The sequence below is a fragment of the Heloderma suspectum genome, chromosome 9 (genome assembly GCF_057233095.1).
Source record: "Heloderma suspectum isolate Gila_16-S chromosome 9, 16-S_ref, whole genome shotgun sequence".
In the NCBI taxonomy this organism is placed as follows: Eukaryota; Metazoa; Chordata; class Lepidosauria; order Squamata; family Helodermatidae; genus Heloderma; species Heloderma suspectum.
This window is the reverse complement of record NC_139466.1, coordinates 2,086,926-2,364,933: the sequence shown is the minus strand read 5'-3', so window position 1 is coordinate 2,364,933 and position 278,008 is coordinate 2,086,926. Positions and strand designations below refer to the sequence as shown.

Sequence of the window (278,008 nt, the reverse complement as noted above, 5' to 3'; positions counted from 1 at the left end):
CTGAGTCAGACCGTGGGTCCCTCTAGGCCAGTGTTGTCGACACTGACTGGCAGCAGCTGCTCTCCAGGGTTTCAGGCAGGGGTTTTCCCAGCCCTACCTGGAGCTGCTGAAGATTTAACTTGGGACCTGCATGTAAAGCAGGAGCTGCTGAACCTCAGCAGCCAGACTGGTCCACCAACAGGAGACCACCTTTAACACAGGCCTCTAATGTCTAACCTGCAAATTGCACACTACCATCCCGATCCAGTGCTAGCTTTGGGTGAACTGAGTCACACGTGCCATTCTTGTCAGTCAGGGGCTGTAACATCAAGTGGCGGTTGCATCTGTGTAATACATCAAAGATAAAACACACCTGGCAGAAGCTCCACAATCCACCCCAACACAGGATGTTTCCAGGAAGGCTACGAGACCTGGAGCAATATCATGCAAAGAGCTCACCTACATGTGTGAAAGAGAAGAATGCCACACCTGAGGATTGGCCACCAAGCATGTCCCTCAGCAGGCCCTTCCTAATCAACCTTGCTGCATGAGGGACTTCACCAATGGGTGGTTGCTCTTGCCCTGATGAGGGAGATGGGCCCTGGATTTGGAGAAGTGAGGGTGAAGGTTGACCTAATGTTTGTAGAGCGGGGTGGGAGGTGGAAACCACAGCCAGTCCACGCATGTCCTTTTCTCTTCCAGAGAATGCTCTGAACTAAACTCCTGTAGTTTTTATTATTTATTTACAGTATTTATATGCAGTCAGGGCCAGAAATATTGGAACAAGGATAACTGTTTTGGCAGTTGGCTTCTGTACATCACCACATTGAAGGAAACACACCCAGATGGGAGTGAAGTCAGGACTTTCAGCTGTAATTCAAGGGGTTTGACAAAAGTGGGGCACTAACCATTCAGGAAGGACAGCCAGTGGCATACACACACACCCATCGTTGGTGGCTCATAAGTAATGGAACAAACCAACATAATTTCAAACTTAAGGATCGCCTTTAATACCTGGATGAAAATCCTTTGCAGGCAATGACTGCCTGAAGTCTGGAACCCGTGGATATGACCAAATGCTGAGTTTGCTCCCTCGAGATGCTTTGCCAGGCCTTTACTGCAGCTGCCTTCAGCTGCTGCTTGTTTGTGGGTCTTTCTGCCTTCAGTCTTGTCTTCAGTAAGTGAAAAGCATGCTCTGTTGGGTTGAGATCAGGTGACAGACTTGGCCATTGAAGGACATCCCACTTCTTTGCCTTGAGAAATTCTTGGGTAGCTTTTGCTGTATGTTTTGGGTCATTATCGATCTGCAGTATGAAGCGGCGTCCTATCAGTTTGGCAGCATTCAGCTGAATGTGAGCAGAAAGTATAGCCCTATACACTTCAGAATTCATCCTGCTGCTTTTATCAGCAGTCATGTCATCAATAAACACCAGTGACCCGGCTCCATTGGCAGCCATACATGCCCATGCCATAACACTGCCTCCACCATGTTTGACAGATGATGTGGTATGCTTTGGATCATGAGCTGTCCCTTTCCTTCTCCATACTTTTCTTTTCCCATCATTCTGGTTAATCTTGGTTTCATCAGTCCAAAGAATCTTATTCCAGAACTGGGCAGGCTTTTTTAGGTGTTTGCTGGCAAAGGCTAATCTGGCCTTTTGGTTCTTGAGCATTACCAGTGGTTTGCACCTTGTTGTGAAGCCCCTGTATTTACATTCATACAGCCGTCTCTTGACTGTATGTTGACAATGACATGCCTACCTCCTCAAGAGCATTCTTGACCTGGCTAGATGTTGTGAAAGGGTTCCTTTTCACCATGAGCAGAATTCTGCAGTCATCCACTTTAGTTGTCTTCCGTGGTCTGCCAGGCCTTTTGCTGTTGCTGAACTTGCCAGTTAATTCCTTCTTTTTCAGGATGTTCCAAACTGTTGTGTTGGCCACTCCCACTGTTTTTGCTCTCTCTCTGATGGGTTTATTTTGTTTCCTCAGCCTAATGATGGCCTCCTTCACTCGCATGGACACCTCTTTGGACCTCATGTTGGGGGTTCCAGTGAACAGCTACCAAATGCAAATGTAACACTCAGAACCACCTCCAGGCCTTTTATCTGCTTGATTTGTCATGGGGCACCCAGGAAACAGGCCACACCTGGCCATGCAGCTGTTTGCCAGCCATTTGTTCCATTACTTATGAGCCACCAACGATGGGTGTGTGTGTATGCCACTGGCTGTCCTTCCTGAATGGTTTGTTGTTGTTGTTGTTCAGTCGTTCAGTCGTGTCCGACTCTTCGTGACCCCATCCTGAATGGTTAGTGCCCCACTTTTGTCAAACCCCTTGAATTACAGCTGAAAGTCCTGGCTTTGCTCCCATCTGGGTGTGTTTCCTTTCAACTTCAATGTGGTGGTGTACAGAGACCAACTGCCAAAACAGTTATCCTTGTTCCAATATTTCTGGCCCTGACTGTACCACTCCACATCTACACAGATTCCAAGTGGTGAACAATAAAAGATAAAATGATCAAAATATAAATAAAACTCCATATTAAAAATTATTATTTTAAAATACAGAGTGACTAATAAAAAAGTCAAGGAAGCCTTCCTGGAATAAAGAGGTTTTCAGGAGGTGCCGGAAACAGCCCAGTGTTGGTGCCTGCCTGATCTCCAAAGGCAGGGAGCTCCAAAGAAAGGGGCCATCACACTGAAGGCTCTTCTCCAAGTAGATGCCAATGGGGCCATGCGGAACCACCAGAAGCATGCCCTCTGATGACCTCAGTGACCGAGCAGGTTGACAGGGAAGAAGGCGCTCTCTCGGGTACCCTGCTCCCAAGTTGTTTAGGGCTTTGTACACGAGTACCAAAACTGCAAAACTGGCCCAGGAGTATATAGGCAGCCGGTGCAGTTCCCTCAGCAAAGGAGTTGCATGATGAAAAGGGGCAGCTCCTGACAGCAGCTTTTCAGAGTGCTTTAAGTCTGAATGGGGAAAAGCCGATAGTGCTGCTTGGCTAGCGCCTGTGTTATTGCCAACACCTCTCCCTGCCCCCCCACCCCATCTCAGTTTTGCTGCTGGTTTTGAAATGGTCACATTTTTAATGAGGTAAAATGTGTTTTATAAACACATATGCTTAGGGTGCAATCCTATGCCTGTTTAGACAGATAAAAGTCCTACCACCCCCAGCATTGTAGCTGCGCTGTGCTGGCTGGGGAATGCTGGGAGTTGTAGGATTTGCTGCTGTCTGAACAGGCACAGGATCGCACCCGCGCCTTCTTTCAAGGGAGGGGGCGGCCTACCTGCAGCTGGCGGTGGGAACTGACAGCTGCACCCCGCCCCGTCCGCACACTGGCGAGGGGTGGGCTAGGCCAGTGGCTGAGCCGGGTTCTCGTCCCACCGAACTTCAAGCGCTCGCTGACGTACGCGGAGCTCAGGGCGTTTGCGCCGCGCAGGAAACGGACGCCGGGAGAGGCGCGGGAGCAGGGCCCCGCTTCCTCTCCCCTCCGCTTGCCCCAGCTGCTCGCTCCTTCAGCCCCCCGGGGGCCGCAGGACTCGCGCCGCCCGGGGCCGGGGGCGCGGAGGTCAGCGAGCAGGGGTCGCGCTGGGCTCCGCGGAGAGATGGTTCGGGGGCGCTCCGGGGATAGCGCGCTCCCCCCATGTCGCATTGCCGCAAGGCGGAGGGCGGGCCCAGGAGCGACGGGTCCAGGAGGAGCCTGGGCGGAAGCGGCCGGCCAGGGGAACGAGATGCTCTCGCCAGAGCGCGGGGCCCCCGAGGCAGGTCACGTCAAGGCCCGCTCGCTGGAGGGCGCCTGCCGGGCATCGCCCCCAGCCTGCGGGCGGGCTGCCGCGAGCCACGCGCGCAGCCCCGAAACAAGGGCCGGAGACGCCGCCCGCCCGCGCCCACCGGCGGACGCCGCAGGGCTCCGCCTCGGAGGGAGCCGACGAGCGGCGGAGCCCCAGCCTTGGGCGACAGGGCCGAGCGGTCGCTGCCTCCTTCGTGGCACCGGCCGGACGGGCAGCTGGTCAGGCTCGCTCCAGGCGCCCCCAGGGGGGCCGCCCCGCCCGCCCGCCCAGGAGCAGGGAGGCTAGTGCGGAGTTGCGCTGCTGGGCGCCTCTGACCTTGGGAGGGGCGAGTCTTGCTGCAGCCGGGTGGAGTGCGGCTTTCATGGGGCTTGCCTCGCCCCCGCCCCCCAATAGCGGCCTCCCTGGCCCCAGCAGTCTAGGGAGGGGCCATAGCTCTGCTGGCACGCGGGAGGCCCCGGTTCAGTCCCCGGCGTCTCCAGGGAGGGCTGGAAAAACTCCTGCCTGAAACCCCGGAAAGCTGCTGCTGCTGCCAATCCGTGTCCGCAAAACTGGGCCAGCCGGACCAAGGGCCTGACCGGGGATGAGGCAGCGTCCCATGTTCCTGTGTTCACGTGCCAGCTTGGTCTCAGCCTTGGCCATGTGCTGCAGGAACCGCAGCCCTCCCTTCACTCATTTAGCACAGCGCTGGTGCCACGGGAGGAAGGAGGAGCGGGGCGGGGCGGGGGAGCTCTGCCAACTCCCACTCTGCCGGATCAAGGGGCAGGACGGTGCTTTGGAGGCAGGTGCAAATGCAGGACGGGCCGGAACATCCGCCCCTGCGCTAGAATGGGTTTGGAGGGCCCTGTGCCGCCTCTTGCACTCTCGGTCAGGTCAAGCCTTTCGCTTGCGGAGACAATGGGCCCCACCCGAGAACAAAGCAGAAGGGGCAGGGCACCGTGCATCAAAGGGCGCCCGGCTTGGCACAGGTAGTTCCAGCCCCTCCTCCTGCCCTCGTGTGCTGCCTCTTGGCGGACAGGCGCCTGCGGCAGTGCCAATGCTAGCAGCCCCCCCCCCCCCCGAGCTTCTGCTCCTCCCGTTCTTGCAGCGCAAGCCCGCCTTGCACCCATGGGAGACTGGCACCTGCTGGGGAGCGCGCCCAGGAGCTCCCCGCGGTGGTGAGCAAAGTCTGGCTCGTGGCGCTCTTTGCCTTCCGCATCCTGATCCTGGGGGCAGCAGCAGCGGAGGTCTGGGGGGGCGGGCAGTGCAACTTCTGCGACACGAAGCGGCCCGGCTGCCGGAGCGTCTGCCACGACTCGACTTTCCCCATCTCCCGCATCGGCTTCTGGGCGCTGCAGATCCTCTTCGTCTCCACCCCCAGCCTCATCCACCTAGGCCACATCCTGCGCCTGGAGCGCCGGGAGAAGGAGCCGGGGCCCGCAGGGGAGGCCAGTGGCGGCCCTGCTGCCATGTGTGCGCAGGATGCCTGCGGCCGGATCCGCCTGCGAGGGGCCACCCTGCGGACGTGCACGTGCAATGCTGTTGCCAGGGCCCTCTTCGAGGCGGGCGCCATCCTGGGTCAGTACGTCCTGTACAGTTCAAGCTGAAGCCTCACCGCGCCTGCAGCCGCTGGGCCGGGCCAAACACCACCAGCTCCGACATCTCCCGGCCCCCCACAAGACCGTCTTCATCCTCGTCCTGCTGGCTGCAGCCCGCCTCTCCCTGCTGCTCGGTGCGTGGAGATGTACCACGCGGTCACCACCAAGCGCGGGCAGGGGCAGGGGCAGGGGCAGGGGCCCGGGCTCCCGGCCACCCCTTGCCCCGCTGCTCCAGCATCACGCCCCCCAACAGCCTGTCTCCGCAGGAGGGCGAGAAAGTCAGTCCTGGCACAGGGGTGGCAAACCAAAGCCCCACTTGGGCTGGAAGCCAGAAGCGAGGCAGCAAGTCCAGCAAGCCACGGAGAGCCAGCGATCTGGTTGTGGAGTCAAGGGGGCGCTCGCCCGTCTCACGCACGTCCTCCCGTTTCTACGGGCAGCTTGCGGCATCCTTGCCACTAGCGGCCCAAAGCCCGAACCCCACATCCCCGGCTTGACCAGGGGAAGGTTGAGAAGCCAAGCCCGCTGCCAGAGCAGATGGGCTGGCGCGGGGAAGGGGCCCCTTCTGGCAGAAGGCTGCTCCTCCACCCACTGCCGCTCCTGCCCTTTCGGCACGGAGGGCTGTGCCCACACCCCCTTCCTCCACAACCCGCAGCGGTCGAGTGGAAGCAGCGGAGGGTTCAGCTCCCTTGGCAACGAAAGCGGACCATTCTGGGAGTGCTCCAGGCTGGTCCACGGGCATGCCGAGCAGCCCAAGAGGCGTGCTTCCCCGGAGTCCGATGCCAGAGGCGGACACGCTCGCCACCCCCCTCCAGAGGCAGCGGTGGCGAAGTCCCAGCACAGGGCAGCGACAGCTGCGGCATGTCCCGCAGGGCCTACTGCCCCCTGGCGGCCAGAAAGCGAGCGGCCCGCCGGCGGGAGGACGCTGGCCCGCAGGCCGCGCCCCGCCAGGTGGGGAAGGGCGCCGCTCCGTCCGGCAGAGGACGCCTAGAGCCAGCCTGGGGCGCTGACTGGTACGCACACGCCGCGGCATGAAGAGGGGGCTTTGCCTGCTGGGATATGGGCGGGCAGGAGGGCAGAGAAGGGCAGCTGCAGTGATCACGGGCCTGGCACAAGTCCCCCATGAGGGAAGGCTACAGCATCTGGGACTGCTCAAGCTTAGCGAAGAGGCGACTGAGAGACGCGACAGAGGCGTGCAAAATTGCCCACAGCAGAGGAGTGGGTAGGGAGACATTTTTCTCCCTCCCTCAAAATACGAGAACCCAACGGGGTCCTCCCATGAAGTTAAATGGCCGGAGATTCAGGACAGGTATAAAAGGAAGGCCTCCTGCACACAGCGCAGAGTCAAACTATGGAAATCGCTACCACAGGATGTAGTGACGGCCACCAATGTGGATGGCTTTAAAGGGGGTTCTCCCTCCAGTACCAGAGGCAGCACGCCTCTGTGCACCAGTGGCTGGGGAACGTGGGCGGGAGGGTGCTGCTGCGCTCATGCCCTGCTTGTGGGTTCCCGGTCGACAGCTGGCTGGCCCCTGTGAACAGAATGCCGCACTAGACGGACCCTGGGTCTGATCCAGCACAGCTCGTCTTATGTCCCCCTGACACGCCAACGTCTGGGGTGCGGACAGGTGCAAAGCGCCCCCCTGCTGGAATGAGAGGCGAAGACGACAGGGCAGATTTTGTGCCTTTATTTGAAATGAATGGTTTCCAGAGAGACGCAGGAGGGGGTGGGCGGGTCCTAGTGCCCGGGTATCACGACGACGAGACCCGCGACTGGCTCGCTGGCGACAAGGACACAGACGGGCTGGGCCAGAACAATATATACAGGCTCAACAGACGGCACCACCACCAGCCATAGCTCAGAGTTCAACGCGACACACACAGACGGGGGGAGTGGTGGGTATGCCAGGCAGTTGCTGCCCCGAGGGGTGGCAGGTGTGTGTGGGGGGGTGGCCAGGCCAGGCTTTGAGGAAGCAGGGGAGGAGGCAGGCCACGCGTCACGTTCGGGCCTGCTCCCAACATCCATGAGAGAGAGGAAGGTATCCAACCGTTGGGGGCGGGGGGCGGCAAAGAGAAGACTGCCATCTACAGGGGGGAGGGCTGCAGGAGCCCGCGCAAGGGGCCAGCCCCCTCCCCTCCCATCACCACAACCGAGAAGGAGGTTGTGCCCATAAAGCTGGGCTCCCCCAAAGCCCAGCACCACCTAGGGTGCTCTCCGCATCCTCTCCTCCCCAAACAAAGAGCGGCCCATGACAGTGCCCACCCCCAACAGTCAGCCGGGCACCACCTGGGCTGGGAGAGGGGCGGGCGGGCAAGCAGGCACTCCTAGGCAGCACACGGAGAGGGAGACGGGGCAGTGCGGCTCCTCCCAGGGGGCCGTTCACTAGCATGGTGGGGGAGTGGCAAGAATCCTACGTGCCTGTCAACCCAGACGGGGGGGGCAGCAAGCCACACCCAACAGTCCCCCAACTGCTGGCGGGCGCAGCAGGGCCCCACTGTCTCCCTCTGGCAAGCAGAGGGCCCGCTCAGTCCATGTCGTCATCCAGGCCGCCACCGCCACCGCCTCGGCTGTGCTCCTCGTAAATCTCGCGCACGGCCAGGATGCGGTTCAGCATGCTCTCGAGCATGCTCTTGTCCATGGGGATGACCGAGTACCACAGCGGCGATTCGGCGATGCACGACCGCTCGGGCTGCAAGTAGAAGACGTCGTTGCGGTTCCGAAGGCTCTCGGGGCTGCAGCCGGGCAGGAGAGACAGGCAGTGAGTGGGGAGCGGAGTGGAACCCCTCGCCCCAGGCAGGAACTCCGCCTGCAGCCCAGCCCCTCCCTCTGACCCCTTCCCCCGCTCGGACGAAGCACAGACGCCCGGGCCAAGAGGCTGAACAGAGGCGCTGAGGACCAAGGAGTGCGGTAGCTCCTTCCCGGTCTGGACAAACCCCTTTGCGCCACCCAGCCCGTCGTCCAGAGGGCCGCCCCAGGTCCTGACTGGTGTCCCGCCTCCTACAGCCCTGATGCCATTCCAGCCTTTTGAAAAAGGAGACCCATTTCTACCAGTCCTGCTGGCACCAGCAATGCTGATCCCAGCCTGCCACGCCATTCCCACACTGCCCTTGCAAGACTCAGGCATCGCCTGCTCCTGCCAACAAGGGAGAGGAGGAGAGCAGGGCGCGTTCCACCAACCCTGCAGAAGACCACCGCCATGGGGGCTTCTCTTCCCTCCACTCTCCCCACCAGCAGCCACTCCAGCAGGCTGCACTGAGGGAGAGGGTGAAGCAGGGCCATACCACAGCCCTGCTGAAAGAATTTACTACCCCCCTTCCCTTTTCCTTGTGTGCTGGTCTTTTCTGATTATAAGCCTGCAGGCAGGGACAGTCTCGTTTTACTGAGTATATGTAAGCTGCTCTGGGAGACTTTGGGGCTGATGAGTGGGATAAAAACGTATCAGACCAACTCTGGCCCGCTTGCAATGGCTGCCTATATGCTTCTGAGCCCAATGCAAAGTGCTGGTTTTGACCTATAAAGCCTTACACAGCTCAGGACCACAGTACTTGACGGAACGTCTCCCCCAGCATGAACCGACCCGTACACTACATTCTTCATCTAAGGCCCTCCTCCAAGAGCCTCCTCCCAGGGGGTCTTGGAGGGCAGCAACAAGGGAGAGGGCCTTCTCAGTGGTGGCCCCCCTTTTATGGAATAATCTCCAACGAGGCCCACCTGGTGCCAACATTGTCATCTTTTCAGTGCCATGTTGAAACTGCTCTCTTCTCTCAGGCATTTGGCAGCATTTAAGGAGTCTCTTTGATTGTATTTGGTTGATTAACTTGTTTTACATATATGTTGGTGCGGTCTGCTCTATTTGTTCTATGTCATTTCGTGAATGGTTTTATACTTTATATAATGCATTTTAATGGTTTTTAAATTGTTGTGAACTATCCAGAGATCTTTAGCTATGGGGCAGTATAGAAATATAATAAATGAATTGAAAATGAAAAATACTTCAAATAAATACATAAGTACTGGCGCTCACCATTTGGAGAGATAAAACTCGTAGAACTTTACAGGGCAGCGCAGCGGATTCATGCGGTTCTCCCGCTGCTCCAGGACTGCTGCTTCCTCCTCCCGCTTCCGCTTCCCAAGGCTGCCGCCACCGCTGCCATCTGCAGGGGGAGAGGCGGTCAGGTCAGGGTCAGCCTGCCGCTAGACGGGCAGGAGAAGCAGGCGTGCGCAAAGCGTTCCCTACCTCGCCCCTTCCGATGCCGCACGGGAGCGTAGTAGCGGATGCTCACCACCTTGGCGGTGCCCCGGGGCGTGCTGCACTTGCGCGACTGCCGGACGACGTTGGTGAAGGAGAGCTGCATGTGCTCCTCAGCTGTCTGCAGCCCAAAGAACTTGGTGTTGAAAAACATGAGCGTGTTGAGCAGCACGAACGGGGAGTAGACGCCCAGCTGCTTGCACTCCCAGAGGTGCTCCTCTTCGACGCGGGAGAAGACGGCGTCTGAAAGACCACGCAACAGTCCAAGCCACCTCCGTCAGAGCACATCAGCCCACACGGCTACGGAGCACCACACCGGGGGCCTGCAAAGCTGACAACTGCAGGACCGCTTTCGTGGCCTGGGGCCTTCCAGTGCCAGGGAACAGGATAGGGGCTTCGAGCCGGGCCCTGCTGCGATGCCAGGGGACCAAGGGGCTGCTGCCACAGCGCCCTCTCCCTCTCTCCGGTCTAACACACTAAACCAGCCCCTACTAGAATGGTTCTTAATGTTGTACTATGTCTTTATTTCTTTGTGATTTTTGTTTTCTGAATTTTGTTGTAAACCGCCTTGACTGGTTTTTCCAGAAAGGTGGTACAGAAATGTTTTAAACAATAAATAAGCAACGTAGCAGCTAATCACTGGCTCAGTGTGCACGCATGATATGTCTGACCCAGGCATATCATGACACAGGTATGGGGAAACCCATTAATCATTTTGCGGGGGGGGGGACGACGACACACCAATAGAACTATTATTTTATCTCAGTATTATTTTCTAAATCTTGAGAAATGTTACTTTGTACATGAATCCCAGCTCAGCTCTAACTTTCCTTGGCACCCTATGTCCTAATAATGATGATGCAAATTACAGTGACCTGGGGTGGTTGTGAGAACAGCTTGATAGCTAATGCATGAAAAAGACAAAGAACAGTAAACATACTATATGCACATACGATTCCTATGAAAATATATCTGCAATTCGTGACACTTGGGGAAAAACTCCAGGAAATAAATACAAAAAGGCTGCCAGAGAAGCTGCCAGACCAGCCCTCTCCTTGTCAGTGGCTCCAAGCCTCAGAGGTCCAGATCTAGTCCAGTTCCTATTCCTGCCTCCCTGAGTAGCCAGCTGGCCAGGTGCTTCCAGGGCCACCCCCAGCAGAGCTTGGAGGCCCAAGCCGCCTCCCACTGGTCACTGCACCTTGCTTCTGAACATGGGGGCTCCAGGTAGCCCTAACTGATGGGTTCACGAGTGGGGGCATCCCAGGCCAACACCATTCCCGACGGCCACCCGAGGACTCCGGAGATATCAGGAGAGGGGGGAGTGCTTTTCCCTTCTCCCTCCCGCCCCTCCAGGCACGTACTGTTGGGCAGGATTGTGGGCTGCCAGCCGCTCAGCGTCTTGTTGAGCTCCTGCACAAAGGTCAGGTAGTAGAGGTCCGTGAAGATGTTCACCATGCGGTTATTCTCCAGCAAGTACTGAGGGGGGATCACAGGGCCAAATAGGAAATGCAAAACCTAGGCGTGCGCGGACTTGTGCCCACAGGCCCCACCCACTCCGGGCTCAAGCCACAGCTACTTTCCCTGGAGGGAGTGCAGCCCTTCATGGAGACAGGGGCCGCGTTCCCCCAGAAAGCTTCCAGGAGCACTGGGTGGGCTGGCAAGGGGACTGCCTGTGCCCCGCAGGAAGCTGCCTTGCCAGCCACCATGCGAAGCCCTGAGCAAGGACTCCAGTCCTCCACCTGCCGAATGAATGCTGGTCCAAAAGCCACAGGCTGCGGGGAGGAGGAAGAGGGGGTTGCTGCTCACCTGCTGAATGCCAAGGCAGAGGTAATAGATGCTGTCGGGCTCGTAGCGCTCGCCGTTGGGCCGGGTGATTTCCTTGACAAACTGGGCCAGGCCGTAGTTCAGCTCGGCCGCCGTGCAGGCCAGGATGTCCTCCTTGATCCGCATGGGCTTGGCTGTGGGGCAGCAACGGGGTAGCCTTAGGCCTGGGGACAGGACCAGGGTTTCCAGCAGGGGAGGGGGTGCCTGCCTCCATACTCCAGCATGCCCATCTCCGGCCCCCGAGCCCAGACTCACGGCCAAAGCGCAGCTCGTCTCCCTTGCTGGTTTCCCCCCCGGCGTACTTGGCCTGCACCCAGCTCTTCCAGGCATTCACACCGTAGGAATAGTTGAGGGCAGAGATGCTGGGCTGGCTGCTCATGGAGTCCCGGGAACAGCTCTCCGAAAGCACCAGGCGCTTCTGGCCCTGTGCGGGGAGGAGAGAAAGGGGCTGCTGACTTGGCGGGCAAGCTTCACCCAGGTCACAGCCACACTGGGAGAGGAGGAGGAGAAAGTCGGCTCCGCTGCCGTCATTTGCATGAGAAGGGGGAGCAGCCCGCACAGCGGCCGGAGATCCATCATGGCGCTCGCTGCTGGTTTGCACACTCCTTGTGCTTTCAAGTGGGACACTTTTTTGTGCAGTTGGCGCGCATCAGCACAGGCAACTGGCGGCCCTCCGGACATGCTGGCCTACCACTTCCATCAGCCCTGGCAAGCAAGCCAGTGCTGAGGGATTGTTGCAGGCTGACTTATTGGGAGGCCACAAGCTGCCCACCCGTGGTCTGGATGGAAGTCTCACCCAGTCCTTTCTCTGGCCATCATCCCATTGCTCTTCCGTTAGGAAAGCATTTCTAAGCGACATTTTTAAAAAATTGCTTAATGATGCCCTTTCACCTGTCCATCCCAGGGACCGAGGGATTCCGCACTGCTCTCTTGGGTTCCCCAGCACACTGTTTCAAGCACACATGAGCAAAGCCATTTCTGCACCACCAGGCCCAATCCAGTGGGTGGGGCAGAGCGGAGCTCACCTTGCGGATGGCCCGAGGCAGGTCTTGGTCCGCAGAGACGTCGTCTGGCCCCACCAGGCCACAGTCAAAGAGGAAGTCCACACTGGGGTTAATGTCCAAGGGGTCTGGAGAACAAAGAGAGCAGCAGTGGTGGGGCAGGCCCTCAGAGGCAGGCAGACCTCCGGAGCTTACAGAGCACAAACCCCCTCACCCCGCCTTGCACCAGGAGAGGGAGCAGAGGGGGGGTCAGCAGAGACTTGTTCTCTGCTGCTCCACAGGGCAGGACTAGAACTGATGTGGGGGGGAAGCAGGGAAGCACATTCCAGCTTAACATTAGGAGATACTTCCTAACCATGGGAGCTGCTCAGCAGCGGAACAGACTCTGCCTTAGGGGGTCTCCTTTGCTGGAGGTATTTATGCAGAGGCTGCATGGCTCTTGGTCAGGGGTGCTGTAGCTGCTCCCTGCATTGCAGAGCTTGCACTGAGCAGGGGAGTGGACTAGATGACCTCTAGGGTCACTTCCAACTCCATGATTCTATCATCACCATTAAGAGCCACTGCTCTTGATACGAGAGACCTGCCAGCACTTCCTTTCATGCAAGTATCACCCCAAACCTCAGGCCCAAGGGAGAGTGTAGTTTAGCCAGCCTCTCTCTGTCCAGTGGGCTCTACAGACCAGGGTAACACTCTCGCCCGTGTACAAGGCCCCGGGGCTTCCAGGAAGGGCACATGACAAGGGCAACGGACACTAAGTGATCCTTCTTGCTGAGGCAGGCCACCAACTCCCTCCCTGCACCCCTTCCCCCTCCCTGCACCAGAGAGACTGGGGTTACACACCCACACACAGCCTGCGGCTGCCTTTGCCCTTACTTTTGGGGAAGTCAGCCTCCAAGTCCTGACCCGGCTCATCCAGGACGTTTGCCATCTTGACAGCCATGGCCAGCACATCGTCTCTGGCTGGCCCAAAGAGGTCACAATCCTCCAGGAGGCCTTCCGCACTCTGGTTACTCACTAGGTCTGTGAACACAGAAGCGGGTCAGGTGTCAGCCCCACCACACCGGCGCCACGGCAAGTTCGAGATGGGGCGAGTGGGCTGTTCTTTGCCCACCAGACCACAGACTGGAGACTGAAAGGTCGGCCCAAAGGCCAGTGATGGAGAAACTCTGGCCTGCAAGGTCCACCCCGTCTGGCCTGCAGCCTCCCCTCCTCACAATGAGGCTTGTTTTTTAAAAATCCTTTAAAAGCCTAAAGTGTGTGTGTGTGTGTGTGTGTGTGTGTGTGTCTGTGTGTGTCTGTGTGGGCATGTGGAGGGCCCCAACTGAGAGAGGATACATGAAGCCTTCCCGTATGCTGTGACATACACCCCCCGGCTAAAATTCCCCACTACACAGCAATTAGGCTTGTAAAAAAGCCACCCAAATGCTCTTTCTGCGTGTGCATATGCGTGAGAGTGAAAGAGGGGCCCCGCCCACTTTTGCTCTGGCTCCACCCACCTCCAGCATGAGGCCCCTAGAAGGTCAGCCACAAGGGAAGGTTGCTCTTGGGCTCAGGCCGCTTGCATTGCATTATAGCTTAATGCACTGTTTTATCATTATGTTAATCAAGTTTTATTTATTATTATGTTAATCAAGCTTTATTTATGATTGTAAGCCACCTTGAGTGCCTTGGCAGAATCAAATCAGTATCAAATCAGTAAGGTCCCCGCTCCCCTCCTGCAGGCCTCCAAGAAACCATGCTTTATCATTAAACAAAAAACCTATGGTTCACAAAACCACGTTAAGGCACCCCGAAGCAAGGACACTGTGAGCGGAGGCTCACGGCCTTAACACCACATCCTCCCTAAGGGGGCAGGAAGGGAAAGGGAAATTCTCACGCTCCCGAAGCAGCTAAGCCATGCGGACAGGATGGAGACCGATATGCAGAGCTGACCGTGGGGCTGGGGAAAACTGATGGCAAACAACTTGGGGCAACGATGCACTTGCTGTACAGCCTTAATGGGGCTTTGTAAAACGCAGGTTTTTATTTAATGAATCTCATGGCTTTGTGTAATGGAGGACTGGATATTATACGGTTGACAGCCGAGACATCGTCAGCCAGGATGTTACACCATGTCAACATCTAATATAAAATCACAGCCACTGTTACAAGTTGAACTCCATTTTCAAATTCATACATGAACCCCAGAAGTTATACTCTCGTTCTCTGACTTGCAACCTGATACTCATTTGAACTTTTCAGTAGACAGTGTCAGGAGATAAAAGCTTTGAATGACTGCCTCGTGAAAATAAATTATTTCACCTTTTGTGCCTCTGTCTGGAGACAGCTTGAAAGATGGTTGTACTGGAATTAACAGTCTCTGATTTATTCTAAGAGTACTGGAAGCACACAAGGTGATACGGAGAAATGTTCTGTATTAGAATTAAGTTACAGTTTACTGTGTTATTATAGCGGTAATAGTTGTTATTTGGTTTTGTTATGTTTTTTGTTTTGTTGAAATTCAAAGAAAAGAAAATTTAAAAAATGTATAGCTCATTTTACACTACATAGTTTCTCTTCCCCTTTGGATCTTAAAGTAGCATATTGTGGTCAAGTTTCAAGCCTGCAGAGGTTGCATTTCCATCCATGGATATTTACTCATAAATAAGATCCACTCAACTCAGTGAACTCTATCCAATGCAGAGTTAGCTGTGACCAAACAGATGTGGGGAAAAATCCTATACATGTTTAGACGTATTTTTTTAGACAGCATGGCTGGCTGGGGAATGCTGGGAGTTGTAAAACTTATTTCTGTCTAAACGTGCCTAGGACTGCATACTTAATTTTTTCCTCATCCCTCCCTATTCCTTTTTCCTTGTGTGTTGTGTCTTTTTAGATTGTAAGCCCGCAAGAAAGAATTATCTTCTTTTACTGATTTGTGAGCTGCTCCAGGAGCCCTTTTGGCTGAGGAGTAGGATAAAAACACTCTAAACAAAGTAAATAAATCAACAAATAATTCATTTAAAATACTTAAAAATAAAAGATGGGTGTCCATTGCCATGGACATGTCCAGGCATGTGTTCCCAGACTCTCTCTCAGTGACCAGAACTGTGCACAGTATTCCAAGTGTAGTCACACCATAGATTTGTATAAGGGCAGTACGATACAGGCAGTTTTATTCTCAATTCCTTTCCTAATTATCCCCAAAAGGAAAAGGAATTTTCCTTTTTTTTTACAGCAGCCGCACACTGGGTTGACGTTTTCATTGAGCTGTCCACCACAACCCCAAGATCTCTTTCTTGGCAGTCAGCGCTAGCTCAGATCCCATCAATGTATATGTGAAGCGGAGTTTTTTTGCCCCAGCGGGCATCACTTTACACTTGCGTACATTGAACCGCATTTGCCATTTGGATGCCCATTCTCCCAGTTTGGAGAGATCCTTTTGGAGCTCTTCACAATTCCACCCTAAGCAATTTGATGTCAGCAGCAAACTTGGCCACCTCGCTGCTCAGTCCTAGTTCCAGATCATCTATCAGTATTACTGTTATTGCTATTATTATGATTACATTTGTTATTATTACATTTATATCCTGCCTTTTTTCCTCTTGCAAGGAACCCAAGGCAGCTTCCATGGACATCCTCCTCGGTTTTATCCTCACAACAGCCACAAGTTCAGCTGAGAGTCAGTGACTGGCCCAAAGTCCCCCAGGGAGCTTCATGGCCGAGTGGGGATTAAAACCTGGATCTCCTTAGTCCCACTCCAACACTCTAACCACTACACCACACTGGCTCTATGAACAACTTGAAAAGCATCGGTCTCAATACAGATCCCTGTGGGAACTCACTGTATCCATATTTAAGGACACACGGCTCACTGGATGACTTTGGCCAGCCACAGACTCTTGGCCTAACCTACCTGACAGGGTTGTTGTGAAGATAAAGGTGGCATGTACACAAATACTCACAAGAAAGCTTTACCACTATAATCCTATGCAGATTTACTTGGGAGTAAATCTCACTGAACACAATGGGAGTTACTCCTGAATAAGGATCCATAGGATTGCAGTGTAAATACAGGAACCAGCAATTACTAATTAAATAAAAACACCTAGTCTGGGATAAACAGAAGCTGGGAATAATATTTATAGTGCAATCCTATGCATGTGTATACTCATGTGTAAATCCCATTGATCTGTACCAGAATGGACATTTCAGTAAGCATGGTTAGGTTTGTAGCCCAAAACATTTTTGGGAAAGTTGGGGAGGGGGCAAAAAGTCAAATTAAGGCTGAGATCTGAAGCACACTTCCTAGGAGTGAGGCCTGGGAAGGGGTGGCTGGTGCAGAAGACGACGAGCACAGATGGGGGAAGGTATGGGGTGGAGAAGAACAAAGGGAAGGGGTGTATGGGCATAGGGGAGAAGGGGAAAGAGTAGGGGTGCATGGGCTTAGATGGGGAAGGGGTGGGGGGCACAAACAATTAAGGGGAAGGGGTGCAGAGGAAGAAGGGGAAGCAGTGGGGGTGCAGATGAGCAAATCGAAGGGGTGCGGAGGTGCTGATATGGAAAGGGGTGGGGGCACAAATGATTAAGGGCAAAGTGGGGAGCAGTAAACAGAAGTGGTGGGGGGCACAGAGAGGTGAAGGTGGGGTCCAGTCACCCTGAAGGGACTGCTTGTCTGTGCACACACATGCACAGAGGCCCCAGAAACGTAGTTGCTGCTGCTCCTTTTCCTCCCCGTGGCAGCTATTTCCCCCACCCTCAGCATTCCAAGGCTCTGCCTTATGAGACTCTCATAGACTCTCATTATATGAGTAAAAATTAGTTTTTAAAAAAGTTAATTGAATTTAAAAAAATTCCCATTCCACCAACTACAATAACAAAGGAATAGGAAACCATCAATCTTTAAAGTAAGTTGCCTATGGTTTGTTCACAAATCATGAGAACAAACAGTTGCCAAAATGCTTTTCAAAAACAGTGCAGGAGGTTTCCCCCGCTTTTTTCTGTTAACTGCCCTTTCTTCCTCAATCTTTAACCAATCTTTATTTATTTATTTATTTATTTATTTATTTCTATACCGCCCAATAGCTGAAGCTCTCTGGGCGGTTCACAATCTTGCTGAAATTTTCAGGTTATGTATTCTGATTTTATGAACGTTAGAACAACCATCCCCCCAATGACCCTTTTATAATGACAGAATCTGTTTTTTACTCACAGGTCTTAACTAAGGAGGCACTGCTGTGTGTTCTTAAATTCTCCCCACTCCCCGCCTGCTCCGGCCACTTCACCCTCAGCCCCAGCATTCCACTGCCAAAGCATTCCAAGAGGTTTGAACATGCGAATGTTAGAAGCAGAGTTCTGAAGTGTAGATGCAAAAGAGTTTTATGCACGCGTACTTTGAATTTGTCTGGGGCATGGAGGGTGGGCTTCCTCGGCCCTGGGAATTTGGACTTTGCTGGGAGAGCACATGCTACTCTGCCAAGGACCACAACGCGGCTTCTGCCTCCCACTCAGGGCTCATGGCCACAGTTCAGGCAGCCCTGAGTGTGAGCTGCCCCCCAGCAGAACTTCCCCGGAACCTACCACAGAGGTCCGAAGAGGCTTTGTCCAGCTCCTCGGCCTCGGCGATCATCTCGGCCATGGCCAGGATGTCGGCTTCCAGGGGGTTGGATGGGATTTTCACCTTCAGTTCCTCTATGGTCTCCACAATCTTCTCTGTGCTCTCCAGTGTGGTGGGCAGGAACATTGGCACAGGCACCTACGAGCAGCAGAGAAGACAGCTCAGGGCAGGGCAAGGCAGGGAGGAGAGCTCGTAGGCCATGGGAGCGGGGCCAGGAATCCTACTTACCGGGACAGGCATGGAGAAAGGCACGGGTACTTTCTGGCAGTACATGTTCATAGGTACAGGCACAAAGATCGGCACAGGGATGGGCAGCACAATCACCTGCGGTTTCCAGTCATCCTCTGTCAGGAAAGATGGAAGAGCACCCATCAGGAGGCACTCCGCATGCACGCCCCTTCAGGACTGAACCGAACCTTGCTCTCCACTCTGTAACAGCGAGTGTGTGGCTGAGCAGATGCAAGGCCTGGCTATGGCCCCAGCCCCGCCCCCCGACTCTTCTTCACTGGCCCATCACCTTGGAGTGCCTCTCAAGCAAAGAGCAGAAGCAGGCAGAGAGAGCCGCCATGGGGCAGGGCGAGGGAGAAGCCAGCCCCCACCGGGACTCCCCTCGGGCGTAGCTGGTGCCCTACAGAGCGGAGACCAAAGCCCACTGGAGCTCCCACAGGGCGGCCTGGAACCCGGGCCTCTCTGACAGTGCCTCACCTGTCTGACACCCCTTGGACTTCATCTCTATTTTGCACGATACTCCCCGGTTCTGCATAAGAGGCTTGCACATGGCTGCCTTGTTCTTCCGTGGGGTGACCGGCTGAGATGGCGGGGGCGGCGGGGGCGGCGGGGGAGCAGCAGGGGCCACGGAGGCCGAGCTGTTCTTCGCAGGCACCTGGACAGGTCCAGAGGGGGCACGTGTCAGCAGCTGGTGCAGAGTGCTCTGGGCCCCTGCTCCCACACGCCTTGTGTTTTGGCCGAGCCAACAACACACCCAGCTTCGCTAGCAACGCAGGGCATGGGGATGCAGCCGCCCTGCCCCAGGCCGAATGAGGCCCCTCCCTTCCTAGGCTCCAAGCCAGGCCCAAGCCCCCAAGTTGACAGCCACTTGCTATACAGACATGGGCCGCTGGACACATCCTCCCGGCCAAACAGCAAGGCAGCAACCAGGCAGCCACACCCCCAGCCCAGCCCACTCACCGCATTGGTCTCTGCTTTCTGTGGGGCGGAGGAGGGCTGCTTTGGCTCTGGGGTCTGACCTGGAAAAAAAAGCGTTTTGGGGGTGAGTGGCTGCTGGTGCTGCTCTCACCATGACCTGCCCATGTCTGGAAGGCCTTGCAGAAGAGGGCCGCCACACAGCAGAGGGCCGCAGCCCGTTCTCCGTCATCCAAGTCTGCAGGACACAAAATAACGGGCTTCAGCGACACGAGGGCAGCTTTCGGTTGAGTGCCAGGGAGAACTTCCCAACAGTCAGAGCAGCTGGGCCATGGAAGCTGCTACCTGGGGAGGTGGCAGGCCCCCCGTTGCCGGAGGTCTTCCAGCAGAGACTGGGCAGCCATCTGCCAGGGGTGCCCTAAACTGGACTCCTGCGCTGAGCAGGGGGTTGGACTTGATGGCCTAAGTAGCTCCTTCCCATTCTAGGAGCTTTGGCTTGGCTCCAACACGACGGGGGGGGGCTTGCCTGAGCCCCCCACTTCTCAGGCCAGGCCTGGGTATGTCAGCCCTTCTTCACCACAGAGTTAAATGCCTGGCCTGCGGGTAGAGAAACCACAGAATTACCTCATCAAGGAGTTTAACAGGGCTCAGGAGTAGATCTGTGATACACATCTAGGTCTTAGCTAGGGAGTCAGTGTGGGCTAGCAGTTAGAGTGTTGGACTGGGACTCAGAAGATCCGGGTTCAAGTCCCTGCTCAGCCATGAAGCTCACTGGGTGACTTTGGGCCAGTCGTTGACTCTCAGCCTAACCTACCTCACAGGGTTGGTGTGAGGATAAAACGAAGAGGATCATGAAAGCCACCTTGGGTTCCTTGCAAGAGGAAAAAAGGCGGGATATAAATTGAATAATAAAAAATGAAATCAGCTGATGTATGAAATCATAAAGGTATTTGGGGAGGATAGGGAGAACTAGAGGCCCCCCTCAAAAAACAAACAGAAAAATAGTTCCCCAATGAAGTTCAGGTCCATCCATCCAGCAACAATTCAAGCAGGGAATCACATGGCTTATACTGGTGAAATTGGAAGCCAGAAATAAACCGAGAGGGGGGGAGAGGAGGGGCAAATAAAGACATAAATACAACGGCTGGGAGGAAATGGGTGGTGGCATCTGTGCCTCAGCCCACCGTGGCCTTGGACTTCCTTGGATGGTGGACTCTCCATTAGCCAGCACTGCGTGTGATCTGCTATTCTGTGTCAGAAGAAAAGCCCCCCTCAGAAGTGGGTCTTCACCCTGAATACAGCAACCTACAAGCCCCACCTTTTGTTTAAAAAAACAAGTGTCTAGTCCTTATGGCCAACAAAGATATTTATGCCAACTTATGGTTCTGTCCAGAACATATACAACTATCACCGTATTCAGCTCTCTCAGCTGCAAAACATTTGGTTTAAAGCAGGCTACACACCATCCCAGCTCCCTCAGGAGGATCAAGGATTGCTGGCTATGGCAGAGATATTTGACAGAGGGCATATGGGGTGGAACAGTGGGGTGGTGGTGGTGGACGAGAGAGCAGTCTCAGGCACAGCAAACAGAGCAAGTTCTGAGAATGTGAAACGGGAAAAAGCGGGAGGGCCCCCCCGTGCTTCCTTGCCCATTCCAGGCAGCAGACGGGGGTCCCTACCACACCTTCTGGCAGCATCTGGGTCTTCACAGCACCTGCCTTGGAAAATAGGACCAGCATGACAGCTTAGAGGAAGGCCACTCCGACCACAGGAGGGTCTCCTCGTACAATTTGCCTCTATCTCTCCCATCCCAGGACTGCTTAGCTTTTGATTCTGGAGAGAGGCACGGGTGGGTCAGCCAGCCGGCCAGCCAGCCATGGTGTCCCCGGCCAGGCCAGGCCAGGCCCGGCCCGGCCCTACCCACACAACTCTCCGCTGGAGGAAGGAGCCACTCACGGCAGCCGTCCCGGAGCCTCCCTGCTAAGTGTGGGAGCTACAGGCAGCCCTGGCCACGGCTTCTCCTGGCTGGTCCTGTGTGTCATAGAACCAGAGAGGTTAGCGACGGAACGAAGGTCCCATGAAGCCCACCCACAGGGGCCAGTGCAGTCCCGTGCCCTAAGCGCCCTTGCCGCCACGCTCCCTGCAGCTCTCGGCTCGCTAAAGCGCCAGCAGCTACTCACTGTTCAGCAGACTCTCGGGCCCTTTCTGGGTGTCCAGGTTGGGCTGATTCTGTTGGTTATAAAACCGCAGCAGACACTGCTGGTTGCAGAAGTGTTTGATTTGCCCTCGCCAGTGGATGGTTTCCAAGAGCTTCCCCTGGCGCTTACAGGCATGGCATCGAGCTGCCTAAAGTCCACAACATGAGGAGAGGGAGGGTTAGACACATCCACCAAAGCACTGCCACCGTGCGTGGGCTCTGGCTTCCGGTGAGGTATCCTGGGCACCCATCCGAGCCCAGCTTTCTCTTTACGTGCAGAAGGCCTCCCTCATGAAGGCTCCTCCTCCCTCGGCTGTCACTGCCAGCAGCCAGCCCAGCAGGCAGCCCGGAGGGAGACAAGAGGGACGGCAGGGCTACTCCCCCAGCCCGGAAGAGTTAGTGCTGCCTTGCGGCTCTTGTGTTTCAGACTGTAAGCCTGCGGGCGGGGTCTCCCTTGCCCAGGAGCCTTTGGCTGAGTGTTGTTTTTTTTTGGCTTCAGACTTCAGAATAACTAACTGAACACGTAAGTTACAGGAAGGCAAACTGTGGCTGAATAGCAGGAGAAACGTCCTCACAGTCAGAACAGGCAGACAAGGGAGCCAGCTGCCTGGGGAGGTGGTGGGTGCTCTGTCGGGCAACCACCTGTCCAGGATGCTTTAAGCTGGATTCTTGCACTGAGCAGGGCCCCGTGGCCTAAATGGCCCGGTCCGACCCCAGGATTCTGCATTAGCCTTAGTGCTGGCCAAAAAACCCAGTGCCGCACGCTGCAAAATACACACACGCAGCAGAAGCTTCGATCACCAGGGTCAGCTACGCCGTCAGGTAAACCAAGGCAGAAGCTGGCTGTTAACTAGCGTGACAACCAAGCTTGGCTGCCAGTACTGTTGAGGGCCCTTGGGCAAGACACCCTCCACGGCCCCCTCCCTCAGTGAGCCCACCTGCTTGCCACCATGGCCACGAGCTGCTCTGCCTCTCTCATTGCCGCTCCCATGTGCTCGCTCGACAGGCAGGGAGCGCATGGCAGCAGTGGCATCTCCAGCTCTGCCTCACCACCATCGTTGGCTGGGCCAGAGCGAGAGGCGGGGGAACAAGCAGCTTGCAGCGGGGAAGAGGAGGAGCCACTCCAGGGGGCTCTGGTCAGTGGGCCCCCGCTGAGGGAGGGACCCTCGGCAGGGGCCCAACCAGGCCTACCCTCGACGCTGGCCGTGCCTGATGCTTCAACGCGGGCAGAACTGGGACTGGGGGAGGCTCCTCCAATCTGAAGGAGACCACGCACAAAGCCATTTGCACAGCCTTGCCTCCAAAGCCGGAGGGAAGAGGAGCTGCTCCTGGAGAGCCTCCACCACTGAAGGCAAGCCAGACCTTCCCTCATGGGGAATTCCAATGAAGTGTTGGTTTTTGGGAGCCCTACCGAAAAGGACATGCTCACACACAGGCACCCGGGCAGCAAGGCCCCTGTTACTCCTGGTGCAGGCCACAGGCTGCACTGACCTTGTAGTACCAGAGCAGGTATTTGCCTTTGCACTCTTCACTGCAGAAGTCCCAGGTGCTGCCCTCCAGCTGCTCGGTGACGGCCCGCTGGCACGTCTGGGAGCAGTAGGTGCAGGTGATGCAGCAAAGGCCCAGGTTCTTGGTGAAATCCTGTTTGTAAAGAAGCACACAACCTGCGGAGAAACAACAGGGGTGAAACCTTCCCAGGGGAGCGCTGCGGGCACCTGGCGGCAACAGGGAGCCCTAGGCAAGGCCTTCGAGGCACAGCAAAGCACAGCAACGCAGAAGCGCCCGGCAGCAAAACTACCCTGCACTGGCCCCAGTGGGCGGGGGGCTCGCCGCTGCTCGCCTCTCTGGTTCTCCACGCTTACTCCACGGGACTGGCCACCTCCAGCCGGCCTACCCACCACATGCAAGGGCTCAGGAAGCCCGGGAGGGCTGGCCACGAATAGCACAGGCCAGCCTCCTCCAGCGCCAGCCAGGGGCCCAGCGGAGAGCCTGCCGCCTGCCCCAGGCATCTCTCCGCCCCGCCTCCTCTCCGCCACAGGGCTCTGCTCATGCTCCCCGGCCCGGGTACCTTCGCTGCAAAAGTTCTTCTCCACCCCCGAGAAGCGGATCTTCTCGTGCAGCAGCTTCTCCTGCTTGCAGTGCTCGCACTGGGACACCACCCCACGCAGCCGCTTAAAGTCCTCGCAGCAATCTCGGCAGCAGAACTGGTAGACCTTGTCCTGGCAAAGAGAGCGGGGGGGAGCGGGGGTCAGCCCTGGCCCTCAGGCAGGGGCAGCACCGGCTGCGGGAGACCGAGCCCAGCTGAGCTGGCTGGATCCGCTGCAGACCACTCCACATCCCCTTTGCCAGCACAACCTCTGCACGCGTGCGTGCGCGCACAGCTCCACACAAAGAACACAGGAGCAGCCAGCAGACCCCCTCCCGCTGCCAGACTGCCCTTGTAGAAACTGCCAGCCAGCTCAGGCCTTGCCACCTGCTCCCTCCCCGCTCCCTCTGGGGCAAACGCCACCTCGCCATGCAGCCCCCTCACCTGCCAGTCCAGGATCTCAGGCTTCCCAGCGAAGAGGTTGTGGCAGGAGTGGCAGGTCAAGTGGATCCCACCTTCCGGGCTGGTGCGCTGCATTTTGAGGGAAGGGGAAAGATTCAGAAGGGGAAAGATTCAGAAGGGGAGACAGGACCACCTCTGCCCATGGTGTCCGGCCTGCAGCTCCTGTTCCGCCTCGGGACCGTTCCCCAGAAGGCCACTCCCCACCTTGTAGCTGTTGTCTCAGGCTCACCACCCCCACCACTGCGCTCCTGCCCACCCACACCGCAAACACTGCTCTCTGGGGACTCCCTGCACTGTCCCCCAGCCAGCTGGGCCCATATCCACCCCGACACAGCCTCTGCCCCCACACCCACAGCACCTCCCTCCCTGCCTCCCGCCCATGCCCCCAACCCACAAGCTGTGGACACAAGCCCGCATTCGCCTTCCCCCACCACTGAGGGTTGGCCGAGTCCCGCTGTATAAGGAGAGGGGGACAGCGATCAGCAGGCACCCCATACAGGCTCTTCCCAGGGGACGTCCAGCTGCTGCTCCTGGGAGGGAACAGGGTTTGGCCATGGACAATGGCAGTACAAGACCAACACTCTGCGAGTAGAATAAATTATGCAAATCACACAAATGTTAATTTGACTGATTTATTGGATAGCAGACACAAACTCTCTTCGGCATCAGCAGAAGGAGAAACAGTTTTATTTGAGACAATGACCCCCACGATAGATTCAACATCATATATAGATATACCAGTAAGCTAAAAATGAGATGCATTAGCCTCATCCACCCCCAACAACCCGCCTCGCCCCATCTCAGGCCACTGGCGAGGCTGCTGCGACGTCAGAGGCTCATGAACATTCTATTTTTTTAATTTTTCTTTAGGGAGAACGTTCACTCATACAGTGCTGAAATACAGAGCAGCGGCGGGTGGGGCTGCGGGGTGGGAAGGCTGGTTTGGCAGGGCGTGGGTAGTTGGGAACCTCACACAGGGCCCAAGGGCAGGAGGCGGTGTGTGCGGATCAGGTGGCTGGGGCGATGTGGAGCTTGGAAGGCAAGGCAGCGGAGGGCTGAAGGTCTGCGAAGCGAAATGGCAAAACCTCACACACAAGACCCAGGGAGAGGGGGAGGGATGGGCTCTTCTCACTAAGCGGCACCAAAAGATGAGAAGGCGAACGCACGACTCGTAGAGGACTTTGCTCTTGCAATTAAGGATAGACGGGGCTCGTGTGGTGCTGGCAGGGAACGGGCAACTGTGAAGAGCAACATGAGCCCTCCCCTTGGCCAGGAAAAGCCCCCTTCTACACCATCTTTAGCCCTAGAGCCTGCAGCAGACACGGCCTTCACCACTCAAAGCTTTTCTCAGCAAACAACAAGAGCAGACGCTTTCTTTTTTTGTTTTTTTAAATATGAAAGCAGAGACTTTTCAGGAGTCTGATGGATGCACCAGATCACAGCCATGCAGAAAACCCACGCTCCTGGGCTTGGTCCCATCACTGTGACGGCGGCAGAGCCTCCGTATGTACCTGGAATTTGGTCCAGCAGCTGGGGCTGCAGAACTGGTACACCACCTGCTCGTTCTTGTTGTAGTAGCAGGGCTCAGGCAGGGTCTTCCGGCAGAAGCTGCAAGGCCGAGCGGGTCCTGGGGAGAGAGGGAAGGCAGAGGGAAGGGCCAGGCTGGTGAAGGGCCTTTGCCTTGTGCCCCACACTGGGATCTCAAGAAGCCAGGACCCAACTGGCAGAGGCCTGACCCATACTGGCCCACACACAGGGCAAGCTGCCCTGGGGGAGGCAGAGGCCCCAGCCTAGCCCAGGAACCATGTGGCAGTTGGGCAAGCAGTCCACACCTCCTCAGCACAGGCCCATCTGGCTCCCCTTCCCCAAGGACAGGGGCCTCCCTGCTGCCCTGCAGCCCCCCTAGCCTGCTTCCGCTGCAATGGGCCTAGCAACAGCCAAGCCTTCTGCGGCCCTCAAAGCACTGGCAGAGGCCAGCAAGCTCTTTACCTGTCAGGCCCGCCTGCTTGACCTTGTAGGAGGTGGTGCAGCAGAGGGAGCAGAAGAGGCCCATCTTGCCATTCCGGTCTTTGTGGGACAGCATGTCAAAGTTCTTGCAGAGCGTTTTGCACCACATGCATGGATAGACCCGGGTGTTCTTCTGCAGAGACCCAGGGCAAGGCGGCCGTCAGGCTCAGCCCCTGCTGGGACCCTCCGCCCCGCCCCCTGCAAGGCTCACTCACACGCCCAGACCAAACAGTCAACCCAGCCCAGCCCTCCCCTGCCACGCCTCCTCTGCAACCTTCCCCACAAGGACACTCACACACCCTCAGGCCAGGGAGAGGGAAGCCGGGGTAGAAAAGCCCCTGCACGATCTTGCAGGCTTCCGAGCCCCAGCGGAAGGCCTCAAGGTCCATCACACAGACCTGGCCTAACAGGAGCGTTGCTCTTGGGCTCAGACCCGGGGGCCAGAGCTGCGTGCAACTGTTCCCTCCCGCCCCCGCTCCCAGCAGTGCTCGTCCTCCACCCAGCCTCACCTTCTTGTAGCTGTTGAGGCAAGCGGTGTTGCAGAAGCGCTTCTGCTGCCCCTCGTGGAAGAGATACTCCAGCGGCAGCCCCTTGTTGTACAGGTAGAGGCCACAGTTGTCACAGCAGTTGGTTTTCAGCCCCTTGGTTGCACGGAACTTGGTGAAGCAGGCGTCGCTGCAGATGCGGTGCACCACATTCCCGTTGCTGACCTCGTGCTGGATCTGCAGGTGAAGCAGAGCCATCACTCACCCAGGCCGGCACCAGCCGCCCCCTCCAGGGACAACAGAGGTGGGAGGAATGGAGCAGTGGTGCCCTACACCCCTAGGACGATGGCTGGGCCAGGAGAAGGGAGGCCGCTTCAGCCCAAGGAAATGTCACCTGTCAGTCTCCTGCACCACATTCCGTGTTCTGCACCTAGGAATTAACACTGTCTGGGACAAGGTGCGTGCTGGGTTTTAGCTGTTCTCAGTAAGCGAGTCAATCAGGCCCAAGCATCACATAGGTCTGTTTTGCTACTTGACAATCCAGCGTTTAGCAGAGCTTCCTTCCTTCCCAGTACTGCTTCTCTGGTACATAAAATCCTGTTATTGTTATCATTGCTTCATCCTATACTGCTCTTTTTCTTGAAGCTGTGCTTCAAGGGCTGAACCAGGCAGGCTGCTGCCTACCAATGGTCAGGCAATACATCAGCCGATCGATCTGCTCATCTCAGCAGGGGGTTGGACTCGATGGCCTTGTAGGCCCCTTCCAACCCTACTATTCTATGATTCTGTGATTCTATGATCTCCAAGGAGCTCTTTGCCCCATGGCTTCCTTTCTGCAATCTGCCAAATACAGCTCCCTTTTTCTGCCCAATTTTTCCACCTTGGTACAAAAACAGTGGATACAAGCCCCTGAGGCTACCCTCACACCATCTAGGCCAGCACCACCTCTTCTGCCTGGGGGCAGCTCGCTAGAGGTCCAGCCCCGCTCCCTCACACCCTCACCTCTGGAGTTGCCCATGAAAGGGCCTGACCCTGGGACAAACTTCTGCAAGCAAAGCCGGAGCTCCACTCCTGAGCTAGCCCCACCCCCTCCAATATGCACTCTTCGGCACACCTCACTCCAGCATGGTGGCCTTCATGCTGACTCTCTTCCCACCTCAGCCCTGAATCCTGCCTCGGAGAGCAACTGCACGCACCTCTCCTGGTTTGTAGCACACACTGCAACGGACCGTGTCCGAGGCTTCTGGTGTCGGGGGTGCCGGTCTCTGCTGTTGGGCTTCGTATAGCGAGAGGCACACATTAGTGCAGAACTCATGGAAAGAGCTGCCCGAGCCAATCTGGGCCACCACAGAGTCCTTGGTGTTCCAAATCTCCCTGCAAACAGGAAGGCATCGGTCAGACTGGGGGCTGATGGGCCACTCCTGGGCCTGTCCCCGCAAACAACGGCAAGCAGCGACGGGGAGGCCAAAGGCAACGAGGAGCAAGCCGCGGGGATGGGTGCTTGCACAGGCGGGGCCTGCCAAGGCGGGACGAGCAGGCTCGTCAAGGGCACCCGGGCATAGCAAGCCGTGGGAAGGACGCCTAGCCCCAGCACCCACTTCTTGCAGAAGGTGCAGTTCCGCTTGCTGAGCGGCCGCTTGGAGAAGGTGGTGAGGCAGGAGCTGGAGCAGAAGAGCTGCGGGAGGCCCTTGCGCTGATAGGCCGTCTGCCCCTTCTGCAGCGGCGTCCGGCAGTTGGCGCACGTCATCTTGGTGACGGTGGAGCGGGCCGCCCGCTGGTTGCGCAGAGACATGCGGGTGGTGCGGCGGGTGCGGGAGGGGACAAAGTCCTCGTCATTGGGGTCGTCCACCATGGCGTCTGAATCCTCATCCGAGACAGGGACTGTGAGGCGCGAGAAAGTTCGTGCTGAGCACCGCTGCCTGTGGCCAGACCACCTCTCTCCGCTTTATTTCTTTCTTTCTATACCGCCCAATAGCCGAAGCTCACATTAAACCAAAACACTGGAAAGTCACCCAAGAGAAGGCCCTGTCGGGCCTATGCAGAGTCCAGCGCAGACAGGGGGGGCTTGTAGCTGGAAAAAGACTTTGGCTCCCAGGGCAGGGCAGGATCCACTTTACCTATCTAAGTTGATCCATCCTCAAGCCTCTCTCCAAAATGCTCCAGAGGGGAGATTCCACCCTTTCCTTATAGATCTATTTTAAAACCATTTTTCTATCCCACTCTTCCTTCAAGGTCTGAGAGTGGGGAGGGGCCAGTTCGGCCACTGAGTCCAACCCCCCGCTCAGTTTCAAGCATTCCTGGCAGATGGCTGCCCAGTCTCTGCTGGAAGACCTCCAGCAATGGGGCCCCGCCACCTCCCCAGGCAGCCACTTCCATGGCCTGGCTACTCTGACTGTTGGGAAGTTTTCCCTGGTGCTCAACCGAAAGCTGCCCTCCTGTCACTGAAGCCCGTTATTTTGTGTCCTGCAGTCTTGGATTACGGAGAACAGGCTGCAGCCCTCACCAAGCATCTAGGTACTCGGAAAGTACTGTCGTATCCCCCCTTGGTCTTCTCTTCTCAAGCCTAAACATACCCAGTTCCTTCAATTTTTTCCTCATAGGACTTCGTTTCTAGTCTCCTGATCATCTCTGTGCCCTTCTCTGAACCCGTCCCAATTTATCTTCTCCTTAATTCTCTCCCATCCACTGACTTACTTTTACTCTGTGAGGCGGGGGGGGGGGGGGAATGCCAAGACATCGTCACTGGCCCAAGAACACTTGATGAGCTTCAAGACTAGGCAGGGATTTGAACCTGAGTCTCGCCAGTCCAAGCCTGACTCCCTGTCCAGTACACCACAGTACCTGTAAACAGCCTACTCTTCCAGAGAAGGTCTGCAGCTCAGTAGCAGAGTGCTTGCTTTGCATGCAGCACCTCCAGTTAAAAAGGATCCCAGACAGCTGGGGACGGGGAAGGTCCTTCTCTCTGGCCAAGGGCCCTAGAGAGCCACTAACCGCTCAGAGGCAAGACTGGGCAAGATGGACCAATGCGCTGACCCGGCACCAGGCAGCTTCCCAAGTTGCTCTGATGTTCCTGGCTGATGTTCCATCCTGATGTTCCATCTTACTGTTTGGGAGCCGTTCTCTGCACTGAACTTCAACAGGGCCGGCTAAAGCAACTTACTGCTCTCAGAGGAGTTGACCGTTTCAGGCCGAGACACCTCTGCCCTCCTGGCTCGCTCACTCCTCTTCTGCTCCTGAAAGACACCGAGGAATCGTCGCTACAGACAGAGGCAGGCAGCCCAGGGAAGCCCCCACTCTGCAGCTGTCTACTGAGCGCCCAAGAATGCTAGGCACAGTTCAAGTCATGCAGCTCAAGGTAAGCCCTGCCCAAGGCTAAACCAGCCTTCCCCAAGTTGGTGCCCTTCAGATGTGTTGTACTACAACTCCCAGCAACCTCAGCTAGCATGACTAATAGCCATGCTGGTTGGAGAGGACAGGAGTTGTGGTCCAACACGTTTGGAGGACACCAGGCTGGTCTACATTGGTGCACACACAATCATGAGGCGGAGAAAAAAAAGGAGGGGGCACAAGTAGTGCACATAGCTTTAAGCCTGGGACACCTAAGGAAGGGCAACGGAAGCAGGATTAGGATCTTTTGCTCCTAAAAGAGCAACATGCGGCCAAGGCACTGAGGATCTTCGTGGAAAGGCTAATGCTCGGGTGGGCTGCCACCCCCCCCCCCACCTTACCTTTTCAACCGGCTGCTCGCTCGCCTTTGCGCCAGGGCCTTCCCCTGCAAGAGAAGCACAAGAGAGACCCAAAAGCTGGCAAGAGGGCCAGGGATGGGGCAAGTTGCAGTCTTGCCATAAATGCAGAGCCAGGGACTGGAAGGAGCTGCTGCTTCAAAGCTACCACCACATGCCTATCTATACACACACACACACGACTGTGTTGGCTGGGTGTGTGTGTTGTGGGGAGAGAAGCAGAAACATTTTGACAATCGGCACAGCAATCAGAAAGCCAACCGGGCCCTCTAGCTCTGCCCGGGGAAGAAGCGGAGGTAGAAAGCATCTTGCAAGGGAGGGGAGAGCAGCTGGATCCCCAATGTGCTGCTTGCTGAGCACAGACAGGGCATGGCTGTGCACAAGGAGCCCTGGAAGGAAGCTGCAACAGCCTTTTCCCAAGAGAAGGGCAACAGGAGTGGCCACTGGCGTGCCTCTCCCACTTGGCACCAGAGCAGAAGCAAAGAGGAGAGGGCTGTGCCCCAGGAATAGCCCCCTCTGCTTACCCACCTGGCAGTGGGGCCGACTGTTCAGTCTCTTGTGCTTTGGGCTTGGCAGGGTCCTTCTGGCTGGAGCTGCTCTCTTTCTCAGCCTCAGCCAGGCTCCCTTTCACCTGCTCAGGAGGAGGATCAGAAGCGCTGTTGGGGACGGACTCCTTCCCCTCCTCTGCGGATGCCGCCACGTCCTCCTTCCGCACTGGCGAGCTTTTCCTTGGGGATTTCAACCGGGCTTTCTTTGCCAGCCGCGGACTTGTTGGTGAGCTGCCAGGCGAGGCGGCTGGCTCTTGCAAGGGTGGTGTGCTGCTCGCCTCCACCATGTCAGGCGACTCCACCACGTGACTGCCCAGGAGGGAGGCTGCGCTCTCCGCCCTGCCGTCTTTTGCGCCTCCGGAGTCTGCTTTCGAGGCAACTTCTTCTTTCCAAGCTTCTGGCACAAGAGCTTCGGTTCCTGGCACAGAAGGGTCCCTGGGCCCATCCTCAGGATCCTCAGATGCACGTGCTTTGTACAAGCTGTCCAGGTCCTCGGGCTTATCCAGAGCCCCCAGATCATCCTCTTTGCTCAAGCTTTCCAGGAGGCCAGGCTTCTCCAAGATATCCAAAGTACCAGATTTGTCGAGGGCTAGACTGTTACTGTTGGGCTTGCTTAGATCCGGCAAGTCGTCTGCTTTCACTAAGCCCAGGTCTAAGTTGCCATCCGAAGCAGTTTGCTTGGGCGCTTCCCACTCCATCTCTTGGGACTGAAGAGCTGAGGCTTGTGGGATGGAGGCCGTCTGGGAGGCCAGCAAATCCTCTCCAAACTCCATGTCTGCAGGGAGGTCACCAATCAGTGGCTTGTCAGGCAGAGACAGTGGCCCTAGAGAGCCAGGAAATTCACTGGAATCCATTCAGGAACAGCTAAGAACTGGGGACCAGAAAGGGAAAGGAAAGCACATCAGAACATTTTCAATAACTTGAATAGTTGCTCCTCTGAGCAGCCAACTCAACCACACCCTGGAGGAGATGATTCTATGAGTCTATGAGCCGCCACCACCAAGGGGCCAGACTGAAAACAGAACCCCCCAAATGGGCCCAATAAGCCAGAATTGAAACTGAACCAAAAATCTCTGACTCGCTTTGACCCTAAACCAGAATCAATTCCCTAATCACAAATACTGGAAACCAGTTCAAAAGAACTGGTTCAGAAAACAGAAGTTCAAGAAGTTATTTGAAAGGGGGGAGTTGTGAGAATTGTCACATCATCCCTGCCCCCCCCCCATACCAACTGAGGTTTCTCACACTTTGGGGACCAATTTTGGGAGAAACAAGGTTGGCAAACACATACAAGTTACTAGCTGGAGGATTACTTTAAACAACTCAGGTGCTGAGACCAAAGAGTTTGAAGGTGCCTTTCTACTCCTGAGAGCCCGTGGCATTTTTCCATCCACATGCTGTCATGGGCCCTGCTCATTCAAATGATAAACAGATTGTGCCCATCCCATGCACACAGGGCCCTCCCAAGATGCCCACTGAATCCCACCACAGTCCACAGGGCAGCTCAGAAGGGCCCCTTTGCAACACCATCAGCCAGGCCCCACAGAGGAGCACAGCTGCTCCTCAACGCTGGAATTCCTCACAAGGTCCCCAGCAGCCCAAGTCTGAGTACGCCTCTCCCCGTCCTTCATTTTAAATTTGGACAAGCTTCTTGGCAGCCAGGAATGGTGGTCTTTTTAACAGTTGGATTTTTGAAAAAGAACCATTTTAATTAAGCATGTTGAGAGCTTGTTTCTAAATGCTGTTGCTAGCTCTGAGCCACCGGGAGAGAGCAGGCTGAAAATCCAAATATGTAAATCTGAAGTACACAAGGTAGCTGCAGCTTGGAGGCATATTTCGGAGCTGGCCCTCAGTGCTGAATCTGCATTAGCAGAACCCAGAAAAAGAGCAAATGCTACTTTGGAGAATAGCGGAGGCTGTTTGGCAAGCAATGTCTGTATGAAATCAGAAGGTGTTGCCTCTCTTGTTTCCTCTCAGTTAACCCCTAGTCTCCTCTGAACAATGCTGGGGGTAAAGCAGCTATGGGTGAGGTAAAAGGTGTACAGTCCTGTCCTGGGCACTGACTACCACTGACAGGTAGTAGAGACTAGACTGAAGATCCACCGCCAGTGGACTAAATGTCTAGGCAGAGTTCCTTTATCTGCAAAATGGGATATATGGGGAGGGAAGTTTTCCCTCTAAGCCTTCACACCTCAATATGGCATCAACCCTAAATCTTTAGCAGACCTTTATGAGTTTCCTCCAAATGAGGAGCCCTGCTTTTAGTCTCCATCAGGTGCAACTACAGAGCCACCGCTTCTTAGGCCTGGGGGCAGGTGAGTGACCTGGGCCTGGGGAGGATTCCAGAGTCCAAAGGAGACCAACCACTAGCAGCTTGCCTGCCTACTGCTCCATGAGCAGCACTCTTAGCACCTGTCCGTGCCTCCCCTGGCTGTCCGCCATGGAAACTAGGGTGAGGCCAGAGCACCCACACTTCGGAGGCAATTGTGTGCCGGTGTAACAGGTGGAGCTGAGGACGGACAAGTTTGCATGACATCTCTTGTCAGGAATAGTCTGTGGAACAGAGCTGTGCCCCCGACCTGTTTATCTGGGAGGGAGGGAGGGAGGAGCAAATGGCCCCTTTAGAAGGCGAACAAAGGTGCTCCAAGGGAATCTCTCAACCTGGGCCGCTCATGCAGTTCAAGAAAGACAGAAGCACTGAAAGGAACCCCAAAGTCATGTAGTCAGATTTTCTTAAAATACATATCTAGGGTTCTCAGTCTTCCCTTGAACCTCTTCAGAACAAGATTCCACAAATTTGACAGCCTTTGGTGTCCAATAGTTTTTCTCTTAACTGCACCACTCCACAGAGGTACACAAGACATTGTTTGCACATGCACAAACACACCCTTCACTATTTCCTCTATCCCTCTCAAGGATCCACCACAGATCCTCCTCAGCTTCTTCCAGCTCTCTCTGTGGGCTTATGCTGCAGGAGACCACCCCACCCTGGTGCCCTCCAGACATTTTCAACTACAGCTCCCAATCTTCCTGACTACTGGTCATGTGGGCTGGTGGGATTTCAAGCATAGAACAGTTGGCGGGCACCAGGTTGGTGAAGGCTGGATTGCTCTTTCTCTTCAGGGGCATATGCAACAGGCTACCCACACCTTATCTGTGCATGCATCATGGGCATAACTGCCTCCTGCCAACTGTTATCACTTATAGGAATAACTCAATGACCACTTTCCCCACTCCAGTGTAATTCTCAACCCCCAAATCAAGTAGAGTCACTAAGGGTGCAATCCTACACATGGTTAGAGAGAGAGAAAGTCCTACAACTGCAGACCCCTCTCTGGGGGAAGGCTGTGTCAGACAAAGCAAGGCCTGGCCTAGCTCAAACCATTTGCTCCTTCCTCCCTAATGCCCTTCAAACCCAAATCTGCCTCACTGGCAACCAACATCCCACCCTCCAAGGGTGCAAGGTATGACTTAGGCTGGCCTGTGCCCAGCCCTTTGATCCAGGATAGCAGGATCCAAGCCCCCCTCCTCCCAGCGGAGCCCAGATCCAAATCTGCCTTGTTGCAAACTCTCTCTCCCCCTGAGACTTGAACTGGCCCAATTCAAACAATTTGCGCCTCCGCTTTGAGCCTGTCCTTGCAGGGTCTGCTTCATTGATTGCAGGCTTCCCCCCAGGCGAGACTTGGCTCGGCTCAACCAGCTACTATAACTGGAGCTTGTCCCAGCTCAAGTCATTGGCTCCTCTCTCTGCATGTTCCCTGGCTGATGTCCTCCAGAGTGAAACCTGCTTCACTCTGCAAACCACTACCACTCCCTCCCTCCAAGGCAACAGGCTGAGACTGGCCTGGATGGTCACAACTTGAGCGGGGGGTTGGCCTAGATGGCCTACAAGACCCCTTCCATCTCCTTAATTCGCTGAGCTCAACCGCTAGACTCGTCCTCCTTGAGTAAGTACCCACAGGATCCCTCCCCCTGGGGCAAGCCAGCCCCGCCTCAGTGCAGATCACTGTCTTTCCCGCTCCACCTGCCAAGAGCGTCAAGTGAATCTTTCCTGCTGCTGTAACAGGGCTGTGTCTCAATTCAACGCTGTGGTTTCTCCCCCACCCTCCCCGACCAAGTACTTGCAGGACCCCCTCCCCCTGGTGCTGCTTAGCCCTACCTGACTGCAGATCCGTACCCCTCTCCTGGCGTAGCCCAATCCCAGATCGACTAGCCCCACCTGCTCCTAGACCTGGATTTGGTCCTGTGAGCTCCTCCCCGCGCCAGCAAGTGCCTGCAGGATCCCTCCCGCTCCCGTGCAGGCCCGGCCTCGCTGCGGAGCCCCCCCCCCACCTGCCGGCCAAGGGCTCCAGGTGAGATTTGGCCTGGCTCCTCCCCCTGCCCAATAAGTACCTGCAGGATCCCTCCCCTTGGCGCGCGGCAATCCCCACAGCCCCCTCCCCCGGCAGCAACATTGGCCCCGCCCCCGCTCGAGCCCCCTCCCCGCCGCCAGGCCCCTCCCCCCTCACGAGGTCTCGCCCCGCGCCGCGCCCCTCCCCCGCGGCCACGATGGCCGCCCTCTTCGCCCCCGCCGCCCCCCTCACCTGCGGCCGCCGCCGCCTTTCCCCGCTCAAGCGGCGACGGCGACACCGACGCAGGTCCCCGCCTCCTCCCACCGCCCGCGCTGCCCGGAGCCCACCCAAGGTTCGGGTCGCGGCTGCGGCCCCTTTAAATGGAGGCGCCGCTCGGAGCCCTCAGCGCGCCGCAGCCCGAGCGAGGGGGGAGGTCGGGGAGGACGCTGATTGGCCGCGGCCGGGCCAGGGCGGCGTCGCTATTGGCTGCCGGCTCTTGGGCCCCGCGCCCCGATTGGCTGTGGCGGGACCTGGGCTCGCGAGACTGGCCGCGGCGGCCCGGCTGCGCGCAAAACCCGGCGCGGAGCGCCCCGGCTATCTGGATCGGGAGGGGGGCAGAAAACCCGGCGCGGCGAGATTCGGAGCGGCGCAGCGTGGGGGAAGGGCGGGTGGGGGGTGGGAAACGGGCGCCTCCCCCCCTCCTCTTCGTCCCCCTCCGCACTAAACAACAGTTACTTCCTAAATACGGGGAGGGGTCGCGGGGAAAGAATGCGCCCCCTCCTCAAGCGCCCCCCTATGGAAGTGGGGCTCCCCCTGTTGAATCTCTTCCCCCCACCCACCCACCCCCACGGTGCCCCCTCACCTCTTCTCCCCCCTCGGGCTGTGGGGTGCGCAGAATGGCTCCCCCCAGCAGCAGCCGCTGCAGCCGGAGCGCCTCCCCGGGGCGGCGAGTGACGGCGAGACCGAGCGAGCGAGCGCGCGGCCAGGGTGGGGCGGACACGGGGCAGCAGCACGGGCACCGCCCCCGGGACGGACGGACGAGGGGGGGCAGCACGGGAGACCCCCTTCCTCTTCCCCCACCCGCCCGCCTCGGGAGGGACCCGCCTCCTTGCAACGCCCCCCCCAAACATGAATGTGATTGCAGCCCACCCACCCCCTTGCAGCGCCTCTTTCCCCTCCTCGGGGTGGGGGTCTCTGCCCCATCGTGGAACGTTTCCAAGTCCGCCCCCAAGATACACGCTGCAGGAACCCAAGTTCCCCAAATCATCTCCGCATAAATGCCCCATGGAACAGCCCCAAATACCCCCCTGCACACACCAAACGCCTTACTACAAATCCAGGAGCCCCAGCTTCACCCCCCCAACACCCTAACATGCGTTCACTGCACCCCCCGCCCCAACGTAGACATTCCATCATGCCCACTTGGAACATGCGTGGCCTGGCACATATTTAACCCCCTCCCCCAATCAAGCAAGGTCTGACCCACTTCATAGAGGCTGGACTGCCATGCAGAAGCCACCCCCCCTCCCCCAGCTGCACTCTTCCTGATCTGGGCCAAACCACCCCCCTCCCCATACACACATCCCTCCCCCCTGCAGTCTTTCCTCCCTCAAAAGCATTATCTGGAATTTAGCCCTTTGAAACAGCCTCTTTTCCCACAGATTCCCCCCCCCCCCGCAACTGCACCATGCCCTGGGAATTTGCCTCTATGCTACTGCCCTGTCACCCACCCCCGGTTCCAGGAATTGTACCAAGGGCTGGTTTTGCCACACACACCTTGTGCACTCTGGCCTCTGCTGCTCAGAAATGTTGGGATCAATTGTGCCTATCCAGCCAAAACCAAACGCAGGTGGTGCATTTGAATTTTGGATGCCGACAGTGCAAGAGAGAAAGCAAACCAAGGAGGGGAAAGAAAAAAGCTTGGTGTTGCTTGTGAAAGTGCCCCTAAGGCAGCACTCTTGTTTCAGACAAACTCCTGTTGAGCACCCCCGTGTTCAGAAGTCTACCAAAGCCACAAAGCTCAAAAGTGGCGCCGTTCCCCAGGAGCCCAGCACAGGCCATCAGACACTCACTCAGGCTCTCCCCACATCAGTAATTAGCTCCTCTACCTGCCTCTTCCTACATGTAGGTCTCCCGGGGGGGCGGGGGTCCTTGTCACCTTGAGAACTTCACATGGTCAGACCAGCCTCATACCCCAATACTACTGCGATATTAGTTGCTTCAGAGCAATAGTGTGCAAGAAGAGGACAGACAACCGCTGGCAATTGCTAAGAGAGATGCGGGCCCCTCCCTCCCCTCAGTTCAGGGGGAAGAGGATCGAGGAGAGCAATGAGGAAGTCAGCTATGGAAGGCACTCTGGCACAACCTATCCGTGCACACCTGTGTGGAAGGGAAGCCACATAGCCCACCTGTTGGTCTTAGTTACACACTGCAAAGTTCAAAGGGGTTTCTTTCTCTCTTGAGGAGACTCCAATGGCAAAGTCGGAGGAGCTGTTCCCTGGAGCACAGACATGATGGATTCTCATCCCTTGACATCCCCCCCAACCTCACCTCCCCAGTTTCTGTTAGCCTGTGGTCACGTAAAGAAGCAAGCTACCATTTAACACTTGCATAATACTTTCAGCGGAGTTCCAGTGAGTTTATGCCTTTGGAATGGTGGGTTTCCACCCTCTCACTGGGTTTGCAACCTGCAGTGTATCTACCACCTATAAATATGTTCACGTAAGAACAATTTGTATACGTCTTTGCGGTTTTGTTCTGTTTTGCTTTCTTTTTTATTTAAGAAACGGCATCCATTCTAGCTGAATGATTCTACAATTTCAGAATCCAGCTATGCTTTGGAACTTGACAATGTCCCAAACCACATGTTTGGTTGGTCTTCATTGTATGCTACTCATTCTTACATTTTAGATTAGAGGGTTTTTTTCCCCAGTTGGCTTTCTTCATACTGTTCCTGTTAGATGCTTCACTGTTGTCCTACCTTTCCAGGAAAAAATGACCTGAAGTCTCTTCTAACTTCAACTATCTGTTCTTTTTTTTAGCCCAGCTAAACTTTCTGCCACCTTCCTTTTACCAAAGAGCAACTGGTTTAAAAGACTTGGCAAGTATGGATGCCATCCATGCCTCTAATCACTTCTGGAGTGTCTGCAGCAGGGCTGGCCCAAGACATGTTGCTGCCCTAACCCTCTGCTCCCCCCCCCCTGCCACAAAGACACATTCCATGTGTAGAAGTTGACCAGACTGGCAGATGAACCTTAATTCAACACTGGTGGGGGGGCAGTGTCCTCCACTGCACCTGTGAGCAGCAGACTAGGTTGCAGGGGGGCAGAGGGGCCAGCCCCGGAGGGAAGGGCTGTAGGTCAGTGGTAGGGCCCTTGCTTTGGATGCAGAAGGTCCCAGGTTCAATCGCTGATGGCATCTCCAGGTAGGGCTTGGAAAGACCCCTGCTTGAAACCCTGGAGAACGGCTGCTGCCAGTCAGTGTTGGCAATACTGGGCTAGATGGACTAAGAGTCTGACTCGGTATATGGCAGCTTCTGAGGCTCTGTGTGGCACACACAGCTCTGTCCTCCAACATCTCAGTAACTCTCCCTGTCCTCCAGTACCTGCAGCTTGAGGCAATTGCCTCACCTGTCTAATGCAGGGATGGAAAACATGTGGCCCTCCAGATCTCATTGGACTGCATCTCCCCTCACCACTGGCTACGCTGGTTGGGGCTGATGGGAGTTGCAGTCCAGCAACATCTGTAGGGCTTCACATTCCCCACCTATGGCCTCATGGCACAGCTGGTCCTGCTGCACTGCTTTCTACCTTCTTTGGGGAGGAAATGATTGAGCAGAGCTGGGCTAGTGGCCAATCCTGGGCCCTTAGACTGACCAAGTGTGCAATCCTATATAGGTTTAGGCAGAAGAAAGCCCTACATCTCCCAGCATTCCCCAGCCAGCCATGCTGGCTGGGGGATGCTGGGAGTTGTAGGGCTTTGTTCTGTCTAAACATGCATAGGATTGTGTCCTAAGCCATTATATTTGCATTGACATCAGCTAGATGAGATCGACTGTCGAACAGCATAGTCAAAGGCTGTAATTCCCTGCGCACCTGGAGGAAGCCCCACTGAACTTGCTTCCAGATGAGCATGCAGGATCAGTCTGTAAGATTGTGACCTGTGAGGCACCATTCTCACCACCCCATATATAACAGAGTAAACCCTGACTGCTCATTGGAAGGACAGATACTGAAGCTGAAGCTCAAATATTTTGGCCACCTAATGCAAAGAGAAAACTCATTGGAAAAGATCCTGATGCTGGGAAAGATTGAAGGCAAAAGGAGAAGGGGACGGCAGAGGATGAGATGGCGGGATAGCATCACCGATGCAATGAATATGGACTTGAGCACACGCTGGGAGAGAGCCGAGGACAGGAAGGCCTGGCGTGCCATGGTCCATGGGGTCACGAAGAGTCGGACACGACTTAGCGACTGAACAACAACAACAACAAAACATACTGTCCTCCCTTGTAGGATTGTTTGTAAGGATTACTGAATTAAGTTGTGCAAACATTTTAAATGGTGCCCACCTTAGCTGGACCATAGGTCTGGTCTGGTTTGGAGTTTCAGCTGAGCTTGTTACGGATTTGTTTAAATCACTCTTCTCTTAGGCTGCAGCCGTGGCTTTCAAATGGTGTTCCTCCATTAGAGGATCAGATATAGCGAATAAGCTTCCCTCCACAACAGCTTGCCCAACTGACAATCTTCTCCCACAATGCACAGTTGCAAAGCAGGGCTGGCTGGTTGCCTTGTTGTCTCACATGGGGCAACGTGAGGAGGTCCAACAGGCCTGGCCAGGGCCCTGCGTGAACTAGGTTGCGCCTAGAAGATGCTTCAGAATCATCTGCTATGTTCAGGGAATATACCTGCATGGTCTCAGCGGATATGGCTGTGGAGAGGGTGCCTTGAAGATACAGAGTTCCTTCCCCACGATCTACCCCATTCCGACTGCACTTGGCGGGTAACGGTTGCCTGCTCTCCCTTAAGTGAACGCGCTGCAGTCCTCAGAGTCCCTCGGGCACCCAGGGAAAAGGCGCCTGTGCTAGTGAGGACTGGGTGCTCTAAAGAGAGCTTACTGCAGGGGCTTTATGGCAGCTCCCCCCTAGTTGTGTGGGAAGAGGGCACTGGGGAGGCCAACTGGCACCCGCGCATCCCTTCACAGGCCCAGCCTGTGGAACTGGGGGGGGGGGTCCTGCTCTCCACATCGCCGGTGCCTCCGCTTCCAAGTGAACTCGCTATGCGAGCAAGATGGGACTCGCTCTGCTGCTGAAGGGGCTTGGCAGCCGCTCCAGAGGAAGTTACGACACTGAGGAGGGCAGCATGGATTTGAATGAGGCGCACTGGGGAGGGGTCGAGGTGCCTGCGCGGAGCTGGGAGAACTCATTTTCCCAGTGCGTGAAAGCTTTGGAGGGCCAAGGGCCAGCTCAGGCTTGCCGCAGAAGTTTGCCTCTGTTCAAAGACGGCAGCAGCAGCCAGACAAGGAATGCACAAGCCAGAATCTCCCTCCCTCCCTCGCACACACGCACACACTTTTCATTGATGGGGCTCTACCCCTAGTCCAAAAGCATGCCTCCCCGGCCCCCGCTTGCTGCCGCTGCCATCACCAGTCTGGACGCAGAGCGCACAAGCTACAGCTGCTACCCCCAGGGACGCAGTGCGAGGGGGGGATGGAGACCGGCTGGCCACAAGCCAAGCGCAAGGCACAAGTGCTCCGCGTGCGGGGAGCAGGGGTGGGGTGTGCGCGCACACTCGCCGGCTCCCCCCGCGGATGCCTTCCCCCGCACCCCCTCCCCTCAGCTTCCAGGTTTTCTCCTTGCCGAGGCCTCTCCCGCCTCCTGTTGCGACGGCCTCCCGGCGGGCATTTCCTGCTGCTCTCTCCGGAGAGGTTTGCTTTCAAGCGCCAGCCTCCGCACTCTGGAAAAGGAACAGAGCCTGGGTTGCTGCATGCGCAGATGGAGTAGATGCTGCACCCAGGCCTGGCAGCCGCGCAAGGAAAATGGCACTGGGAATATTTGGCAACGTGAGACCTGTGCAAGTGCCGAAGCTGTAATGCCAGTGCTGGAGCGCTGGCAAGCCCACGACTCTGCGAAAAGGGTTGTTGTCCAGGGGTTTTCATGAGCACCTGTCCCTGGCCAGGGCACAACATAAATGCGTGAAACAGAAGGTCTTGGCGTTGGAGACCCTGGGAGGGCCTCTACCTACATGCAGCCTTTAACAGCCAGTGCCCTTTCCTCGTGGGTGTACCTGCAAGCCACAATATCTCCCTGGATGGGGGTTCCCAGATGGACAGCTGGCTCTTCATGGGACACATACAGGGTGGGTGAATGAGTGGGGACAAGTTAGGGGAAATCAGAGCACAAGAAACGTGGATGGCATGAATTAGAGGGGACAACACAGAATTGTGAAATGAGGGATTGACTTGAGTAAGGCCTGGCTGGGTGAAGACAGGACAACAGAAGCCAGAGAGCTGCATCCCCTTTGGGAAATAAGTTGGAAACTTTTTGGAACATGGCTCAACTTGAGACATCTTTTGTGGCTTAGAAAAAAACAAACCCAAGTCAAAATGATACATCCCAGACGTACATCCCCAAATGATACATTCCTGGCTAGGGGGCCAGGAAAATGACACCCCCTCTTTGCGGCTCAGAGCAACTGGGGTTGCTGGACCAGATTTTGGGTCTGGAGCCCTGGACAGCTCATGAAAAGTGGATGACAATCCGTCTTACAGTTCTATTCGGAGCCGAGAAGTGGTTGTTTTGATGCTAAAAAAAGTCTCCGTGTATTGCTGTTGCTGTTCTGCAACCATCTTCCATTGGCCTTCTCACCATAAATGATGGGCCTATATTTAGTAAACTAGATGAAGTGGAGGGAGATAGAAGCTACCTCTCCCAGGGGCAAGTATCTTATAAAGTCTGCAGAAATCAGATGTTAGCCAAAGATTATACCCACAGGATGTCCAACATTGCTGGGTTGGTCTAGAATAAGAAATCAGATGTATTTAACATACCCCATCTTATCATACACAATTTAAAAATAAAGCAGTATCTTTTATTGAAATGACCCTCTAAAAGTTGAGAAGTTTTTGTGTTAGGCTGAGTTGACCTCAGGTCCTTGTATAAATGACAACCTCAGGTCCTTGTATAAATGTTGGCTGCATATGGGAATGTGTTGTCCTCATTTTAAGCCAGTAAGATAGTTCATGTAGTTTGTAGTGGAACAATAACAGGTCTGTGAACAGTTAGCCTTCTGAAACGACTGAAATATTGGCATCTGTAATCAGTTGCACAGCTTGACCCTATGCACATATATTTGGAAGTTAGTCAAACCAACTGTAATGGACTAAATTCCAAGTAAATGTGCATAAGATTGCAAGCCATATTTTCTGTGTACTTGAAATTTAGCTATTTTCCTATTTGGGCTGGTGAAGAGTTCAGCATAACCCACAAGTTTGCATAGTCCCAACACGAACAACAGAAGGTGACCCCCCCAATGCTCCTTAATATATAGGTTTTTTCAACACTGCACATCCACAATCTAGAATCCGTTGTCTTCTTCTACCTGAACACCTATCATAGACACGTGCAGATAGATTTACTGTAACCCTCTGCATGGTTATTCGGAAAATGAACATAGGATTTCCCTATGGGATCCTGACAGTGTTCAGCTATTTGAGAAAGAGGCACAGTGAACTAAGCTGGGCTCCCTTTCTAGTAAACATGCATAGGATTTCGCTGCATCTTATGCATATTTACTAGGAAATGTGCCCCTGTGAGGGGGGGGATGCATAGGATCGGGCTGCGGGACTCCGGTCTTTTCTCCTATTGCCAGCAGTTTTGCGCCTGATTTGGGTATCACCAATTTGAGCAGTACTCTAGCCATCCGTGATCTGCATTTATTTGAATATGCACGACCAGGGCTACCTACCGCCACCCCCCCTTCCTGCTCTAAGCCAGAAAAGAGGCCCGGCCCTGGCGCCCCCTGCCGGTGGGCCTATTGCGCCAGGACGGCCCAATTCGCGACGCTGTCCCTTTAAGTAGCAGCGCCCCGCCGTAATGCGCCTGCGCGGATCTCGCGGTGCCATCGCGTCGCTCAGTCCTCGTTTTTTCTTCCCTTCTCCCTCTGCTGCCCCTTTGTCCCTTTCTCGCCTCTCAACCACACATGACTGGAAAGCGCCTCGAGTGGTGATTGGCAGCGGTTTACGCGGGCTGGGGGGGCCAGAGCGCCCGGCCAATCACTCGGCGACGCCTTTTGAGCGGCACCCCGCGCGACCAGCGGACGCGAGCCCGGGGCAGGCCGCTCAGCCAATCGAGGCCGCGAGAAAGGGAGCGCGGGCGGGCCGCGCGCAGCAAGGGCGTGCGAACGGTTTCCGGCCCCGCGCGCCCCCCTTTTTTCCTGCCCCCCCTCCTCTCCGTCGGCTTGTCTGAGGTGAGAAGGCCGCGGCCGGCGGGCCGGCGTGTGAGGCGCGGGAGAGCCGGCACCGGGTCGCTCGGGGCTGGGCCAGGGGCCTCGTCCTCGCCGCGGGCCCCTCTGCGCCAGGGCCTGGGAGGAAGGAGCCGCGGGCCGCGCGGGAGCGAGCGTGAGTGAACCCCCCCTCGCGGCCGCCCTGCCCCCTCCTCTTGGCTCGGGAAGCCCCCGGCGCCCCCCCCGGCGACGGAGCCTCCTCCGCGCGTCACGGGCAGAAGCCGGGAGCGGCCGGCCGCGGTGCTGCCGCCTCGTCCTCCTCCGGCCTCGGGTCCCCCTGACATTTCAATGTAATTTCATTTAAAATTATTTCTAGGCCGCCTTCAGGCGTGGGGGGGGGGGGCTCTCCTGCGCTAGCGGCGGCTCTTAGCCGGGGGCGGCGGTTCTGGCTCCCGCTCTCTGACCGGAGGCGCCATTGAGGCCTCGTGCGCGGCCCCTGCGGCCTAGGCTATCCCGTGTCCTGTCCACTGCTCATCAGCCTTGGCGGCCGCGGCGGCTCTCCAGGGCCCTTCCCGCAATCCTGCGATTCGTCTTCCTTTTCCAGCTGGCAAGGCCGAAGCCGGGAGCGGCCCCTCACAACCGTTAACCCCCCCCCCCGGACGTAGGGAGCTGCTGAATCGCCGGTCCGTTGTCCGACAGGCAGCGAGTGGCTCTCCATGGTCTCGGGCTGGAGGCTGCCCCCGGCCCTGCTGCGCAGAATCCTCTTTAACTGGAGATGCCAGGCAGCAGCTTCTGAAGATATTGCGCGTGCGAAAACGTGCTCCGCCACTGAGGCATATGGGCACTCGTATTGAATTGAGGTGCCATCATGCTTGTTCTCTCTTTTCCTCCCCGCCCCCCCCCCCCAGATTTAAAGATGCAGGGCAACAAGGGCTTCGCTATGGAGAAGCAAAACCATACTCCGAGGAAGCAGCAGCAGCACCAGCATCATCAGCAGCAGCAGCAACACCAGCAGCAGTCTGCCCCAGCTAATGGGCAGCAGGCCAACAACCAAAGTGAGTATCTGCTTTCCTAGATAGGACAAGGCCCCAGAAGCACAGCTGGGGTGTGTGTGTGTGTGTGTAAAAGGATCATTATACGTCAAGGTTCTTCTCCTTGTTGTATTTTGTTTGGTGCCCAATTTGGGGGGGGGGTAGTTCCATTTCTCTCACTGGAGAGGCTCACTTTGCACTTTATAAGCATTTCTAAAAGTGTAAATGTGCATCTCGAGTATTACATGAAGCTCTTACAAATGGGAAGGTTTTTGGCTGCACATACTGGAAAGTTGTTGTTGGTTGTGCCTTTCTAATGTGTATACGCAGCAGAAAACACAGATGTGCGGTTGTCATGTGCCTGTATGCACATGCAGGTTGCATGCCAATTTGGAACGCTGTAATGTGTGAAGTGGCCCTCTGGCCCCTGGGATTGTTGTGCAAATTAGTTGTGAGTGCCCAGTGGAGCAAAATCCACATGAGCCTTTTCTAAACCTTTGGGGGCTGCTAGAGGTAGGTAGCATTTTTATGGTCTGCTCCCCTATTGTGAGCTCCAGAATATGTTTTGCACAGTATCAGCTTGTAGGAAAATTTCTGAAGTTGCTGTATGTGGTTGAATCATGTTAAGCCACAGTGAGGATTGAGGGTCTTCGGTTGGTGAGAACTAGGTCAGTGCTCCAGAAAGAATATACTAGAGAAATGCAGAATAGCTATTTCACTCAGTGTTGGGGTGAACATTTTTCAGCCAGCTGTATTGTGGAGCAGGTTTGGTGTGACTTCCTGAGGTCCCAAATAAATACTTTCAGTGTCTCGCTCAGGGATTACTGCTTTCCTCCTTGGTTCTTAAATACAGGGGATGTCCCCCCATCCCCCCAACTTCAAAAATAGAAATGTTGTGTTAATAGCAGATTTCTGCAAGATATGGTTGCTAATACTTTTAGATCTGTAATATGTCCCTGAAGAGCTAAAGTGGCATAACTTTAGTTTTAGATTTTAGTGTTAAACAGTATAGAAGCATTATAAATAAATAACTGATTTGGTTGTTAGTGGTTTAAGAATATGTGGTTTTTAATTACAAGGAATTCAACAATGCATATACTAGAACCATAATTAAATGGTAGGATGGATATGGGGTATACAGCTTGGCTTACTGATGCTTCTGTGGCTGATATTGCAGGCTTGTAGGTTGCTTTCGTTAGCTTCTCTCTGAGCATCATGAATGTTCTGGCTTTCTCTCTCCATCTGGGCTTGGATGCTCTTTTCTTCATGTATTGCACTACTTCACTTTGAGCACTTTCTCACCTCATAATGCTTGAATCTTTTCCCATCACAGCAATACGTAGTCTTCTTCAAGTATTCAATGAGACTGATGTTGAGCTTGGGCCTGGCTTTGCTTCTGATCAGGTTAAGACACTGGGTGGTGTGTTCTCTTACATGGCATTGCTCTTTGGTCCTGTCTTGAGTTGCTCCTCAGAGCTGTAAACTTTCAGGCTGTCAGTCTTGGAGCCATGCACCCCACCTGTTGCTGTGTGCTGAAATGCTTCCCCCGCCCCCGGCACTCTCATATACTGCTGTAAAATCTTTGCTGCCTTGGATCTGTCCTTCCAGTTGCAATGCTTTGGCTGTCCTGTAGGTGGCTTTGCACTGTTAATCTTTGGGTGATATCCCTTGTCTGTGCAGGGCAAAGGCTGCAGTAGGGATCTTCTACCTGGCTAGGCGGCTGCCATATTGACACATGGTGACAGCTCTTGGCAGCTGTTTTCTCTCAGAGCCGCTGGTTTGTGTTGACCTGCTGTTGCTGTTAAGATAGTGGAGAGTGAATGTTTTGGGAGACTTGATTAATGTTCTGACCTTTGTGCTCTTGAATATGTTAACACTTGACATTTGTTCCCCCAATTTTGTAGAGCGATTCTGTACCTTATTCCCCTCAGATGAAGGCCTGACAATTGACCTGAAGAATTTCCGAAAACCTGGTGAAAAGACCTTCACCCAGAGGAGTCGGCTGTTCGTGGGGAACCTGCCCCCTGATATCACAGAGGAGGAGATGAGGAAGCTGTTTGAAAAATATGGGAAGGCTGGTGAAGTGTTCATTCATAAGGATAAAGGCTTTGGCTTTATCAGGCTGGTGAGTGGCTATAGTAGTGTTTTGGAAGAAGTTGTGCTGGTTGTAGTACTAATTCCCATGGGATTGAACAGCCAAGGCAATTTTGCACGGCATGACATGTTCTGAGCACTGTGAATGCTCCATGTGGCTTTCTCTTCTGTGAAAACCACATTCCACCAGATGTTTCTGAAATAGAGACCCTACAAAGTGTACCAATTGCCTCTGTTACTGGAATGTTGTGATTGTATAAAGGGAGAGGAAATCAGCTGTTAACAGGGGTCTCTGTGGCAGAACATCTTCCCCAACAAAATGTGGTTATTATGGCCTGAAGGCTTAAGAGATTGTCAGCTGGTTCCTTAGTGCTAATGGCCACAATCTGCTGATTCTGGCTCAGCCTGTTTCACACCAGGGGTTTTCAGCTCCTTATGATGAATGACTAGAAAGATGGTGAAGGTCCTAAAGGCTGAATAAATTGTCAGCTGCTATAGGCCTCTGGACTTTGAGGTTGGCAGCAGTTAACTGTTAATTGTCTTGATCTGTGCTCCCAGACTGGTATTTTCAGAGCTGAGGAGCAGGTCTTAGGACATGGTACAAGAAGATGGTCAGGTTCTACATCTTCAACCATATGTATGTCTTTTGAGTCAAAGGGGCACATCAAAGGACAGGGCAAAAATATCAGCTGCAAAGCTGTTTTTTTTTTTTTTTAAAGACAATACCAAAAGTGAAAAAGTAACATCACAAATTCAGTAGAGGAAAAAACACCTTGACTAAGCACTACTTACACTTTATTCAAGAAAGATAACTTGAATGAATTGTAACAATTCATTCAGAATTAAATATAAGATTGTAAGTTAGCACAAGTCTATACATACCTACTTAGAATTAAGGCCCATTGAGTTCAGTGGAACTTACTCCCAGGGAGTATGGGATTGCAGCATAAAGCAAAAAAGTTATAAAGTTATGAGTCTATCACTTAAAAATCTGCTTAACAACCCTGAATGATAAATCAGCTTGGTAAATAAGCAACTGGCCCAGCTTGAACATACCATTAAGCTGGGTTTCTAGGGAACTCTGGCTTACTGGGATTGAGCATGGAGCCCAGTCACTTCCACTGCCTGCTCTTGCGAGCAGCAGCGGCTAAACAAACTACAGACTGTTTGTCTGTGGTTTGATGCGGTATCTGCAGTGCTTTCTGAGCTGCCTGTAGTACTTCCAGAAGCTTTGGCTTCATTCTCCCTGAACAAGCCAGTGTCATAAGCCATGGTTTGTTTTTGGAGGGCCCATGGTTTAGCCGCTCCTGTTTGCAGGAGTAGTTAAGTGGGAGTGATCATGTAGTGTGCACCAGCAGGCTACTCCTAAACAATACACCATGATTCCCTAGAACCCCTGGCCTATCATTGCATCCAAATGCGGTTGTCATCTTAACTTTCTTACAATACTTGTATTTCATTTAATACCTTCTCCTTAACATTTTTTCATAATTAGTAATCTATAAAGCTATGCCAACATTCCAAAACATCTTTTTTGTTATTCGATCCCTCCCAAAGTCTTTTGTATTAAGGTGTTTATCTAGTTCCTATACCTTCATGTATTTCTTTTCCACTCCATGGTTGGAAATTACTGGAAGCAACACCACTGAGCCAGTAGAGATGGTAAATTTTTCTGTATAGCTTCCAAGTCTATGATGCTTTGGCTAAAACATAGTTTTTAGCTAAATGCTTCCGAAGCTAAATTTCTCACATGAAAACTTCCAGCTGGAAAATCTAGGGATCAAGAATGCTTGTGTCTGTTCTCCTGTGAAGATTTGGGACCCTGTTTTTCTTCTTTTAGTCCTGGCAGCTTCTAGTGCTTCCTGAGCTGCCTGTACCTATTTGTTATATGTTTTATTTGTTTCTTACGTTTTAAAACTGCCCAACAACTGCAGGTCTCAGGCTGGTATACAAGTAGATTATGATAATAAAATAGAAGATAAATCTAAGCCAACAAAGACAAAGTATGAGCCTTTCCACACATTAAGATCAGCAGGAGAGGCTGTTCTTACTTGCCCACCTGTGGGTGACTTCAGGAGAGAAGGCCTTTTCCGCAGTGGTCCGACACCTCTGGAATAAATTGCCAGCGGGGGTCTGCCGGGCCCCATCATTGTAGGCTTTTAAGAAGGCCTTGGAAACGTAGTACTTTACTCTGGCCTTCCTCTGATTATGTTTTATTTAACTGGCTTGTGGCTGCGGTTGTCCGTAGTAAGTTTTATTTTATGCTGGTGTTTTCTGTTTTTTCAGAAGTTTTGTTGCTGTTTTTTATTGTGTTTTTACTGTTTTTAATACCGCATTGATTTTTGTGTTTCAGTGTTGTATGCTACCTTGGGAGGGCTCCTGCTCTGAAAGGCAGCCAAGAAGTATTTTCTTTTTAATGAATGAATGAATGAATGAATAATGAATAAATGAATAACAGTACAGGATAAGACCAAAGTGAAACTACTCCCTTGGGGATGAAATTATTCTTCCTCAAATATAACTGCTGTTGTGTGGGGGGGGGGTTTGTGTCTAGGAAACTCGTACTCTGGCTGAAATTGCAAAGGTAGAGCTGGACAACATGCCCCTGCGTGGGAAGCAGCTGCGAGTGCGCTTTGCGTGCCACAGTGCCTCACTGACTGTCAGGAACCTGCCACAGTTCGTGTCAAATGAGCTCCTGGAGGAGGCCTTTTCGATGTTTGGCCAAGTGGAGAGGGCTGTGGTTATTGTCGATGACCGAGGCAGGCCTTCTGGGAAGGGCATCGTGGAATTTTCAGGAAAACCCGCTGCTAGGAAAGCCCTGGACAGATGTAGTGAGGGCTCCTTCTTGCTAACTACGTAAGTTTGGTGGCTGAGGAATCTTTGACTTGGGAGCAGGGGATTGTAGCCAGAGGGCAATGAAGAATGCTTTTATTCAGTGGTGGTGTCTCTTAAGTGATTTTCTCTGCCTGCGTCCACAGAGCTAAATAGAGGAGCATTGCCGTCTTGCTTGTCACCAGTGGTGAGTAGTCATTGCTTGTGGTGAGCTGGATGCTGGCAAAGCAAGAAATGCACATAGCACCCTGTGGCCTGTGCGTTCGGTGCTCTGCTTTTATAGGGCTACTGGCTCTTGAAGACCACCACAGTTCACATGATGCCTTTGCTTATACATCTGGGTCAACTGCTCAAGGAGCTGATCACTGCCACCATTTGCCTGGACCTGGAAGCTGTTGGTTCTGAGGCAGTCAGTGCTGATTGAGATAGGTAGCCATGCTCTGAAGCATTATTTGGAAGACTAGGTTAAAGACAGTACAAATTGGTGGCCACAGCAGGACCTCAGCGTCTGCCCTATGCTGCTTAATTTTCATGACCTTTAATCATTGTGTTACCCCTGGAGCCCTCATTGGCCCCAAGGAGCAGCATTGTCCACTTTCAAGGAAAGAGCTTTGGTAACTTGTGCTCGATTTTTCTCTGCCAGGTTCCCTCGGCCTGTGACTGTGGAGCCCATGGATCAGTACGATGATGAAGAGGGGCTGCCAGAAAAACTGGTCATCAAAAACCAGCAATATCACAAGTAAGTGCTGAGTGGGAAGAAGAAGAGGTGGTGCCCCCCTGGTGGAAACAAAGGTTCTTGGAAAGCACCTGTGTCTGTGCAGACAATCACATACTTACACGTCTATTGTTCTAGGGGGGTTATTAAGCAAAGTGGGTGTGTAAAATGAACTGAGTACAGAAAAGTTGGAGCACCACTCTCTTTAGCTTTTCCTTCTCAAAAGATGTGCATGGGGCAAGCTGCTTTCCTCCAAACATGATGCTTTCTGCCTTTACCCCTATCCGGTGGCTCTTACCAACTGGCTGCCATCCTCTTGAGTGACTGGGTTTTTTCACCTTGCCCCTACAGGGAGCGTGAGCAGCCTCCCCGTTTTGCACAGCCTGGTTCCTTTGAGTATGAGTACGCAATGCGCTGGAAGGCCCTGATTGAGATGGAGAAACAACAGCAAGAGCAGGTGGACCGCAACATCAAAGAAGCACGGGAGAAGCTGGAGATGGAGATGGAGGCAGCTCGTCACGAGCATCAAGTCATGCTCATGAGGCAAGGTGAGAACTGCAATCACACCAACATGCCACACGCAGCTGCTTGCTGTTGGTGATGGTCTCTTGCTGCTTGTACAGAGCAGGTAGGGCAGGGACACTAACCCATCGACCTACTCATGTTTCTTCCAGACTTAATGAGGCGCCAGGAGGAACTGAGGAGAATGGAAGAACTGCACAACCAGGAGGTGCAGAAGCGTAAGCAGCTGGAACTCAGGTGAGCAAGGAATGAGCGAAGCTGCGCTTGCTCCTGGTGTGGATACAGGCATCCTGTGCTAGTTTTCAGCGGGATCCCTGTAGAGCAGGAGTGCAGAACCTCCAGTCTGTGGTCCTGGTATGGTCTGTGGAGGCTCTCTGTCTGGCCTGTGGAGGCTTGTCCTTCCTTCGTGGGCTCTGTCCCTGGAGGCTACAGGGGGCTTGGGGACAAAGTGAGGAGAGGAATCCCTGCTGTTACCGCTAATCTGTAACATGGACAGAGTGGTGTCAGGGTATTCCCAGCCAAGGCACTAGTGGAGGAGCCATCCTCCGCGGAGACCTAGGCCGGGAAGGCTTTGCTTCACCCGGGCTTTCCCTAACCAGGGCAGAGTAAAGTCAAGCTGGCCAGCTCACTTTGCTCCACCCCAGTGGGGGAAGGCGCAGGGCTGGTGAAGGGGCCAGGTGATCACCCACCTGGTGCCTCAGCTACTGCCGTTTCAGTTTGTGTGGGCTTTCCTTGACTGAGAGAGCCTGCATGCAGCGTAACACAGGTGTAATGAAGCCAAGCTGGCTCGGTGTGAAGGAGACTGGGCTGGCTTGGCTCCACCTGCCCATGTCCTACCCAGTGGGGAAGGCGCAGGGTTAAGCAGAGGCACTGGGTGTGTTGCCCACTTGATGCCTTGGCAGCTTAGCTGCATGTAGGGCTTCTCTGATCAGGAAAACCCATGTGCAGCGAAGTGTGGTCTCTAGCTGAAGCATCAGGTGGAGGATCCACCCAGCACATTGGCCGGGGAACAAATTAAAGTCATAGCCCTGTAGAGGGCTTGGGGAGTCATACACTACCCCACCAATAAATGGTTCTTGCAATTCTATTAGATCCAAAGTGGATCATGATATAAATCTGAGAGCAACTGTAGCTTGGAATGAATTCACTGCAGAGCTGGATGTGATGTAACTGCTTTATATAGAAGCTCTTGGAGTTTGCCATTGGCTAATGTACGGAGCACAGTCTCTTGGACAAGTGGCCTTCCCTGATCATTACCTGTATTGTCCTGTTTTTTGAATATAGGTGGTTAGCAGTGGCTTGACACTGTGCTACTACCTGTAGTGCGCTCTGTCTCTGACTTTATGTAGATTATAAAGATGACCTTGGCTCTAAAGCAGGATGCTGTCTCTACTGGAGTATTGGAGCTCTGTGTCAGGATAGCTGCCTTGTGTATCTTGGTGTTGAGCCTGTTGATCACTGGCTAGGTTGTCCTCCAAAGAGAACAGATGCTAAAAGAGCTGGTGTTGGGCATAAGCAAGGCTGCACCTTTGGATGTAGTGATACTATTTGAGGGCTTCCCTTGTAGACAAGAAGAGGAACGCCGGCGCCGTGAAGAAGAGATGAGGAGGCAGCAGGAGGAGATGATGAGGCGACAACAAGAAGGATTTAAGGGGGCCTACCCTGATGCGGTAGGGGACCTTTTGCTTGGAGGGTGGGCTGCTAGCAGAACTGGCATGCTTGTCTATAAATGGGAGTGGGGAGCTTCTTTCAGACACCCTCAGAGAAGGAGTGGAAGGTGTAAGTGATGTCAATTGAGGCAGCTTTGTTCATCTGTTTCAGAGAGAGCCTCCAGACATGCGAATGGGACAAATGGGCATGGGAGGTAAGCGGCAATTATTTTATGAAAGTGTTTTGATCTGTGGTGTGTCTTTTTCATATGCTTCCCTGTGTGGTGGCTGCAAGTGATTGATTCACATGTAGCTCAGCTCTGGGTGGACCAGGAATTGAAGTGCTCCTGACTGGCAGGAATACCTGCAAGGCAGGAACTCAAGTGGGATTCCAAGGGAGCTGGGGCTACAGCACCCACATGCTTCAAAAGAGAGAAGAGGCTGTCCAAAGGCTTAGTAAACAGTAAGCCCTGTTGTAGTGAGCTTGCTGTTGAAGTGCCAGGCCGGTGACTGGCCGGCCTAAGCAGGGTTGTCGCTGGTGCATCTGGCTCTCCAATTGTTGGTTTGTAGTCTTTGCTTGCTGAGCTTCAGGTTCCCCCCTTGCATTGAGCCTCACATCAGGGGCGCTTCTTTTCCTTTCAGGTGCGATAGGCATGAACAACAGAGGGACAATGGGAGGCACCAGCGTTCCAGCAGGACCCCCGCCAGCAACCGGTCCTGGGCCAATGATTCCTGATGGAGCTATGGGAATGGTAAGCTGAATAAAAGCACTAGACCTCATAAGAATTGGGCGGGATTTGACTTGGAATGATTGCAGGCCCCTCTGCTGAGGAAGGATCAGTGCACGCGTGCACGTTCGTTCCTCTTTACAAAGTAGATTCTCATCAGCCAGCCAGAGGTAGCGGCACAATTCAAGAAATGGCACAAAAATGCATTGTAAGTAGCTCGACCAAGGAAATCAAGCTACATGATGCAGGGGATTTGCAGCCTGGCTCCACTTGGCAACTGCTCATCTGTTGTGTGGGCAAACTTTGCTTGTGTGAATTCCTAGCATTTGTTTCCTTGAGCCACAAGAGACTGCATACTAGGGTGGCTCCCCTATATGTCAGAGGCTTCTAGTGAGTAGAATCCTGCCTGCGGGAGCTGTTCACTCTCACAGCTGTAGTAGGTCTTGAGATGCTAATGGGCTTTCCATGTTTCAAGCACATTGCAAATACAGCATGAGGCAGCCTTGCATAGTAATGAGGCATCCTACTGGGCATGCTTGTTTAAGAATAAGACACAGAACCAGGCTTGTGTGGACTCAAGTATAGGGATGGCCAATGATTTGGATGGCGTTAAAAGGGGATTAAACACATTAATGAAGAATAAGGCTAACAATGGCTACTAATCTCCAGTATCAGAGGCAGTATGCCTATGTACACCAGTTGCTGGGGAACATGAGTCACGTGGCAGGGTGTGTGTGTGCGTGCGCGCGCTATAGTTGCACTTGTGTCCTACTTGTGGGTTTTCCACAGGTAGTTGGTTGGCTGCACTGTGAATGCTGGACTAGATAGACCTTGATCTGATCCAGCAGGGCTCTTACCTTGTTACGTTGTTCTAGCACAGTAGTTTCCACCAGCTGCTGTGGGTGGGTAGAAGGGTGGGACGCTGTCAGATGCTGTGGAGGTTGAAGCACAAGGCAGGTGTTTGCCCTTTTCTCATCTTGTCTGGAATGCCAGTGCCTTCAGGGGACACTCCTTCACATGGGTCATGGCATATTGGTGCCACTGGTACGTACCCCTCCTGCCTCGAGTTATGTCCACATTTCCTGTCTCCTTGGGCTATTTGCTTATCAGGTATTATTTTGGAGAGTGAGGGCAGAGAGTTGCTCCTGGTCTATAGAAGTAGTTGTGTGAGCCACATTGGAGCTCTTACATCCATGGGAAGTTCAAGCGTCACTTCTGTGGCACCCTGTCCCTGAAGCAGCCTTTCAGCTTAAGCTGGCCTTCCCCAACCAGGGGCCCGACAGATCTCTTGGACTACAACTCCAGGACTCCTAACCACTGGCTCTGCTGGCTGGGGCAGATGGGAGTTGAAGTCCAAAACATCTGGTGGGCACCAGGTTAGGGAAGGCTGTTCTAAGCCCTCTCCTAATCCGAGGTTTTGTGGGGTCTGTAGGGTTGCAGTTGGTCTTGAGGGATGTTCCTAACCCAAGCTTTCCCCCCCTCTTGCTCTACACAAGACTCCGCCGCCACCCACCGATCGCTTCGGCCAGGGCACTGCAATGGAAGGACTTGGAACTATGGGAGGAAGCACACCAGGATTCAACAGAGGAGCTCCTGGGGGGGATTTTGGCCCAAACAAGCGTCGCCGATACTAAAGGGGGAGGTCAGTGCCCTGGCCATTCCCTCAAGAGAGACCCTCAAAGGCTTTCCTTGGGCCCCAGGGGACCGGCCATGGCAAAAGGGTACCCAGCCAGATTTGTAAAGGGTTTAGTTGGCGCCACAAGGTGCATTCCTGCAAAACACAATGTGAAAACAGATCCCGGGAGGCTTCAGTAGCTGTGTAGTGTGTGAGGCCAGGCTAGGACCCTGATGTCTCTCCCATCCCCAAGCACCTCAGCACAGGTTCAGCCCCCAGCTGACCTGGCTGCAATTGGAGGCTGACTCTGCCCTCACCCACCCTCCAAGGCATTTCTCCAGAGCATTGGGGCAGGGCCAGTGGGTCTGTACATGTCTGTCGCTTCAAATGGCTTATCATGTAGGGGGGAGGGAAAGGGGGTTAGTTTTTTTAAAACTTGTAGCTTTTTACTTTTTTCCTCTGGACCATTTTTTCTTTACTGTAGCTCGCTGGTGCAGCCAAGAGGGCCAGGTAGTGGTGGTGGTGATTTGGGGATGAATTATTCAATGTGTTGTACCATTCTTTATTTTTTACTGGTAGAAAAGTACAATCTGTTGGACAAAACAAAACAGTTTCCTGTTGAAGACTCAATTGAAGCAATTGTTTGTATAACCCTAACTTTGCCTGTCTTGTGTAGAAGTATGAGACTTTATGTGTGAACCTGAGCTGTAATTGTCCACTAACAGGTTGAGTTTGTCTGAGATTGTTACAGGAATGCATTATTAAAAGGGATTTTAAGCCTTTTTCATCTGGTGTGCAGTCTCCTCTGTTTCTTGGGCTGGTGCATTTCTGGATTTTGGTCACTAGAGGGAGAATCTGCTGCTGCCGTTCTACGTCTCTTGGAAATGGCGGCCAGATCTTCACTCTGGCTGAGAAGGCCCGAGGCTCTGCTTCAAAATGTCCCCGCTCCCCCCTCGGCCCTCTTCCTGCTCCTGTGAAGCTGATAAGCCTTCTTCGTGTAGGTTACCAGATGTCTCTGTTCTGAACTATGAGTTAGGAACAAATCTTGACCAGCTGGTATCAGTGAAATTGTATATAGGTCCTATCCTTGGGGCAAAGATGGGATGGAGGAATGAGACCTGACCCCACCTGAGATTTGTTTGAGGGTCGGGAGGAGTGGTTTCCCTGTGGGCATTTGCCCCTTGGTTCTTTCCTGGGTCTGTTCATGCATGCGTTGCTGCAGGGAGGGAGAATGTGAGCGCCCGTTAGTGAGCAAAGCAATCTCAATGTGCATCCCTTCCGAGCTGTTCCTTCCAGAGCCAGATAAATTGATTTTGGAAGGAAGGCGAGAGTGCGAAAGCTTGCTCCTTCACTTGGATTGATTTGGAAGGTGGGAGGGGAGTGGGTTGATGGGTCAGAGGCAGACACAAAAGTGCAGCTGCTTGCTCTGAAATCTAAACTTGGAATAAATCAAGCAAACTGACACACTTATTTGCATGGTCCTTCTGGCAGGGAACAGGCAAAGAATTGTGCAGCATACTGGAAAATCCTACTCCACAATGCAGCTCCTCTCTTCTCCCCCTGCTTCCACTTTCTAGGGCTGTACTAAGCATTGCTCACAGAGTTGCTGGTGATACTTTTGTCTCCAGTCCTAGGATAATTGTCAGAGAGTTGTCCTATCTTTGTGCAGACTGGGGGGACTACTGGCAATGCGGGCTTGCTGGTGCTGTAACGTTTGGTTAAGCAAATCGGCTGTTGGGAGTAAGTTTTAGGTAAAGCCAGTTCTCACAGTGACTTGATCAGAGACTTCAGCAGCTGCCTAGAGATGTGCTAGGAAAGCACAACTGGCTGTGCAGCAACTGTTGTCTGAACCAGTGTAGCGATTCAAGATAAGAGCCAGACGGGATAACCTTTCACCGTGACAACCTGGGCCCTGTATATAAACAGCATGCTGGAGGGGAAGGGGGCACTGGGGCTGCTCAAAGTTCACCCAGCGTGCCTGCCTGGCCACTGGGACTCTGCGAGATTCTCGCACAGCAGAGCTGCCAGCAGCTGAAAGCACCGTTTGTGGTATGTGGGATTCTCGGCTAGCATCACTGGCCACAAACTAGAGGTGGGGCAGCAGGGCGTGGAGGAAGCTATGCCTCTCTCATGGGTGGCGGAAGGGAAACTGTTTCCTATGTATGTTGTGTGCATGTTATGTGTGGGGGAGCTGCTGGAAGGTGGAGTCTGTGCACTGCAAGTGTTAACGGGCAAGGGGGTGTGTGCAGCTCAGTGGCAGAGCCCGTGCCTGCCATGCAGAAGGTCCCAGGTGTCTCCAGCTAAAGGGGCCTGAGGCAGGAGGACTGGGCCAGATATCTGCTCTACCTCCCTGGAGACCTGCTGCCAGTTGGAATAGAGATCACTAGGCTAGAAGGACCCATAAATGGTCTCTCTGTATAGAAGGCATATTCATTTAAGCATTGCAGGAATTTATTTTCTACGGACAATGCCCACATTATCTATACAAATAGCTGCATGGCAGCAGTAGCAACAGCTTCAAATTGTAGCAAATTTCTAAGCAGGATCTCAGATTAACATCCGTGGTTTCTGCCAAGGGTCATGTGGCAAAAGATGTGAAACATGGCCACACCTTTCAGGCTCAAGCTGGCCTTGGTGAGAAGGGGTGGGGTGATGGCAGGGGCGAAGAAGAACAGGCATGTGCAGTAGCATACATGCTGGTTGGGCAGAGGCTTCACCACAGTTGCTGCCAACCCTCTTCTGGCACAATATGCAACAGGGTCGCCTTCCTCAGGCAGTAGCAAACAGTTCAAGGGCATGAAATGTAGGGCTTTGCCTGTAACCATTCAGGCCCTGATCTTTGGGGTACTGGAAAACTAAACCCAAAGTCTTTCTCAGGGAAATTCTACCACAGTGTACTGAGGTTGATTGATATCAGCTGCAGCTGTCATGCTTCGTGCTCTCTGTGATCGGACATAACAGATAAAAGTGGGATGCCAAGGCAAAGGGTAGCTCAGGTAACTTGGCACTCAGCCCCTGGGAGTTACAATCAGCACCTGGAATTTCACCCAAGAAGCATTTGTCTGGCAAGTTGTAGAGTTCAGCTGAGTGGCGATCGCTCTTACCCCTTTTTGTATGTGAGCTGAATCTTACAATGGCTTCAACCAGGTCACAACTTGTGCAAGTTTTTTTGAGGGAAAGGACTGGTGTCCCACTGAGCCAGTTCACCTGCAGGACAAGCTGCTCTATCAGTTGCAGTGTTCTGCAACAGGTCTGCAGATTCCTACAGGCCTGCAATGATTCAAGATCTCCATCAAGCCTCCAGGCTTTTGCTTTTCTAAATTTGGGCACCTCTTTTAAAGACCTGACTGCAGCAATCATGGGCTTTCCTCTTGGTGAGGCTTTGCAGTTGTGCCCTCACCCTGCCTTCCCCCCGCAATATGGCATTTCCAACGCAAGGCATGACGCTGAGAGAGTCTGTGGTTTCTCAGGGGCACTGTCAGCCAGTACACTCACAGCCTTTCCTATGCTTCACCAGTTCTCTGATCCGACAAGGTTTTTCCAGTTGCTGCATGATGATTTTCTTTTAAGTCTTTTATGATAGGCCTGTTATCAGCCCACTGTGAGGCCAGCTAAGGTGATGGCCCTATGTTACTGAGACCTGCTGATAATGAGTTATTTGGTCAGTCCAAGGCATATCTCTATTGGGTTATTCATTCTAGGTTCTGCCCAACTACCAGCTCTTAGCAAGTTGAAAAGAGATCCTTTAGCAAAATCACTAAAAGCCATAGACTGTTTCTGGCTAAAGATTAAGAATACTACATCCTTTTGCATTACTACTACTTGACAGCCAGTTCTGCTGTATCTTTGGCTGGAGATTTCAGTCCTTGACTTTGAAATACAAAAAGCAAGCTGCCTTAAGCCGAGGCAAACTATCGATTCATCTATCAGTCTATCTCAGCAGCAGTCCAGGGCTTCTACAAGAGGACTTCCACAATCCTTAGTTGGAGATTCTGAGGACTGACGCTGGGACCTTTCAATTCCGAAAGGACCAAAGGGAATGACCCTTGCTATAAGCTGGGGATGGGGCAGTTTCCCCCCATTGTAAAGACTGAAATGCCTCTCCTAAGACTTAATTACAGGCAGTAAGAGCTTTAAGCTAAAATATGCTGGGGTGGTTGTTTTGTGGCCCAACCACCACTGGAATGTGGCTTAGAGCTTCTCCAAAATTTCATGTGGCCTTCAGGCTGAAATACGTTCCCTATCTCTGCCATTAAGTCCTTTCCTATTGTGTTGGGGTTCTGCCATGGGTACAACATAACTGCACACACAGTGGAGGGGAAATTCAGCATGTAAAGCAGCCTGCATCTTGTACATGGAACAGGGGCTGCTTCCTGACTCTACCCTCACCCCAAAAATACTAGTGGGCAAGGATGCAGCCCTGGCTAGAGAGAAAATTCAAAGTGGACTCTTGCCCCAAAGGACAAAGGTAATCCCTGTGTGCAATTATTCCCTTTGGGGTCCTCTTTTACTTGCCTGTGCACACAAGGGTTTGCTTTGTATTCTTCAGAGGCCGGGAGCCTGATAAAGGACTCCATGGCATAAAGGACTCCATGGGATAAAGGACTCAGGAGCACCTGAGGGCATCTCACAGGCCAAGTTGACACTTGCCCTAAATTAAACAAAACGGACTGGGGTGCTAGATATGTGTGCCAAGGGTCTGGATTGCTTTGCTTCAAAAAGAAACGTGTGTTTGACAATGTTGACAGATATTAGAAGGTGTGTGTATATCTGTAGAAGAAGAAAAATACCCACAGCAAGTGTTCTCTCTTTATTGTCGGCAGCCAGTTACAAAGTGCAAAACCTAGGCAGGCCTATGCTTCTCCCTGCAGGCTGGTCTGCCCAGCTGAGCAATGGGACCAACTGTGGAGAGCCCCAAAGCACTTCCTGGAAAAGTCTCATGGCTCCTGTGCCTTGCATGTCTATGAAACAGGTAGACCAGGGGTCCCCAACCTTTTTGGACCCATGAGCACATCTGGAAATTTAAAAACTGTTGTGGGCACCACCACAAAATACCTCATCAGTGGATCACTGCTTTGGCATCTACCTTTCGTGTCTATGGATCTTGAGCTGCTCCTTATTCAGCAAAAACTTTTGCTTCGTGTCTATTGGACACGGCAACATCTCTTTAGTAAGGGTTTGTATAATTCAGCAAATTGCTGGCAGTGCAATACAGCTAATGCTTCTTTTAAGCATACATTTTGGCAGTGTCCAATAGCTGCTTCTTCTGTGGGGGAGGTTATTACACAGATAAATTTTGTACTGGAACAGTCTTTTAATAGTCATTGATGTACATGCTCTTTTAAATTATTTACCTGCTTCATGGAAATTAACAAAAGGCCAGCATAAATGGACTCTCTGTGCCTTTTGACAGCTAAGACTACTATTACAACATTGGAAGGATAAAACACTCACCTCCTATAAAGCAACGGATTGAGGACCTTACAACTTTTTCAGTATTTCAACAGGTAGCAAATAGACGCCACCTTCAAATGGATACTTATTTGGATATTTGGTCCACTTTTGTTGAAGCCTATGTATAATTGCTAGGAAGTTGTATGCATTTCAGACAAATCCATGTATGTATATTAAAAAACAACAAAATTAAGGTGCCTCTGGGCACCACGTTGGAGACGCTTTTGTGGGTGCCATTGGAGGGGCCACCGGACACCACGCTGAGGACCCTTGAGGTAGACGTTCAATAGAGAGAGCTTCCTTTCCAGCATGCCGATGGGAAAAGAGGCACCTGCTGAATTTCTGCCTTTCACAGAACTGTTAAAACAGGGTTGGAGAACCTTAGGCTTTGCATCCCCAGATGGTCACACCCTGTTTTCTCCAAACAACAATTGTTTGGTGGCTTTCTGGCTTTGGTGCAGGTTTTCCCCCATTCGAAAAGATTGAAATATGTCTCCTAAGGCTTCGTTCCTGTCAGCAATTAAGATGAAATATGCTGCTGTGTTTTTTGTAATTTTGCCCTCGCCCCCTTTGCCTTTCACTCCACCCACCACTGGAATGCAGCCTCCCCCCCCCACCCCCGACCCCAGCTTCTCTGAAACTGAATTCAGCCCTTGGGCTGAAAGAGGTTCTCCGCTCCTGCGTTGAAAAAGCAGCAGCATCCCTCCTCCTTTCTGAGACGTGCTTGTCCGTCTTTCTGCCTGTCTGAGTCTGGCCTGGTAAGAAGGTTGCAGGACAGGACAGAATGAGAAGGACACCCCGCGCCGCCTTTGCTTCTCCTCCCACAAGTTTGCTTCATTGTCTACCCCCTGAATGCACACCCACCCTCTTTCCCAGGTTCCCAGACTCATCCTGGGCAGAGGGAGCTTTTTGGGAGAAGATGGCAGGGGGAGCTTGTGGAGTCTGCTGTTCCCTACCTGCACTAAGCTTAGACCATGCTTTCCCCCCCAGTCTGGCAACCTCCCCCCCACTTCAGTCTCTTCTCTGAGATGCCTGCTGAACAGGCCCAAGTCCACCCCCTGGTGCAAGCGCTTGTTGACCTCACTGCAGGCGCAGCAGGTGAGCTGGGGGCAGGGTGGTGGTGGTGCTGTTGGGTTGGGGGTAAGGGGGCCTATTCTTCGATGGAGACCAAGGATGACGGAAGATGAGCCTGTCTGTGCATTATACAGGGGTGGTTTGGGGTGGGTAGAGGTCTGTCTGTGCTCTTATCCAGCTTGGGTAACATTTTTATCACTCTTCTCAAACAGACAAACAGGTGTTGCTGCACTAAACATGCCACACAACAGGTGACAGTCCTGGGGCCCAATCTGGCCTCCAGTTGCAGGCCACTTTGGGGCATTGTTCTGCAGTTGCCTACTGCTTCCTTACAATGGCTTGCTGGAAAACCTGGATGCTGACGAAGGATGTATAAATAGATCTTGTCCCTGTTGCCCCAGTTTTATTTATTTATTACTCCTGCTTTTCTATACAAAGTAATCAAAATACTTTCACTAAAACAACACCAAATGTATCCAATAAAATAACATAGTAAAGCAAGCAGAAGAATAGAAACATCAAATGGATCATGTTCCAAGTCAGCAGCAAAAATGCCTGTTGAAATAAATGGGTCTTAACTGCCCTGTAAAAAGGTATGCAGTGACGTATAGAGGCGCATCTGCCTTGGGAGGGGCATTGCACTGTCTGGCTGCCACTACAGAAAAAGTCCCGTCTCTTGTGCCCTCCCACCAAACATCTGATGGCGATGGGATGCTGAGCCCCAGGGGGTTGGGAGGTCAGATGTGATGATGCCATCTCTACATTGTATTTTACAAAGAATGCAATGACAGGTCCCTGCCTGAAGGAGGTAACAATTGCAAACAGAGACAAAGCTGAGAGCAGAGGAAGGAGAGGTAATGAAGGCAGAGGCAAACAGGAGAAGAATATGCCCTGATTTCAACACTTTTAAGTTGCCCACTCAACATGGTCATATGGGAGGTGTACGCAATTTAAAATAAAAATACTAAAAACTAAATATCAGATATATTAAAAACCCCACCACAGTACAAACTAAACAGAAAAATACCCACAGAGGGAGCTTAAACACTAGTGACCTGAAAAGGTCTTAAAACAATCTTAAAATGACCTTTCAAAGGTCTTAAAAGGCCTGGGAGAATAAAAAGGTCTCCACCTGGCATTGAAAGGACTGCAACATAGGCACTGGGTGAGCTTCTCTGGGGAGGGCCTTTCACAACTGGGGTGCTGACACTGAAAAGGCCCTTTTCCTGGTGGCCCCCTTCTGAACCTCACTTGGCAGGGGCACCAAGAAAGGGGCCTTTGAAGATGACTGTAGGGTCAGAGTAGGTAAATAGGGAAGGAGGTGATCCTTCAGGTAAGCTGGCCCCAAGCCATTTAGGGCTTTGTTAAAACGAGGACTTGGAACTGGGTCCAGAAACGGACTGGCAGCCTGTGTGGATGAAAAAGCTCTGGTGTAATACCACTGAAACAGCCGGTCCCGGTCAACCTTCCTGCCACCCTGTTTTGGAGCAGCTGAGGTTTCTGGACTGTTTTCAAAGGCAGGCCTACATATAATTCATTGCAGCAATCCAAACAGGAGGTACCCATGGCGTGGGTAACAGTGGCAAGGCTTTCTTTGTCCAGAGAGGGTTGCAGAGGGTATGTCACCCTAAAGCTATGTTGACAAAAGATGCCCCTAACCACCAAAGCTTGGTGGCCAGGAGGGGCCCTGGCTCAGTGGCAGAGCCCCTGCTTTGCGTGCAGGAAGTCCCCTGTTCAAACCCCAGCATCTCCCGGTAGGACTAGGAAAAACTCCTGCCTGAAACCCTGGAGAGCGGCTGCTGCCAGTCAGTGTCAATAATACTGGGCTAGATGGGCCCAGGGTCTGACTCAGTATCAGGCAGCTTCCTTGGTTCTTAAGTACGTTATTGCAGTCACGTGAACTTAGGCTTAGTTAGGGCAGCAGGGTGTGGGCACAAGGGGCTTAAGATACTGATCTTTTTACATGAGCACGTTCATATGGGAGCCTCCAGAATGTTCTCTTTCCATCATAGCAGCTTAGAAATTGGCCTGTTAGAGCTGGTGGGGGTGTAAGCAACTGAATGCCTCTGGCGTTCCTGTTTTGAGGCCTGGATCTTGCCTTGTTTCACTGGTAGCTTGGGAGCGGTGGCCATTGTGTGAATCGGTTTGATGCTTTCTCTTCCCGAAGCAAGTGACACCACTGCACGGCCTCTTTGCAGGCGGCATGGCATGTGTGGGGAGTGGGCAGCCCTTGGACACCATCAAGGTGAAGATGCAAATCTTCCCAACCTTGTACCGGGGCTTCTTCGACTGTTCAGTCAAGACCTACCAGCAGGAGGGCATACGTGGTCTCTACCAGGGCACCACCCCAGCCTTGCTGGCCAACGTCGCTGAGAATGCTGTGCTCTTCGCCTGCTACGGGTTCTGCCAGCAGCTGGTGAGGCAGCTCTTTGGATTAGGCAACGTTCTGGAGCTCAGGTATGGCCTCTTTGCTTTCCCCCTCTCCTGCATGGGCTAAGAACATCAGAGCAGCTGTGCTGGATCAGACCAAATGCCCTTCTAGTCCAGCATTCTGTTCACACAGGGGCCAATCCATGGGAAACATATAAGCAGGACTGGAGTGCAACAGCCCCTCCCGCTCGTGTTCTTCCACAGCTGGCACGCAGAGGCACAGTGCCCCTGAGATTGGAGGCAATAGACAGCTATCATGACTAGCAGCTATTCAGCCTCCCTTTACAGCTACCCAGGTTGGTGGCCATCACCATATCTTGTGGTAGCAAATTCCACAGTTTATCTGTTTATTGTTGCCTTTTATATACTACTCTATCTGTTAAAAAGCCATCAAGGCAGCGTACAACAATTTAAACAATTTAGAGACCAGAGCACTGAAACAATAGAGACATTAAAACATCAGAGCTTCACAGTCTGAAAGGCCAAGCTGAAAAGATGCATCTCCACGCCCTTTCTAAAGGTCCAGAGAGTAGGGCCCAATCGTCATTCTGCGGGGGCAGCCCAGGAGGGAGCCCTTCCACGCGTGACCAACGAATGGGCCTCTGCGGGCCTCGGTGTCCCCCAAAGGGCCTCTCCTGCCGATCTTAAATCTCGCGGCGGTTCATAGCGAGACAGGCGGCCCCTGAGGCAGCCTGACCCTATGCCGTTTAGGGCGTGGAGGGTTAAAAACAGCATCTTGAACTGTGCCTGGAAAGCAGTGGGCAACCTGTGCAGGTGTTTCAGGGCAGGTATAATATGGTGCTGATACCGTGGACGGGTTAGCAGCCTCGCTGCCAGAATTTGCATCAACTGAAGCTTGCAGATGCTCTTCAGGGGTAAGCCCATGTAGAGCACATTGCAATAGTCCAAACTTGATGCAATCAAGTGCATGGATAACTGTTGCCAAGTCAGACTGGCTCAAGCAGGGTTGCAGCTGGCGCACCAAGCCCCATTATGCAAATGCTCTCCTTGCCACTGCCACCACATGAAGATCGAGGGACAGCGTCAGATCAAGGAGCACGCAACTCTGCGCTGTGTGAAGAAGTCCTTCCTTTTTTCTGTCCTGAATCTCCCACAAATCAGCTTTAGTGGATGACCCCTTTGGGTTCTAGCAGCATGAGAGAAGAAAAATGTCTCCCTCTCCACTTTCTCCACACTGTGCTTTGTTTTATAGACCTCTGTCATGAGTCCCCTGTTACTCACCTTTTTCCTAAGCAAAACAGGCTCAGGAACAATGTGATGACTGGATGCACCTCTGGGAGATGGTTCTGGTTGTGCTCCCTTTGGATGTGATCCTTGCACATACTGGACCCTTTCTGCTAGCAAAAGGCAAGTGACTTGAGCGATTCTGGCTGGGTTGAAGTATGGATTCGAGGCTCTTTCCCAGCAGTGGGCTTCAGTGGGTGGGGTTCCAGCATCCCTTTCTTTGGTTACAGCGACTTGCACCATGCGATTGCTGGCTCGTTCTCCTCTGTCTTCTCCTCCATGGTTCTGTGCCCTACAGAGCTGGTGAAGTGCCGGATGCAGGCCCTCCATGAGATGAAGGTGACGGGACAGACGTCTCTATCCAAGCACAGGTACTTGAACACCCGCTGCCTCTCAGCATGGAGGTTACACTGAGGTATCCAGGCTGTGGATGGATCTCTCCTCCTGTGTTTGACGTTGTCCGATCCTTTAAAAAAGCCAGCTAAGTTTGTTACCTTTGGCATATCTTGTATCAATGAATTTCCTAGTTAATGATGTGTTGGGGGAGAGTGTGGGGGGGATATAGGTTCTCTCTCCACACCTTTCATGCGTCACAGGATTTTTCTTGTCTTGCAGCTCCAGCTGGGCTGTGGTGAAAGCCATCTTCCAATCAGAGGGCCTGCTAGGGTTCTTCCAGGGTCTGACCAGCACATGGCTCCGGGAGGTGCCTGGGTATTTCTTCTTCTTTGGGGGTTATGAAGTCAGCCGAAGTTTTTTCCTCCAGGCTGGACAGTCAAAGGAGGAGCTGGGTAAGAAAAGGCTGGGTGATGGTTGCACTCTGGGGGCCTCTGCAGTTCTGCTTTGTGCAGCAACTGGACAAATAAGCTGGAAAAGATATGAGCTGATGGTTGTCTGGGAGACCCAGTGGTTCTTTGTGAGCAGACAGCACCCAACAGCAAGAGATCAGTTTTATTTATAGCAGTTTTTATACGGCTCCCCAGCCAAAAAAAGGCTCCCAGAGTGGCTTAAAAGATCAGTAATAAGACATTCCCTGCCCTCAGGCTTACACTCTAAAAGACACAACACAAAAGGAAAAGGGACTGGGCGGGACGAAGAAAAAAACAGTTCTTAGGTTTTGACTCAGGGCTGTAACATTTATTGATCTGCTGGATTAATCGATGACAGACGTTTTTGATAACAAACATTTTAATTTGAGTAAAAAGGTTTATTTTTTTATTTACTGTTTGGGTAGTTAGCTGAAACAGACATTAGAGGCATGCAAGGGCATCTAATTCTGCATTTGGAGGATCTTTGCTTTAGGGTGTAATCCCATGCATGTTTAGACAGAAGAAAGTCCTACAACTCCCAGCATTCCTCAGTATGCTGGCTGGGGAATGCTGGGAGTTGCAGGACTTTCTTCTGTCTAAACATGCATAGGAATGCGCCCTTACATGTTCAACTTAAAGGATGCATTTGCTGCTTGGGCATTCCTCTTGGAAGCTTCTATGCATTGTGTGCTGATGCAAACCAGCCCTTAGAGAGGTCCTAAGAGAGCTGTTCTGAATTGGCTGTCTGGCTCACATATGCCTGCACCAGCTGCTCTGCCTGCCTGCCTGCCTGCCTGCCAGGAACGCCACTGGTTCCTGGAAACAGGCAGACTCTGCCAGCCGGTGCCTGACCTAAGCAGAATATCGGATGGCGTAGAAACTGTGCGCGAGTCCCAGGAGATGCCAGGGCTCTGCCTCTGAGGAAGTCTGGCACAGGGATTGTGGACGAGGGGCACTGATCCAGACAGGGGGCCAGCTGCCTGCTGCTGTTCCTGCCCCCTTGTCATGAGTGTGCCCCATCTACTCTCTCCCACGAAAGGCACTGCTGGGGTGTCCTGACCCCAGCATCTTTGGGGTAAGGTTTTCCACCGTGCTGATCCAAGTCCCCCTTCATGGGCTTCCCTGGGCCGCTAGTTGGGCTGTGTGGCTGCCTGACCCCAGAGACTTGGAAGGCTGCCTCCTGCCAGGTCAGACCACTCCACCATCAGGCTAGTCCTGTCTGCCTTAATTGGCGGCAGCTCTTTGGGGTCTCGGGTACAGGAAGGAGCTTCCCTCCCCTAATGCCCGAGCCCTTTTTTGCTGGAGGTGCCAGGGGGCCGAGCCTGGGGCCTTCTGGATGCAAAGCAGGGATTTTCAGCTGAGCTGCAGCCCTCCCCAAAGCGCCGTTTCTGCCTGGGTTCGACCTGGGGACCTTCTGCACTGGATAGCCACCCCCTAATGCAAACACAAGCCGCAGTTCCAGCACTTTGCTGCCCATGCCTTGGATGGGGTGGCCCCTCTCTTGGGAAAGAGGCCAACCATTCGCCAAGTGGTATCTTGACCCTGGTTGCAGGTAATCACTTGGTAAACCGGCTGCCTGCCAGGGGTGAGGGAGCTCTCAGCAGCACTCCCCTGCTGCTCCCTCAGATCTTTATCAGGTGCACAAGAATGCCAAGACTCTCTCCACTCCTTGGCAGGACAGTACAGCCACCAGCTTACCAAGATGGTATGTGCAAGCCGTAGTAAGCTACCACTTGAGAAATGTTGGTCTGCATTTTCACCGAGCTGGTGCCTGGAGGGCTGGCCCTGTGCATCCCCTGCGTTCTGGCTGTGCCAGCCAGGCTCAGAACCTCTTGGTACAATCCCACCTGCAGCCATGGGAAGCTTAGGACCACTCCGAGGGCTCCATCCAGGCCTCTTGGGCCTTGGAGCGTGGGCTAAGGGAACGTCCCAGCATGCTCCCACTCCATTCCAGCCTCACCACTTTGGATTGTTGGAAGCCAGGGAGGTCTGGAGCTTCCCAGAAGTGCCAGCTGCAGATGCAGAGATCCTGCGCCCAAGGGACAGCTGTGCCTTCGAGCCCATCCCTCTTTCTGTAGGTGCCTTCCCTGTGATGGTGAGTGGCGGAATTGGGGGCGCTGCTTTCTGGCTGGCTGTTTACCCCATCGATTCGGTGAAGTCTCGGATCCAGGTGCTGTCCATGGCCGGGCGCCAAGATGGCTTCCTGCTCTCCTTCCTGCACATCCTGCGGACAGAAGGTGGGCGCTTCCTATACACTAGGCGCTAGTGTATAGTATACACTATACATCCATGGCTGTTGATGGCTAGCAGTCCTGATGGCTGTAGGTAATGTCCCTCTGGATACCAGGTACTGCTGGGGGACAAACCATTGGGGACGGTGATGGGAGGGACCTGCTTGTGGGCTTCCCGCGAGGGCATCTGGTCAGCCACTGGGAACCAGGATGTTGGAATAAATGGACCCAGCTTGGTTTGATCCAGCAGTACTCTTCATATGTTCTTAAGCTTTGCTTTCCACAAATGAGGGGGCCTTTGTAGCAGGAAACAGAATGGCTCTGGGCTCTCCCAGGGTGGGCTGATGCCGCCTTGCTCCAAAGACTGCTCCCACTTCATGTCCTCGTGGATTGCCTTTTTGACAAGGAGGGAGTGCAGCTCAGTGGCAGAGTACCTGCTTTGCAAGCAGAAGGCCCCAGGTTCAATTCTAGGTAGCATCTCCAGTTCAAAAGAATTGAGAAATAGATGATGGGAAAATCCTGTCTTTGTATTTTAAATCTCTACATTGCTGCTAGGTTTTATTCTGGTTGTGCTTTTATATTGTGGTTTTAAGCTTTCATATTTTATATTGTTTTGTGTTGTATCTTGTGGTTTTAATTTTTGTGAACCACCCAGAGAGCTTCGGCTATTGGGCAATACAGAAATGAAAAAAACTATCCGAGGCCCTAGGAAGGGTGATGGTCAGAGCAGGAATACTGGGCTAGATGGGAAAATGGCCTGAGCTGGCTGACGTTAGTCTCTGTGCGCGCCTTTTCATTTTGTAGGGTTCGTGGCTCTTTACTGCGGACTGCTGCCCACAGTGATCCGTGCGCTGCCCTCTAATGGCGCCCTGTTCCTTGCCTACGAAATTACTCAGAAAAAGCTGGCCAGCCTGGTGGAGAAGGCAACCTGAGGTCAGGACCCAGTCCCAGAGAACAAAGGACTCTGCTGCGGGATGGAGTTTGAGGTTCTCCTGAACTGGACTGCAACAGTCAACCCCTCGCAACAGGATCTCGGGGACACTCCTGGCCCGAGAGAGTGGAGCTTTCTGGGTTTCCAGCTGTCTGTCAGTGGGGTGGGAGTGGGGGGGCAGCCTAGGATTGTTCTTTCTCAGCAGATGCCCCAAAGACCTGTAGCACAACTTGGTGGTTCCTAAAAAAAAACATCTTGAGTGAACCATGTGATGGGAATCAAGCAAAAGCATTGAAATGTCCTTGTGTAATGATGTCAAGCCAATCACACTTCTCAATTGGTGTATTTTAATAATGCAATGAAGTTTTACATTTCTGCACCCTGTGTGTCCGTGCAACTAGCTGAAGGCGGCACCATGGCAGTGAGACCAACCCAGCCATTTCACTCTCTCCTTTTTTTTTAATCTGGTCCTGGGAATGTCCAGATTTGTGTGGGATCTTGGAAAACCAAGCATTAAACTGAGCATATGAAACCCTTCCGTTTCTCTTTCTGTCCAGGGCCAGTCTCTCTTTGAACGTCATCTCCCTGTGGTTGGCAGAGAACCCCTCCAATGCGTTTCTGCTAACGTTTCTGTTTGTCTGTGTGAGTGCACCTTTCCCTCATCGAGAGAGGACAGGGCACCGCTTCTGGTGGTGGCGGCGGCTCTTTTGCTGGGGGCTGTGCACAGCCGGGGAGGGGCAGCACAGTATTAGTTCCTCACAGGGCGGCATTTGCGAATGAAATCATGGATCTGCAGTGCTCACAGATGGGGAATCTGGAAGCAGATGCTTGCAGCAGTGGGAACACCCCATTGATCGTAAGAACAACCAAGAGTCTTGTGGCCCCTGAAAACAAGCTTATTCTGGCAGAAGCTTCCCTGGACACTGGTCACTTCACCAGATGCATGCAGTGTTAGCCTCAAATTGGCCCATCTCTATACACCTGCTGGGGGAGGGTGGAGGAGGTGTGAACACTGTTGTCAGAGGGAATTTAAATGCAAAAAAGTAGAGACAGCAACAATAACCTTACAGTTGTTGTTCAGTCGTTCAGTCGTGTCCGACTCTTCGTGACCCCATGGACCATAGCACGCCAGGCCTTCCTGTCCTGCGCTCTCTCCTGGAGCGTGCTCAAGTTCATATTCATTGCATCCGTGATGCTATCTAGCCATCTCATCCTCTGCCGTCCCCTTCTCCTTTTGCCTTCAGTCTTTCCCAGCATCAGGGTCTTTTCCAGGGAGTTTTCTCTTCGGGCATCGTTGCAATGGTGAACTGATTAACGTACACAGAGTAATTTAAAAAGGTTTGTCCTTATTCAAACCACAGAAAACACAGCTGAGTTCCTTGATGAATTGTACTCCAGCAATTTCACATGGAAATTCCTTTGTTCAAGAATGCCCACCTTTAGGTCATTGACAGAGTTTCCTGAGGGTTGGAAATGCCCCCCCCCCCAACATGGTCTTTCCTGAGGTCAGATTTTGCTGCAAGAGGCAGCCATAGCTGCCCCTCTTCAGATTGTTGCTTTTCGTTTGGCCGATGCCAGAACAGGGCTGAGGACCACCTTGTGTCAGTCACAACAAAGAGTCCTGTGGCACCTTGAAGACGAACAAATTTATCCTGGCACTGCCCACTTCACCAGATGCACGAAGGGTTGATTTCAGATTGGCAGATTTATATGTACATGCCTGGTGTGTGCGCGTGTGTGTGGATGTAAACTGTGTTGTCAGAGGGAACTGAAATGCAAACAAGTACAGGCAGAGGCAACTGTCGCAGCAGTTGCCAGTCTAACAGTTGTTTCCCGTGTTTGGATTTCAGGTCCCCCCGAGAACACAGCTTACCTCGGTCCCCCTCTGCCTGCGCGTGTCTACAGATGCGCCACTCTGCCTCCACACTTCATGCGCCCGCGACGTGGGCCGTGTCAGGGAAGCTTCTGCCAGGATAAAAGAGCGCGCTCGTCTGCCGCGGGCGGCGGGGCTCCCTGCAACGGCCCAAAGGGCCGCCGCCCCGCTGGGAGCCGTGCCGCGAGCCGTCGCGTTTCTCCTCGCATGGCAGCCGCGGCACCGCTAGGCCTTCGCGTGCACGCCGCACAGGAGGCACGTCCCCGCCCGCCCGGCCCGGCCCGGCCCGGCCCGGCCCGGCGGGGGAAGGGCAGGTGCGGCGAGGAACTGGGCCGAGCACCCCGCGTGCGGGAAAGCGAAGCGGCCGCGCCTGCCTCCCCACAGGACGCGCCCTCCGCGCCGGCGGGGGGCCGGGCGGCGCAGCGGCTGCATGGCCTTCTTTGGGCCGGGCTCCAGCGGCAGGCCCGCCCCCGCGCCGGCCTGCGGCTAAAGATAGCGGAGCCCCGTCCCGCAGCCGCCCGAGCGCCGCGCAGCGTGGCGCAGACCATGGCCGCGCTGTGCCGCAACAGGGGCTGCGGGCAGCGCTTCGAGCCGGGGGAGAGCGCCCAGGGTAAGGCGGCGCGCCCCGTCCGGCGCTGCGCCTCTGCGGCGCGGGCCCCGCGTGTGGCAGCGGCGGCGCCTGCGGGCCCGGCGCGCGGCCGCGCCCTCCCGCCCCGGTCTGGCCGCTGTGCCCGCAGCAATGGGCGGGCGGGTCGGCAGGCGGCGCTTCTCGCGGCAGAGTGGTGGCGAGCCCTTCTCCTGTTGGATGCCTGCCTGACGTGCCGTCGTTCCAGGGACAGGAGCCTCTCCCTGTCAGGGAAGAGCAGCCAAGAGGGCAGCCATGGCACAGGTCTCCCAGAGGCGCTTGCCGAGCTCCAGATTGCGTGTGCTGCAGCAGCTGGCCGTGCCTGGAGGCTGCAACCAAGCCCATGCGATGACGCTGATGAAGCACGGGGGAGTGTCGCTGAGCATGTGCAGAGTTCCTGATCTCACGGCGTAACTGCAGGAAGCCCTGTCTGCATCCAGGAGAGGACCGGGGAGGAGTCTTCCCGGCAGGGAGCGTGACTTCCGAAGGGCTTGGGCCCGGCCTCTCCTGCGCCAAGCCTCGAGCGCCGCCTCAAGCGCTGCCGAGGCTGCGCGTGGGAGCGGAGCGCCGCTGCCGCTGCCGCTGCCTGGTCTGCAGGCTGGGGTGCGCACGGGGCCTGCCAGCACGGCGGCCTGCCCGGCAAGGGGGTGCGAAGGCGGCACCGGGGCCTGGTCGGCCCCCAGGCGGGGGGGCGCTTGCCGCTGGGCTCCGCCGCCCGCGGGCTCTTCGGCGGCTGCGGGAGTGTAGCGCGTTCAGCCTGGCAGCCCCCGCCACGCCCAGAAGAGGCGGCTGCCCAGGGCACGGGGGGCAGCACGAGCCCCCAGTGTTCATGCTTCGCAAATGCAGAGGAGAGGCAGGACGGGGCCACCGAGTGGCCTCCCGAGCACAAAGCCGGCTGGCTCCGTGCCAGTGGGGCAGGAATCCTTGGAGAGCTCCCTTAGAGTTCTGGCTGGTTCTGACTGAAACCCGGAGTGGTTTCCCTGCCCCACTGACATCGGAGCCCCCGCCTCTGCTGCTCGAAGGAGCATCGCTGCAGTCGCTCTGATGCCCGTGGGGAGAGGGAACCTCCTTGGAGGTGAAGCTCTGCAGGAGCCCGTTCATTTCAAGGGAGCTCCCCCTTGCCCTAGATGAGTGCAGTGGCCAGAGCAGGGCCACCGGCCGAGACCGGCCCCGCTGCCCTGGCTCCCCCCAAAGAACTGTGGGGATGGTCCGGTCAAAGATGGTGCTGGGGCTTCTTTGTCACAGACCCTTGCCCACTTTGTAGAGCTTTATTTGTACAAATATACAACTAAATAAATAATAGAGCTGTCATGCCCCCGGGTGCCTCGGCTGTGGAGTTGAGCAGCTTTGAAAATGGTTTAAACAAGTGCTGCAGACCTGGAAGCAGCACAAAAGAGATGGCAGCTGCTGCTGCTAAGTCCAGCAGGCCTAGTTTCTCTCAGCAGGCAGGTTAGCAGTTGGGTCTGTGAGGCCTGCCTGCGTTTTCAGGTTCCCTTCCAGTCTTCACCAGCAAGAATAGTCTGGGAGCGGGAGCCGTTCTGAATGGCAGATCATGAGGACCACGGCCTTGCTGAAATGGTTGCTTCTGCTGTGTTTCTCCCCCTGCTCTCAGATGCCTGCCTCCATCACCCAGGTGTCCCCATCTTCCATGATGCCTTGAAGGTGAGTTGTCCTGGCAGCACTTGGAGGTAGCTAGCTCAGCTCGATCTGCCGGAGCATCATTCTCGGCAAGGGCACATCCGTCCCCCCACATGGACCCATGCACCTGTCTATGTGCATGGCATTGCACCAGAGAGGACAGGCAGGCGGTGTGGAACCCCTTCCCTCCAACCCACAACACTGATAGCGCATCACACCCTTTGCCTCCCCGTGTCGATGGTAGCTTTAAAAAATTGTTACAACTCTGGCTATGAAATATAACATAGGTCTTCCCTGCTGGTTGCCAGAACTGAATTTCTGGTTGCCACTGGCATCCTCCTGGCAACCATGTTTGTGGCCCCCTGTGTTTGTAGACTGGAAGACTTACGCTCTGTTCTTGTACCCAGGGCTGGTCTTGCTGCAAGAAACGAACCACCGACTTCTCAGAATTCCTCTCCATAAAGGTGCGTTCTATGCCCCGTGCACCTTCCCAGGTGCCCTGTTGCCCCCAGAAGCTGCCCTGACCCTCTCCATGGCCTTGCCTGGTTCCTGGGAGCCATGCTGGCTGTAAGCCAAATGAGTTTTGACTCTGATCTCACCGATGCCATTTGTTTAACTTGTTTGAACTGTATCCTGCCCTATATCGGAGTCTCAGGCTGAGTTATGGTGACGTTTCCCTTTTTTAAATGCCCAGCCTGTTGCCTCTGCATCTCAAAGGCTCAGGTAAAGAACAACTCAGAAGCAGCCATCCAATAAAACTGCTACATATACTTGCAGTTTTGCTGGTGTGTCACAAACTTTGAAATTCTGAGAATGTTAATATTTTGGATGGAGATGTTGGTGTGTGATACGAACATGCTGAGATCCATTGGATGCAGTTACAGCAACGTACACCTTGCAGCTGAGGCTTCCCAGGTTCATTGGCAGAGCCCTTCTTATTGCAGAAGGGAAATTCCTGATGTGGTTACTCTCATTCTGGGATATTGGAACTTGGACCAGACCCTGTGCGTTTCATCCTCAAAGGGCTGCACCCGAGGGTCTCACAGCAATGAGAAGCCTCCAGAGCTGGAGGAGGCCTTGGGCGAGCCAGAGGTCAAGATGAGTGCCGAGATCATTGTCCAGGGGCCAAAGTCAGCAGAGATGATGGAGCGCGAGAGGCCCAGGTGAGCTAGTGGGAAGGGAGAGGGGCTCCTCCTGGGCCTAGTCATGGCTTGCTGAGAGGACATCAGCATTGCCTTGCTGGATCAGACTGAGGATCCAGCCCAGCATCCTGTTGCCAGCAGTGGACAGCCGGCTGCTTCTGGGAAGGCCCCACACAGACTAGGAAGGCAGAGTCCTCCCTTGTATATTCCCAGGATCTGCTGTTCAGATGTACATCAGAAGCTGCCTTGTACTGAGCCAGGCCCTGGGTCCATCTAGCCCAGGACTGTCAACACTGACTGGCAGCAGTGGCTCTCCAGGCATTCAGGCAGGAGTTTTTCTGGCCCTCCCTGGAAATGCCGGGGATTGAGCCTGGGGCTTTTGCCTGTGGCGGTGCTTTCCCACTGAGCAATGCCTTTGCCTGGCCCGACAGACAGCACCTGGTATTCCCAGGCAGCCTCCCACCCAAGTACCAACGAGGCCTGACTCTGCTTATCTTCCAAGGTGAGATGCAACTGGGCGTGTTCAGGGTGGTATGGCCGTGGGCTGCCGCTGGACGTGGACGCCGCATTTAGTTGCCATGGCTTATTATTTCCCTTGAAAACCCTCTAAGCTGGGAGCTGTCACTGTCACCACATCTTGAGGCTGGGCATTCTATACGTCAATGCTGCACTGTGTGAAGGAGATGGTGCATACAGGGGGGCTCCCATGGGCTCCAACCTTGCTGGCCACTCTCTCCTTGGGTGAGACCAGGCAGTATCCCCAAGCCGTAATATACCTGTGGATCACTTTAATTTTCTTTTTGGCTCATTTTCTCTAGTTCTGATGAGCCGAAACAGCTGCTGCCAGTGAAGTTGTCCAGGTCCCTGGAGCAAGCCCTGGAGAAGCTGGACTTATCCCCCAAGGAGCAGCCTCCAGTGCATGACTCTCCAGGCACTGGTGAGAGACTTGGGGGAAGGGACATAGGCTGCTGGGCTGTGGTTGGGGCTGGCTGGGTGTTGTGCTTGGGGCTGAGACTTTGAGGAAACCCTGGCGGCTGCCCCCTCCCCTGGGATACGGAGTGTGGGTTGAGGGGCTGCAAGCTGGAGGTCAGAAAAGGTGATGCCTCTCAACCAGCCTTCCCCAACCAGATGTCCTCTAGAGGTCCTGGACTGCAACTCCCCCATCCCCACCTAGCCTGGCCAATGGCACCAGGTGGGGGAAGGCTGTTCTGCATGCTGTTGCTGGGTGGCTGTAGATAGATTTGGGCTCCAGGAGGCTCCAAGCTGGAGGGAAGAATGAGTGAGAGCCGGCGGAGGCTGGCCGCCCGGACGTCAGTGGGGCAGGGAATCCGCTCCGGGTTTCAGTCAGAACTCTCCAGGAGCTCTCCAAGGTGCTTTGCAGGGCAGTATGTTCTGCACCTTGGATGGCTCCTTTAGAGTTCTGACTGAAACCCAGAGCGGATTCACCACCCCACTCACATCGGAGCCACCAGCCTCCTCTGGTTGGAGTCCTTGCGCCTCGAGCGCTAGGGCTGGATGAACTCACTGTGCCAAGGAAGCTGCAGCATGGCACCTCTGCATGTCGGGGCCCCTATTCCATTGGCATGAGAAGTGTAACCATCCTGAGCATGTGCAGAGTGCCACTCAGACTCTGAATAACAGCAATCAGCTTCTCATATCAATCTGGATTAGGTCAAAAGAGTTTATTAGGCCTGAGCTGAGGGTGGCTGCCCCTTGCCTTGCTGGGTGAAAAGCTAACGGGTTGGCATCCAGTCTGCCATCGAGGAACAGGATGTGAGCTGCACTGCAGAAGGTTTGGGAAGCTTCAGCACGTGCCTGAACACCTGCCCTGCCTATCTGCTTGTCATTTCAGGGGGGTGTTTCCAGACAAAGCTTTTACTGTGCAGGCACCCTGCCTCCCCCTGCCCCTCCCCGGACAGGGAGTCCAGACATGAACCCCTTCCATGTTTCTCCACTGTTGCTTCTGTGTTTTTTCTTTCTATGAAAAGTCTGTTACGGAGGAAGAGATGGAATAGGTCTTCCGATTGGTGGTGCGCTCTGTCTGGAAGCACCCTGGGATATATAGCAGATAATCACAGATCTGTCATCTCAGGGTTAGGGCAGTGGTGCAGAACCTCGGGCACGGGGCCAAATTTGGCCCATCTGGCTCTCCAGGGTTCTGCAGATGGCCATGCCCCCTTTCCCCAACAACCAGTCATTTGGTAGCTTCCCAACTTTTGTGCAGTTTTCCTCCATTCTAAAAGTTTGAAACGCCTCTCTTAAGGCTTCATTACAGGCAGTAGGACTTTTGAGCTAAACTAGGCTGATATTTTGGACCCTCCCACCACTGGAATGTGGCTCCCAGGAGATTCTCCAAAACAGAATTTGACCCTCCAGCTGATGAGGTTCTGCACCCCAGGTTTAGGGCTTAGCAGAAGATCTCCAGGCCTTTAACCCAGCCCAGCAGATTGCACCTTGCTGAGTGCAACAGGCCTAAGCTCTGGGCCTGAGCTCTGATTTGTGCCTTTCTGGCCATCTTGTAGGGGCTGTCCTGGAGGTGAGCACCGGCACCAGCTGCAAGAACTCTGGATGCAAGGCGGTGAGTCACGTCTGCCCCCCCCCAGTTGCCTTTGCTTCCCCATGGGTTGTACTTGAGGACTTTTCTGCCTCAGGGCTGTCTGGCAAAGACTGCGCTCTTCTTCCACAAGAAGTGCTCCCCTGCCCAAAGTTCCGGTCCTCCTCCTCCTCTTCGTCTTTCTGGCCCTGGTGGTGGAATGAGCCCGGTGCCAGGAGTGGCAAGAGCCGCCCTGGCCCCTGATCCCTAAGCACGAGGACAGCTGTGACAAGTCCCCCTGGGCAATGGAGCCCACTGATGGTGGTGGTACTGGTGGGAAGGAATGGGGAACAGCTGAGGCTGGGGGCTGCCTGGCCGGCAAAGAGCGGACTGGCTTGGCACATGCCCTTCCAGGCTGCCTGGCTGACCTTTCTGCCCTGTCTCATCTTTCAGGTCTACCAGGGGGAAGAGAACAACACGGAAACCTGCACCTTCCACCCAGGCGTGCCTGTCTTCCATGAGGGGTAAGAGACAGGCAGCTTTCCCCTTGCCTTCCCCCAAATGCTGGTTTTCTTGGGCCAGCGGCCAAGGCTCCTTTCCTCACACAGTGGGGCCGAGATCCCGACCTGCCAGGGATGGCTCACCCTCTTCCCTGTGCGATGGCTGCTCTGCCAAGCTCTGCCCCACCTGGTGAGATAGACTCTCCTCATCAGTACCAGGTATACCGGGGCACCAGTCTCTTAGGCTGGATGCGCTCCCTGTATTACTCTCTCCCCCTTACCTGAGCATGTTGGAATATTCAGTTAATTGACAAATGTACAGACTGAACAAGCACACAGGCTGGCAGTACCATACCCAAATCAATGTCTCTTCAAATCCAGGTCCACAAATACATTTGCTTCTACGACCAGCCCAAGACATTTTGCTGCCTGAGATAAAAGTTGCAAAGAGTCAAGTACCCAAGGGCAGTCAAATTTCAGTCCCCTCTCCCTGGCAGTAAAAATACAATAATAATAGAGTAAAGGTGCAATCCTAAGCATGTTTAGACAGAAAAAAGTCCTACAAACCCTGGCTGTCTGGGGAATGCTGGGAATTGTTGGGCTTTTTTCTGTCTAAACATGCGTAGGTTTGCCCCCTAAATGATGAACAATTTGCTGCCCTTTCAGGACACCCAAAATTAGTTGCCTGAGGTGGATGCCTCACTCTGCCTAACGGTAGGGTTACCCTGTTGCTTTTCAGCTCTCCTTACACACACGCCCTCCCCAACCTCATCCAGGACAATCCAGCTGTTGCCGCCTCCCATCCTGTAAATGGGTGTGACTCAAAATGAATCCCACGGTGGCTTTTGGCAAAGAGCAGCCTGAGTGCTGAACAGAGCCCTGTGCCCTGTCCTCCAGGATGTTTCAAAGGCTGCAGAGAGAGAGAGCCATAGAATCATAGAATCATGGGATAGTAGGGTTGGAAGGGGCCTACAAGGCCATCGAGTCCAACCCTCTGCTCAATGCAGGAATCCAAGTCAGAGCATCCCTGACAAATGGCCGTCCAGCCTCGTCTTGAAGGCCTCCAGTGTGGGAGAGCCCACCACCTCCCCAGGTAATTGGTTCCATTGTCGTATTGCTCTTACAGTCAGGAAGTTTTTCCTGATGTTCAGCCGGAATCTGGCTTCCTGTCACTTGAGCCCATTATTCCGTGTCCTGCACTCTGGGATGATCGAGAAGAGATCCTGGCCTTCCTCTCTGTGACAACCTTTCAAGGACTTGAAGAGTGCTATCATATCTCCCCTCAGTCTTCTCAAGGCTAAACATGCCCAGTTCTTTCAGTCTCTCTTCATAGGGCTTTGTTTCCAGTCCCCTGATCACCTTTGTTGCCCTCCTCTGAACCCTCTCCAGTTTGTCTGCATCCTTCAAAGTGTGGTGCCCAGAACTGGACACAGTACTCCAGATGAGGCCTAACCAGTGCTGAGTAGAGGGGAACTAGTACTTCCCGGGATTTGGAAGCGATGCTTCTATGAATGCAGCCCAAAAGAGCATTGGCCTTTTTTGCAGCCACATCACATTGTTGGCTCATATTCAGCTTGTGATCGACAACAATTCCAAGATCCTTCTCGCTTGTAGTGTGGTTGAGCCACATATCCCCCATCTTGTAACTGTGCATTTGGTTTCTTTTTCCTAGGTGCAGAACTTGGCATTTATCCCTATTCAATGTCATTCTCTTGTTTTCTGCCCAGCGCTCCAGTCTATCCAGATCCCTTTGAATTTTGTTTCTGTCTTCCAAAGTATTAGCTATCCCTCCCAATTTTGTGTCATCTGCAAATTTGATCAGCATTCCCTGCACCTCCTCCTCCAAGTCATTCATAAAAATGTTGAAGAGCACTGGGCCCAGGCCTGAGCCCTGCGGTACCCCACTCGTTACCTCTCCCCAGTTTGAGAAGGTCCCATTGATAAGCACTCTTTGAGTCCGATTCTGTAGCCAACTGTGGATCCACCGGATCGTTGTTTCATTTAGCCCACTTTGAGCTAGTTTGCTCATCAGGATATCATGGGGCACTTTGCTGAAAGCTTTGCTGATGTCGAGGTATATGATGTCTACAGCATTCCCACAGTCTACAAGGGAGGTTACTTGATCAAAAAATGAGATCAGATTCGTCTGGCAGGCCTTGTTCTTGACAAATCCATGTTGGCTTCAAGTAATCACGGCATTGTTGTCAAGGTGCTTCCAGATGGATTGCTTTATGATCTGCTCCAGAATTTTCCCAGGGATGGATGTCAGACTGACTGGTCTGTAGTTCCCAGGTTCCTCCTTTTTACCCTATTTGAAGATAGGGACAACATTAGCCCTCCTCCAGTCATCTGGCACTTCCCCGGTCCTCCATGATTTCTCAAAGAGAATAGACAGCGGTTCTGAGAGTTCTTCTGCCATTTCCTTTATGACTCTAGGATGCAGTTCATCTGGCCCTGGAGATTTGAACTCATTCAAAGTAATGAGGTGTTCCTTGACCATATGCCTGTCGATCTCAAGCTGCAATCCTGCCCCTTCAGCCTGTACTTCGCCTTTGCCAGGGGGGTCATAGACCCTCTTTTGGGAGAAGACTGAGCCAAAGTAGGAATTGAGCACCTCTGCCTTTTCTTTGTCATCTGTTATTGTTTTGCCATCCTTATTTAATAGCTGAACCACCATTTCTTTCCTCTGCCTTTTACTATGCACGTAGCTGAAGAAAGCCTTTTTGTTGTTTTTAGCATCCCTTGCTAACCTTAGCTCATTCTCAGCTTTAGCCTTCCTGACGCCATCCCTGCAATTCTGTGCTATCTGCCTGTACTCCTCCTTTGTTACTTGGCCTTCTTTCCACTTCCTATATGTGTCCTTTTTTGTTTTCAGGTCATCCCTAAGCTTTTTGTGAAGCCACATTGGCTTCTTCCGTTGTCTTCCACCTTTTCTTCTTGTTGGAATTGCTTGTGATTGTGCCTTGAGAATTTCCTTTTTTAAAAGCTCCCACCCATCTTGGACTCCTTTTCCCGTTAGCGTCGCTTGCCATGGTACCTTACTGATCATTGTTCTGAGTTTATGAAAATCAGCTTTCCTAAAATCCAGGGTACGCGTTTGACTACACTCGGCTTTTGCTTCCCTTAGAACCAAGAACTCAAGTACAACATGGTCGCTTTCCCCCAGAGTTCCTGTAACTGCTACTTTATCCACTAAGTCATCTCTGTTGGTTAGGATCAAGTCAAGGATAGCCGATCCTCTAGTTCCTTCCTCTACTTTCTGTAAGAGGAAGTTATCCACCACACAAGTCAGGAATTTCCTGGAGGGGCCATGTTTTGCAGAATTTGTCTCCCAACAAATATCGGGGAAATTGAAGTCCTCCATTACTACTACATCATGCTTCCTTAAAACATTGGCTATTTGCTTTTCAAAAGTTTCATCCTTGTCTTCTCCTTGATTGGGTGGCCGGTAGTAGACTCCGATCACCAGGTTCCTTTTATTCTTTGCTCCATTTATTTCAACCCAAATGCTCTCGATGGGGCTACCAAGCTCCTCCTCCTGTATTTCTGTGCAGAGATGTGTATTTTACATATCTCTGTTATGTTGAATGACTGGACCACGGTTTAAATGGGGACTCTCTGCCACTGACATTCCTCCTGTTTCAGCCACGGTGGGATGGAGGCAAATGTGCAAGGTGGAGATGGCTTAATTCAGGGGTGGGCAGAAAGCAGATTGGGAGGTACTGGTAGATCTCTGGGTGATTTGCAGGAGATTGGCAAAGATTCCTGACTCTGAAGTATATAACAATTGCTGCAGCAAAATGACAACTCCACTTCTGCTGCCCCAGATTATACTGCAGAGATGAAGACAATGTGGGGTAACCAAGGGTATTTTGTGTGTTTGGAAGGGCTGCGAGCCTCACTCAGTTTTGGTGCTCAAAACAAAATCTTGGACTCAGAATTCTCTCATTCGGGGTCTATATCTTTTGCATCAGGCTCTGGCTGGGGGATGTCAGGGTTCTAGTAAAAAAGCATAGTAGATCCCACAAGCCTGAAGCTTGCCCACCCTGGCTTAATTCTCACCCCTCACCCCCCCAGCATACTTTCTGGCTCATTCCTGCCCTTCTCTCCTTCTCGGTTCATTGATCCTCCCCAGCATGAAATACTGGAGCTGCTGTGGAATTAAAACGACAGACTTCACTGCGTTCCTGGAGCAGAAGGGCTGCACCAAGGGGAAGCACATCTGGGTGAAGAAGCAGGTGAGGAACTGCCCTCCGCCCCCAACACCCTTCTGTCTTTCCCTGCCCCCTCCCCTTAATGAGTTCTGATCTTACTGGGTTCCATATCTGGACATGAAGAAGCCCAGTAAGTGTACACCAATTTTCATACCATTTGCAGATGCTAATTTCTGTGTATAGATACAAATTTAAAAATCAGTGTAATGGAAAAATAAATACAAGGCATCTCACCATCATAGGGGAGACTGACTGGGTGACCTGTGTGCCTGCTCCATCTGCTGTCCCCGTGCTCTTCATGGGTGACTTGAAGACCCCTGGGCTTTCCCTTCATGGGGTTCTTTGACTTTAAACGGGACTTGGACTGGACAGGTTTTCAAACAGAGGGCTGTCCTCTGGCAGCCCTTGAAATACAGGACTGTCTTCTGTCAAGGAGGACACCTGGCCATCCTATACTGGAGGAGTTTGATCTTTCCTTTTCTTTGACTGCCATCAAAGGCATTTGTTTTGTGCCAAGAGTGCCTCCTCCATACTTATTTGCATTGAGGCTTCCCAGAGAAACTCCTCTCTCCTCTACCTTTGCCATCACCTCATCTGCCCTGCCCTGCCCTGCGCCAGTCCTCAGGTGTGGCTCAGTTTTTGCAAGTCCTAACTTTTTAGTAACATGAACTAGAGTGGGGAAATCTGCATTAACTAGATCTGCAGTTTGATGACCAAGAGGCCAGAACAAAGTCATTTTAATCCTAAAATTGAAATGTGGGGAGAGCACGGTGAATGTCTGGACCATATGGAACGCTAACCTCCAGATGTTGGCTTGTGGCCAAGTAGGCCCTTGTGGCTAGGAGGGGAGCAACTGGGCTATGGTTTCAGCACCCATGAAACGTGGATGGCTGGAAGGCCTCTTTGCTTGCCTTTGTGATGCCATTCTTGCTACCAGCCCTACAAGGCACCTGTCTGGAGGGAACTGGCACTTACCTTTTGTGCCGCCAAAGTGACCAGCTCCCTGAGCAGGGGGTGGGGACCAGAAGGTTAAGTAGCTCTTTTTTTGTCGACAGGAGCAGGACAAGAAGCTGGTCTCTTGCCGGCAGGATTGGCACCAAACCAGCAGCCAAGTGGTGGTAACCATCTATGCTAAGACCCCTCTGCCAGATCTCAGCTCCGTGAAGGCCAACCGGACTGTGGTAAGGAGGTGTGGGTGCCCATGGGGCCAGCTGCCCCATGGAGCAACCTTGGTGTTGCCACTGGGGAGGGATACCACTGGCCTGGCCTGCGGAGAGAATGCAATCTGCTTGCGGTCAGAATGAGATGGGGTTCCCACAGCAGCCCTGAGCCGTGCTGAGGGGGCCTCCTCCTTTTATCTTCCCCCCTCCCCCCCGCAGCTGGACATCCATGTCATCTTTGAGGGAGACAAGGTTTTCCAGGCGGAGCTGGATCTCTGGGGGGTAGGTTTTGGTTTGTTTGTCTTGCTTTCTTACCAAAAATTAAAATAAAATCTTTAGGGAAGAGCTTGGAGTCTACGCAGAGTGCATGCCCCAGCAATGAGGGGAAAGCCTTGCTTGGTGAATTTCTCCTCACTGCACAGAGGTCAAATGCATGTGTGTGTGTGTGTGTGTGTGTGTGTATGGGTGCCATTCCACAATTTGGCTGCAGTGAGGAAACATGAAAGGAACCTGTGCAGGGCTGGCTCTCCCCTGAGGCGGGGTGAATCACCTGCCTCAGGTGGTGGATCTGGAAGGGCGTTGGGTCTTGCGTGCCCTGCAGCCGCTGCCTGATGTCCCTCAAAGTGGTCGTCTCCAGGGCCACCTCCCTGCCAAAGCCCCATTCTCGTGAAGGACCCCCCAAAGTGAGGCACTGATGGGAAGTTGGGTGGAGGCTGCTGGCAGGGGGGAAGGGGGAAGTGGGGAGAGGGTGAGAGCGGCAGCGGCGGCGCCTCGTGCTTCTCTCCCATCTCCTCTCCTGTGTGGCGGTGGTGGCTCACGCTCCTCCTCTCCATCCCCCAGTGGTGGTGTGTCCTCTTGCCGGCCCTCTGCCAGCAGGACAGACCTTGCGTTGGCTCCCCATCTAGTCTTCCAACTGCATGGCCCTGGGGGCTTCCTTGGCCAGCCTGCCTGGTGGTTGCAGGGCCCCTCCCCTGCTTTTCCCCAGGACATTGTGGCCTGCCAGTCTAGTCCTGACTGTAGCATCCTCGTCCTCCAGGTCATCAGCGTGGAAAGGAGCTTCGTGAACATGGTGTCCTCCAAGGTGGAGATCACCCTGAAGAAGGCCAGCCCTGTTACCTGGGCCAGGCTGGAGCATCCGCAGAGCCGATCAGAGGCCCTGCGGCGGCAGCAGCAGGAGCTGGAGACCCATGCCTCGGAAGGCCAGGAAGCCAGGGGGGCTCTTCAGGAGGAGTTGGACGACAGCTTGAGCTGGTCAGAGGAGGAAGATGAGGAGTGGGAGGAAAGAGGGGAGAGCAAAGCACTGCCCAGCCTTATTCCTGGCGGAAACTGAGTCCGCCCCGGGTACAGCCACCTCAGGCTCAGGAGCAGGAGCTCGTCCTGCTATCTGCTGTAGACGAGAAGGGCACCTGCAAGAGCATCTGCTGCTTGCCAGAGGCAGGCGCTCAGCCCACTGCCCTTTGGAGCCCAGGGCTGGCGGACTGCCTTGGTTTGGAAGCAGGTGAAGGGCGGTGGGGGAATAGGCAGGGGAGTGGCACCTACTGGCTGGCGCCCGGAATATCTTGCCGCCCCTTTGGCTCCTCTTAGCATGCAGCTGTTGCTCTTTTTCATCTACAAAATAAAGTTCTCCCAGTGTGAGGGAAACCGAAGAGTGTTGTCTGACAACGGCGCTAGTCTGGACAGCATGTGTGGCCTCCTGCTTGACGCTGGGGGTGGGTGGGGTATGTTTGACTAGTGGGGCGCGTATGTGCCGTGCAGAGGCCAGTCCTGTGGCTGGGTGGCTACCCGTTTCCAAGCCAGAGTTCAGTTCACGCAGCCGCTCTGGGTTTGGCACAGCACCATTTTCAGGATGAGAGGGGCTGGAGAAGGGGGAGGTGTGTGCGCTCCTAGCAGGATCGGTACCAGCTTGAGCAGGTTCCCATGTTGGAGATAATTGAAGGGCTGCGGCTGTGCAGAGAAACATCAGAAGCTGCGTCAGACCCTCGGCCCATCTAGCCCAGTACTGTTGACACTGACTGGCAGCAACGGCTCTCCAGGGTTTTAGGCAGCATTCATCGTACGCTTTTAGCTGTTTATTGTTTTATACTGTTTAAATTGATTTTATCTGTACCCCGCCCTGAGATCTTAATGATATAGGGTGGGATACAAATGTTTCAAATAAATAAATAAATCTTAGCCGTACCTGGAGAAGCCAGGGATCGAACCTGGGACCATCTGCATGCAAAGCACATGATCTACCATTGAGCTATGGCTTCTCCAAGGTCGGTTTGTAGGCTAGTAATAGAAGTGAAGAAAACTGACATGTAATATTGCTTGAAAAAGAGAATAGCCTAGTTAGGCACAATCCATGCTGGCAGGGGAATGCTGGGAGTTGTAGGGCTTTTTTTTCTGTCTAAACATGTATAGGATTGTGCCCTAAAAAACACAAAGGGAGAATATCTGATACCCTTTAGACCCAGCACATCACACCAGGATTCTGGAGTTCCTGGAAAAAAGTTGCAGAGGAACAGTGAAATAATACCTGGGTAAGTAATGCCACACAGTGAGAGTCTGCCTGTGTGGACGTGAGGGATGGAATGGGTAAAGTAATACCTTTCAATGCACCAACGTCTGTTCTGGGAGTGGTTTGTCTTGAGCATGGATGCCTCTGTTATGACATGAGCCTGTTGAAGAGCCTGCTTCTTCTCAGCAGGTCATGCTCTGCATTGCAAATATGGATTCTCCCACCCCCACCCACTCTTCTCAACTTTAGTCCTCTCTGGTGAAAAGCTCTGCATCATTCAAACGTGTGCAGATCTCTTTGCCAGCAGAGGCCAGCCCAGTAACACATAGCACCATACACATTTCTCCTTATCTCCTTTTATTGCAAGTAAAATGTGTTGTTTTGCCGCAGCAAGACAAAGAGCTTTGTATACTCTGCACACATCTGGATTGTCTGGACGAAAAAGATCTGCACCTGCTAGCACAGAGAGCTGCTTTATATTGCCCCTCTAGCCCCTTATTGTCAACCTGACCGCTAGCAGCTCTCCAGAGTTTTGGGCAGGAGTCTTTTGCAGTGCTACCTGGAGATGCCGGGGATTGAACCTCGGACCTTCTGCATGCAAAACGGGCTCTGCCACTGAGCTACAGTCTTTATTGTTCTTTTTTGGCCTCCTATGGGGGAAGCTACAGCTGCTGGGCTTCAGTACACCTTGCAGAAGAACAAGAAGTATGAATGGCAATGGCTTACTTTCCTCCCAGCATGCAGGCAGGAATCGTGCTTGCTGCCTCCGTTCTGCCAGGCCAGTGATCTCATGCTTTGGCACTTGAATTGCCTACTGGAGCGATTAGATCAGGCCACAATAAATGCATCTGCACTATGGCCATGTCTTAGCCTGTTTGAAGAAAGTGCCCCAGATGCCATGAATAGGAAACAAGCGAGCTCCCCCTTTCCCTACCCCCCTCCTCCTCAAGACAAACTGACATTGGGAAGGAATTAAGCATTTTTTCAAGGGTGCCCCCTTGGGCTGTTCCACACACTGGGTTTTTGGGGAACATACATATCCCCTTGAACTCATTCTGGAGGAAGCTTTTAAAGCTGCAGAGGCAAAGGCAGCTGTTCCACAAGTAAAACATCCCTACCCTAAATTTCTGGATTCCCCCCCGGAGTACACAAGTACTCTGGAGAATACGCTCCACTGAATTCAATGGGACTTCCTTCTGCGTAAATATGCACAGTGTCAGGGTTCAGGGTGGTGCTTTCACATATGGTCTCAAAAATAAATATTTAAAAGGGTAATGGCTGTAGCCCTGCCCTTATTTTATCCTCACAACAATCCTGTAAGGTAGGACAGGTTGAGAAAGAGTTAAAGAGCCAGTGTGTTGTAGTGTTAGACTAGAACCAGGGAGATCTGCGTTCAGCTATGTAAAGCTTATTTCTCAGCCTATCCCACCTCATAAGGTTGTTGTGGGAATACAATGAACAGTGGGAGAACCATGTGACCCGCCTTGAGCAATATGGAGTAAGGGTGGGATAACAATAAGATGATGATGGATGAGGATAGACCCAGGGGATGGCTGAGAGATAGTTACTGGCCAAGCTCCCCCAATAAGCTTCACATAGCTGAAGGGGATTGGAGGCTGGATCTTCTGTGGTTCTAATTTATGTATTATTTTATTTAAAACATTTGTATCCCACCCTGTATCATTAAGATAACATACAGGTAAAATCGATTTCAGCAGCATAAAACAAGAAATAATTTAAACTCCTAAAAACGTATTAAACCATTAAACAAGCCAGCCAGTGCAGTGTAAGGGTGAGAGTGATAGACTGGGAGCTGGATTCTAGTCCCCACTTGGCCATGGAAGCTCCCTGGGTGACTTTGGGCCAGTCACCAGACTCTCAGCCCAACAGGGTTGTTGTTGTGAGGATAAAACGGAGGAGGAGGAGAATGTAAGCCACCTTGGGTTCCTTGCAAGAGGAAAAAAAGGCTGGATATAAATGCAATAAATAATAATAAATCTAAAACAGTTGAAACAGTGTGCTACTTTTACGGAATGCATTTAGCCCACACAGGCTTTGGTAAAAAGCCATGTTCTCACTTGGCGCCAAAATGAGACCAATGTCAATCGGGCCTCCGAGGGGAGGGCGTTCCACAACTGGGGTGCCACAGCAGAGAAGGGCCTAATCAGACACTACACCATACTGGCGCTCTCGCTCAACCTACCCTACCTCACAGGGCTGTTGTGAGGACAAAATACGTGCAAGGCGACAGCCCTGCAAATTCCACAGCGGAACACTGATTTGCACCCGATCCCCCCTGGCCTGCTCCCAACGGTTCGTCCGCCCCGTCTCAGGGGCCAGCCAGCAATCCCGCCCTCCCGGGGAAGAAGAGCGGCGGGGCGCGGCGAAGACACACACAAGACCGGGCCCTGCGGGAAGCTCGCGGTCTTCCCGGCCGCCGTAGCCCGGCCCCTTGTGCCCACGGAACTACGCTTCCCAGAAGCCTCCGGCAGAGAACGTCAGTCGCTCCCCGCCCGCAAGCGCGGGGAAGGGCGCATGCGCACTGCTGGGGGAGGGGGCGCGGTCTCCCACTGCCGGATGCAGCTTCGCTTCGGCCGGCGGCGGCGGCGGCTCCGGGAGGGCGCGCGGGGCCTGAGGTAAGGCCGCCCCGGGGCGGGGGCGCCGCCTGGGGCTCCAGGCGGCTCCGGTCCGCCGAAGGCCTCCGTGCCTGTGCGGGGCGGCGGGGCTGCCCTCGGGCCTGCTCGGCGGCCCCAGCGCCTGGGTGGGCGGCTCCTTTCTCGCGCCAGCCAGCCTTCCCCGACTGCAGCCTGCAGAGGTGTTGGACTGCCGCCCCCAGCATCCCCAGCAGGCTGGCTGGGGGTGGTGGGGGTTGTAGTCCAACGCCTCTGCAGCCCCCCACTCGGTTGGGGAAGGCTGGTGTTAACTGCCACCGCGTAGCGAGCAAGCTTTCGAGTTCTGCAGGGCTCTTCTTCAGGCTGCGCGTTAAGCACAGTAACAAAGCTGCTCGTGTCCTGCTTGTGGGCTTCCCGTTGGGGCAGCGGGTTGGCCACTGTGGGGACCGAATGCTGGACCAGATAGACCCGTGGCCTGGTTCTGCTTCAGGGCTCTTCTGTTCTGAAGTGGGGGAGATCAAAGGTGAACCTGATGCTGAAGGCCCCGAGGTCTGCTATTTTTCACAGTCTTTAAGGTAGACTGCAGAGTTCTTAGCACACTCTTCTGAGGCTTTGACTTCATACCCATCTTTCTTTTCTCCTCCCTCTGCTCCTTGTTTTGCTGAACACCCAGCCAGAGGAAGTTAAGCAGAACAGCAACCTCTGTGTGTGCGTGTGTGTTTGAGTTGAAGAGGGGAAAAAAAGATGGGTACAAAGTTGAAGCCTCTGAAGAGTTTGCAGTTTGTAGCAGAACTAATCTGCCCTGCACCCTATTGCTATAATGCTTACGAACGGCAGTTGTCTGGGCCTTCAGTATTGGGTCCTGCTGCTTCTCCTCCCGCCCATGTCATCCCATTTTGCTTAAAAGTTATGGATAACTTTCTGCTTGGTAACCTTTCTGATGAACCTTTTTAAAGTGAGGCTCCTATATTTATTTCTAAGGGACCTGTCCATTTTTTAAAAGTGTTTTAATTAAGAGGGCCAATAAAAATGCTACATGTGGGGGGAGGGAAGGGGAGTGCTTAATGTTTATCTTCCTAGGAGTTGACTGAATGCATTGATTAGGGGTACCAGCTGAGCAGCTCAGCCTCCCCCTGTGCTTGAACAGCAGCCTGATGTGCAGAGTTCAGCAGGTGAAGCTTTTCAAAGGATGGAGGTGAGCGTGATCAGCTGCCGATGTTTGCGCACCGGGCTGCTGTTACCAGCGCAAGAGCAGGCTGGTAGAGAAGTTGGTGCCCTGAAATGCACCCTGAGGGTTGCAGAGCCCCTTAGCAGGGCATTTGGGTGCCTGTTGGGTGTAGTGGCATCCCTCCAGCGTCCTCTTGTACTTAGGTCTTTCACTTGCTCTTTGGCAACTCTCACATTCCTTGTTACCGCCTCTGGTTAAGAAAGTTGTGTTTTACCTCTGGATGAGAGGAGGGGTCAAGCAACAAAGCATGGCCATCTCTGTTCTGCCCAGCTTGTGCGCTTCCCTGGGGGTGGAGGTGGAACCAGGTTGGTTCCTGCTGGAGGCAGAAGGCTGTGCATCATGCCAGGTAAATGTCTTTCAGGTGTGTCAAACTGAACTGAAGACAGCATGATGCTTCTGACCCACCCCAACAGAGCCTGGGTCTTCTCACCCTGATACGGTCTACCCCCATTCTCCATTTTTTTGGCAGACAAACATAGGAATTGGCACAATCCTCCACTGGCAACTTGTGTGTGCCTGGTAGCATCACATTATTTTTAATTACTTCTGAATTGCATTCAGTTGCAGCCCCCAGAGAGTTACTGGGTCTCTTGCAGTGGAACTGCCTTATACTCCAGAGCCTCCTTGATGGTGGAAGCTTTAATATAGACCCCCACCCAGTGAGTCCCTTTCAGGTTGACTTGGAGGTTCTGGTCTAATATGCTGACTTGTGAGCGGCAGAGTATTTGCGTGCAGAACTGGAGCTGGTGACTCCCTTCTGCAAGGGAGCCATCTCTGAGCCTGCAGCAGCGTCTATGCTTGCAGAGCTGCCTGCGTGAGTTGGGAAGACTGGAGCGGTGTGGGTGGGGAAGTGGTTTTGCACCAAAGCAGTTTGTCACCTTATCTCTCCCTGGAGGTGTGGCAGCCTTTCACAACAGAATATATGCCTTGAGGGAGGGTGTTTGGGATGCCAGGTGATCTGAGCTCCCACCCATAGTTGCAGCTTCATCTGCTGACAGTAGTGAGGATGAGAGAGCTAGAAAAATGGGGCTGTTCAGGAGGGCTTGTGTTCTGCTGCAAACAGGGATTTGCTACCAGGCTGTTGTTCCTGTGGCCCCTTAATTCAATGCTCTCCTGTTTAGCAGGAAGCAGACAAAAATGATGTTGTGGTTCTTTTTTTACACTTATGCTTTCAGATGCATTTTTCAAAGCAACTGCTGCTATAGTGCCCTTGCAATGCAGCCTTCTGTGTTGTGGGGCAGGGGGTGGGGGTGGCCTCAAAATACTGTATGGGGCTGAAGCCTGTGCACTTCAGAATTGTGTGGGTTGAAAAACATTTGCTAGGCAAAGTGAAGGAGCAGAGCTAAGTAGGTGTTACACATTGTTAGCCTTGGCTGAAAAGTGGCTAATAATATTTTAAGTAAACACTCTAGATAAAGCTAACTACAATTCCAGGTTTAAACATTGTTTTCACCTCCCTTGCTTGTTATGCAAATTTATGCGAGTTTAGTATGTACATTTAGAAGCAGGGAAGACCAAAATTCTTTGTTGCATGCAAATCCCTGGCAGCCTTTTTGGGTTTGGCAGCCATTGTTGCCAAGCCCATTGTGCATGGGTGTTTTATCGATAACACAGCTTTCCCCAACCTGACGTGCTCTAGATATGTGGGACTAGACTACAAGATCATATTGTCTGAGAATGATGGGAGTGGTAGTCCAACACTTCTGGAGGGCACCAGGTTGGGTAAGGTTGATATACACATATGTATGTATGAAGCTGAGTCAGACCATGGATCCATCTAGTCCAGACCTGCATTGTTGGCTGACAGGAGATCTTTGCTAGCTGGAGATGGAGGGGACCTGGGAACATCTGGACCCAGGCAGGCAGCCAGCCAAATGACCTGTGTCTTTCCCAGATGGTATGTGCAGCCTGCTGGCTCATGCTGGTACTCCCCTTGATCTACTAGTGGCTTCCTGGTCTCTTCTCCCCCCCCCAGTGGCTGCATCTCCTCAATGACAAACATTCTTCCCATCAGGCACATTTTAGAAGGAATCGCATTAATCAATTAAATTACTTTTACTGGGGCAAAAGGCTACGAAAATAAAATCTAGACTGCTTGTTTGCTTCTAGTACTACAGAATCGGACTCAAAGAGTGCTTATCAATGGGATCGTCTCAAACTGGGGAGAGGTAATGAGCAGGATACTGTAGGGCTCAGTCCTGGGTCCAGTGCTCTTCAATATTTTTATTAATGGCTTGGAGGAGGAGGTGCAGGGAATGCTGATCAGATTTGCAGATGACACAAAATTGGGTGGGATAGCTAATACTGGAGAGGGTTCAGAGGAGGGCAACAAAAATGATCAGGGGACTGGAAACAAAGCCCTATGAGGAGAGACTGAAAGAACTGGGCATGTTTAGCCTTGAGAAGACTGAGGGGAGATAGGATAGCGCTCTTCAAGTACTTGAAAGGTTGTCACAGAGAGGAAGGCCAGGATCTCTTCTCGATCATCCCAGAGTGCAGGACATGGAATAATGGGCTCAAGTGACAGGAAGCCAGATACCGGCTGAACATCAGGAAAAACTTCCTGTTAGAGCAATACGACAATGGAACCAACTACCTAGGGAGGTGGTGGGCTCTCCCACACTGGAGGCGTTCAGGACGAGGCTGGGCAGCCATCTGTCAATGATGCTGTGACTTGGATTCCCGCACTGAGCAGGGGGTTGGACTTGATGGTCTTATAGGCCCCTTCCAACCCTATGATTCTATGAAAATATTCCTGCAAGATATTGAAGTGTTGCGAACATTCAGGTTAGAGAACTGTTCTGTATAGATGTCTGCTACAGTGTGAACCGGAAGCACAAGGAATGAGGCGGTGGTGCTTTGTTTTTGTCTCTTCCCCGCTCCCCCCCCCCAAGTTAGAGACTTGGTGAGGGACTAGCAGGATTGCTCTAGGGATGGAGGGGTGTAAGGCAGGGCTGTACTGCTTTTATTTATTTATTTATTGCATTTATACCCTGCCCTTTTTCCTCTTGCAAGGAACCCAAGGCGGCTGACATTATCCTCCTCCTCTCCATTTTATCCTCACAACAACAACCCTGTGAGGTGGGCTGGGCTGAGAGTTTGTGACTGGCCCAAAGTCACCCAGTGAGCTTCCATGGCCAAGTGGGGACTAGAACCCGGATCTCCCAACTCCTAGTCCAACACTCTTGCCACTACACCAGGGTTATCCTGAGAATACATGTCCTTCTAGGAGGTAGTGCAGCTGTGAGACTTTTGGAATGGGCCGTATAATCTTCAGGGCTGGTTTCTTGCTCAGCAGGAAACTGCATCTTGCGAGCTAAGTAGCACCTTCTGAAGAAAGAGGCTGACAAGTTGTTTCTTGTTTGGCAGTTCCAGTTTGAAAGCCTGCAGCAGTTGGGTTTTATGTCTAGGAGTGAAATTCAGCTGCATCAAGTCCATTCAAAAGTACTGGGGCAGTGATGTGGGGCAGAAATTTTTCTAGTGCTTTAGTTTTCCATGGAAAAATTTCCATTTCATAAATTAATTAGTAGCACTGAATGCATGCCTGTTGCAAATACAATATTAGGCAACTTTAGCAGTTTTAAAGTTGTAATTAATGGCTTTCAGGTGATTATCCCTGGCAAGTATGTGAGAGAATACATGTGTGTCATTGAAATGCATAGATATTTCAGTGTGAAATGGAACTGATAAGTAGTGACAGCAAAACTGAAGGTGCCACAGCAGCCTCTGCGGAAGGGAGTTGAACTCCATTGAAATAGATGAGTGATTGTCATCCTATCATGCACAATTCTTTGTGTTACTAAAATTAATTAATGACCCAGTTCGCACGATGAAAACAAGCCACCATGGCTTGTTGTGAGCTGCGGCGGGTGCTGGGCATGATCTGCATAATCAGCGCCCTGGCCACAGCTTATCGCGGGCTGTTGAAGGGTTTTTTGGGGGTTGTTTAACCCTCCAACGATCTGTGCTGCCTGGGTTTGGACAACACGCTAAGTCACGGCCAGGTGGTGATCATGAAAATCAGACTCACAAGAAGCCACCGTGGTTTGTTTTGATCATGTGAACCGCCCCAGTGTGTCAAGATTTTTCTTAAATTTAAACAATGTAAGGGAAGTACAAACTATTACAAATATTCTATTAAAATGTCTACGTAATATAACATTTAAATCATATAACGACCTGGATCACATGTAATGACAATCCATCAGTTTAAAAATGCCATGCATGACCTTTAGCACACAACCCACCATCAGCTGCTTTGTAGGTTGTGGAGTATGATGTGCAAACCTGGACTGCTGGGCTGTTTAGGGACTAAACAACCCCGTGGTTAATCCATAGCTTATTGTTGGGTTAACCCCTTGGTTGTTTAGCCCCTGAACAATCCAGAGGTCTGGGTTTACATGTCATGCTACACAACCTCTGAAGGAGCCAATCGTGGATTGTTCACTAAAGGGGAAGAGGGGTGTGTGTTACAGGCAGTGCGCCAAGCATCCCAACAACCGATCAGTTTTTAAACTGATGGTTTGTCATTACATGCGAACAGCACCTAAGTGCTTTATTTCCCCCCCTCATTTATTTCAGGTCAAATACTTGTGGTGTAGAGAGCGGAGGACAGGAAGGCCTGGCGTGCTATGGTCCATGGGGTCATGAAGAGTTGGACATGACTTAACAACTGAACAACTTTCTTTTAGCATTGTTTACTAAATACAAGTAAAATAAATGTGCTAAATTAGATCTTTCTAGGGCATCAGAACATTTTCTGATGTAAACTGAAACATTTCTACTGCAAATGACCCTACACAAAGTACCCTAATTTGTATTGGAAACTTCCAGAAACTTTTCTGAAAAAGAATTCCAATTCAATTTTTTTCTGGAAAATCCATATCACTGGACTGTATTGCAGACCAGTGGCCTAAAATACTCCCTCCTCCCCAGAATTGTCTCAGTGAATTAGAATCTTCCCTCCTTTCTAAGAGTACTTCTCAAACTCTTCCCAGTAACCAGGCTGGCCTGGAGCTTTGCTTTGTTTCACTTTCTTTCTGAGCTTCTTACATGACCTTAGTACTAATGTGAACTTTCTGTCGCAGCTCAAGCCCACTAATTCCTGCTTGCCCTGTCATTGTTAAGAATAATCTGTTCTTGGCCTCCTTCTAACCGTTCTTTGTGTATTCACAGAAAGCCTCCATGTCTCTGGTGGTAGCTCAGAGAGGAAGTGTTCTGAGCTTCCATCACAGGTGCTATATTCTAAGCTCTTGTTGATCTCAGACTGCTGGAATGGATCCTAGACCGTGGTGGAACAGCTGGCAGACAGTTTTAACGCGGCAAAGTAGAAGACTTTCAACTTGTAGAATCTCTTCTGTGTTACTCTAGCTTTATTGGTAGAGAACCAAAGTTAAGACTGCACAAGAATACTGGAAAAGACTGAACAGCTTATTATGGAGTGCCAGGTCTGTTTTTTTGCTCTTTATTCAGAGGCTTTGGCTTAACTATTAGGAATATTTTTCTAATAGTATGAAGTTGGATAATGGCAAAGCACAATGTTAGTGAGCCATGACATGCCCATCATGGGAGGCTTTCAAAATACACCAGGCAAGTCCTGTCTCCAAGGTATTTTGGTCTTGTTCAGAGCAGGGTTTGCGTAGGAGCAGATCACAGTCCCAAAATCCTGATTTGACTTGGATTCCTGCATTGAGCGGGGGGTTGGACTCGATGGTCTTATAAGCCCCTTCCAACCCTACTATTCTACGATTCTATGATTTTTGAAGGATGTTTATTAATAAGTGCCAGGAAAGGCTCTCTTGCTGTAAGGGACCACTTTCTGGGTTTAGGGTTGTTCTTCAGGTGCCTCTGGCTCATTTCTGGCTGGCCTTTTGCTCTTCCTTGTATAACATCTGAAAAATGAGCTATTTACTGTCAGTGTGGTTCACTCTTCTACTTAACGCATTTATATTCTGCTTTTCTCCTAATGCACTTAAGGCATTTACAATTTAACATACTTTAAAAAGAGAGAATTCTTTCAGGGTGCTGGTGGTATCTTCAGGAACTGGTCTTCTCTTCTGCTGTCACCTTAGGGCACACTGTTCGTTCATTCACTCAAGTTTTATATCCTGCCTTTCAATCAAATGATCTTCAAGTCAGCTTACAATAGACTGTTTGTGTACATACAACACCCATCCACTTACAAACCCCAGACCCAGACAACCCAGCAGCCCTTGGTCCCCTGGCCAGTAGAAGCCAGAGCGTGCTGTCCTTCAGCTCTGTAGTCCCCCGGCAAGTGGTGCTGGCAGCTGAGTGTTCTTTCTGGCAGGGAGGAGGCAAGCAACCTCCTTGCAGGTGTGCCTTCTCTGGCCAGTGGATGGGGCCAGGTTGGTGCCCTCCTTGCCATGGTGCTATTCTGGAGAAACGGGGGTGCAGCCTTCCATGACCCCTAGTGCCCTTGACAGAGGACATTGTGTGCTTCTCTTCAGCTCTGCAGTCTCAGGACAACTGGGGTGGTGATGGCAGGGGTATAGCCACTGTTCTGTTCCTTACGAGATCCTGGTAGCTATTCTAGCAATACTGGAAGTTTGGTAAACTATATTTTTCCAGTGAGTTGGGCTTCCTCTGACTTGTTCCTTTGTTTGTGTAGGACTCTTCCCTTCAAAGTAAAAGAATGCAGACAATAAAGTGCGTGGTTGTTGGAGATGGCGCTGTGGGAAAGACCTGCTTGCTCATCAGCTACACCACAAATGCATTCCCTGAGGAATATATCCCCACGGTGTTTGACAACTACAGTGCTCAGATGACTGTGGATGGCAGGGTGGTTAGCCTGAATCTCTGGGACACAGCAGGCCAGGAAGAATATGACCGCCTGCGCACCCTGTCCTACCCTCAGACCAATGTGTTCGTCATCTGCTTTTCCATTGGGAGCCCCTCCTCATATGCAAATGTACGGCACAAATGGCACCCTGAGGTGTCTCACCACTGTCCGAATGTGCCGATCCTTCTCGTTGGCACCAAGAGGGACTTGAGAAGTAATGTGGAGACAGTGAAAAAGCTGAAGGAGCAGAGCCTGGGCCCCACCACCCCACAGCAGGGGACGTCGCTGGCCAAACAGATTGGAGCAGTCAAATACTTGGAATGCTCAGCGCTGAACCAGGAGGGGGTGAGAGAAGTGTTTGCTGAAGCTGTGCGTGCCGTTTTATACCCTGTGGCAAAGAAGAACTCCAAGAAGTGTCTGCTGTTGTAGTCATCATGGAAAGTGGAGCAAAGACCGAGGGCTTGGGATGTTTGTAGGTCGCCTCCTTAATCTAATTGCATCTTGCACTAATGGCTTTAAAGAGAGATTTCTTTCAGCAAGTACGTCTGCAGTTCAGGTGCCAGTTCCAGCAGACTGAAATAAACACCTTGATTCCAGGTTTAAGGATCAGTCCCCTGCCAAATTCACGATGTTTCTGCTTATGTAGTTCTCTGTTGCTTCATTGAAGGAGGGCTACAGTTGGGGGACCTTCCTTCAAAGCCAATTGCTTTCTCTGCTATAGAAACCTAAGATATGGTCCTGAAAGAGATGACAGTTTTGCTTACATGTAACTTGCTTTCTCTAGCCATTTCATTGCCAGTCAGCTGTCCTGTGCGTAGACAGGGCTGTGCCTTTCCAGTAACCAAGTGGATTTGCCACAGAATGTTCAAAAACACCTTCTGAATGTTAAAATGTCTCCATTGTGGTGAGGCCCAGTATATACCATGTGTAATAACAGGCATCAGAAACTGAGAGGGATAAGCAGCTCCTAAGAGCTTTTTAGTAAGTTCACAGTAGTCTGTGCCCCCCTTTGTGGAATTTGTTGCAGGTCCACAGACTAGTTCTGGGATCACAAGTTTGTCCCTTTGGCTTTCAAGGTTGGGTAATTTCTGTCTACTTTGGAGGCTGCCCCAATTTTTCCATTTTTCCCCACACACAACTTCTTAGGCTGGACTTGTACTGCACAGGGTGAGATTTCTCAACTTGGCAAGAGCCCCTCATTCCAAGATAATACTCTTGTCATGTCTGCGCTAGGAGACCCCAATGGCATCTTTTCCTAGCCACTAACCCCCACATGGATAAGAGCCTGCCTCTCCGCTTGAGGCCTTAATTAGGGTACCCTTGATATGGTTGGAAGCTTACTGTACCCAGCGATACCGCAGGTACCCTTAAAGAAATTCCGAATTGGCTGGCCTTGATGTTTGTCAGGCACCTTGGCAGTTTGTCCACATCAGCCCTTCAGCAAGCTCCTCCTTTGCCAAATGCTGTGATTGGCCTTAAATCCTGAGAATGTGGCCTTGGCAGAGACTTGCCTGCTGTCCAGGAGGAGGTCTCATTTGCTCATTGCCCCTCCTCTCCTTTTTAACTTTTTGCTACAAAGCAGTATTTCTGTGCCTTTTCTGTTATTGTTTTCCCCCTCTGCAGGTAAAGGTCAATAACTTTTTGCCTTATAAACGTTCAAGTGTGAATGCCATTAAAATGCTGCTCTGGTTTGTTACCAAGTTTAAATCTCTCTGGGGCATTGGTACCCAATATAGATGCGTATAAGGAGGGTTTAACTTTCACTGAAATATTAACTTTCCCTTCTTGAAAAAGAATTATGCAAGAGTTTTTTTTAACATGCACCTCTATTTAGCATCATAAATAATTTCATCTAGTGGCATTAAGGAACTCTTTACTTAAGCTGATACAGTATGGCCAAGTTCAAGATCTTCAGCTGGGTCAGTTTTTTTTATTGAGAACCTGATGCTTTGTAGCATCTCTTTCTTGACCAGGACAGTTTATTCATTTGATAAACAAGTTTGCAAATAGTTCCTGAGGAGGTGTTATGAGTAGTTTCTCCATAGATGTACTATGGTGCTACCTAGGAAGAAAATAATGCTGAGTAGAATTCTACCCCCTTTTTTTGCTTGACCCCATTCTGAAATGAATTAGATGTGTTTTATATGATGATAGTAATGGTTGTGATCCTACTGTGCACCAGTGGAGAGGAAACTTTGCCTGAATTTAGAATCATACTTGTGAGGCACCCTTGCTGCCAACAAGATGTGCAAGTAACGGAGTTGGACTGACAACTTCGGCCAGGTGCAAATCCAGCATCCTTCTCATAGATAAACTAAATTTGCACCTAGAAGTCCTGGGAGTTGAGACTAACATAAGTGAATTTCTGTAATTGAACTATGGTCTTCTCTTCTCCTCCCCCCTCCACCCCCCAGTAGAGATTCTGGCCTGGTTTCTTTGTCTTGATCTAACCATTCTCAGGGTATGAAGTGGTGATGAACTTTCTTGGTGACTAGAGAATGAAGTTAATGATGGTTTGGTCTCACCAGTGTATCCAAATGCTTTCTGAATATCAGACAAAGCATTACCATGTGTATAAGACTATGGTTCTGTACCTGGATGTTCAGCTTAAGTGTGCAGAAACCATGCAAAGCCATCATGGTCTGCTCTTGGTGCTGCAGGGGCCACTGGGGAGGGACTTTCTGATCTCCCTAACAAAGGTCTTTCTCTAGGCTGAACTGACATTTTCCATGACGATTGGGTGGGCTGCATGTGCCTTAATGTGCGAGGGGAACCTGAGACACTGTGGTACTGAGATATACACTGGCAATTGATTTTATAGTTAAATACATTTGTACGGCAACTAACGAAGTTATTTTTAAATTATGCAGAATTAAATTGTAATAAAGCATTTTCTTGGTTTTTTCTTTGTCTAGTTATTTTCATTTATTGTAGTGGGTCTGTTCTCTTTCCCCTAAGCTGTTGTCTTAGGCTATTGAAACTCCTTGGAGGTTGGCTTCTTTAGAGCAATTGTGGTCTTGCATGAAATGGAAAAAAATCTTTCTGGCCCAGCTTTAAAAAAAAAAAAAAGGGTTTAAGAATGTTCCTCCATTTTCAAAGTTTTGATAATGTGTTTAGATTTAGGAGAAGGATCTATCCAGTCATACCTAGAACGGCTTTCTGAGCTGGAGATGTTGTGAGTTACAACAGCAGCATTGTTTTCTAAGAGGCTGGAGACAGTGACAGAGCAGCAGCTACCATCACCTCCCTGTTTGAAGTTATCACATCTCTCTTCAGTCTCAGAAGGGTCTCCTATCCCATTGTCCTACTGGACTTTCACAAACTTGGCTTAACCAAAATTACACTGTCGGGCAACCATACTTTGATATGCACTACTTCCCTGGTTCTAATGCTGCCTCATTCTTGCCGGATTCCTGACCTTGGGTGGCCCCTTTCCTGCATTCTGTGAGCACATGCAGTGGGGGAGAAAGCCTGGTAAGAATGTAACCTCCAAAAGAAGTATGTAGAGATATAAATCAATTGTCGCGTCTCTTCAAAACCTAAAAAGAGCCTTGCTGGATGACAACAATGACCCACCTTACAGGAGGATGAGCTTGGTAGCCCCACCGAGAGCATCTGGATCAAAATAAATGGGAGCAAAGAATAAAAGGAACCTGGTGGTTGGTGTCTACTACTGGCCACCCAACCAAGGAGAAGACGAGGATGAAACTTTTGAAAAGCAAATAGCCAATGTTTTAAGGAAGCATGATGTAGTAGTAATGTTGTTGTTCAGTCGTTCAGTTGTGTCCGACTCTTCGTGACCCCATGGACCATAGCACGCCAGGCCTTCCTGTCCTGCGCGCTCTCCCGGAGCGTGCTCAAGTTCATAGTCATTGCATCGGTGATGCTATCTAGCCATCTCATCCTCTGCCTTCCCCTTCTACTTTTGCCTTCAGTCTTTCCCAGCATCAGGGTCTTTTCCAGAGAGTTTTCTCTTCGCATTAGGTGGCCAAAATATCCTTCCAATGAGCACTCAGGATTGATTTCCTTTAGGATTGACTGATTTGACCTCCTTGCAGTCCAGGGGACTCGTAAGAGTCTTCTCCAGCACCACAGTTCGAAAGCATCGATTCTTCGGCGCTCAGCCTTCCTTATAGTCCAGCTCTCACAGCCATACATTACTACTGGGAAAACCATAGCTTTGATTAGACGGACCTTTGTTGGCAAGGTGATGTCTCTGCTTCTTACTATGCTGTCTAGGTTTGCCATAGCTTTCCTCTCAAGGAGCAAGCGTCTTTTAATTTTATGGCTACAGTCACAGTCTGCGGTGATCTTGGAGCCCAAGAAAGTAAAATCTGTCACTGCTTCCCCTTCTATATGCCAGGAAGTGATAGGGCCAGATGCCATGATCCTCATGACCAGCTTTTGCACTCTCCTCTTTCACCCTCAACAAGAGGCTCTTTAGATCCTCTTCGCTTTCTGCCATTAGGGTGGTATCGTCTGCATATCGGAGGTTGTTGATAATTCTCCCGGCAATCTTAATTCCGATCTGTGATTCATCCAACCCGGCATTTCTCATGATGTACTCTGCATATAAGTTAAATAAGCAGGGTGACAATATGCAGCCTTGTCGTACTCCTTTCCCAATTTTGAACCACTCGGTTGTTCCATCTCTGGTTCTTACTGTTGCTTCTTGACCCTCATACAGGTTTCTCAGGAGACAGGTAAGGTGGTCTGGTACTCCCATCACTTTCAGAATTTGCCACAGTTTGTTGTGATCCACACAATCAAAGGCTTTAGCGTAGTCAATGAAGCAGAAATAGACGTTTTTCTGGAATTCTCTTGCTTTCTCCATGATGCAGCGAATGTTGGCGATTTGATCTCTAGTTCCTCTGCCTCTTCGAAACCCAGCTTGTACTTCTGGTAGTTCTCAGTTCGCATACTGCTGAAGCCTAGCTTGTAGGATTTTGAGCATCACCTTGCTGGCATGTGAAATGAGCGCAATTGTGCGGTAGTTTGAACACTCTTTGGCGTTGCCCTTCTTTGGAATTGGAATGTAAACTGACCTTTTCCAGTCTTGCGGCCATTGTTGAGTGTTCCAAATTTGCTGGCATATTGAATGCAGCACTTTAACAGCATCATCTTTTAGGATTTTAAATAGCTCAGCTGGAATACTATCATCTCCACTAGCTTTGTTGTTAGTAATGCTTCCTAAGGCCGACTTGACTTCACTCTCTAGGATGTCCGGCTCCAGTTCAGTGACCGCACTATCATGGCTATGAGGGACATTAAGATCTTTCCTGTATAGTTCTTCTGTGTATTCTTTCCACCTGTTCTTAATCTCATCTGCATCTGTGAGGTCCCTGCCTTCTTTGTCCTTTATCATGCCCGTCTTTGCACAAAACGTTCCCTTGAGATCTCCGATTTTCTTGAAGAGATCTCTAGTCTTTCCCATTCTGTTGTTTTCCTCGATTTCTTTGCATTGTTCATTTAAGAAGGCCTTCTTGTCTCTCCCTGCTATTCTCTGGACCTCTGCATTCAGTTGGGTATATCTTCCCCTTTCTCCCTTGCTTTTCGCTTCCCTTCTTTCCTCAGCTACTTGTAAAGCCTCATCAGACAGCCACTTTGCTTTCTTGCATTTCTTTTTCTTTGGGATGGATTTCGTTGCTGCCTCCTGAACAATGTTACGGACCTCCGTCCATAGTTCCTCAGGCACTCTATCAGGTCTAATCCCTGAAATATATTCCTCACCCCCACTGTATATTCATAAGGGATATGATTTAGGTCATACCTGAATGGTTTAGTGGTTTCCCCTACGTTCTTCAATTTAAGCTGAAATTTTGCAACAAGAAGCTCATGATCTGAGCCACAGTCAGCTCCAGGTCTTGTTTTGACTGACTGTATAGAGCGTCTCCATCTTTGGCTGCAAAGGACATAATCAATCTGATTTTGATATTGACCATCTGGTGATGTCCATGTGTAGAGTCGCCTCTTGTGCTGTTGGAAAAGAGTGTTTGCTATAATCAGCGTGTTCTCTTGGCAAAACTCTATTAGCTTTTGTCCTGCTTCATTTTGTACACCAAGGCCATGCCTGCCTGTTATCCCAGTGATTTCTTGACTTCCTACTTTAGCATTCCAGTCCCCTATGATGAAGAGGACATCTTTTTTTGGTGTTAGTTCTAGAAGGTGTTGTAGGTCTTCATAAAACCGATCAACCTCAGCTTCTTCGGCATCAGTGGTTGGGGCATAGACTTGAATTACTGTGATGTTGAATGGTTTGCCTTGGATTTATACTGAGATCATTCTATCGTTTTTAAGATTGTACCCCAGTACTGCTTTTTCCACCCTTTTGTTGACTATGAGCGCTACACCATTTCTTCTAAGGGATTCTTGCCCACAATAGTAGATATGATGGTCACCTGAATTAAATTCGCCCATGCCTGTCCATTTGAGTTCGCTGATTCCCAAGATGTCGATGTTCAATCTTGCCATCTCATGTTTGACCACCTCCAGCTTACCTTGATTCATTGATCTGACATTCCAGGTTCCAAAACAATATTGTTCTTTACAGCATCAGATTTCACCACCAGACACATCCACAGCTGACTGTCCTTTCGGCTTTGGCCCAGCCGCTTCACTCTTTCTGGTAGTAGTAATGGGGGACTTAATTTCCCTGATATTTGTTGGGAGACAAATTCTGCAAAACATGGCCCCTCCAGGAAATTCCTGACTTGTGTGGCGGATAACTTCCTCCAACAGAAAGTAGAGGAAGGAACTAGAGGATTGGCTATCCTTGGCTTGATCTTAACCAACAGAGATGACTTAGTGGATAAAGTAGCAGTTACAGGAACTCTGGGGGAAAGTGACCATGTTGTACTTGAGTTCTTGGTTCTAAGGGAGGCAAAAGCCGAGTGTAGTCAAATGCGTACCCTGGATTTTAGGAAAGCTGATTTTAATAAACTCAGAACAATGATCAGTAAGGTCCCATGGCAAACGACTCTAACGAGAAAAGGAGTCCAAAATGGGTGGGAGCTTTTAAAAAAGGAAATTCTCAAGGCACAATCACAAACCATTCCAACAAGAAGAAAAGGTGGAAGACAACAGAAGAAGCCAATGTGGCTTCACAAAAAGTTTAGGGATGACCTGAAAACAAAAAAGGATACATCTAGGAAGTGGGAAGAAGGCCAAGTAACAAAGAAAGAGTACAGGCAGGTAGCACAGAATTGCAGGGATGGTGTCAGGAAGGCTAAAGCTGAGAACTAGCTGAGGTTAGCAAGGGATGCTAAAAACAACAAAAAGGCTTTCTTCAGCTACATGCATAGTAAAAGGTAGAGGAAAGAAATGGTGGTTCAGCTATTAAATAAGGATGGCAAAACCATAACAGGTGACAAAGAAAAGGCAGAGGTGCTCAATTCCTACTTTGGCTCAGTCTTCTCCCCCCCTGGCAAAGGCGAAGTACAGGCTGAAGGGGCAGGATTGCAGCTTGACATCGATAGGCATATGGTCAAGGAACACCTAATTACTTGGAATGAGTTCAGATCTCCAGGGCCAGATGAACTGCATCCTAGAGTCATAAAAGAACTGGCAGAAGACCTCTCAGAACTGCTGTCCATTCTCGTTGAGAAATCATGGAGGATGGGGGAAGTGCCAGATGAATGGAGGAGGGCTAATGTTGTCCCTGTGTTCAAAAAGGGTAAAAAGGAGGAACCTGGGAACTACAGACCAGTCAGTCTGACATCAATCCCTGGGAAAATTCTGGAGCAGATGATAAAGCAATCCATCTGGAAGCACCTTGAAAACAATGCAGTGATGACTCGAAGCCAACATGGATTTGCCAAGAACAAGTCCTGCCAGATGAATCTGATCTCATTTTTTGATCAAGTAACCTCCCTTGTAGACCGTGGGAATGCTGTAGACATCATATACCTCGACATCAGCAAAGCTTTTGACAAAGTGCCCCATGATATCCTGATGAGCAAACTAGCTCAAAGTGGGCTAGATGAAACAACGATCCAGTGGATCCACAGTTGGCTACAGAATCGGACTCAAAGAGTGCTTATCAATGGGACCTTCTCAAACTGGGGAGAGGTAATGAGTGGGGTACTGCAGGGCCCAGTCCTGGGTCCAGTGCTCTTCAACATTTGTATTAATGACTTGGAGGAGGAGGTGCAGGGAATGCTGATCAAATTTGCAGATTACACAGAATTGGGAGGGATAGCTATTACTTTGGAAGACAGAAACAAAATTCAAAGTGATCTTGATAGACTGGAGCGCTGGGCAGAAAACAACAGAATGAAATTTAACCGGGATAAATGCCAAGTTCTGCACCTAGGAAAAAGGAACCAAATGCACACTTACAAGATGGGGGATACGTGGCTCAACAACACTACCAGCGAGAAGGATCTTGGAATGGTTGTCTATCACAAGCTGAATATGAGGCAACCATGTGATGCGGCTGCAAAAAAGGCCAATGCTCTTTCGGGTAGCATTAATAGAAGCATAGCTTCCAAATCCCGGGAAGTACTAGTTCCCCTCTATTCAGCACTGGTTAGGCCTCATCTGGAGTACTGTGTCCAGTTCTGGGCACCACACTTTAAGAAGGATGCAGACAAACTGGAGAGGGTTCAGAGGAGGGCAACAAAGATGATCAGGGGACTGGAAACAAAGCCCTATGAAGAGAGACTGAAAGAACTGGGCATGTTTAGCCTTGAGAAGACTGAGGGGAGATATGATAGCACTCTTCAAGTCCTTGAAAGGTTGTCACAGAGAGGAAGGCCAGGATCTCTTCTCGATCATCCCAGAGTGCAGGACACGGAATAATGGGCTCAAGTGACAGGGAGCCAGATTCCAGCTGAGCATCAGGGAAAAACGTCCTGACTGTCAGAGCAATACGACAATGGAACGGATTCCCTTGGGAGGTGGTGGGCTCTCCCACACTGGAGGCCTTCAAGACGAGGCTGGACAGCCATCTGTCAGGGATGCTCTGACTTGGATTCCTGCATTGAGCAGGGGGTTGGACTCAATGGCTTTGTAGGCCCCTTCCAACCCTACTATTCTATGATTCCATCTAGTCCAGCATTGTTTCCTACTGTGGACAGTTTTTTAAATTTATTGACATTTATGTACTCTGCCCTTTGATTGAGGTTAACATGGTTGCTTACAATAAACTACCCCAAATTACAAGCAGATAAGATATACAGTGAAGGCATCATATAAAAGTAGCACAAAACTGCTCTTTATAGAAGAGGAACCATAGCTCAGTGGCAGAGCCCCTGCTTTGCATGCTGAAGGTCCCAGGTTCGATCCCCACAATCTCCAAGAAGGGCTGGAAAACAGTCCCGCCTGAAACCGTGGAGAACTGGGGCTGGCGTAGACCCAGGGCTTCATTCGGTAAGAGGCAGCTTCCGATGTTCCTAAAGGAGTTAAAAGGCTGAGAAAACAAAGACGGTGGTTGCCTGGCGCCAGTCGAGACTGGGGCCAGCATGCCAGAATCGGGCCTTTGGCACCAGATGTCCCACACGCGGGCCGTGAGGGCACCGCCCCTCCCCAGGCCTCGCCCCCCGCGATGTGTCGCCACGAGTGGCGGCCACAGCCAGGCCTCCCCCGCGAGTTTGCCTTGCCCCCGTGTAGAGCCGCCCGCGCTGGCGGCCGTCGCCACGGTTTGCGGCGGCTTAACTGTTCGCCGTGCGCGGAAGGCCCTTCGCCTGGCGAGGGCCCCCAGCACTCAGCTCTCCGGGTCCGGCCCCTGGCGTTCCTCTAGGCCGGGCGGCGACGCGTGACCCGCCAGCTGTTTCGGCCTACAGCTCCCATCAGCCCCCACCATGGCCGCAGCTGCCAAGCGCTGAAGGGAGCTGGCGGCGGAATCGTGTGGAAATCAGCCCTGCGAGCGGGCGACGGGGGCTTCCCTGTCCGCCCCAGCCATGGCGATCGCGGCTCCCTCCGGGCTCCCACCGCGCGGCTGCCTGGGAGGCCTTTCCCGCCGCGCTGGCCAGGGCCGGCGCCGCTCTATCCGCCGGCGCGCTCTCGATGGCTTTGCGGCGGAAGGCCGCGGCTTCCGGTTCCGCTGTAAACACGGCGGCGGCGGCGGCGGCGGCGGCGCTGCTGCTAGGCCCGGAGGCCGTCGTTGTTGCGGCGCCGGCATGTCGGACTCGGAGAGCGAGGAGGAGGCGGGCGGCGGCGGCCGGGCGGCGCCCTTCTCCCTGGCCGGCTTCCTCTTCGGCAACATCAACGAGCAGGGCCAGCTGGAGGGGGAGGGGCTGCTGGACCAGGTGGGCGCCTCAGTCAGGCGAGCTCCTCGCCGGTGCCGCGGAGAGACTCCAGGGCGGCCTCGCGGGTGTGGAGCAGCAAGCGCCACGGCGGGCAGGCAGGCAGGCGTAACGTGACAGCGGCAAAGGGTGGACGACTTGTGGCCCTCGGCTGCTGCGGCCTACCACTCCCATCATCCCCCGCTATGGTCTCTGCTGGCACGGGCTGCAGGGAGTTGTAGGCGAAATCATCTGAAGGGCCGCAAGCCAGAGGGCGGCTGCGAGCCCAATAGAAAGGTCTTTGCCTGGCGCCCCGTTGATTTCAGTTCCTCCTGGATACCCAGCGAAACAGCCTTGTGGACAAGTAAGCAGTAGACCCCAGAAGGATCCTGCCAAGCAGTTATAATGCATGTAAAAGAGGGGCGCCAGACACAGAGATATGCTTAGTAATGCGCTTAGGCTTCTTCCTCCTTCACTGAGGGCCAAACTAGAGGTGACACAGTTCATGAAACTAGCAATTGCATGAATCCCCCTATGGGGGAAAATTACAACAGCCAGGATTGTTTAGCATTGAAAAAAGGTGAGTGAGGGGAGACATGAGAGAGATGTACAAAATTATGCATAGTGTGGAGAAAGTGGATAAGGTGACATTTTTCTCCCTCTCCCATAGTATTAGAACCTGAAGGAGTCATCCCATAAAGCTGACTGGTGGGAGATTCAGGACAGACAAAAGGAAGGACGTCTTCACCCAGCACAGTTAAACTGTGGAATTCACTTCCACAAGATGTAGTGATGGCCAGCGATTTGGATGGCTTTAAAAGGGATTAGACAAATTCCTGGAGGAGAAGGCTATCAATGGCTACTAGTCCTGATAGCTGTATTTACCTCCAGTAAGAGGCAGTATGCCTATGTACACCAGTTGCTGGGGAACATGGGCAGGAGGGTGCCGTTGCACTCATTCTGCTTGTAAGTTTCCTGTGGGCAGCTGGTTGTCCGCTGTGTAAATAGAATGCTGGACTAGATGGACCCTTGGTCTCATCCAGCATGGCTCTTCTTAATTGTTTAATTGTGTGAATGGCTTAAAAGAGAGAAGTAAATGGTACATGCTGAGGCCCTGATCTAGCTTGGGATGAGAGGGGTGGTGGGGAGAGTTAAAACCTCTCTGTCTGCTCTCTGTGGATCATGCCCCTGCACCTATTTACTTTTTAAAAACCCATTTACACAATTTGTAATTGTGAGTGGCGTTATGTTTGGTCTTGAAATAAACTGAGTGTTACTGAGGAAAGCAGTAACCTTTTTGCTTTCTTTACCATCTTGCCTGATGAAGAATTCTGGAGAACTTGAAAAGTTTTCACCTCCAGTTAAAAGGAAGCAAGGGTGAGGAAAATCTTCTGTGGCCTTCCTCAAATATGTATGAACATACGAAGCTGCCTCATACCATGTGAGGTCACTGGTCCATCTAGCCTAGTGCTGTCTGCTTTATCTGGCAGTGGCTCTCTAGGGTCTCAGCAGTGGATTTTCCCCAACCATGCTTCCTTGGGTAAAATTGCTTCACCTTAACTGTGGAGGTACTGGGTTTGAACCCAGGGTTTGCTGCAGGCAAAACATTGACTCAGCCCACCAAACAACTGCCCCATTTGGCATAGGTTCTCAGCATGTATTTCTATTGCTGCCTCCTAACTACGGCTATGGTCTTCTAAAAACACTGCAGTGTGCCTTCCCATCCACATTCCAAAATATTGGCCTAAGATCTTTTCCCCACCCTCCTGGCCAAATCTTGTTCTCTTTCTGTCTCCTCCTTCCAGGAATCCAAAAACCATTTGGCTGGACTTGGAGCACTGGGGCTGGGGAGCCTCATTACTGAAATCACAGCTGCTGAAGATGATGCCTCTGAGACAGATGGAGCCCAACTGGATGAAGAAGGTGAGAGACCCTTTTGCTCCAGTGATTGGGTGGGGGAGGTCCCTCAGACACATTGACTCCTTTATGTGTGTTAAATATGGGTCCAACTGATTGAATTGGTACTCTGGTGATGGTTGCTTTTTTTATCCTCCGAAGTCTACACTGAGAATGACCACATGAGTTTCTTGGTAGGTATCAGAACTGCACCTAAGAAGCTTCCCAGTATGAGTTTGGTCACTAGTGAGAAACAGTGTGGACCAGTGGAATGAGTGGTATGGGATGACCTTAGAGCAAACGTGTCAAGAGTCCTGATTAGAACTCTTGACCCACAGCTACAGATGTTTCACCTTCACTCTTTTGGATCTAATACTAAATCCAGGAGTGCTAGCAAGAAGGGTCTGTGAGAGTGTCCTGGCACAAATTAAGCCCTGCCAAGGCATATGGATAAACAAAATTTAAAAAATGCATAACATCTTTATTGCCTTTACATTCTCTGTATGGGGCGATTGTCACAGAAAGAGGAGAACCTGGTCTTCGTGTCTAAGCAAAAGCTCATCTTTCTTTCTCCCATTCCTTGCTTTGCTTTTTCCCTTTCTTCCTGTTGCTGGATTGAATAAGGCTGAGGGTGGTCTTGTGGAATCCATGCTCCTGTTTGTGTGGTCTTAACAAATGTGTGAACAGAGACTGTGACAGAAGAAAGGTGTTACCTGTTGGGTAACGTTTCATATGACTGGGTGTTTTCTCTCATTCCACCCTTCCTGCAGGCTGGGTTAAGAGCACTGAAGATGCTGTTGATTATTCTGACATTAATGAGGTGGCTGAAGATGAGAGCCGCAGGTACCGGCAGGCAATGGGCAGCCTTCAGCCGGTTCAGAGGGCAGGTAATTGATGGCAGAAATTTTCCTTTATTCCCTTTGGTATAACTCTTGAAGCTGGCGCTGACTGATCTTTTTCTGATCAACCGGTTCATATTATCATGATGCTTATCCTGGCTATCTGTTGCTGTTCTCCTTTAGCATTCTGCATCTTTAATAATGACTATAATAATGACTGTCGATCCGGTGGATCCACAGTTGGCTACAGAATCGGACTCAAAGAGTGCTTATCAATGGGACCTTCTCAAGCTGGGGAGAGGTAACGAGTGGGGTACCGCAGGGCTCAGTCCTGGGCCCAGTGCTCTTCAACATTTTTATTAATGACTTGGAGGAGGAGGTGCAGGGAATGCTGATCAACTTTGCAGATGACACCAAATTGGGCGGGATAGCTAATACTTTGGAAGACAGAAACAAAATTCAAAGTGATCTGGATAGACTGGAGCGCTGGGCAGAAAACAAGAGAATGACATTGAATAGGGACAAATGCCAAGTTCTGCACCTAGGAAAAAGAAACCAAATGCACAGTTACAAGATGGGGGATACGTGGCTCAACCACACTACGAGCGAGAAGGATCTTGGAATTGTTGTCAATCACAAGCTGAATATGAGCCAACAATGTGATGTGGCTGCAAAAAAGGCCAATGCTCTTTTGGGCTGCGTTCATAGAAGCATCGCTTCCAAATCCCGGGAAGTACTAGTTCCCCTCTACTCAGCACTGGTTAGGCCTCATCTGGAGTACTGTGTCCAGTTCTGGGCACCACACTTTAAGAAGGATGCGGACAAACTGGAGAGGGTTCAGAGGAGGGCAACAAAGATGATCTGGGGACTGGAAACAAAGCCCTATGAAGAGAGACTGAAAGAACTGGGCATGTTTAGCCTTGAGAAGAGAAGACTGAGGGGAGATATGATAGCACTCTTCAAGTCCTTGAAAGGTTGTCACAGAGAAGAAGGCCAGGATCTCTTCTTGATCATCCCAGAGTGCAGGACACGGAATAATGGGCTCAAGTGACAGGAAGCCAGATTCCGGCTGAACATCAGGAAAAACTTCCTGACTGTCAGAGCAATACGACAATGGAACCAATTACCTGGGGAGGTGGTGGGCTCTCCCACACTGGAGGCCTTCAAGATGAGGCTGGACAGCCATTTGTCAGAGATGCTCTGACTTGGATTACTGCATTGAGCAGGGGGTTGGACTCGATGGCCTTGTAGGCCCCTTCCAACCCTACTATTCTATGATTCTATGACTATCCTAAATTAGATTTCAGCCCTGAGAAGTATTTAATAAGAGGGGTCAGGCTTGCATAGTAAGCTTTGTTATTGCTGTACTTTCTCTCCACCTCCTGGTTCCAGTTCAGGAGCTGACAGTGAGGAAGTCTGCATTCAGCTGGTGTCTTTAGCCCTACATCTTTCCATTCCTGTAACTGATGTCTCAACTCTGTAAACACAGCCACAGGGAAATAGGGGAAGAGTTTTAGAAAGAGCAAGTGACTAGTTCCCTTGGTTTCCTTCACGTCTTCCTATTTCAAATCTTGATGTTGCAAATATGGCTCAGGACTTGGGTATTTGAAGGACTGCCTTTAGCCATACAAATTTGCCTGAACCTTCTGCTTCTGGTGCTGACTGGAGAGAGAGCATTTTCAATTTGGAATTCTCTCCTCAGAGAAGCTTACCTGATGCCCAGTCTGATTTCTTTTGTGCCAGATGAAGGCTTTATTTGCCCACACATTTCAGCAGGTTTTCTAACTGGTTTTGGTATGATAATATAACTGCTGGATTTTATATCTGCTGTTTCTTTACTTTTATCTTTGTTCTTTTTTTATACTCTTTATTTTAAGAAATTCTCATTTTTATAAGAATTATCCTAAATAATATAGCATTCCATAATGAACAAGGGATGTTTACATGTATTAAGCAATAAAGCAACTAAAAGCAGACAAACAAAGAACAAAAGGGCTTCAGGTGACAGGTAGACAATAATCAAATGATTAAATATAGAAGCAAAGATTTTTATACGCTGTTCTTTGCTTTTTAAAAGGTTTCATTATCAATTGTAAACTGCCCTGGGAGTTTTATACTAAAGGGAAACCTAAACATTATATAAGCAAATAAATGCATAAATAGTTGAGTACAGGGGAATCTGGTGGAATGGGAGCTGATTTGGATGGTGGAGGGTGCCCCGGTTGTCTTGGAATGTTTGCACTGGTGGGTTCTAACAAGGACAGTGGGCCAAAGTTGTGAGGAGATGGCTGCCCCGTGACTTCCCTCTTTCCTCTTCAGATGACGATGATGACTATGATGCCGATTCTGAAGATATCGATTCCAAGCTGATGCCTCCTCCTCCCCCACCTCCAGTCCCGCTGAAAAAAGAGGATGAAAAGGATTCAGGTGCCTCTGGTGTTTATGTAGCCGGTGGTGGTGGTGAGCCCTGGAGTGCTTGCTGATGGCATTCAAGCATTTGTGTGCTTCTAGAGCAGGTGTGGCAGAGACTAGTCAGTAGTTTAAACCCGTTGTCGCTTTTAAAAGAGAAGTAAAACGGGGCCAGTTAAATTTAAAAAGGGCTCCGACTACAATGAAGATCAGAATCGGAGTAGGGAAGGGGCGATCGGCAGGGGCAAAGGGGGTGCCCATGGTAGCCCCTCCATGGTGTCATTTGGGCGCCATTGGAGGGGCTGTCACAGGCAAGGGGCAGGGCACAGGCAGTGTCTTGGCCGTGGTCATGAATGGTGATTGTGGCCCTGTTGGGCAAGAGCACCAGGGATTTCTGCTGCTTTTGCCGAGCGGCTCGCTACCCGATGCCCTTTACCTATGGTGGGTTGGCACACGATACGCTAACCCACCTTAGGTAAAATAACACCTACTTCAGAGCGTTAGTTCTCAGGGTGGTTTAATAACCCACTGTGGGGACACATTCTGCCTGCAGATAGCATGCTAAGCAATGGTAGGTTGCTCCAGAAAAACAACTCACCATTGCTTAGCATGTTGTGCGGACCCAGTCATTGACAAAATCATCTGCCATGATTTTGCCTAATCCTGGTTTGCTCGCTCTTGAAATTTCTAGCCTACCTGTACTCCAGGGCTCGGTCCTGGTAACAGTTGAAACATAACCTGCCCCCCACCAAAGTAGCCATAACAGTTGAAACATAACACTCATAAATACATAAGTCAATCAGTCAATCAATCAGTTTTTAAAATTGGCAAATAGTGTTGTTAAGGCTAGAAACCTACACTGCTCCATGCCCCTGTAACTTCCAGGCTTTATGATTGAAACGTGCGCTCTGCGGGGCTTCCCTTGAAGATGGCTCGGGAGCTACAACTGGTGGAGAATGCTGCTGGCCTCCCTTGCATGGGTGTCGGGGGGCAAGCACATATTTAGGGCCAGCTGCGTTCTCAGTTTGGTCCCAGGCTGAATTCAAGGTGCTGGTTTCAACCTTTAAAGGTTTGCACGTCTTTGGATTTAAGGAACGTCTCTCTCCATATGAGTCCACTTGCCAACTGAGATGCAATCAGTCGCTCTTGTTGTCTTTCCTTCCACATGGCAGATTCAGGGTTGGGTTAATTCAGCAATAGCTTCCACATTTTGGAGCTTCCTCCCAGAAGAGGTAACGAAGGCACCAATATTGCTGCCTTTTCAAAAAAGCTGTAAAAAGCTTCCTGTGTCGTCAAGCCTTAGTGAGGATTTGAATTTTCTGTGGCTTTCTTTACTTACATGTGATTTTATTTCGATTACTCTCTTTTTTATTTTCTGGGTGTTTTTTAGTGTAAACTAATTTGAGCTTTGCAAAAAAGCAGGACATAAAAGTTTCAATCAGTAAATAACTGTGGCGTCTACTTGGGGGGATTTGGCCTCCTGAAAATTTAAAATATCTTGAATGCAGAGCCCAGCTGGCTTGGATCTTTTCAAGAGGGTTCTCTTGGCTTATCTCCCTGCCCCCCCCCCCGCCCTTTTTAAAGACTCTCAGGGTGCCAGATTCCATTTGAGGTGGTGCACTGCAATGCACGCGGCCCTGGGGTCGCTTCTGTCATGCTGCAGCTAGAGCGCCAGGGTTTTCTTTTTGCTGAGAGACTTGCTCTTTTCCAGGCTCTGAGGACAGTGATGGTATCATTCTGCCCTCCATCATTGCTCCTTCGGAGAAGATGGATTTCAGCAGCTCTTCTGATTCTGAGTCAGAGACGGGATCCCAGGACTCGAGGAAGGCCGAGTCCAAGGAAGGCAAACTCACGTTACCCCTTGCAGGGATCATGCAGCGAGATGCCACCAAACTGCTGCCAAGCGTAACGGAGCTCTTCCCTGAGTTTCGGCCAGGCAAGGTAGGGCTTGAGGCTGAGACCAAAGGGAATGTGCGGAGTGGGGGTGCTGAGCAAAAGGTTTGTTTTGTGTTGGAATGCTAGAATGTTTGCTTTGGCCCCCAGAGATGGCTCTTTGTTCCCCCCACCCTTTTCAGGGCTTGTTACTGGGATTTCCTCTAGACTTTCTGTCCCAGGGTCCAGCCACCCAGTCCCTACGAGGGGCCTAGGAAGGAGGGTTTACCACCACTTCCCTGTGTGAGGGTACCTGTCAGGGTGGAAACTGAGCCAATAGAGCTGCAGAGCAGTTCTGATTCTGAGGAGGAACAGCAATCCATGGGAGAGGAGCTCGCTCATCTCTCACAAGCACAGCAGCTGGCAGAGATTCCTCCTGCCAGCATTCCTGGGATAGATAGTGACCCTGGCAGTGAGAGAGCACTGGAGGGGGGCTTGCTGGATGCTCGGCGCAGACGCAGGGAGCGACGACAGATGGAGGGCGCGGAAAGGAGGTGTAGCGCTCGTTTGGCGCGCAAACAACAGTCGCGTCCCGAGGACCAAAGGGAAAGAAGGAGGATCTCTCCCTAGCCTATAAGTTCAGGGTCTTCCCGTGATTCTCCTTCAAATGGGGACCCACTGCCTTACCTGGAGCTTAGGCTACTCTGCTATCTTTCCCCAGTGCTGTTACTTGCTTTGGTGCTAGCGACTAGTATTCTGAAAGAGTCATAAAGTAATAAAGGAATAAAGTCTCGGAAAGAATCCTCGTCGTCTGTGTCCTGAGTTGGCTATTGGTGGGGGCTGCAAGAGGTAGCTAGGGCGCTCCTGACAGTTCCTAGGGAAGATTCCTAGAGGTGCGGGGACGCAGATGCAGACTGTGGGGGACGCAGCCAGAGAAGGTCGGTCCCAGTGAGGCCTTACCCAGTGTGAACCACCGTCTTGCCCTGATGGGCATCCCTTCCAGAACATGCATAGATTCCTAAAGTCCCAGGAGTAGCAAGGGAGATGGAGCCTTGCAGAAGTCTGCTGTGTGAGACTAGCTGGTTGGGGCTCGCTGGGCTGGTGCTGCCAAGGCGGTGTTCCTCCCAGATGCTGTCCTGACTCTGCCTGCCAGCATGGTGCGCTCTGTTCCTCTAGGCCAGGGGTGGGCAACTAGTGGCCCTCCAGATGTTTTGGCCTACAACGCCCATCCCTCACCGTGGACTATCCTGGATAGGGCTGATGGGAACTGTAGGCCAAAACATCTGGAGGGTCACTGGTTGCCCGCCCCTGCTCTAAGTCCTGCTAGCCCACCAAGGGAGGTGTGCCTCCACAGCTGGCCTCTTCCAGCCAGCCAGAGTAGCGGAGACATGGGGCCCAATGCTGAGCTTCCGCCTGCATTGAGACACCCTGCCAGTCGCTTGAGCACCCCAGCCCTTCCTCCTCTCTCTTCTCCTAGGTGCTGCGCTTCCTGCGTCTCTTTGGCCCTGGTAAGAACATCCCATCCGTCTGGCGTAGTGCCCGCAGGAAGCGCAAAAAGAAGCACCGTGAATTAATCCCAGAAGTGCAAATCCAGGAGGGAGAAATCATGACCGAGGCAGGCGTGGAAGGGAAATCTCCCTGGGAGTATGAATACGCCCCGCCTCCTCCGCCAGAGCAGTGCCTTTCTGATGATGAGGTGGGTCTGTGGAAATGGAGAGGGCTCTCGATGGCGTGGGTGGGTTCATGCTGGAGGGCCCCTCTGCTACCCCAGGAGAGAAAACCCTGGCGAGAATGGGGCACCCCCTCTGCCATGCAGCAGGAGGAAAGTGCCTCTGCAGACAGCCTAGCAGGAAGGGTGGGCGGCAGATGCAGAGGGGAAATTTGTGTGGCCGCAGTGCTCTGGGAGCTGCCCTGCTCGGCCTTCCAGCGCCCTCTTGTTCTTCAGATCACCATGATGGCCCCCGTGGAGTCCAAGTTCTCCCAGTCCACAGGAGATGCAGACAAAGTGGCAGATACCAGGCCCAAGGTGGCTGAATGGCGCTACGGACCTGCTCAGCTTTGGTATGACATGCTGGGCATCCCTGAAGATGGCAGTGGCTTTGACTATGGCTTCAAGCTGAAAGATCTGGTGGAGGAGGAGGTGAGTTGGGAGGAAGAGCCCCAAGCAGGAGCTGTTGGCCCCTCCTCTGGCGGGGGGAGGAAGCGGGGCCCATTGCTGCCTTCACTCTTCCTTTGCAGAGCACTGAGGCTGGGAAGGATGAGCTGCTGGCAGATGAGCACTTCCTCATGGTAACCCAGCTGCAGTGGGAGGATGATGTGATCTGGAATGGGGAGGACATCAAGCACAAGGGGACCAAAACCCAGCGAGCCAGTCTGGCCGGCTGGCTGCCCTCCAGCATGACCCGGAATGCCACTGCCTACAATGCTCAGCAAGGTAGGGCGGTCCTTTGGCCTGGGTGACCCCTCACTGCCCTTATGTATAGCAGCTCCCCAGTCCCTTCAGTGCTCTCTTGCTTCCGTTGCCAGGGCTGAACCGCAGTGGCTCTCTGCTCAGTTTGCCCATTCCTCTGGTGCAGAAGCCCAGTGTGGCAGGAGTTTTGGGCAGTGCCAAGGGCAAAGAGAAGCAGCTCCCAGAACAGCAAGGTAAGGAGGAGAAGTGGCTGGTGCCATGCAGTGGGGAGATGTTCTGTGTATATCTGTGACAATTACCTTCCAGGATCCAGATCTGAAATAAGGCTCCATTTTGTCTTTTAGGAGAACATCTTCCTGTCTCTCCCTGCTTCAGTAAAATAGCCACTTTGCTAGTAGGGTTGTTAATTGCTCTGATATTGTCACCTATTTATCTTGCCACTTTATGATTCAAGCGGTTCAGGGCATTTTCTCATGGAGTTGGGTCAGGGAAGAATCTGTACAGGTGTCATTACCTGAAGATTCAAAGAGAAACACTTTTTTCATTATACAAACCAGTAAAACAGCTCCCCCAACCCCCAAGTGGCTTATGTCCCTCTTTTTTTTTTGCCACCCAGCTCTGCCCCAATCTTTATCATTGTTTTTCAAATGTAGATAGATGGTAGCAGTTCTTCAGCAGCAAATTGGCAATGCCCTCTTCCCCTTTGTCTCATAATGTGGGCGGGAGGGTGCTGTTGCATTCCTATCCTGCTTGTGGGTTTCCTGTGGGTCGGCCACTGTGTGAACAGAATGCTGGACTAGATGGACCCTTGGTCTGATCCAGCAGGGCTCTTCTGATATTCTGATGTTCTTAATGTCATTCTAAGCTTGGAGGCTGTCTCTCCCCAATGGTCTCTGGGGTGGTCTGTATTTTGGAGAGGCTGCTAGGCCTCCTCTGGGTAAGATGGCGACAGGAATTTGTGTGTGTCCCAGTACCCTGGAGATCTTGGCAGAAGTGCCTTTGTTATATTGTTGCAGCAGCCCTGGATGAAGACAGGCCGTGGTTCTCTATTTTCCCCATTGACAACGAAGAGCTGGTCTATGGCCGTTGGGAGGACAACATCATCTGGGATGATGAGGCAATGGAAGCTGTCTTGGCTCCACCTGTCCTGACCCTTGACCCAAATGATGAAAATATAATCCTGGGTATGTTCATAGAACCAGTGTCTTTTCCCTTTGGCCTGCTGGTGGTGAAGGAACAAGGTGGGGGAATTCTGGCACAACGATTTCCTAGAGTGGGTAAATATACAGAACTCGGCTGGGCTGAGGAAAGTGTTCTCCTTAGCAACCTCCTGTCGCAGACTCCACTGAAGTGCCTGCTTTTTGTCTCCTAGATCATGACTGAACTGTCCTGACTTCTCCCAAGGAATTCTGGGAATTGTAGTTATGTAAAGGGCCTGAGGATCTCCAACAGAATTCTCAGCACTTTCAGAAAACAGCAGTTGCCAGAGTTCCTTTGAGGCAGCCATGACAGTTAAATTGTTTTTTCTCCTATATTTAAATTTGTAGTGTAGATATTTCTGTACACTAACAAGCAGTGGGAACTAAACTGCAGAAGCAGGAAGCGAGGTGATCTGTTATGTAAATTCCCATGGGGTGGGAGAGAACCAGGGCCTCAAGCTTAAAGGCTCTTTAAGCCTCTCACTGTTGTCAGTTAAAACGGATATTTTTAATCAGTTAGGCCATTCTTTTATTTATTATTTATTTATTATATTTTATACTGCCCAATAGCTGAAGCTCTCTGGGTGGTTCAAAACAATTAAAACCATAAACTACAACATGATAAAACATAATATAAAAGTTTAAAACTACAGTATAAAAGCAAAAAACAAAATAAAACCTAGCAGTAGTGCAAAGATTTAAAATACAGTGAGAGATTTAAAACAACAGAAACAGAAAGACTAAATTGCCTGGGAAAATAAGTAGTTCTTCACCTGGTGCCAGAAAGACCACAGCGTAGGTGCCAGGCGAGCCTCTGTGGGAAGCTCATTCCACAACCAGGGTGCTACAACAGAAAAGGTCCTCTTCTTAGTTACCACCTTTGGCAGGGGTTCCTGGAGAAGGACCGCTGAAGACAATCCTAGGGTCTGAGCAGGTATATAAGGGAGGAGACAATCCTCCAGGGGTCCTGGCCCCAAGCCATTTAGGGCTTTAAATTGTAACACCAGCACTTTTAATTGGGCCTGGAAATGGACTGGCAGCCAGTGCAGATGGAAAGGTACTGGCATAATAATGTTGGCCAGTCCCCATTAATGATCTCACTGCCTTATTTTGGACCAGCTGAAGTTTTGGGACTGTTTTCAAAGGCAGCCGCATGCATAACACATTGAAGTAATCCAGATGAGAGCGTGGACAGCTGTACCTAGGCTATCTCTTTCCATATAAGGATGTAGTTGGTATATCAGCCTGATAAAAGGCGCTTTGTGCTACCGAGTTCACCTGTGCCTCTAGTGACAATGTTAGATCCAAGAGCACCCCAAAACTACAAACCTGATCCTTTAGGGAGAGTGCAACCCCCTCCAGAACAGGTTGAACATCACTTAGCTGGGCAGATGTACCTCTGTTTTATCTGGATTGAGTCTCAGGTTATTAGCCCTCATCATTACTGTTCCCAGGCACTGATTCAGAACAACCACTGCCTCATCTGAATTTGATTAAGAGGAAAGAGAGAGCTGGGTGTCACCCACATATTGATGACACCTCAGCCCGCACCTCTGAATAACCTCCCCCAGTGGTTTCATGTAGATGTTGAACAGCATGGGGGTAGAATAGATCCCTGTGGAACCCCATGGCATAGTTTCCAAGGCACAGAGCAATAATCCCTCAGCACCACCTTCTGGTATCGGCCATCCAAGGAGGAGCGGAACCACTGCAGTGCAGTGCCTCCAACTCCCAACCCGGACATCCTATCCAGAAGGATACCATGGTTGATGGTATCAAAAGCCACAGAGAGGTCCAAGAGAATCAACAGGGTCGCACTCCCCCTGTCCTGTCTCTATGCAAGCTTCCCCTACATATTTGCTGTGGAGATGGGACAGTATTCCGAGTACACTTTTCTCACGTGCTCCTTCCTAGAAATTCCTGATGAGAAGGAAGAGATGACCTTAAATTCTCCTTCCAAGGAGAATAAGAAAGAGTCTTCTCTAAAGAAGAGCCGAATACTCTTGGGCAAAACGGGCGTCATTAAGGAAGAGCCTCAGCAGGTTTGTAGGGGTAGCTTCATTTTCTGTGCATAGAAGAGATATGTAGGAGAGAAGAACATGCCTGACTCCTGCTTCCCTTGCTGCAAATCTAGAACATGTCTCAGCCAGAAGTGAAGGACCCCTGGAATCTCTCAAATGATGAGTTTTACTATCCCAAGCAGCAGGGGCTTCGTGGAACCTTTGGAGGCAACATCATTCAGGTTAGGACTAGTGGTGGCAGCTGTGTGTGTGTGTGTGTGTGTTGAGTTTGCGAAAGTGCAGTCTGGTATAGAATTTCCTCATTCTGAAAACAAGGTGCCCAGGGAAATGCACAGCCTGCCATATGTCTTCTGGATAGGCCAGGGTTCCATGTGCAGGTACTGGTGAACCAGCTTTCCATAAGAGGCTGGCAGGACCTGTTCACAAGGCTTAGGTGTGGCCTTGCATGCTGCAGAATGCGGCAGGTGCTTTGCTTTGGGCGGGCACTTCCCTCTGTGTTGGGATGATTCAGCTCCTGCTCATTAGTGATGCCAGGCTACCTTGTCCTGGGAGGGGGAGACATTCCTGTGGCTGGCGGTGGGCTGGAGCCTGGTTTCTTCCTGTGTGCCGAGTGAGAATGTGGGTTTGCCTTGGTGCAGCACTCGATCCCTGCAGTGGAGCTTCGGCAGCCCTTCTTCCCCACCCACATGGGCCCCATGAAGCTGCGTCAGTTCCATCGACCTCCCTTGAAGAAATACTCCTTTGGGGCCTTGTCCCAGCCTGGCCCCCATTCGGTGCAGCCCCTGCTGAAGCACATCAAGAAGAAAGCCAAGGTACCGCCCCTGTTCCGCTCCTCTGTTGGACATTCCACATTTGAGCTGCTTTGTCCTTGGTGGTTCCTCACCTCGAGGGCTTCTCCCTCCTGTCAGGTCCCCCGGGGGCAGAGAGAGAGTCCCGCTGTTGTGGCTGCTTTATGTGTGGACCTACCTGTCTTTGGTTTCTTCATGCCTTCTCCTTGTGCTGTGCCCAGATGAGAGAACAGGAGCGTCAGGCCTCTGGCGGCGGGGAGATGTTCTTCATGCGTACCCCACAAGACCTCACTGGCAAGGATGGTGACCTCATCCTGGCAGAGTACAGTGAGGAGAACGCCCCCTTAATGATGCAGGTTGGGATGGCAAGCAAAATCAAGAACTACTACAAGCGGGTGAGTGCTCATGTGTGGCTGCTCGTGCTGAGCTTCTGCAACCCAAGGCTGCCTCCTGACTCCAGCTGTCTTGCTCCTGGCAGAAACCGGGCAAGGATCCTGGGGCCCCCGACTGTAAATACGGAGAGACTGTGTACTGCCACACCTCCCCTTTCTTGGGCTCTCTTCACCCAGGCCAGCTGCTCCAGGTGAGTGGTCTGTCTTTCGTATCTGGGGGTCAGGGTTGAGTTTGCATGTGTTTTGGGACAGGAGAGGAGTCTCTCTTTTAAAGACCAAATGGTAACAGAGCTGTAAATTGCCACCAAATCCAGTTGGTTGAGTTGCTGCCTCCCTCTTTCTCAACACAAGCGGAGGGCGAGGAATTCAGCAGGCATGCCTGTGTGCCTGCAGTTGTGTGTGGCAGCAACAGTTGATGGGCTTATTGTAGTCCACTGGAGTTGCATTCACATGCTACGCCCTCCTCTGAGGGGCCACTTCACGCAGCATCCCTACCCATATACCTCATGGGTAGAATCATAGGATAGTAGGGCTGGGGGGGGCCTACAAGACCATCGAGTCCAACCCCCTGCTCAGTGCAGGAATCCAAGTCAGAGCATCCCTGACAGATGGCTGTCCAGCCTCGTCTGGGATGCCTCCAGTGTGGGAGAGCCCACCACCTCCCTAGGGATTTGGCTCCATTGTCATATTGCTCTAGCAGTCAGGGAGTTTTTCCTGATGTTCAGTCTGGTAGGAATTCTGTAATGTGTGAAAACAACACAGAGGCTTGTGGCACCTTTAATAGATAGTGGCAGAAGCCTTCGTGGACCAGAGTCTACTTTGTCAGGTGCATAACCTGTTGTGCGTGTTGGAAGTGTGTCTGGGCGTGGAGATAGGCAGTGGGACCAAATATCTGTAAAATGCTAGCGGTACAGCCTTCGACATTTCCATATGAGGTCTAAACCAAGGGAGGGGAACCCCCTGCCCACAGACCTAATAAAGGCCCACGGAGCTTTCTTGGGTTCCTCTCGGAAAGAACAGTGGGGGATCAGGCAGGTGAGTGTCATGTCCATGTGATGCCTTATCCCATTGGGGAAGTCTCAGTGACTAAGCCAATGGCTGGAGGAGTACTTGTCCAGCCCCCATCTCAGCTGTGGTGGCTTTGACTGCTCTGCATCCTCTCCCCAATGGGGCAGGCCTTTGAACCCAGGTAATTCGCCTTGCCCGCCAGGGACCAAATAACGTTAGGAACCGTGTCTGTGCCCCTTTGACATCATTTGGCCCACAGAGGGCTGGGTGGGTGGGGGTCATCCAGCCCCCCACCCATTTCTGGTTGCCCAACCTTTGCCTAAACATATACAAGATAAGTAGTGACGATTCACCACAGTAATTGGTGAGAACGCAGTCATCCTAGCTTTGATCTGTTAGTTAATACCTGCCTTTATTCAAGTCTAAATTAATATAATCAAACTTCCTGATAAGTTCTGGTACAGTAATTTCATGCTGGACTCTTTTTCTTTGAAGTTCTGTGTTGATGAATGGCAACTTTATCCCTCTGGTTTCTGAATGTTGCCATTTTCTTGTTTTTGTGTGTAGAGCCTGACCTGTTTGCCCTGTGTAGAAAACAAAGCACATTTTTGGCAGGTGATGGCATAGATCACCTTGGAGGGTGAGCAGGTGAATGAGCTCCTGGTGGTGTGGTGGGTGTTACTCAGTCTGGCAATACCGTTGCCTGAGTGCAAGTGGGGGTGGAGCTGGCATGCACACTCTTTGGTAGTTGCTTTATTTTGGCTTTGGCCTTACTCCTCTTTGCCTGTGATCTTGGATAGTTGGGTCAAGAGTGAGACAGCGGGGCACCTCTGCTTTCAAAGGAGCTATGATGCAGGAAAAGAACAGAGATGACAGGATGGTTTGGATCCTGGTGGATGTTCTGGGCAGCAAAGTAAAATTATGGTGGGGGCCAGTATGGTGTAGTGGTGAGAGTGTTGGACTGGGACCGAGGAGAACTAGGTTCTCGTCCCCACTCGGCCATGAAGCTCAGTGGGTGAATGTGGGCCAGTCACTGACTCTCAGCCTAACCTACCTCACAGGTTTGTTGTGACGATGAAATGGAGAGGAGGAGGATTATGTATGCTGCCTTGGGCTTCTTGGAGGAAAGACAGGATATAAATATAACAAACAAGTAAACAGACAAATAAATGCATAAATAAATGGCACCAGAGAGTGCCAGAGTGAATTGGAAACAAATGCGGGCAAAGAACCAGTTCTTTTGCTTTCTAATTTTTTACACATCAGTCATCGTTTTTGGAAGATGGAAAGTGACTTGCTCTGTGAGTACTGAGTTTTAGAGTCTGGTGTATACGTATTTGAAGGTTCCTGTGTGCTCTTTCTGGAGCCCGCTTTGTACCAATTGTCTCGGGTTTGACAGAGAAGGCTGAGGCACCTCAAAAGACTGAAATGGTCTGTGTGGTCATGCAGGGGATGTTGTTTTTGTGTTGCCACTGTGGCAGTTGACTGAGGCATCTTATTCTCTTTGGTCAGGCATTTGAGAACAATCTCTTCCGGGCGCCGATCTATCTTCACAAGATGCCTGAAACAGACTTCCTAATTATCCGGACACGGCAAGGTTACTATATCCGGGAGCTGGTGGACATCTTTGTAGTTGGTCAGGAGTGTCCTCTCTTTGAAGTGCCTGGGCCCAACTCCAAACGGGCCAATACTCACATCCGAGACTTCCTGCAGGTTTGTTTTTGGGGGATTACACAAATTATGATCTCTGCAGCACGTTGTGGGGAAGAAGGGGGAATTCATTTTGGCAAGTACCTTGCTACAAACTTGGAAGCGAGTGTTGTCTTTCTGTGATGCATGGACATGTTACATGCTAGAAGGCATGCTGGTAAAAATATGTGCTGGTTAGTGGGGCTAGCATGTGTGCCATATCTGAGGTCAAAACAAGATTCCCCCCCCCCCCCCGCTCAGATTGGTTGGCACCCTCAGTCGTACTTGCCTTCTCCAGTAGCTTGTGACTTGACCCACTTGCTTGGTTCTACTGAATTGACCTTTGAATTGTGTATGCATGGGTTGCGTGCTAATGTGGAAGATGTGGGTTAATGTGTAGAGTGGGTATTGCGCAGTGGATTGGGAGGCGGTGGGTTCTGCCTTCGAATTAATTAGGCTTGGCTTCCCACAGGTCCCTTCTGTGCACATGACTGTAGCCTGCTTGAGTTTTCAGGCTGCTCCTTTGGCTTCCTTGCTAGGTCTTCATATATCGCCTGTTCTGGAAGAGCAGAGACCGACCCCGTAGGATTCGCATGGAGGATATTAAGAAGGCGTTTCCATCTCACTCAGAGAGCAGCATCCGCAAGCGGCTGAAGCTCTGTGCAGATTTCAAGCGCACGGGTAGGCGAGGTTATCGTGCAACAGGCTTTCTCAAGATGCCCCAGCTTGCTCAAGTGGCTTTCATCTTCTTGGCAAGGGACCGTAGAACACTTGCTTTGCATGCAGAAAATCCTTATCAGCTCCATTTAAAGGGATCAGGTAACAGGTGATGGGAATTAGGCCTCTTTTGTGCTGGAGGCCCTGGAGAGACACTGCCAGCTACAGCAGGCAATACTGGACTAGATGGACCAGTAGTCTGTCATGGGATTAGGCAGTGTCCTGTGCCACCAGAAATTGCTTTTACTCGAATGTCTGCTTTTACCTTTAAAGTGCACTAAACAGTAGCCCTGTCCTTTCCTGGTTGTCCCTTGTGTCTGTTCCAAAGGAAAGAGCTGCATTTGATACACATGTATGTCCTGATGCAATATACAGGCACGTGTTGTGCTGCGTTTATCTGTATCCTGTAAGAAATGGTTGCTCGGTGTGCAGGAAAACCTTTTGGAAGCAGTTGAAAACAGAACTTCCTGAATTTTAAAGAACAAGTATTAGGAGACAGCTTTGAAAAATGACAAGATCAAATAAAGTATAAAATACAGAGCACCATTTCAAGTCTCTAAAACTGGTAGAGAAAATCTTTTATGTGTCCCCATATGTTCAATTATCCACTTCAGCCATGGACGCTGGAGTGCTGTTTGCTTGCTTCTCCTGTTCCTGGGACTATGATGGGAGGGAGGGAGGCTTTCTCGCCTGGCTCAGCGGAGGCCCTTGTTTGTTTCAGGGATGGACTCCAACTGGTGGGTTCTAAAGCCAGACTTCCGGCTACCAACTGAAGAGGAGATAAGAGCAATGGTGTCTCCAGAACAGTGCTGCGCATATTACAGCATGATCTCTGCTGAGCAGCGCTTGAAGGTGAGCCTGTGTCTTTTGTGGCCTTGCCAGTTCTTGATGGTTGCTTTGAAAGAAACTTGAGAATTGTGAGACTGTCTCAATCCTGCCATCTTTCACCAGGGGGAAGATTTGGGGAGATTATAAATGCAGATATGCGGCTTCAAAGCCTAGGACCCCAAAACTAGGCTATCTCTTAGTATCAAATAGACCAGTCCAAGGGAGGAGATAAAGCTGTATCTTGAATTCTCAATCCAGTAGTTTTGTGCCCTCTCAGTGGGGCATGTATTAAGTCATTCCCTGAGCAGCAGCTAGAAAAGGTTCCATCCTTTCTGAAATTCCCCACCTTTGTGATGGAATAAGAATTTACTCCCCCACCCACAATTTCTGTAGCGTACCAGTAGCATCGAAGCAGAGGACACAGTGCTTTAGGATAAAAATCTTGGAAGTGAGCTTTCAAGCTTAGACAGAATTCTGTCTAAGCTTTAACTCTGGTCTACGGATTCAGAGTTAAAGATAAAAGTGCCCAGACCGACTTGAACCCATCCAAATAGAGTGTGTGCTCTTCAAAGGAGCAGCAAGGCCGGAGGTGTTTGTCATCATGGATGGAGGGGAGGACAGCCAATTCCATCCTTCTTTTTTGCATTGTGCTGGGCTGGTAATTTCCAGCACGGCTGGCATCAAATCTTGACTTTCAGAGTCGGGAGCAGTGCCTTGAATAGGGAGAGCAGCTTCATAATGGTCTCTTGGATGTTTCTAGGAGGAAAAAAGAAAGAGCAGAGGAGATTCAACAGCAACAGCTCTTTGGGACCGTTTGGTTTCTCAGGTTGCTGTTAGCAACTTTAGGGTGACTGACATCCAGCAGATAGAAGGCCTTGGCCTGCTGTAGCCTGTGTTGGGGAGAGGATTTTTCCTGAGGGTGGGGCCTCCTGAGTACAAGGCTTGACCGGCATTTCCTTTCTATTTATACAAATCTGGTGTGATGGTCAGGGCCGTGGCTCAGTGGCAGAGCCCCTGCTTCGCATGCAGAAGGTACCAGGTTCAATCCCTGGCTTCTCCAGGGAGGACTAGAAATGACTCCTGCCTGAAACCCTGGAGAGCAGCTGCTGCCAGTCAGTGTCAACAGTACTTGGCAAGATGGACCAAAGGTCTGACTCAGTAGAAGGCAGCTTCTGATGTGCCTGTGTTCCTGTGAATCAGTTGCTTGTCCTTCTCATGCTGATTGAGCCAGTGTACGGGGTGTTCAAAGTGGCTCAAAAATTACTGCTTATCTCTGTCTTCCTTCAGGATGCAGGTTATGGGGAGAAATCCTTTTTTGCCCCAGAAGAAGAAAATGAAGAGGACTTCCAGATGAAGATAGATGATGAGGTAGAACCGAGATTATGCTTGACAGTGATGGGGCACAGAGCAGGCAGTAAATGTTCTTGGCCAAAACTTCAGATTTATTTATTTATTACATTTCTGTGCCATCCATTAGCTGAAGCTCTCGGGGTGGTTTACAAAAGTTAAAACCATAAAGTACAATAACATGATAAAAAATAAAAGTTTTTAAAGTTTAAAACTACAAAATAAACCAAAGTAAAAGCCAGCTGCAGTGCAAAGATCTAAAAATGCACTGATGCAATTTTTAAAACTGAAGGACCAAAAAGCCTGGGGAAAAAAGCCTGCGCTATGTTGTGGTGCGGAAAAGGCCACAAAGTAGGTGACAGGTGAGCGTCTCTGGGGAGGGCATTTCACAACTGGGGTGCCACAACTGAAAAGCCCTCTCCTTAGTAGCCACCCCCCTCACTTCATTTGGCAGGCGCATTCAGAGGAGGGCCTCTGAAGATGGTCTTATGGTCTGGGCAGGCATATATGGGAGGAAACAATCCTTCAGGGGGTGATCTTCCTTCTGAAGGGTGACAGCTTCTCTCTACTTCTTAGGTGCGCACAGCCCCTTGGAACACCACACGGGCCTTTATTGCTGCCATGAAGGGGAAATGTCTCCTAGAAGTGACCGGGGTGGCAGACCCTACTGGATGTGGAGAAGGATTCTCATACGTAAAGATCCCAAACAAGCCAACGCAGCAGAAGGTAGGCGAATGGGCCAGATCAGGAAGGTGAGGCAAAGGGTCAGGCCGGGAATAGTTGCTGGGCAATTGCTGTTGCTGCTTCCTTCTCTTATCCAATAGCAAGGAAAGGAGAGCAGGAGAGCCATTCCCTCTGGACCCTGTGAGCACCCCTGTGGGGAGTTTGGAGAGGGTGGGAATGCCAACTAGGCATGCTGCAGAGTTTCTCCTTGGGCTCTTCTCCTGCATCTGAAAGTGTGAGGATAAGTAGATGCATCTGTGAAGAAAGAGTCTTGTTCTTCTTCAAGCAGGATGACAAGGAGCCACAGCCCGTCAAGAAGACAGTTACTGGGACAGATGCGGATCTCCGGCGCCTGTCTCTCAAAAATGCCAAGCAGCTTCTGCGCAAGTTTGGAGTTCCAGAAGAGGAGGTGAGTGTGGATGGGAGCTCTCTCGTTCTGTCTCTCTCCCTCTCTTCGCCCCCCCCCCCCCCGGTGTTTGAGCCTCCTCAGCAGCGTTCTGCCGTCAGCAAATCTCTCCTTCCTTAGATCAAGAAGCTCTCCCGCTGGGAGGTGATTGACGTTGTGCGCACCATGTCCACAGAGCAGGCCCGCTCGGGTGAAGGCCCTATGAGCAAATTTGCCCGTGGATCTCGCTTCTCTGTCGCAGAACACCAGGAGAGGTACAAAGAGGAGTGCCAGCGCATCTTTGACTTGCAAAACAAGTGAGTTTTTGGCTGATGCTGCGGGTGTGGGACCTTCAGCTGGTCTACTGCCATGCTACCCCCGCCCCCAGCTATCCGTCCTTGCTTAGTTTGGGGCATGATGTTATCTTACTTGACCTGAATGTCTGAGCTTCCAGTGCCTGCTTCTCCTTGAGCAACCATGACTGTGTTCTCAGCCATTCACCAGTGTGCTGACTCATGGTATGTAGGAAGTCTGCCTTGACACTTCTCCACAATTGTAGAATTCCCTTCCCTGGAAATGCGCTGAAGTCCAAAATGGGGGTGTTTATTGGAAGCATTTAAATACATTTTTGGTGATTGGGAACTGCCTGATATTGAGGGTGGTGGTCATGGAAAGGAACTGGAATTCATTTTTATTTAATTGTTATCCAATGCGAGTTGAACAGTCTTGATTGGGTTTCTTTTTTAATTTTTTTTTGTTCGAGGTATGTTTAGAATATATGTAGGTTTTTGATTTTCTGCTTTCAGTGTTACGTTTTTATTAGTGTTTAATTGCTTGAATTGTGTTAATGCCTGACTTTGCACTTTAGGTTTATTTATTGGTGGTTTTCACTTTTTTCTTATTTTGGAATGTAGTTTATTGTTTATTTGCATGCCCCTTTGGATACTTTTGTTAGAACAGCAGGATAAAAGTAAATAAACTGAACAGAAGGTCTTAACTGGGATAGCTGTGTTAATGATGCTCTTGCAAAGGGGCTTTATGGGGAATATTTGAAATATTTATGCCCTACTTCCTTTTCCAAACTAAAGCAGTCATGGTGGTCTTTCCCAAGAGCTCTGTAGTCAAAAGGCAGGGCTAGGTTAGCAAGATGGTTATGTTTTCTAAAGAAGAGGAGGATTTTGTAGGGCCTGGACCTAGGAGAGTTAGCAGGGCCCTGTGGTTGTGACTCATAGAATCATAAAATAGTAGGGTTGGAAGGGGCCTATAAGACCATCGAGTCCAACCCCCTGCTCATTGCAGGAATCCAAGTCAGAGCATCCCTGACATGTGGCTGTCCAGCCTCCTCTTGAAGGCCTCCAGTGTGGGAGAGCCCACCACCTCCCTAGGTAACTGGTTTCATTGTCGTATTGCTCTAACAGTCAGGAAGTTTCTCCTGATGTTCAGCCGGAATCTGGCTTCCTGTCACTTGAGCCCATTATTCCATGTCCTGCACTCTGGGATGATTGAGAAGAGATCCTGGCCTTCCTCTATGTGACAACCTTTCAAGTACTTGAAGACTCCTTGAAAGCGACTTTGACGCTTGTGTCTATCTCCTCCTCCTGCTTTTTATGGCCCAAAGCCTTCCTGATGTAAACTTCAGGGACTGACGTTGATGGTGGTTTTCTGCTTCAGAGTCCTGGAATCCACGGAGATCTTATCCACAGACACGGACAGCAGCTCTGCTGAGGACAGCGACTTTGAGGAGATGGGGAAGAACATTGAGAACATGTTGCAGAACAAGAAGACCAGCTCCCAGCTCTCCCGGGAGAGGGAGGAGCAGGAGCGGAAAGAACTGCAGAGGATGCTCATGGGAGAGGACAGCGGCAACGACAAGGAGAGGAGCAAGAAGGACAGGAGGGACAAGAGAGGACTCTGTGAGTGCTTGGCAGCAAGGGCAAAGTCCCCAGATAAGCTTGCAGGGGGTAGCTCTCGTGTCCAGTTATATCTCAGGCTAAAGGGCATAAGGAGACTCCTCCTGGGTCTGACCAAGGAGAGTCCACATAGTCCAGCAGCCTGCTTTCCACTTTGGTCAGCCAGATGCCTCCAGGAAGCCCACCGGCAGGGCACAAAAGTGCTTGGTAGTCAGGAGCATGCTGCTTCTGAATTTGGAGGCTCCATAGAGCCAGCATGGTTAATAGCCATTGACAGAAGTGGTGTTACTAGCAGAGAGGACAGGAGGAAGAGGACTTCCATAAAATGGGGCTTACAAGTTGTGGAGAAAGGAACACAGAGACTGGAACAGAAGTGCCAGTGAGCACAAGAGGCAGGTGAAAGGGGCTGCCTTGGGACGTGCCATTGTCTAATCAGGTGCATCAGGTGATGAGGTAGCGGTTCTTGTGCTCTCCGAAATATCCAGTGCCGAGGCCTGTCTTTGCTCCTTGCCCCATTGGATCTTGGGGACTTGGCATCTCAGTTTTGCTTAGGGAGCTAACCCTCCTCTTCCAGTTGGGAGGCCCGGGCATTGGCTCACTCCTCAGCATGCAGCCATGTTTCTTTTGCAGCCTCCACCCCCGGCAACTTGGGCGGCTCTCACAAAGATGATGACACGGCCTCAGTGACCAGCCTCAATTCCTCTGCCACCGGTCGCCGCTTGAAAATCTACCGCACCTTTTGTGATGAGGATGGGAAGGAGTATGTGAGATGCGAGACGGTCCGTAAGCCCTCAGTCATTGATGCCTACAGCAGAATACGGACAACCAAGGACGATGAGTTCATGTAAGGGCATTCTGGAAAGGCTGCTTTCCATTACAGGAGTGACATGTTGGTAGGGTGGGAATCCCCGTATGAAAGGCAAGGTGCAAAAGGAGGAAAAAGCATAGGACATTTATATTTATGGATTTATTAAAAAACATTTATATCCCCCTTTCTGCACAAGGCAGCCAGCATGCTTTTAAAAAATTAACATTAACAAATGCAGACGGGAGACAGTGGATAAGAAAATAAACAGCAGACTCAGGGAGTCAAGCAGAGTGAACAAAATCAAATCCTTTGGAACAAAAAGGCTTTTAATTTAGACTGATATGTCATTAGGGAGGGAATCAAGCGAAGCTCCAGTGTCGACAGTCAGAGAATAGGTGTTTCAGTGGATGTTGCATGCTCATTTTGGGCCATACATCAGGTGCCTTCAGAGACCCATGTGTGTCCCAAGGAGACATTGGCTCTCTTCATGCAGTTGACTGTGGGGCTTCTCTATTTGCACTCCTAAAGTAATGTCTGAATGGTTCTCAGGACTTGTTCTTGTGGTATATCCCTGGCCACTGGGTTTGCTGCCCAGCCTTGCCGGGTGAGCACAGGCACGCAGGGCCAATGGATATAAACTTCGCCCTACTTGAAGTTCGGTGAGGTTGCAAAGGAGGTGCTGAGCCCAGCCCTGCCCAGGACTCCCTGTTGGAGCCTGTCTAGAACCAGCTGTGCAAGACATTTTCTGTCCGGGGTTTGAGAATGGAAGATGCTGGAAAGTGGGGCCCTGGCCAAGTCAAAGGCCTTGATGGGGGGCTTTTGTATTCCAGTCGGAAGTTTGCCCTCTTTGATGAGCAGCATCGAGAGGAGATGCGGAAGGAGAGGCGCCGGATCCAGGAGCAGCTGAGACGGCTCAAACGAAACCAAGAGAAGGAAAAACTGAAGGGTCCGCCTGAGAAGAAGCCCAAGAAGATGAAGGAGCGGCCAGATCTGAAGGTAACAGCTCTCTCTTGAATTTTGGTTACTTCTGCCATCATCCGTCCTTTTTTTCTTCAGAGAAAGTTTGTTGCTCTTACATCTGTGAAGATAAATTCACAGATGGTAAATACACAGACGAGCTGCCTTGAGTGCCATTTTTGGGCAGAAAGGTGGGATATAAATTAAATTTAAGACAGGAATGTGCAGATGTGTCTGGCGACATCTCAGAAGCCAGGGTGCATTTGGGGTTTCTAGTGAGTGGGGCTTTGGTGCTCTAAGTCATTCCTTTCCCACCCCTCAAATGGCCCTGCACCAGGCCCTCCATGGACTAGATGATGTCAGTGGCTATGGCCACGTTTACTGACATCACTGCCCTGCCCACTTTGCCTTTCCCCATGCTGAGAGGGGCTCCCATCTCAGATTGGAGATAGCAGCAGGGATTCATCCAGCAGTGAATCCAAGGAGGCTCCCTCAGACTGATGGGGAACCTCTCTGGGCAGGATTAGGCCCACGTGCTGGAAGTTTCCCTCCTGTGCCCCAGGCCTATGAGGAAGAAGACAGGCAGCCTTGCTTGGTTAACATTATTGGCTTAGACCAATTTTGCGTCATCTGGGTTGTACTGGTGCAGGATCCAGATTTGTCTTTTCCTTTTAGTGCATACCTGGCCTTAGGCTGTGTCTGGGTTGTTGGGATGCTGTGGGATGACAACACTGGCTGTGCTTCTTTAAGCAGGAATGCTCTGCCAAGGGGAGGAACCCCTTCCCTGCTGGCACTTCCTGCTGTTGCCACAGTCTCATCCAGAAACATTTTCACAATTGGATTTCACCTCTGCATGCCCTGGCCTGCATCTGCTCGATGTGCACCTTTTTGCTAGTGTGGGCAAAGACTTCCTTCCCCGAGTGTGTAAACCACGGCCCTTTGCTGCCTTTCCTTCTGCTGCAGTTGAAGTGCGGCGCCTGTGGCGCCATTGGGCACATGAGGACCAACAAGTTCTGCCCCCTCTACTACCAAACCAACGCTCCGCCCTCCAACCCTGTGGCCATGACGGAGGAGCAGGAGGAGGAGCTGGAGAAGACGGTCATTCCTAACGATAACGAAGAGCTGATCAAGGTGGAGGGCACCAAGATTGTCCTGGGGAAGCAGCTCATCGAGAGGTGAGGAGGGCTGAGGAGGTGCTCAGCGCCATCCCCATAGCTGATGGTGCTGGGCTCCAGTCTCAGTTGAAATCCCACCTGAGCCATGAATTCACAAGAAGGCTTATCTGAATCACAGTCTTCCAGCCTCAATGTTCCACCTGTAAAATGGAGCCATGTTGACTTATCTCATGGGGTTTGTTTATGAATATAAAGTGTTCATTAGTCACCTTTCTGCCGAAGTATCCAAGGTGTTGTATGATCAAATTAAACAATTATAGTACCAAAAACATACAGTGAAACAGAAATAGCCACATCGCATCAATAATCAGGATTGGGACTTAACCATTCATGATACAATTAAACAGTTGTTGTTGTTCAGTCGTTCAGTCGTGTCCGACTCTTCGTAACCCCATGGACCATAGCACGCCAGGCCTTCCTGTCCTCCACTCTCTCCCGGAGTGTGCTCAGGTTCATATTCATTGCATCGGTGATGCTATCTAGCCATCTCATCCTCTGTCGTCCCCTTCTCCTTTTGCCTTCAGTCGTTCCCAGCATCAGGGTCTTTTCCAGAGAGTTTTCTCTTCGCATTAGGTGGCCAAAATATTTGAGCTTCAGCTTCAGGAACTGTCCTTCCAATGAGTACTCAGGGTTGATTTCCTTTAGGATTGACTGATTTGACCTCCTTGCACTCCAGGGGACTCGTGAGAGTCTTCTCCAGCACCACAGTTTGAAAGCATCAATTCTTCAGTGCTCAGCCTTCCTTATAGTCCAGCTCTCACAGCCATACGTTACTACTGGGAAAACCATAGCTTTGATTAGACAGACCTTTGTCGGCAAGGTGATGTCTATCTGTCACTGCTTCCATTTCTTCCCCTTCCATATGCCAGGAAGTGATGGGGCCAGATGCCATGATCTTCTTTTTTTTAATGTTGAGTTTCAAACCAGCCTTTGCACTCTCCTCTTTCACTCTTAACAAGAGGCTCTTGAGATCCTCTTCGCTTTCTGCCATTAGGGTGGTATCGTCTGCATATCTGAGGTTGTTGATAATTCTCTCGGCAATCTTAATTCCGACCTGTGATTCATCCAACCCAGCGTTTCTCATGATGTACTCTGCATATAAGTTAAATAAGCAGGGTGACAATATGCAGCCTTGTCGTACTCCTTTCCCAATTTTGAACCACTCGGTTGTTCCATGTCTGGTTCTTACTGTTGCTTTTTGTCCCTCGTACAGGTTTCTCAAGAGACAGGTAAGGTGGTCTGGTACTCCCATCACTTTAAGAATTTGCCACATTTTGTTGTGATCCACACAATCAATGGCTTTAGCGTAGTCAATGAAGCAGAAATAGATGTTTTTCTGGAATTCTGTTGCTTTCTCCATGATCCAGCGAACATTGGCGATTTGATCTCTAGTTCCTCTGCCTCTTCGAAACCCAGCTTGTATTTCCGGTAGTTCTCGGTTCGTATACTGCTGAAGCCTAGCTTGTAGGATTTTGAGCATCACCTTGCTGGCATGTGAAATGAGCGCAATTGTGCGGTAGTTTGAACACTCTTTGGCATTGCCCTTCTTTGGAATTGGAATGTAAACTGACCTTTTCCAGTCTTGCGGCCATTGTTGAGTGTTCCAAATTTGTTGGCATATTGAATGCAGCACTTTAACAGCATCATCTTTTAGGATTTTAAATAGCTCAGCTGGAATACTGTCATCTCCGCTAGCTTTGTTGTTACTAATGCTTCCTAAGGCCCACTTGACTTCACTCTCGAGGATATCCGGCTCAAGTTCAGTGACCGCACTATCATGGCTATCAGGGACATTCAGATCTTTCCTGTATAGTTCTTCTGTGTATTCTTGCCACCTCTTCTTAATCTCATCTGCTTCTGTGAGGTCCCTGCCTTCTTTGTCCTTTATCATGCCTGTCTTTGCACAAAACGTTCCCTTGAGATCTCCGATTTTCTTGAAGAGATCTCTAGTCTTTCCCATTCTGTTGTTTTCCTCGATTTCTTTGCATTGTTCATTTAAGAAGGCCTTCTTGTCTCTCCTTGCTATTCTCTGGAACTCTGCATTCAGTTGGGTATATCTTCCCCTTTCTCCCTTGCTTTTCGCTTCCCTTCTTTCCTCAGCTACTTGTAAAGCCTCATCAGACAGCCACTTTGCTTTCTTGCATTTCTTCTTCTTTGGGATGGATTTCGTTGCTGCCTCCTGAACAATGTTACGGACCTCCGTCCATAGTTCCTCAGGCACTCTGTCTATCAGGTCTAATCCCTGAAATCTATTCCTCACCTCCACTGTATATTCATAAGGGATATGATTTAGGTCATACCTGAATGGTTTAGTGGTTTTCCCTACGTTCTTCAATTTAAGCCGAAATTTTGCAACAAGAAGCTCATGATCTGAGCCACAGTCAGCTCCAGGTCTTGTTTTTACTGACTGTATAGCGCTTCTCCATCTTTGACTGCAAAGGACATAATCAATCTGATTTCGATATTGACCATCTGGTGACGTCCATGTGTAGAGTCGCCTCTTGTGCTGTTGGAAAAGAGTGTTTGCTATGATCAGCATGTTTTCTTGGCAAAACTCTATTAGCTTTTGTCCTGCTTCATTTTGTACACCAAGGCCATGCCTGCCTGTTATCCCGGTGATTTCTTGACTTCTTACTTTAGCATTCCAATCCCCTATGATGAAGAGGACATCTTTTTTTGGTGTTAGTTCTAGAAGGTGTTGTAGGTCTTCATAGAACCGATCAACCTGAGCTTCTTCGGCATCAGTGGTTGGGGCATAGACTTGAATTACTGTGATGTTGAATGGTTTGCCTTGGATTCGTACTGAGATCATTCTATCATTTTTAAGATTGTACCCCAGTACTGCTTTTCCCACCCTTTTGTTGACTATGAGTGCTACTCCATTTCTTCGAAGGGATTCTTGCCCACAGTAGTAGATATGATGGTCACCTGAATTAAATTCGCCCATGCCTGTCCATTTTAGTTCGCTGATTCCCAAGATGTCGATGTTCAATCTTGACCACCTCCAGCTTGCCTTGATTCATTGATCTTACATTCCAGGTTCCTAAACAATATTGTTCTTTACAGCATCGGATTTTCTTTTCACCACCAGACACATCCACAGCTGAGTGTCCTTTCGGCTTTGGCCCAGCTGCTTCACTCTTTCTGGCGCTACTTGGAAATTCCCTCTGCTCTTCCCCAGTAGTATATTGGACACCTTCCGACCTGAGGGGCTCATCTTCCGGCGTCATCTGTTTTAGCCTTGTGATGCGTTCCATGGGGTTTTCTTGGCAAGAATACTGGAGTGGGTTGCCATTTCCTTCTCCAGTGGACCACATTTTGTCAGAATTCTCTGCCATGACCTGTCCGTCTTGGGTGGCCCTGCACGGCATAGCTTATGGCTTCACTGAGTTACGCAAGCCCCTTCGCCACAACAAGGCAGTGATCCATGAAGGGGAATTAAACAGTAAACTGGTGCAATCCATCAGGCAAAAGCCTTGCAAAAAGAAAGCTTTTACCTGGTGCCTAAAGGTCATCGGTGAAGGTGTTTCATGGATTTGTTTGGCAGGGCTGTTCCAAAGCAGAGGCGCCACCACCAAGAAGGCTCTGATTTGTTGGGATGATTAATACAATAAGTGGAATTGACAGCGTCTTTGAATCTTAAGAAAGATACAGCAGACTTCAATGGGGGCTGACTGGTGTTGAGGTTGCAGGGATCATGAGTATAAAGTCGAGGGTGCAATCTTCAATTTACAGCTCCATTTACTCCACTGGCAGCTCCAGCGTAAATGGGATTTGCATTGTTCTACTTATGCTTGACTAGTCCCCTCCAGAGGGGAGCCAGACCCCCTGGATGGAGAGGAGCTGGAAGCTGAAGTAGGTCCCTTTCTGTCTGTCTGCTCACAGTGCGGATGAGGTTCGCAGGAAGTCCTTAGTCCTGAAGTTCCCAAAACAGCAGCTCCCACCAAAGAAGAAACGGCGCGTTGGAACCACGGTTCATTGCGACTACTTAAACGTAAGCCCTTGAGTCTTTATAGTTCTCCCCCTGTGATCCACCTTGGAGACAATTGCAGGGAATGTGCTCTTGACCCAGGCCTTTTAACATCTTTTAACATTTTTAATAGTATGTAATAAAGTTTTATTTTACAGCCAGTACTGATTACTATTGATTACTCTATTTTTTTTTTTATTCCTATGGGATTATTGTAAACCTTGTTGCATTTGTGGTAAAATTGGCCCTGATTCTGCTCAGGAAGTTGAAGCAGCAGCCAGACTGCAACCTCCCTGCTAAAGAGGAAAAGCTGCACAGGCAGAATTGGAAGCTTTGAGATGCTCGTTTTCAGGCTATGAACAGTCCATTGAGTGTGAACCTTAAAAGTGTTGTAATATCCTGCATCTATCTCTTTCAGCGACCTCACAAATCCATCCACCGCCGACGCACGGACCCCATGGTGACACTGTCCTCTGTCCTGGAAAGCATTATCAATGAAATGCGAGATCTTCCCAATGTAAGAGCTTTTGGGCCTGTGACATTTGGTTGCAGTGTTCTGGTCCTGTGTTATGTGAAGGGGCGAGATGGTTTTATGCTATCCAGATATCTGGAGGACTAGCTCCTTGAGAAATCCTTCACTCATGTCAGTGTTTGGAATTTGAAGGCAAGCTTTCTCCTGTAATTCTTTGAAGTGGAGAATGTTGCCTGCTCGCCCCTTACTTGGCTCTCCTCATGAATGAGTTTATTGAGAATTATACTTCCTTAATTTGTGTGTGGGGATTCAGGAGGCAGATGCGAGGTGGGTTCCCTCTGATGTCTTTTGAGTAGAGAGGAGGGAGCCACAGGGGACACGTCAGCCCTTCATGAAAGTGCGGACAGCTTGGCTCCTCCATCAGCTGCCTCTCTTGATCCCTCAGAGAGGCCTACTTATGATCAAGGAAAGGAGGCAGGAAATGAGCGTGGCTGGAAAACCACATATAAAAGGCAAAGGAAGGGGGAAGCCAAGGAGGGAAGGAGCTCTGTGGTTCTCTCTGGTCCAGGGGAGAACCAGGCTGGGGAAAACTCCCTTTCCTCTGGCTTAGGTCAAAGGGGACTCTAACCTTGCCCCCTATCTTTCTCAAAGATGGTATCTAGAAAATATTCCCCTTTTACAAGTCATCCACAGGGCCAAATTACATGGGACTGCAGGGGAGGGGGAAGGAGAATCCCCCCCCCCCAGTCCTGACAAAAAAAATCCCCCCAAGCTGTTTGTGTTGGGATGGAAGCTTTCATTGGTACCACTGGGAGCTTCCCTCCTGATACAAACAGCCCTGTGGGGGGTGGGGGGTGTTCATCAGGACCATGGATCGTGGGGAGGGTAACCCTCCCCTGGAATTCTGAGCTCAGTGGCTACTATTTGCATTTCTAAAAATATTCACATTTAGCATCAAGTATAGTTTGGCCCTTCGATGGGGTGCGCATTGCCCATGGGTGGCTAAGAATTTAATCCTTGGTTTCCAGCATTTGGGTTCCAGCACTATATGCGGAGAACCTCAGAGAAGCACACCACTCTATCCCCCGCGCTCTGGTTGTGCTACAGGCATTGCAGTCTCTGCCCCCAAATGCTCATTGTCTGTCTAATTGCAGCCTTCCCCAGCCTGGTGTTCTCCAGATATGTTGGACTACAACTCCCATAAACCTTCAGCCAGCTATATCTGGAGGGCACCAAGTTGGGGAAGTCTGGTTTAATGGACTGCACAAAGGTATGTAAACCAACACTTACTAGTTCAGGTGGCTTTAAAAGGGGATTAGACAAATTCATTGAAGAGAGGTCTGTCAATGGCTATTAGTCAACAATAGCTATTTCTATCCTGCCTTTCTGCCTATAGCTCTCAAGGCAGGCTGAGTGGATCCAGCAGGGCTATTCTTAGGAAGACAAATGTTAAGAAATGAGGGGTGCTATCGATAGGGAATGTTTATCACATGGGGGCTGCTTGCTTGAAGTGGCTTTGGTAGCATTTTGGGAAGGTAGGTGTCAGCTGCCTGCTTAGAGTGCTAGGCAGATGGTAGCTTATATTCTTTTCCTGTTTGCTCCCAGACATATCCCTTCCACCAGCCTGTTAATGGGAAGGTCGTCAAAGACTATTACAAGATCATCACAAAGCCAATGGACCTGCAGACCCTGCGCGAGAACGTCCGCAAACGCCTCTACCCATCTCGTGAAGAGTTCCGAGAACAGCTGGAGCTGATTGTGAAGAACAGCGCTACATACAACGGTATTTAAAATATTTCTCTCTTGCCTCTCTTATGCTTCTAGTATGGAGCATCCCAGTCTTAAAAGACAGTAGCGACAGCTGGGGCAGTGACATGGTGCTCTTTCTGGGAACATGGTGAAAAAGGCGAGGGAGGGAGAGGAGAGTGGAGAATGGTGGCTTTAAATTGGGGTTAGGCAACCTTTTGGGGCCTGAGGGCACATTTGACAATTTGAGAAACTGTCCTAGGCACCACCACAAAATGGCTCCCATGAAAGGACAAGTAACCTGCCCCAAAGGCTGAGTAAAAGGCAGAGGTGAGGTCTGAGCCCCAACACACTTTGACCTGCGGCTTCTCACCATTCTCATTTCCTAAGGATATCTCTGAGCCCCACCATGTAGCCCAGAGAATTCATGGAAATGCAGTGGCCAGAGGTTCTCACATTGCTGTGAAGCAATCCCAGCTGCCAGTAATACAACACATTAATTTAAAAAAAGTGGGAGGGGTAGGGCACCTTGGTGGTCATCAAGGAAGGTGTCTGGGGGTGCAGGGCACCATGTTGCCTATCCCTGGTTTAAAGAGTTTATTTGTACATCTGCCCTGATACTAAGGACATTCCCTCTGATGTTACTCTGTTTTGAACTGACCTGGCTTGTACTTTAAAGCCTCTGGTGCTTCTCTCATCCTTGTGGGGCGGGGGTGGTGGTGGGGGGAGGCCAATTGCTTTTCTGACTGCCTTTCAATATTTCCAACCTGCCAGCAAATTCTCCTCCCTTGGTTTTCGGCTTTCCTCTTGTCTAATCGTGGCTGATTTCTTTTGCCTGACATGAGAAAAATGAAAAAGGAACCTGACACATTTAGACAAGAGGAAAGCAGAAAATTAAGGGAGGAGAATTTTGCCATCTGGACCTGCTGAAATCCCTCCTCCCCCTTGTCTTAACCCATTTTTGACTAACCAGCTGCATCCTTGAACTGGGAGACACAAAACTGAACCAGAACTCTTTGCCTATCCAGCAAGGGTTGCAATACCTGCTCCTCCTCATTTTGTTCCTTGTTTTCTCTGGGGCCGTTGATCTTCTGTTACCTGTTGCGGGGAAGGGAGATAAAACAGTGCCTTGTTTTTATTCATTATTGTGGTTTAAATAGTGTTTTCATGCATTTACTGTATTGTTTTAATCAAGTTTTATTTACAATTGTAAGCTGCCTTGAGTGCTCTTTTTCTTGGTTGAAAGGCAGGGTACAAATCAATCAGTCAATCAATCAAATAAATAAATAAACAGTTTGCTGCTGTTTAAACCACTGCTGTAAAATGGAGAGAGGGCACTCTAAGAGCTGCAGTGAGCCTGGGAGTTAACTCTTTATGCCAGCAGGAAAGGGGACCAACCTAACCATGAATTGATTATATATTTGGAACCTTCCTTTTAGCCAAGCATGGCCCTCCAGGCAGTTCTCAACAGAAAATTTTATTATTTTCATTATTTTTTAAAATCATTTCTACTACTATTGCTACTACAACATTAAAATATTCATGTAAATCACCACAAAAGTCAACAAAATCATGACTATAGCATTGCCAGCCGCTCCCCACTCCTGTTCCCGTCCCCGCCCGCCCCCAACCTGCTTTTTTGTAGCATCTTACCTGATGGAAATTTGGAGATCTCGAAACCTTGCATTTTTTGCGACTTTTGAGTTGGCCTAATTATTACACAAATATGGATTTTGGAGCAAAAATATAATTGGCATTCAGACCCACTAATAAAAGCCATCCATCAACTTTGAATGCCTCTGACATTGCAGTATTTCTCAGTGAACGTTTTTGGCATGTGTTTCCAGGGCCAAAACACTCCTTGACCCAGATCTCTCAGTCGATGTTGGACCTCTGTGATCAAAAGCTAAAAGAGGCAAGTCTTGTGTTAATCTGAGTGTGGAGGGAAGGAGAGCTTGTAGTTTGTGTTACAGCATTTGCTTAGCAACTGAGGGTATTTTAGGGCTGAGCTGAAATCTTGTTCATGTTTGCAGTTTGGTGAGTCTGGTCTAAAAGGAGATCTCTTCTGAAAGGGCTCAAGGCAGCTGTGGTGACCTGTTGGGTACCTGCGTGAGAGAGCATTACAGATATAGGGGCTGTTCGCATGTAACAGTGGCAAATCATGGGGTAATTAACCCATGATTTACTGTGGTGCATGCTGAGCATGTTCTACTACTAATTGTGGGTTAATTGTGGGTTGTTTAACCCATGATTAACCTATACTGTCTGAGTTCAGACATCTTGTAGTAACCCCCGATCAGCTCAACTGGGGGTTGAATATTCCAAATAGCTGTGGAATGTGCCCAGCATGCACCGTGGCAAATTGTGGGTTAATTAATTAACCCATGATTTGCAGCTGTTATGTGTAAACCAGATCATAGTGATGGGGTCATTAGCAATTGAGCACAGGAGGTGTAGATCACATCTGCCCCTTTGATTTAATAGTTTTAGTGGGAGGGTTCAAATGTCAGTTATACCCAAATTAATTGGGTGGGAATAGAAGATGTTAAAATATACTTGATTACAGGATCAAAATATAACAAATACAGTGTATAATTGAATGGGGGTTGTTTTGAGGGAGCTGCTCTCAAGCTGAGTTTCTTGGTATCATTTCAGAAGGAAGATAAACTGGCTCGTTTGGAGAAGGCAATTAACCCGCTTCTGGATGATGATGACCAAGTAGCCTTCTCCTTTATTCTGGACAACATTGTTACCCAGAAGATGATGGCTGTTCCTGACGTATGTATGCCCGTAGCAGATAGTGGTGGATGTGATGGAGAGAGCCTGTGGATCTTAATATGGGGCAGGGGAGGTCTGGGAAACAAACATGGCAGAGCTGCCTTCTTCTTGAAACAATGCAATGCACATTGGAGAGGGGTGCATGTGTGTGCGTGTGTGTCTGGCTTCCTCCATCCTTTTTTTCTTTTGACCCATGCAGGCTCCTGCTTTTCTTTTCTTTTCCTTTTCTTTTCCTTTTCTTTTCCTTTTCTTTTCCTTTCCCTTTCCTTTCCCTTTCCTTTCCCTTTCCTTTCCTTTCCCTTTCCTTTCCCTTTCCTTTCCCTTTCCTTTCCCTTTTCTTTCCCTTTTTCTTTCCCTTTTTCTTTCCCTTTTTCTTTCCCTTTTTCTTTCCCTTTTTCTTTCCCTTTTTCTTTCCCTTTTTCTTTCCCTTTTTCTTTTCTTTTTCTTTTCTGCAAATTTGGCCCTGTCCTAGTTCATCCTCAAGGATTTTCCTTGAGTTGTACCTGAGTAACACTGCTTTTAACGAATGTTGATGGGCAGCCAGAAAACTATCTGGCTCTGGAGCTTTCTTATCCCTGTATTTACTTCAGGTTTGGCCAGGGCTGTGCAGCAAACTTCAGGCACCACCACAGGACCTGGGGTTGGTTGGCAGATATGGGAAATGGAAAGTGTCTCCTAGTTTCAGCTGGATGTTGTACAAAAACTCTTCAGTTTCCCCTGGGGACACTTGATCTAACATATGTTCGCTCTGCAAGAATTGCTTCCTCATGACCTCTCTGTGCTCTTATTGCTTGCAGTCTTGGCCATTTCATCATCCTGTTAATAAGAAATTTGTGCCAGATTATTACAAAGTCATTGTCAGCCCAATGGACCTGGAGACAATTCGCAAGGTGTGTACTGCGGAGGTTGCTGGCATTTTGCCTGACATGACGTTTTTGTGGCTAAACAAAGCTACATGAGTGCATGGAGCTCAAAGATTCAGGATGGATGACAGCATTTTAAATGCTAGGCAAAATATCAAGAACAGAACTGTAATATGGACATATAAGCAAAGCTTGAAGTAATTCCACTTACGTAGCCTCAGTCATTAAACGCCACATTTTGGACTAAAAGTTATGGTAAAAAAATAACAGAGGAATGCGTTCATAGATAGGTTTGAACATTCAGGGTGGTGGTGGTGAGTAGCACCTTCACAGGTAAAAGAATCACCAGGACGAAGTGAGGTTTAAGGAAGGAGGTAGCATGTAGAGTTCATCTCCATTTAGGAGTTTTGTAGGTCAAAATTAGCACGTTACATTGTTCCCTTAGTTCCCCATTTGTTCTACACTCTTACCTTATCTCCCATGTATTCATTCCAGAATATCTCCAAACACAAATACCAGAACCGAGAAGTCTTCCTGGATGATGTGAACCTCATCCTTGCCAACAGCATCAAATACAATGGTAAGAAAATTTGTTGGTGATGTGCTGTGTTTCTAGCCCTTTGACTCGCATTTACACAGAAATGTCAGGATAAGACCTGAGCCTGGCTCCACAATTAATCCCATCTCATGCTGGGATTAGGACATTCACAAGTTTGTGTTGCTAAAATGTGGCCAGTTCCTTTGATGAAAGCTGTCTCCTCCCTCTCTCATGCTCCTTTAGCCTTCTGGGCCCAGTCCTGCTCTGTGGGGCCATAGCTCAGTGGCAGAGCCCCTGCTTCGCATGTAGAAGGTTCCAGGTTCAATCCCAGGTATGGTTAGGAAAGAATCCTGCCGGAAACCCTGGAGAACTGCTGCCAGTCAGTGTCAACAATAATTGTCTGGTTGGATCAGTGGCCTTGACCCAGTATAAGACAGCTTCCGATGTTCTTATGTGGGTAGCCTTGAACAGAATGGAGGACTGGCTGTTCTAGAGCCAGAGGTTAAGGAGATCTTACTAGTAAATTTTGCCTGGCTGTGTGAAGTAGCTTCCTAGGAAAAAGAGACTTCAACAGATACCACTCAGAGTCATCAATAACCACCTGGACAAGACCTGGAAAGATCTGTGTTGGCAAAAGGGTGTATGTCACAAGGGGACATGTATGCTTTTCATTTCAGGGCCTGACAGCCAATATACAAAAACGGCTCAGGAGATAGTGAACATCTGTTACCAGACACTAGCGGAGGTAAGTGGTCCATCGCATAGAACCTGCCAAGAGCGGCTTTCATTTTGGACAGCCCTGGCCATCTCTTCTCTTTCCATTCCTTAGTATGATGAGCACTTGACCCAGCTTGAGCGGGATATCTCTACTGCAAAGGAAGCAGCCCTGGAGGAGGCAGACCTGGAGAGCCTCGACGCCATGACGCCTGGGCCCTACACGCCGCAGGTGAGCTCTCCGAAGTGCTTCTTCCAGGGTCTCTCTTCTGCTTTCAGGTGCTGTAACTCCGGGGTGGGGTGTGTATGTGGCCTGCAGGAAGAGTGCAGGAGCTTCTGGACTCTGGGAAAAGGCTTTACTCATGGAAACTATTTCTTCTCCTGTCTTGCTAAACCCTACCTATATTTCCTGCTTTGTGAGGTTTCTGAGCCACAGCTCCATGCTGGGCCTAGTAGCACCAGGAAACACTTTGTTTGGAAGGAGACCCTTGGGAAACTCAAGAGGCACATGTTTCAATTTAATTTATTATATTTAAACCCCATTTCTCAGCCCAGGGTGGCTCCCCAAAGCAGCTTACAGTTAAACTCCAGCGCCACAAAAATGAGGCCCAATAAAATCATAATCCACCCAGTGGTGTTAGAATTGCTGACCCCATTTCCTTGCTGCCACTCTGACCTCTGCCAAAACCAGGTTTCACCAGTGAAGACGTTCCTCACATTCTCCCTCTCACAGAGTACTCCTTCAAGAGGCCCGACTAGCTCTCACCTAGTAGCCTTATGTAACTCTTCTCACTTGGAGGTTGGCACATAAAACCAACTAAAAACCCGACATCAGACTCGAGAGGCTAAACTAACGAATGGTTGTGCCTTTGCTGCAAACAACAGCCTGAATTGACAGCTCCAAAGGGCCAATCTCCCTTGGCCTTTCCCCTCTGGGGGTAACTTACAGTGGACCTGGTATAAATATGATTTCCCCTGCCCCCCTGAAATAATTGCCTTGAGTGCCCAGCAGCGGTCGCAGAGAGGACTCCTCTCCTGCCAGGCTGCAGGTTGGTTGCAGCCCTGGTTCCTTTCCCCCCTCTGCAGCAGCTCCAAGCGGCGGAAGGGCTGGCATGCACAAGCGGGTGCGTGCAGGGAAGAGTCGGCCTCGCCCCAGCTGCAGCATTCCAGCTCCAGTTGAGCACAGGAAGGTGCCTGAGACTCAGCCAGACTTTTGTCCGTTTGCCCAGTATTGTCTGCTCTGACTGCTGGTGCCTCTTCCTTGTCTCAGACAGAGGGTGCTCTTTCCCGTCACCTGCTTCCTGCCCCTTTTTTAAAGTGAAGATGCCAGGGACTAAACCTGTGACCCTCTGCATGCAAAGCACACAGAGGCCTATCAGTGCATTATGGCTCCTCCCATACTATAACTCATACTGTGAGTTGTGGCTCCCATACTGTTACTAGTCCTCAGGTTCTGGGTTCGGTCACTGGCATCCTCAGGTAAAAAAGGCTTAGGAAGCAGGTGATGGGAAAGGCCTCTGCTGTTAAGGCCCTGGAAAGTTGCTGCCAGCCAGAGTAGGCACTACTGAGCTGGGGCAAACCATCTGGCCTGGTATAAGTCAACTTCTGATGTTCATATGCTGACTCCTCCAAAGTGGCTGGACGGTGAATCGGCTCTTTCCTACTGAGCCGAGGCCCACAGCTGAAACTGGCAGATCTTTTGTCTTCTGGCTTCCAGTAGCCATTTACGAGATCATTTCTGTATCTTGGCCAAGCTTGGCCAAGGCATCTACTCCAATTAGCAGTTGCCTAGCAATCGCTCCACTTCTTTACAAGATGTTGAGTTGAATGTTGGTTTGCCCAGTAGAAGCTGCATTGCAGAACAAGCCTATAGCCCCATCCTCCTTCTGTCCTCCCTTTTTGGGCATCTCTTTTTTCTGTCAGGTGTTGTTGTATGTTTCCTTGTTTTGAAGTACAGATAAGCTTTCTGTATCTGAAATGAACTAATAAAATCCAACAAGCCACACTTCCATAGCAGTGGCAGCGGCGGTTTTTCTGCTCTTGTCACTTTTCCTGTGCACATGATGTTAATTGGAATCTGCTTCCTGTCTCCCTCTTGCAACATCCTTCTGTTTTTGGGTGGTGGATGAGATGAACTCACAGATGTCAAAGGGAGGAACACAGTCTGCAAGCATTTGCTGCTACCCAGTTGTATGTTATGGGTACAGGCCTGTGGCTGAACACAAACTGTATATAGAGAAGATCACCATATATCTGCTCTTGTTTGGTAAATCTCATATATATTTTAATATATAATCCAGTGAAGCAGTCCTCTCCCAACCTGATGCCCTCCAGATGTGTTGGACTACAGTTCCCATAAACTATGCTGGCGGGGAATTATGGAGATTGTAGTCCAACACATCTGGAGGGCACCATGTTGGGAGAAAGCTGCAGTTAGGGGATGTTCAAGCAATGTTTCTGTGTGTATGCAGCCTTTTGGGAGAGGCCATACCTCAGTGTAGCAGCACCTGCTTTGCATGCCAAAGGCCCCAAGTTCAGCTGCTGGCATCTCCAGTTAAAAAATCAGATCGGCCTCTCTGCTTAAGACATAGGAGAGCCACTGCTAGTTGGAGCAGTTGGTATCGGGCTAGACGGACAAGTAAATAGTCGGGCCTGGTCTAAGGCAGCTTCCTATATTTCTAAGGTGCTTAACGAGTGTAGCTCAGTGATAGAGTGCCTGCTTTGCTTGCAGACAGTCTCGGGTTCAATCCCTGGCATCTCCATTTGAGGATCAGGTAGCAGGTGATGGGCCCAGACCTCTTTCTGCCCAGATTGCTGGAGCGCTGTTGCCAGTCAGAGTAGCCAGTACAAGGCTAGATAGATGGACAAATAGCCTGATCTGGTCGAAGGCAGCTTTAGTTTGCTCAGCAGCTTTTGTTTTGTCAACTGACTTCTGCAGTTGCTTCCTGGTTGAATGTGTGATGGATACAAAAACTTTAGGTGGCTGCCGCTTTAGTTACTCTATGGGCTTGCAGGATACTTATTTTCGTTGATTTATTTTAAAGATTTTCAGGCCACTTTTCAGCCAAGACATCAAAGGTGACATTCAAAAAGAATGATACAACTAATAATAATACATTTAAATTACAGTAAAAATAGCAGATAAAACCAGCACAGAAACCACTTGCTAATTGTCTGGGGATTAGAGGATCCCTTCCTGCGAAACCACATTTAGGCCACTGAGAGAGGAATTAGCTTATACTCTGTCTCTTGCATAACAGAATAATTATCTTACCCTGCTTCACATTCTGTAACTTGGTGTGATTTTAAATTTGGTGTGTGTGTGTGTGTGTGTGTGTGTGAGATCTGTTTGCACTCTACTGAGTTTTATGTCTGAGTGTGTGGATTTGACATTCAGCCTCCTACAACTGGCATTGATATTAAGGCTGCTGCACCACCGCACTTGCTGAGGTCCCAGTTTCCATTCAGGCATGGGTTGCCTTGGGAAAATCACTGTCTCTGTCTTGCCCACTCTGCAGGGTTGTCATGACTATAAGAATTGCAAGTAGCTTGTTTGCTGCTTACTATAGAAATGCAGTACCAGTAAGGCAAATGGAGCACTTGGGTTTATTTCTGACACCACTGTGATCAGTCTGTATCGTTGTCCATCTCTCAAAGAAGAGCTCCGCATCCCATAACTCCTATGAGATTCTGATTTCCTCTTTTCAAATGTACTTTAGCCACCAGATCTGTATGACACCAACACCTCTCTCAGCATGTCCCGTGATGCCTCTGTCTATCAAGATGAGAGCAATCTGTCTGCTATGGACACTCCCACAACCACTCCTGAGAAGCAGGGAGCACAGGTCAGTCATGTGCTAAAGCAAGGAGGGCTACTAAAATGCCTCTTGGGAAAGATTGGTGTGGTGTGGGGGTGCGAGAGAGGGAGTGTAGTTTTTCCCTGTGAGTGGTAGAGCCTGCACAGAAATCTTGGAACAGGGCATGCAGCATTGAGAATGACATGCTTTGGCATCGTCCTTCTTGGTCAAGATAACAGAAGCAATTAGATCTCTGTATGAGAATACCTCTTGCATAAAAGGCCTTGTTGTAAAACCGCTTGATAAAACTAGTTACTGGGGCCTGTGAAGAAAGTGTGTGCAACAATTCCTTTGCTGCAAGAGGACTTTGCGTTCCTTTCTTTTTATGAATAGCCATGGAAAGAGGATAAAACAAGACCAAATGCCCTGTTCACATAGAGTAGAAGGGCCTAGTTTAGTTCTGTCTTTTGAATGAAAATCTGTGTCGAACCAAGAGCCCTTCTTAGTAATTTGCAGAGCATCAGCATACCATCATAATACTAGGTGTTTGACCTTTCTGGTTTCAATGGAGTATGAAAATGTGGAAGATGATTTATATTATGGCAGTAGCTATCATATGATGCCTGTACTATAGACAAGTGGGGAAGAGGCGTTTATTGGAGATAAAGGATGACAAGCATGCAAACATGTCCTGGGTAATTTGGGATGAATTATTTCCTGTGGTGTGTTTTTTAACGTGTCGGGAATAAATGTAGTGTTATTTGGAGCAGAAGGAAGGCGAGAGAGGGACTACATAAATGTCAAGCAAATGTTGCAAAAGAGCAGAGAGCTGTGAAGGTCTGCCTTCACCAGTTATGAGAAGACGAGCCAGTGTTCCTTTGTGGCATTAGTGGGATATCAGCTTTGCCTGTGGCTTTTGAACCTCAGTTGCCCTGATTTCTGGCATTCCAGGGAGATGGCTCTTTCTCTGCAGGGAGAGCAGTGAAACTGGGGGAAAGGAAGTTTGTTCACAGAGTCTTAAAGAGGCCTTGTGTTTTGAGCCTTATGACTTGCTCTTGAGCTAGTCTGGAAGGTGTGAAACCCCAGAGGAATGTAGAAAGGCATTTTAGTGGCAGAGGAAGAACATGTGTGGTACAGTCTAGGAACAGGCAGGAAGTGCCACAAATCTACTGTGGATTGCTTCCATTGTGGTCGGCCTGCCTGCCTGCTTGAGAGCCTCTGTCTCATCAGTGCCTGTTCCTTCCTCAACGGTGTTGTCTCTGTGTTCCTCACTCAGATGCGGCAGGGCCGAGGTAGGCTGGGCGAGGAAGACTCTGACGTAGATATTGAAGGGTTTGATGAGGATGAGGATGGGAAACCTAAGACTCCAGCCCCAGTGAGTATCTTTGATCCCATCTATAGTTCATTGGTTGACTTCTGCTCTCATGGTAGAAGCTGTGGCAGCGCAGGGCCCTTCTGAGTGACACTGACAGCAGTGGATGGAACGCAAACCAAACCCGTCAGTTTTTAGAAAGAGATGGCATTGCTGGTGAATGGTGTCAGTGGGCAGAGAGCCATATTCTTCACATGCCAGCAGCTTCCTGCTTCTTACCATTGATTGTTCTGCCATAACAGGAAGTGGAAGATGGAGATGGAGACCTGGCTGATGAGGAAGAAGGCTCAGCCCAGCAGCCTCAGGCCAGCGTGCTTTACGAAGACTTGCTCATGTCAGATGGAGAGGATGATGACGGTAGCGATGAGGAAGGCGACAATCCTTTCTCATGTAAGTTGTCACTCCTTGACCTTTAGGAGAGAGTGAGCAATAACAGATGCTCACGAATCCAGGCGATCGTCCAATCACTTTCATGCTTTGCATGCAGACAGTCCCAGGTTCAGTCCCCTGTATCGCCAGGCAGGACTTGAAAAACTCGTACCTGACACCCTGAAGGGCTGCTACCAATCAGTGTTGACAGTACTGGGTTAGATGGTCCGAGGGTCTGACTCAGCAAGAGACAGCTTACTATGTCCCTGTGATGACAGAGACCAGAGAGTGGTAGCCTGTTCCATCAGGGTGACGAAGCCAACACTTCCTTATCTCCCACCACTCTACAGAACAGTGCGTGGGCAAGTAATGCTAGTGATGTGTGGCACTAAGTGGGTTGGGAATGCAGAACAAAGACTGGTAGCTTGTTATTTGCAGTTGAACTTTAGAGGCTGAATTTCAAGCACAGGAATACAGGTGGGGATATTGCTCTGTGGAAGGCAGATTTGACTATATCAAATCTATTTAGAAGTCTTAGCCTACCCCTTGCCAAAGGCGTAAGCAGAGGGGGGGACTTGTGTCCCTCCAGTAGTTGGATCCCAACTTTTCTCATCCCTGACCATTGGCCATGCTGGCTGGAGGTTGATAGGAGGTGGAGTCCAGCAACATGAATTCTGAATCCCAGGTATAAAGACATAAAACGCTTATGAAGCAATTATAAGGTTTTCAGTAAAGCCTTTTGTTCTGGTTCCTTTATATTTTATTTGATTTCTATCCTGTCTTTCATCCCAGAAGGGTTCCCATGGTGACTTACATAAAATGATACACTATTATAATGTTGGGTCTGCTTCTACTCTCCGCCCCCCACCTCCACACTGCCCACCAGCACATGGGATTGTTCTGGGGCAGTATCTCCTCCCTTCCCTGCAACACTGCAAGTTTTTTCATTGTCCAGAAGCAAAGACTGAGGAACCAATTGCAGCAGCACTGACTTTAGCCAGCCTCTTTATCTTGCTCATTTTGTGTGTGTTGGTATTCATTTTTGCAACTTGAGCAGGAATATTTACCAGTAGTGGTTCTTGTTCTTGATGAAATAGAACAACAGGAAGTGGTTGTACTACTTTTCTCATTTGGCAGAAGGACCTGGCTAATCACTTCTTTTCTCCCCCAACTCTCCCTCAACTTGCTAGAGCAAACAATTATGGGAGAGGCACAGCTGTTTCGTTGTGAGAAAGGAAAGCCCAAGTAAGATGCAGATTAGGTATAATTCATGTGAACTGAAAATTGAGCAGAGTAGCCCCCACTGGAGCAGTTCTGCACATCATCAATTCTGGGAGAATGAAATCTATGTATGTATGTATGTATGGTATTTCTTTGCTGCCCTATAACTGATGTTCTCTGAGCAGCATTCATAGAAATGATGTAAAAAACAGTAAAACAATATTTAATGTGGAGAAACCCAAACCCTACTTATTAGACTGCTGAAAATTGGTTTATTGTCTACCTTTCCTTTCTTAGTATTTCTTCTTCCCTTGATGGCTGTTCAGCATATGACAGGATCTCTGCCAGTAGTTGTCTTTCTGAAATGCTTTTGAAACCTTTCTTTGTGGAACTGTAACGCAGACAGCTTTTAAAGACTGACAAACTACTGAGATGCTATCTGCAGTGTTGGAGAGGAGAAAGCAGTTGCACATATGAAAATAATGTTACGGCTAACTCTTCTGTCATGTTGACCAGCTATTCACCTCAGTGAAAGTGGGAGTGATTCAGATGTGGAGTCCAGTGCAATGAGACCCAAACACCCTCACGTCCTTCAAGAGAATACACGGATGGGCATGGATAATGAGGAGAGTATGATGTCCTACGAGGGAGCTGGAGGGGAGACTTCGCATGCCTTGGAGGACAGCAATGCCAGGTAAGCAGAGAAAAGCGTGCTGTTGTGGACACTAAGGGGAACCACTCAGGAGAGCTTGGTTATTTCAAAAGTGGGCTGGCAATACCAAATTTGAAGGGGAAACCTCCTTTGGTTCTGTCATGTAAATGCTGATGGTGTGGGGGTCTCAGTGTACTCTTTGTTGCTGTTCTTTCAGTTGTCATGATTCCATCTGTAGTCTTCTAACATCACCGAACTGAAACTTCTAACAATTCAGACAGTCCTTTAGTAGTAACTCCCCGTAGCCAAGTGGTTTACAGCCCTAGTAATGGTCAGGCCCAGTCTTCCCTTTTCACTTAAATTTATTCAAGAATAATGTATTGATATTGCCACATAGGATTAAACCTAAGTGTTGTTTGGACAGCGTTTGAGCATTGCTCAAAAAGTTTCATTCTGACTCTAAAGTCTTAAAAAGTGATTTGAAAAAGAAAATGTTGCAGTGGAGTTTAGTCACCTGACACATCAGAGGCAATATTTAGTTCTGCCTGTGACGCTTGCGTAACCACATTCTGCACAGCAATTGCACTAGTAATGGATATGCTATCTAGGGGAAGAATGTTCATTTCCCAGCTGCAAATTGTCACATTTTGAGTGTTAGGGATATGGAGGTGTTGCTGCAACAGAGGCTCAACTTGAGGGATGGCAGGTGGAGTGTGCAACAGTTTAGACATGGATGCACTTCTTATGCTAAAAACGAATTGTGCAGAAAAGCACTAAGTGGGTGTGCATCTGCATTTGTGATGTCTCACACTTTTGTCTTTCGCTGCCATGTTGTTTCTTTTCTGTGATGTGTCAGGCACACATGGCAAATAATGAGGACATATTTATGAGACTTCCTTGTTTTCCAGTTATGGCAGTTATGAGGAACCGGATCCGAAGTCCAATACCCGAGATACAAGTTTCAGCAGCATTGGAGGTTATGAGATCTCTGAAGAGGAAGAGGAGGAGGAGGAACAACGGTGTGGTCCTAGTGTGTTAAGTCAAGTTCATCTGTCAGAGGATGAGGAAGATAGTGAGGACTTCCATTCCATTGCAGGAGACAGCGATCTGGATTCAGACGAATAAGGCCTTCTCATGGTGGAATATGAGTCTGCAGCCAGGACTTGATGTACAGATTATCCACTGAAATGTGGGATGGGACAGTCTGTGTTGCTAATCTGAGAGACACCTGTTTTTGCTTCACTTTTAAAAATCAATATTGTGTGCGTGAGTGTGTAAATTTATAGTTTCTGTTAATGGAATGATTGTTTTAAATGCAAGGAGTACTGCTAAAAGTTTCATTTTTGCCAGTAAATGCAGCTGCTGTATATTTGTGAGGTAAGCGTGTATGGATTCAGCCCTGACAAAGTGTTGCCCTCTTTATGGGAGTTTAAATGGCTGATTTGTGCCCCAACCCAATACCAGGCTGTAAGGTCTTTTTGCTCCCAAGTGAGAATGTTTCTAGGCTGTGTTTACAGCTCAGGAACGAGTATGTTGAAACACTTGCCCAAACTGTGAATAAACCTTTTTGTGTAACCTGCGTGGTGTTTTGTTTGAATTGAGACAACCACAGCTCAGGAACTGGAGACCCCACGCTCAAATCCAGCCCCTTGAAGGCTGTTATCCACCCACCCACCCACCCACTCTCCCTGTGGCACGGGCACTAAGCAGTCTGTTTCAAGAGCGTGGTGAAGTCCTGCCCCTCTACATCTTCAATCAAGCAGCCTTCCACTAAAATTGAGTTCTTGAGCAAGGATCCTAGGTCTACCATTTCAGTTTGCCCTGTGCACAAGCTGGATTGTTGCCTTCTGCATCTTTTTAGAAGTCATTAGATGATACCAAAATAGATGGACAGCATAATCCAATTCATGTTTACTTAGAAGTAAGATCCATTGAGATCAATGGGGCTTACTTCCAGGTAAGTGAGAATAAGATATTTTTACACCCTGGTTTGTATTATTATTACATGTATTATTGTATTATTACATTATGAGAGCCAGTGTGGTGTAGTGGCGAGAGTTCTGGACTGGGAGTCGGGAGATCTGGGTTCTAGTCCCCACTCGGCCATGGAAGCTCACTGGGTGACTTTGAGCCAGTCACAGACTCTCAGCCCAACCCACCTCGCAGGGTTGTTGTTGTGAGGATAAAATGGAGGAGGAGGAGGAAGATTATGTATGCCGCCTTGAGTTCCTTGGAGGAAAAAAGGCGGGATATAAATGAAATAAATACATACATACATACATACATGTGGTATGCCACGAATGGGGTGGCAGGCAGGCTCCTTAGTGGGAATGCTTGTGGACTAGTAACTCTGGACTATTTGCAAAGCTGTATGAACGTGAGCACGCTCCGGGAGAGAGCGGAGGACGGGAAGGCCTGGCGTGCTATGGTCCGTGTGGTCGCGAGGAGTCGGACACGGCTGAACAATTGTTTGTGAAGGAAAAGGTCGCAGCAGCCCCGCAATGTTTCCTCCTGCGCCTAAGGGCCTCAGCTTTTTTTGAACCACTTTGCATCTTTCCTGCCAGCACCTTGGCGGCCGCCTGCAAGCGGGCTGGCGCTGGGGGAGGGGCCGTTTTAGGCGGCGCGGGGGATTTCGCAATCCCCCCGTGGAAATTTTTACCCTGGGCGGGGCGGGGCTCCCCGAGCCCTGCCGCAGTCGAATTCCCGCCCTTTTCCTTCCCGTCGGCCATCGCGCAGCCCAGCGGCGACGTGCTCCGGATGTGGCCGAGGCGGGGAGGGGGGAAGAACGTACACGAGTGGGGCATTCTACAGCGCATGCGTACTGTGCCAATGTGTCGCAGTGTTGGCCGCGGGCGGACGGCTATGGCGGATCTCCGTTGTGACTTGTGCCTCCCGTAGACAACTACTTGTACTTGGGGCCTGTTGGCCAAATCAGAGCGGCGGAGTGAGCGTCTCGGGCATCTTTCCGGTCGCCTCTCGCCGGAAGTGGAAGAGCAATTCGCCCTCCTGAGGCGCAGGGACTACTTCGCGGGAGAAGGAAACAAGATCCGGCGGCGGCACCCCGCCCAGCCTTACGTCTCCTTCCGCCTCTCAGCCGCCATTTCGGGAGCCGCCGCCTGACGCGAGCAGTGTGGGCCAACAGCGGTTCGGCTTAGCGGCCGGAGGAGCAGCCGGAGCTATGGCGGCGTCGTCTGTGGGGAACGTAGCCGACAGCACAGGTACCTGTCGGCCAGACGCCTCCTGATTAGTCGAGGTTCCCGCTGCCGGCTTGCCGCGAGCCTGGGCCTCGGCCCGGCGGGGAGGGGGGACCCTCGGGGCGAGGCCGCGCGCAGACAAGAAATGGGCGCGGGGGCGCGCCGCGCGCCCCGGCTGCCTTCCTCGTGGCGGGCGCTGCTGCTCAGAACGCCTGCCTCGCGCCCCTCCCGCGAATGCACACGCGGCCGTACGAATGGAGCGCGGAAAGGGGCCTCGCTGCTGCTGCGGCTTGGGCGGGCCGGTGGCCTCCGCGCCGCTGAGTTTGGAATGGGGGAGGGCCGCATCTCGGGGCGGGGGCGAGCTCGTGGGTGCGCATGGTGTGGCCGCGGACTCAACTCCGGCAGCGCCAGTCGGAAGGGTCTCCGGGAGCGCGCGATATACCTGAGACCCCGGGGAGCCGCTGCCGGTGGAGCAGGCAACGCTTCCCGTGGTGGATTTTAGAGGGGCGTGTGTCGTGGGTAGCGCACGTGCCAGGAGGGCCCACGCTGCAAAGCCCCTCTCCCCAGGATCCCGGGTATCCCCCGCGGGGGTAGGTCTCCGAAGGGCGCGGGAAATAGTAACTCTGAGGCCTCCCCAGGAAATGCCCTTTGGAAGTCTCTCTGAATGTACACGTGCAGCAGCCGCTTTAAAACGGCAGCACAGCATCATACGGGACGGAGAGACTTAACCCGCAGAGAGCAGGCCAGAGGTGGGCTAGGGAGGCCAGTGGTCTGACTCCATAGAAGGTGGTGTGTGCCTAGATTGAGGGGCGGGCGGGCGCCTAACGTGGTGGCAGAGCGTCTGCTTTGCAGGTCGAGGGTCAAAAGTTCAACCCCGGCATCTCTTCCCAGTTAAAAGGACCAGTGGGGGAAAACGCGCCTCAGGTCCCGGAGAGGCTTTGTTAGTCAGCAGACAGGATTGGGCTAGGCAGGGACCAAGGGCCTGCTTTGGTAGAAAGCATTCTCATGGAGTAGGAAGCAGTCGTGGTTTAACGGTAAAGCACATGCATTGCATTTAGAAAAAACCAGAAATGATATCAAAGTAGACCTGGATTAAATGAGCCAGTGTTCTGACTTGATACAAGGTAGTTTCCTGGTGGGTTAGGTGTGGAGACTTTTATGTTTGGAGACCTCTGAGGCCCATCGCCTGAAGGCCCAGTTCCACCATGCTAGGTCCTGCTGGACCAGAGCGCAGTACTGAGGTCATCCTAGAAGATGAGCAAAGCAATCTCCTTGTAAATTTAGCCAGGCTTCCATATTAAACAGCTCTTTTAAAGCCATGCCGCACATTTAAATTAGAGAAGATATGTTAATGGCTTAAACTGCACAGAATCCAGTCTTGGAGTCCTACCAACATGGATATTGTGTAAATTGTTGAAAGGGTAAAATAGGATTGCAAGTCCCCGCATATTATCCAGGTGAAGCCAGCAATGGAAGTGGTTGTGGGGCTGTGTGGGTGGGGATGTAGGGGTCCAGTGTTAGAACTGGATGGGCATACCTGTTAGGTTTCTTAGATAGCATTTATGGGTACAATTGAGTAACAGGGGAGAGGGGATTTCAAAATTTGAGGGACACTCCTATAAATTATGTCTCAAGGCAAGAGTGTTATTGCTGCACTACCTATTTTTCATAGGCAATTGTCTAACATACTCTTAAACTGGGACAAATCAGTGAAGTCGCTGGTGGGAGGGCAGAGAGGATATACCAGAATTCTGCTGGACAGTGTTTTTCCACTGATCTGTGCAGGCTGTTATTGATGGAAGCAATTGACGGTGTTGCTTTCTCAAGAGGCTATAATTATCTTGGGATGGAAAGGGCCCTAACCCAGTAACATACGTCAAGTGGGCATTTCATCAGTTGGAAGTGTGCACACTGTTTTAAGGCTTCCTGTTCTCTCCAGGCTTTCCATTCCCTCTCAGAACAAAATGGGTGAAACGTTTTGTAAGGCGAAGGATTAGCGCCCCACCTGCCTCCACATAATTACACAGGGCAGTAGCTGTCTGCTAGGGCCAGGAGGAGGGAGCGGGGGATGCATTTGGCCCAGCTGAGTTTCAGACCTGCTGATAGTGCTGAGGGCTGGGTCCATCTCATTGCAGTATGTGGCCAATAGATAAACCAATGGGGAGATCTCAAGGAGACTTGGCAGCTCATAATAACCAGGCATGGGCCTTTTCCTAAACCTGCACATACTGGATTGCTGCTATTTCCCTAACATGGCTTTAATCTGAATCTGATGATTTCTTTGTGTGTGCTGAGTCAAGGGTGTGTCTCTTGGACTGAGGACTGTTGGTTTATTCAAACAAGTTACTCTGAGGCTTGCCCAGCAGTGTAGTATTTATATATCTTCATTGTTCATTTTCTGCCCCCAAAGCTGTAACCAGGGCCCCCTCAAGAAATCCCAGTGGATGATCTTAAACCATATAAAATGAATAAAAATATTTTTCAAAACACATTTCAGTATACTTAGTAGATGTCTTAAATGTGAACCAGATTATGAAGAGCATAGTTTATATAAATGAAGCCAATGTTTAGCTGTGGAAGCATCTACTGGAGATACCTAATTTACCTTTTTAAAAAGAAAAGATACACCTTTTTCATGTTTCAAGAAATTTAGATGGTATAATCTCCTACTGCTTCCTGTGTTGATTTTACAAGATAAATGTGTCCAGTTGAGAATAAGGAAGTGCATCTATGTTTTGAAGTTCACAAAAATGAAATAATGGAAGGCTTTTCTCTCTAAAATAGACAATTGCCCTCCCTTCTGATAAATAGGCTTTTATTTATTAGCCTGCATAACCCAGTGACTAGAGAGTTAAACTTGGATTTGGGATGGTCATGTTCAATTCCTACCTCTGTTATGGACTGGCAAGGTGGGGTGCAAATTTTTCCACTACTGTATTTTCCTGATGAAATTTCCACTTCTAAAAATGTATTGTCATGAAACCAATTAGTAACATAACAAACAGATACAGTAATGGTCAAATTGGGCAGTTCAAAGGCACTTTTTTCAGGTATAGCAATCATATACATACATATATGCATGCTTATAGCAATATAAGCTGAACTCACACACATGTTGGCTGAGAAATGGGGTGGGAGAGGGTGTGATTAAAACTAGCATGGCACGTGACGTGACCCAAACATGCTAAATTAGATCTCAATAGATTTGTGAAATGGGGTGGGAGAGGGTGTGATTAAAACTAGCATGGCACGTGACGTGACCCAAACATGCTAAATTAGATCTCAATAGATTAGGGTCATTGGGAAACTTTCCACTTCAAAATGCTCCAGAAAAATGATATTGTTGTGGACTCAAAATGTGTGTGGAGCAAGTGGCTCTCCATCCCAGCGACCCATCTGTAAAAGTGGAATTATGTAGTTGCTAGTGGTAGTAGTGACTCACTCAGGCTCTGGGGAGCTGACGAAATGTTAAAATGAAATAGCCAAACTAGAATTTTTTTTAAAAAGATTGATGTCAGATTTTCAGTACCCACACTGCAATTCCTGAGAGTGTACCCGTATTAACATGGGATGCAGCTCCATGCCCTTTGGGGGCTATAATCAGTCACTGGCAGCAGAGATACCAGCAATTTGTAAAATAAAATGGCACCAAGCAGTTGAAATTGAGATACTTAAAAAAAATATATTGAGAAGCTTCAGGTGTCAACCTGATGCACTGAGTGTGTTTGCTAATTCTACAATATACTGTCAGCTTGAAAGGGTGAATTACAGAGAGTAGTTGTTGTGCAAGCTTACATCATAGATAGAATCATAGAATAGTAGGGTTGGAAGGGGTCTACAAGGCCATCAAGTCCAACCCCCTGCTCAATGCAGGAATTCAAGTCAGAGCATCCCTGACAGATGGTTGTCCAGCCTCATCTTGAATGCCTCCAGTGTGGGAGAGCCCACCACCTCCCTAGGTAACTGGTTCCATTGTCATATCGCTCTAACTGTCAGGAGGTTTTTCCTGATGTTCAGCTGGAATCTGGCTTCCTATCACTTGAGCCCGTTATTCCATGTCCTGCACTCTGGGATGATCGAGAAGAGATCCTGGCCTTCCTCTCTGTGACAACCTTTCAAGGACTTGAAGAGCGCTGTCATACCTCCCTCCAGTCTTCTCTTCTCAAGGCTAAACATGCCCAATTATTTCAGTCTCTCTTCATAGGGCTTTGTTTCCAGTCCCCTGATCATCTTTATTGCCCTCCTCTGAACCCTCTCCAGTTTGTCTGCATCCTTGTTAAAATATGGTGCCCAGAACTGGACACAGTACTCCAGATGAGGCCTAACCAGTGCTGAGTAGAGGGGAACTAGTACTTCCTGGGATTTGGAAGCTATGCCTCTATTAATGCAGCCCCAAATAGCATTTGCCTTTTTTGCAGCCATATTACGTTGTTGGCTCATACTCAGCTTGTGATCGACAACAATTCCAAGATCTTTCTCGCTTGTCGTGTTGTTGAGCCACGTATCCCCTATCTTGTAACTGTGCCTTTGGTTTCTTTTTCCTAGGTGCAGAACTTGGCATTTATCTCTATTACATTTCATTTGTTGTTTTCTGCCCAGCGCTCCAGTCTATCCAGATCACTTTGAATTTTGTTTCTGTCTTCCAAAGTATTAGCTGTCCCTCCCGATTTTGTGTCATCTGCAGATTTGATCAGCATTCCCTGCACCACCTCCTCCAAGTCATTAATACAAATATTGAAGAGCACAGGGCCCAGGACTGAGCCCTGCGGTACCCTGCTTGTTACCTCTCCCCAGTTTGAGAAGATCCCATTGAGAAGTTCTCTTTGAATCTGATTCTGTACCCAACTGTGGATCCACTGGATCATTGTTTAATCTAGCCCACTTTGAGCTAGTTTGCTCATCAGGATATCATGGGGCACTTTGCTGAAGTCGAGGTATATGATGTCTACAGCATTCCCACAGTCCACAGGAGAGGTTACTTGATCAAAAAATGAGATCAGATTCATCTGGCAGGATTTGTTCTTGGCAAATCCATGTTGGCTTCAAGTAATCACGGCATTGTTTTCAAGGTGCTTCCAGATGGATTGCTTTATAATCTCCAGAATTTCCTCAGGGATTGATGTCAGACTGACTGGTTTGTAGTTCCCAGGTTCCTCCTTTTTACCCTTTTTGAAGATTAGCCCTCCTCCAGTCATCTGGGACTTCCCCCGTCCTCCATGATTTCTCAACGAGAATAGACAGTGGTTCTGAGAGTTCTTCTGCCAGTTCCTTTATTACGCTATTATGCAGTTCATCTGGCCCTGGAGATTTGAACTCATTCAATGTAATTAGGTGTTCCTTGACCATATGCCTATTGATCTCAAGCTGCAATCCTGCCCCTTCAGCCTGTACTTCACCTTTGCCGGGGGGTGGGGGGGTGGGGTGTGTCATAGACCCCCTTTTGGGAGAAGACTAAGCCAAAGTAGGAATTGAGCTGGGCAGCAAGGGTTGTGATCAAAGCTTAAATCCCCCCCCAGAAGCCATATGCGGGCTACATCTTCTCATCAATCCACAATCAATACCATTTGGGTTCTTTTGTAAAAATAAATAAATAAATGAAGCTGACATTTTTTGAAAGAATGTGTAACAAATTATTTACATGGATTGGAGCTTTAGTGATAAGGACATTTGCAGTCAAGTCTACAGATCCCCTCACCAGTGGCAAGTGCACCTCCCATGAGTAACAGAGGATATGCACAAAGGGTCCCTTTGCACTGGTGGGAGGAAATAAGAGTCTTCATTGTTGATATTTGTGTGTGCGCGCAAATCACTTTGAGCTTTGTGGAAAAGCAGTATAAAGTGTTCAAAGCAGCATATTTGCTCCTCATTTCTGGGAGAGTGAATGATAATCGTACCCTGAACTCTACCTGCCTGCTGTCCTTGGCTGTCTGCACAGGGTGGGATGGGTCAGATCAGATCCTCTTCTCAATTTATCCCCTCCTGGGAAAGGGGAAGTGATTAGTTTGTGCTCACAACACCAGCAGTCCAAACCTGGTAAAGTTTAGCCAACTCACTTCACCCATGCCCTAATTCTTCTTTGTTGACCAATCAAGGTCCATTATTTATTGCATGTTTATGCTGCCCTTCCTCTAAGGCATCCTTCCCCAACCTGGTGCTCCCAGGTGTAGACTGCAACTTCCAGCATCACTGACTATTGGCCATGCTGGCTGGAGCTGATGGGAATTGTAGTCCAAAACATTGGGAGGGCACCATGAGGTGCTCTCAGGAGCTTAGGGTGCTACATATCATTCTCCAGCTGTTCATTGTTTCCTCACAACAATCCTGTGAGGTAGGTTACATGGCAAGGTAGTTGATGGGCCAAGGTCATCCACTGAGCTTTATGGCTGAGTGGGGATTTGAACCTGAATCTTCCTTGTTCTAGTCTGATGCTCTAACTGCTATACCATGCTGGCTCTCTGCCATCTTCTCTGGCACTAATTCCCCCCCCCCCTTTGCAGTTCCCTATTTTCTACAAGTAACATGGTCTACTGTGCATCTTCATTTGGGCTCTGCACTTTTCTCTCTTTTTCTTTGTCCCAGGCAAGCAAAGTGCCCCTTCTTTGTGTTGCCACAGCATACCTTGTGGGATTAGGTCTCTGCTGCTTGTCCTTTTGCCTCCTTTTGGGAGTTATTCTCTCTTTCATATGCTTGGTTTAAAGGATTCCCTGCCCCATAGATCAGTCCCATTGCATCCAATCCAACATCTGGAGGAAATTGTGTAGGCTGCTGACTAGTGATTGGTGGATGGGACTGGTGAGTAGATTGGTTACTGATGCTTTGGGCACATCAGAGGACTGGGCAGTGGGCTGAGTCTTTCATTTCCCATGAGATGTTAGCTGAAGGGAGAAGCAGTGACATGGGCTGCTTCTGTAAAAACTTCACTTGAAATTAAGTAAGACCTCAGCCCCTTCCAACCCCATATCCTCTAAGCTATCACATGCAGAGTACTCATGGGAGAGAATGGGCACGGCTAGTGGCACTCACAAACAGTGGCCTGTTAGTAAGCCTTGGTAGACCCCTGTGGATAGTGCTGTTTTCTCAGGCCTGAACAGTGTTAATTTTGTGGGGTTGCTTTTGTTCATCATTGTAGTGCGTTTTCATTAGCAAATGTCTTTCACAAGTAATACTAAGTTTTAATGTTAAAGTACTGGTTCCTAGCCCAACAATTGTTGTTGAGTTTTGTCATATTCCCTGCTCAGAGGCCTGGCAGCTATGGTGGTTACAGCAAAATGGTTTCGTTCCAGGACCTTTAATCAAATTCAGCTTTTATTAGGGAAGGTGTTTATTAATCTTTCTGCATGAGCTTAGAAGCAGGTGGTGATTTTGCAGGAAAACAATGATTTACAGCCTTCTCTGATTTACATCTTCTAGGAGATGTGTATTTAGCAGGTAACCTTTGCCTGCTGTACTTTTTCATTTCATTGCATGAAACCATGTTCTTAGTTTGTTGCATTACTTCACCTAATTTGACAAAAACTGAACACTTTGACAAGATTTACTCCTAGATTGTAAGATAGGCCAAGCCTTGTATTGTGTTAAGGTCTTTGTTGAATAACAGGCATATATGTTAAGGTGATGGTGGCTGTGGAAATTTCCCTTAGATAGATTTTCAGGTGCTGATATTCAAGTCTCATGGCCTAACTAAATTTGAGTGTGTTGTATGCTAAGAAGGGGGAACAGGGACCAGTGACAGAGAGTAAGAAGTTTATAGGTTATAGTTCATCATTAAGCTAATGAGCCTCTGCTAAAAATGTTGTTTTTCTAGAATAAATCTGTGTTTGTGTTTAATCACTCAATCCCCCTGGGGTTTTTCATTATATCAAACATTTCACCTTTTAATTTGTACACCGTAGTTTCTCAGTTTTTGTTCCCATTTTCTAACTTTTTGTTTTCCCCCCTAAATGTTTTGGTGATTCTTCAGAACCAACGAAACGTATGCTTTCCTTCCAAGGGCTAGCGGAGTTGGCTCACCGGGAGTATCAAGCAGGAGACTTCGAAGCAGCTGAAAGACACTGCATGCAGCTTTGGCGACAAGAGCCTGACAACACTGGTGTGCTGTTGTTGCTCTCATCCATTCACTTCCAGTGTCGCAGGCTGGACAGGTAGGAGGCTGGGGCCTTTTTGCCCTCTGCATAGGGTTCTGCCTCAGAAAGAGAAGTTGATTGGCATTTCTACTTTTCTTAATTGGGCTGATTCCTCTGCATGCAGTTACACATGGTGGAGGTTCTTGCTACTTAGGAGTTGGCTGTATGTAGGCAGGAGAATATTGCATTGGAATGAAATGTTAATTTCTCCTTACTGTACAGCTTTAGCATATTGCCTGCAGGCGTAGGAACTTGGCGCGTGGGTGAAATTACTGACCTTGTGCAAATAACATGAAATGCTTTTAACAAGTGGGTGCTTCCCAGAGGGTCTCTGTGTTGCTTAAATTTAGTTGAGTAAGTATATTTTAAAAATAGATAGAATAGATAGAAAGCTACGCCAAATTTTCATCATATATTCAAATGTTTCTATTAAAAGCTGTTACATTACCATACAGCTTACTATAAATACAGCAAGAAATGTTGAACATCCTTCCTTTTATCTCCTTAGTTCTTGTGTTAGGCGTAGAAGTAGTTACGAGGCATAGTTTATGTCCAATACTATAATTTTGTTATTTGGAAGGTTTATACAGTAGGGTTGCAAATGTAGGGGATCTTGCAGAGGACAGAGTAATGTCAAATATTAAGCTTTATGGAGAATATTACTGAACTGGTAATGTAACTGTTCAGGAGTGCAAAAATGTGTTTGAATCAAAATAGAGGATTCTTAGATCAGGTTGCACAAAATGTAAGTCAGCTCCTCCTCTGCCTAAACAGAATTAGCTTGGATGAGTTGAGAAATAATTGTGTTGTAGAAGCTCTGTATGTTTGTCCTGTTCCTGCTATATACAAGCAAGATGTTCTAACAATTAGAAGGTGCATTGTGTCTCATTTGATCTGCTACTAGCAACCTCTTTTTCTAACCTTGAACTTTTCCATTCACATAAATTCTACTTATTCATGAGAGTTTTAGCAAGCAGATCAAATTACATTGCATTGATGATACCATAGCAGATTAAACTTCAAATGATCTTGCATCTTCTCTAGGTCTGCTCACTTCAGCACTTTGGCAATCAAGCAGAATCCACTGCTGGCAGAAGCCTACTCAAATCTGGGGAATGTGTACAAGGAGCGTGGGCAACTGCAGGAAGCAATTGAACACTATCGGCATGCCCTGCGCCTCAAGCCAGACTTCATTGATGGATACATTAATCTTGCTGCTGCTTTAGTAGCTGCAGGTGATATGGAAGGGGCAGTGCAGGCATATGTTTCTGCCCTGCAGTACAATCCTGTAAGTTGAACTCTACCTGGAGATGGCACAAATCTTTCAGTGATATAAATAACAGCTTTGAGCTTCTGAGTTTCCAAAGCAGTTCACATTAAGATTCAACAGCTTTGTAACTGACCCTGACAAAATTACTTGTCAAATCCCTGTAGCACCCTGCAGGTTTCAGCATTACTGCAGTGAAGAGTATTGTTTGTACTTCCGATTCATATATGTTTAAAGCAGGAGTGCACAAGCTTCTCAGTCCCAAGGGCTTCCTGTAATGCTGGCCTGGGGGTTGGGGGCCACTCAGTGCACACGCAAACTGCAGTCAAGGTGACTTAAGACTGCAACCCTAGACATTCTTACCTGAAAGGAAGCACCACCGAAGTACATTAGGATTTTTTTCTAAGTGAACATGTGCTTGGGATTGTGTTGTGAATCACTCATACTCGCTTTAAGGTTCAGGTCTTTGGGGATCATGCAAACCTTTCTGTCATTGCATTATTCTCTCTCTCTCTCTCTCTCTCACACACACACACACACACACACACACACACACTCCCCCCCCCCCCCCCCCCGGATCCACATTGGTACCCTCCTAAGGAAGTCATTTACATCCGGTCTGTCTCGGAAACTTCCTGAACAAACAAAAGGCAGATTTGGCTATAATGCCACTGCCTACATCTGGGCCGCAGAATTCTTCTGTCCTCTGTATAGATGTATTACATGCCTAGAAACGGCAGAGTGAGCTTTACAGTCCTAAAAGGGGAAAAGTGCTTAAGCTACACACAAACAGGGCAGCTATGAAAGGTCACCGAGGTGGTTTGCACTGAGGGCAAGGTTGAGCACATGTGTGTGTTTGCTGCCTCAAAGTAGTGAGTTCTCCAGCAAGCCAGCATGGGGTCAAAGAAGGGCAGGGCCGAGGAAGAGAGGTGTTGGGCTTGATGGGGATGGGGATCACCACCCTTGTTAGCCCTGACCTCACCTAATGCTGCTCACAGCTGCTTTGTGCACATGCACCCCTCTGGAACCTTGGCTCCCTTCTCATTCTGTCACTCTTCTGTCTGATCTTTTACTGCAGAATAGATGTCGTCGTCTATGCAGGCGCAGCTCTATACCCTTCTTTGGGGGAAGAGCTGTTTGGTCCTGTTTTTAATGCAGGCCAGTACCTGGGGATAGATGCTTACTGTAGTATTTCCTGGTGAGAGACAGACACAGGCTGATGTGCAAGCACAGTTGTATGCTTCTTTCCTCTTGGTTTTAGAGCCACTGACAGCAGTGGATGTTCTGGGCATCCCTGGTCTGTGTACCTGCCCACAGTTGTGCACTGCTATTTATTTGACTTGAGTGTGATTATGCAAACTGCTGCCCATACCATTTGACAGGCTGTCTTAAGTTAAGTTGCTCACCCTTACTCTGTCCAACTATGCCACTCTTCCTTTTCCATTCCAGCTGTGGTGCCAGTCCAGGAAAGGCCGTGATCAAAAAGCCACATGTGTTAAACAGGGCAGTGATGTGAAGGCTGTATGTGGGGACTGTTTTATGTCTCTAGAGTGCTTACTGTACTGGTTCTGCTGTCTGACTAGCTGCTACATAATTCACAGTGACATTCTCTAGTCCTGTCAGATTACAGAAGGTGCTGATTTTTAAACTGGTGAAAAACATGCTAGAAGCTCAGGTGGTAGAGGTCTGTACAGTTGCTATATTACCTTTTGAAGTCTCCGTTGGCTCTACTGGGAATGACTCAATTAATTTGATTTTCAGGACTTGTACTGTGTGCGTAGTGACCTGGGGAATCTGCTCAAAGCCCTGGGTCGCTTGGAAGAAGCCAAGGTAGGTGTTCTGTAGAATGAGTTTTAAACTTCAGTCTTTTGAAAATGTGAACGCTTTCACCAAGTCTTCAATTCTCCGTTGACCTGCAAGAGTCCCAAGAAACTGCTGAAAGCTGAAGGCCCTGAATTGCCCCAGAGTAGTTGCAGGGCACGATATGGCATGCCCCTGTTAACACTTGATTTAAGACGAGAAATTGAACACTGAGTCTTGCTGCAGAACTAGACTATCCAATATTGTGAAGTGACTGGCAGGGGCGCCACCATTCTCTGGTCTGGAAATAACATTCCTTCCAAACTGAGGCTTGCCTGCTGATGCCAAGCCAGTGACTTAGTTCGTGATTCCTGTGAGAAGCAGGTGCTCTTCTAAAGTCCTTTGTGGCTTGTAAGTGGAGAAGAACCTTATCAAATGTTACCCTGTGAATATGGCATTGAAAAGATCTTGCTATTCTTTAACCTTTCCCCATATCTTTATAGTGGAAGAAAGGCTAGCAAACAGTCCTAGTTACAGTTGGGTTCCTCCAAACAATCTGAATGCCCCAAAGGCTAAGTAACATGGCTGGTTTGTTTGGAAAATGAACTGATCAAAGAAAAACTTGCTACAGTAAGTGAAAAGGTGGCTTCTAGCAGTCTGGTTTCCAACCAAGAATTTGAACTCCAGGATGGGTTTCAAAACTCAAGGCATACATAAAACTTGGATTGCAAAAAAAACCTGAAATTGTCTTGTTACAAGCCACCTTACGCATCTGCGCAGCAGGGGTGAGGAGTGTGGAGGAACCAGAAGGACCTCCGAGCCCTTCCCTTCAAGCCCCACGCGCATGCTACCAAGTGGAGTGTATGAACAGTGTAGCTGTCTGGCTGGTTGCTGCACTAGCGGGGGAGGAGGAAGGCTGCTTTTCAGGAGAATTGGTTACTGGGCACTGGGAATGGACCTTCCAAGCACAAACTGGATAAGTGGCTGCCCTTGGCAGCATGACTCTGGATTGGCAAAATTGGAAATTGATGTTGGTGGCCTTGAAATGTCTTTTTGAAAAGACCTGTGAATCTCAGCCTGTCAGGTGGACAGCTAACATGAATTGCACTTCACTGCAGCTTTTAGTGTGACTGGTATAGGCCAAGACACTGCGCCTGCCTTAGGTTGCTGACTTCTTTATTTCAGAGCTCTGGAGAACACCTAGTTTGAAAGTGTTACCTGTTTTTGTGAGAACTCCACTAAACAAGGGAAAATAAATAAATATATACGTGGAATAAATTGCAATGTATTTCTTTGGCTATCAGTGCATTTGTAAGATCAAACCAGCAAAATATTTGCTATTTGATGTGAAATTTAATTTTTGTGGAAGTTTCAGAGCCTTTCTTCCAATAAGTCCTGCTGTTTGCAGTTGCCCTGATTAACCCTTTCCCTTCTGCATGTCTCCCATGTTACAGACAGCCCTCAACCCCATGTGTTAGACATATCCAGAGATTTTCAATTGCTTTGTTGAACTTTTTACTAATGATCTTGTTTTATTTTCTCTCTTGTTTTTGGTTTTCACCATTGATATTGTATTTAGAAGGTTTCAGGTGGGTGAAACCTCCTATTCCATGCGTAAGGTGCCTCGCTGAAGGGAGCTCGAGGCCTGGATCTAGGGCAGACACACTCCTCCTCCTCCTCTTCCAGCAAGGAACGCACCGAAAACTCACATGAGAAATATGGTAACGGGTTTGTAACTGCCACAGCAAAACCATTTGCCTCCATGCCTGAATCTTCTGTCTTGTGGCTTCAGAAACAGCTTAAGTATTTTATGTACAAGCAAGTAATGTTAGAGAATATTTTATAGTCCTAGCCACAATTCTTTCAAAGAAATAAAGTAAAAGTAACTTAAGATATAAAAGAAATAATTGGAGATACTTTATAGTTAAAGCTTCTAACTCTTCCTGGTTGTTCATTTTTTTCCTTTTTCTTCTTTGTTTGGATTGCAGCGTTCTGCTCTTCTGATGATGCGCTGTGATCCTGCAGTAGCGCAAAGGCTGCGCAGCGGAAATGCGCATTGCGTGCGATTGAGCCCTTGTGAATGGTTGACTAGATGATTCATCTCTAACTGGGTGGCTCCCTGAGCTCCGTGCTGTAGGATTTTCGATACAATTGGGTTGCAATATATTTAGATTTCAGACACAAATTTAACACAAGTTTCCATGTGGGCCTGTGTAGTAGATTAATCAATCTGCTTGGCCGTTCACGGTCTCCAGGGGCATTCAACAAAGCGCAGCAATTTGCAGCGAAAGCGCAGCGGCGTGCTGTTAGGGTGCGCTAGCGACTTCTTGCGCTTGCATTACAGGGACCTGAACCTTTGTGCAAACCTGTTATTTGAGGTTTTGGAGGCTGAAGATAATCTTAAGGCGTGGTGGTAGAAACATGAGTTCTGGATAGGATTCCAGCATTAAGAACAACAAAACTCTCCCCGGTCTAAGGTCTTGGATCTTCTTTTCTAGTGTGCAGTTTGTATATAATTTCTGCTTTCTGTAGTACACTTGAGAGAGATGGGCTGAGGATCATCTTAATAGTTGCCAGGCTTTAACTAGCTTGCTATCCAAACTACTGCAAAAAACTTGTTGTGTCTTCAGTATGCCATGGATTCAACAGGACTTTGATGGGAAAGGAAATGGAAAACTTGAAACTTCTTAGAGGAATAAATAGCCTGGAAAGTGTTCTGTAAGGATCAGCATAACTGACAATGGTGGATTTGCACTTCGGTTTTGGTTTGCGCTGGCGCAGGATCAGCCAGCTGTTTACAGCACATTAGTTTTGGCGCAAGCAAGCCTATACTGCAGGATCACTTTTGGCTGGTTAGAGAAGGAATACTAACAGATTTTTTTCTCACTTCTCTTTTGTGCAAATATTCCCTTCCCTTGTATCTACCTGTCTTTAACCCTTCCAAGGCCTGTTATTTGAAAGCAATTGAGACTCAACCCAATTTTGCAGTAGCGTGGAGTAACCTTGGCTGTGTGTTCAATGCTCAAGGAGAAATCTGGCTTGCTATTCATCACTTTGAAAAGGTAACTTCATGGGCTTTTTAAATCCTGTAGTGTGTATGAAAAATGTTTAACATAAGAGCCTTGCTAGGACAGACAAAATGCCTGTGTAATCCAGCATTTTGTTCCCAAATGTATATGTATATTTGTAACATGATATTATCCCTGAGAAAAAGATGGGATACATAACTTAAGGAATAGACGCCCCCAAATGCCATTTTGGTACTACTATTATTTACTCCTGCAGTTGATATTCCCTGCTCACCCAGTAGGAGGCAGATCATGTCGAAATTGAAAGGGAAATATAAAGCACCTAGAATCATAGAATAGTAGGGTTGGAAGGGGCCTACAAGGCCATCGAGTCCAACCCCCTGCTCAATGCAGGAATCCAAGTCAGAGCATCCCTGACAGATGGCTGTCCAGCCTCGTCTTGAATGCCTCCAGTGTGGGAGAGCCCACTACCTCCCTAGGTCATTGGTTCCATTGTCGTATTGCTCTAACACTCAGGACGTTTTTCCTTACGTTCGGCCGGAATCTGGCTTCCTGTAACTTGAGTCCATTATTCCGTGTCCTGCACTCTGGGATGATCAAGAAGAGATCCTGGCCTTCCTCTCTGTGACAACCCTTCAAGGACTTGAAGAGTGCTATCATATCTCCCCTCAGTCTTCTCAAGGCTAAACATGCCCAGTTCTTTCAGTCTGTCTTCATAGGGCTTTGTTTCCAGTCCCCTGATCATCTCTGTTGCCCTCCTCGGAACCCTCTCCAGTTTGTCTGCATCCTTCTTAAAGTGTGGTGCCCAGAACTGGACACAGTACTCCAGATGAAGCCTAACCGATGCTGAGTAGAGGGGAACTAGTACTCCCGGGATTTGGAAGCTATGCTTCTATTAATGCAGCCCAAAAGAGCATTGGCCTTTTTTGCAGCCACATCACATTGTTGGCTCATATTCAGCTTGTGATCGACAACCATTCCAAGATCCTTCTCACTTGTAGTGTTGTTGAGCCACGTATCCCCCATCTTGTAACTGTGCATTTGGTTTCTTTTTCCTAGGTGCAGAACTTGGCATTTATCTCTATTAAATGTCATTCTGTTGTTTTCTGCCCAGCGCTCCAGTCTATCCAGATCACTTTGAATTTTGTTTCTGTCTTCCAAAGTATTAGCTATCCCGCCCAAGTTTGTGTCATCTGCAGATTTGATAGGCATTCCCTGCACCTCCTCCTCCAAGTCATTAATACAAATGTGGAAGAGCACTGGGCCCAGGACTGAGCCCTGCGGTACCCCACTCGTTACCTCTCCCCAGTTTGAGAAGGTCCCATTGTTAAGCATTCTTTGAGTCCAATTCTGTAGCCAACTGTGGATCCACCAGATCGTTGTTTCATCTAGCCCACTTTGAGCTAGTTTGCTCATCAGGATATCATGGGGCACTTTGTCGAAAGCTTTGCTGAAGTCGAGGTATATGATGTCTACAGCATTCCCACAGTCCACAAGGGAGGTGACTTTATCAAAAAATGAGATCAGATTTGTCTGGCAGGACTTGCTTTTGACAAATCCATGTTGGCTTTGAGTCATCACTGCATTGTTTTCAAGGTGCTTGCAGATGGATTGCTTTATCATCTGCTCCAGAATTTTCCCAGGGATGGATGTCAGACTGACTGGTCTGTAGTTCCCAGGTTCCTTCTTTTTACCCTTTTTGAAGATAGGGACAACATTAGCCCTCCTCCAGTCATCTGGCACTTCCCCCATCCTCCATGATTTCTCAACGAGAATAGACAGTGGTTCTGAGAGTTCTTCTGCCAGTTCCTTTATTACTGTAGGATGCAGTTCATCTGGCCCTGGGGATTTGAACTCATTCCAAGTAATTAGGTGTTCCTTGACCATATGCCTATCGATGTCAAGCTGCAATCGTGCCCCTTCAGCCTGTACTTCATTTTTGCCAGGGGGGTCATAGACCCTCTTTTGGGAGAAGACTGAGCCAAAGTAGGAATTGAGCACCTCTGCCTTTTCTTTGTCATCTGTTATCGTTTTGCCATCCTTATTTAATAGCTGAACCACCATTTCCTTCCTCTGCCTTTTACTATGCACGTAGCTGAAGAAAGCCTTTTTGTTGTTTTTAGCATCCCTTGCTAACCTCAGCTCATTCTCAGCTTTAGCCTTCCTGACACCATCCCTGCAATTCTGTGCTACCTGCCTGTACTCTTCCTTTGTTACTTGGCCTTCTTTCCACTTCCTGTATGTGTCCTTTTTTGTTTTCAGGTCATCCCTAAGCTTTTTGTGAAGCCACATTGGCTTCTTCTGTTGTCTTCCACCTTTTCTTCTTGTTGGAATTGTTTGTGACTCTGCCTTGAGAATTTCCTTTTTTAAGTACACCTGTTATGTACGATAGTAATTAAAATGCATGTGTTGTCTTAAATATCCTAAGGCGGTGACCCTTGATCCAAACTTCCTGGATGCTTACATTAACCTGGGGAATGTCTTGAAGGAGGCACGCATATTTGACAGGTAAGCAAATGGAATGCTTTACTTAGTCCAGTAGTTGGCTCCCTACACACACTCACTGTGATTGCTGGTAGGAAAATATTCGTCAGTCATTTGCTGGCTTTTTAAATGATGGTCAGCTCAATCCTGTGCATGTTTAGTCAGAAGTAAGTCCTACTATATTCAGTAGGGCTTGCTCCAAGGAACTGCATAGGACTGTATGGAAAATTCTGGTTCTGTAATATGAGGGACTTTATTTTTCCCTTGGCAGCCTCGTTAAATGTAGATTTTATATATTAGCGTCTTCTAGTTGTATTAAACTGTAATTGTTAAAACCAATCACTGCTTTTCAGAAGAGTTTTCATTAAATGCCTTTCTGTTTTCTATTGCTCCATGTGAACATTAACCTGAATTGTAATGCATATTATTTTAGAGCTGTTGCAGCCTATCTACGGGCCCTGAGTCTGAGCCCAAACCATGCAGTCGTGCATGGCAACCTGGCCTGTGTGTATTATGAGCAGGGGCTGATTGACTTGGCAATAGATACATACAAGCGCGCCATTGAACTGCAGCCACACTTTCCTGATGCTTACTGCAACCTGGCCAATGCACTCAAGGAGAAGGGCAGTGTAAGAAACCAGTCCTCCTTTCTATGCTTGTCCCAATTTATGGGTTGTCAGAGGCTTTGCTGAATAAATTGGATTTTCCTGGCAGAGCCTGTTAAATGAATTGGTGCCATTACCATGGAACTTATGATTTTCTTACTAATATTGGCATAAACTGTGCTTTGTATTAAAGGTTGCTGAAGCAGAGGAATGTTACAACACAGCTCTTCGTCTGTGTCCCACGCATGCGGATTCTCTCAATAATCTGGCAAACATCAAGCGGGAACAAGGAAATATTGAGGAGGCTGTTCGCCTGTACCGTAAAGCTCTTGAGGTATGCTTGTGAATTATTCTCTGTAATATTTGGGCAGATGTACAAAAGTAGGTAAGCTTGGGGTTTAAAAAAAATCTGTAAGGAAGACCTGTCACTATGAACAATAAAAATAAAGGCTAAGAATTATAACTCAGATAAGAACAAAAACTTATATTTTGAAAAACAGATAACCTTTTGATTTCTACTTAAATATCAGGAATAAGAGAGGCTTCTGATAACTATGTCCCTGTTACGATTCTGGGCTTCTGTGGAATTGTTGAAAACCCATCTGCTTTTAATCAGGAAAGCAGGAAGATAAAGGAACAATATAGAATAAGATAAAAGGGAGATAAGAGATGAGAAAGAGAGGGGGGATATGTGGGATATGTAGATGTCTCAGTGTGTCAGCTGAGTGAACAGTTGGTTTACCAGGTCACAGTAAGTGGTGGTGGTGGTGGTGGTCATACTGTGTAGTGAAAACGCTCCAGAAAGGCATTCTGTATGCCAGTACATTTATGCAAGCCATTCCGTCACTGGGTAGTTCTGTGTAGCAAAGTAGTACAAGTGGTGATTCCCCACCCCCTTCGGGTATAATGGAGTGGGCAGTCTCATTAGAGTGAGGTATCCCTGGGAGAACTAAGAGCAATTTGTTTCCTGCAGGTTTTCCCAGAGTTTGCAGCTGCCCATTCCAATTTAGCAAGCGTCTTACAGCAACAAGGAAAGCTGCAGGAGGCACTCATGCATTACAAGGAGGCTATCAGGTAAGATTTTAAACAGTTATTCAGAAACCTGCTGTTGTGTAACTCATTATGAACATGGATAGGAAGGGGGCGTTTGCTTGTGTTTGGAGTCTTGATCAGCCTCTGACCAGATTTCCCCCCCCTCCTCTGTTTCCACTATTCAGAATCAGCCCCACATTTGCAGACGCCTATTCCAACATGGGGAACACATTGAAGGAGATGCAGGACGTTCAGGGAGCTTTACAGTGTTACACACGGGCCATCCAGATAAACCCTGCCTTTGCTGATGCCCACAGTAATCTAGCTTCCATCCACAAGGTACTCTTGTGCCTGTAGTTCATATTAGACATGCTGGATAAGGTAGCAAGAAAACTGCCCTTGCTTAATTATTCCTCTCTCTCTCTAGGATTCAGGGAACATACCAGAGGCCATTGCTTCATATCGCACTGCCCTGAAACTGAAGCCTGACTTCCCTGATGCCTATTGCAACTTGGCACACTGCTTGCAGGTGAGAACAGGAGGGGGCTTTCACTGGCCTGGTTCTCACATAATGCTAGCCCATGGTGTGGGTTGTTGAATTATGGGTTGTCATGATGTGTGAAGGCGGCTGAGCTAACTCACCGCAAACAACCCAGAAAGAGAATCCATGGTTTGTTGTTGGGTTGTGAACTCTGGGTTGTTTTAAACCATGGGTTGCAGTTACGTGTGGACTCAGAACTGTTGGTTGTTCAAGGGTCGTTCCACCAGGCTACAGAGGGGGTGGGCAAGAGCAGTAACCCCCCCCAAACAACCCAGCCCCTCAAAATGTCAGTACTAGAGTGCCTCAAAGGCATTTCAAATACAGGGAAAGAGTGGGTGAACGAGAATGGATACAAGCAATCCAGGGACTGAGAAAACAAACCACGGTTAAATAAACCATGGGTTAGTGTTATATGCGAACTGGGCCAATACCTGTTAATGAAAGTGCCCAAAGTCTCAAGACTGTGACTGTATATAGCACATCAGCAAGCCCCTTGGGGAGAGAAATGCTCTAGAATTCTTCTCAAAACTGTCTTGTTTCAAGTACTGCTGCCACTGAAGGTTTGTGCTAATTTCGTGTTTTTCTTTATTTCAGATAGTTTGTGATTGGACCGATTATGATGAAAGAATGAAGAAGCTGGTCAGCATAGTTGCTGACCAGTTGGAGAAGAACAGGCTTCCTTCTGTCCACCCTCATCACAGCATGCTGTATCCATTGTCTCACGGTTTCCGAAAGGCTATTGCTGAGAGACATGGAAACCTGTGCTTGGACAAGGTAGGCATACTTCAGAGAAACCTCACACAGTTAATTATAGTAAGAGGTTGCAGACTCGTGGGTTATGTCAGCTTTTGTAGTTTTGGGAGACCCTGCTGTCAATGATAGAACACCTTCCTGAATTATATTGCTAGATCAACGTGCTTCACAAGCCACCATATGAACATCCCAAGGACTTGAAGGCCAGTGAAGGTCGACTCCGCGTGGGCTACGTGAGCTCCGACTTCGGGAATCATCCCACCTCCCATCTCATGCAGTCAATCCCTGGCATGCACAACCCTGAGAAATTTGAAGTAAGATACAGCAAAACGATTAACATGGAAGCTAATGAGTACTGTTTGTTTTCTCTTGCTGGAAGTGTACAGTTCTGGGCACCAAAAAGCTGTGATGGTTCATGTGCTTCATAAATAGTGGGCTTTTCTCGTAATGCATTGGGAAAGACCCCCTCAGTCAAATATTTTCTTTCTTGAAATGGCTCTTGTCACCCTGTGTATTTTCCTGCAGTGGAGGAGGATATCCTTATATGGGTTGCTCCTTCCACTTGCTCCAATAGGCAGGAATATGCAAGTTTATTGAATTGCCCTCTCACATGGGAGAGCAACCCACTTCCAGTTTCGTTTTCTTCCTCAGCTCCAAGCAGGTTGCTGGAGTAGTTCCTCCAGCACTCCAGCCCTTTATAGTTGCAGTATGCCTCACTTTTTTCTTATTTCTTCCACTCTGTCCTTCTTTACTTTCTGCCTTAGTTTCCAAAACAAAAACTTTCCTCCCTCTTTTTAGAGTTAGGAGCTTTTCTAATTACAGGGGTGACCAGGCCTGCGCCTGCAATGCCTGATTTCACCTTGGAGATAGAGAGACCTGGAATGCCAGGGAACTCTTTTCTGGAACCTAAAGAAAGGGCCAGGGGGCTCCAGGAGCAAGTCTCAGATAAGATGCCTCTCAGCACGATCCAGCTACAGGCTGAAGCAGGGCCCATCCTCCTCAGCGCAGGCAGGCCTAAAAGGAGCAAGGTGTGCCTGGCGTGGTATTGTCTTCTGACCCTTCCCGGGGACTGAGAGCAATCCAAGGAGGGCTCAGAACAGACGAGTCCCAAGGGGCCTGTATCCCAGCAAACTGCCTCCAATTTGCTCCCACTGCTGATCATCGACAGCCAAGCCCTTCACCCGAAGTTCTGCAGATGGATCCAGAAGATCATTGCAAGGGAGGAAGTCTGCCTGGATATACCCCATAGCAACTCAGCACTTGGGGTAAGTCCTCTGGCATTCCCTCAGAGCCAACCGGGTGCAAGCATTGGAGAGATAACGGGCTAAGGGAGGAAGTAATCTTTTCTCCTCCCTCGTCCCCCTAGACAGACATTGAGGTTGTCCTTCTGCCAGCACCCTGCCGCCATCTGCATTCCCATCGTTTTCTGTGCAGCTGCCATTGAGGACAACCCACATGGAATGAACTGGCTGATCCACTCCCTCCCCACATCTCCAAGGCCAGCCTATTCTGCAAAGGGCAGCAAAGGCAAGTCCACAGAGGTTGGGGATCGTTCTCCCTTACCATACATCCTGCGTCCAGATCATTGGATTCAGAGGCAGCTATTTCTTCATTCCTGTCTGAGGGAGAACAGGGAGGCCTTTTCAACAGAGGAAGTCCCTACTGAAAGCCCAGCCTCGCAAAGGCCCTGTCAGACTGAAGATTCCCTAGTCTTATTTAAAAAATGCTGCAAACACTGTGCACTAGGGCTGCTCTGAAGGCCCATGATGCATGCAACTTGCTGAAGCTAAGTTGGTCTTTGCCTGGTTAGTGTTTGGATGGGAGACCACCTGGAACTCTGTGTAACTGGACATTAATTCTGAGGGGGTGAGGACAGGAAAAGAAACAGTTCTGATCATGCGGAAGGGGTGGCAGATGTTTTTTCCTAACCACATGCCTTCCCCCCGTTGTTCCCTTCCCCAGCACCTTTATGGAATGGTAAAGGCAGAATGGGTTAAACCAGGCTCATCCAGACCAAATAGCTCCTTTACAAAAAAGTTTTATAATTTGCCAAAAAAGGCAACAAACAAATGACAGGTGCCCCAGTGGATGCCCTTCAGCTGCCCCAGTTTTTGGTGCAATATATTCAAAGAATGGGAACAATACCCCCAAGAACCCAGAGGACTGAAAGGGGAAACTTGGCCTCTCTGGGGCTCATGAGGCTGCCCTGAGGGCTTCTTTCACAGAACTGGTTATGGCTAGGGCCTCCTATCTCTGAATGAAGGATATTCTAAAAAGATTTTGCTGGGAATAATATCAAGCTGTACTAGGGAGTCTATAAACTGATGAAGTCATGAATCTTCATGGCCAATGCCAGTTTGGATGCTGTCCAATTCACTGCCAGAACCCCAAGCAGCAGCCATGTCAGTCAGACACTAAATATGGCTTAAATTGGAATGTTTCTGTGTGTTTGAATCCAATTTGATCTTGGGTCCCCTTGGGGGCAATAAGTTGTTGGAGGACTCTTGGAATATGTCCTTGTAGAAACAAAGGGCAAAAAAGAAGCTATGCCTTCTACCTCTAAGAAAGAGGAGGGTAAGCCCTTTTGCGGGGTGTGTGTGTGTGTGTGTGTCTTTTTATTCCTTTTGCCCAAGCTGTAGATCCTGGGACAGCAGAGGGTCCAGGCCCACCTGGGGCAGATGGGGATCCACACCTAGGCATCATCAGAGCCTGGGGCTTTGACTCCCCCCCCCCCCCCAATATGGCCCTTAAGGGGCAGCAGAGACAGCAATAAGCATAACTATCCAGCTCCCCCAGTGGGAGGGAGGTTTCAACCTTTTTATCATCAGTGTAACATCTCCAGCTCAGGTTAATGGGTGCTATGCACAATCAGGGAGGGCTGTATATATTTGATTTTCTTCAACTTCCTCACAGCCTTTTCATCTCCTTCTCAAGGTCCAGGAAATTGGAGAAGAACCACTTAATCCTGCAGGCCATATCTCACCTCATCAGTGTTGGAGGGATCAAGCCAGTGTCATCATTGGAAGATTAAAAGTCTTCTACTCAGCATTTTTCATTGCCCCGCCCCCACCCAAGATCAGGGACCGGAGGATAATATTGTACCTGAAATGCGTGGATTTTTTAAAAATCCAGAATATTTTAGATGGAGACATTCTTGGATCTCTCCAGACACAAGATTTTTTTTGGCATCTCTGGATCTCACAGAAACGTACTTGCATGTCCTGACTCACCTGGCTCATGGACAATATAGTGGTTTACCTATCAGGGAAATATTATCAATGCAGAGCCCTCCCATTCAGTCTCTCCTCTGCCTGCAGAGTTGGATTGGTAGAAGGCAGCAGATTCACCCCAATCCTCACCTCAACAGCATTCTAATCGAGCCTCCCTCCCTCCAACAGGAAATTCTGGATGTCCACAGGACATTAGCATGCCTTCAGTCACATGTTTTCCTGGTGAATGTCAGGAAAAGTCAGTTTTGCCCTTCTAGGGAACTGCAGCACCTTGTTGTTGTTGTTCAGTTGTGTCCGACTCTTCGTGACCCCATGGACCATAGCACGCCAGGCCTTCCTGTCCTCCGCTCTCTCCCGGAGCGTGTTCAAGTCCATATTCATTGCATCGGTGATGCTATCTAGCCATCTCATCCTCTGTCGTCCCCTTCTCCTTTTGTCTTCAATCTTTCCCAGCATCAGGGTCTTTTCCAGGGAGTTTTCTCTTCGCATTAGGTGGCCAAAGTATTTGAGCTTCAGCTTCACTATCTGTTCTTCCAATGAGCAGTCAGGGTTGATTTCCTTTAGAATTGACTGATTGGACCTCCTTGCATTCCAGGGGACTCGTAAGAGTCTTCTCCAGCACCACAGTTCAAAAGCATCGATTCTTCGGCGCTCAGCCTTCCTTATAGTCCAGCTCTCACAGCCTTACGTTGCTACTGGGAAAACCATAGCTTGGATTATATGAAACTTTGTCGGCAAGGTGATGTCTCTGCTTCTGACTATGCTGTCTAAGTTTGCCATAGCTTTCCTCCCAAGGAGCAAGCGTCTTTTAATTTCATGGCTACAGTCACCATCTGCAGTGATCTTGGAGCCCAAGAAAGTAAAATCTGTCACTGCTTCCATTTCTTCCCCTTCTATATGCCAGGAAGTGGTGGGGCCAGATGCCATGATCTTCGTTTTTTTAATGTTGAGCTTCAAACCAGCTTTTGCACTCCCCACTCTCACCCTCAACAAGAGGCTCTTTAGATCCTTTTCACTTTCTGCCATTAGGGTGGTATCGTCTGCGTATTTGAGGTTGTTGATAATTCTCCCGACAATCTTAATTCCGACCTGTGATTCATCCAACCCGGCGTTTCTCATGATGTACTCTGCATATAAATTAAATAAGCAGGGCCACAATATGCAGCCTTGTCGCACTCCTTTCCCAATTTTGAACCAATCGGTTGTTCCATATCTGGTTCTTACTGTTGCTTCTTGACCCTCGTACAGGTTTCTCAGGAGACAGGTAAGGTGGTCTGGTACTCCCATCTCTTTCAGAATTTGCCACAGTTTGTTGTGATACACACAATCAAAGGCTTTAGTGTAGTCAATGAAGCAGAAATAGATGTTTTTCTGGAATTCTCTTGCTTTCTCCATGATCCAGCAAATGTTGGCGATTTGATCTCTAGTTCCTCTGCCTCTTCAAAACCCAGCTTGCACCTGGTAGTTCTCGGTTCGTATACTGCTGAAGCCTAGCTTGTAGGATTTTGAGCATCACCTTGCTGGCATGTGAAATGAGTGCAATTGTGCAGTAGTTTGAACACTCTTTGGCATTGCCCTTCTTTGGAATTGGAATGTAAACTGACCTTTTCCAGTCTTGTGGCCACTGTTGAGTGTTCCAAATTTGTTGGCATACTTTAACAGCATCATCTTTTAGGATCTTAAATAGCTCAGCTGAAATACTGTCATCTCCGCTAGCTTTGTTGTTAGTAATGCTTCCTAAGGCCCACTTCACTCTCTACGATGTCCGGCTCAAGTTCAGTGAGTGCACTATCATGGCTATCAGGGACATTCAGATCTTTCCTGTATAGTTCTTTTGTGTATTCTTGCCACCTCTTCTTAATCTCATCTGCTTCTGTTAGGTCCCTGCCTTCTTTGTCCTTTATCATGCCCATCTTTGCACAAAACGTTCCCCTGAGATCTCCGATTTTCTTGAAGAGATCTCTAGTCTTTCCCATTCTGTTGTTTTCTTCGATTTCTTTGCATTGTTCATTTAAGAAGGCCTTCTTGTCTCTCCTTGCTATTCTCTGGAACTCTGCATTCAGTTGGGTATATCTTCCCCTTTCTCCCTTGCTTTTCGCTTCCCTTCTTTCCTCAGCTACTTGTAAAGCCTCATCAGACAGCCACTTGGCTTTCTTGCATTTCTTTTTCTTTGGGATGGATTTCGTTGCTGCCTCCTGAACAATGTTACGGACCTCCGTCCATAGTTCCTCAGGCACTCTATCAGGTCTAATCCCTGAAATATATTCCTCACCTCCACTGTATATTCATAAGGGATATGATTGAGGTCATACCTGAATGGTTTAGTGGTTTTCCCTACGTTCTTCAATGTAAGCCGAAATTTTGCAACAAGAAGCTCATGATCTGAGCCACAGTCAGCTCCAGGTCTTGTTTTGACTGACTGTATGAAGCTTCTCCATCTTGGCTGCAAAGGACATAATCAATCTGATTTTGATATTGACCATCTGGTGATGTCCATGTGTAGAGTCGCCTCTTGTGCTGTTGGAAAAGAGTGTTTGCTATGATCAGCTTGTTCTCTTGGCAAAACTCTATTAGCCTTTGTCCTGCTTCATTTTGTACACCAAGGCCATGCTTGCCTGTTATCCCGGTGATTTCTTGACTTCCTACTTTAGCATTCCAATCCCCTATGATGAAGAGGACATCTTTTTTTGGTGTTAGTTCTAGAAGGTGTTGTAGGTCTTCATAGAACCGATCAACCTCAGCTTCTTCAGCATCAGTGGCTGGGGCATAGACTTGAATTACTGTGATGTTGAATGGTTTGCCTTGGATTCATTCTGAGATCATTCTATCATTTTTGAGATTGTACCCCAGTACTGCTTTTCCCTCCCTTTTGTTGACTATGAGTGCTACGTTTCGTCTAAGGAATTCTTGCCCACAGTAGTAGATATGATGGTCACCTGAATTAAATTCGCCCATGCTTGTCCATTTTAGTTTGCTGATTCCCAAGATGTCGATGTTCAATCTTGCCATCTCATGTTTGACCACCTCCAGCTTGCCTTGATTCGTTGATCTTACATTCCAGCTTCCTAAACAATATTGTTCTTTACAGCATCGGACTTTCTTTTCACCACCAGACACATCCACAGCTGAGTGTCCTTTCGGCTTTGGCCCAGCCGCTTCACTCTTTCTGGCGCTACTTGGAAATTCCCTCTGCTCTTCCCCAGTAGTATATTGGACACCTTCTGACCTGAGGGGCTCATCTTCCAGCGTCATCTCTTTTAGCCTTGTGATACATTCCATGGGGTTTTCTTGGCAAGAATACTGGAGTGGGTTGCCATTTCCTTCTCCAGTGGACCACATTTTGTCAGAACTCTCTGCCATGGCCTGTCCGTCTTGGGTGGCCCTGCACGGCCCAGCTTATGGCTTCACTGAGTTACACAAGCCCCTTCGCCGCAACAAGGCAGTGATCCATGAAGGGGCAGCATCTTGAGGTGGTACCAAATAGTCAGGTATAGTTCTGCCTTCTGCTGGAGAGATCAGAAAAGCTCCAGGCCATGGTAAGACTGATCCTTCAGAATCCCATCCCAGTCCTGATGGCCCTACCACAATTGCAGGGATTGTGATTACTACCATAGGTGTGTCCCATGACCAGAAAACATAGAAGGATATGGCTGTCAAAGATACAAACGAAGCCAATTATCTCTGGAAGTCCTTGACTTGGTTCCCCCCCCCCCCCAAAAAAAAAAAAAAAAATCCTTGGGGATGTTCCTTAGAGAGAGCCCCTCAGTCCAAATTATAACAGATGCCAGCCTTTGGGGTTGGGGATCCCGCTGCAGATCCACCGTGGTCCAGTGCAGATGGAGCCCAGAGGAAGCATTGCACCGTATCAATCCATCTGGCTCTCATCACCTTCATCCACCTGATACAGCCCAATGTGGTGCTTGCAGCATGATGGCCTGGCACACGTGAAGCGCCAGGGAGTGGCCAGGTTACGCTCCCTTGTGGCTGAGACAGACCACCTGCTGCAATGGGCAGAGTCAAACCTCGTATTGCTATCAGCCAAGTACGTTCAAGGGCATTTAAACTTCTTTGCAGACTGGCTGAGCTGGCTGGATGTCAACTACACAGAATGGAGTCTCATCTTGGTTGTCTTCCATGCCATCGTCCAACATTTCAGTACACTAGTTGTGGACTTGTTCACGTCCCCCATGAACCACAAAGGACAAACAAAGCCCTTTCTAGGTATGCAGCAGAGGGTGTGGAAGACATAGATGCCATGTCTGCTGCTTGACCTACAGGCATCCTGTACACTTTTTAATCCAACGTCCATGATAGCTCAACCCCTGTGCAGAACCCAGCTGGAGTGCATGCTATGTGATACTGCTAGCACTTAACCGGTTGAGAAGGGCCTGGTACTTGGACCTTTTACAGCCGTTGGTAGCATGGGCTGCTACCAACAGCTCCAGACCTTCTCTGTCGAAATTAAATAAATAAAAATAAAATAAATCCATCCTCACCCCTGCTGGTTTACAGCTCCACGCTTGGCATGTAAAGGGTTAGTACTAGAATGCACCAGTTACAACGCAAAAGATAAGTTAGTCTTTTCTTGTTTTCCCACAGAGAATCCGCAAACATGATGCTGAGGTCTTGTAGAGAGCTTTCTACAGGTGGTGCAGGAGAAAGGGGATCCAAGTAAGCCTGACATCGGGCTGTCCCTGATGTTTCTCCAAACAGGCTGGATCAAGGGCTCGGCCCAATAATCTCAAGAGGTGGTTCATGGCATTGTACTCTGTGTTACCTGAGTCTTCCCATAGATCCCTGGCAGTCCTCCCCCATATAAAACATTTTCTAAGGGGTGGGTCATTACTAAAAGCCGCCACCTATCCACAGGTACGCTATGAGGGATCTGCATGAAGTTCTCAAAGCTCTTACCAAGCCCCCTTTCTTGGTCTCTGTGAAGGGTCTTACTGCCCTTTTCTGGAAGGTTCTTTTCTCTTGTAGCCAACACGTCAACCTGCCGGGTATTGACTAGAAAGGAATTATGTTTTTTCCAGCAGGATACAGTCAAACTTCACTTGGATCTGACTTTCATTCCAAATTTAAAAAAAAAAAAACCCATCCTCCGCAAGGCAGAAGAGCTCATTCCGCTGCCCTTTTGTCCTGGGCTGAGTTGGCTCCTAGAAAGAGAACAGCACATGTTGGACATAAAACATGCAGTTAAGATCTATCTTAAAAGGGCTAAACACTGTTGTGCCTTTGACTCTCTGCTTCATTCCAGCCTTCCACGATGGGCCAAAAGGCCTCTGAGTCAGTGTGGGCACAGTGGATTAAGGGCTGCGTCTTCCTCTGTGTTGCACTTCTGGTTCTGCTTGGCCTTGGGGGATCTCGACTCACTTTGTACAGAGCGCAGCCACTTCTGCTGCCTTTGGGACCAGTGCCCCCCTTGTTGGCATTGCAGCTTGGGCTCTGATGTCTTCCTTTGTGAGACTTTAAAAGTCAAACATCCTCACTCTGGCCAAGGCATCTTTCGGCCAGAGGGTGCTTCAGCAGATGGTTACGCTTTAATTAACAGGGTTAGCAGTGACTTACCCACCCAGTTCGGGGCACTGCTGTTAGATGTCCCATATAAGGATATCCTCTTCCACTGCAGGAAAAAGGAACGTTGGCACTTATTGTGATATGTTCATTTTCTACAGTGGATGGGGGATATCTTGCCCACCTGGCAGTAATCTGTCACTGCTGGGGGGGATTCCTCAATTAGTTCTTCTGAAGGTGTTGTTCAGTGTTTTTACTAATAAAGTTACTGGAAATTTGAGGCTGAGATATCTTCCGAACTGGAAGTAGGTTGCTCTCCCATGTGAGTGCAATTCAGTTAATTTGCGTATTCCTGCCTATTGGAGCAAGAGGGAGGAGCAACCCATATAAGGATATCCTCCATCTACTGCAGAAAATGAATTTATCACAGTAAGTACCAACATTCCTTTTTTGCATTGCTCCTTCCTAGGTGTTCTGCTACGCCCTTAGCCCTGATGATGGGACAAACTTCCGGGTAAAGGTGATGGCTGAAGCAAATCACTTTATTGATTTATCTCAGGTAGGAGTGTTCTTTAAATTTTTTTTAAAAAAATCTTTAATGCACTTTTCTAGAAGTAGAGTCTGAACTCTAGGTGGCAAGTTTAATAGAAGAGGTAGTGTTGTAACCAAAGTCTGCTGTATGATTTATTAATACTGCATTATTTGAGGGGATTCACATAGGTTGGCAGATGTTTGCCCTTGGTTTAAACAATAGGCAGAGAATCTGCAAGATGGGAGAGGTTCTCTTTGCTCTCCCCCTTTGCCAAATAGCTCTTGAAGTATTCTCTATTAAGCTTAGCTAAAGCCTGTTCGGTAACTGCTCTAGAAGAATAACAGCTGCAAGCTCGCTTTGCCTCTTGGACGTTATCTGCAACTTGTGGACAAAAATGACAATGAAATCGTATACAAACATTAAGAATAATCTGGTCTGGATATAAGAGCAGCTGTGTGTCATCTTGAGCTTGAGGTGGAAATTATTGTACTTTGACGTTAACATGGAGTGACCTTAGTGTTGAGTTGGTTGTCAGTAGAAGATACTTCTCCCCTTGAGAGGCCATGGTGGCAATTGTGGCCAACTCCCTTGGCTCCGGGGATGTAGCTGTTCTAAGTTCTAAATGCTTTCTGGATGTGGTGAAGTAAAGGTTGCGGAGTAGTGCTTTGGAAAGCATTTCTTGCTCTTGAGTGTGTAGGTGCTCATGTACTCCTGAGCTTCATATGTCTTAGCAAAATTGGGTGCTTTCCTGCAAGGCTGTATTTTGAGAAAATAAAGGAAAACATAGCTCTGGTGCTTCAGTTTCTGCACCTGAAGGTGAGCTGGTCAGAAGGACCCTCGGGCTTTGGCACCTTAATTGGGCGGTTGAAAGAAACTAAGAGATGCCTTAGCAGTGGCTTCTAATTCTTGTGCTGTAGGTCCCTTGCAATGGAAAGGCTGCTGACCGCATCCACCAGGATGGCATACACATTCTCATCAACATGAATGGCTACACCAAAGGAGCCCGTAATGAGCTATTTGCCCTCAGACCAGCCCCAATACAGGTAAAGGAAGTGACCCTGAAAGTCAGTTCAAATGTCCACAGTTACACATGATACAGTTTGCCTAAGAATGCACCCTGGGGATTGCTTAGATGAAACCCAGCCAATTACAATTTCTACATTTGAAAAGCTAATAGCCAGATATGTTTTGCTTACAATCTTACCAAGGAATAAGGCAGCCTCTGGTTGTTGTTAATTGTTCCATCTTCAGTTGGCTACTTGTGAAAGGCAAGAATCTCATCTCTGCTGTGAATGTACTAGTTGACGTTCTACAGTCCCCCCATTTGCAGTACGGGGGATAATTCTGATCTTTTTTACAGCAGTACTGTAAAAGTGTTGTTAAGATCAGATCCTTGGAGAAGTACCCCCTGCCCCCTAAAAAAAAACCCATCAGATGTTCCTAAACATGAGAAAAAAAGTCAACTTCATGTTGCCTCTTTGGCAGCTCTGGAGTGCTTGTCAGGTTTTTGGCTGACTATGGTGGTAGTTGCCCTGTTCCCATTGTGAGTACAAATGCCTGAATGTGAGGTCTTCCACTGAAGACATCATTAGATTTTTGTTGAGACCTTAAGACCCTGGACATGTTGTCTGCGCCTGAATATTACTTTGCTTGACTTCCAGGCGATGTGGCTGGGCTATCCTGGGACCAGTGGGGCATTATTCATGGATTATATCATCACGGACAAAGAAACTTCCCCCATAGAAGTAGCTGAACAGTACTCTGAAAAACTGGCTTACATGCCAAATACATTCTTCATTGGAGATCATGCTAACATGTTCCCACACTTGAAGGTACTTGGTGGGCTGATGGCACAGCAAGCAGGAATGGCCTGCTTTGTATCACTGTATTTTTTTACACTGAATTTGAAAACAAATGAACAAGAAAATACTAAAACCCGTATTCCAGCATTCTCAAACTTAGTTATTTTCTCTTTCAGAAAAAAGCAGTCATTGACTTCAAATCCAATGGGCATATTTATGACAACAGAATTGTTTTGAATGGCATTGATCTGAAGGCATTCCTTGACAGTCTGCCTGATGTTAAAATAGTTAAGGTGAGACAATTTCAGGAGCATGTAAAATATGCAAACACCTGATTGGTTTTTTTGCAAAAGACTGCAAATGGAGCTGCTGGGACAGAGTGAGGTTGGGGGTGCAGCATAAAGACACCAGTTGATCATTTGGGTGGCTGGATGACTCTTCAGCTTCTGCTGTGCCTGAATATTTTAGAGGTCTATTGCATCTTTCTGTGAGCTTGTAAACTTCTTAATCTCATTTGGAGGGCTACAATTAATGTTTTTTCTTCTAGATGAAATGTCCTGATGGGGGAGACAATGCTGACAGCAGTGCCAGCCTCAGCATGCCTGTTATTCCTATGAATACGATTGCAGAGGCTGTGATTGACATGATAAATCGAGGACAAATTCAGATAACAATCAATGGATTCAACATTAGCAATGGACTAGCAACTACCCAGGTGAGAGGAGTGGCCATAGAGGTTGTGCGCCATCCAAATGAGCCATGTGGCTGAAACGATCTGAAGCCAGCGCTTGCCTGGAATTCTAAAGGGGCGGAGCTCATGTAGCTATAAACCTCTTTTTTTTTTTTGAGGGACAGTGCAGGAAAGGGGATCAGACCTCGGGAGAAAGCAATTTTGAGTATGGACAGTGTTAAAGCCCTGCCCACAAGAGTAGTGGGCAGGGCTAAGGTAAGCAAACCTTATGATCAGAGGCCACTGTGTTTTGATTCCGATAAACTTTATTTCTCTTAACTCCATTTTTCTTAGATCAACAACAAAGCAGCAACTGGTGAGGAGGTTCCACGCACGATTATCGTCACCACTCGCTCCCAGTATGGGCTGCCGGAAGATTCAGTTGTGTATTGTAACTTTAATCAGCTTTATAAAATCGATCCTGCCACTCTACAGATGTGGGCAAATGTGAGTAGCTCTGTGTGCTCAAGTACTTGTTATTTTTAACTAACCTTCCTAAAGCACAGGCTTGGAAGATGCAATGCTGTCCCAGTTTCAATATATATCCTTGATAGGAATACCTTGAAGTTCATTCTGTCTCCTGATTTGCTTGTAGATTTTGAAACGTGTCCCAAACAGTGTCTTGTGGCTACTGCGTTTCCCAGCTGTGGGAGAACCGAATATTCAGCAGTATGCACAGAACATGGGCCTTCCCCAGAACCGCATAATCTTCTCTCCAGTTGCCCCAAAAGAAGAGCACGTGAGGAGGGGCCAACTGGCTGATGTCTGTCTAGACACTCCCCTTTGTAATGGTCACACCACAGGGATGGATGTGCTCTGGGCTGGGACCCCAATGGTTACCATGCCAGGTAAGGTCGTGGCTTTGGAAGACTTGGCCAGAGTGTGTATCCATTGCGCTGGTGTTGGGTTCTGAGATGTGGTGCTGTGTTGAGTTGAGTTGTGGCGGTGATTCCCACATAGGGCCTGGTGGGGGTGTGATCAGGCTGCTGATAGTGGATCATCTTTCACAAGGGATCAGTTGTGAACTTGATGGTAGTGGGAGGGAGGGGAAATCCACTTCGTGGTAAAGTTTTGAGTTATGGGCAGGGCCATGCTATTTCAGCCCTTCGGCCTTTCCTGAATGAACGTGCTGGAGGTTTGAGCTTCATATTTTATTTACCGAAATTATGTTTAGCCTGCCTTTAAGGGCAGAACCCTCTCAAGGAAGCATATTACTGAAATTCTCTCCCCCACCCCCCATTTTCCAGGAGAGACTCTGGCTTCACGTGTTGCTGCCTCCCAGCTTACTTGCCTTGGCTGTCCCGAGCTCATTGCAAAGAGTAGACAGGAATATGAAGACATTGCTGTGAAACTGGGAACTGATCTAGAATAGTAAGTAAATATGTGTCAGGGTTTAAGGGGAGAGCACTAGCTGTGAAGTTAAAATGAAGCCTTGTAATGAGCATTAAGCAGCCCTTTTCCTTAGAGACAACTTCCGGGAATATAAAGGACAGTCAAAATGTATCACTTAAGAGAGAAGTGATGTTCTGTGGTGACATATCAGCATGGTGTGGAGCCTTTGGGGAGTGGTCCAGATAGTGTCACTTAATGGAGAGTGGAAATTGTTGGCAGGCTGGTGAATTCAGGGATGGTGGTCTAACAACTGTCTGTCTTCCTGTAGCCTAAAGAAAATACGTGGCAAGGTCTGGAAGCAGAGAATATCCAGCCCCCTTTTCAACACAAAGCAGTACACAATGGAACTGGAGCGGCTTTATCTTCAGATGTGGGATCACTGTGCAGCTGGCAACAAACCAGACCACATCATTAAGGCCATAGAAAGTGGCGAATCTGCTTAAATAACTGAAGCCATGAGAGAAACCTTTCAGGAAGCATCCCCGATTCCTGAGCAAATGCCATGGGGAGCCAAGGACTCCGTCTCTGCTTAGTCTGCCTGGTACTTAGTAGCAGATGTGATCTATGGTAGTAATCAGAGAGCACAGCTGGACTTGTCTCCTGCATGATGGGGAGATGAGGAACTTTGTATCTCGTGAAGAATTTGCAGTTGAGCTGTATGACCCGGCTGTGTCTCTACGGGACCTGCTTTACAGGAGAAGGTGTGAAATGGCCAGGCAGTTGTGATTTCATGGATTGATTCAGTTTTCCTGTGAGTTAAATTTTTCTCCTCCTACATGGATTTGGAATTGGAACTTTTTTAAATATTTGGTTTTCAGGTATGCCTGTTGGTACATAAGTGGGTCTTCTCTGACAAGATTTCCAGCTTGTGCGTGTTGCTCCTCTCCAAGCCACTTTTCTGAGCTCTACAGAATGGAAGGGCATCTCTGCTGGTGAAGCTGTTTTTATGGGTTTTATAAACCACTTGAGCCTACATCAGCCTCATTAACATTTGACTTCTCTCTCGGGGGCTTTTCTTTGCCGTGTTGGCTTAGATGAGGATTTTTTTTTAAGCCTCATGAATTAACTTCAAGATGGCACCCCTTCTCTGCAGAAAAAGTAAATTCAGTTTAAAATGTAAACTCCCTGAAATATGTGGAGAAAACACAACCTGGTGCCAAATGCATATCCTTCAGGAATTACGTTAATTATGTACGGAGATGCAGGTCTAGCCACTGTAGCAAAGACTTAAAAAATAATAAAGCTTTGGTTTGCCCAGGTTGGCCCATTGGACATGTGTTTCACCGTCCCTCCTTGTCAAAACAATTATGTACTGGGCTGCTGACCTCTTGACATGCCTCTCTAGGCTTTCTTTTTAAAATGCAGCTCTTCTGTTCACTTCAGCAGAAATGCAATCCCAGGTAAGTATGGATTTTCTTTTCAGTGTCTGCCTCCAGTTTAAATAGCTTTGTTGAAAGACCACTGTGTGTCTAAAGGTTGACAGGGCCCATGTTAATTTTGGCAGAACTCCGTTTCTTCCCCTTAAGGCTCTCTTTGTGATGATTTGGCTTACTGGCTTCTAACCCATTCAGTGATCAGAGAGAGCAAGGTAACTGGATAAGCAGGAAGACGTTACTTTCAAAATCTTACTGTCTTTATGCCTGCAGGTTAAAAATAAAAGTGTTGTTGTGGTTGGTTGTGCTGCACATGGATCCCCAGTAGATAATTGCTTAAGAACATTTCCTAAATGTGGCTGGTATAACACGCCCTTCATTAGTCTCAGCTGATGCTCAGGTATTGTTACTTTGAGGCGTGCTTAAATCTCTGCAGTGCCAGTTGTCTTTTGTTTTTGCTAGTGGTTTATACACTGGCTAGATTAAGCAAGAAGCCTTAGTCCCACATCCCACTGTAGAATGGCCCATCTGCAGCAGCAACAGTTTGTCTTTTGATGCACGGGGGGACCTCTCAATCTCACATTTTTATTAAGAGATTACAGATGGACAGACACACACACACACACACACACGGAATAAATTTGGAGTTGAGAATTTTTAACTTTTTCTGTTAGAAGCTGTCTTTGTCCTCCTGAACAGATTAACCACTGTGTGTAGTTGAAGAGGGGGAGGGAAGAAGGGAATCCTCCTGTTGTAAGGGTATAGCTGTTTTTACTTCTGCTTGCTCACTGTAACAGCTTTTGTTTCCAGATAAGTGTCTGACAAATACAGCTGAAAATCACTGGCTTCCATTGTGTCCTTGCTTTCTTTCCACATCAGTACCTGCCAGTTCCCACCAGATATACATGTCTTCCCATTCCAGCACAGGAGGAACCCTAGACAAGGGGTGGGGGCTAGGTTAGGATATTGGGGGTGGGCAAGCTGTTGGAGTCCCCTTCATGGATCGCTGCCTTGTTGTGGCGAAGGGGCTTGCGTAACTCAGTGAAGCCATACGCTATGCCGTTCAGGGCCACCCAAGACGGACAGGTCATGGCAGAGAGTTCTGACAAAATGTGGTCCACTGGAGAAGGAACTGGCAACCCACTCCAGTATTCTTGCCAAGAAAACCCCATGGAATGTATCACAAGGCTAAAAGAGATGATGCCAGAAGATGAGCCCCTCAGGTCGGAAGGTGTCCTATATACTACTGGGGAAGAGCAGAGGGAATTTCCAGGTAGCGCCAGAAAGAGTGGAGCGGCTGGGCCAAAGCCGAAAGGACACTCAGCTGTGGATGTGTCTGGTGGTGAAAAGAAAGTCCGATGCTGTGAAGAACAATATTGTTTAGGAACCTGGAATGTAAGATCAATGAATCAAGGCAAGCTGGAGGTGGTCAAACATGAGATGGCAAGATTGAACATAGACATCTTGGGAATCAGCAAACTAAAATGGACAAGCATGGGCGAATTTAATTCAGGTGACTGAATTATCTATATATTTACTACTGTGGGCAAGAATTCCTTAGAGGAAATGTAGCACTCATAGTCAACAAAAGGGAGGGAAAAGCAGTACTGGGGTACAATCTCAAAAACGATAGAATGATCTCAGTACGAATCCAAGGCAAACCATTCAACATCACAGTAATTCAAGTCTATGCCCCAACCACTGATGCTGAAGAAGCTGAGGTTGATCGGTTCTATGAAGACCTACAACACCTTCTAGAACTAACACCAAAAAAAGATGTCCTCTTCATCATAGGGGATTGGAATGCTAAAGTAGGAAGTCAAGAAATCACTGGGATAACAGGCAAGCATGGCCTTGGTGTACAAAATGAAGCAGGACAAAGGCTAATAGAGTTTTGCCAAGAGAACACGCTGATCATAGCAAACACGCTTTTCCAACAGCACAAGAGGCGACTCTACACATGGACGTCACCAGATGGTCAATATCGAAATCAGATTGATTATGTCCTTTGCAGCCAAGATGGAGAAGCTCCATACAGTCAGTAAAAACAAGACCTGGAGCTGACTGTGGCTCAGATCATGAGCTTCTTATTGCAAAATTTCGGCTTAAATTGAAGAACTTCGGGAAAACCACTAAACCATTCAGGTATGACCTCAATCATATCCCCTATGAATATACAGTGGAGGTGAGGAATAGATTTACGGGATTAGACCTGATAGACAGAGTGCCTGAGGAACTATGGACGGAGGTCTGTAACATTGTTCAGGAGGCAGCAACTCAATCCATCCCAAAGAAAAAGAAATGCAAGAAAGCAAAAGTGGCTGTCTGATGATGCTTTACAAGTAGCTGAGGAAAGAAGGGAAGCGAAAAGCAAGGGAGAAAGGGGAAGATATGCCCAACTGAATGCAGAGTTCCAGAGAATAGCAAGGAGAGACAAGAAGGCCTTCTTAAATGAACAATGCAAAGAAATCGAGGAAAACAATAGAATGGGAAAGACTAGAGATCTCTTCAAGAAAATCGGAGATCTCAAGGGAACGTTTTGTGCAAAGACGGGTATGATAAAGGACAAAGAAGGCAGGGACCTAACACAAGCAGATGAGATTAAGAAGAGGTGGCAAGAATACACAGAATAACTATACAGGAAAGATCTGAATGTCCCTGATAGCCATGATAGTGCGGTCACTGAACTTGAGCTGGACATCCTAGAGAGTGAAGTCAAGTCGGCCTTAGGAAGCATTACTAACAACAAAGCTAGCGGAGATGACAGTATTCCAGCTGAGCTATTTAAGATCCTAAAAGATGATGCTGTTAAAGTGCTGCATTCAATATGCCAACAAATCTGGAACACTCAACAGTGGCCACAAGACTGGAAAAGGTCAGTTTACATTCCAATTCCAAAGAAGGGCAACGCCAAAGAGTGTTCAAACTACCGCACAATTGCGCTCATTTCACATGCCGGCAAGGTTATGCTCAAAATCCTACAAGCTAGGCTTCAGCAGTATGTCAACTGAGAACTACTGGAAGTACAAGCTGGGTTTCGAAGAGGCAGAGGAACTAGAGATCAAATCGCCAACATTCGCTGGATCATGGAGAAAGCAAGAGAATTCCAGAAAAACGTCTATTTCTGCTTCATTGACTACGCTAAAGCCTTTGATTGTGTGGATCACAACAAACTGTGGCAAATTCTTCAAGAGATGGGAGACCCAGACCACCTTACCTGTCTCCTGAGAAACCTGTACGAGGGTCAAGAAGCAACAGTAAGAACCAGACATGGAACAACCGATTGGTTCAAAATTGGGAAAGGAGTGTGACAAAGCTTCATATTGTCGCCCTGCTTATTTAACTTATATGCAGAGTGCATCATGAGAAACGCCGGGCTGGATGAATCACAGGTCGGAATTAAGATTGCTGGGAGAATTATCAACAACCTCAGATACGCAGACGATACCACCCTAATGGCAGAAAGCGAAGAGGATCTCAAGAGCCTCTTGTTGAGGGTGAGAGTGGAGAGTGCAAAAGCTGGTTTGAAACTCAACATTAAAAAAACGAAGATCATGCCATCTGGCCCTATCACTTCCTGGCATATAGAAGGGGAAGAAATGGAAGCAGTGACAGATTTTACTTTCTTGGGCTCCAAGATCACCGCAGACGGTGACTGTAGCCATGAAATTAAAAGTCGCTTGCTCCTTGGGAGGAAAGCTATGGCAAACCTAGACAGCATAGTCAGAAGCAGAGACACCACCTTGCTGACAAAGGTTCATATAATCAAAGCTATGGTTTTCCCAGTAGTAATGTATGGCTGTGAGAGCTGGACGATAAGGAAGGCTGAGCGCCGAAGAATTGATGCTTTCGAACTGTGGTGCTGGAGAAGACTCTTACGAGTCCCCTGGAATGCAAGGAGGTCCAATCAGTCAATCCTAAAGGAAATCAACCCTGACTGCTCATTGGAAGGACAGATACTGAAGCTGAAGCTCAAATGTTTTGGCCACCTAATGCGAAGATAAAACTCCCTGGAAAAGACCCTGATGCTGGGAAAGACTGAAGGCAAAAGGAGAAGGGTACGACAGAGGATGAGATGGCTAGATAGCATCACCGATGCAACTAATATGAACTTGAGCACACTGGGAGAGAGTGGAGGACAGGAAGGCCTGGCGTGCTATGGTCCATGGGGTCACGAAGAGTCGGACACGACTGAACAACTAAACAACAATTTATTTTATTTATTGCATTTATACCCCGCCTTTTTTTCCTCTTGCAAGGAACCCAAGGCGGCTTACGTTATCCTCCTCCTCTCCATTTTATCCTCACAACAACAACCCTGTGAGGTGGGTTGGGCTGAGAGTCTGTGACTGGCCCAAAGTCACCCAGTGAGCTTCCATGGCCGAGTGGGGACTAGTTGCACTAAAGCAGATAAGCACATAATTGAGAAAATGCTGTGTGGCATGTTTCTAAGGGAGTAGAACATGGTTGAGAAGATCCAGCAGGGGCCAGGATGTGCCTGAATGAGGCCTGGTTTGCTTCTGGGTGGCATGCATGGAACATTAGGGCTTTCTTTAGCCCCTTCTGCCCCTGCAAAACCTGCTTCTGGCTGTCAACATGACAACCCCCCCCACACACACACTAAATATGGGGGTTATGTGTGGGGCTGCAGCTGGAGTGGAGAGTTGGTGGAAATTGGAGGCCTTCCCGTTGAGCCAGCAGAAGTTCTTTCTGACGTATATGTGGGGCTTTCTGAACACTGCCCAGTGTCACTTTAAAGCTTGTACTTGTGAACCTCAAGAATTAATATTTTTTTTAAAATGTATTGTGCATTTGTTTGAGGCCCTGTGCTGAAAAGTCTGATTAATAAACCTACCAAGCAGCTCCTTTATATCACTTGAACTGAGCTGCTTTTTTTAATATGTGACATGAGTGTAACAGGGCCTGTATACTGTAGGTGACTGTACAGTGTGAGGGCCGTATAATCCACTGTTGTCCTAAATAGCAGCATCAGTATGGTCTTAAGTTCCTTTACAGCTATAATGAAATGTGTAGGCTACCAGTGCCTATAGTTCTGAGGTGCTACGTTTAAGATAAAACCCGGTCCCTTTAATAGTTTTCTCAAAATACCTTCAAGCTGAAGCTGCTGAATGTGAAGAGCCTGGCATACGTAAGGTTCAAAAATAGAAGTGGCAGTCTATTTGGGGCATATGGGGAAAAACAAACTGGTGCACTACTAGTAAAGTAAGTAAAGCGGAGTTGGCGAGCTTTTGAGTTCTCCACAAAAGCCTCAGCCATTGGTGGAGGCATTACGCAAAATAACAAGCTGGCGGAGAGTTCAGTTAGTTACGTCCATGCGGCTGGCCACCGTTGAATGCCCTCTGGGCAACTCGCGGGTCGAGGCAAAAGGGAATAGTGAGCAGCGAGAGAAACGTGGGCCTGACGCTCATCGTGGCCGCCGCGTGCTTGCGCGGCTGCACGTGCGCCCCGCCCGGCTTCCCTCGCTTGTCCGGCCTGCGGAGCCGTGCGCAGCGCAGTCCGCGGCTTCGAGCTCCGGCGGTTTGTCTGGCCGGAGGACGGGGGCTGGTCGGCGCGCGCGTGCCAATGAGTCGCGGGGCGGGGCGGGCCCGAGGCATCCTTCACCGCCCACTTGCTTAGACCCAGGTTCCTATCCCAGCCAATCAGAGTGCATTATCCCATCAGCGCCGCCCGCTTCTCGCTCATTTTGGCCAATAGCTGCGCGGCAAGGGCGTTCCCCCGCAGGGGTGTTGCCGTGGTAGCGGCGCTACAGAGGCAGCCGATGGGAGCTGCGGGAACGGCTTGAGGCCCGCGCGTTCCCTGGACGCGGCGGTCGCGCAGGGCGGCGCATGGTAATGGCGGACAGGCGGAGGGCCGGCCGAGCGGCCGCGGGAGGGCCGGCGGGCGGGCAGCGCCGAGGCCGGGGGCGCGGCCGGCCTCTTCCCCCCGTTCAGGGGGGAACGGGGGGAACTCTTCCCCCCGCAGCAGCTCGCCGGGATGCTGAGCGAGTCCCCCTTGCGCCTCGCGCGGCGGCGGGAGGGGCGGCGGGCGCGGCGCGGCGGAGCCCCGCGCGCCCCCGCGCTGTGCCGGCGTCGGCCTGCTGGCGGCCGGGCCGCGGGGGCAGCGCGGCCGCCCCGGGCTCCTCGCGCCGGCGCCGCCTCGTCGGACGGCGCCTCAGCCGCGGTGGTGGTTTGCTTTGGCGCCGGCCGCCTCTAGGCGTTCCGGGGCAGGAGGCCGGGCGGCGGCGCGGGCCAGAGGAAGAGGGCCGGCCCCAAGCTGGAGCTCAGCGCGGCCCAGAAGCAGCAGATGCGGGAGGCGTTCGACCTGCTGGATTCTGACGGCACCGGCACCATCGACGTGAAAGACCTGAAGGCGAGCCCGCGGCGTTGGCGGTTGTGGGCCGGGGCCGCGCCCCTCGGCTCCGGAGCGCAGGCGGCGTCCCGGCCTGGAGGCCGGGCTCGCAAGCGCGGGGAAAGGCAGCCCTTCTCCCCACCTCTGACGGGGGCGCCGTGGGGAATGGCGGCTTCGACCCGCCCCGGCCGTGTGTCAAAATAAAGATGAGCCCAGGCCGCGGGGGCCGGCGCTCCTACTGTTGTCCGTTTTCGTTCCGTTATTTGTGGGCTTATTTGAAAAAGAATAAAGGCTTGATCCTAAGTGTAAAACTGAGAGAGAGAGAGCAAGAAATGCATCTCTGACACAGAGGGGCTCATACTCTAAGCCACCCTCCCCCAACCTGATGCACCCCAGATGTGTTGAACTACGGCTCCCTCCATGCTGGCTGGGGATGATGAGCATTGTAGTCCAAGACATGGAAAGGGGTGCCAGGCTCGGGGAGGCTGCTCAATGAGGTGGACTATGTGTGAGAAAGAAAGGCAAGATGGTGCTGTGGTCTGGTGTCCCATGGAAAGCCCGGCCCCCCCATCTTCTCAGATGATCTTTGTTTCATGAACCTTCCCCACAGACAGGCCAATCTGTCCCCAAATCTCAGTGTTCTGTTCTCTTCCCTTGCAAACGTTACAGACCTCCTTCTTAAAATGACAGCTGAGCGGTGCTCCACTAACTTTTGCTTGTCTCCTGCTCTTTGTTTGACTTTCCTTTTGTCACCTGGCTGTTTTTAATATTCCAAGGTGTCCATTCGGGCTCTGGGGTTTGAACCTTCAAAGGAAGAAATCAAGAAAATTGTGTATGACGTGGATAAAGAAGGCTCCGGGAAAATTGGGTTTGATGCCTTTTACTCTGTGATGACTCAGAAAATGGTATGTTGCACCTTTTTTTAAAAAAAAGATTCACTAAGTGAAATTGGGATTTAAAAAAATTAGTCACGGTGTCTAACAGCACAATCCTACATCCTAACAGTGGTGGCCGGCAGGGTGGGGGGATATGCTATACATAGTCCTCCAGGAAGGGAAAACACACCACTTGGAAAATCCCAGAGCGTACTGAAATGGCAGCCACAACTCCCAGTGACCATAGAAACACCGCCAGAACCCACCAATCAGGAACTATGTGCAACACCCTCACACTGAGGGAGCCAATGGACTCATGGCCATAAGGATGCATCTTCAGCACATCTCCTTGCACCACCACACAACGTGGCACCACAGCGCCCTCTCTACATGAGCCCCAGTGGGAGAGGCAGGGCTAAACCTTGCTAAGTGTTAGACGTCCCCATCCCCCCCCCCCCCCCCCCGGCGGGGCTCAGATCCCCTTATGCTGCTGAGGAGCGCTGTTTTTGAACACAGTATAGCTAGGGAAGGAAGGAGAGGGCAGACAGTAGAGCGAGCGCATGGCTCCCTGGGCAGGAGGCCCACAAAGCGCACAGGGTTCAAGACCTTCCTAGGGAGGAAACAGCCCTCCGGCCAAGCAGCCAAAGGAAGGACGGAGGCAGGACATACAACAAGAGGAGCCACAACTGACAGCAGCACCTCCAGTGGATCACGCCACAGGGCACGGGGCTGGGAAGCAGGAGATGGGAGTTCAAGGCCCAGCAGGAGGAATAGGGGAAATACCCCACTTACCTTTTGCTCCCAGGACTCAAATCTGCCTTACAAATGCCACAGACCAGCCCCCTGGCCACTCAGCCACAGCTGCAGGCAGGACTTGGGATCCAGATCCCCTCAGGATGCCTCCTCCCTACCAACCGGCCTGTGCATTGAGGTCATCAGTAGGAGAAGTGGTTGTGAAGGCACGGGGGAGAGGGCCTTTTCTGTGGTGGCGCCCCAACTGGAATGCCTTCCTGAGGGAAGTCCAGGTGGTGCAGCATTGGGTTCACTTCAACGCCAGGCCCAGGCATGTTAACCTCTTAGTAGTTTAATCTGATTTTATGGTGCATGTTTTTGCTGGTTGAAGGTTTTTTTGTTTTCATTCCTCAATTTTATGGTTGATGCTTTACTGTTTTTTTTATGGTATTGTGGATGATGGGCCATCTAGAGATGTCCAAAATAAATAAATCATGGGGTGTTCAGCTTTCTCCCCCACCCCCAATACTTCAGGAGCACACAGGCTGCAGGAAGAATCCTAGCCAAATGGAGCTGCTCATGTTTTACATTCAGGGGGTCCCAGGTTCAAATCCAGGGTACAACCCAAAACTAGGAATGGAGGGACTCCCATATCCAAGCACAGCTGAGCCAATCCACTGGAGCACTGCATGGGCCAATGGCCTAGTTCCTGTATGGGCCAACCAGCCCTCCCCTGAGCAGCCCACATGACCCCCCCTACACACACACACACACACACACACTACTTTGCCCAGTAGGCCAGGCCTGACGGGTAGCAACCCAGCCAGTCCCCCTACTTATCTCTCTCTCTCCCACCTGCCGGCGGGCTGCCTCCTCCACTCATCCCACTTGTGCACCCTGAGCCCTTTAGGCTCCCTGCTTGCCTGCCACCCTCTGAGCCTCATCCTGTAGCCAGCTAAAGCTAAATGCTACTATGGTGGGGGCAAGGCATCGGTATCTACCACCCCTGGCAACAGACATGTGAAACCTGTGGCACAGTCAAAGGTCTCTGGAGCAGCATCCAGGATGGAGGAGATCCTGAGAGGGAAAGGCACGTGTGTGGGGTGGCCAACCAGGCCCTCCAGCAGGGCTCCTGTGCCTTGGACAGTGGCCAGCCAGACAGCAGGGTAGCCAGTGTGCTGCCCCTGATGACCCCAGGTCCATGCTCAGAACACTTTGGCCTCTTTTGTAACTGTCAGTCACAGAGCATGCGTATAAATCCTGCACCTGTGGGAGAGCGGCCGGTGGAGAAGAGGAAGGGGAGGGGGCACAATGAGAGCGAGAGAAGTGATAGCCAGCCTCTGGAGCACATCGTCCCTGAGCCTGAATGCCCAGGAGGTGTTTGGGAGAAGGCAAGAGAGAAGAGGGAGGGGGGCCACCTGAGTGCTCAGCTTCCCCCAGTCTGCCCATGACTCTGCTCCACCCTAGCTGTTCCACTGGTGTCTCTTCGTTGGTGGGACAGCTGCCTTGGCAGAACGTTCTGCCAGCATATTTGTCACGGCACCAGCGTCTCTTGCATTCTGCTGGTGTAGCAGGCTTCTGCCATTTCATCTAGGCCTACAGCCCCTCAGCCAGCTTATTCTCAGTATAGGATGATTTGTTTAGATATGAAAAGATTGATTGTGGTGTGTTTGTGGCCTAGAGTTCTGTTTGTCAGTTGTGTGAAATGTTGTCCTCAGTCAGTAAATCTGTACACGTTATGGGTACAGAAGAAAGAGAATGTAGACTGGAGCCAAAAGGCCATGAATTGCAAAATGTACAGCAATTCTCTGATGTTTCTGTGCAACGTCTGTTGCAATTCAGTAGCGACGTAGACATTTCTGTGTTTTTAAAAGAATGAATTGGGAGAATTGGAAGTGAAATATTTGCAAACTAAGTCAAGGTAGCTGAATTTGAGAACATTGTCAAAAATGCCTTTGTTCCGTAGCAGACGGGCTCAGCTCAGAAAAAGAAGTGCTGTGGATCCCAAAGAAAGCTGGGATCCCAAAGAAAGCTCATGGGGCTTTGAGCTGGGGGCAGTGGCTGTCTTTTCGCATTTTTAAGTGTGAGGGAGGGAACCAGTAGCAAGAAATGAGCCCAGGAGTTCTCACCTGTGGCCTTGCAGGGACAAAAGTGGTGGTCACGGGACAAAGAGACCTCCCTGATTGTAGTGCCCAAATGAGCTTTTTTTCTGCACGTCTCTGTGAAGTCAGAAACAGATCCCAAAGAGGAGATCCTGAAAGCCTTCAAGCTCTTTGAGGACCAGGAGAGTGGCAAAATCTCCTTTAAAAACCTCAAGCGCATCGCCAGCGAGATTGGGGAGTGCCTCACGGACGAGGAACTGCAGGTGAGTTTGGAATCATGCTGATGCTTGGTGGCTGTGAATCTGGGCAGCCTGAGTCTCCCAGGGCTGATGGGCGGAGGGAATCCAACCTACCTCTACTGCAGCCTTCCCAGCCCAGTGCTCTCCAGTTCTTTTTGACTTAACTTCCATCAGTCCCAGCCAGCATGGCCAATGGGCAGGAACACTGGGAGTTGTAGTCCAAAACATCTGGAGGTCAGCAGCTTGGGGAAGGATATTCTTATGAAACAGAGGGAAATAACTGTGTGCATGCGAGAGAGAGAGAGAGAGAGAGGGAGGGAGAGACTCAGCCTGAATTTGGCTGTGATCGTGCCCTGAGAAATTCACTGAAAAGGACCTAACTGGCTGGTTAGTGGATTTAGCGAAGTGGGCTGCGTAGGGAGACTGCACACATCTCTGACCTGGAGTGGGGTGGGGGCAGTGCTGGGACGCACCATCCTTTACACTGCGTGCTAAAAAAGGACCCGAGGGGACAGGAGTTGTGAGATAGACCCCGGAGTGGGTAATGCAGTCGGGACTTTCAAGCACTTTGCCCAGGACTGCACGTTGGGCCTGCCATTGGAACTCTGGGATGAGACTGTGGCTTGGCTCATGTAGACGATGCGATGGTGGGGCTAATTCCTGGATGCACTGAAGAACAGGCTTGAATTGAGTACAAATAAAGTTAGTCAGTTGCTATGCTTGGAGAGCCCTGTCTTGTGAGGGGGGAGCAGAGAGCTGCAGCTGCCTCCTTCTCATTGGTCACTTCTCGCAGGTGGGGGTGTCTTCCAGGGCTTCTGCTGGATGGAGGACAGGATGCTGCCTTATGCTTGGACCATAGGTCTGTCTAGCCCATCACTCTTTTCTCCCCTGAATGGCAGCAATGCCTTTCCCGGGTCTGGGGCAGAGAGAGGCCGCTTTCCGAGCACTGATCATTGTAGCCAGAAAGGCCAGGGATTAAGCTGGAACCTCTGCAGGCAAACCCTGTGCTCCTCTGTCAAGCTGTTGTCTCTCCCTAATTGTTGGCCTTGCTCATTTATGAGGTCCTTTATTCTCACTTGCTCCCCGTATAAACCCGTTATGGTTGCCTTCTCTGCAAGCACCCAGTTGATCTCTGAGTCTTTTTCTGCCCTGCAGGAAATGATTGATGAAGCCGATCTAGATGGAGATGGGGAAGTGAATGAGCAGGAGTTCATGAAGATCATGAGGAGACATGACTACTAGCCCAGTTTCTTTCTCTTCCCTGCCCTGCCCTGCCCTCTGTCTCTTGAGCACAGCTGCACGTGGAGCTGGGAAGCTCATAACTCTTCCAGCTGCCCTTGTTCTTCAAGTAGATGAAGAAACAGGCTGGGCCCCTGGGGTATTCAAGGAGAGAGTTGCAAGCAGGCTTTTTGGGAGGGGTGTGGGGCGGAGGGGAGGGGAGGGGAGGGGAGGAAGGGCTGCTGGCTTTAGCGCCTTATTCCTAGCATGTTAGTCCACTGCATTAAATGTGCCTTGCACTGTTTCAGGGTGATTTGGTTGTGAGTATGTTTTGTGTTCAAACATCTTTTCCACTGCTACAGGATATGGGAGCAGAGGAACTGTGTTGTCTGAGTCACCAAGGGCGGCCAAATCCCCTGGGGGCAAAAAGTCTTCTGTCTATCATTTGGACATCCCAGAGTTCTTCCTTGCACAGACCCCATGCAGGATGGCCATTACTTTAACCAGCCTTCCCCAGCCTGGTGCCTTCTAGATGTGTTGTGCTACAAATCCCATCATCCCCAGACTGGCTGGTATGATGGGGTTATATGTTTGGAGGATATCAGGTTGGATTAAACGGTTTTACACCAAAGCAGAACTGAGATCTAGGGGCATTCTGTTCTGTCAGTTCAAGCACATCCCCAGTATCTAACTCCTTATTATTCTATCTACAGACCATGCATTGTCAGGGGAAACAATTCTGCTTTAAAAAAGCATCACAAGGCGAGACAGTGCGGTTGTCTTTATGGTTTCTTTCAAGCATTTTAAAGCTGCTTTTTAGGGCAATGTCTTCCCAAAGCAAAAAAGCATCCCAAAGCAGAAGAAGCGAGGTGGTCACATCAGCACTGATGTCCAGAATTTCTTTGTTGGAAGCTGCTCTGCCAACATCAGCTCAGCCTGTGGCATCAGTCCAAGGCAGTGCTGGAGAGGAAGGGCTGCAGCTCTGTGGTTCTACCCCCAGCATCTCTGGGTTGGACTTGGAATGCCCCTGCCTGACACCTTGGCGAGCTGTTGCTGCCAGTCAGTGTAGGCAGTGCTGGGCTGGATGGACCAAGGGCCTGGCTTGTGATAAGGCCGCTTTCTGTATCTTCAAGCCCTGCTAAATGTGCGAGTGAAGTTCTGGAAGGACCATGGCCATGGAGCTGCCCCTGTGGCCCTGCCATCCAGACCACATGTTCTTTTGATCTCCTGTTTGCAATCACATGACAGCCAGTAAAAATCGCTTCCAACTTTATTTTGGGCAGGAGAGATGCAGTGGCCAGCCAACCTTTCACAGGGCAATCAACGTCTGTTACAGTCATTCAGGTGAGCCGCCCCAGCAAGAGGTACTGGCTTCACTAGTGTCCACCACATCGTATTTCTCTATATCGACCAATTCTCAACATGCTGAGTATGAAGAACGGGAGCAGGGGGGCCGGGAGGGGGACAACATCCATCAAAGACAGCCTCTTCCTTGCCCCACACAAAATGGAACCTGATTTGGGGCAGCAGATGAAGGAGGCACATAGATGTCCCACACTCTGGTCTGTAACCCAGGAGTTGGCTTGGGAAGGGAGGCAAATTTGGGGTGGATGGAGCACAGGCAGTGATGAAAGAGAGGCTGAACCCATCTCTTCACCCCAAACAACTATTGCCCCACTGGGCTGCTCCCGCAGGGCAATAAGCCTTGAGCTCAGGCTGGTATAAAGTGAAAGGTGTGTTCCGTTTTCTATGTGTGCATTTTGTTCTCTGTAGGCGCGATCCTCTGGAAACTTCTCTTACAAAGGCCCCTTCAAGGGAAGCTGACTGGCCCATGACCATTTCAGCAGCTCTTGTGCAGGAGATGTTCCCAGAAGATGGCTTTTTAGGTGTGTGCTGCATTTGAGGCAGAGTGCATGCATGACTGCCACACGCCCTGCTTTTCTCCAGCCTGTGTCCCCTCTGCCCAGCGACCCTCAGGCCAGCTTCAGCACCTCTTTGACCATCTTCCCAATGCCATCGTAGATTTCGTGGACAGGGGCGTTGCACATGAAAGCACTTGTGGTCACGAGCTTGTTCTTTGCATCCACATGGACCTCGTCGACTTTCGTGTTCACGTGTTTGCAGCCTAGCTCCTTCATGGCCTCAGCAGTCTTGGCATAGGGCCAGCTGTGGGGAAGAAGCAGAGGGGTGTTTGCAGTTGGCTTGGGCTGTGTGTGTGTGAGGCAAGGGTCTTCCTTCACTAGTATAAAATCACTTTCCTCTGGCATGTTTGGCCTGGTACAACCAGTGAGGAAGCTGCCAGGACTGGACTGGCATCCATCAAACTTTTCTTCTGAAGTGAGACTGAATGAATGGAGACAGACTGGTTCGCATGCAATTCATAATTAAGTTGGATGGGTTTATAAGAATGGTTTAAATGCATTCGTGGTCATTTTATTGATTTATTAGCCATAATGGCCTGTCCATCCATCTGTCCTGTATAACAACCTGCTGCTAGCTATGTGGAGTGGTCAAGTGCTACGTTGGGCATACATGCTCCCCCCACCCACCCCTGACTGGCCACGCTGTCAGCTCTCCTGTGGCTCCTGAGATTTCCACATGCATTCTGCGCGTGTTTTCAAACCTATTCCCCCCCCCCCGAAACTTGCTTTATGAAAGGGAAAGCAAGAATCTCAGGAGTTCTGTCCCCCCATAGCAGTTTCAGTGTTTGCTGGCTACAGTGGTGGAGCAAGTCCATCCTGGCCTCTGGTCTGCTGCTGTGGTGCTTACATCTCACACTCTGTGTCATGCCCGACCGTGAGCTCGCAGCCAGGGAGGATTTTGGCGGCCAGCACTGGGGAGATGCAGCACAGGCCGATGGGCTTCTTGGCGGAGTGGAAAGCCTTGATGGAGTCCTCCACGTGTTTGGAGATGGTGCAGTTCTTCCCATCCACAGCCCAAGTGCAGAGGTTTTTGGCCACTCCGAAGCCACCTGGGAGTAGGACACAGGTTCAGACAGCCCCCGGTGTGAGAGCAAGGGGTGCTTCAGAAGTCAGCGAGGGGGACCCCAGTGGAAAGCTTGGCTCTGTAGTGAAGCCAAACTTATTTCTGCCCCCCCCCCCCCCCAGGTCTGGCTACTACCCAAGGCAGGGGGAGGCAACCTTTGGAAATTTATGCAAGTGTTATTGGCTCACCACAAAATGGCCGCCATGGGAAGTGTGGCTAATTACAAAGGGCAAGTCGCCTACCCCAAAGACTCGGTATAAGGCAGAGGTGGGAGCCTGAGCCCAGCACTCTAAACAACTCCTTTGAAACCACAGTTTTTGGTGCCAACAGAAAGCTGAAGGAAAGCTCTTCCCCACCCCACCGCCGGCCAACTCATTTGCCCCGTTCTCTTTCGCTCTCCCACAAGAATGGCTTCTTTCTCTCCTTCATCTTGGTGGCTGGGTGTGGTGCAGACGAAAGCATTGGCCTGCCACTGCTCGCTGCCTTCGCTTCCTCAGAATGTCTCTGAGCGCCCCCCGTGTGTCCCAGAGGCATTCATGGACAGTGTGCTCTGAAGTGATCCCAGCTCCTTGCTTAGGAGATGTGTTAATCAAAAGAGCAGTGGGTGCCAAGAAAGCTGCCCCGCTGCCTCAGAGCTCCCCTGTGCTTCCTGGGGGACCCCCTCCTACCTGGGATGATGAGCGCATCCAGCTCCTTCACCTTCAGCGTGGCCAAGTTTTTCGTGCTGCCTCGGGCAATCCTGGCGCTCTCCGTCAAGACGTTGCGCTTCTCCTCCGTCGGCTGCCCATCTGTGTGGTTCACCACGTGCATTTGGTCAGTATCTGGGGCATAGAACTCGGCCTGGAGAGGAAAGGGGGTCGCCCACAATGTCGCCCGTGTTATGCTGATCTTGGCATTCACGCTTTGCAGCCAGTAAGTAGTGGTCACGGGCAAGGAGCCAAGTGCTCATGCCTCCCCGCTTATGCACAGAGGCTGCAGCTGGGAAAACCTGCAAGGATGGCCAGCTCTTAGCCAGCCCTCAAAGGCACAGAACCTCAACCCATGAAAAGTCGCTGGGCCTGCTCGCTTCCAGAGATTGCACCGGTTCCATTAAGAGCTTCTTCAACAAAAGTGTGTGTGTTGTGTGTGTGGGAGGCTCTGTAAAGAACCTGGCAGCATCCTGGGCCGAGTTAGGGGCCTCCCCTGCAGTCCGTGAATGTCTGTGTTTGGCTGATGAGTCTGAACTGGTCTTAAAAAGGTAAAGGTGTCCCCAACCAGTCGTGTCCGACTCTAGGGTGCGGTGCTCATCCCCGTTTCTAAGCCGAAGAGCCAGCGCTGTCCGAAGACGCTTCCGTGGTCATGTGGCCGGCATGACCGGTCCACGGAGCGCTGTTACCTTTCCCGCCGAGGCGGTGCCTATTTATCTACTGGCAATTTCTTGCTTTTGAACTGCTAGGTTGGCAGAAGCTGGGACTGAAGACGGGAGCTCACTCCGTCACGCAGCACTTGGGTCTCGAACTGCTGACCTGCCGACCTTCCAGTCTGCAGTTCAGCGTCGTAACCACTAAGCCACCGCGGTCCCTGAACTGGTCTTAGGCACAGCAATATCGGCTTTGTCCACAAGAGGGACTCCCGGGAATAAAAGAAGGTTCAGGTAGTCATGAAAACAGCCTGAAGGGAGGTGAAGGTGACAAGTTTGAGGTGTGTGTGGAATACCCCAAAAGGGTTATATAGCACACACAACAAGCGAAGGAAATGGAGGGTAGCTTTAAAACTATGCAAGTTTGCTCAGAAGTAAGGCATCCTCTATTCAGCAGAGCATGCTGCTTTTGATGACCAAACAATTTCAAAGCCATGGAGGTGGGTGGTTCTATCAGTAGCCGTCGGCGCTGACAGCTAAATGAAACCTCCAGCTTCTGAGGCAATCTACCTCTGAATACCAAAGAACAAGGGATGGCTTGTTCACCTTCACGCCTCATTTGTGGCTTCTCCACCCTCCTGCATTTATACTTTGAATGAGCTGTGATAGCAGCATTCACAAATGGCCCAGCTTTCAGACTGAAAAGTACTCTTAGGGTGTACTTACACTCGTGTCCCATGCACACCTGGGAATAAGTGGCATTGAACTGAATTATGCTTGCTTCAGAGTAGGCATGCATAGGATTGCTCGCTTGTGGTGGTGTAGTGGAGGCAGGGCTCGCAGGGACGTGGCCCTGGCACTTTTTCATCAGCAGGGACTCTGATGTCATCTGCCACCCCTCTCAGAATTCCCTGTTCCCTCTGACCTTAGCTGTGATCCTCACTGCAGCTGTGGAGGGAATGCATTTTCCAAGCAATAATATATTGTTCCATGTTGGAATGCAAAGTATTTGGGATGACTTGGTCTGGAATGGGCAATTAAGACGTATTTGCTTTACCAAAGACGTGTTCCTGGTGGAGATGAAAACTCCTAGAACTGGCTTATTGATATGGATTGAAATTTCAGCTGCCTGAAATTTCTGGACTGCCCTTGGAGACTGTCACAATGAGCTGCTGCATTTCCAAATTTACAACTTCACTACTCTGTGTGCGTGTGTATTTCAATCAGCTGGGTGTGTGGACATTTCTGTTGGAGGGGGAGGGGGGAGATATAATGAAGTAGCTTAGGGAAGGCTAATGGATAATGTTGGGGCACTAAGGGAGTGTGCAAAGGGGCTGTTTCAATGAGAAGGGATCTGCCCATGAGGGCTGAGTTGAGAGGGTGAAGCTTCCATAGAGTATCATATTTTGAAAACCTGGAATGTTTGTGTTTGAGTGAGTGGGTGGGTGAGTGAGTGGGTGGGTGGGTGGATGGATGGGTGAAAAAGATTAACAGCCCTGCATTTTTTCTCAGACATCCAATTGAAATACCCCTGCCTTACTCTCGGCTGCACTGTTTTTGGATCCCAGTTGAAGGCGGTATATCTTCCAAGGTTGTATAATCTTAGAAGGGGGCATAGCTGTGACTGTCACAAAGGGACCCTGCGCTTCTGAATTTGCCACTACACTACTGCTCGATTGTGAAGATGCCCACAGAGAGGAGTGCATTGAGATCATAGTTTAATATAGTTTATTGGTTAGCAAAGGAGTTTTACCCATTCACAGAGGAATGGTGTCATTTGAATCAAGTAGCTTAGCTCAGCTGTAAGCAAAGCAAGAGTGGTTCAGGGTGTCAACACTGGAAATGGCAAGGTAATGCTCCATTACGGACTGTACACTGTACACAGAAGGACACAGGAAGCGGGGGGGGGGGGCACTGACATTTGGAGAGCAGGACGGTGAAACCCCCTCCTGTGATGCCATCAGCCCAGATTGCAGCTTTGCATGCATTGGCATGAAAAGTGCCTGGCATGACGTACTCTTGCAGGAGATATCCAGAAACCTTACTTGTATGTTGTTCTCGCACACTTGTTATGTAGCAATCTGTTGCCTGCAAAGAAGATTGCGTCCAGTAAAGTCCAATGAGGATGTTACAGACTGTCTTGCTGCTTTATGTTCTTCTTCCCCCATGCGCACTGAGGAAGGGTGGAGCAGAAGCATCCACATGGCAAAATGGCTTGCGGGTAGGCGGGAGGTGATCTCCTCTAAAGAAGAATGCAGACCCCTGTGCCTTCTTCAGTGTTGCAGTACAAACAAAATGGGAACAAAAGAAGGGTTTGTGCAACAAGGCTAGATGGGCCAAATGTCCCGCAGAATTCCTGCTTCTACCAGGTAAGAGGCAGGTTTAGGGAGACCCTGAAAGAATACAGGTTGGGGATACCTTTGTAGGAGAGAGAAAGAGAGAATAGAGTTTCCACAAAGAGAATGGCGCTGAAGTCTAAAAGCAGAAGGAGAAGAAAGAGACGGCTACTTTCAGGGCAGGCAGGACAGTCCAGCCAGGTTTGCATTCACAAGAAGTAAAAAGCAGAGGAGCATCAATCGAACCCATGGCACGGGGGCGGGGGCTTACCTGTGCCCTTTCCCTGCTGAGGTGCACCATGACAGCCGAAGATTCGTGGATTTCACTCCCATCATAGACCCCACATCCGGAGAGGATCACAGCCACTTTCTTGCCCATGGTCAGAGATGAGAACTCCGCAGCTAGGAGTGGTGTTGGGCTGTTTTCTGGCCAGCTCCCCGCTCCCTGGCGGCCTTTATAGGCTGACGTCCCGCCCCAGACTGGTCTGGGCGCAGGGAAATCTCCATCCCCTCCAGCCAGGCTGAGGCTGCAGATGTCGCTAGACCGGTTGAGCTGGTGGTTTGTGGCGCAGCAGCTGGCTGTGGCTGAGCTCATTCCAGGCCAGCCAGCACGAGCCCTGAGGGCCTGATGTGGCTGCTCCTCGCAGCCCAAGGGGGGCCTCCCAGGAGCCCTTGCAAGGCCACATTGGGGGGGGGTGCAAGCAAGCCGAGATCTCCACCGAGGCATCCTCTGCCACGTTGCAACAGGTCCTGGAGTCCAGCTCCCACATTTCTTGGCACCCTGAAAATATTGGTGGGCCGCGGTTGAGCTGCTTGCACGGTTGTCAGCTGTGCTCCTTCAGTTCCAGGGAATAATTAATTTGCCCTTGCTCTCCCACTAGGTGGGGAGTGGTGGCCGTGAACATGGATGGCTCTGAGGGGCATCAGGAGGATTAATGGTGTGTGTGGGGGGCTATTAATCAGAATAGCAATGGGGAACCTCCATTTTCAGAGGCAGCGTATCTCTAAATATCAGTTCCTGGAGGACAGCAGCAGGAGAGGATCTTGCCCTCACGTCCTGCTTGAGGGCTTCCTGCATACACTGGCTGGCCACAGTGGCAAGCCGAAGGCTGGCTTGGCTTGATCCCATGATGTTCTTGCCCAGCTGTAGCTTGCATGTGACCATGGCCGCACCGTCGGACGGTCTTCCCAACGCATGTGCTGTAACTCCAGCATGACCGGGGACTCCAGGTGGGGCAGGCTGCCCTCGGATTTTAACCATGTCAGTGCTAACTGTGCAATTGTGGTGTCCCCCAGCTCCCCGAGTATGTGCACCCAGCAAAATACCTGCATATGTAATTATTACATATGACGTTCTGCAGGTAGGCTTCTTGCAACTTCCTGTGCGACACAGCCTTCCCGTAAAGCCCTTGTGTTGTGGATGTGGCATCTGGCTGGCTGGCTGCTCCCCTGCTAGTCCACGTAATGTAAAACACACGAGCTCATTCTCATAAGAACACAAGGTGAAGAGCAGCCCAGCGGCTAGTTCAGACCAAGGGACGATCCAGCCCAATGTCTTCCTTCTGAATAGTGGCCAGCCAGATACACCAGTGGGAAGCCCGCAAGTATGGCAAGGTGACTACACCTTCCTCTGCTGAACAGAATGCTGGACTAGAGGGACCCTTGGCCTGATCCGGCATGGCTCTTCTTCTGTAAACATCCTCAGATGTTTACAAGAGAACTTCCTTTGCCTTTCTGTGAGTTTGGGGGGAGAACAGGATCACCCGGTGTTGCCCAACCTGGCACCCTCCAGGTATGTTTGTCTGCAACTCCCACAGTTCCCAGGAGTTGCAGTCCAACACACCTGCAGGATGTCAGGTTGGGAGGGGCTGGTATAAGTAAATTAACACATGGATCCGATCACATTTAGTCTACATATGTTTGTTGTCTGGTCATGTATGAAATTGCTGGGTCATGCTCAGTTCTTAAAAACGCTCAAAGTTCGTTCTCCCCCAAATTGCACAGCAGTTGTGTGAATGCTCCAGAGATCTTTACTGGGGCAAGGTATGTTGGCCTCCTGCTCCTTGTTGGTATCTATCTTGTGATCCATCCGGGCCCTGGTGCTCTGTCTGCTTACATTTGTAATGGAATGCTCACTTTTGGTTTGTTTCAGCGTTGCCATTGAGCAAGAGGGGTGTCCTTTGCTCCTAGAGGTGTAGGAAAGATTGTGCTTACTGGTAAGAACATAAAAGGAGCCCTGCTGGATCGGACCCAGGGTCCATCTAGCCCAGCATTCTGTTCATGCAGGGGCCAACCAGCTGCCTGTGGGAAACGCACAAGCAGGACATGAGTGCAGCAGCACCCTCCCGCCTGGGTACCCAGCAAGCAGCTCTGGCAGGCACTCTGCCTCTGATACCAGTCCCTGATGCTCATGTCAGTGCTTTCTGGTAGGATAATTAGTGCACATGGGTGGGGAAGCTGCAGCCCAGATGTATTGCGTGGGCGGCCAACTCATCTTGATTAAGGAACTCGATTATAGATGGTATCTCAGCAGACACACCCGAGGGGTGAGCATGGTCAAGTTCAGCAGGCCATGTCTCCAGGCCTGAACTCCAGGCCATCAGCAAGACTGCCTCCTCTGAGCGTGGCTCTGGTGGTGTCAGCAAGGGAGAGGGCCTTCTCAGTGGTGGCCCATGGTTGTGGAAAGCTCTCCCCACAGAGGTCCCCAGAGCTGGTTGACGCCCTCAAAGAAATAATAATAATAATACGCTCCCTAACATTTGGATAGTATTTTCAAGGGTTCAAAGGGCTTCCCGGGCATTGTCTAGGGCTTTCTTCACTCGCGTGACCCTCTAGGGCGTCTCCTGCACTAAATGCCCTTGGTTCCACTTTTAAATAGATCGCAGATAATGAGCCTTCGCATTACACCCTTGTGTTCCGCTTGAGTTCCCTCTGTGAAAAGAGGAAAAGCGGCAAGAAGAGGAGCGAGATCACCGAAAGGTATGGAAGACTCAGATTCGGGGAGAAGGAGGGGCAACGGGGCGGGGGGAAAGGAAGCGGGAGAGAAAGGGAGCCTTGTGATCCTGCATTTAAAACGGAAGCAGAAAGCCCTGTTTTAAATGCGGGACCTGAGGCTGGTGTAGAGAGGCCCTGGATGTATTTATTTATTTATATTTATTTATTTCATTTCTATACCGCCCAATAGCCGAAGCTCTCTGGGCGGTTCACAAAAATTAAAACCAAACAACACACAATAAAACAATTTAAAATATATACAACATTAAAACCACAGTATAACAATACAACCACAATAAAACCTAGCGGCAGTACAGGAGTTTAAAATACAGATTTAAAACAGCAAAGATAAAAATTTAGAAAGCTAAAATGCTAAAATGCCTGGGAAAATAAAAAGGTCTTCACCTGGCGCCAAAAGGAATACAATGTAGGCGCCAGGCGAACCTCACTAGGGAGCTCATTCCAGAGCCGGGATGCCACAGCAGAAAAAGACCTCCTCCTAGTAGCCACCCGCCTCACTTCCTTTGGCAGGGGCTCACGGAGAAGGGCCTACTTTAGTATTCCAATCCCCTATGATGAAGAGGACATCTTTTTTTGGTGTTAGTTCTAGAAGGTGTTGTAGGTCTTCATAGAACCGATCAACCTCAGCTTCTCCTAAAGTAGGAAGTCAAGAAATCACCGGGATAACAGGCAGGCATGGCCTTGGTGTACAAAATGAAGCAGGACAAAAGCTAATAGAGTTTTGCCAAGAGAACACGCTGATCATAGCAAACACTCTTTTCCAACAGCACAAGAGGCGACTCTACACATGGACGTCACCAGATGATCAATATCGAAATCAGATTGATTATGTCCTTTGCAGCCAAAGATGGAGAAGCTCCATACAATCAGTAAAAACAAGACCTGGAGCTGACTGTGGCTCAGATCATGAGCTGCTTCTTGCAAAATTTCGGCTTAAATTGAAGAACGTCGGGAAAACCACTAAACCGTTCACGTATGACCTCAATCATATCCCTGATGAATATACAGTGGAGGTGAGGAATAGATTTCAGGGATTAGACCTGATAGACAGAGTGCCTGAGGAACTATGGACGGAGGTCCGTAACATTGTTCAGGAGGCAGCAACGAAATCCATCCCAAAGAAAAAGAAATGCAAGAAAGCCAAGTGGCTGTCTGATGAGGCTTTACAAGTAGCTCACGAAAGAAGGGAAGCGAAAAGCAAGGGAGAAAGGGGAAGACATATCCAACTGAATGCAGAGTTCCAGAGAATAGCAAGGAGAGACAAGAAGGCCTTCTTAAATGAACAATGCAAAGAAATCGAGGAAAACAACAGAATGGGAAAGACTAGAGATCTCTTCAAGAAAATCGGAGATCTCAAGGGAACGTTTTGTGCAAAGACGGGCATGATAAAGGACAAAGAAGGCAGGGACCTAACAGAAGCAGATGAGATTAAGAAGAGGTGGCAAGAATACACAGAAGAACTATACAGGAAAGATCTGAATGTCCCTGATAGCCATGATAGTGCGGTCACTGAACTTGAGCCGGACATCCTCGAGAGTGAAGTCAAGTGGGCCTTAGGAAGCATTAGTAACAACAAAGCTAGCGGAGATGACAGTATTCCAGCCGAGTTATTTAAAATCCTAAAAGATGATGCTGTTAAAGTGCTGCATTCAATATGCCAACAAATCTGGAACACTCAACAGTGGCCACAAGACTGGAAAAGGTCAGTTTACATTCCAATTCCAAAGAAGGGCAATGCCAAAGAGTGTTCAAACTACCGCACCATTGCGCTCATTTCACATGCCAGCAAGGTGATGCTCAAAATCCTACAAGCTAGGCTTCAGCAGTATGCGAACCGAGAACTACCGGAAGTACAAGCTGGGTTTCGAAGAGGCAGAGGAACTAGAGATCAAATCGCCAACGTTCGCTGCATCATGGAGAAAGCAAGAGAATTCCAGAAAAACGTCTATTTCTGCTTCATTGACTACGCTAAAGCCTTTGATTGTGTGGATCACAACAAACTGTGGCAAATTCTTAAAGTGATGGGAGTACCAGACCACCTTACCTGTCTCCTGAGAAACCTGTACGAGGGTCAAGAAGCAACAGTAAGAACCAGACATGGAACAACCGATTGGTTCAAAATTGGGAAAGGAGTACGACAAGGCTGCATATTGTCACCCTGCTTATTTAACTTATATGCAGAGTACATCATGAGAAATGCCGGGTTGGATGAATCAGAGGTCGGAATTAAGATTGCTGGGAGAATTATCAACAACCTCCGATATGCAGACGATACCACCCTAATGGCAGAAAGCGAAGAGGATCTCAAGAGCCTCTTGTTGAGGGTGAAAGAGGAGAGTGCAAAAGCTGGTTTGAAACTCAACATTAACAAAACTAAGATCATGGCATCTGGCCCCATCACTTCCTGGCATATAGAAGGGGAAGAAATGGAAGCAGTGGCAGATTTTACTTTCTTGGGCTCCAAGATCACCGCAGACGGTGACTGTAGCCATGAAATTAAAAGACGCTTGCTCCTTGGGAGGAAAGCTATGGCCAACCTAGACAGCATAGTAAGAAGCAGAGACATCACCTTGCCGACAAAGGTCCGTCTAATCAAAGCTATGGTTTTCCCAGTAGTAATGTATGGCTGTGACAGCTGGACTATAAGGAAGGCTGAGCGCCGAAGAATGGATGCTTTCGAACTGTGGTGCTGGAGAAGACTCTTACGAGTCCCCTGGACTGCAAGGAGGTCAAATCAGTCCATCCTAAAGGAAATCAACCCTGAGTGCTCATTGGAAGGACAGATAATGAAGCTGAAGCTCCAATATTTTGGCCACCTAATGCGAAGAGAAAACTCCCTGGAAAAGACCCTGATGCTGGGAACGACTGAAGGCAAAAGGAGAAGGGGACGGCAGAGGATGAGATGGCTAGATAGCATCACGGATGCAATGAATATGAACTTGAGCATGCTCTGGGAGAGAGCGCAGGACAGGAAGGCCTGGCGTGCTATGGTCCATGGGGTCATGAAGAGTCGGACACGACTGAACGACTGAACAACAACAACAACACGGAGAAGGGCCGCTGACGATGATCTTAAGGTCCGGGCAGGCACATATGGGAGGAGGCGATCCTTCAGGTAACCTGGCCCCAAGCCGTTAAGGGCTTTGAATGTTAACACCAGCACTTTGAATCGGGCCCGGAAATGGACCGGCAGCCAGTGCAGCTGGAAAAGTACTGGTGTAATATGAGCTCGCAGGCCAGTCCCTGTTAACAATCTTGCTGCCCTATTTTGGACCAGCTGAAGTTTCCGGACCGTTTTCAAAGGCAGCCCCACGTATAACGCATTGCAGTAATCCAGACGAGAAGTTATCAGAGCATGGATGACTGTAGCTAGGCTATCTCTGTCCAGATAAGGGCGTAGTTGGTATACCAGCCTAAGCTGATAAGAAGTGCTCCATGCCACTGAGTTCACCTGTGCCTCAAGGGACAGTTCTGGGTCCAAGAGCACCCCCAAACTACGAACCTGATCCTTTAGGGGGAGTGCAACCCCCTCCAGAACAGGCTGAACATCACCTAGCCGGGCAGTAACGCTCCCCACAGCCCCGCGAGGGAAGTCTGGCTCGTGAGGGGGAGCCGATCCGCGTCCCTGGCCTGACCCTGCCTGCGGCAGCGCAGGGCGGGGGGGGGGGTCGGAACGCCGCGGGAGGCGCGCCCACCTGCCCGCCCGAGGGCCTCCCCCCCTCCCCGCCCCGGTCCTGGCCCCGCCCGGCGTCTCCCCTTCAAATCGCGCAGCCAGGCGGCGAGGGGCGAGAGCGAGCCCGCCGCTCTCCGCCCCACGTCCTGCTCGCGCCAGTCCCGCCGGCGGCGTCGCCGTCGCCGTCCTGGTCCGACAGCAGCGGGGCCGCCCCGGGCGCCCGGGCACCCCCGCCAGGTCGGGCGGCCTCCCGCCCATCCAGTTCGCCGGGGCTCGGGGCCGGGCCGGGCGAGACGATGGCGGCGGACGGGGCGCGGGGGGAGTCGCTGCACCAGTCCGCGGGGCTCCTGGGCGTCGGCGCCGGTGGGCGGGGCGGGGCGGGGCGGCGCGGCGCGTCCGGCGGGGCTCTGCGGAGCCAGGCGCCGCGCCGCGCCCACCGGCCCGGGGTTGCGCCCTGCAGCGCCCGCGGACAGCTGCGCCGAAGTAAAGCGGCCCTCGGGGCTGGGTGGCGACCTCGGGCAGGCCGAGCAGGGAGCTGCCGGGCGGCGCGGTGGAGCGCGCGAGCCTGGGCCTCTTAGCCGTCCTCAGCGCCGCGGGAGCGGGCAGGGGCGCTCCGGGCCGGGCCGAGCCAGCGGCGAGGCGTGGCCCATCGCGGCCCCGCGGATCTCGACGGGTCCGGCCGAAGCGGGACGACGTCTGGGCCCCGCTCCCGGCCGCGTAGGGCCAGCCGGGCGGGGCGCGGGCGCGGATCGAGCGTGCAGCGCGGAGCAGCGCCGGCGCGCCGGGAGAAGGCGGGCCCGGTCAAGGCGGCGCGCTGAGGAGCCCCGCCCAGGGCAGCCCCGGCGGTGATGCTGGCCCGCCCTTCCGCAGCCGGTGCGGCCGCAGATTAGCGGCCTGAGGGACGAGGTCTCCTCGGTGGGCGCGCACAGAGCGCGGGTGGCTCCGGGAGGGGGCCGTCCTGTTCTGCCTCCTGCTTTGGGGCAGGGGGTTCTGCTTCTTCCCGCCCCTTTTGGCCCTGCCTCTCTGGACAGCAGCCCGGCAGGCCTGCCAGGCAGGGACTGTCTTTGTACAGGGTTGCAGCAGCTACCCTGCTTCCAGAGCCCTTTTGGCTCAGGAGCGGGATAAAAATAATTTAAATAAATAAATAAATAAATAAATAATAAAAATACCAAAGCCCCCCCCCCCCAGCAAAACACCAAAGAACACTCTGTACCTCCCCGCAGGAAGGCGCCCCACTCCTCCATCAGGCAGGGAGAGTCTGAGGAAATGTGTCTTTAAAAATAGTCCGGCTGAGCCTTTATGCCATGTTGTGGCCGCCCGCCCTGTCCTTTTCTCCGCCTGTTTATTTTCCTTTTATGCTGCTCAGTTACCCACAGAGCCAGCAGATAGAGGTAGCCGCTTTGGGCAGCTGATTTTGGGTGCCATGGGTGTCGTGGAAGGGCAGCAGAATGGTAGTCATTCAGGGTGCAGTCCTCTGCACATTTAGACAGAAAAATGCCCCACAACTCCCAGCATTCCCTAGCCCTTCATGCTCAGAGCAGCAAAACTTATTTTCCTGTCTCAGCCTGCACAGGATTGCACCCTTAATTTATTATAACTGCAGTTTTTTTGCCAGGGAGGGGGAGAAGCGCTTGTGGGATGTTTTGCCTCCCATGCCAAAGGAACTGTGCTCACCTTGTGCGCTATGGACTGTGACCTGGGTAGGTGGGAGATTCATTTTTCATTCATTCATTCAATATATTTCTACACATTGCTCCATAGCTGAAGCTCTCTGGGCAGATCACCAAAATGAAAAACAACATTAAATTACAACATACAGAGTACAAAAAGCATTTACATAAAAACATATACACAGATAGCACACATGCTGACAACATATATCTAAAAACAATTAGCCAAAGACAATCCAGTACCCAATTAAAAACTAATTATATGCTGCTAAATGCTGAAGAGAAGAGGGCTGTTTTAACCTGGCACTGAAAAGATAACAATGTTGGTGCTAGGCAGGCCTCGTCGGGGAGCTCATTCCATAAATGGGGGGTCACCACTGAGAAGGCCCTCTCCCTTGTTGCTGCCCTCTGAGCCTCCCTCAGAGGAGGCACCTGAAGGAGGGCCGTAGATGCAGAACGTAGTCAGTTCATGCTGGGAGAGGCACTCCCTCAGGTACTGTGGTCCTGAGATACCAGGTGCTGCTCTGTCTCAGGCAGCAAAAGGTCTTGCCCAACAATCTCTGCCACCATTTTTCTTTGTTTATTCAATTCCCATTTTCACCCCAATCTCTGTTTCCATGTTCTTTTGTTGTTGTGTTGTTCAGTCGTGTCCGACTCTTCGTGACCCCATGGACCATAGCACGCCAGGCCTTCCTGTCCTGTGCTCTCTCCCGGAGCGTGCTCAAGTCCATATTCATTGCATCCGTGATGCTATCTAGCCATCTCATCCTCTGCCGTCCCCTTCTCCTTTTGCCTTCAGTCTTTCCCAGCATCAGGGTCTTTTCCAGGGAGTTTTCTCTTCGCATTAGGTGGCCAAAATATTGGAGCTTCAGCTTCATTATCTGTCCTTCCAATGAGCACTCAAGGTTGATTTCCTTTAGGATGGACTGATTTGACCTCCTTGCAGTCCAGGGGACTCGTAAGAGTCTTCTCCAGCACCACAGTTCGAAAGCATCCATTCTTCGGCGCTCAGCCTTCCTTATAGTCCAGCTCTCACAGCCATACATTACTACTGGGAAAACCATAGCTTTGATTAGACGGACCTTTGTCGGCAAGGTGATGTCTCTGCTTCTTACTATGCTGTCTAGGTTGGCCATAGCTTTCCTCCCATGGAGCAAGCGTCTTTTAATTTCATGGCTACAGTCACCGTCTGCGGTGATCTTGGAGCCCAAGAAAGTAAAATCTGCCACTGCTTCCATTTCTTCCCCTTCTATATGCCAGGAAGTGATGGGGCCAGATGCCATGATCTTAGTTTTGTTAATGTTGAGTTTCAAACCAGCTTTTGCACTCTCCTCTTTCACCCTCAACAAGAGGCTGTTTAGATCCTCTTCGCTTTCTGCCATTAGGGTGGTATCATCTGCATATCGGAGGTTGTTGATAATTCTCCCAGCAATCTTAATTCCGACCTGTGATTCATCCAACCTGGCGTTTCTCATGATGTACTCTGCATATAAGTTAAATAAGCAGGGTGACAATATGCAGCCTTGTCGTACTCCTTTCCCAGTTTTGAACCACTCGGTTGTTCCATGTCTGGTTCTTACTGTTGCTTCTTGACCCTCGTACAGGTTTCTCAGGAGACAGGTAAGGTGGTCTGGTACTCCCATCACTTTAAGAATTTGCCACAGTTTGTTGTGATCCACACAATCAAAGGCTTTAGCGTAGTCAATGAAGCAGAAATAGACGTTTTTCTGGAATTCTCTTGCTTTCTCCATGATCCAGCGAATGTTGGCGATTTGATCTCTAGTTCCTCTGCCTCTTCGAAACCCAGCTTGTACTTCCGGTAGTTCTCGGTTCGCATACTGCTGAAGCCTAGCTTGTAGGATTTTGAGCATCACCTTGCTGGCATGTGAAATGAGCGCAATTGTGCGGTAGTTTGAACACTCTTTGGCATTGCCCTTCTTTGGAATTGGAATGTAAACTGACCTTTTCCAGTCTTGTGGCCACTGTTGAGTGTTCCAGATTTGTTGGCATATTGAATGCAGCACTTTAACAGCATCATCTTTTAGGATTTTAAATAACTCGGCTGGAATACTGTCATCTCCGCTAGCTTTGTTGTTACTAATGCTTCCTAAGGCCCACTTGACTTCACTCTCAAGGATGTCCGGCTCAAGTTCAGTGAGCACACTATCATGGCTATCAGGGACATTCAGATCTTTCCTGTATAGTTCTTCTGTGTATTCTTTTCACCTCTTCTTAAACTCATCTGCTTCGTTTAGGTCCCTGCCTTCTTTGTCCTTTATCATGCCCGTCTTTGCACAAAACGTTCCCTTGAGATCTCCGATTTTCTTGAAGAGATCTCTAGTCTTTCCCATTCTGTTGTTTTCCTCGATTTCTTTGCATTGTTCATTTAAGAAGGCCTTCTTGTCTCTCCTTGCTATTCTCTGGAACTCTGCATTCAGTTGGGCATATCTTCCCCTTTCTCCCTTGCTTTTCGCTTCCCTTCTTTCGTGAGCTACTTGTAAAGCCTCATCAGACAGCCACTTTGCTTTCTTGCATTTCTTTTTCTTTGGGATGGATTTCGTTGCTGCCTCCTGAACAATGTTACGGACCTCCGTCCATAGTTCCTCAGGCACTCTGTCTATCAGGTCTAATCCCTGAAATCTATTCCTCACCTCCACTGTATATTCATCAGGGATATGATTGAGGTCATACGTGAACGGTTTAGTGGTTTTCCCGACGTTCTTCAATTTAAGCCGAAATTTTGCAAGAAGCAGCTCATGATCTGAGCCACAGTCAGCTCCAGGTCTTGTTTTTACTGACTGTATGGAGCTTCTCCATCTTTGGCTGCAAAGGACATAATCAATCTGATTTCGATATTGACCATCTGGTGATGTCCATGTGTAGAGTCGCCTCTTGTGCTGTTGGAAAAGAGTGTTTGCTATGATCAGCATGTTCTCTTGGCAAAACTCTATTAGCTTTTGTCCTGCTTCATTTTGTACACCAAGGCCATGCCTGCCTGTTATCCCGGTGATTTCTTGACTTCCTACTTTAGCATTCCAATCCCCTATGATGAAGAGGACATCTTTTTTTGGTGTTAGTTCTAGAAGGTGTTGTAGGTCTTCATAGAACCGATCAACCTCAGCTTCTTCGGCCTCAGTGGTTGGGGCATAGTCTTGAATTACTGTGATGTTGAATGGTTTGCCTTGGATTCGTACTGAGATCATTCTTTCATTTTTAAGATTGTACCCCAGTACTGCTTTTCCCACCCTTTTGTTGACTATGAGTGCTACTCCATTTCTTCTAAGGGATTCTTGCCCACAATAGTAGATATGATGGTCACCTGAATTAAATTCGCCCATGCCTGTCCATTTGAGTTCGCTGATTCCCAAGATGTCGATGTTCAATCTTGCCATCTCATGTTTGACCACCTCCAGCTTACCTTGATTCATTGATCTGACATTCCAGGTTCCTAAACAATATTGTTCTTTACAGCATCGGATTTTCTTTCCATGTTCTTTACAGCCACGTAAAGAGCCAGCAACTCTGGGAAGGGCCTGTGGGGCTCTCCTCTTTTCCTAAGATTGGTTTCAGAGTGCCCTTCCCCCCTCCTTTGTTGCAGGCTCCCTCTTGCTTGCTGTCCGCTTCTCCAGCACCGCAGGGCTGACCCCTCTGCTCTCCAGCACGGCGCTGGGGGTCCATCTGGTCCTTGTGTCGCTTCTCCTGGCATATGTAGGTAAGAGAATCGCAGACTGTTCTCTGAAGGGTCGCACCTTTCAGAAGGTGGTCTCTGTCTGATGTGCTCATATACGTTCACACAAACTTACTTTGTCTTCGCCAGACCGGTGGTGTTTCTTGAGAATAGCGAGACTTGAATCCGAGCATTTATATGAACCAGGGTTGGGCAGCCTTCTCCTCCCCCCGCCCCTCCTTCAGGGCTGCATTCACTTCAAGGGCATAGGTTAGGGGTTGCATGCTGCAGGCGGGGTGCCGGAGCCGGTGGTGGGCATGGCCAGACCCATCTGACGTATTCTCTCTCTCAAGATCACCACCACCCTGCCCTCTTCGCCTCTCTTTTTTCTCTAGGAGAGAAACAGTTGGTGATGATCTTAAAGCAGGAACAATTTACACTAGCGATGGCCACCCTGCACACGCACACACACACGCATTCATTTGCGCCACGTGCCCACGCCATACCCCTGCCCTTCCCAACATTCATTCACCACACCTCCTCTGCTCCCTACCCAGGCTGGAAGGCTTTGGAGAGCCCCAATCCAGGGGGATCCGCACCTTACAAAGGGCTCCTCTGTCTCCCCTTAATCCTCACAGCCTAGCAAACACCTGCTTGGCATGCTGGGGAGCATGAATGACTGGGAGGAGGAGACATGAACGACTCTCCCTGCTTACCATCCTCTGCCTGAAAATGGTGCTCCCCCGCCACTCAGACAGCTGAGTGGCAGGCCGGGGGCAGCAGCTAGGTGGTAGGAGGGCCCTGTGCGCCACCAGAGAGGCATCCGGTTGCCCACATGTGATACAGGCCAAACTGCTATTTACCTAAGAAGAGCTGTGCTGGATCAGACCAAAGGCCCATCTCACCCAGCATCCTGTTCGCCCTGGGGCCAACCAGCTGCCCCAACAGGAAGCCCACAGGCAGAACAGGAGGGCAGAAGCACTCGTGTTCCCCAGCCACTGGCATACAGAGGCACAGCTGTCATGGCTCCAAAGCGAGCTTAGCTCACAAGTATGAAGGACGGGTTTGTTTAGACTCTAAACGTGAGATGCTGAGGACTCTCATTGGCCCTGACAAGGAGGTACATGTTAATCGTTGAGGACACATCTTGCATTCATTACACTGATGAGTGTCTGCAGCCCTGGCGTTCTGGAGAGCCTTCACGTCGCCAAAGTGCTGCTTTTTCTCCTCCAACAGGGGTGCGGAAGAGCCTCCAAGGCGCCGCCTTGTTTGTGACCCTCTGCCTGACCGTCTCGGCGCTCTGGTGTGGCTATGGGCTGATCCAGGTCTTGGCTGGGCAAGAGCTCCTCCGAGGCGCTGCTGACTTGCACAACGCAGCCGTGCCCGGTCTGGCGGCCTTCTGTCTGGGGCTGCTCCTCATCAGCCTGGCGGGCTTTGTCCAGAGAGACATCCCCCTTGGCATGGTGGCTTCCGCCATCTCTCTTAGAATCATAGAATCATAGAATAGTAGGGTTGGAAGGGGCCTACAAGGCCATCGAGTCCAACCCCCTGCTCAATGCAGGAATCCAAGTCAGAGCATCCCTGACAAATGGCTGTCCAGCCTCGTCTTAAAGGCCTCCAGTGTGGGAGAGCCCACCACCTCCCCAGGTAATTGGTTCCATTGCCGTATTGCTCTGACACTCAGGAAGTTTTTCCTGATGTTCAGCCGGAATCTGGCTTCCTGTAACTTGAGCCCATTATTCCGTGTCCTGCACTCTGGGATGATCAAGAAGAGATCCTGGCCTTCTTCTCTGTGACAACCTTTCAAGTACTTGAAGAGTGCTATCATATCTCCCCTCAGTCTTCTCTTCTCAAGGCTAAACATGCCCAGTTCTTTCAGTCTCTCTTCATAGGGCTTTGTTTCCAGTCCCCTGATCATCTTTGTTGCCCTCCTTTGAACCCTCTCCAGCTTGTCTGCATCCTTCTTAAAGTGTGGTGCCCAGAACTGGACACAGTACTCCAGATGAGGCCTAACCAGTGCTGAGTAGAGGGGAACTAGTACTTCCCGGGATTTGGAAGCGATGCTTCTATTAATGCAGCCCAAAATAGCATTTGCCTTTTTTGCAGCCACATCACATTGTTGGCTCATATTCAGCTTGTGATCGACGACAATTCCAAGATCCTTCTCGCTCGTAGTGTGGTTGAGCCACGTATCCCCCATCTTGTAACTGTGCATTTGGTTTCTTTTTCCTAGGTGCAGAACTTGGCATTTGTCCCTATTAAATGCCATTCTGTTGTTTTCTGCCCAGCGCTCCAGCCTATCAAGATCACTTTGAATTTTGTTTCTGTCTTCCAAAGTATTAGCTATCCCACCCAATTTTGTGTCATCTGCAAATTTGATCAGCATTCCCTGCACCTCCTCCTCCAAGTCATTAATAAAAATGTTGAAGAGCACTGGGCCCAGGACTGAGCCCTGCGGTACCCCACTCGTTACCTCTCCCCAGTTGGAGAAGGTCCCATTGATAAGCACTCTTTGAGTCCGATTCTGTAGCCAACTGTGGATCCACCGGATCGTTGTTTCATCTAGCCCACTTCGAGCTAGTTTGCTCATCAGGATATCATGGGGCACTTTGTCGAAAGCTTTGCTGAAGTCGAGGTATATGATGTCTACAGCATTCCCACGGTCTACAAGGGAGGTGACTTGATCAAAAAATGAGATCAGATTTGTCTGGCAGGACTTGTTTTTGACAAATCCATGTTGGCTTCGAGTAATCACGGCATTGTTGTCAAGGTGCTTCCAGATGGATTGCTTTATGATCTGCTCCAGAATTTTCCCAGGGATTGATGTCAGACTGACTGGTCTGTAGTTCCCAGGTTCCTCCTTTTTACCCTTTTTGAAGATAGGGACAACGTTAGCCCTCCTCCAGTCATCTGGCACTTCCCCGGTCCTCCATGATTTCTCAAAGAGAATAGACAGCGGTTCTGAGAGTTCTTCTGCCAGTTCCTTTATGACTCTAGGATGCAGTTCATCTGGCCCTGGAGATTTGAACTCATTCAAAGTAATGAGGTGTTCCTTGACCATATGCCTGTCGATCTCAAGCTGCAATCCTGCCCCTTCAGCCTGTACTTCGCCTTTGCCAGGGGGGTCATAGACCCTCTTTTGGGAGAAGACTGAGCCAAAGTAGGAATTGAGCACCTCTGCCTTTTCTTTGTCATCTGTTATCATTTTGCCATCCTTATTTAATAGCTGAACAACCATTTCTTTCCTCTGCCTTTTACTATGCACGTAGCTGAAGAAAGCCTTTTTGTTGTTTTTAGCATCCCTCGCTAACCTCACCTCGTTCTCCGCTTTAGCCTTCCTGACGCCATCCCTGCAATTCTGTGCTACCTGCCTGTACTCTTCCTTTGTTACTTGGCCTTCTTTCCACTTCCTATATGTGTCCTTTTTTGTTTTCAGGTCATCCCTAAGCTTTTTGTGAAGCCACATTGGCTTCTTCTGTTGTCTTCCACCTTTTCTTCTTGTTGGAATTGTTTGTGATTGTGCCTTGAGAATTTCCTTTTTTAAAAGCTCCCACCCATCTTGGACTCCTTTTCTTGCTAGCATTGCTTGCCATGGGACCTTACTGATCATTGTTCTGAGTTTATGAAAATCAGCTTTCCTAAAATCCAGGGTACGCGTTTGACTACACTCGGCTTTTGCTTCCCTTAGAACCAAGAACTCAAGAACAACATGGTCGCTTTCCCCCAGAGTTCCTGTAACTGCTACTTTCTCCACTAAGTCATCTCTGTTGGTTAGGATCAAGTCAAGGATAGCCGATCCTCTAGTTCCTTCCTCTACTTTCTGTAGGAGGAAGTTATCCGCCACACAAGTCAGGAATTTCCTGGAGGGGCCATGTTTTGCAGAATTTGTCTCCCAACAAATATCGGGGAAATTGAAGTCCCCCATTACTACTACATCATGCTTCCTTAAAACATTGGCTATTTGCTTTTCAAAAGTAAAATAGTAAAAAGTAAAATAAAATAAAAAAGTAAAATAAAATCTTGCCTGCGCCCACAAAATTGCTGTGCTGTACGACGCTGCCTTGGGCTCTGCTGTGGTAGCTTGCAGCTACATGGTTGCCTGCCTTGTGGGCGGCTACGTCGGGATGGGCAGGTGCCTCTTCTTCCTCAGCAAAGAGACCATCCTCCTGCCTGGCACGGACTTGGCAAAAAGAAAAGCCAGGAGTAGCCAGAATCCGGAAAGTGGTGCAGGCATAAATGATCTCACCCCTGTTGGCTTGATCCTGAACATGCTGTCAGCCAGTGTCTTTGGCTGCAGGCTCCTGGGGGTGACTGGGGGTCTCTTTGCAGGGCAGGTCCCCTGGCTCTGGGCGGGAGGGCTCTACCAACTCGGGGTCTCCCTCTTCTCCTATCGCACTTCGGATGCCCTGACTGCCACGTTCTTTGGTTTCACCGCCCTCCTGAAGCTTGGGGGTGGCTATTCCCTCTTGATCTTGCTCTTGCTCTGGTTGCCCGAGGAGCCTGTTTTCCCCGTTCCCTTCTGGGTGGCCTTCGCCATCCTCCTGGCTTCCTTGGCACTGTTCGTCGCAATTGGCAGCCTGGCCGATGGGCTCTATGTGCTCTTCTATGTGGCCTGGTGTATTTCGCTCGCCTCCCGCCCCTGTGGCTTTTTTGCAGATGGCCCTCAGGGCGTGGCAGTGGCCATTTTTGTGGCCTCAGCCCTCCTGACCTTTGTTCACCTTCACAATGGGAATGCGAGAGTCCAGATCCTGCGGGGGGAGCGGGTGCTCTGGGCCTTGCTCTCACGCCTCCGTGCTTGCAAGCTCTGGGAGGGGAAGGACCTCCACGCTCCCTACCTGGGCTACTCGAAGTATGCCAGTGCCGAGGTGCTGGGCTACGCGTGCAGCGTGCTCGCTTCCTTTGCTATCGCTGTGGCAGCCAAGCCAAAGTCTCTGCTTGCTACAGCAGTCATACCATGGGTGGTGGTGGCTGGAGGGATCTTGAAGCTGTTGTGTGGCTCTGTGGCCTTCTCCCGTGGCAAGACCTTGGAGAGCAGTGCCTTCACCCTCTATGGGTTCATGTGGATCATCTGGGGCTTCGCTAGGTACGGGGGGCTCTATGGCGCTGCCCGGGGATTCCAGGTCGCTGTGGGCATCATCTCCCTCCTGCTCGTCAATGCCTTCCTTGTTGTTGGCACCCTCTTCCTGAGCATCTCCTGGTTTGCCTACTCCCTCACCTTTGAGCTCATACTCTTCAGCTTCCTGCTAGATGCTCTTGGTGCCTCCTCAGCTGGCTACGACATCGCGGTCGCCATCGTCTTCGGCCTCGTGAGCTTCTACTGCTTCTTGTCTGCTCTGGTCAGCAGCACTTTCGAGAGCCCCCAGCTGCCCATGGGACGCCCCGTTGTGAGGCTCAGCGGCTTTGGGGGAGAAAGCACCAAATGCCTCCACCTGCCAGCCAGGAAAGCTGCTTCAGTCAGGCAAGTGGCAGGTAAGGAAACTGCATCGTCCACTGTGGGGTGGGGCTGTTTTAAGGCTTTGGTTAAACAGGGCTCTCAAACTGTTATCAAGGGGTATCTTAAAACATAATCTGATGGTTGGGCATCTGCCTCTTCACCACTTTTGAGAGAGGTCAGGTCAGCAGTGTTCACTTTTGGCCTGATTTTGTGCATTCAGGCCTATTTTACCATCCCTTAGAGCTTTTCCTTTTAAAGGTTGCCTCCCCCGCCCCGTTCTGATGTTGTCTCGACCCTTCATGTGCCAGAGTTTGATTTGATGACTGTGAGGCCCTTTGCAAGACAGCTGAGTTCCACGTGGTGCCAGTGGGAGCGAGTGGCAGCTGTGTGTGTGTGTGTGGGGGGGGGCTATTTTCACTGGGGTTGTGGTGGGGAGGAAAGAATTAAATTAAACACCCCTCCCTACACACTGTGGTACTGATCTTGCTCAGGTCTTCCGTTAAAAAAAGAAAAAAAACGCTTGCAAGGGATGTGTTTAGCATCATGCAAAGTTTGGCCCCAATTAAAACAGGCGCTGCAGCAGATGACCTGCTAATCCAGTCAGAGCCCCTTGTGAGGTTTTGATGCCTTTGTGTTTACCTTAACCCACACTGCCAGGCCATGTAGGGTGCGGTCTTGAGGGCTTGTGTGGCGCGGTGGTTAGAGTGCTGGACTGGGTTTGGGAGATCCGGGTTCTAGTCCCTGCTCAGCTGTGAAGCTCACTGGCAGTCACTGACTCTCAGCCTAACCCCCCTCGCAGCGTTGTCGTGAGGATAAAAAACAGAGAGGAGGAAGATTATGTAAGCCACCCTGGGTTCCTTGGAGGAAAAAGAGGAGGATATAAATGTAACAATAAATAAAAATAATAATTTAAAAAAGGTCTTGCAAGTGGTCCTGGAAAGACCTTGCAAGTGGCTGATATACAGAATAAATGTCGCTAACCCTGAGTGCCTTGGAAATCGTTTACCCACTTGCTGAGCAGGGGCTGTCTAGATCAGCAAGATAATAAAACCCCAGTGAGCTTCACTGTGGCCTCCATGAGTTGATGGCCCAGCCACCATTGTTTCTTGACCTCTTACTCTCATTATAGATATAATGAAGATGGGAGGGGCCTGTGGGATCCCCACGGACACAGTGTATGTACTTGCTGCAGCCTGCAGTCGGCCTGATGCTGTGGAGAAGGCTTACAAGTAAGGGTGTGTGTGGATACAGTCCCAAACTAGGGCTTTCTTGGTGATCTCTAAGGCAAGGATGGCCCGGTCTGTGCATAGGGGCCACTGACAGAAATCTTTGCAACACACCTTCCCCTCTAACCAGCTGCACAGATCCTTCTCCACCGATCCTGCTGGTGGACTTTTGCTCTCCATCACTGACACTCTCCTCTGTGCATTCCCATCCTTTGCCCCCAGTGCTTATTCTACAAGTGTGGATGCATGCGTGTGCGCGCGCGCGCGCACACACACACACACACACACACACGAACACAGCAAGCGCCCTGCTGGATCCGATCAAGGGTCTATCTAGTCCAGGATCCTGTTCACACTGTGGCCAACCAGATGCACCACTGGGAAACCCACAAGCAGAACTTGAGTGCAGTATAACCCAATGAGTGCACATGAGTGCACATATGCCCAGCTTCTCCCGGGGCCTTGAAGTAATCTGCCAGTTTCATATCCTGGTGGCTCCCCTTCCACATCCACATACTATCATTTGCACTTCTGCCTTGAATGACCTGCCCAGAATTAGGTGCTGGAAAGTCTAGCAAGGGAGGGGGAGTTTGTGTAGGTATGGCTACTGTGACAAAGGGATGTGGCAACTAGGGCTGCCTGGGCATGGCAAATGTCCCCAACCCACTCTTGGATCACTGCTATTAAGCCACTCAGTTCTCTGCCTCTCCTCTAGCACAAAGCACCAGGCTCAAGACCGTCCCATGTCCCTCTGGATTTCAAGTCTGAAACAGCTGGAACCGGCCAAGCATCTGTTCAGCTCCATCCTCTGGGACTTCATGGATGCTGCGTGGCCATCACATATCAGCTTGGTGGTTCCACGAGGTAAGAGGGTCTCTCCATTGCAGCCCTGACTGTTCCCACCACTTGCATGTGTTCCGACCCAGAGGGCTGTTGCTCCAGCCTTTACTGGTGGAGTGAGCTTTGATAGAGCTCTTGCTTCTTCCATCTTAGGGGAATGGGTGGACTACCTGGGCATGAAAGACTCTGCCAAGTATGTTGGCACCCCTCAGAGCATTGCCATCCGCATCCCAGATTGCTCCGTCACCACTCATCTCATCGACTTGGTGAGCAGAATCCACAATTTCCATTGGTGTCTGTCTTCATAGTTGTAAAACAGCGTGAAGAGCTGGCTGAGCTATTCTGAGACATACTTGGTGTATACCCAGATCAGAGGTTCCCAATCTTTTTCGGCTGGTGGGAACATTTGGAAGTTTAAGGGAGTGTTGTGGGCACTCACACAAAATGGCTGCCATGGTGGGCATGGCCCGTCACAAAAACCTCATTTCCCAGAAGGCAAATTGGTGAGGCTAAAAGAAAAGTAATCTTCCCGAGAACCTAAAAACAAGGCAGAGGTCAGGTCTAAGCTCCAAAATACAAAACCACCGTTTTGAACCCAAATAGAGTTGGTGCTGGAGGGCAGCACTTACCTGTGCAGCATTTTAGCCTCCCGATTATTATTTTTTAATTACAAAAATTATCTTAAGAAGTTAAATAAAAATCAGAAGGGACGGGGGCATGGTGAGTGTCAAGAGAGGAGGTGTCCGTGGGCACATTGATGCCCGTGGACACTACATTGGAGACCCTGGTGATGGGCTTAAAAGAAAATATATGTGAAATGTGCTGGGTTTGTTTATCTGCATCCAGGTTGTTTGGCATATTTTGAAAGCAGACTCTCAGTCTCAGAAGGGGTTGAATCTTTGCCGAAGGGGTAATACAGAATGAGTAGAAGAGTATGACTGGAGGCTGGGAGGGAGGCACAGATTACCCAGAACAAATACAGATGCAACCTGCTTATTTTCAAAAAAATCCCCTCCAGGAGGACTTGAAGCTTGCTAGGAAGGAAGGATGGAAGGCACAGCTGGCTTCTCATTTAATCTGAACTCTGTGCTAGACATAGCATGGAATTCTGTCTGCAAGGAGCTACCTCATTCTTGGGTTGGCTCTCAGCTCTACTGCAGAGGAGAAGCCGGCTACTCCCTCAATACCTGTTTCACACCAGCTCACATAGTTCTCTCTGAATCTTGCTCTGCTCAGCCTGCTGAGGGCCCGTCTCTTCTCTGTCTTCCTTGGTCACCAGGTGGGCCCCATTGCAGTCACATCAGCCAACCCTACGGGAGAAGCAGACACAACCCACCACAACCAGGTGTACGCCAGGCTCGGAGACAAGGCAACCGCCACACACGCTGCTCTCAGTCGGGGGAATCACAGCTGTCTTGGCAGCTTGCCCCTCCCCAGGTCCAGAGAGCTTTCATGGGACTGGCAGCCCTTGCATGTCTGTTGTGTGGAATGGGACTGGCAGCCCTTGAATGGGACTGGCAGCCCTTGAATGGGACTGGCAGCCCTTGCATGTCTGTTGTGTGGAATGTTTGCACTTCAAGCTTCTGGAGAGACAGGCAGCTGAAATATTTCTGACTGTGGAATCTTGGGCATGCTCAGAATAATGGCTGCTGTTGTGAAGAAAACTGGAGCTTAGACGCCTCAGCGGCCCCCTTCTGAAAAGACAGGTGTTGGAGAAGAGAAGTGCCCTGGTCCTGGTCCTCCTTCCCCCTCCCTGTTTGCCTCATGGGAAGATGTGGGGAGGGAGAGAAAGGGAGGATAATGGCTGGGGCCGTTTCTTTTACCCGAGCCTGGAGATAACTGAAAGTGGGAAGCCCGCTGCCATTCCTCAAGCAAGTCATCTCTTTACCTTCTCATCCTTTGAAGCAGGTGCGGGTAACCTGTGGCCATTCAGGTGTTGTTGGACTCCAGTTTCCACCAGCTCTAGCCATCATGGCCAATAGTTAGGGATGCTGGCAGTTGTAGTCCAGCAACATCTGAAGGGCCACGCATTCCCCATCCCTGCTTTAACGGTTCTCGTGGTACTCCAGTTTGGACTAGAAGTGCCAGAGTATTACCCTGAAATTGGAAAGGATGACGAATGCTGGCCCTGAGGGAAGGCATGGTCCTTGGCTAGCTCACCAAAAGAGGTGGGATGCAAGGATCTGCTCTTTGTGCAAAAGGCAGAGAAGGATGCAGCAACCACATATGATGTTTTCTTTGTAGGTGGATGCAGTCCTGTGTGACGGACCTTCGCCGGAGAACATTGCCTCCACCGTGGTGGACTGCACGAAGATTGAGAGTGGGAATGTGGGATTCTTCAGAGTTGGAATTGTCCCCAAATCCCAGGTCAGCTGTATTTTCTCTGCTATTATTATCACTCCTTTTCCTCTAACAAATTCATTCTGGCCTAAGCTTTCATGGACTATAGTTCACTTCATCAGAAAATGGAGTATTATGGAGAGTTTCAGGTTTGTTTATACATTACATATGGTGGCAGTCAGTGGTGGGGAAAGAATTGTGAACAGTGATGTCGGAAGGAAAATCAGTGCAAGAAGTACTGATGGTAGCCTGCCTGCCTGCCTGCCTTCCTTTCACTAATTCAGACATGACAAGCCTGGTAAAGGTGGGGCCCACATTGACAGAATGCCCAACCAATCATTTAGTCTTTGTTTCCCTCTCCAGGTCCTACAGATACTGGAGCAGGTCCAAAGAAAACACTGGCAAGGCTAGGCCAACAACACCATGGCCATGGAGGGCAAGGATGAGCACCACAACCTGTCGGGAACTGTCCCCAGTGAGACTCATGGTATCCATGTGCAAGGGAACTCGCCAACATCCTATACCAATGAACGATTCACTTCTGAAGAGGCAGCTCCATCTCCATGAGCAAAACTATCCCGGAGGCATGAGGAGAGAGGGTTTGCTCTCAAACAAGGTCCCATCCTGTCAGTCACAGAAGAAAGGGTTTCACCCTAGTTGCCTCCTGGATGGCACTCTCTCTCCCCTTTCTTGGGCATAAAATCCATGTGGTTTTGCTTTTGAGCATTGGAATACACCAGCTTGTTCCCACCAAAATCATATTATTGTGCTTGGACTTAGTAATGGACTGGATAAGGGCCAATAAACTGAGACTCAATCCAGACAAGATGGAGCTTCTGTTAGTAGGTGGTTCATCTGTCCAGTTAAGTGGGATTCAAGTTGCCCTAAATGGGGTTGCTCTCCCCCAGAAGGAGAAAGTTCATAGTCTGGGAGTGCTCATAGATCCAGCTCTGTCACTGGAGGTCCAAGTAGCCCCAGGGGCATGAATTGCCTTTTACCAGCTTTGGCTGATATACCAGCTGTGACCCTACCTGGACACAGAGAGCCTGGCTACAGGTATCCAAGCGCTGGTGACCTCCCTCCTGGATTATTGCAAGGCATCATATATGGAGTTACTTCTGAAGATGGTCCAGAAACTTCAATTATTGCAGAACAGAGCAGGGAGGCTGCTTACTGGGCCGGGTTGTTTCAAACATATTACTCCAGGGCTGTGTCAACTGCATTGGTTGCCAGTCAGTTTCTGGGCCTGATTCAAAGTGTTGGTGTTGACCTTTAAAGTCCTAAATGGTTTAGGATCCGTCTGCCAGAAGGAGGCCTTCTCCTGTATGTTCCTGCCCGATTATCAAGATAATCTTTGGAGGTTCTTTTCTGGGTGTTGCCACCCACAATGGTGCAACGGACGGCTACTATGGACAGAGCCTTCTCTGTAGTGGCCCTTGTCTGTGGAATGACCTTCCCAGGGAGATCTGCCTGGTGTCTTCATGGTATACATTTAGATGCCAGATCAAGACCTTCCTCTTCCAACAGGCATTTAATCTTTATTCTGTTGTTCTGATTATTAGCTTTACTGCTGGCTTTTAAATATTTCAGTATTTTCATTGTGGCATTTATTTATTTTTCACTGTTATTGTTTTGGATTTTTTAATGATTGTAAACCACCCCAAGGGTTTCTGCCACTTGGGCAGTATATAAATCCAATGAAGAATCAGCACTAGGAAATGCAGGCCAGAATGTGGGGAGCTGAGTTCCCCAAGCTTGCTGGGTCACTTTAAGTCATGTTTTGTTGGTCTCAGTGCCACTTTACAGGTGGCCAATTAAGAGCAATGATTTACTTCACAGGGCTCTTTTGGGACAAACTATTTTGAACAATAGGTCTATATAATAGTAACAGGTGCTGTGTACTGATGTATTTAGTTGGATTCTAAACTGTAACAGTTTGTTATAACTTTTCTTTTTTACACTAATAAAATATTTTTAAACCCCTCTGAAGAGGTCACTTCTATTTTAAAAAGTCAAACAAACTGCTGTTGATCTCTTGGGATGATCTTCACACTGGGAGGATTCTGACTTAGAGGCCATGGGGGACTTCCGCTCCTTAGCACTGCTACCACCTAGAAACTGCTCCTGCAGTGGGCAATCCTACCCACGGGGTTTCTTATTTATAGCAAATCCTTATATTTCAGAGTCTAAGGAACTCTCTGCCTCTATTAATAACAAATGCTTATCTTTCTAAGGAACTCTCTGCCACTATAACTCAAGAGTTCCACAAGCTGACCTTTTTCCACTGCCACCAATTCTCTTAGAATACTTTAAAATCTCCTAGTAGCTGGTAAAAGAGGCTTAGATGTGAAATGGGCACCAGCTAGAGACAAGATGAACTATTAAACAAGTTAATGTATTAAAGGGATATTTGTCCATAAGGGAATAGTGGTATTTACTTTGGGGTTTTCGAAATACTTCTTAGCGACAATTCTTAAGGACTCAAGAGACACTGTTGCTGCTACAAGCCACTTAATGATGTCTTTAACCTCAGGGCAAATTCCCTAAGCCTTCACCCGAACCAAATACACTGACAGCCAGGTCCAGCTCTTGAGTACAGTCTTCCTCTCACTTGCAGAGCTGCTCCTCTTGTATTTATGACTCCCCTACGATTTATCTGGGCTTTTACTGTCTGCTTGTATCACCTTCCTCTGGCAAGATCTTAGGGCAGCCTCCTGGCATCACGCAGCCACCCTGCACCTGATCTTCACCAGCCCCTGATCTTCACCAGATCTTCACCTGATCTTCACCAGCCTCTGATCTTCACCAGAGAAGATCTTCACCAGATCTTCACCTGATCTTCACCAGCCCCTGATCTTCACCAGCCCCTGATCTTCACCAGAGAAGGAATGGCTTAATATTCAGGCCTTAGCTATTCACTTTCTCCTCGGCTTTCTCCTAGTCCTCCTGAAACACCACCCACCAAAGAGCAGGCCTTCTCCCGCACTGACAGCGACAGGCTGACTGGCTCCAGCCGTCCTTCCCTGCTCTTTCCCACCTAGCTAGGATCCCCAGCTGGTCAGAACTGAATTTACCTGATCCAGGCCCCACCTGCACGTATTCAAAGTGACTGTCTCTCCCGCCTCAGAACATCGCTAAGTGACTACTACACAGGCCTTTGACAGCAACAAAACAGGGCCTCGGGCCTACACAGATACATGGTCGCCTCACACAGTAACTCCTCACAAAGTAAACCTAACCTGACACCAGCAATTATATGCAAGCATCTCTTCACACTCCCAAAAACCCTCTGTAAGGAAGCGTTTTGATTTGGAGTTGTTTTCTGTGAAAAACAACTGTTTATCTGTTGCAGGTTATTTTGATTTGAAGATGGTCCCTAAAATCCTCCAATGATTTCTAGGGCTGTGCATCTCTTCAGTGCCGAATCTGAATACTGAAGCAAATCAGGGTGCTTTGGGGTGCCTTGGTGAGATCCAAAGCAAATCAGAGCAGCACCGAGGCAGTCCAAAGCAAAGCGGGTCACCGCTGAGGTGCCTCGGTCCGCCTTGGAGACTCGGAGCTATTCTGATACCTTCTGAAGCCCAGACAGCCTGTCTACAAAATGTATCAACTTGAGAAAGATCAGGGAGGAGGAGAAGAGGAAGAGGGAGGGAGCTTTGGCGCATGGCAACTCTAGTTGCCAAATTAGGGCTGAACTTAACCGAGCAGTCTCCAATCAGTGATAGTGGTAGAGCAGTGGCGTGGCAGTGGTGGTACTGTGTATGTTGGGGATCAGCCTGCATTTGTTTCTTTGCGAGAGAGAGTGCTGGCTGGTTAGAATTGTTTGAGAGCTTAGAGTTGGTTACTTGGCCAGATCTGGGTGGTGGTGGTGGTGGTGTGTGTGTGCTATACTGCATTGCGCTGCAGCTTTGTTGTTCTTTCCCACCCAGCCCTTCTCAATTCAACTATTCCCTTTCTTTATTTTCTAGATTCTTTATTTAAAAAACCAAAAACATTTAAAAAGTACTTTAGTTTCCTCGTTTCCTTGCCTTGTTCTTCGGCTCCCCCTCAGTTCAACCATTGTTATTTTTAAAAAAATTATTTTCTATTTAGAAGATTCTATTTACAAAACAAAATAAACTGAAAACATTACAAAACCTAAAAAAGGGAGAAGGAAATAAAAATAAAAATACAACATATTCAAAATCCTCAGTTTCCAACATTACAATATTCGAGGGGGGAAAAAAAGAGGGGTGGGGGGAAGGTTACACATAAACTTCAGTGAAAGACCAAATATCCGCATATAACTCCATTTGCAAATTACGCCTATATAAAACTCTTTCAAATGTTGCTAGTGTTGTTAAGTCTTCAGTCCATTGTGTTATAGGCAGTGAGCTTTTATCCTTCCCATATCATAGTATCAGTCTTTAGCAACCAAAGGGGCATGAAAAATCCATTAATGCTGGCCATGTGTTATGTTCCAAGAAGCAGATAAGTAATTTAAAAGAACATTTACATCAGTAAATACTGAAGAGCTTTCCAATACAAAATTTATCCATACAATAACTTCCTCCCAAAAGAAGGCAGCCACTGGGCATTTCCAATGAATAAAAGAAGCATTGATTGCATTATACCTTCAACACTTAGCCGAATTTGACAAGCCTTTCCTAAAAAGACATTGTGGCATCCAATAGACCCGAAACAAGAACTTTTGCTGAATAAGGCGTAACCGAAGAACCACTTGTGTCATATTTGGAGGGCAACAAAGATGATCAGGGGACTGGAAACAAAGCCCTATGAAGAAGAGAGACTGAAAGAACTGGGCATGTTTAGCCTTGAGAATTGAAGACTGAGGGCAGACATGATAGCTCTCTTCAAGTACTTGAAAGGTTGTCACAGAGAGGAAGGCCAGGATCTCTTCTCGATCATCCCAGAGTGCAGGACACGGAATAATGGGCTCAAGTTACAGGAAGCCAGATTCCGGCTGAACATCAGGAAAAACTTCCTGACTGTAAGAGCAATACAACAATGGAACCAATGACCTGGGGAGGTGGTGGGCTCTCCCACACTGGAGGCGTTCAAGATGAGACTGGACAGCCATCTGTCAGGGATGCTCTGACTTGGATTCCTGCACTGAGCAGGGGGTTGGACTCGATGGCCATGTAGGCCCCTTCCAACCCTACTATTCTATGATTCTATGATTTACAGCCACCATTTATGCAACATTATTTTTATGGAGAAACTCTAGCCTTTATGCAAAATGGCAGCTCGCTAAGGGGACAGGTTGCCAGGTGCTCACTGAGCTATCCAGGGGCTCATGCAGTGTGACGAGCAGGTGGTGGTGGTGGCTCCATCGTGGATGGAGTTGAGTCCATCCATCCCTATCTGAAACTGATCACCCCAGTTTAGGGGTGTACGAATTACTTACCCTGTTCCGGTCTGGGGCATCCATGGGGGGGGGAGCTATCAGTCCCTCCCCCCAGAATCCTCCCCCGCCAGCTCTGCTCCGCGGTGAGTCTGCAGAGCCGCCGGCTGGGTCTGCCCGCAGCTGGACTTCTGTCTGCTGCCAGGCTGCGGCCGCAAATGGTGTCCGCCATAGCGGCCACCATTTGTGTCCCTGCGTTAGCCGTGATAGGCTACATAAATATATACGTAGCCTATCACGGCAAAGAGCAGGGACCAAAATGGCAGCTGCTACACCATTTGCGTCCTTGCTCTTTTTGTGAGAGGCTACATAAATATATACATAGCCTATCATGGCTAACGCAGGGATGCAAATGGCGGCCGCAGACTGGGGCAGCGGACGGACGGCCGGCCGACACCAGGTAGGGTCCATCCTGGGACAATTCTAAAGAATCCGGCCTCACTGGAGTCGGTGGCGGAATTCTCTAACATCCTTACCCCAGTTTCCCCTTTAAAATAAATGCATGAGCTGCAATCACATATTTAACATATCATCTAGTTTGGCCCCCCCTTCATGGATCACTGCCTTGTTGTGGTGAAGGGGCTTGCGTAACTCAGTGAAGCCATACGCTATGCCGTGCAGGGCCACCCAAGACGGACAGGTCATGGCGGAAAGTTCTGACAAAATGTGGTCCACTGGAGAAGGAAATGGCAACCCACTCCAGTACTCTTGCCAAGAAAACCCCATGGAATGTATCACAAGGCTAAAAGAGATGACGCCGGAAGATGAGCCCCTCAGGTCGGAAGCGATCCAATATACTACTTGGGAAGAGCAGAGGGAATTCCCAAGTAGCGCCGGAAAGAGTGAAGCGGCTGGGCCAAAGCCGAAAGGACACTCAGCTGTGGATGTGTCTGGTGGTGAAAAGAAAATCCGATGCTGTAAAGAACAATATTGTTTAGGAACCTGGAATGTAAGATCAACGAATCAAGGTAAGCTGGAGGTGGTCAAACATGAGATGGCAAGATTGAACATCGACATCTTGGGAATCAGCGAACTAAAATGGACAAGCGTGGGCGAATTTAATTCAGGTGACCATCATATCTACTACTGTGGGCAAGAATCCCGTAGAAGAAATGGAGTATCCAAGGCAAACCATTCAACATCACAGTAATTCAAGTCTATGCCCCAACCACTGATGCCGAAGAAGCTGAGGTCGATCGGTTCTATGAAGACCTACAACACCTTCTAGAACTAACACCAAAAAAAGATGTCCTCTTCATCATAGGGGATTGGAATGCTAAAGTAGGAAGTCAAGAAATCACCGGGATAACAGGCAGGCATGGCCTTGGTGTACAAAATGAAGCAGGACAAAGGCTAATAGAGTTTTGCCAAGAGAACACGCTGATCATGGCAAACACTCTTTTCCAACAGCACAAGAGGCGACTCTACACATGGACATCACCAGATGGTCAATATCGAAATCAGATTGATTATGTACTTTGCAGCCAAAGATGGAAAAGCTCTATACAGTCAGTCAAAACAAGACCTGGAGCTGACTGTGGCTCAGATCATGAGCTTCTTATTGCAAAATTTCGGCTTAAATTGAAGAACGTCAGGAAAACCACTAATCCATTCAGGTATGACCTAAATCATATCCCTTATGAATATACAGTGGAGGTGAGGAATAGATTTACGGGATTAGACCTGATAGACAGAGTGCCCTGTTGCAGAACCCAGAGTCAGAGAGACCACGGAGTGAAGGAAAAAGAGATTCTTTATTTAACGCGCGGGCTTAAGGCTGGAATCATTTCCAAAGAGCCAGAAGCCCCGAAATACATCAGCACATTGTTTTTATAGACATTGTGACACATATGAAACGGCTCCTCCTCCCCCTCCCACGTGGGGTTGCAGTCCTCAACATTTCTTCTCCTAGCACTATTGTTTATAATACAAGAACTGGGTTATAGGGTAGCCATGATAAGGAGAGAACAGAAGAGAAAAGCAGAGAACAAGATATACAATTGTATGACCTTGGACAAGATAAGGAATTCCTGTGTCTTGTCAGCTTACAACAATATATTCAAGGGAGAAAGAGCTCAGCAAGAACATGAAGTATGAGACTGCATGAGGCTACTTAGTCTGACCCCCGATATGGCTGCTACACCCGAGGAACTATGGACGGAGGTTCGTAACATTGTTCAGGAGGCAGCAACTCAATCCATCCCGAAGAAAAAGAAATGCAAGAAAGCAAAGTGGCTGTCTGATGAGGCTTTACAAGTAGCTGAGGAAAGAAGGGAAGCGAAAAGGAAGGGAGAAAGGGGAAGATATATCCAACTGAATGCAGATTTCCAGAGAATAGAAAGGAGAGACAAGAAGGCCTTCTTAAATGAACAATGCAAAGAAATCGAGGAAAACAACAGAATGGGAAAGACTAGAGATCTCTTCAAGAAAATCGGAGATCTCAAGGGAACGTTTTGTGCAAAGACGGGCATGATAAAGGACAAAGAAGGCAGGGACCTAAACGAAGCAGATGAGTTTAAGAAGAGGTGGAAATAATACACAGAAGAACTATACAGGAAAGATCTGAATGTCCCTGATAGCCATGATAGTGCGGTCACTGAACTTGAGCCGGACATCCTTGAGAGTGAAGTCAAGTGGGCCTTAGGAAGCATTACTAACAACAAAGCTAGCGGAGATGACAGTATTTCAGCTGAGCTATTTAAGATCCTAAAAGATGATGCTGTTAAAGTGCTGCACTCAATATGCCAACAAATTTGGAACACTCAACAGTGGCCACAAGACTGGAAAAGGTCAGTTTACATTCCAGTTCCAAAGAAGGGCAACGCCAAAGAGTGTTCAAACTATCGTACAATTGCGCTCATTTCACATGCCAGCAAGGTGATGCTCAAAATCCTACAACCTAGGCTTCAGCAGTATGTGAACCAAGAACTACTGGAAGTACAAGCTGGGTTTCGACGAGGCAGAGGAACTAGAGATCAAATCGCCAACATTCACTCGATCATGGAGAAAGCAAGAGAATTCCAGAAAAACGTCTATTTCTGCTTCATTGACTACGCTAAAGCCTTTGATTGTGTGGATCACAACAAACTGTGGCAAATTCTGAAAGTGATGGGAGTACCAGACCACCTTACCTGTCTCCTGAGAAACCTGTACGAGGGTCAAGAAGCAACAGTAAGAACCAGACATGGAACAATCGATTGGTTCAAAATTGGGAAAGGAGTACGACAAGGCTGCATATTGTCGCCCTGCTTATTTATATGCAGAGTGCATCATGAGAAACGCCGGGTTGGATGAATCACAGGTCGGAATTAAGATTGCCGGGAGAATTATCAACAACCTCAGATACGCAGACGATACCACCCTAATGGCAGAAAGCGAAGAGGATCTCAAGAGCCTCTTGTTGAGGGTGAAAGTGGAGAGTGCAAAAGCTGGTTTGAAGCTCAACATTAAAAAAACGAAGATCATGGCATCTGGCCCCATCACTTCCTGGCATATAGAAGGGGAAGAAATGGAAGCAGTGACAGATTTTACTTTCTTGGGCTCCAAGATCACTGCAGATGGTGACTGTAGCCATGAAATTAAAAGATGCTTGCTCCTTGGGAGGAAAGCTATGACAAACCTAGACAGCATAGTAAGAAGCAGAGACACCACCTTGCCAACAAAGGTCCATCTAATCAAAGTTAAGGTTTTCCTAGTAGTAATGTATGGCTGTGACAGCTGGCCTATAAGGAAGGCTGAGCGCCAAAGAATCGATGCTTTCAAACTGTGGTGCTGGAGAAGACTCTTACGAGTCCCCTGGAATGCAAGGAGGTCAAATTGGTCCATCCTAAAGGAAATCAACCCTGACTGCTCATTGGAAGGACAGATACTGAAGCTGAAGCTCCAATATTTTGGCCACCTAATGCGAAGAGAAAACTCCCTGGAAAAGACCCTGATGCTGGGAAAGATTGAAGGCAAAAGGAGAAGGGGACGGCAGAGGATGAGATGGCTAGATAGCATCACCGATGCAGTGAATATGAACTTGAGCACACCCGGGGAGAGAGCGGAGGACAGGAAGGCCTGGCATGCTGTGGTCCATGGGGTCACAAAGAGTTGGACACGACTTAATGACTGAACAACGACAACTAGTTTGGCCCAACTAGATAGTTGGGTACTCCTGGCTTCATCTTTGTCACTTGAGGCTCAGGTGGCTTCAGTGGCCTTTAACCAGCTTTTGCTGGTATGCCAACTATGGCTTTTCTTGGACTCTGATAGCTTAGCCACGGTGGTACAGGCATTGGTAACCTCAAGCCTGAATTATTGTAATGCCCTCTAAGTGCATTGCTCTTGAGTAACCCTTGAGCTTGGCCTGGATGCTGCGGTTGGTGCAGAATCCAGCCACGAGGCTTCTAACTGGGGCCTCCTTCCAAGAGTAAGCTACACTCTTGCTAAAAGAATTGCACTGGCTGCCAACAAGCAACTGGGCAAAGTTCAAGAGGTGTTTTTGTTAACGTATATAGCCCAAAACAACTTGGGACCAGGTGACCGTAGGGACCACCTCACTCCTTATGCCCCAGCTCAATCTCTGCGATCAATAGAGGAAGCACTTCTGAGGGGGCCGCGTGCACCAGAGATTCACCTCAGGAGCACTTGTAGTAGAGCATTTAGTGTTACAGCACCCACCTTCTGGGATGCTTTACCAGTTGACATCAGACAGGCCCCCACAAAGCCAAAGGCAAAAGGGTGGACAAAAAGGATGTTTGATTCAATGAAAGAAAAACATTCCAATGCTTTTCGGACCACACACAGGTCCTTCTTCAGGGACTAAAGAACAATATTGTCTATAGAACAATATACAATTTTTATAAACATACATATTTCCTGTGTTCAACATTATATCTCACATCAATAATACAATTATGCATCACCATATAAAGATATAAAGGCTGTAAAACATCAAGAAAGAGAGGCTCAAAATATACAAATTATGTACGAACTCTTACAGATAAGCTGGCTTGCTTAGTATAATGTAATAAGCTGTACCCTCAGATGACAGTCTCCAGTGCTCAGACCTGGGAGAGAAAACCAGGTATTTAAGTACACAATAACACCTGATTAGAAACAGCTGTATTTCAACAAAGTGTTGCAAGGTTGAGAGACTCATTAAGGCCCAAAGGGGTAATGGTATTCAGCCTCAAAAGCCACCTGGCTTTCCTTTCTAAAAGAATTCGATCTGTCCGTTTACACATCAAATCTATTGCCCAGAGTAGGGATGGACAGACTCACCTCTGTTCGGTCCCTTTGGGTGATTGCCAAGCTGCTGTCACTGCCCGCCCACATGAGCCATGCTGAGGGAGCTAAAGGATGGTTTGGTTACCACCTGAGAAGTCATCCCTTACTTCTGCATATCTAAAGCTGCATCTATGGCTGCCTTGAAAGGGGCAATGACTCAAGATTACAGTCATAAAGAGCCCAGCAAACAGGATCAGGGTGGCCGGGTGGGGTGGGGTGGGGTGTCCGTCAGACTCTACCTCCTGTTCGGACTCCTATGCCATCCCTAGTTCAGAATGAAAGGTCTCTTATTCTGTGCGATTTATTCCAGTGTTGCTGATGAATCTATTGTATTGTTTTTATTGTTACATTTATGGTTGTTTTTGTGCCATTGTCTTTTTATGTTCACTGCTTTGATACTTTTGTGGAAGATGGTATATAAATCTGAATAATAATAATACAAATAAATAAATAAAGACATGAACTATGAAGATCAGATGCTGAGACACTTAAAGGGCTAGAATTGCAAGGAAATGTTAGTTAACTTGAAATTGCAAGGAAATGTTGTTTGATGTAAAATTCAAGGCAAATTCAGATGTGGTGGTTTCTGCTTGGGGTAGGTATTGAAGGAATTTTGATCCTATGCTTCTTTGAACATAGGAAGCTGCCTTATACCAAGTCAGGTCATTGGTCCATCTCCTGTGGTACAGTCTCCTCAGACCAGAAGGAGCTCTCCAAGAATTCATAGAGGTCTTGCCCAACCTGGCTACCTCGAATCCTTTTACAATGGAGATGCTAGAGACTAAACCTGGGACCCTCTGTATGCAAGCCATGTGCTTTGGCACTGGGCCGGGTTCCCACTCTGTGGCTCATTTCCATTGAAAGCAACAATTAACTTTTGCTGGACCGTGCCCAATAGACATAGAATTAAGCCATTCACTCCATTTATAACATGACCTTGGCCTGCAGTACAGATTTGCCCCAGTCCACTGCATGGTAACATTCATATGGAAACAGATGTCAGCATGTAGACTGCATGCTCAAAAAGCTGCTGCTGTGCCAGGGGTAGTGATGTGCAAACCAGCAAACCAGCAAATCAGCAAAGCTCAAAGTTGCCAAAGTTCTCCAAATTCCATCTAGTACCTTGTTCCAACAGAAGTTCATATCAGATTGTGAGCTTTGTGTTGTTTTCTTTAGGAAAAAAAATCTATGCATATTTTCCCAAATGTACTCATCATAGGAATGTCAGAGGAAGCTGTCTGGGGCATGGAGCTCAGTGAGCTTTCATCAGCTCCACCTTCTGGACTTCGTTCAGCTAACTAGCCCAACTCAGTCCGCTGCAAGTCGGGCCAGCTAGCAGATTTTCTGTATTTTTAAAGTTGGACAAATTACAGGCACGATTTGTGCAAATTTACGTGATTTGCACAAATTGCACAAAATATGACCACACTTCACACAAATTATGCAAATTTCAGCCACAATTTGTGCAAATTATACAAAACAGGGCTGCAAGTTGCACAGATTCTGTCAACCCCTCCACCCCAAATAAAAACAAAATGGAAAATATCCCTGGAGTTGGAGAAAAACCTGTGGGTCGGCTCACAAATGCAAGCCAAGTTGGGACACCAAGTTGGGGCTTCTGGCAAGCTCGAAAAGACCTGGATTTCCTGGTGATGGACTTTCCTAATTCATCATTTATGTACATCTTTGAAATGTATGCACTCTTCTCCCATTGATTAAAACATATTTGTGTGTGTTTTTATTTTATTTATTACATTTATATACTGCCCAACAGCTGAGGCACTCTGGGCAGTTCACAGCAATTAAAACCATAAACTACAACACAATGAAAGCTAATATAAGACTTTAAAAGTTTAAAAGCAGCATGTAAAAATCAGAGAAAACCCAGCAGCAGTTACAACCCAGGGAAAGCCTGGGCAAAAGATATGGTTTTAGGAGGCACTTGACAGATGCCACCTCTTCATGGTGACATTCCTTTCATTTTGGAAAGACCAGCAAGGCCCCCTCTGATGAACATGATACCAGCTGGGTATATATAAGGGAAGGCAGTCTGCTGGGTATCCTGGTCCCAAGTTGTATAGGGCTTTGCATGACAATAACATAACCTTGTACATGGCTTGGTAGCTAATAGGCAGCCAGCGCAGCTCTTTAACACAGGTGCCATGTGGGCATAGCCGGGTGTCTCAGTGAGCACCCTAGATGCTGCATTCTGCACTAGCTGCATCTTCTGAACCACACACAGGGGCAACCCCACGTAGAGTGCATTGCAGTGGTCTGATTGTGAGGTGACCAGTGCATGTATCACGATGGCTAGGCTATCCTTCTCCGGGAATTATATACTAACTGGAGTTGGTAATAGGAGCTCTGGGCCATCAAGGCAACTTGGGCCTCCAGTGACAAAGCTGGATCCGGGAGCACCCCCAAACCACAGACCTGCTTCTTCAGAGGGAGTGCAACTCCATCCGGAACAGGGAAACACCCCAATTCCTGGACCTGGGAACTGCCAACCCATGGGGTCTCTTTCTTATTAAGAACATAAGAAGAGCCATGCCGGATCAGGCCAAGGGTCCATCTAGTCCAGCATTCTGTTCACACAGTGGCCAACCAGCTGTCGACTAGAAACCCACAAGCAAGGCATGTGCACAACAGCACCCTCCCACCTATGTTCCCCAGCAACGGGTGTACATAAGCTCACTGCCTCTGGTACTGGAGCTAGCACATAGCCATCAGGGCTAGTAGCCATTGCTAGCCTTTTCCTCCAGGAATTTGTCTAACCCCCCTTTTTAAAGCCATCCAGACTGGTGGCCAACGCTATTGGGCTTCAGCTTCAGTTTATTGGCCCTCATCCAAGCCACAGCTGCATCTAAGCACCACTTCAGAACATGAACAGCCTCTCCCAATTCAGATGTCATAGGAGATAGAGCAGCTGTTGAACCCCAACAGCTTCATGTAGATATTAAATAACATTGGGGACAAGATGGTGCCCTGTGGTACCCCACAGTTCAGCTGCCACAGGGCTGAGGTGCAGTCACCCAATCCTATTCTCTGGAACCAACCCCGCGAGTACGAGTCAAACCACTGTAGAAGAGTGCCTCCAGCTCTCAGCTCACGGAGGCAGTCTAGGTGGATGCCATGGTCAATGGTATCAAAAGCTGCTGAGAGACCAAGCAGAAGTAAGAGGGTTGCACTTCCCCTGTCCCTCTCCCAAAAAAGGTCATCCTCAGGGTAATCAAGGATGATTCTGTCCAAAAACCAGGCCTGAATCCAGACTGGAATGGATCCAGATAAACAGTTTAATTCAAGAGCACCTGCAGCTGAGACGCCACCACTCTCTCGAGCACCTTACTCAGGAATATGATATTTGTGACAGGACGATAATTAGCATAGATCTCTGGATCAAGGGAGAGTTTTTTCAGGAGTGGTTGTACCACTGTCTCCTTCAAGGCAGTAGGGACCACAGCATCACGCAGTGATGTGTTCACCACTCCCCTGATCTATCCGGTCAGCCCCCCGTGACTAGCTCAAATGAACCATGATGGGCAAGGGTCAAGAGAGCATGTGGTGGGCTGAACAGATGCAAGCGTCTTGTCTTGGGGGTTGGACTTGATGGCCTTGTAGGCCCCTTCCAACCCTACTATTCTATGGTCCACATCCTCAGGCTCCAAAAACTGAAATTGATCCCACAAAACAGGATAAGATGATGCACAGGGCACCTCAATAGACACTGCATCAATAGCGGTATTCAGGTCAGCATGAAGGTGAATATTTTATCCTCAGAGTGTCTTGCAAACTCATCACAGCAGGCATCTGAGGGTTCCAGTACTGGATTCACTGGGTTTGATATAAGCAAATAATCAGGGACATTCAGATCCTTCCTGTATAGTTCTTCTGTGTATTATTTCCACCTCTTCTTAATCTCATCTGCTTCTGTTAGTTGAGGTCCCTGCCTTCTTTGTCCTTTATCATGCCCGTCTTTGCACAAAACGTTCCCTTGATATCTCCGATTTTCTTGAAGAGATCTCTAGTCTTTCCCATTCTGTTGTTTTCCTCGATTTCTTTGCATTGTTCATTTAAGAAGGCCTTCTTGTCTCTCCTTGCTATTCTCTGGAAATCTGCATTCAGTTGGGTATATCTTCCCCTTTCTCCCTTGCTTTTCGCTTCCCTTCTTTCCTCAGCTACTTGTAAAGCCTCATCAGACAGCCACTTTGCTTTCTTGCATTTCTTTTTCTTCGGGATGGATTGAGTTGCTGCCTCCTGAACAATGTTACGGACCTCCGTCCATAGTTCCTCGGGCACTCTGTCTATCAGGTCTAATCCCGTAAATCTATTCCTCACCTCCACTGTATATTCATAGGGGATATGATTGAGGTCATACCTGAATGGTTTAGTGGTTTTCCCGACGTTCTTCAATTTAAGCCAAAATTTTGCAAGAAGCAGCTCATGATCTGAGCCACAGTCAGCTCCAGGTCTTGTTTTGACTGACTGTATGAAGCTTCTCCATCTTGGCTGCAAAGGACATAATCAATCTGATTTCAATATTGACCATCTGGTGGTGTCCATGTGTAGAGTCGCCTCTTGTGCTGTTGGAAAAGAGTGTTTGCATGATCAGCGTGTTCTCTTGGCAAAACTCTATTAGCCTTTGTCCTGCTTCATTTTGTACACCAAGGCCATGCTTGCCTGTTATCCCAGTGATTTCTTGACTTCCTACTTTAGCATTCCAATCCCCTATGATGAAGAGGACATCCTTTTTTGGTGTTAGCTCTAGAAGGTGTTGTAGGTCTTCATAGAACCGATCAACCTCAGCTTCTTCGGCCTCAGTGGTTGAGGCATAGACCTGAATTACTGTGATGTTGAATGGTTTGCCTTGGATTCATACTGAGATCATTCTATTGTTTTTGAGATTGTACCCCAGTACTGCTTTTCCCTCCTAAAAGATGATGCTGTTAAAGTGCTGCATTCAATATGCCAACAAATTTGGAACACTCAACAATGGCCGCAAGACTGGAAAAGGTTGGTTTACATTCCAATTCCAAAGAAGGGCAATGCCAAAGAGTGTTCAAACTACCACACAATTGCACTCATATCACATGCCAGCAAGGTAATGCTCAAAATCCTACAACCTAGGCTTCAACAGTATGCGAACCGAGAACTACCGGAAGTACAAGCTGGGTTTCGAAGAGGCAGAGGAACTAGAGATCAAATCGCCAACGTTCGCTGGATCATGGAGAAAGCAAGAGAATTCCAGAAAAACGTCTATTTCTGCTTCATTGACTACGCTAAAGCCTTTGATTGTGTGGATCACAACAAACTGGCAAATTCTGAAAGTGATGGGAGTACCAGACCACCTTACCTGTCTCCTGAGAAACCTGTACGAGGGTCAAGAAGCAACAGTAAGAACCAGACATGGAACAACCAAGTGGTTCAAAATTGGGAAAGGAGTACGACAAGGCTGCATATTGTCACCCTGCTTATTTAACTTATATGCAGAGTACATCATGAGAAACGCCGGGTTGTATGAATCACAGGTCGGAATTAAGATTGCCGGGAGAATTATCAACAACCTCCAATATGCAGACAATACCACCCTAATGGCAGAAAGCGAAGAGGATCTAAAGAGCCTGTTGTTGAGGGTGAAAGAGGAGAGTGCAAAAGCTGGTTTGAAACTCAACATTAAAAAGCTAAGATCATGGCATCTGGCCCCATCACTTCTTGGCATATAGAAGGGGAAGAAATGGAAGCAGTGACAGATTTTACTTTCTTGGGCTCCAAGATCACTGCAGATGGTGACTGTAGCCATGAAATTAAAAGACGCTTGCTCCTTGGGAGGAAAGCTATGGCAAACTTAGACAGCATAGTAAGAAGCAGAGACATCACCTTGCCGACAAAGGTCCATCTAATCAAAGCTATGGTTTTCCCAGTAGTAATGTATGGCTGTGAGAGCTGGCCTATAAGGAAGGCTGAGCACCGAAGAACTGATGCTTTCGAACTGTGGTGCTGGAGAAGACTCTTACGAGTCCCCTGGACTGCAAGGAGGTCAAATCAGTCCATCCTAAAGGAAATCAACCCTGAGTGCTCATTGGGAGGACAGATACTGAAGCTGAAGCTCAAATATTTTGGCCACCTAATGCGAAGAGAAAACTCTCTGGAAAAGACCCTGATGCTGGGAAAGACTGAAGGCAAAAGGAGAAGGGGACGACAGAGGATGAGATGGCTAGATAGCATTACCGATGCAATGAATATGAACTTCAGCACACTCCAGGAGAGAGCGCAGGACAGGAAGGCCTGGCGTGCTATGGTCCATGGGGTCACGAAGAGTCGGACACGACTGAACGACTGAACAACAACAACAACAACAACTGCTTTCCCCACCCTTTTGTTGACTATGAGTGCTACTCCATTTCTTCTAAGGGATTCTTGCCCACAGCAGTAGATATGATGGTCACCTGAATTAAATTCGCCCATGCTTGCCCATTTTAGTTTGCTGATTCCCAAGATGTCGATGTTCAATCTTGCCATCTCATGTCTGACCACCTCCAGCTTACCTTGATTCATTGATCTTACATTCCAGGTTCCTAAACAATATTGTTCTTTACAGCATTGGACTTTCTTTTCACCACCAGACACATCCACAGCTGAGTGTCCTTTCGGCTTTGGCCCAGTCGCTTCACTCTTTCTGGCGCTACTTGGGAATTCCCTCTGCTCTTCCCCAGTAGTATATTGGACACCTTCTGACCTAAGGGGCTCATCTTCCGGCGTCATATCTTTTAGCCTTGTGATACGTTCCATGGGGTTTTCTTGGCAAGAATACTGGAGTGGGTTGCCATTTCCTTCTCCAGTGGACCACATTTTGTCAGAACTCTCCACCATGACCTGTCCGTCTTGGGTGGCCCTGTGCGGCATAGCGTATGGCTTCACTGAGTTATGCAAGCTCCTTCGCCACAACAAGGTAGTGATCCATGAAAGGGTGGTGTACTTGTGCCCCCCCTTTTTACTTTCTGGAATTTTATGCAAATTTAGTCATAGAAAAATATGTAAATACTTTTTAGAAATGACCCCAAATGCACATTTTCTCCATAGGCTAAAGCATGAGAATGTGCATGGGGAGGGGGGATTTGTGCATTGGGGGGATTTGCGCAATTTCGCAAGTGTGGATTTGCGCAATTTCGCAAGTGTGGATTTGCAGATATGCAAATTTGCGCAAACTGAGGAAATTGAAAAAAACCTGATTCTGTCAATGAGTGCATGGCAGAATGAAAGGAACTTGACAATCTGCGAAACGCAGACCGAACAGGTTTTACAAAATCCATACATCCCTAATGGGAAATAGGGATAGGGGATCATTTTGTTTGGTCCATATTTCTAACTGAACTGACCTAATTCAGAACCTCTGGACTTATATGTGGATGAGAATACAGTAATTCTTTGGATTCCATGCTTCTCCAAATGGTGTGATGCAGTTCTTGGTTCCAAAATTGCATACAAGAAGTTTTCGTTAAAAATATCTATATCAGGGAAGGTTGTGTACAAAAATGTATCTATTATCAAAAATTCTTTATACAAATAAGGGCAAATTTTATGCATTCTTTTAGACATTGTAGACTGATACAGAAACTGGATTATGACTGAAACATGTGAAACTGACATGGAGCAGAAATAGCCTGATTCATCCATCCCTAACTAGAAGCCTGGTTTGAAAAAAAGACAGTGAGGCTGCAATCCTATGTACACTTTCCTGGGAGTAAGCTCCACTGAACACACTCAGACTTACTTCTGATCACACTGTAAACTATTGTCTTGTATAAGCATGCTGTGCTGTTGCAAGACACCCTTCAGCCAAACACCAAATCTATTATCCAAGAATTCAAATATAACATCCTTAAAATTAAAATACAATAAAAGAGCAGTGGCTTGTGATAACCTTACCAGTGATGATCACTGCTCCTTTTAAAAAATTATTCAGTTTTATTTAAGAAAAAACATAATGATTGCCTGTCAGAATACAAGAGACTATAGTAGAAGAAAAACAGTCTGCAAGTGGATAAAAAGTAGAAAAGGAGATTGTATAGATTCATAAAAGTGGAACAGAAAAATAGGCTCAATGTTACATTTAAAACAGTCATGCACACACACTTTTTCAACCTATACATTTATCTTTAAAAGATGACCCAGCCATTCAGTTTTTTAATAATACAATGATTTATGGTATCCATTTGAAAATCCAAAGATTCTCAGAATTCCTCCTAATATGTTAGTTCCCCCCCATTCTGAAAGGGTGGGACCCCCTCTTCAGGGTTAGTTACGGGCAGGAAGAGCTTTAGGCTGCAATATGCGGGGTGGGGGGCTGGGGGGGCTTTTGCTTGTGGTCCTGCCCACTACTGGAAAGTGGCTCCCAAGAGCTCCTCCAAAATGGAATTTGGCTGTCAGGGTGAAATAGGTTCAGCAACCTGGGTTAGAGACTGAAGTGGTATAATAGTCAATAAAGTCAGTCTGGAGGGTGGCTGTGGCCCCAAAGGATCAGGTTTGGAGTGTGAAGGCGCTCTTGGGTCCAGCATTGTCACTGGAGGCACAGGCGGCCTTGGTAGCACAGAACACCTTCTATCGGCTTAAGCTGACATACCAACTATGCCCTTATCTGGACAGAGACAGCCTAGCTACAGTGATCCATGCTCTGGTAACCTCTTGGATGACTGCAGTAGGTTATATGGTGGGCTGTATTTGACAATGATCCAGAAATGTCAGTGGTTCCAAAATAGTGAGGTGAGTTTGTTAACAGAGACTGGTCGGTATAAACATATTATGTCAGTGCTTCACGATCTTCACTGGTTTCCAGTCCATTTCCAAGCCCAATTCAAAGTGCTGGTATCAACTTTGAATGCCCTATATGGCTCAGGGCTGGGTTACCTGACAGACCATTTCCTCCCATATATATCTGCCTGAACTATAAGATCATCTTCAGAGGCCATCCTCTGGGTGCCCCTGTCAAATGAAGTGAGGCAGGTGGCTGGTAAGGAGAGGGCCGTTTCCACTGTGGCACCCCAGTTGTGGAATGCCCTCCCCAGAGAGGCTCGCCTGGCATCTACATTGTGGTCATTTGACCTTAACCTAAGGTCTCCTAGGTTAAGACCTTTTTATTCTCCCAGGCATTTTACATTCTTCTGTTGTTAGTGTTTTAAATCTGTTGTTGTATTTTTAGATCTTTACACTGCTGCTGGTTTTTACTGTGGTTTTACGCTGTTGTTTTAAACTTTTAAAAGTTGTGTACTATGTTGCAGTCATGTTGCTATATTTTATGGCTTTAACTATCGTGAACTACCAGGAAAGCTTAGGTTATTGCATGGTATAGAAATGTAATTAATTAATTAATTGATTTCCGAACCTGAAGCCAGATTGAAATGGATGTAGATAATCCACCTCATCCAGAAACCCCTGGAATTGAGAAGACACCATGTGCTCCAGCACCTTGCCCAAGAATGGGGAATTGGAGATCAGGCAGAAATTATCTAGGATAGTGGGCTTCAGGGAGGGAGGGGTGGGCTCACTTCCATCTGGTTTCGCCAGGTGTTTGCTCACCTGCTGCTGCCACTCTCCCTTGCTCACCATGCAGCGTGAGCTGCTGGACAGCCTGGCGAGTGCCTGGCGAGCGCTGCAGGGCTGCCTGTCCCTGTAGCGAGCTGCCACTGGAGGTGGCAGTGGCAGGGAGGGAAGGACAGAGCGGCCCTTCCTGCCACTGTGGGCCACTGTGTGGAAAAGTCTCTCTTCTTCCCCGCCGGCACCCCAGCAATGAGAAGAAGAGAGACTTTTACACACCATGATGGGGGCTGGAATCTCCTGCTGCCCGTCATTGTGCGTAAAAGTCTCTCTAACAGAACGAGTGCCAGGCAAATGGGTCGGGTGACTGAAGGCAGCTCAGCAAGCAGGGTCTGGGGGCTGAGCAGGGGGCAATCCTCCAGACTCCACCCCCTTCTCCATGTCCTGTGACATCCCTAGGTTCAGGGAGGGTTTTTTTTTTTAAAGAGGTCTTAGCGCTGCCTCTTTAGGCAAGATGGAATCGTACCTTGCTGTAAAGATGTGTTTGCACTCCCCTTACCAACTCAGCCAGTCGCCCCCTGGCCAGTAAGGGCAGGATTTATAGCTCTGGTCTAAGGAGACAGGTTCCTGGCACTTACAAAAAAAAGAGACACTTTGAAACAAAAAGTGGCGATTATTATTCTAAGTGATCCCTGCAAATACAGTTGCCAGGAAACTGAGCTATTGGATTATGCTGGAAAGCTCAAACACAAGCTCTGTAGACGTCGCTTTTTTCCTCATGAATTGTTTTAGTGATGACCTCGATGATACAGATCTATGATATGTCAGTTTGTACAAGCAATGATTATTTTTAAATGGCCCATTCAGGAAATACAACCGATTTCCTTTGGAGGGGATACGTATGAAGAAATGAGCTGCAGACGGGTTTTCATAGCAGGACTTACTTAAGAAAATGTTCTAATAGCCTCTATGTTGCCACTGACGTGCATCTGCCCAAGTACTGGGGGTGGGGGAATGAAGCGATATGACATTGTTGCATTGGTATTTCCATCAATGAAGCATCTAATGAAGCAGACCTGGAAGGGTGGCTTCTCTTGCACCTATATGTTACCAAGGAGAGAGATGGGTCAGTGATGCCCATTCATCTCCCAGTGTTGTTTCAGTTCACGTCCCTCTGAAGTGATTCTTTTATGGATCTGCCCCAGTACTCTATCCGGTATCCAGCCTCCATCCCAATCCTGCTAGAACTCACACATTAGTTCCCCATGTGCCGAAGGGCCATCGATGTCAGAAGTGCACCTGGCATTGTCATGGCATGGTACAGGTTTTTGTGCTGGCACTTCAGGCAGGATATGATGAGGGTTAAACATGCCACAGGCCCAGTCACTGGCAGGGGCTTCTGGTTGTTGTTACCAGTGCAAGGGTATGGTTGCCAGATCTTCTGAAGTTGAGACATTGGGGTAGGATATGGGTGCATACCCTTTTTTGGGTTGGGAGCCACATTGAGTGTTAGGTGACTAATCAGGGGGTGCATTCCAGGAGTCCAGGGGCAAAATCTCCAGGTAGGGTGGGAACGACTCCTGCCTGAAACCCTGATGAGCCACTGTCAGTCAGTACAGACAGTACTGTGTTAGATCAGTTGAGGCTGGTTGCTCTGATTTCAGTGGGGCTGTGAATCCACTCTGGGTTTCTATTAGAACTAGTCAGAACTCCAGAGGAGTTATCCAAGGTGCTGGGGGGGTTGGGGGGGTTGGACTTGATGGTCTTATAAACCCCTTCCAACCCTACTATTCTATGATTCTATGAGTGTGTGACCTGAGTGTGAGCCTGTTGATTCTTCTTGATCTCTCAGTGGCTTTTGATACTGTTGACCATGGTATCCTCCTGGACCACCTCTGTGAGTTGGGGGTTGGGGGCATGGTGTTACAGTGGTTCCGCTCCTACCTGCAGGGTCATCTCCAGAAGATAGTGTTGGGTGACCATGCCTCAGGACTATGACAGTTAAGTTGTGGGGTCCCTCAGGGTTCCATTCTGTTTGCAATGATGTTTAACATCTGTATGAAGCCACTGTGGGTTATCATTAGGACACATGGAATAAAGTGTCGTCTGTACAGTTATGACACCCAACTGTATTGCTCTGTATCATCTGAGTCAGGAGAGGCTGTGCAGTGTCTGGGAGCAGTGGTGGGCTGGGTGAGGATCAATAAGCTGAAGCTGAATTTTGACAAGATGGAGGCACTGTGGACAGGCCGCCCCCATGCCTAGGAGTGTGGGAGGTTCCCTGTTCTGGGTGGAGTTGCACCCCCTTTGAAGGAGCAGGTGTGTGGATTGGGGGTGCTTCTAGATCCATCACTGTCTGTGGAAGCACAAGTGACCTCCACAGGTAGGAGTGCCCTTTTCCAACTTCATTTGGTACACCAGCTAAAAAATATTCACTGGCTTCCAGTTTGTTACTGGACACAGTTCTAAGTGCTGGTTATTATTTTAATGTTATTTCTTTATTTTATCGTATTTTTATTTTACTAAGTTTTTTTACTCATGCTCTAGGTAATAGGTCTCAGGGTGATGCACTATAAAAACATGAATAGAATATAAAAAGTTTGTGAGAAAGAGGCTCAATGCCAGAACGTCTCTCTTGAGCAACAGTGTACCTGAGGCTGGGCAATGGCTTTGTGTACATTCTCTGTGTGTATTGCTAATGGAGAATGCTGTCTAAGGGGTATCATTTTGCTGAAAGGAGCTTGTTTTATTTAGAGAAAAACATGCATTGGTGTCAGGAAACCTGTAATGGCCTGAGATGCTTGATGGAAGGAGGAGGAAAAAATGCCTTTGGAAATGCTCATGGTGAATCACCTTGCATGCTTTTAATGTTTTTGTTTTTCTGTGAATGAGTGGCCAGGAACTCAAGAGCCTTCTCTGATCCTGATCACTGGAAGATATGTTTTGGATCTGTCCTTTGCTGAGTGTTTTCAAACTATAGCATAAGTATTTAAGAAGCCTTTGGCTGCCAGTTAACTACCAATAGCTGATCATTACACTTCAAACAAAGCATATACCAAGAAGTGTTTTAGGTGGATTCAATTTTGGTTTTGTGCTTACAGGAATTAGTAATGGAAAAATGTTTTGATCTATCTCTTTAGAAATAATCTTGTAATATCACATCAAAATACAACTTGCATAAAATAAAAAAAAAATATTTTGCTGTTACATAGAGCATTGCTAAAGATTCTTAGATCTTAATAGCTTAACTGGAAATAGTATTTCCTAAACATTTTTTGTTTTTGGACTTCTAGTCCTAATAGCTTAAAAAGGTGAGATCTCATTCTAGGAACTAAGTTCCCCATTCAGTTTTCTATAGGCTATTTAGCTGACAGGTACAAAGGCCTGGTGAGCTTCTAATAAGAAGCTCCCTCATTTCATGAGAACATAAGAACAAAAGAAGAGCCCTGCTGGATCAGACCAAGGGTTCGTCTAGTCCAGCACTCTGTTTACACAGTGGCCAACCAGCTCTCGACCAGGAACCTACAAGTAGGGCATGAGTGCAACAGCACCCTCCTGCCCATGTTCCCCAGCAACTGCTGTACATCGGCTTACTGCCTTTGATACTGGAGTTAGCATATAGCCATAAGAACTAGTATGACTTTTAAAGCCATCCAAATTGGTGGCCATCTCTATGTCTTGTGGTAGCGAATTCCATAGTTTGACTCTGCGCTGTGTGAAGCAGTCCTTCCTTTTATCTGCCCTGAATCTCCCACCAGTCAGCTTCATGGGAGGACCCCACTGGGTTCTAGTATTATGGGAGTGGGAGAAAATATCTCCTTATCCACATTCTCCACACTGCGCATAATTTTGTACATCTCTATTATGTCTCTCCTTAGCCTCCTTTTTTCTAAGCTGAACAATTCCTGCTTTGGAACCTTCCCTCATAGCGGAGTTGCTCCAGCCACTTGATCATTTTAGTTGCCCTTTTCTGCACTTTTTCCACAATATCTTTTTTTAGGTGCAGTGACCAGAGCTGTACACAGGATTCTAAGTGTGGGTTTACCATAGATTTATGTAAGGGCAGTATGGTATTGTCAGTTTTATTCTCAATTCCTTTCCAATTATGCCTAACATGGAGTTTGCCTTTTTCACAGCAGCCGCACAATGGGCCGACTTTTCATCAAGCTCTCCACCACAACCCCAAGATCTCTTTCTTGGTCAGTCACTGCTAGATCCCATCAGTTTAAACTTGAAGTTGTTTTTTTTTGCCCCAGTGTGCATCACTTTACACTTGCTTACACTGAACTGCATTTGCCATTTGGATGCCCATTCTCCCAGTTTGGAGAGATCCTTTTGGAGCGCCTCACAATCCCTTTTTGTTTTAATCACCCTAATAATTGGGTGTCATCTGCAAACCTGGCCACTTCACTGCTCACTCCTAATTTCAAAATCGGCACATACCTTTTTGAGTAGAAATGACCTCATAGATAATACTATCTTTTGTCCCATAAATTAGGGCTCACAGCCTTAATTATCTTATTGTTACTAAACATTCCTAAAAAAATTAAAACATACAAAAAAGCTTATAGGTACATCCTTCAGGCTAGAAATGATTAATTCTGAATCATACTTTGAGAAGATAACTCCTTATTTAAAATTAATGTATAAGTGAAAATTTTAACTACATGTTTGACCTGGAATAATACAGTTTACACCTGTAGCCCACATGATATGGCTTTAACTTTAATTTTCTCTTTGGCCATCCTGACAACTGTTTTTATGCCAGTTAACTAGAGTTCATTGTGAACCCGCATGTGTCTTTGTGCTACGATTTATTTATTTATTTAATTAAATTTATATCCCGCCTTTTTTCCTCCTTAAGGAACCCAAGGCGGCATACATAATCCTCCTCCTCTCCATTTTATCCTCACAACAACAACCCTGTGAGGTGGGCTGGGCTGAGAGTCTGTGACTGGCTCAAAGTCACCCAGTGAGCTTCCATGGCCAAGTGGGGACTAGAACCCAGATCTCCCGACTCCCAGTCCAACACTCCCACCACTGCTTACTTTATAATTATTACTTCATACTTATTTACATTTTAAAATTCTTAATTATTTATCATTACTCAATTGGCATTCGCTTTTCAGGTGGGTTAGCAATTTCATGGGGAAATGGCAAGTGCCTAATAGTATTGCACCTTGTGCATCATAATGAATGACAAGGAATGTAACATGCCAACCTTGTTCCCTGAACCAGTGCATCCTGGGGGTTCTAGGGAGCTGGCCGATGACAGCTGAGCAGCATGTTCAGGTGGGCAGATGGCCTCTGGAGAGACTGGCTCCGATCACTGCCTTGTTGTGGCGAAGGAGCTTGCGTAACTCAGTGAAGCCATAAGCTACGCCATGCAGGGCCACCCAAGACGGACAGGTCATGGTGGAGAGTTCTGGCAAAATGTGGTCCACTGGAGAAGGAAATGGCAACCCACTCCAGTACTCTTGCCAAGAAAACCCCATGGAACGTATCACAAGGCTGAAAGAGATGACGCCGGAAGATGAGCCCCTTAGGTCAGAAGGTGTCCAATATACTACTGGGGAAGAGCAGAGGGAATTTCCAAGTGGCGCCAGAAAGAGTGAAGCGGCTGGGCCAAAGCCGAAAGGACACTCAGCTGTGGATGTGTCTGGTGGTGAAAAGAAAATCCGATGCTGTAAAGAACAATATTGTTTAGGAACCTGGAATGTAAGATCAATGAATCAAGGTAAGCTGGCAGTGGTCAAACACGAGATGGCAAGATTGAACATCGACATCTTGGGAATCAGCGAACTAAAATGGACAAGCGTGGGCGGATTTAATTCAGGTGACCATCATATCTACTGCTGTGGGCAAGAATCCCGTAGAAGAAATGGAGTAGCACTCATAGTCAACAAAAGGGAGGGAAAAGCAGTACTGGGGTACAATCTCAAAAACGATAGAATGATCTCAGTATGAATCCAAGGCAAACCATTCAACATCACAGTAATTCAAGTCTATGCCTCAACCACTGAGGCCGAAGAAGCTGAGGTTGATCGGTTCTATGAAGACCTACAACACCTTCTAGAACTAACACCAAAAAAAGATGTCCTCTTCATCATAGGGGATTGGAATGCTAAAGTAGGAAGTCAAGAAATCACCGGGATAACAGGCAAGCATGGCCTTGGTGTACAAAATGAAGCAGGACAAAGGCTAATAGAGTTTTGCCAAGAGAACACGCTGATCATAGCAAACACTCTTTTCCAACAGCACAAGAGGCGACTCTACACATGGACATCACCAGATGGTCAATATTGAAATCAGATTGATTATGTCCTTTGCAGCCAAGATGGAGAAGCTTCATACAGTCAGTCAAAACAAGACCTGGAGCTGACTGTGGCTCAGATCACGAGCTTCTTATTGCAAAATTTCGGCTTAAATTGAAGAACGTCGGGAAAACCACTAAACCATTCAGGTATGACCTCAATCATATCCCCTATGAATATACAGTGGAGGTGAGGAATAGATTTACGGGATTAGACCTGATAGACAGAGTGCCTGAGGAACTATGGACGGAGGTCCGTAACATTGTTCAGGAGGCAGCAACTCAATCCATCCCAAAGAAAAAGAAATGCAAGAAAGCAAAGTGGCTGTCTGATGAGGCTTTAGAAGTAGCTGAGGAAAGAAGGGAAGCGAAACGCAAAGGAGAAAGGGGAAGATATATCCAACTGAATGCAGAGTTCCAGAGAATAGCAAGGAGAGACAAGAAGGCCTTCTTAAATGAACAATGCAAAGAAATCGAGAAAAACAACAGAATGGGAAAGACTAGAGATCTCTTCAAGAAAACTGAAAAAGGTCAGTTTACATTCCAATTCCAAAGAAGGGCAATGCCAAAGAGTGTTCAAACTATCGTACAATTGCGCTCATTTCACATGCAAGCAAGGTTATGCTCAAAATCCTACAACCTAGGCTTCAGCAGTATGCGAACCAAGAACTACCGGAAGTACAAGCTGGGTTTCGAAGAGGCAGAGGAACTAGAGATCAAATTGCCAACATTCGCTGGATCATGGAGAAAGCAAGAGAATTCCAGAAAAACGTCTATTTCTGCTTCATTGACTACGCTAAAGCCTTTGATTGTGTGGATCACAGCAAACTGTGGCAAATTCTTCAAGAGATGGGTGAACCAGACCACCTTACCTGTCTCCTGAGAAACCTGTACGAGGGTCAAGAAGCAACAGTAAGAACCAGACATGGAACAACCGATTGGTTCAAAATTGGGAAAGGAGTATGACAAGGCTGTATATTGTCGCCCTGCTTATTTAATTTATATGCAGAGTGCATCATGAGAAACACCGGGTTGGATGAATCACAGGTCGGAATTAAGATTGCCAGGAGAATTATCAACAACCTCAGATACGCAGACGATACCACCCTAATGGCAGAAAGCGAAGAGGATCTCAAGAGCCTCTTGTTGAGGGTGAGAGTGGAGAGTGCAAAAGCTGGTTTGAAACTCAACATTAAAAAAAACGAATATCATGGCATCTGGCCTCATCACTTCCTGGCATATGGAAGGGGAAGAAATGGAAGCAGTGACAGATTTTATTTTCTTGGGCTCCAAGATCACCGCAGACTGTGACTGTAGCCATGAAATTAAAAGATGCTTGCTCCTTGGGAGGAAAGCTATGGCAAACCTAGACAGCATAGTAAGAAGCAGAGACATCACCTTGCCGACAAAGGTCCGCATAATCAAAGCTATGGTTTTCCCAGTAGCAACGTATGGCTGTGAGAGCTGGCCTATAAGGAAGGCTGAGTGTCGAAGAATCGATGGTTTCGAACTGTGGTGCTGGAGAAGACTCTTACGAGTCCCCTGGACTGCAAGGAGGTCAAATCAGTCAATCCTAAAGGAAATCAACCCTGAGTGCTCATTGGAAGGACAGATACTGAAGCTGAAGCTCAAATATTTTGGCCACCTAAAGAGAAAACTCCCTGGAAAAGACCCTGATGCTGGGAAAGATTGAAGGCAAAAGGAGAAGGGGACGGCAGAGGATGAGATGGGTAGATAGCATCACTGATGCAATGAATATGGACTTGAGCACACTCCGGGAGACAGCACAGGACAGGAAGGCCTGGCATGCTATGGTCCATGAGGTTACGAAGAGTCGGACATGACTGAATGACTGAACAACAACAACATCTGGAGGGCACCAGATTGGGGAAGGTTGCTATATAGGATAGACCATCCATCTCACATCAAGCTCAAACACCCTTTGCGGACTATGGGGAAAGCAGGAGGGAAGCTGGTGGAGCTCTGAGCTGCAAGCAGCTGCAGCAGCACACCAGGCTTTAGATTCCAAGATGCTGCCAGCCAGATAGGTGGAGGATGTATCAGTGACTCCTTTCCCCAAAAGAAACCTTTGCTGGAAGCAATGCCCAGGTCCTAGGGCAATGGCAATGGCGGTGCTGTCTCTGCATGATCAGAGACAGAGAAACTATGGGGAAGTCTTGACATGTTCTTGGGCTAATTATAGAAAATAAATAAAGCAAATAATTATATGGTCATGGACCTTTATTGGAACGTTTGCCTTTTCTTGCACAATCCAATCCATTTATGGATGGATGGATGGATGGATGGATGGATGGATGGATGGATGGCATACCACCCAGTAGCTAAAGCTCTCAGGGTGGTTCACAACAGTTAAAATAATAAAATACAACAACATGATAAAACATAATATCAAACTTTTAAAAGTTTAAAACTACAGTATGAAACCAAAGTAAAAGCCAGTAGTGTAAAGACCTAAAAATATAATAACAGATTTTAAAACAGCAAAAACTGAAGGATTAAAATGCCTAGGGGAATAAAAAATGCCCGGAACTGAAAAGTCCATAATTTAGGTGTCAGGTGAGCCTCTCTGGGGAAGGCATTCCACATATATTAATAGATTAATCTCATTTTTTTTAAAAAAAAGTTTTCTAAGAAGTGTTGGGTGTCGGCTTCTGTTTCTGTGGGCTCCCCCAGTCACAGCTCACAGCAGCCATGGGTTTTCAGCCAGCCTGGGCTGGTCTGCCACAGACTGCGTTGACCCAGTTTTTTGCTTTCCTAGGAAGCTGCCGCATACTGAGCCAGACCGTGGGTCCATCTAACCCAGTATTGCCAACACTGACTGGCAGCAGCGGCTCTCCCTCCAGGGCTTCAGGCAGGATTCTTTCCCAGCCCCACCTGGAGATGCTGCGGAGGATCAAACCTGGGACCTTCTGCATGCAAAGCGGGGGCTCTGCTGCTGAGCCATAGCCCCTCCCTCTTTCACAATACTAGTATCCAGTGAGGTCATGCTATGAAGCGGATTGGTGGGAGATTCAGGACAGTCGAAAGGACGGACTTCTTCATGCAGCACATAGTTAAAGGATGGACTTCGCTACCACAAGATGGGGTGATGGCCGCCAAATTGGATGGCTTTAAAAGGGGGTTGGACACATTCGTGGAGGACAAGGCTATCAATGGCACTAGTCCTGATGGCCATGTGATGTCTGAATTTTACCTCCAGTATCAGAGGCAGCCTGCCTCTTAATACCAGTTCCTGGGGACATGAGTGGAAGTGTGCTGCTAACACCCTCATGTTCTGCTTTCAGGTTTCCCATAGCCTATGTTAAGGAAGCCAGTGTGGATGCACAGGGAGCTGTTCAGCAGTGGAACAGTTCTGCAGAGATTGTCTTGGGCAGTGCTGGGCTCTCCTTTGCTGGAGGTATTTAAGCAGAAGCTGGATCACCATATAGCAGGGATGCTGTCACTGCATCCTGAATGACAGAGCCTGGATTGAGCAGAGGGTTGGACTAGATGATCTTCAAGGCCCTTCCAACTCTGGTTGCCCACTAAGGAAACAGAATTCTGGGCTAGACAGGCCTCTGGTCTGATACACCATGGCTATGTTATTATTTTCAAGTGCCAAGAAGCGCATAAAGATGTACTGCAGGAAGGTTTGTAGGACAGCCGAGTTCTTGGGATATTGAAGTTAATACAGAATTAAGCAAGAGCTATCTTTCAAAGTGTGTGGGAAAGATTTGCATATCCTGTTCATAATCCTGGTCTTCCTGGCCACTGAGTGCAGCTGCTATGGAAACTGGTGGGGACTGGACACTTCAGCACCATGCTGTGGGAATGAATCAGGTGGCTCAGTGATGTCACTACCATCCTGGTGCACTTTCAGTATTTTCAACCCCAAATAATAAAGAGTTCTGGGAAACTTCAGCAATAAATCAGGAAATGGCAAAGTAAGGTGTGCCCTGGTTTTTCACACTCTTTTGCCAAGGGCTGATCGGCTGGAAACTCTGTAGTCAGTGGAGTGTTTCTTGTGGAAAGGAATGGGTGAAGCAGAAACTACCTCATCGTGCAAAATTTCCCAAATACAGGCTGTTGTGTATTCTTAAGAAGGGAGCTACTAGAAAGAAAACCACTACTCCTGTTGGACTTCTCTGAATCTCTCTGCCTTTGCTCCTTTCTTCTCAGTCTCCCACCTCTTCACAGTTCCTATTCCTGCCTTTGCCTGTCTGCGGGTCCCTCTCCTGGTGCTTCCGACGGTTGTTTTCCTTCAATTCTGCCAGACCTTCCAACAGGAGCAGGGATCAAATGTGCTGTATCCAAGCCTCAGATAAAAAGGTTGACTTAGAATCGCTGCAGCGCCTGCATCATGACTGGATGTGATCAGGCCTTCAACAATGGACATAGCATAATGAAGGGGAGGGCAGAGCTTCAGTCCAGACAAGGCAGAGCTTCTGATAGTAGGTGGTTCATCTGTCCAGCTGAGTGGCATTCAAGCTGCTCTAAATGGGGTGGCTCTCTCCCAGAAGGAGCAAGTTCGTAGCTCCAGCTCTGTCACTCAAGGCCCAAGTGGCCCCAGGGGCACGAATTGCCTTTTACCAGCTTTGGCTGATTTACCAGCTGTGGCCCTACCTGGACAGAGAGAGCCTGGCTACAGGTATCCGTGTGCTTGTAACCTCCCACCTGGATTGTCACAATGCATTCTGCATGGGGCTGCTTCTGAAGGTGGTCCGGAAACTTCAGTTAGTGCAGAACAGAGCAGGGAGGCTGCTTACTGGGGCTGGCCATTTCGAACATATTACGCCAGGACTGCGTCAACTGCACTGGTTGCCAGTCAGTTTCTGGGCCCAATGCAAAGTCCTGGTGCTGACCTTGAAAGCCCTAAATGGCTTCGGACCCGTCTGCCAGAAGGAGGCCTTCTCCCGTATGCCCCTGCCTGGTTATTAAGGTCACCGTCAGAGGCTCTCCTCCAGGTGCCACTGCCCACAATGGTGCAATGGGCAGCTACCAGGGGAAGAGCCTTCTGGGTAGTGGCCCCATCTGTGGAGTGCCCTTCCCAGGGACATCCGTCTTCCTTGTATACATATAGATGCCAGGTTAAGACTTTCCTTTTTAAGCAGGCATTGAATATTTAATCTGTTGTTCTCATTATTAATTTTACAGTGGCTCCTCAATGTTTTTAATAGGTTTTCAATGTTTTCAATGTTTAATATTGTATTATTTTGATACTGCCATTGTTTTATTTTTTGTTACTTTTGTTGTTGTTGTTGTTTGGTTTTATGATTGTAAACCCCCCTGAGGGGACTTGCCGATTGGATGGTATACAAATCTAGTAACGAAACCAATCGACCACCCCCCAGCTGATGCCTAAGAACAGAAGAAGAGCCCTGCTGGCTTGATTAGCGCAAAGGCACTGCTATCCCAGCATTCACTTGGCAACAGTGGCCAACCAGATGCCTCTTGCAAAGCTCACAAGCACTTCAAGAGCGCGGCAGCCATCCCCTCTCGTTTATCCCCAGCACCTGGTATTTAGAGGCATAATGCTCATATACATGGAGGACCCATCAAGCTTTTGTCCTTCATATCGATCATCCATGGAGTTCTATACCATCCATCAACATTAGCATTCTGATGCATTCCAGCATTCCATCAACATCTCATCCACCCTTCCAGTAGTTAGAAGAGGGATAGAAAGGGAAAGAAAAATACTCCAGGTGAATGACTGGCTACAAAGGTGGTGCTGATGAGAGAGATTTGGATTCTGGGACCACAGGCTATACTTCCTGGAAGATGGGCTGTTGGCAAGGGACAGGTTGCACCTCACAAAGGATGGGAAGAATGTGTTTGGCCACAGCATGAAGAACTTCATCAGGAGGGCTCTAAACTGAATCCTACGGGGAAGGGAGATGTAAAGTTGGGGGTAACAATGGACAAAGGCTCATGCACCGCAACAGAGAGAACAGCTCTAATAGCGCCCAATGATAGTCTTCAGACACATGTAGGAAGAAAGCCAGACTATGAAGCACATGGTCTTCGATGTCTATATACTAATGCCCAGAGTATGGGAAACAAACAGAACTCTTAATACAAGAGGGAAATTATGACTTGATAGGTATAACTGAGAGTTGGTGGGATGAATCTCATGACTGGAATACAGCAATTGAAGGATGTAACTTGTTCAAAAAGAACAGGAGGAACAGAAAGGGAGGTGGGGTTGCACTGTATGTGAAAAATACGTATCTCTGCGCAGAAATACAGGAGGATGAGCTTGGTAGCCCCATCGAGAGCATCTGGATCAAAATAAATGGAGCAAAGAATAAAAGGAACCTGGTGGTCGGAGTCTACTACCGGCCACCCAACCAAGGAGAAGACAAGGATGAAACTTTTGAAAAGCAAATAGCCAATGTTTCAAGGAAGCATGATGTAGTAGTAATGGGGGACTTCAATTTCCCTGATATTTGTTGGGAGACAAATTCTGCAAAACATGGCCCCTCCAGGAAATTCTTGACTTGTGCGGTGGATAACTTCCTCCTACAGAAAGTGGAGGAAGGAACTAGAGGGTCGGCTATCCTTGACTTGATCCTAACCAACAGAGATGACTTAGTGGATAAAGTAGCAGTTACAGGAACTCTGGGGGAAAGCGACCATGTTATACTTGAGTTCTTGGTTCTAAGGGAAGCAAAAGCTGAGTGTAGTCAAATGCGTACCCTGGATTTTAGGAAAGCTGATTTTAATAAACTCAGAACAATGATCAGTAAGGTCTCATGGCAAGCGACTCTAATGAGAAAAGGAGTCCAAGATGGGTGGGAGCTTTAAAAAAAGGAAATTCTCAAGGCACAATCACAAACAATTCCAACAAGAAGAAAAGGTGAAAGACAACAGAAGAAGCCAATGTGGCTTCACAAAAAGCGTAGAGATGACCTGAAAACAAAAAAGGACACATATAGGAAGTGGAAAGAGGGCCAAGCAACAAAGGAAGAGTCCAGGCAGGTAGCACAGAATTGCAGGGATGGCATCAGGAAGGCTAAAGCTGAGAATGAGCTGAGGCTAGCAAGGGATGCTAAAAGCAACAAAAAGGCTTTCTTCAGCTACGTGCATAGTAAAAGGCAGAGGAAAGAAATGGTGGTTCAGCTATTAAATAGGGATGGCAAAATGACAACAGAGGACAAAGAAAAGGCAGACGTGCTCAATTCCTACTTTGGCTCAGTCTTCTCCCAAAAGAGGGTCTATGACCCCCCTGGCAAAGGCGAAGTACAGGCTGAAGGGGCAGGATTGCAGCTTGAGATCGATAGGCATATGGTCAAGGAACATCTAATTACTTTGAATGAGTTCAAATCTCCAGGGCCAGATGAACTGCATCATAGCATAATAAAGGAACTGGCAGAAGAACTCTCAGAACCGCTGTCTATTCTCTTTGAGAAATCATGGAGGACAGGGGAAGTGCCAGATAACTGGAGGAGGGCTAATCTTCAAAAAGGGTAAAAAGGAGGGACCTGGGAACTACAGACCAGTCAGTCTGACATCAATCTCTGGGAAAATTCTGGAGCAGATGATAAAGCAATCCATCTGGAAGCACCTTGACAACAATGCAGTGATTACTCGAAGCCAACATGGATTTGTCAAGAACAAATCCTGCCAGATGAATCTGATCTCATTTTTTGATCAAGTCACCTCCCCTGTGGACTGTGGAAATGCTGTAGACATAATATACCTCGACTTCAGCAAAGCTTTCGACAAAGTCCCCATGATATCCTGATGAGCAAACTAGCTCAAAGTGGGCTAGATGAAACAACGATCCGGTGGATCCACAGTTGGTTACAGAATCGGACTCAAAGAGTGCTTATCAATGGGACCTTCTCAAACTGGGGAGAGGTAACGAGTGGGGTACCGCAGGGCTCAGTCCTGGGCCCAGTGCTCTTCAACATTTTTATGAATGACTTGGAGGAGGAGGTGCAGGGAATGCTGATGACATTTGCAGATGACACAAAACTGGGCGGGATAGCTAATACTTTGGAAGACAGAAACAAAATTCAAAGTGATCTGGATAGACTGGAGCTCTGGGCAGAAAACAACAGAATGACATTTAACAGGGATAAATGCCAAGTTCTGCACCTAGGAAAATGAAAACAAATGCACAGTTACAAGATGGGGGATACATGGCTCAACAATGCTACAAGCGAGAAGGTTCTTGGAATGGTTATCGATCACAAGCTGAATATGAGCCAACAATGTGATGTGGCTGCAAAAAAGGCAAATGCTCTTTAGGGCTGCATTAATAGAAGCATAGCTTCCAAATCCCGGGAAGTACTAGTTCCCCTCTACTCAGCACTGGTTAGGCCTCATCTGGAGTATGGTGTCCAGTTCTGGGCACCACATTTTAACAAGGAGGCAGACAAACTGGAGAGGGTTCAGAGGAGGGCAACAAAGATGATCAGGGGACTGGAAGCAAAGCCCAAGAAGTGAGACTGAAAGAACTGGGCCTGTTTAGCCTTGATAAGAGAAGACTGAGGGGAGATATGATAGCGCTCTTCAAGTCCTTGAAAGGTTGTCAAAGAGAGGAAGGCCAGGATCTCTTCTCGATCATCCCAGGGTGCAGGACATGGAATAATGGGCTGAAGTGACAGGAAGCCAGATTCCGGCTGAACATGTGGAAAAACTTCCTGACTGTTAGAGCATTACGACAATGGAACCAATGACCTAGGGAGGTGGTGGGCTCTCCCACACTGGAGGCATTCAAGACGAGGCTGGACAGCCATCTGTCAGGGATGCTCTGACTTGGATTCCTGCATTGAGCAGGGGGTTGGACTCAATGGCCTTGCAGGCCCCTTCCAACCCTACTATTCTATGATTCATTCAGGTGAGTGTCATCTCTTTTAGCCTTGTGATACGTTCCATGGGGTTTTCTTGCAAGAATACTGGAGTGGGTTGCCATTTCCTTCTCCAGTGGACCACATTTTGTCAGAACTCTCTGCCATGACCTGTCTGTCTTGGGTGGCCCTGCACGGCATAGCTTATGGCTTCACTGAGTTACGCAAGCCCCTTCGCCACAACAAGGCAGTGATCCATGAAGGGGGCACAAACCAGTTGCTGGTAAACCAGCCTTCCCCCACCCTAGTACCCTCCGGATGGGTCTGGCATTCCCAGGACCTGGTTGGCCACCCCAGCCAGCCCGAGGCAATTTGCTGCCTGAGATGAAGGACAAGTTGGTGTGCTCTCCTCAGTCCCACACACAGCAGCTGACTGGACTAGCCACTGAATTTTACTTGGACACTGGTAACGGGGCACTGCCACACCTGAGGGCGACTAGCTCAGGGTGTGCAGGGCAGAGCACATGCAACTTTGTCCTCCAACACTTTGCCCATACACATTCCCAGCACCTGCCGCCTGGGGCAGCCACCTCACTCTGCCCAATGGCAGGGCTGGCCCTGTTGGCGACAGTGGGGAAGAAAATGCTGGACTAGATGGAACTTTGGTCTGGTTCAGCAGGGCTCCTCTTATGTACTTATTACTTGGACATGAGAGCTAAAAGGATCCTCCTTGTTCCCAGGCAGTGTACCTCTGAATACTGGATGCTGGGGGTGGGGGCTGTTGCCTTTAGACCCTACCTGTGGCCATCCCAGAAAAACCTGGCTGGCTGTTTGAAGGAAGCAGGATGCTTCTGTCCCAATCTAGTGGGACTCTCCTTGAGTTCTTATGGATGCAAGCGCTACTGAAATGGTCCTTGGAAAAGGAAGGGCTGAATCTCAGTGGCAGAGACTCTGCTTTGCATGTAGAAAGTCCCAAGTTCAATCCCCAGCATCTCTAGGTAGGGCTAGGGATGTCAGAGAATTTCGCCATGAATCTCAGGGAGGCCGAATGCCAGCGCATTTGGCCCCCCGAAATTGGTGGCGAAACGGTCTGCCCCCACCCCCCCGGGACGGGACTTACCTTGGGCGAATCTCCCTGGCGGTGGCGGCTCCGGCAGCGGTTCGGTGGAGGTTTGGCGGCGGCGGCCGGTCTTCCGACTGACTGCCGCCGCCGCCATTTCCAGTAAAACAACAACAACAACAAAACGTGATAGGCTACATTAAGATTTATGTAGCCTATCACGGCTAGATTTTTTAAAAAATACCGTGATAGGCTATGTAAATGTTTACGTAGCCTATCACGGCTGACTGCAGGGATGCAAATGGCGGCGGCTACAGCCACCGCCATTTGCAGACCCGGCCGGCCAGGATTCGCGGCGGGAGGGACAGGGCGCCTCCCCCCCCAGCCAGAATTTCAGGGGGGAGGGACGGAGCACCTCCCCCCCGGCCAGAATTTCAGGGGGAGGGACGGAGCGTCTCCCCCCCCACCGCAAATCAATTTTGTCATAAGTTAAGTGACTTCCGTACATCCCTAGGTAGGGCTGGAAAAAGACCCTTGCCAGAAGCCCTGGAGAGCCAGGGCTGCCAGTCAGTGTAGGCAATACTGGGCTAGATGAACCAAGGCTCTGGCTCCGTATAAGGCTGCTTCTGATGTTCCTAGACTACAAGTGTTTTATCCCTTCACATCTACCAAGTGGCCCCACCTTGGCCCCTCACAATGACAAGCCCCCAGGTATAAGGTGTGATTACAACTGTGGGTGTCCTTTACAGTGGCTGTTACAGCGCGCTTAGCTTAACAAAGTGTGTGTTCATCATTTGCACAGGCTTCCAGAGGTGGCCTGATGGTATGGGTGAGAGGGCAGTGACCCCCCCCCCCATCTTAGACCTCCCCGGCCCTCAGGGTTCTTCCATAGATATGGTAATTTAGAGGAATGTGTGTCTGAAGTAGATTCTCACAGCAACATCCCTTCTTCTTTCTGGGTTTGCTTCCAGAGAGAGGGCCTCTAATGCACATTCAGAATGCACTGTGCAGCAATTCAGTCTCTCTCTCTCCCCCACCCCCGCCCAACATATTTTCTGCAGTTAAAAAAAAGATGGAAAAAACAGTGGGAAAACATGGGAGGGGTGTGGGTGGAAGAAGACAACAACTGGGCCCGCTGTTCTGTGAATGAGGCAGGGTGATGGCATGATAAAAAAAACCCCTCTCTTCTGGAAGCACCATGGCTGAAGAGAGGTTATTAACACTGTCTTTTACTTGGGCATGTTGGAAACCGGAGGGTGACTCCAACAGCAACAAGGGCTGTTTTCCTAGTAATTGAGGGCTCTTGTTTTGCTTTAGTCTGGTTGGACGAGGGCTGGATTCTCTTTTTGAGTGGCTGCCTAACTGTTTTTCTCATCTATTTAGAGCCGAGCTATGTTGGATGCAAAGGTTGGCACCATCAGGATTTGAAGTTTTTAATGGGAAACTGGTTTTCCCGTTGGTGGTGGTGGCACTGGTTTCCATGATGGGTGCTGGCTTGTGTGCTGGCTGTGATGGTCATCTGTTCAGCACACTGAGCTGGTGGGAGAAACAGCTATAAACAGGTTTTGCTATTTTTTTTTCGTGATACTTAAATTCTGCTGGGTAAACACAGAAATGTTTCCGAGTAATCCAATTGATCTGGAGCAGGACTAGATCTTGTTGAAGTCAGAGATGAGGCACACCTATACACCAAGGTCCTTTGAATGCAAACTCCAAGAAGGTCTTCATCCTGCACTATTGAACATCATTCACAAGAGCAGGAATGGGGAACTTGTGGCCCTCCAGACGTTACTGGACTGCGACTCCCATCCTCTCTCACCATTGGCTATCCTGTTTAAGCTGATGGGAGTTGTACTCCAACAACATTTGGAGGGCCACGTGTTCCCCACCCCTGGCCTCCCATGTTTTATTTTTGTATTTCTGCTTTCCTGTGGTGCTGTTTGCCAAGACCTTTGCAACTCCTTACCTTAGGGACTAAAATAAACCAGTACAAACAGAGGGTGACTTATTCAGGAAGTCTAGACTCCCATTTACTTTGGTGATGGATGGTCTCCATAAATAAAATCCAAAGCTAACAGATGATGTTAGCACCAAGTAACCAAATTTGAAAATGTCAGCTGCTGGTGGGCTGATTGGGGAGAATATGAATCATGGCTAAATGCTCTTCATGAGGTCAGGAGTATCCCAACATGGCCAAGACCACTTAATCTCAGTACCCATGATGATGAAAGACTTACATGTGATAGGGTACACCATGGGTGATACGGTGATTCAATGGCATCAAACTGGATTTCTGCATCAGAATTATTGGAAAAAATAAAAAAGAAAGGGTCTTTTTTTCAATGGTATGAACATTCATAAGACAACAACCCACTTTGTCAGAGGCATGGAGTGGTCTAGAATGTGCTGCTGCTGCTGCTGCTGCTGCTTCCTCCTCCTCCTCCTCCTCCTCCAATAAAGCAGAATTTTTTCAATCAAGTTCATGGGAAACAATATGGCAGTTGCTCTGCGGCACTTTGAACAATCACTGGAATTTGTATCTATTAAAGAAGTGACTTGGGCTGGACGCAGGTATACTAGTTTGGTTTACACCAGAGATGAAGAAGAGGTGCTCTGCCCATGCTCAAAGCCATTCATTTGCAGCCAAATAGCTGCCCTAGGGAAGACAAAGGTACCACGTAATGCAGGATGAATTAGGTTTATTAGAATTACTCTGCCGAGACAGGAAAGGGAGAGGGGTACACTGTGGAACACCTTCAAACCATGCAACAAAAATAATATTACTGCAATGTATGTTACAATTTTTTTGTTTTGCTGGGATAGACTAAGGAGATCTAAGAAACAGGACTGGATCTCAACTCTGGAAAACAAGTCCCATTTATCAACTTGGGTTGTGTAAACCTGAGCAGAGCAGACATGGAGCAGCTCCCCCCCCCCCCCGGGAGCTGGGGCAATGGCTGGAATGCTGAGGCATTTCCATTTCTAGAACCCTCTTTCTTCAAAGGAACCTGGAGCAATTCAACAAAGCAACTTGCAGGTCTGCTACGGGTCAGCAGACGCACAGCCAATCCTCTGTTTTGTTGGCTGTCTGGAACATTTTGCCCCTCCGGAAGGGCCGCCAAAGGCCAAATGGATCACAGGGTTATAGGCTGGGAAGGAGGACAGCAGTTCTGCCGTCATGCCAGGAAACGCGTTCTATTACACCGGGTCTATATTTACACTTCAGTTTGAAACCAGTTTCCCATGTTGTTTAACTGTCATGGCTCCCCTCCAATGAACCCTGGGAACTGTAGTTCTTTCAAAGGGCCTGATACTGCTGACATAGAATCCTCAGAGTCTTCACAAACTACTATTCCCAGGATTCTCTGGGAAGGGGCAGGGAGAGAGATCCAATTTATTACATTTTAAAATGTGTTTTAATGCATTTGTTTTATTGTTTTAATCCAGTTTGATTTATGATTGTAAGCCACCTTGAGGGCCATTTTTCTTGCACATCAAATCAAATAACTCCTGATTTTTTAGATCTATCCTCAACATTCTCCTTCTGGTTTCACTGTCAGTCCCTAATGCCCTCCCTGTTCTCTTTACCAGGCCAAACGAGCTCATTTCTTTCCGCTTTTCCTCATGCTGTTTGCCTTCCAGACTTGCTTAAAATTATAATAGCTCCATCGTCTTTGAGGCCTTATTCAGACATGCAGCAAGAGACAGATTTGCCTGTGGAAAACCATTTCTGCCCCAAAATTTCATTCACTGGATGTGGGCATTTACTTTGCCCCCAATTTCAGTACTATGAAGTGAGAGGAACTGGCAAAAATACAAAGAGATGAAACCAGTTTCTTTCCATCCCAATGGACTTTATTATTAGCATCTTGATAAATAATACAGATTCAAAGCATCAAGACAGCAGCTACGTACACAAATGAATATAAAATACACACAAGAAGGTTTGTTCAAAGACATACTGTAACATGATAGGGAGCACACGCCGTTAGTGCAATGTCTAATGCAGTGCTAACAACTCTGTGGCCTGATCCTGCCGGCACAGTGTTGCTGCATTTTCTGCTGATCACAGACAGACCACAGCCACAAACACCACAATATGAGTTCCCAAATGTGATCAAAGTATCAAAGAAGATATAGAGTGAGCAGATTCAAAAGGCCAGAAGGGCAAAGCTCAGTTAGCTACTTCACAAAATGTTAGCCAGCCTGTCAACAGCATCTTCCCACTTCCTTTTCTAAGGGGAAGCTGAGCCAATAAGAACAGGCTACAGTAGCAATAACCTGGGCTGCCCGAAGTTCATGAGTGGCTGGGCATGCGAACGCAGCTGTTACGGGCTATTTCAGTCAAGAAAGGGCATCTTGACTGCCCCAAGGTCAGGGAGTGATGAGGGCCGCAGAAGGCAAAACACCTCCTCAACAGATGCCACATCCTCATCCGTATTTTGACTTTTAAACGTTGCTTTTAATGTTTTACTTTGCTTTTATCTGATTGTGGTTTTTATTTTCTGAAATCTTTGTAAACGGCCTTGGTTGGCTTTAGAAAGGTAGTATAGAAATACAATAAATAAAGACAACAAATAAACCAGAAGCAGCCTGAGGGGGAGGGGTCTTTGGAATGAGACTTGGGGTCCCCAAGTTGAGGAGGAGCAAGCAGGTCGTGCTTCTCAAACTGAAATCACTCTTCTGGGATTCATACTGTTTGCTTCTTCACCTTCTCAAAGATCTGCATCACCTTGGCTGCTGGGACACATCCTTCTCTCAGTATGATGATGCCACCTAGGAGATAACACAAAGAAACAAAAGCTGAATGCCATATCCCTGAGTTGGAGCACTGAGAGAGTGGGGGGAAAGCTCTAGTGAAGGCAAACCAATCAGAAATGCCGGCTCTGTCCTGATTGTTTTTCAGGGTCTTTCGGTAGCACAAAATGATGGTGACTCATAAGGCGCCCCTTCCCTCCTTTCCTTCCAATTTGGATGGCTTTAAAACAGGGTTAGACAAATTCATGGAGGAGAAGGCTATCAATGGCTACTAGTCCTGATGGGTATATAGTACCTCCAGTATCAGAGGCAGTATGCTGGGGAACATGGCTGGGAGGGTGCTGTTGCACTCCTGTCCTACTCGTGGGCTTCCCACAGGCAGCTGGTTGGTCATTGTGGGACAGAATGCTGGACCAGATGGACCCTGGGTCTGATCAGTTCTTATGTTCTTATCTCCTTCCTTTCATAGCACAAAATAATGGTGATGCATAAGGTCACCCCACCCCCCCAAGGCCTCATTAGATCAGCTCCATGTCTCCCAGGTTGCTGCACCCATTCCTTTAGCAGACATCAGTGTTTCAAACCTGCCAGTTTCCCAGCTTTGTTTTGCATCTCCACCACACAGCCCCATTACATCCCAGCCCCATGTTCAAGGCGGAGGTGCCCAGGATGTCAGTCCCCACTGAACGATCCAGAGGCTCCTGGGGAGACATGCAGCAGCCAAGTGCTGAGCAGAGCTGGGCATTTCCCAAGGCCGGCTGCTGAATTTATTTCTGTATTTACACAATTCATATACTACTCTACATCCACTAAAATGTCTGAGCAGTGAACAATAAAAGGGAAATAATAATAATAACAATGGAAATACAGAATTAAACCCTTTTAAAATGAGATTGTGCCAATAAAACTGTGGCTGGTTAGTCAGGGAAAGCTTGTTTGAGTAAAAACGTCTCCAGTGAGTGCTGAGTCAGCGCTGGTGCTTGCGTGGCTTCGGCAGGCAGGGAGCTCTGCAGAAAGGGAGCAGATGCACTGCAGGCTCTACGCCGAGCAGCTCCAGTGGACTGCAGGCCCATGCAGAACCACCTGGAGTGCCTCGTCTGATGACCTTAGTGACGGCAGACTGGTAAGGGAGAAGAGGCTCTCTCAGAATGTCAAGGGGAGCCCCTTCGTGGCAATTGCCAAGCAGCTATGCACACACTGCTGTGCTAAAGCAGCGCCTCGAGTGCCTGGACCTGAAGCCAGGCTCACCTTCATCTATCTCTGTGCAGTTGACCACTGTGGATGCCACCACCTCATTCGACTCCCCATCGCAGAGAACTCCTTCCAGCTTGTGCCCAAGGCGCCTGAGGGCGAGAAGGAGAGTGAGCGCCCATTGGGCAGTACTTTTATGCACAAGCGATTCCTCCCTGGCATGGCGCTGCATGCCCCCTCATCCCAAGTGAAAAGGCCATGCATAGCATGCCCAGGGAGGGGAACTCACGCGACAACCATGTCGTGGTGGGTGCTGTCTGTTTCTCCACTGGGATTAGCAGAGGTGATTGCTAATGGGCCTGTCATGTCTATCAGGTGGGCTGTGACCGTCTGGTCAGGGACTCGGATCACGATGCTCTCTTTCGTCCCCACTCGGCCATGTCCTGCTCCAACCCTTGGAAAAAGGGGAACAGTCCCAAGTCAGCAGGAGGCACATCTTCACATGCACCATCACTATTGTTTCAGATGTATCTTGCATTTCTGAACCCGATTGTTTGTACAAGAAGATGGCCATGGAGTTGTAGACAATCTCCCACCCAGTGGCGGAGCCTCAGTCTGGTTAGCTTCAGAGTTGGAACAGAGCTACCTCAGGAGCCCAAAGGCTTCATAAGGAACTGAAGTTCCAAGGGTTGCCAGAGAAATCGAGATGATCCCTCCAAAGGTATACACTGACCCCTATGTTGTGTAATAAATCTGTTGGGCTGCTGGGCAAACATAGAAACCTTATATGTAATATCTTTACCCCATCACCCGAGAAGTAACACATTTTCTCCCTGCTGCTCAGAAAAGAAACTGTCTCAATAATCTCTTCCCCAAGAGCTTTCTCTAGGGCAGTCTTCCCCAGCCTGGCACTCAGCAGATGTGTTGGGATGATGGATAGACAATGTGATCAGTTCTCTGTGGACCGAGTAACTGCTGTAGGGGTGCGATGAGTTCCAGCTGCTCCATGTGCTGCTACACCCAAGGGAGAAAATGGTGCTGCATCTCTGAATGAAGAGCAGGATTCCCTACCGCAGCCTTCCCCGGCTTAGCTGGGAATGATGGGAGTTGCGGTCCAACGCATCTGAAGGGTGCCAGCTTGGGGGAGGCTGCCCTACTAGGATGAGACACACCTTCAAAGTTCTGATTCTGAACCTCATGTTGGAGATTCTAATGCAGACTTTGGGGTTAGAGGGAGTGAATCTAGGGGCACCAGGGGAACTTATGAACACATGAAACTGCCTTATACTGAGTCAGACTCTAGTCTGCTATAATCTATTCCTGGTCCAGTTGGCAGCAGCTCTTTCTGAGCCCCGCTACCCAGGATCCTTTTAGCTGGAGATGCTGTGGATTGAACCAGGAACCCTTTGCATGCAAAGCAATGTACTTTGCCATTGAGGAATGCCCCCCCTCACTGCTAAAGGACATAACTTGTCCTAGGTATGCTTTTAACCTTGAGTGGTGGCTTGGATGATCTTCTAAGGCACCACTGACATTGCAAAACAAGAGAACACAGAAAGGACTAAGGAAGCCAACAAGAAATGGGGGGCGCCTGGACTACCAACCTAACTTCTTCAGCCACTCTCCTTTCTGGACAATACACCCGATGCCTCCGGGGTAAACGTTCTCCATAAAACCCCAGAGCAAAGGGCTGAAGGGCGGAGTGGCTGCCCGGAGCTGGTCCAGGTTCGAGATGAAGATGCAGATGGGCTTCTCCTGAGGCCTGTCCTGTGTGGACCAGAAGGAAACATAATTGTAGGGAGGAGGATAAAAGCAGCACCATGGAAAGGACCTGGGACCCCACTGGGTTGGGCCTTGTTTTGCAGGGTTCTCCAGCCCAGTTCTTGTGGCTTTATCAGGCAATAGCAAAGCAAATTTATGTCATCTCAGGCTTTGGGTGGTGCCTGAGTTAATGGCTGTGAATGCCAAATTCACCAGGAATGTCCTCATTCATTTATCCTCTCCTGCTGATGGTGAACTCTTAGACTTGGCGCTTATGGAAGAAGTTAAAGAGAAGGCCTTTGTTAATGCAAACCCTTATTTAGGATGCCTGGATAGGAAACCTAGTCTAAGGTATGTTTCCTTCACCAGGAAATGGTTTAACAGAGGCTGCTCTGAAGCAAATAAACACAGGAGTTGAAGGCAGAGGTTGGACCTGGATGGATCTTGTTTTGAATTTCTCCAAAGTCTGAATGAAATTGCTCTGATCCTGGTTCAGCAATTCATATAGAATGATGCTAGATTTTCTCAGGCCACATAAAATTTTAGTGCTTTTTTGCCCTTGTTTAATTGTTAAGGCTACTTCCATTGATCACAACTGTCTCCTATAGTGTTAAGGCTCTGATCTGAAATATGTTTGGTGCATGCATCAAAGCCCCGTGGAAGAGCGTGAAGCCAATGGGGCTTGCACATACTTTAGAGACAAGGGAGGGGAGGGCAAGTTCCTGGTTCCTGAGTAATACATGTTCACATGCTCCACAGCAACTTATACTATGGTACAGAACTGCCCTAGGCCCACACACGGCTGCTAGTGTCCTGTTAATTCGATCCTCCACTTTAAAAAGTAAGTTTCTAGCACTCATGTCTACAAGGGAGTCTGATAATGTGATGGCAGCAAATGCCATGATATTTAGGGGGAAATGGCCCCCAAATAAATCCCCCCATCAAGTTCAATACTAGTGCATGCATATGGGTTCTGAGATTGCCATACAATGCCCTTAGGGTTTGTGTTGTCCATCATTCATACCTTGATTCTGTAGATCTTCTCAATGGCTTCTGGGTGTTTGCAGGAGGCAGCTAGAGCATAAACTGTGTCCGTGGGAATTCCACACACCCCGCCAGCATTCAGCTTGTCAGCAATGCTCCTCAGCCCACTGGTCTGATGGGAAGTAGGGCAGATGCAAGGAGGTGGGGGCTTGGATTCCTTTACAGCTGTCTCAGCCTGCAAGTGACAAAGAAAACAGGGACTACTGAGCTAAAGGAACACACTGAGACACCAAGCGCTGTGCCTGCTAAGCACAGGGGAAATACCCCACAGGGGGATACCCCAAAGTGGGTACCCTAAGATGGAATTCTGGGTAGGTTTGGACTGTATTGATTTTCTTGGTAGTGAAAGAAAGAAAAATAAATAAAGGGAGAGAGAGAGAGAGAGAATCTCCGTCTGTCTTCCTGCTCCAGGGAGAAATGAACTGAGTTGCCTCTTACCCGGAGGAGAGCAGGTCCCATCAGGATGAGCTCTTTGCCAAAGACACAGTTTGCCAGGGATGCTGCTGCCCCATAGATGCAGAGGAGGCTGAAGAGCGTCAGCATCATGACTGCAAAAGGAAAGAAGACACACAGAGTCACATTGGGGGTGTCTTGGCGGACTCTTACCGCACAGAGATACGGACACGCGCGCGCGCACACTGCCACGCTGCCTCTTTGCTTGCTAGCGGACCCAAGACTTACTCTCAAGAGGCCCTGGGAGGTTCCCCAATGTGAAGAGGAGAAAGCAAATGACCAGCACCTCCATCGCGGCGGTCAAGCAGAGACGCACCATGTTCATGTAGGCGGCTGTGGACAAGAGAGGAGAGAGAGCTGAGGCACTTGCTCCTACTGTGGCATATGGAAATCCCCCCCTTGCCACCTCCATAAACCTTTCAGTCCAGTGGATTTGCAGATCTGTTTGTCCACCAGAGTGTCTGCAATGTTTATGCACAGACAGGGGTACTTTGGGGGCAGGCTGTGGGGCAGAAATTATGACTGCCCTTTGTCCCCATGCAAACATCTTGACCAATACTTGGACAGAGGCAAGCCAAATTCGTAGGTATCTGATGTACCACAGCTGCTTATGGAGGTTTGTGGGAAGGGCCTATGGCTCAGCAGCAGAGCCCGGGCATGACATGCAGAATGCCCCAGGTTCAATCTCGGGCAGCATCTCTAGTTAAAAGGACCTCAGAGCCCAGGGTTGGTAAGTTCCCTCTCTGCTAGAGGTCTTGGAGAGCTACTGCCTGGAGTAGACAGAACTGGGCTGGACCATATCCGATGGATCAAAGGTCTGATTCAGTCTAAGGCAGCTTCATAGGTTTATCAGGTTTATGTTGCCACCTGTCATGGCCATGGTGTTGCCCATATCTGCCGTTTGTGTAAGAGCTTGACTGGTCTTTTATCGGAGGACTTTCCTCTTGGATGTCTACATGAGGACCAGTGAGCTGCCTGGCAAAATGGAGAGCCACAACTCCGCAGGCACACAGCCAGCAGTTTCACCTGGCACGGTGGCTTACCTAAAATCACCAGAAACACATTCGCGACCAAAAAGGCTGCAGCTCCTGCTGTGAAACCTCTGTCGCTCCCTGGGCCAATGTTCAGTAAATGTCCTGAAAGGAGCAGCAGAGTTGATTGTTGCAAGCAGGTTTAATGAAGACAAAGTATTGGTTTGCAGAGCACTGTTCTTAAGCAGCCTTTACTGGTATGGGGGGTGTCTTTTGGATGAGAGAGCACTGGACACTCAGGTGCCTTTGTCATAATTTATTTCCAAATATTACAGGTGGGGTAGGTATTATGAAGGTGCAGAAGCAAGCACACTGGCAGGCAGTGCTCACCCCCAGACCTCCAGAATTGCCTCTCAGCCAGAAACGTCTTGATAACCCTTACTGGACTCAGATCCCCAAATGGGATCACCTCCAGGCCTCCTGACACCTATCCTTTCCCCTCCGGATAAAATCCACGACGGTTTTCAGCCCCACCCCAGGAGGCGCTTATGACTCATATCCCCAACACTTGGCTGGAATGCCTAATGGCCCTGCACAGTCCCTTCCGCAGGGCCACAAGCCAGAGCCAGATGAGGAGGCTTTGCGTCACAACAGGAGAGTGTCTGAAATAAGGGTCCCCTTGCCTGATTTGGCCTTTTGAGGCCCCTGCACAGGATTTGTCTTGGTTACTAGTTGCACAGTTTCAGAAAGGCAAGTGGGGAACTGCTGATGCTGTGCGTGTTATCGGCATGTCATAAAACAGGGTGTGGAGCCTGGAGAATTATCCCACACAGGAATTACATCGGGAAGGGTGCTTTATTACCTGCAAAGCGGAGCCAGGTCCATGTTGCCCAAAGTGCTGCATAGCAGAATGGCAGGACTGACCCAAATCTTCTCCCCTTCTGCACTTGCATCCTGCACACGTAGAGTTGGAATATAGCTCCAGGGATTAACACCATGGGAATGCAGAGGTGCTGCCTGATAGGGTTGTCAAGAGTCCCCTGGAGGGCTGAAAAGGCAGCCAATCCATTGCAGATGTAGAACAAGGCACTGGGGACCTCTGAGGTCATCTCGGGCAGCTCTTGGGAGCCTTTTGACCTTGGCAGGCAGCTTTTGATGCTCACCAGTGCTTTCTGGAGCTTTGAGCTGGACATCACCTGAACCCCGACAGGAATCAAAGCTTTCTCCGCAACTGAGTTAATGAGGCTGGCAAAAGTGGCGTAGAGAGAGGTGGTGGTGTAGAGGCTGCAGGTGATCCCAAGGAAGACGTAAGCCCCTCCAACAGGGATCTGCTGGATGCTGGAGACTGTCAGAAGGATGAAGAGGGAATTGTGCACCACCTCCAGGACATTCCTGTTCAAGGACACAAAGAGCAGGACGCAAGCCATGGCCAGGAAGAACCAGCTGCCAGCCATCCCCGCCCGGCTCATCTGCACATGTTCAGTCTGGACAGACACCGTCACAGTGAACTCTTCCCATGACATCATCAGCCAGTAGAGGCTGTGGACACCTGACTTGGTGGTGGAATAGGCATCATCTCTCAGGTAGCCGTAGTAGCTGGACAAAATCTGGCCAGCGGAGTTGGTGCTCACCCACACGGCTCCTACGTAAAAGTTCCTCATGTAACCAAAAAAGTGGAAGGACAAGATGCAGGCTGAGATGGAGTCACACAGGTTGCCCAGGGCCACAGGCTCGGCGTACCTGGTGTTCTTCTTCCCTTCCCCTATGTTCTGGGAAGAACTGTGGCTGGCTGAGCCGAGCAGAAGGACACTGAAGGGCGGGTTGCAAAGCCCGGGAGAATGCACCTTTGGGTGATGCCTTTCAAAAGGAGAGCTATCGCACCATAGAGCCCGCAGGCTACAATGGCCAACTCCAAGATCCCTGCCACCACCAGAGCCCATGGGGCAAAGAGTCCCACGGCCTCAAACACCAGTGCCAGCATGATGGCTCCAAAGACAAAAGGCAGGATGTAGTTCACAGTGGCTGAGCAAAAGGACAGGATAAGCGAAATGAAAATGTATGCCACCAAGCCTGCCGCAGCGGCCTCACTGATGGAGGGATGGGTGGGCTCAAGGGGCGGGAGGAGAGAGGCATTGCTGGGGCTGAGTGTTGTGTTCCCTGTGGCGGGATACCCCCCCAAAATGATGCGTGTAGCGCCGTAACTGCTCCACAGTCCTGCAAAAGCCAGGAAAGCTGTGCCACCCAAGTGATCGTACTTCCGGAAGGTGAGTAGTCCGGCCAAGAGCTGAGACAGGCCTCCAATCAGGATGAGGTGGACTCCTAGACAGAAGAACCAGCAGAATAATGAGATGGGTAGTTAAAAGGACAGAGCAGATCAAGGCTGAAACAGGCCTCTCTGAGTGTGCTCAGATTCTGCGCTGCAATTTATGATTTACAATACATTTATTTACAACATTTATATACTGCTCCACATCTAAACAGATTTCAGAGTGGTGACAGATTCTGGAGCAAGGGGAGTGAGTGAGACATCGGGAAGGGGGCGCTGCCCACCCTGGGAACTTGGCAGGCTGACCTGGGGACCCCAGCGAGCCAGAGGTTCTCCATCCCTGCCATAGGCTTGTAGTCTGATAATTAACAGAGTGCCTTTGGGGTGTAAATAATTTCTAGCTGCAAGCCCATTATGGAAGCACACTCAATGGAGTCTGGGCACATGGAACCAGTTAAAAGGCCCAGATGAATAAGAACTTTTTGGCTGGCACTGAAAAGACTGCCAAGTGCAAGCCTCTTTAGGGAGAGCATTCTGTACCTGGGCACCATTGCTGAGAAAGCCCTTTTGTCTGTTGTTAAATAGTGTGCCTCTGAACAAGGGGGTACCTGGAAAGGGTTGTCAGCAGAAGATCCTAAAGCACAAGCAGATTGGTATGGCAAGAGGCACCCCTTCAGGTATTTGGGTCCCAAGCCGTTTAGGGCTTTCACCTTAAGTCCCAGCACTTGGTCTGAATGAATGACAGACAGATCTTCTGGCGTGCTGCAGCTGAGAAGGCTGTGCACAGTACTGATTGGCTGGTCCTTGTGTCAATCACAACATGTCCTCCCGCTCTTGTCAGAGCAGTTTTCCTACTGCCAAAAATGGGTGGACTGGGCTTAAAAAATAGTGTTAAGGCACCAAGCGTCTAAGCGGGTTTTAGTTTTTCAGTTTGTTTTATATCTGGTATTCTATCTTAAATTTTGCACTGCTGTTAGCTTCTGTTTAGTTATTATTTGTACTCTTATATTGTAGTTTTAAACTCTTAAACTTTATCATCTGTATGTTATTGTCTTGTATTTTATGGCTTTAATTGTTGTGAACTGCCCAGAGATCTTTGGCTATTGGGTGGTGTAGAAATGTCACAAATCGGACAGCATGCCCAGTGAATGGGGAGGGGAGGGGAGGGGAGGGGAGGGGGAAAGCCTCCCAAGATAAACACCAAGGCAAGGGGGGGACCAACCTTGCTCTGTGCGTTGTGGCCCGAGAATGATCAGCTACAGGGAACTTGTTCTGCCCTCCCTGCCAGAAATGACACCTATAAGAACTGAGTTCTGCCTGAGCTTTGTTTTGCACCTTGGGGCAAAAAATCCCAACTTCAAGTATGGCCTGATGGGATCTGAGCCAGCAGTGACCAACCAGGAAAGAGATCTGGGGGATGTGGTGGACAGCTCAGTGAAGATGTCAACCCAGTGTGCAGCTGCTGTGAAAAAGACAAAGTCCATGTTAGGCATAATTAGAAAAGGGATTGAGAATAAAACTGCCAAGATCACACACCCCTGATACAAATCTATGGCACAACCACACCTAGAATACTGTGCACAGTTCTGGCCACCGCACCTAAAAAAGGATATTGTGGAGTTGGAAAAAGTGCAGAAAAGGGCAACTAAAATTATCACAGGGCTGGAGTGACTCCCATATGAGGGAAGGTTACAGAGTCTGGGGCTGTTTAGCTTATAGAAAAGGCAAGTAAGGGGAGACATGATACAAAATTATGCAGGCTGTGGAGGAAGTGGACAGGGAGACATTTTTCTCCCTCTCTCATCATACTAGGACCCAGCGGGGTCCTCCCACGAAGCTGATTGGTGGGAGATGCAGGACAGACAAAAGGAAGGACTCCTTCACACAGCACATGAACAATGGGATCCACTTCCACAAGGTGTAGTGATGGCCACCAGCGTGGTTGGCTTTAAAGGGGGGACTGGGCAAATGCATGGAGGATAAAGCTATCAACTAGTCTTGATGGCTCTGTGCTACCTCCAGTATGA

The 278,008-nt window shown here is 49.5% G+C and overlaps 11 protein-coding genes and 1 pseudogene across 46 annotated transcripts; 9 read left to right on the top strand and 3 right to left on the bottom strand.

The window, feature by feature from the left end:
* The first annotated feature begins 4,873 nt into the window (after positions 1 to 4,873).
* Positions 4,874 to 5,837, top strand: LOC146338324 (gap junction alpha-3 protein-like; annotated as a pseudogene).
* Positions 5,838 to 7,008: 1,171 nt separating this feature from the next.
* Positions 7,009 to 35,989, bottom strand: ZMYM3 (zinc finger MYM-type containing 3). 6 transcript variants are annotated; one of them, XM_084813491.1, is made up of 25 exons: positions 35,266 to 35,414; positions 30,663 to 31,553; positions 30,120 to 30,163; positions 29,552 to 29,624; positions 27,990 to 28,272; positions 27,588 to 27,765; positions 26,416 to 26,628; positions 25,889 to 26,039; positions 25,411 to 25,526; positions 23,882 to 23,968; positions 23,420 to 23,570; positions 22,843 to 23,015; positions 21,335 to 21,500; positions 19,200 to 19,258; positions 18,717 to 18,894; positions 18,240 to 18,355; positions 17,975 to 18,149; positions 13,289 to 13,435; positions 12,440 to 12,543; positions 11,670 to 11,838; positions 11,397 to 11,548; positions 10,952 to 11,066; positions 9,625 to 9,833; positions 9,366 to 9,495; positions 7,009 to 8,073 (listed from the first exon to the last, which is right to left on the bottom strand). In XM_084813491.1, the coding sequence occupies exons 2-24, from the start codon at positions 31,534 to 31,536 to the stop codon at positions 9,415 to 9,417; spliced, it is 4,014 nt and encodes a 1,337-aa protein (XP_084669617.1). In that variant the 5' UTR covers positions 31,537 to 31,553; positions 35,266 to 35,414; the 3' UTR covers positions 7,009 to 8,073; positions 9,366 to 9,414. The 6 variants fall into 6 exon arrangements, with proteins under 6 accessions (XP_084669617.1, XP_084669614.1, XP_084669612.1 ...); XM_084813488.1 differs by lacking the exon at positions 35,266 to 35,414 and adding an exon at positions 35,876 to 35,989 and having other exon boundaries at positions 7,013 to 8,073; positions 9,579 to 9,833; XM_084813486.1 differs by having other exon boundaries at positions 7,013 to 8,073; positions 9,579 to 9,833; positions 35,266 to 35,338.
* A 7,386-nt stretch (positions 35,990 to 43,375) lies between these two features.
* On the top strand, positions 43,376 to 55,425 carry NONO (non-POU domain containing octamer binding). Of its 6 annotated transcripts, none has more exons than XM_084813478.1 (11): positions 43,376 to 43,478; positions 44,363 to 44,509; positions 46,417 to 46,610; positions 49,134 to 49,435; positions 50,055 to 50,150; positions 50,478 to 50,674; positions 50,801 to 50,885; positions 52,216 to 52,318; positions 52,470 to 52,512; positions 52,940 to 53,049; positions 54,522 to 55,425. In XM_084813478.1, the coding sequence occupies exons 2-11, from the start codon at positions 44,371 to 44,373 to the stop codon at positions 54,657 to 54,659; spliced, it is 1,407 nt and encodes a 468-aa protein (XP_084669604.1). In that variant the 5' UTR covers positions 43,376 to 43,478; positions 44,363 to 44,370; the 3' UTR covers positions 54,660 to 55,425. The 6 variants fall into 6 exon arrangements, with proteins under 6 accessions (XP_084669604.1, XP_084669600.1, XP_084669602.1 ...); XM_084813474.1 differs by having other exon boundaries at positions 46,390 to 46,610; XM_084813476.1 differs by having other exon boundaries at positions 43,376 to 43,629.
* LOC146338321 (mitochondrial ornithine transporter 1-like) lies at positions 52,938 to 69,346 on the top strand. Its single transcript, XM_084813480.1, has 7 exons — positions 52,938 to 53,049; positions 61,085 to 61,192; positions 63,367 to 63,625; positions 65,074 to 65,214; positions 65,459 to 65,631; positions 67,728 to 67,886; positions 68,685 to 69,346. The coding sequence occupies exons 2-7, from the start codon at positions 61,123 to 61,125 to the stop codon at positions 68,810 to 68,812; spliced, it is 930 nt and encodes a 309-aa protein (XP_084669606.1). The 5' UTR covers positions 52,938 to 53,049; positions 61,085 to 61,122; the 3' UTR covers positions 68,813 to 69,346.
* A 1,806-nt stretch (positions 69,347 to 71,152) lies between these two features.
* On the top strand, positions 71,153 to 84,156 carry ITGB1BP2 (integrin subunit beta 1 binding protein 2). Of its 3 annotated transcripts, XM_084813470.1 has the most exons (11): positions 71,153 to 71,294; positions 72,922 to 72,971; positions 73,355 to 73,411; positions 73,971 to 74,110; positions 74,908 to 75,026; positions 76,612 to 76,667; positions 77,076 to 77,146; positions 81,258 to 81,360; positions 82,392 to 82,517; positions 82,716 to 82,778; positions 83,533 to 84,156. In XM_084813470.1, the coding sequence occupies exons 1-11, from the start codon at positions 71,231 to 71,233 to the stop codon at positions 83,824 to 83,826; spliced, it is 1,143 nt and encodes a 380-aa protein (XP_084669596.1). In that variant the 5' UTR covers positions 71,153 to 71,230; the 3' UTR covers positions 83,827 to 84,156. The 3 variants fall into 3 exon arrangements, with proteins under 3 accessions (XP_084669596.1, XP_084669597.1, XP_084669598.1); XM_084813471.1 differs by lacking the exon at positions 82,716 to 82,778 and having other exon boundaries at positions 83,533 to 84,134; XM_084813472.1 differs by lacking the exon at positions 71,153 to 71,294 and having other exon boundaries at positions 72,768 to 72,971.
* A 3,387-nt stretch (positions 84,157 to 87,543) lies between these two features.
* On the top strand, positions 87,544 to 98,653 carry LOC146338319 (rho-related GTP-binding protein RhoG-like). Of its 5 annotated transcripts, none has more exons than XM_084813482.1 (3): positions 87,544 to 87,632; positions 94,102 to 94,283; positions 95,465 to 98,653. In XM_084813482.1, the coding sequence occupies exons 2-3, from the start codon at positions 94,272 to 94,274 to the stop codon at positions 96,062 to 96,064; spliced, it is 612 nt and encodes a 203-aa protein (XP_084669608.1). In that variant the 5' UTR covers positions 87,544 to 87,632; positions 94,102 to 94,271; the 3' UTR covers positions 96,065 to 98,653. The 5 variants fall into 5 exon arrangements, with proteins under 5 accessions (XP_084669608.1, XP_084669607.1, XP_084669611.1 ...); XM_084813481.1 differs by having other exon boundaries at positions 94,012 to 94,283; XM_084813483.1 differs by lacking the exon at positions 87,544 to 87,632 and adding an exon at positions 93,418 to 93,546.
* A 6,051-nt stretch (positions 98,654 to 104,704) lies between these two features.
* On the top strand, positions 104,705 to 151,302 carry TAF1 (TATA-box binding protein associated factor 1). Of its 12 annotated transcripts, none has more exons than XM_084813457.1 (41): positions 104,705 to 105,882; positions 107,664 to 107,781; positions 108,525 to 108,641; positions 110,913 to 111,020; positions 112,714 to 112,943; positions 114,352 to 114,570; positions 114,820 to 115,014; positions 115,113 to 115,308; positions 115,401 to 115,517; positions 115,629 to 115,658; positions 116,304 to 116,468; positions 118,398 to 118,525; positions 118,618 to 118,725; positions 119,143 to 119,316; positions 119,514 to 119,687; positions 119,771 to 119,875; positions 122,205 to 122,405; positions 122,921 to 123,062; positions 123,820 to 123,950; positions 125,214 to 125,294; positions 125,850 to 125,999; positions 126,283 to 126,405; positions 126,523 to 126,698; positions 128,053 to 128,294; positions 128,922 to 129,135; positions 129,930 to 130,095; positions 131,020 to 131,231; positions 135,117 to 135,225; positions 135,620 to 135,718; positions 137,279 to 137,456; positions 139,267 to 139,334; positions 140,075 to 140,197; positions 140,995 to 141,087; positions 141,556 to 141,640; positions 142,276 to 142,343; positions 142,428 to 142,544; positions 146,032 to 146,157; positions 147,386 to 147,484; positions 147,724 to 147,871; positions 149,588 to 149,765; positions 150,632 to 151,302. In XM_084813457.1, exons 1-41 carry the CDS (start codon positions 105,535 to 105,537, stop codon positions 150,846 to 150,848), a joined length of 6,078 nt encoding a protein of 2,025 aa, XP_084669583.1. In that variant the 5' UTR covers positions 104,705 to 105,534; the 3' UTR covers positions 150,849 to 151,302. The 12 variants fall into 12 exon arrangements, with proteins under 12 accessions (XP_084669583.1, XP_084669584.1, XP_084669582.1 ...); XM_084813458.1 differs by having other exon boundaries at positions 116,301 to 116,468; positions 126,286 to 126,405; XM_084813456.1 differs by having other exon boundaries at positions 116,301 to 116,468.
* A 1,498-nt stretch (positions 151,303 to 152,800) lies between these two features.
* Positions 152,801 to 187,023, top strand: OGT (O-linked N-acetylglucosamine (GlcNAc) transferase). 2 transcript variants are annotated; one of them, XM_084813447.1, is made up of 22 exons: positions 152,801 to 152,941; positions 160,908 to 161,058; positions 162,085 to 162,328; positions 164,069 to 164,137; positions 167,053 to 167,169; positions 169,565 to 169,644; positions 170,054 to 170,249; positions 170,419 to 170,559; positions 171,199 to 171,299; positions 171,443 to 171,596; positions 171,685 to 171,786; positions 172,393 to 172,572; positions 172,707 to 172,865; positions 181,765 to 181,854; positions 182,745 to 182,870; positions 183,489 to 183,659; positions 183,806 to 183,922; positions 184,177 to 184,344; positions 184,654 to 184,806; positions 184,955 to 185,207; positions 185,607 to 185,730; positions 186,020 to 187,023. In XM_084813447.1, exons 1-22 carry the CDS (start codon positions 152,902 to 152,904, stop codon positions 186,192 to 186,194), a joined length of 3,111 nt encoding a protein of 1,036 aa, XP_084669573.1. In that variant the 5' UTR covers positions 152,801 to 152,901; the 3' UTR covers positions 186,195 to 187,023. The 2 variants fall into 2 exon arrangements, with proteins under 2 accessions (XP_084669573.1, XP_084669572.1); XM_084813446.1 differs by having other exon boundaries at positions 160,878 to 161,058.
* Positions 187,024 to 187,063: 40 nt separating this feature from the next.
* LOC146338316 (uncharacterized) lies at positions 187,064 to 205,092 on the top strand. 7 transcript variants are annotated; one of them, XR_014784786.1, is made up of 7 exons: positions 192,865 to 192,973; positions 193,338 to 193,493; positions 194,249 to 194,377; positions 197,307 to 197,444; positions 199,922 to 199,982; positions 203,059 to 203,256; positions 204,475 to 205,091. XR_014784786.1 is itself a non-coding variant. In XM_084813451.1 (6 exons), the coding sequence occupies exons 1-6, from the start codon at positions 192,971 to 192,973 to the stop codon at positions 204,612 to 204,614; spliced, it is 627 nt and encodes a 208-aa protein (XP_084669577.1). In that variant the 5' UTR covers positions 192,865 to 192,970; the 3' UTR covers positions 204,615 to 205,092. The 7 variants fall into 7 exon arrangements, 5 of the variants coding, with proteins under 5 accessions (XP_084669579.1, XP_084669577.1, XP_084669581.1 ...); XR_014784787.1 differs by lacking the exon at positions 193,338 to 193,493 and having other exon boundaries at positions 204,475 to 205,092; XM_084813451.1 differs by lacking the exon at positions 203,059 to 203,256 and having other exon boundaries at positions 204,475 to 205,092.
* LOC146338315 (glutamine amidotransferase-like class 1 domain-containing protein 3, mitochondrial) lies at positions 199,891 to 205,833 on the bottom strand. 2 transcript variants are annotated; one of them, XM_084813448.1, is made up of 5 exons: positions 205,570 to 205,780; positions 203,689 to 203,910; positions 202,292 to 202,411; positions 201,408 to 201,609; positions 199,892 to 200,804 (listed from the first exon to the last, which is right to left on the bottom strand). In XM_084813448.1, exons 2-5 carry the CDS (start codon positions 203,849 to 203,851, stop codon positions 200,612 to 200,614), a joined length of 678 nt encoding a protein of 225 aa, XP_084669574.1. In that variant the 5' UTR covers positions 203,852 to 203,910; positions 205,570 to 205,780; the 3' UTR covers positions 199,892 to 200,611. The 2 variants fall into 2 exon arrangements, with proteins under 2 accessions (XP_084669575.1, XP_084669574.1); XM_084813449.1 differs by lacking the exon at positions 203,689 to 203,910 and having other exon boundaries at positions 199,891 to 200,804; positions 202,292 to 202,463; positions 205,570 to 205,833.
* Positions 205,834 to 207,742: 1,909 nt separating this feature from the next.
* Positions 207,743 to 227,654, top strand: LOC146338314 (uncharacterized). Its single transcript, XM_084813383.1, has 11 exons — positions 207,743 to 207,844; positions 211,893 to 212,349; positions 217,255 to 217,368; positions 218,560 to 218,803; positions 221,342 to 222,792; positions 223,887 to 223,986; positions 224,699 to 224,847; positions 224,977 to 225,089; positions 226,103 to 226,192; positions 227,068 to 227,190; positions 227,527 to 227,654. The coding sequence occupies exons 1-11, from the start codon at positions 207,743 to 207,745 to the stop codon at positions 227,572 to 227,574; spliced, it is 2,991 nt and encodes a 996-aa protein (XP_084669509.1). The 3' UTR covers positions 227,575 to 227,654.
* A 39,723-nt stretch (positions 227,655 to 267,377) lies between these two features.
* Positions 267,378 to 275,474, bottom strand: LOC146338313 (uncharacterized). The gene is made up of 9 exons (XM_084813298.1): positions 274,578 to 275,474; positions 273,788 to 273,880; positions 272,973 to 273,077; positions 272,730 to 272,839; positions 272,272 to 272,466; positions 271,087 to 271,253; positions 269,776 to 269,940; positions 269,544 to 269,638; positions 267,378 to 268,313 (listed from the first exon to the last, which is right to left on the bottom strand). Exons 1-9 carry the CDS (start codon positions 275,374 to 275,376, stop codon positions 268,228 to 268,230), a joined length of 1,815 nt encoding a protein of 604 aa, XP_084669424.1. The 5' UTR covers positions 275,377 to 275,474; the 3' UTR covers positions 267,378 to 268,227.
* Positions 275,475 to 278,008: the final 2,534 nt, after the last annotated feature.

What these genes read in the sequence shown, in the direction of transcription:
- LOC146338314 (XM_084813383.1), top strand. Translation starts at nt 207,743, where the DNA reads ATGGGTGGGGAAGCTGCAGCCCAGATGTATTGCGTGGGCGGCCAACTC. An exon ending in GCTTCTCCTGGCATATGTAG is followed by an intron (nt 217,369 to 218,559) that starts GTAAGAGAATCG and finishes CTCCTCCAACAG; the next exon opens with GGGTGCGGAAGAGCCTCCAA. An exon ending in TTCAGTCAGGCAAGTGGCAG is followed by an intron (nt 222,793 to 223,886) that starts GTAAGGAAACTG and finishes CTCTCATTATAG; the next exon opens with ATATAATGAAGATGGGAGGG.
- ZMYM3 (XM_084813488.1), bottom strand. Translation starts at nt 31,536, where the DNA reads ATGGATTCCAGTGAATTTCCTGGCTCTCTAGGGCCACTGTCTCTGCCT. An exon ending in GGTCAACTCCTCTGAGAGCA is followed by an intron (nt 28,273 to 29,551) that starts GTAAGTTGCTTT and finishes CGCGCCTCACAG; the next exon opens with TCCCTGTCTCGGATGAGGAT. An exon ending in GCCTCAACAGCTACAAGAAG is followed by an intron (nt 26,040 to 26,415) that starts GTGAGGCTGGGT and finishes GGGTCTCTGCAG; the next exon opens with AAGAACACCCGGGTCTATCC.
- LOC146338316 (XM_084813451.1), top strand. An exon ending in TCACGGACGAGGAACTGCAG is followed by an intron (nt 197,445 to 199,921) that starts GTGAGTTTGGAA and finishes TATTTTGGGCAG; the next exon opens with GAGAGATGCAGTGGCCAGCC. An exon ending in CGTCTGTTACAGTCATTCAG is followed by an intron (nt 199,983 to 204,474) that starts GTGAGCCGCCCC and finishes ATTTTTTCTCAG; the next exon opens with ACATCCAATTGAAATACCCC.
- NONO (XM_084813474.1), top strand. Translation starts at nt 44,371, where the DNA reads ATGCAGGGCAACAAGGGCTTCGCTATGGAGAAGCAAAACCATACTCCG. An exon ending in GCAGCAGGCCAACAACCAAA is followed by an intron (nt 44,510 to 46,389) that starts GTGAGTATCTGC and finishes CCAATTTTGTAG; the next exon opens with AGCGATTCTGTACCTTATTC. An exon ending in AGGGGGCCTACCCTGATGCG is followed by an intron (nt 52,319 to 52,469) that starts GTAGGGGACCTT and finishes CATCTGTTTCAG; the next exon opens with AGAGAGCCTCCAGACATGCG.
- ITGB1BP2 (XM_084813472.1), top strand. Translation starts at nt 72,852, where the DNA reads ATGGCAGATCATGAGGACCACGGCCTTGCTGAAATGGTTGCTTCTGCT. An exon ending in TCTTCCATGATGCCTTGAAG is followed by an intron (nt 72,972 to 73,354) that starts GTGAGTTGTCCT and finishes TCTTGTACCCAG; the next exon opens with GGCTGGTCTTGCTGCAAGAA. An exon ending in AGAACTCTGGATGCAAGGCG is followed by an intron (nt 76,668 to 77,075) that starts GTGAGTCACGTC and finishes CTCATCTTTCAG; the next exon opens with GTCTACCAGGGGGAAGAGAA.
- LOC146338313 (XM_084813298.1), bottom strand. Translation starts at nt 275,376, where the DNA reads ATGAGGAACTTTTACGTAGGAGCCGTGTGGGTGAGCACCAACTCCGCT. An exon ending in GACCTGGCTCCGCTTTGCAG is followed by an intron (nt 273,881 to 274,577) that starts GTAATAAAGCAC and finishes TGCTCCTTTCAG; the next exon opens with GACATTTACTGAACATTGGC. An exon ending in TGTGTTTCTGGTGATTTTAG is followed by an intron (nt 273,078 to 273,787) that starts GTAAGCCACCGT and finishes TCTTGTCCACAG; the next exon opens with CCGCCTACATGAACATGGTG.
- TAF1 (XM_084813456.1), top strand. Translation starts at nt 105,535, where the DNA reads ATGGCGATCGCGGCTCCCTCCGGGCTCCCACCGCGCGGCTGCCTGGGA. An exon ending in GCAGCTCCCAGAACAGCAAG is followed by an intron (nt 115,518 to 115,628) that starts GTAAGGAGGAGA and finishes TTTGTCTTTTAG; the next exon opens with GAGAACATCTTCCTGTCTCT. An exon ending in ACCTGGAGACAATTCGCAAG is followed by an intron (nt 141,088 to 141,555) that starts GTGTGTACTGCG and finishes TATTCATTCCAG; the next exon opens with AATATCTCCAAACACAAATA.
- LOC146338321 (XM_084813480.1), top strand. Translation starts at nt 61,123, where the DNA reads ATGCCTGCTGAACAGGCCCAAGTCCACCCCCTGGTGCAAGCGCTTGTT. An exon ending in ACAGTCAAAGGAGGAGCTGG is followed by an intron (nt 65,632 to 67,727) that starts GTAAGAAAAGGC and finishes CTCTTTCTGTAG; the next exon opens with GTGCCTTCCCTGTGATGGTG. An exon ending in GCACATCCTGCGGACAGAAG is followed by an intron (nt 67,887 to 68,684) that starts GTGGGCGCTTCC and finishes TTCATTTTGTAG; the next exon opens with GGTTCGTGGCTCTTTACTGC.
- OGT (XM_084813446.1), top strand. Translation starts at nt 152,902, where the DNA reads ATGGCGGCGTCGTCTGTGGGGAACGTAGCCGACAGCACAG. An exon ending in ACAACCCTGAGAAATTTGAA is followed by an intron (nt 172,866 to 181,764) that starts GTAAGATACAGC and finishes GCTCCTTCCTAG; the next exon opens with GTGTTCTGCTACGCCCTTAG. An exon ending in CCCAATGGTTACCATGCCAG is followed by an intron (nt 185,208 to 185,606) that starts GTAAGGTCGTGG and finishes CCCATTTTCCAG; the next exon opens with GAGAGACTCTGGCTTCACGT.
- LOC146338315 (XM_084813448.1), bottom strand. Translation starts at nt 203,851, where the DNA reads ATGACATCAGAGTCCCTGCTGATGAAAAAGTGCCAGGGCCACGTCCCT. An exon ending in GGATGCGCTCATCATCCCAG is followed by an intron (nt 201,610 to 202,291) that starts GTAGGAGGGGGT and finishes TCCTACTCCCAG; the next exon opens with GTGGCTTCGGAGTGGCCAAA. An exon ending in CATGACACAGAGTGTGAGAT is followed by an intron (nt 200,805 to 201,407) that starts GTAAGCACCACA and finishes TCTTCCCCACAG; the next exon opens with CTGGCCCTATGCCAAGACTG.